This window comes from Aphelocoma coerulescens, chromosome 3, assembly GCF_041296385.1.
Source record: "Aphelocoma coerulescens isolate FSJ_1873_10779 chromosome 3, UR_Acoe_1.0, whole genome shotgun sequence".
NCBI lineage: Eukaryota > Metazoa > Chordata > Aves > Passeriformes > Corvidae > Aphelocoma > Aphelocoma coerulescens.
The window spans coordinates 30799364-31087721 of record NC_091016.1 but is presented as its reverse complement, the minus strand read 5'-3'; the positions used below and the strand labels follow the sequence as shown (position 1 = coordinate 31087721).

The 288358-nt window shown below is 38.8% G+C and overlaps 3 protein-coding genes and 2 long non-coding RNA genes across 13 annotated transcripts; 2 read left to right on the top strand and 3 right to left on the bottom strand.

Annotated features, from left to right (window-relative positions):
- Positions 1-78165: 78165 nt before the first annotated feature.
- On the bottom strand, positions 78166-161772 carry MTA3 (metastasis associated 1 family member 3). Of its 4 annotated transcripts, none has more exons than XM_069009697.1 (14): positions 161669-161772; positions 159481-159548; positions 157505-157598; positions 138352-138478; positions 124664-124727; positions 123513-123630; positions 107478-107580; positions 97979-98078; positions 92944-93132; positions 87770-87844; positions 82717-82775; positions 80016-80140; positions 78976-79127; positions 78166-78488 (listed from the first exon to the last, which is right to left on the bottom strand). In XM_069009697.1, exons 1-14 carry the CDS (start codon positions 161694-161696, stop codon positions 78249-78251), a joined length of 1542 nt encoding a protein of 513 aa, XP_068865798.1. In that variant the 5' UTR covers positions 161697-161772; the 3' UTR covers positions 78166-78248. The 4 variants fall into 4 exon arrangements, with proteins under 4 accessions (XP_068865798.1, XP_068865797.1, XP_068865799.1 ...); XM_069009696.1 differs by lacking the exon at positions 161669-161772 and adding an exon at positions 160751-160892; XM_069009698.1 differs by lacking the exon at positions 161669-161772 and adding an exon at positions 159801-159831.
- An 860-nt stretch (positions 161773-162632) lies between these two features.
- LOC138107880 (uncharacterized) lies at positions 162633-179002 on the bottom strand. Its single transcript, XR_011149748.1, has 3 exons — positions 178861-179002; positions 164039-164107; positions 162633-163480 (listed from the first exon to the last, which is right to left on the bottom strand). It is a non-coding gene; the product is annotated as an uncharacterized lncRNA (long non-coding RNA).
- Positions 179003-181341: 2339 nt separating this feature from the next.
- KCNG3 (potassium voltage-gated channel modifier subfamily G member 3) lies at positions 181342-191340 on the top strand. 2 transcript variants are annotated; one of them, XM_069009692.1, is made up of 2 exons: positions 181342-181994; positions 190677-191340. In XM_069009692.1, exons 1-2 carry the CDS (start codon positions 181384-181386, stop codon positions 191320-191322), a joined length of 1257 nt encoding a protein of 418 aa, XP_068865793.1. In that variant the 5' UTR covers positions 181342-181383; the 3' UTR covers positions 191323-191340. The 2 variants fall into 2 exon arrangements, with proteins under 2 accessions (XP_068865793.1, XP_068865792.1); XM_069009691.1 differs by having other exon boundaries at positions 181342-182027.
- LOC138107876 (uncharacterized) lies at positions 182576-282728 on the bottom strand. 4 transcript variants are annotated; one of them, XR_011149745.1, is made up of 5 exons: positions 239352-239491; positions 196514-196702; positions 191349-191482; positions 189406-189549; positions 182576-183010 (listed from the first exon to the last, which is right to left on the bottom strand). It is a non-coding gene; the product is annotated as an uncharacterized lncRNA (long non-coding RNA). The 4 variants fall into 4 exon arrangements; XR_011149746.1 differs by lacking the exons at positions 196514-196702; positions 239352-239491 and adding an exon at positions 282621-282728; XR_011149743.1 differs by lacking the exon at positions 196514-196702 and having other exon boundaries at positions 191349-191486.
- COX7A2L (cytochrome c oxidase subunit 7A2 like) lies at positions 210630-219612 on the top strand. Of its 2 annotated transcripts, XM_069009693.1 has the most exons (3): positions 210630-210765; positions 218274-218405; positions 219282-219612. In XM_069009693.1, exons 1-3 carry the CDS (start codon positions 210694-210696, stop codon positions 219420-219422), a joined length of 345 nt encoding a protein of 114 aa, XP_068865794.1. In that variant the 5' UTR covers positions 210630-210693; the 3' UTR covers positions 219423-219612. The 2 variants fall into 2 exon arrangements, with proteins under 2 accessions (XP_068865794.1, XP_068865795.1); XM_069009694.1 differs by lacking the exon at positions 218274-218405 and having other exon boundaries at positions 210633-210765.
- Positions 282729-288358: the final 5630 nt, after the last annotated feature.

Here is a 288358-nt window from a genome sequence, read left to right as displayed (position 1 = left end):
TTATCACAGAGCCTTATTGTGGATATATTCACAATTATCATACAGCTTCAATTTTAATTTAAAAATTCCAGAAGGAAAGGCTATGCCATATTGCTACAAAAGGCTAATCTGGTTTTTTTCAACTGAATGAAATCTGTGTTAGGCTGGTATCATGACATTAGAATCAGGCTCAATGCTTTAAAGGGAGAAGCTTTTTAAATATCATGATTAAAGCACATTGGGGTTTTTAGGGTGAATTTCATTCCCTGCACATGTTTAGATCTCCTTAAGCCCTTCCTTTTTGTGTGGAATTAGCCCCTTCCTTTCTGTATAAAGCAGTAGCACTGTAGTATGAAATTTCCTGTCATGGTATTTTTGGTAGCCAGACACTGAACAGAGAGAATTGAGTGCTGTTTTCATTTGCTTTGTTTTCTATGCTACACAGAGGCATAAAGTTAAGCAAAGTACAACTGGTGGCACAGAATCCCCTGATATTTCAAGTGTTTTAAACTGTTAAGAGGGACCACTATTTGCAGCAAAGGTAAACCTCCATAAACAGTCTCAGCATCTGAGATGGTAGATTTAGACCCAAATAGCAATTTTCAGCTTCTGAGCCCAGCTGCATGATAGCCAGTGGCATCTGGACTCCTTGTCATCCTGAGATTCAGGTGTATATTTGTGTCTCAGGGAAAGGGAACACCAGGCAATGTGACACTGCTAAGCTCAGTTTATTGAGTGAACCAAGCAAGGGATGAGCTTTGGCTGAAAAAGCTTTTCACTCCTGCACACACAAAGCAAGACCCACCCCAGTTGCCACCTAAGCAGGCTGGCTCAGGCTTTCCTGGAGGCAGCACGACACCCCAGTGCATCCAGACCCAGGGTCAGGCTCTGTTCAGTGGCTCAGAACTGACAGTTTCACTCTGTCCTCCTCCTTCTCATCCATTCCTCATCCAGTGGTGGATGTCTGCATAGCAATGCTTCCCTTGACCTCACTTGAGGGTTTTATAGACGCTATTTGGCACAAGCTGCCAGTCAGTACCCAGCAATATCCCTGTCCATCTTCCCAGCAGTTTCAAATAATGCACTTGTATAACATGTTGATCCATGGCCCGTGCCAAAGCTCAATACACTCTGTTCCTGTTTGCACTTTCTTGTCAGCTATTACTCACTAAACTCAACTGTGAATCAAATGGTCACGAAGGCAGAGTGACAACCAGCTTTGCCCCTTTTTTCTCTTGATCTTCCCTTTAACAGTCCGTCTGCTGAATCATTCACGGAAGCAAACCAGAAAATCCGAACAAAGATGTTCCTTCAACATGCTCCAGACACATTTCAATTTGTCTTGTCCAGATACACCTTAAACATCCAGACCTAGAACGCCTGTGTGAACAATCAAAAAGTAGCTGATCCACCTGTTCCTAAAGCAAGTTCCTGTGTGAACCCCACCAGACAAGGCCTCAAGAAAGTTTTCTAATTTGTCTCTGCTTTGAGTGCAGATTGGGCCAGATGCGCTCCAGAGATCCTTTCCATTTTATAAGGTGCTTTCCAAACTGTTTTCCTGTGATTCTCTGACATGATCTCCCTTCTACACAAGCTGTTTGCTGTTGACTTTGCTGCTTACATCCTTTCAATAATGAAATCCTGAAGCAGGCCTGAGGCAATTCGCATGTACCAGGAAGACAGACAAATCCACAGCTGGAACAGTCATCAGGAGAGTTTTCAACATCTCTTCAAAGTACAGGGTAGAAGCAAGCTTTTGGAAAATATGTTTTCAGGGTATCTATTCATTGTAATAATTGAAGGTGTCACTGATAATGAATTACTGTTCTTGCTACTGGCCTAACAACCCTTTTTATCTTTGGGGTTGCATTCAGAAACTTGTTGATTCAATGCTGCAACATACTGAAAATAAAAGCTGTGCTGATGTAATGCAAAAACAATCTATTCATCATCCTGACACCCAACAAATAACTTTTCCTCTTTAATCTGGAAACTATGGCTGTTCCATGTGTTGCTAAATCATGCTGTTGCTGTTCTACCGATGGTCCTTATTGTTCGGCTTTAGGTTTTGGAGTTTTTTCTTTTCCACTGGTACATATTTCCATCTTTCTCCTTCCATATGCTATTGTAACATGTCCTTTACAGGGGAAAAGGAGCCAGATGAGCTACTTACAGCATATAGCTCACACATTTGTTTTTGTCTACAGTTCTCATGAACTGTACAAGACAGTTCAAAAAAAGTGCTCTCCCCAAGAACTAGCCAGGATAAAACCAGCACAACCTAAAGAGACTGTCAAGTCAGAGCTGGAAATCCTGCTGGCATAAGAAACCAGTAGTTAAAGATATCAACAGACTGCCTTTCATCTGACTGCTGGCCCTCCTCATCAATATCAGTTAGATGTTACTCTTAACAATTTTCCTTTCACGCAAACCATCCATGTGCAGATTTTCTGTTAACTACTAATTTACTGCTTTTTTGAAATATGAGAAAAATTGCCTCTAGAAACATAAATCAGACCAAAGATTACCTACTAAATACTTGCCATATCATCTCACTAAGCATTCTTCACCATTTATGCTTATTGCACTGTGCAGCTCCCATGGGGTCTAATTCACACACCTTACTCAGCAAACCCCAGATATTTTTCATGGGGCGTTCAGCTTGGTGACCTGAGCCACAGCACCTTTCCATCTCTCATTACCAGGTTACCTTCACCTATGGAAGAAAGGACCAAGGCAAATGTCCAGCATACTCATCTGAACCTGGAGTTCATGTTCACAACTCCAATTCAGTGTCATATCCTTTTTACCAGCAATAAATACAATTTCCAAGTCCATTCCCTGGAACAACCACAGGCTGGTTAACATTAGAGAAACAAATATTTGCCAAGAGTTGCCAATGCAACGGTGTGAAAAGATTAACATCACCAAAGATATTCAATTGGCTCCTAATTAGAAATGTGATTTAATGCTTTACCACTCTTTTTTGCTTCCTTTTTAAAACATACATATGTTTGACATTTTATTCATAGGAATATGAACAAAAATGAACAGAAATGAATTCTGGGTCCATGGCTGACATACATAAGGAGATACAATCTTTTTGTTTCAAGTCTAAGGCATTTTTAAATCTTCATTTGTCAAGTCAAACTCAGTGATGTACATTCATAATATAACCTGCTAGACAGCTTCATTTTTAATAATGACTACTAAGTATCTGACTAAAGGAGCTGGTAGAAAAGAAAGGACTTTTCCCAGAAAAATGACATAAAAATTAAAAAAAAAAAAAAGAAAAGGTGCTATCAGCATTTTTACAAGGAAATATTTCTGTTCCTCACCACCATATCCACACACTCTCCCTTCCCCCAAAGGAAACCTAACTGCAAAAATTATTTCAGAAGAAAACAAAATATTTAGCTTCAGAAACATTGCCAAATGGGAGATCCAGAGGAAGTCTCCTTCTAATATTTCTTATTACTAATCTCCCTGGCAGATTTATCTTTTAAGTTGCACATTTTGTCACTGTTGCAACATAATCTTTTGCATCATGGAGAAGCCAGGCATATTATGGAATTCTCCGGTCAGAACATATCAAGAACAATTCAATGGAGCTTGAAATCTCAGTCTTACCAGCTAAGAAAAGATAACCGTGATTCCCATGATGTACTGTAGCAGAATCTTTTAATTAAATGACTCATTATCAGCCAAATATTGACCTATTCAACCATTTCTATTTTTGAAGGAAAATAACAAACCCAAGTGAGATACTCGTGAAAACAATTTTTGTCAAAACCCAGTATTTCTTCTACAAAATAATACTATTGTCTATAAAAGAAACATGCTCCAAATATTCAGAGCAAATGGAGGTAAAAACAAACAGCTACGTTGGTTAGGGAAATCATTTATGTGTTTAACTTTGCCTGTGAGGTCCTTAAGTATTTCTGTTTCTCTTGTCAAGGCTGGATTTCATGGCAGCATATTGCCCTGGCAGCACAGTGGCAGAGGAAAGCTGTGCTACAGCATCCTCTGACCCTGTGCAGCAGAGGGAGTGACACAAAGGCTGACCATGAAGGTAAATATTGCCTAGAAGCCTTTGAAATACAGAAGCAAGATAAAGCAGGGAACTCTATGAGATAGAGGTTCCCTTCTTGAGAAAGATCTTTTAGTCTCACACTCCTGCACGCAATTTCATTGATTTCTGTGGGATTAACTGCATACATCTGGTTTGCAAGAACCTCTGGCAGACAACCTATGAATTGAAAAAAAACCAAAATAGCTGCCTGAACTGCAGTTTTGCATTCAAGGCAAGTTATGTCTCTGCTTGCCATCTGCCATAATTATTATTGTTTCTTCTGAATGTTCATTTCATTTGAAATGTGTTTGAACAACATTGTTCTTAATAGTTATAAAATGGTCCTTATAATGGGTTTACCACATTATTGATTCAAAGCTTTTTCATAAGTCAGCCACAGAAAACAGCACATTCTATAAATAATGCATTTTGCAGAAGATTGGGGGAAAAAAGTAACTACAAAAAATGGTTTTTCTTGCTTCTTGCTTTATGTGACCCACCTCATTTCTCTTAACTGTATTGTCCATAGTTGATTCAAAACTATGAAACTCCTGTGCAGGAAAAAAATATCTGCAGAGTGTCAATTCTCATATCTTGAGTACTACAATGAGTGAATTTTTGATGCCCAAGTTCCCAGAGTTCTGGGATTATATCAAAAATTTAACAATCTTTCTGAGATAAATGGAGAGAGTGGGAGGCTTGAGAATAAGCCTTGCGTATTTCCTAATGTTTGAGAGAACTGAATGCTTTTTGAAAAAGAATTAATGATTTTTACTGACCCTGGAGGGCTTTTTATCTGACAGTTTTTTATTACAGGAGTTTGATTGGCAGTTCTTCATACAAAAGCAGTCAGCTATTTGATAAGGTGCAGGGTGGGTCTCTAATGCAGTTCAGAGCCCAGCTCTCATGGCATTATGTCCTGGAAAGGCACTTTGTCCATTCCAAACAAAGGAATGAAATTCTTTGCATTACAGAACATTCTGCTGAAGCAACAGCCTCTCCTTGACTGCTTTGTAATGGACTTTGGAGAGTGATTCCTCGTGGGCCAGGACACAGGGCAGGCATAAAGTGCTGCCCACTTCCATTAGCAGCCCACGGAGTCTATGAGAACCACCTCGGGCAGGAGCAGGCAGGACAAAACTCAAGTGATGGAAAGTGCATCAGCTTTAGGAAGCAGGAGGCCAGGAAGGGCTACCTGAGTCATTGAAAACCCTGCTGCAAATCATGTCTACCTGCAGTACACCCAGAAATCATCCATCACCAGCTGTGGAGGGTTTGCTCGGTGCTGGCTCCCTGTGTCTCCCGGAGCAGTGTCATAACCAGCAGCTGCAGGCCCCTCAGCAGCCATCCCAAGTGACCCACCTGAGGCACATCCTCTGCTGGCCTCCACAGCAGCTCCCCTGGAGGATGCTCAGGGCTCCCTGCTCTTACAGCTACTCCCAGCTGGAAGCCAGGGGCTGACAGAGTGCTGAGTCCATGTTTCCTGCTGCCTTCCTTTTCCATTTAGGTGTACTGGCCCACCCAACACATTCCAGTGGACGCAGCCTGGGCCTGGGTTATCAGCTCTGGATGCCTCAGCAGATGAAGAGTTCAGCAAGGTCCAGCTCTAACCAAACCCTGCATTTCTTCCAGTGACGGATGCTTTCAGTTTCTCCATGATCAATACTTTTAGACTGCACACCTGAAGCCATGGTTGGTTATTTCAGGATACAGGAACTGATTTGCATAAATATCTGGAGATCATAAAAATACTGAATGATTTGGGTTGGAAGGGTCCTTAAAGATATCTAATTCCAGCCCCACCCCCCTTCCTTGGGATGGACACCTTCCTCTAGACCAGGTTGCTCAAGGCTCCATCCAGCCTGGCCTTGAGCACTGCCAGGGCAGCATATACTTCTGAAAATCAACCGCATTTCACCAATAAAGCAGCTGTAACTGTATCTCAAAATAAAATACACTTCAAGTAGAAGGGAGCTTAATTCTACTTTTATATCTATGACTTTGAATACTTTAAAATTAAAGAGATAATTTAGGTTGAAAAGCACCTCAGACAAAAATATGACTATCTGATCAAGGATCTGAATTTTGGTTTGCAACTGCAATGAATATTTTAAAAAAGCTTTATTTTTCCTAGTTTGTGTCTTTAAAATTTTTTTTTACTTGAAATAAGGTAGGAGACAGATATATAGAAGCTTACAAAAAGTAATGCACCATTTTGGGACAGTAGCCTGTGTGTGCAGGCCAGCACTTGGTTAGGACAAGCCATTCCTTTCTTGGTGAATAAACTCTGTTGAAAAAAAAGCTGCCTTTAAGTAAGGCTCCTGTAATTTAGCAAAGAGATAATGCTATGTTATCCAATTAAATATGGTCTCCCTCACATTGTCAACAAACATGGCAAGCACAAGGCATTAATTTTCAAAGGGGAAATAGTCCAACTGTGACAGAACCATTCCCATGCCTTCACTGTCACTATGTGAAATAATTGATTTGCACACATACAAACACATGGTGTGGGGGGAGAAGATCTCCAGCACAGAAGAGAGAAAGTCTTTGCCTCAGAGTAACAGCAGTTCCTCAGGCATCTACCTTACTGGTGGAAAACTCTTCCCAGTGGTTAAAATGGAAACACTTATTGGTACTTGCTAATAATAGACCTTACCAGCTTGGCTTCAAATATTTTAGCTTCGAAGTAATTAATGAATATTGGTTTAAACTGTTTCTTAAAAGTGCTTAGCAACTTTACTGTAGCAAATAATAGAGAAACAAGGAATTTGTTACACTAGTACAAAGATATTTACATAATCATTACCTAATAAGAATTCTGCAACCTAATGTGAGGATTGTTGTTCTTATGCATTTAACACTACCATGGGTCTTTAAAGAACGTTTAAAAAAGCAATTTTTGCAAAAAACTTTGCCTCAAGGACCTTATAGTCTTAATCAACCAATTTAATTATATTCCTTTTATGTCTAAAGATGGGGATTGGAAATTCAAGTATGAGAATCTAAGCATATGAGATTAGGTGCTGCCATCCACTTTGAGATGTGTGGCATTTTCATGGACTAAACTTATGACCAGATAAGATCACTGGATTAAAAATTTAGAAATGCATAAAATTTGAGGGAATTATTTAATTTAATACTTTTCTCTCATTAGTTTTTTGCCTGCTTTTATGTTTTGAGGCAAATTAGCAATAAGACATTATGAGATTCTGCATATTATGACAAGTACATTTCTACAGAACTTCTTGAGATCAAGCTTGTAATCTCCTAAAAAAAAATTATGTACCATAAAAATATCTAAAGCTATACTTTTACCAACAGAATCTTAGTGTTTGGTGCAAGTTACTTGCATTAAAAACATTTTCTAGTTTGACTTTTAAAACAAGATTTTTGCCATTTTCCAGCACTTCAGACAACTCCTTTTTTTCCTCTCTCTTCCTGGGTTTGGTTTTGGAAGCTGATTCTTTCATATTTGTGGTAAAGAAGTCTTCTGAAATCAAGAAATAATGGAGATTGGTTTCACATAACTGGGAAAATGGCTGATAACCTCTAGGAGAGCTTAGCTCCATCCCTACTCCTTCCTTACAATTTTTCCATGCAAGGAGGAGGAAGTGGAGAAGGAGATGCCAAGCAACTTGACAATCACCATGTGTTGCACCCTTGAAGTTACATTGTTTGTCCTTATATATCTGAAACAAAGTTTCTTGCTGAAGGTGATTTCCAGAGTGCCTACTAATTAATTAATTTCTGTACTGCCTCAGGTGCTGACAAGGAAACAGTTTTTTAAGGGTTTTTTTCTGATTTGGGTTGTACATAGCCTATTGACATCTTTGTTTCTTTCTTCTCAGACTTTTGTTGTAGTATTTTCTAAAAAATTAAATAAACTCCAAATTTAATTTTGAAATAGCAATCCAAATCACTTGCAGCAAATTCAGTGGCAGTGACAAATGTAGCACACAGTCCTGAGCATAATTATCCAACTTTGTATACTTACCCTAACAGGTTTTTTTGCTACTGATATGTCATTGAAAAATGTCCCTTTAAACATTGCATTGAATGTATTATATAATAAATTTATTACTCTTCTATAATTTTATTTCATTTATACCCTCTGCTTCTAAACAACAGTAGAGTAAGAGTACTTGGGGGGGGGGGGGGGGGGGGGAAGCTATATATCAATTTGTCCAATATCTTTTACTACAAAATTGCTTGATCAGTTTGGGATTCATGTGACCTAAAAGTTAATTCCTGGAAAATGCTGAAAGTTCATGGAAGTTTTGCACTTTAATTCACTGTATGCCATGGTACTTACACGTCAGGCTTATTATGGAACAGTCTGCAATACACCCAACCCAACTACTACATTAAAATCCCATTTGAAAGCAACTGGAAGCAGATGCTGTTCTCCCTTTACATGAGACCATGTAAATTCCATGACACCAGTACAATTCCACTGGAATTCAGAATATTCTGATGCAAAGGCACAGTCAAAATTCATGCAGAACTCTTGAGGGGCTGCCAAAGCCAGCTTCAGCTGGAAGGCACCGAGGCTCTGCCAGAGGCAGCTCTCTGGGACTGCACAGATGCGTCACCAGCAGATGGGATATGGGATGAGCTGCTTCAACAGCCCTGCATGGGCAGTGTGAAATTTCCTGGCTGGGCTTCCCTCTGACAGCTGAGGCAGGAGAGTTGCTCCCTAGAACATATACCAGCATAGGCCAGAGTGCAGCTCCTCTCTTTTCTAGTCCTGTGAAAGTCCAAAGAAGCATAGGTACCCCAGCCACGAGGAACATATTGTTCTGACCTAACAGCACAGGTTATACACAAAAAATTCATCACTACTCCAAACACACTGGTCCTGAAATATAAGACACTGTAAAAAATGAGAAATGTGTCTAAATTTCCCACACACTCAAGACTAAATTGTGATATTCTATAACCCAATCTTTGGTGATTGTCACATCAAGCTTTCTCTCCACAGCAAGTCTCCATCTTGTTCTTCCTAATAGAGCAGGGGAAACAGCATGCTCTGTTCTCAGACTCTGTCTTGGTAAAATCCCTAACAATTTTTGTCATTACACACAGAAGTAATTTCAGGTGGCTGCTTTCCATTTGCTCAGAAATGTCATAAGCACTTGTCCCATGCCCTACCTGCCCTATCAATTCTAATATACCATATCAACAATCCTTAACTGTGGGCCTCTAAGGGACTTTGTCCAGGGTAAAATACACCAGTCAGCTTGCACAGCCAGCCAGTGCAGGTTACAGAAGAGCAAAGTACTGTGGTACATCCCACAGCAAGGAAGCCAATGGCCAATGTTTAGTACTTGGTCTCATTGTAATGTGGGGCTTTTTTACATTTTTCCCTGCAACCAAAGCAGAGCATGCTGCAGAAATCAGAACCCAAAAGGGAATGCCATTACCAGGTGATAGCTAATGCTGCAATTACAGCAAGCCAAGACCTGGAAAAAGAATTTTCATTCTTCTTGATCACAGCTAATGACTGAGCAGCTACGAGCTGTCTAAAAGCTAATAAGGTTCTTAAAGAGTGAAGTGGAATAAACAGCAGAACTGGGACTGTTTAGCCTGCTGAAGAGAATGCTCAGGGCACATTTTACCAATGTATATATATAAATACCTGAAGAGAGGGTTAAAGAACATGAAGAAGGGGTGCAAGGAAGTTGAAGACAGGCTCATTCCAGTAGTGCCCAGTTAAGGACAAGAGGCCATGGGCACAGACAAGCACAGGAGTCTTCCTGTGAACCTTAGGAAACACTTTTGTAGCATGAGGGTGACCAAGCAGGGGCACAGGATGCCCAGAGGGGTTGCAGAGTCTCTCTTCTTGGAGATATTGAAAAACCATCTGGACAGGAGCAACTGGCTCCAGGCGGCCTTGCTTCAGGAGAGGACTTTAGGTCAAGATGACCTCCAGAAGTCCCTTCCAACCACAACCTTTCTGTGATACTGTGATAAATGCTAATAAAAAATGCCAATATAAAGCTCTAATACAAACCATAGCTATTTTACTGATTGGGATACTAACATTTTTGTCAGTTCAACTTCTGTTTGTTTGCCCTAATTGGGATTTCTGTCTTGTTCAGATATTAGATTACTCTTGCAATCTGGGCAGATACAGCACTTAGTGTCTTTGGTACAGTAGAGATATTGCCTTCTCTTCCCTAATACAGGAAATCCTGATGAATTGTTATCTCTAAGGACAGGAGCAGTTCATCCAAGTTGTCCCTTGGAATTACACCAGAACATTCCATCTACTCTCTGGTTAGAACAGCAGCCAATCTGTGCTAACTCTGGACCTGGAAGCACTTCCCAGCTCTAAGAGTTCATTAATTCTCCTAGCACTCTCCTGTGCCATACCTGAGCATCAAAAAGAGGTAAACCAGAATCAACTGCAATAGGCATCCTACTAATGCTCATGCGGTCAGAAAAAAAATTAAAATTAAGACATTAATAAGCACACTTAGACCTAAAGAGGAGCCTTCACAAGTAGCTGGCAACCACTTCCTGTGAATACAGACATAATGCCCAAAGTTGTATTTTTATGCAAGGTGTAACCAGTCAATTACCACTTATTCCTCACATTATCCAGGGAGGTCACCGGTCTATCAGAGATGAAAATATTATTCATATTTGAACCTCATCAAAATTCTAATTTTGAAACTTAGCAAGACTGATGAAAATGAGGTTCTATTCCACCCATCACAAATGATTCACAAATTGTCATGAGATCGTGTTACATGGGCTCTCATATCCAGCTATTTCCTAGTCCTTGAATGTGTTTCTGCCATGCAGTTTATGCTGTGATGACATTTTTAACAGTGTGCCCATGCATTCTTCAACATGACTGGCATTGCAAGTGCCTGGTTTCTTTCTGCTCACCCAAGAAGATAGATCATTTCAAGAAGCATGATTTTCACAGCAGTAAGTGGATTTACTTAATTTTAAATTAAAATGGATTGCTAAAAAGAATTACTTTCAAGGAGCTGGAGATTCAGTCCCTTTCCTAAAATTAAAGCTCCCCTCCCATCTAAAATAGAGTTCCCTTATTTCCTCTTCCATGAGCATGACACTTTAAAGTTTCAACCCATGACACTTTACATCACCTTGCAGAGTGAGCACATCATGGCACAAATGCTGCCAAGGGCCACATGCCTCCTTCAGAACTTTAGAGTTAACTCTTGGCAAGTGAGACTTCCTTGTTATGCTTTTGAGGTGTTTGTCCTAAAGACAAATCAGTAAAAGGGATACAGAGAGATCCTAATGTTCCTTTCTTGGTTATGCACAGCATCTCAACTATTCATGATGAGAGATTTGGGGAAGATGTTTTACCCCTATTTCTCAGAAACCCCTCTTAACCTCTACTGGAATGTTCTCCAGTGGCTGTAGGAGCACCTACAACCCAGAAGGGAGCAGAGATTGCTACCTGCAGCTACAGAAGTTATTTTAAGTAACACTTGGCATTTCTTATGGTGACTGCCAAAAGCATTTCTTGAGTGGAAGACAAAGCCCTTTCCAGCTGGTATCACCCCCTCTGAAAGCTCTGAACAGAAGAAAGCAGTTCAAGACACTCTGATTTCTGGATAATGTGAAAAATTAGGAGACACTCTTCAGAGGAGCTGTCTCGTCAAAAGGAGGGCTACGTGAGCAACTGCTCTAAGGTAAAAGCACAAAGAGAACATTCACCCTTAGTAACACACTTAGAATGGCAGCTCCATATTCAAACTTACTGAGATAATGCTTCTGAAATACAAAATACAAGAAAATACAAATCTGAATATGATTCAAATACAAGGAAAATGCACTTGAATGATAATCTGGATTTTTAAAAAAACCGTTTGGAGAAACATGAGGTCACGAAGAGTAAACACCTGGCTTAATTTTTTTTCCATACAGGAACTGAAAAAGTAGAGAGCTTGAATTTAATCCATTACAATTGTTTGCTTTTATGGCAATATGAGCAAACATGTTCCAGATTTTTAGCTACCCCTGTCAAAAGGAACCTAAGACACAAAGTTAAACAGCCTCATGTCTGCTATGGCCTGGAAATGATGGATGAAAAAAATCAAAACCCAGAAATGTGTCACCTACTTGTAACAATTCTGAAGGCAGGATATTTTATAATGGAGATACCTTTTTTTTTTTTTTTATCATTTAAAAATGTACTTTGTTTTTTGATTCGATTAGCTACTTTAAGGTAACTTGCTAGAATAGAGGAGTACAATAAAATACAGCTCTAATAAAGCAAATAAATCCAGAGCAAAAGTTAACCCCAGAAGAAAACCTGCCATCCCTATAAGTATCTAACTAGAAACACAGATTGCAACCCAGATGGGAAAGTCAGTCAATGAATCCTTGGTCTGATCTTCAGCTGGTGAATAGGAAACAACATTGAAATAAGAAAAGATGTATTGATTTACAGCTGCTAAGAGTTAGCAGTGGATCTGACGTGATAGACAAGTCTGATGGTGTAAAATGGAGTCAGAGTTCAGTGGTAACAAATCCACAGAGACAGGAGTTGTTTTAAGCAGCAAACCCCAGACTGATTGCACCTAGTCCATGACAAAGGATCTAGGGCTTGGATCATTTAAAACTGGACCAGGGCACTATCTATAATAGCCACTTGTTCCTACCCTTTTTTAGCTACTCTTTTTTGTTGTTTTTGTTTATGAAAGTATTCTTTTAAGGAGAAGTATTCTTAGTAGAATATAATGAGTATGGATACATTACTGTGGGTTCTACAGAAACCCAATTCACAGGTCATAGCCCAGAGTGAGTCATATAATCATAGAATATGCAGAGCTGGAAGGGCACCATCAGGATCATCAAATCCAACTCCTGGCCCTGCACAGCAGCATCCCCAAGGGTCACACCAAGTGAGTATTATGGATACAAGGAGACATGTGTTCCTGTTCCCCACTGTAATCTCTGGGAGTTTTGCCTTGATCAAGGGTTACGAGCTGGGGACAGTTTGGGGAAGACTCTCATACATGCATTAAATGACCATTCAAATTCCAAATACAAGCAGCCCAGAGCAGGTGACTGTGTGGGAGTGTTCTTGCCCATCTTTCTCTGACAGGTGATTATTTCCAGCAACTCTCCTCTGTTTTTCACATCCAGACCAGAAACCATCCTTTGGCACAGTATTTAAGGGTTCCATTGAATTAATAGAAAAAAGGTCACATGAGGAAAATGTGACCTGGCAAAGGACAGTTTCTAGTTCCCCTGCTGCCAACTGAAGTAAAGTTCAAGCAGAAGAGTCACTGCACCACGGTGGCTTCTGCTGCAGGAGCAACTCAAATGTTGATGCAGCAGATACAGAATCATTGCTATTAGTCCAAAATATTTAGGAGAACAGGCACTACAGTCAAACTACTTTCATATGCTGGATTTTAAATTGTGGTGGTTCAGCAAAAGTATTCAGACAGTAAATACACTCTCTGAAACAAGCTACTTAGGCCATCCCAGGCTGCAGTTGTGCCTGCTAATGGAGAAGAATCTTAAAGAGTGCACTGAAGATCTCTAGATAAGGCTGCATTAGTCTGAAATGTCATGATAAGCTTGCTGGCAGGGAAGGTGCTATAACACACAATTCCATGGAGTTACAGAACAGCTGATGGCAAAGCCTCTAAACAGAAAAATGAGCAATACATAGATTTAAAGATGTTTGGTTGTCTATTTCTGTCATCTCACTTGATGCCTTAGGGTTTAACTTTTATATTTTTAAAATCCTGTACTGCCTAGTGTGTAACTCTGAAGTTTCGTGTGGCCTGTTAACTTCTGTTCTCTCCTGCTGGTTAGACATAACAAACCCTCTCTAGGTTCACACTTCAAGGACACCTTGATTGTCTCAGGCCCCAAAATGTGTAAACTAAAGCCTTGGTGGAGGGGAAAACTTGGGGTAATTACATCATTAACTGAAGTTATAATTGGAGAATTAATCCTGATATGCAAATGGACCAAACTTATAAAGGTGTGAAGAACCTGTGACCCAGGGTCCATCTTGGGTGGAGCCCCTCAGAAGCTTTTGACTCCCAGGGAGTACCTTCAAAGGCCCTTCAAATAAATACTCACTTTTATTCTCTTATTCTTGTCTAGCCTCTGTTGTCAGGTAGCCACTTCAAGGAATCACACTGATGCATAAGGTCATTACCTTCAGAAATAACACATGCAGACTAAAAAATTATAGGTCACAATAATGTCCAGATACAAACAGGGATATGATTAAAATAATCTAATCCAATTCCTCCTGAAAGCACAATATGCAATAGATCTCTATGAAAAAAAGTTAACAGAATTTTCTGTAAAAGATGCTCTTCAATAAAACCACAACCAAATATTAGTCTACTTCTCATTTGGTCTTAATTTCCCTGATCAGAGTCACTTTATAAACCCTGCCTGTTAAACTAAGCAATTCTCCTAAGGCAGGCTGCTTCATTTTTATAAGAGCAACAAGATTTTTATTCCTGGGAGCTGCTTTCAGGAGTTAGTTGCAGGGTAAGGAAATGGGAACATGTAGGTGTGTGGCCTTCAGACTCTGACACAAAAAAGTATTCCCTTATGATCAAAAAGAAACAGTTGAAGATTTGAGATCCCTGGACTTGCAAAGAAAATAATAAATAAAACAAAAAGACCCACCCAAAAATGCAGATAATCCACTTGTTCAGTCAGACATTCCATCTTCTTCCATGAGATGTCAACAAATAAGGAATATCTGGTAAGATGGAAATTCTGTGAGCTCCTCCTACTCATTAACTTCACAAGTGGTGTTCCACTAGCATATAGACAGACGAGTGGGTCAGGGAATAGGACCACTCCACTTGCTACTTTTTCCACAGACTGAAATGACAGAAAAACAGCAGCATTTTTAGAGAATTATACTGTACCACTCAGAACACCTCTTTCAAAGGCATTTCAGTTGTTCTGGCAGGAACGTGGCGTGCTGGTGTTCAGACTTCACTGGCATCAGACCAGCAGCTCTCTTCTTCATTTGTGTCTTGAAAGGTGAACAGTTAATTCTTCAGCATTGAGGCTGCAACGAGCACTCAAGCACAGCCCCTTGCAGACTGTGAGCTCTGTGGTGTTAACTCTACCTGGCTTCAGACTGCAGTTCATGCTGGCTCCTCAGATGCCCCTTTCTCATCCCATGTGATATGATTGCCCGAGCTGCTTCACCCACCCATTAGAATCTATTTTTTAAAGAAACTCCTGGAGGGAGTGGGGACCAAAGTGTGTTTGTAGTAAACTTTACAACTTTCAAGTATTACAAAACTACTGTTGAAGAAGAAAGGACTTAAGCCAAATCAAAGTGCTTTTAAAACCATGTTGTTGAAAATAAAAAAATATGCATCTCTGGTTGCAAATACTCCATTTAACAACCCTATCCCAAATTACAATTTTGATGAAAAGGCAGAATGACAAACCTCTTGAACCATGCTTAAATGATAAAGCCAAATCCTCTGTGAGATACTGAAATTCTGTATGGACAGTAAAGCACTAACGGGAAGCAGTTCTTTTCCATGCTAAAAGCTTTGATAGCTGGCTGTGCAAGGAGCATTAAAACACTTAAACTAAACTTTTCAGAAATTACACAAAGAAAGGAGAACCACTGAAGCAGAGCTTTCAGAGACAGCACCACCAAATTCTCTGTGCTGTGTGTTTCAGGTGAGCAAACCAATTTGAGTAGTGCTAGAACCACATGCTTAATTCTTAGCTTGGTGGTATATTCTATGCTGCATACCAGAGAGCAACAGCTCCATCTGAACTTTGATAAGATTGGAATGGGAATCATGCCTTAGTGATGGAGGAGACTACAAGTCTTTGGGTATGTTGGGGGGGGGGGGAGGAGAGGAATGTTGAAGACTTAAAATTTCACCGTCCTTATAAATCACTTTACTGCTGCTCTCTTCAACACATTTCCACTTAAGGGAAAATAAGCAGTTCCTGTCTCTTTCCAAGAGCCAGACAAAGTACACATTTGTGTGTGCTCTTGTAATCAATGTAAAAATTCAGATCAGACACAACATCTGGTTTACAGCAAGATTTTGTTTTCCAAAAGAAAAACTGAATTAGTCTATTATGAATCATTCAACAATATTGATATTACAATCTGAGCAGAAATAAATGTCATAAAACTACCAGACAGTAAACATAACATTAATAACAGTAGGGGATCTAACTTCAACAACTTTTTAACATTACTTTCATGAATGTTTGGCATTCTCAATTTTTTGCCCTCTCTCTTGAACGTACACAGAGGCACTCCTTTCTTTCTAGCTCAGTGTATTTTCTATTTGGCATTTCACTCCTGGACTGCAACAAATGGCTAGAAAGGGAAAACTCCTTCTGCCTAAAGAGGTTGCCCAACACTGCACAGTCTTAGCATAATTCAGAGAAAAATTGTTCTGGGTGGAGAAGGTAATCCCACCAGAAGATCCCCCTAAAACCAGAGTTTACTAGATAGTCAACTAGTATCCCTAGATAGTAGGGCTCACAACTCTTACACACACAAGGTGATGAGCAGTTTTCAACCCCAGTGTGCAGAGGGATGACTCGCTGTAATACAGCTTTTATCACTTATTATCTGGACAATGCATTCTGAGAATTCATTTGATGTGTGGCTTTGGTAAAAAGTTTGCAGTTTGTGCTGCTCTAGAGACCGTATGTCTGAGTAGCAAGTCAGCAAATGATAGGTCCAGTTCAAAAGCTTCATCTACATACAGCTATTAAGCTTTAAAAATTGCAGTTATTGATCTGAACTATGTAAGTTTAGAGCCAGATCTCATAGAAGGACTATAGGAGCAAGGAGCTTTTAAGTTTGCCAGAGCACATGGGCCTGTTAGGGCCAGTGATGTCCATTCCCAGAGCCTTGCTTGAACTGAGAAAGAGAAATGCCCCAAATGAGTTTTTTCCTTGTCTTAGTCTTATATAAACTTTGGTACAGTTCTACCAGCTTTGGCTTTCATTTCTGGGCTTAAAACAATACTGGTTTGTAAGACTCAGCAGCCTTTTGTTTCACAAAATATTGCCAGAAAAAAAATCAGTAGATGCTCAAGGTGAAAGTTTTTAAAAATCTTGGTAATATCCCCTTCCTTTGCCTCCCACTTCCCAAAAGAATCTCTTACTTGATGCACAAATCATAAGCCTTTTAAAGAAAAATCTAACGGTAGGTTTTGATCTCCTCTGATTTTAAAACTACTCCGAAGCCAGAAGCACTCATGGGAGCCAGAGATCTTTCCCTCATCACAAGAACTCCTGTAGCAAGGGGCAGAAATGTGACTGGTGATGGAGTAATGACTGATCAATGAGTAATGCTCCCCAGCAGCAGCTCTTAATCTTGTTATATGGGGAAATACGAGGTCATTAGGAAGAGGGCAGAAGTTGCTGTCAGAGGGACTTCCCAGTATAGGTGCAAACAAAACGTGCTGCAAAGAGCAGTATGAACTTCCCTAGCAATGGCAATGACAGCTGGGCTGCTCCCAAAACACACCATGGGCACAGGCTGCACGAAGCAATGCTAGCAGGAAAAATTAAAGCACACTAAACTTTTCATAAGTGCACTCACTCTGATCCAGGCATGCAGGAAAGCCTCATCTCTGACTGCGTTCCAAGTCTGGTAGATGTAGAGAACATCTGCCAAGATCCATTTAGCTGAAAGCCAGGGGTTTGATGGAGCAGACAGTATCAGTTTTCAGCAATGTGCAGGACTCTGCATTTATAGTTACATGACATATAAAAATATGTGTTTGTATTTAGAAAAAAACCAGTTGTTGTTTGTTGTTGTTTTTTTTTAACCTGCCTGTCAATAAATAAATTTCTTTTTGTGCATTTCATTTCTTGCATTTATTTTAAGTGCAAGCAAGTGATTAAGCAAAGCACAAATTAAAAGGGGGAGTGGGCTCCCAAGAATGTCACTTGAGTCTTGTTTTACTGAAAGTTAGGAGAATGTAAGCTCTGATGTGCTTTTTTACCTTTTGACATTGAAAACATGCCAGCACTTCCACTGCTAATATATCATAATGATCTGACCTTAATTTTTTTTTTTTAATTATTTTTGTTATGCACACTAGATGGTGCTCAAGTTAAAAAATGAATGGCAACTTCGATAGACTTTTCATGAGATTAGCAAAATACATTAACATACTTATATCCAGAAATCAGGGAAAACTGACTACTCACCTTAGCCTCTTCCTGACTGCTGATCATTTTACTAAAACTGTCTTTTTGCTGGCTTTGTTCCCAATCACTCCTGATTTTCAGTTGCATATTTATGAAATTTTTGCCATCATTTATAGCATCCTGCTTTACTAAGAGCAGAATGAATTACCTGAATATACATACACAGCTCCAAACAGCATGGAAATACACTTCACCAGCCATCAGAAATTCAGTATCTGTGTTCATGACAATACTGAGTTTGTGGAAACATTTGAAAACAGAATTATTTCTTTCTCAGTGATCATATTGGATTAACCTATTAGTTTATGGAAAAGTTATCATATTTCTTGACATTTCAAGTACCAAGTATACCAAGTGTACCAAGTCACTGACCTTTATCCTAACTACAGTCTGAGTTTTGAGCAAATCAGGCTCTTTTCAAGTAGTGCAGAGAGAAAGGACTAAGCATTTCAGAGTTTGACACTGTTCAATAGGTGTCCAGTCCTGGCTGAAGACAGATAGACCCTTCCAAACTGGCAGTGATGGAACAGAAGTGGTCACAGACACAGATGAGGACACAAAACTGGTGAGGAGCAGACACTGACAGCAATGCTGGACTGGTCACAGGCTTGCAGACAACAAATTAGTCAGAAATACATAGATGCTTGAATCTGGCTGTTGATATTGCATTGATTAATTGAAGATATTTTCTACTTTTTCAATGGTATGTTATTTATTTCTGCAGGGTTAATAATTCCTTGGGCAAACCCAGAGGCTGACTTGGGCTGCAGACAGATGGCCACTTGCACATCTGGCTGTGTAGCTGCAGATACTTCTGACCCAAGCTGTTTTTCTTCCATGGCCATCAGAGGTTCTTCCCTACTCTCCTCTCTCATTGTTACTGGATTCACTTGAATCCTCCTTCTCTCATTTCAGAACCTCACAGGTAAGCCTAATTTTCAGTCTAATTTTGAAGCAGAAAACAGCAGTCCATGCTATTCTCTGTGCTGAGAGAGGGCAGAAACTTTCAGCAGGGAATTAGTAGCAAGTAGCTATTTAAGGGTGACATCTTCGGCCAGCATGGCAGTTTGCAAAGTGAACACCAACCCCAGCAACACCAACTGGGCTAAAAGCCTTAGCCCAGACCAGCTACCAGCCTCACTTTTGGAAAAATCATGACAAATTATTCCAGAATTGCAAATCAGTGGTCTAGGAGAGAAGGACACAGGAAGCAAAACTAATTGAATTTTACAGTACTTCACAAATCCCCCTAAATATTTGATCACAAAACCCGAAAGTGATCTTGATTCCTTTTATCCAACACCTGCTTCTCTGTCACAGTTCAACATTAAAAAACAAATGGCTCCAATCTGCTGGAAATAACAAAAGGCAAGAGAGTGTCAAGTGCTGTTTGCACAAAGAGGACTATGCAATAAAGAAGTTCATAAAATCATGAGCAAAGTTCACCTTTATCCTCTACAAATAACATTTCAACTTCCCTGTGTGTATATAATGAATAAAAACAATGTTTCATCACATACAACCACTCTGTATTTGCAGTGTATTATCCTATTTTTTTTTTTTTTTGCCACGAAACGAAGAGCATTTTACAAGTTGTGAAGAGAAATCAGCATGGATTTAAATGTGGAGGGGGACCATTAGGAACTAGTAACGCTCACCCAGCCCTTTAGTCAGAGAAGGAGAATACATCTTTTTCTTCCTCACATCAGAGAACAGCACACATCCTCTGTAGAAAGCAGTGACATCCCCTGCTGCAATAGCCTAGATACAGACCCTGTATATACTACCAGCTCTTGAATAGCCTTTTTTCTACCCCAAACATTGCCATGAAGCTATAAATCTAAAATGAATTTTTCAATAATTACAGGAGGATATTAGCCCTAGCCTAAAGAGCTTACAGCTAGCTTAGCCTACAATCCTACTTCAGGATTCTTTATTGCCATCAAGGGGATTTGCACAGATGCAGCAGTTTGACCAGAAGGCCATTTCTAGAAGTGCCACATGACTTCACAGAGATTAATTCTACAGTTCCTATGGTGCGTGGGGTTCCACCAGAACATCCCCAGGCAGAATAAACTCATCTGCTCAGGAAACCATTTCTCTGACTATGCAACTCCACAGTCTCAGAGACTGTCACCACATCTGAACACACAGAGAACTGAATGGATAAGGGGGAGTTTTTTTCTATAATCACTCTGATTCTCTTTCAGGCACAACAGCACAAACTGCAAAGTAAAGCCCCTTCTCTCACTGAGGATTTTAGCAATAAGAAAACAGAGGGTTGGAATACAGTCACAGACAGTGCTTTGCTGGGTTGTTAGGCTGAGTGTCTTTGACTTTGCTTATGTGCACCAATGAGTTTAGGCACTGGATTTTTAACAGTACATGTAGGTTGGCCCAGATGGGCAGAAGGCTGAAATCAAATCAGCAAAATGAAAAGAGCTAGTGAATCAGATTTTCCCAAATTAACTGCTATTTAAAAATAATAAGCAACTGCAATTGATTCTCGTTAGTGCATCAAGCAAAGATGGAGAAAATCCAGAGCTAGGCAGTCACTGCATTTATATTCTCCTATTGAAATCTTGCACATTTAATCCATATGAGCAGTAAACAGAAGAAAGCTACTCAGCATTTAAGCAGTCGGTCTAATTACAGGCTGGCAAGGAATGTGCAATAGGTACAGTCGAGCCAAACCCTACAGCAGAACTCCTCTAAAAAAAAGCCAGACATATTGAGATTGCAAGTCTGAAGCAAGCCCCTGTTTTTTGAAGGGACAATACAAACCCACAGGATCCAAATAGCCAAGAAACTCAGCAGGTTTAAAATATTTATTGGGATTTGAGTTCTGATGATTTGGTCAATACACTGTCTAGGTTTATCGAGCTATAAACCCACATCAGATGTTTGCTGCCCTCACCCCAATAGGTAAAAATATTTTATTTTGAAGACTATGTAATTTCAGATAAGGTCTGATGATTCTTTATCAGCAAATGAGAGCAATGGAAAGAAAGGTGAAAAAGGAAAGCATAATGGAAAAAAAATGGCCTTAAATTGAAAAATGAAGGGGTGAGGGAGCAAAAATTTCTAGATGTTTATAGCATCTTGATTATAATCTTCCTTGACATCATTCTGAAAAGTGAGTGAAAATCCATAGCGATTAGGGTTCAACAAAGCAAAGAAAACATAATATGGCAGGCTTAGGGTGCCTGAGCATTAATGAAGCAACTTAGAAGGGGAGTGGATCCAAATATACGATCAGGATCCAAATATACCATTAAATAAGGGGGCTGGCAGTGTATTCCAGTTCTGCAGCAGTGGAATGGGAGCATCTCCAGAGGGCTCAGCCACTCTGTACCATTCATTACACTCCAAAGTGCAGCAGCGCCGTGGAGCCTGCTTTAGCCACAGAGCAAGCCACTCTCATCCTATGTGTGACAGCAGCACCAGCCTGGCAGGCTGCCCCCACACTTAGAACTCCAGAGGAAGAAGCATCAGAGAGGTCTGTGGTGCTCAGGACAGTTTGTGCAAAGGGACAGTCAGCAGTGGTCCAACCTCTTCTTCTCCCAGGCACCCAGCAGCATCTGAGCCAAACCCCCACACACTGGGAAGGGGAGCATCATCAAGCTCTCCTTTATTCTGAACACATACAAGAAACAGGAGAGCAAAGAAAGGCCATAAAAAAGGAGAAAATACTTAACCATGCCTTAACTGTGCACGTACAAATGGCAGGATGGAGTCAGGTCTGCTTGGAAAAGCCAGTCAATACTGGACTTACTGTTACTAATACAGAAAATAAACAATGGGGCAGGGTTATCAAACAGCTGGGATTGAGTCAGGCTCCTGAAAGCAGACTGTGCAACATAACTATTTTACTGTGGATTAAATGCATACCCTAAGGATAAAGGGCATTCAGTGTAATTTTCTTAGATTCACTGCCTGAAAAAAGATTAAAATTCCAACAGAAATCAAGATTGAAAGAAAGAAAACAAATATAGAGCCATTCATCAACATTATAGTCTTTAAATTTTCACTGCATCTGCCCCAATAACTTATTGAAAAGTTAAAGTATGAGAAGTTCATTTTTCCAGTGTGATTACTGGGCAGAGCAAACAGCACAATGGAGGACTTTGATGGGTACAGGAAAAGCAAGTGCAGTGTCCATAGAACTGTAACAGAAAGGACTGTTTGAAAGAATGATCCTTCAGCCATGAACAGCTGTACCCATGTAACAAAAGAAAATCATGTTCAGTGTCCTCTTCTGCTATATCCTGCTAGTTTAAGGTTGTATACTCTATACTTCTTAGTTTCACACAAATGCCTGTGATTTTTTTTTCTTTGCTATTATTATAATTTTTTTATGTGCCTAAGCAAAATAAACTAGGGAAAGAGCCGCTTTTAACCCAAAGGTGATATGAACCACTTCCTCCACATTAATGAAACTATTGATTCAGATTATTGAGGAACAAATCTCCAAAGTAGTAACAGCTAGCCATCAGGGAAAAAAAATCCCTACAAATAAATTAGAGAGTTGCCATATTCCTCCAGACTCACTGGGACTTAGTTTTGGTGAGGAAATTCTGCAGTCATGATCTGACAACTTGGTAGGAAGAGAATCAGCATCAAAATCTGGCTCTAACACTTTTCTTCCCATTTTATTGCCCAAAGCAGTACAGACTAAGATTTATTGCCTGAAGGTGATTCTCTTCCTTAAAAGACTCCATTAAGCTATTTAAAAACAAATGTCCTTAGAATATCAGTGCCAATTTTAATGCTTAAAGAGCATCCCAGCTATACAAAGTAGAGTTTGATTTGAGTGTGTATCTTAAATATTATTGGCCCCAGATAGTCCTTTGGCCAGGCATCTAGGTTTCATCATCATTTAAATGAGTAATAAAGAGTTTTCATTTCCATAAGGATCCCTCTGCTTAGCTTATAAGGAGCACAATTTAATGTGTACACAGATAATGTATATTTGAAGAACCTTTGGTCTTGCCACAGTGGTAACAAGTGGCTGTCATATAACAGGGCCCTAAAGCTCATGTAGGATTTTTATGCTAATTTGGTAACATTCATGCATCAACTACTTTCTTGTTCTATAAAGCAGCCATAATGCATCTGACTTCATGGAAAAGTGTCATGATGTCAGACCACCCTCACAGAAAAGCTTTCTGTCTTTACAGTGGTTTATGAAAGTTCTGCATATACCAAGGACCAAAACAAAACTCAGAGCTTACCAAAATGCCCTCTCCAATAATTTCTGCTTACAAGCAGATGGAAAAGCCATGGATTTTTTTGTTTGGTTGGCTGTTGGTTTTTTGGGGGCTTTTCTGTTGGTTTGTTTGTTTTTTATTGTGGAAGCTTTTTAAAATATTTATTTATTTATTTATGGCTGCTAGTGCAATGGAAAGAAAAACATTTTATGTCCTTTCATTGCTAAGGCTTTGGATGTGTGATCTATACCTTTAGAGTGAACCAAAGAGTTGAGAGACTAAAGTGAACCCTTAAGTACCTATTTCAACTAGACATGGGAAAGGCTCCACAGCCATACTTTGAAATTGATGAGTATCTTGGACCTCCTCCTTACAGAGATTCCTTGAAAGCCTGTCCAAGCCTGGTTAAAGAGATGCCCAGTTCCTCAGTTCTGCCAGCAAAGGACAGCTTCCAGAGATTATCCCCTCTGTGATACCAGTGCAACACACCCAGAAGGACTAGTAAATGTAACTCATCTTGCCAATCAAATCCAAACACCACAGAAGAACTTGAGTTTTTCTACTTGGATCTGCACAGGTGTCTTTGGGGGAGGAGGTGGAGGGAAGGGGAGGAGAGAAAGATCATCCACTCTAAAACAAATATTTGAAACAATATTTAGCCTGTGAACCAAGCATCCTGCATTCCCCAAGACAGACTGGGGAGTTAGGAGATGGGAACAGTTGCCTTGAACAAACCAGTGGAGCAGCAGTCCTTACTTCTGTTCAGAAGACCTTTATGTGTGTCTCCTCTGAAAAAAACATCAAATCAATTTGCAGAAATTAGCTTAGATGTCAGTAAAGAGGATTCAGATAATGTTCCATATTTACATAGAAGCCACCACTTCCAGGTGCTACCAAAAGAAGATACAAAGTTTTTGACATGAATACCAACCTGAGATGTTTAGAAGGGCCAGGAGACTGCAATGCGCTGTAGCTTCTAGCATTGTTTTTGTGGACTATGAGTCCTCTTGCCCAGATTTCCATTCAATCCTAACCAGCCTTCTGGTGTTCCAGTGAAAAGACCAATACCTCATGTCTCACTTTTCCCAGCTTCTGAGTCTTCTCTCCTCATCCCCTTGTTATCTACTTGTATTTTAAACTCCCACGTAGTTCACCAACCTTCAGTCTTTTGACTGTTCAATAGCCTACTGTAAAACAGGATTACAGTACCAATGTAGAAATTTAGTTTCCTGCAAAAAGCGCCAAGAGTCACAGAGTTTGTACACAAAGACACTTTAATGCAAATCAAATAGTACCATTTCATTCTAAGGTGCTCCACGTTCTCAAACACTGAGCATCCCAGTTTTACCATTCCATTGAGAAATTCACTTTTAGTCTAAACAACGGAAATTTAAAAAGACAACTCTTTAATTTTTCCTTTTTTTTTATTTAATCTATACTGCATTTCAATACCATTTGTTAAATCTTTATGAGCAACAGGAGCATTTTCTGCAAATTTGTTGATCACTATATAGTACAACCTCAAAACTCTTATCCAAAACCCATGTATTCCAAAATTAGGTTTCCTCCCTCAACATGCAACATTTGAATAAAAAAGTCCTGACTTACTCAAAAAAAATTCCACTATGCAGTTATATAAACTCAGATCTCTTGACAACCCCTCTGGCTTATGAAGACACAGGTTTATATAAAGAAGCTTCAAAAGAAAATGAAAAATGGATATTATTTTGCTGAAATTTCCAAAGGATTCTAACAATTCCATTACCATAGCAGTACATATACATAAAGACAATGTATCCAGTAATAAAGTATTTCTGAAGGACTATACTTGTTCTCTGCAAAAGGCTGTGGCATGTTATGCTGTGACTATATCAGAAACTACTGTGCAGCCATTCCATTTTATTTAAGCCTTCATAATTAGGAAAGTATCTCTGCTGAAATTATATTTATTAAAAAAAAAAAATCTTACTTTAGATTACTAAAAAAGTGCACATTCTGTAAGTGCAGGCTCCATTTTGCCATTTCTACTCCTTGTTTGTTCTACATTTCAGTTTCAATTCCCAGTTTTTCATAACATCCTGCAAGGTTTGGACTGCAGAAACGAAGGCTAGATTTGCCTTTAATCAAAACTCTGGTTTTAAAGATGTTTTCATATCACCAACACATTTCAGGCAATCTCAAGTACTTCAAAAACTTTTTCCATCCTATAGAATCAAAACTTCCATCACTAGGTAGGGGCCTTTAAAAATAATCTAAAAACAGTATACACAGTATTTCAAGAGAGCAGAGAAGCTATATAGTCAAAAATGGCAACACAGACATTTTAAACATTAAAACAATCTTCCTAGTTTCTATATGAGGCCTCTGGACACAAAGAGATTGTGCATTTTGCATGGATTTCTAGCCCCATATTTTTAAGTGGAGAGGCAAATTTTCAGAAGGATTTCTTATTTAGCTAGCAGAAAAATAAATCATTTTGTAAATGCAGAGCTGATGCTGCCTAGATTCTCTTGCTCATATCATGATAAGTACCAAACTTCTTGTCCTTGCTTACAAGGTTCATGTTTATACTCAGTGTCACTGTTGATGACTGATATATGTTAGCTGGTTTTAAAATAAGTGACTTGGGAAGATTGATAAAAACGTACAGAGCTCTGATTTGTTGTGGATATACTGTTTCAGTTTACACAGGAATGTGTCATCTTTGCTCACAGCCAGTGAAAAATATTTCAACTCAATGGAAAGCATGGAATTGCATGATATTTTGATAAGGAGTTTCACAATTTCTACAAAAATTTAAATCGTTATGCCCAAACACAGCAGGAGGAACACGTCTTCAGTGAATCTTCCATCAACGCTCTCAGTCGAAATTCACAGGTCAATCATGCATCCATCTCCAGAGAACAGGAAAAGTAAGGTGAAGAGAGAGTGGGTAAAAACTAAGGTGCAGTGCATGGTGTGCAGTTTCTCTGTGCACTGGGTGCAGTGTAGGAGAGAGGAAGTCTCAGTGCAGCTGCATGCAGAACAGTTGAAGGACAGAGCAGAAGTTATTCCAGCAATCAGTCTCCTCCATGCCTTACCCACCCCAAGGCCGGGCTGTTGCAACCTGGGAAATGGCTCTGCTGGGCAGAGGTGGAACAGTATTTCCAGTGTATCCAGAGGAAGCACCTCAGCTTGAAGCTGCAAAGGATTCTTCCTTATCTTGGCTATTTGATGCAAAAGATAATGGTATCAGGCAGCTGGCTGCTGACAGGGAGCTGTGGTACCTATCTCTCTCTCCTCAGAGGGAAAGAAGTAAAAATGACTTCACACCAGACTATTACGGATACAAATACTTTTGTCAAAAGCAGAAACACACAGAGATTTTACAAAATACTGTCTAGACACTGGAGCACACTGACTAAAAGAAATCATTTGAGTACAGGCATAATAAGGCAGGGTAAAAAAAATCTACCACCTTACAGCTAACAACACTTGGAAAATGAGTCTGCTGTGTGCGATTTCACTGATGTCTGAGGGAGACAAAGCTTGTTATGTTCATGTTTTTCATACTTTCAGTCAAACAGGTTGCTGAATAACCATGTTTTCTTTATGCTAATGGGTGAGGAAGCTATTATACAGAAGGTGTTTCCATATGTTGCAGTTATTAAAGGCAATTCTTACTAATAAGAGTAGGTTGTCTCCACTCAGTTATCTGATAAAAAGCTCTCCTGTTTAGAGGAAAAAGCAGATCCTGTACCTAGAAGAGACTCCTAGGGCTGCACATTTCAGTGGCTACTGGAAAGTACTGTAGGCAGATGAATCCCAGGTCTTCTCCAACTGAGTCCAAATCAGTGACATTCACTAAAGTGTTCAGGGCACTAGGAACAAGCACTTCATGTCATCAACCTCTCCTTCATACCCACCCTTTTCTTGCTGGTGAAGGACAGTGGACAAGACCTGGATGCATCATTATGGAAATCATCAGCAAGTCCCTTCAAGAGGTCAGGGTGCTTTCTTCTTTGAAGAAGCATCTGGGTCACTGTCATAGGAGCTCAAAATTTTACAAGGGGAGTATGGCTAGTTTTAGGCTGAAATCACAGATGTTCCTTCAGACTGAAACAATAAAATGCATGGGGGAAAATAATTTTTGGGGAATCACCCAGAAGTATGTCACTTACATCTTTGTCTTTCTAACCACAAAGCTGGGTGCTTGTCCCCAGCTGGATGAAAACCCCACATCTCTACCATGCTGTTAGAGCTACCTAGTAAAGAGAGAGAAAAAAAAGTCTTGAAGCTCATCTCAGTTTGCTATGACATGTTCAGTGTCTGACCACATCTTTAAAAGCCACATGGAATCCAAACCTATTGAAGGACAACTTGCCTCAGACAATTGACATATCCCAACTAGGTTCACACAGCAGTGCTACACACTGGTTTTCTCTGGATTTCAAAGTAGGGCAGAGATTGTTCACCTGTAAGTACCTGAGTAGAAAAAAAGACCTGCCTCTGTTGCCATTCCCTTCAGGGAGACTGACAGTTTCCTACAAGTAGTTTCAAAAGGCACATCATCTCTCCATGATAAGTAGCCACCTGTAGCCTTACATTTATGAACTTCAAAGCATTCTGCAAGACATCTTTTTATCCAGACATATAAAAATGTAGAATATATTTTGTGGAGAGACATTACTAATAGGAAATAATCTATTTCTTCATGTTTTCTGGGAATGGTGTTCTGCTGGTTTTCACTATTCAGAATAGGCTTCAAGAAATGCAAAAAATACCCAAAGAAATAGGCAGATGCTTTCAAATATAGAGACAATGAGACCAGTTCCTACACATGCAACTAGTCCTGCTGGATATTCACTGTCACATATAATACTTTCCCAGATTTTAACCAAAGCTAATATGGCCAACATTTTCAAAATTGGCCACTAATTATGGGCATTTCCTAATTCAGTGTAAGTTTCAAGAACTGTTGAACAATACCTAGTCCTTGTGGACATCCAGCTTAGAAAATCAAATCCAAGGTGACTCAAGCCAATACTGAAAAATACGAACATTCAAAGTTTGCAGTTGTTTTGAAAATGCAAACCCTCAAGGCTAAATCCCGCTTTGAAGACACTGCAATAGTTTTGAAAGGTGCATATTTTTGTTGAGCCACTAGAAGGCATAGCCAAATGTGATGAGTGGACTCTGCATCCATGCTCCTTCTGTGGGACCAGTGCAAACAGTCCCTCCCTGACCAGCCACACTGATGACTGGGAACGGAGGGAATCCAGGATAGGCCTGCACAGTGAACCAGAAGTAGCCCTTGCAGAGATGAGGGAAAACAAGGGCTGCTGTTGGATCCTGCCCAGAACACAGAACCCAGCCACAATATGTCCACACAATGTTTCTGTCTCAAAGATGTGGGAAGTCCTGTTATGTCTGCATTCACAATTAAATATGATTTTGACATTAATATGGTGCTGATGCTGTTATATCTTCAGTGTATGATGGATCCTGGCTCTGTTCGGGCCTGCCTATTGTTCATGAGAGACTTTGTCTTTGCAATGATCGGAGAACAAGGTGTTCTGGAAGCTCTTTTCAGCTGTGATCTGGTGAACTTCTTACGGATTTTTCTGTAAGGAGGGAAGGAGGAAAGGAGGGAAGGAAGAGAAAGACAACAGAAGAGATAAATCTCAGTCTCTAACAGAAGACTGCTCAAGAGCCAATGACTGCTCAATGACAAACATAACAAATACTCTTACCAGAGCAGGAAGGCTAGTTCATGGAAAAGAGACTTGCAGTCAACAAGAGTCAGCCCTGTCCATCAACTGATGATTCACAGTTGTCTGATAATGATTCATTGAAAAGTGAATTGGTGTTAGACAATACTTGAACAATAATATTTAATTACATGAAATCTTGGGCCAGAATGCCTGGGTAGTGAATCCTCATGTGATACCGATACCAGAATGAAGGACCACAGAAAAAAGGACCCTGTTGGCACCCAATGAACGAGCTACCTCTGTAAAAGTGGGAGCAATTGTTGTTATTTGCACTGTACCACTTCCACAGATAACTCATGACCCAGAGCTCTAGGATTTTTTACTAGTGCCATCCAGGTACATTGAATTCACTTTCATTTTTGACTTTCAGATGACAAATCAAATATATTAACTACAGGTGGCCATGTTGTTTGTATTGTAATCTTAAATATCTAATTCATTTTTAGTTAATTAATTAATAGTTCATTTTGAAGCATAAATCCTTGCTATGTTTCAACTGCTCTGTCTCTACTGTTATAAATCAATAACCACAATGCTGAGGGTGTCCAGGGTATGGTATCAGAAAACACAGAATAGGTACTCACAGAGTATGCCAAGAACCATCTTCATTGGCAGAGACCTGAACATTAGATGCTACTGGAAAATGACCTATTTTCCAAATTTACTCAAGAATTCCAGCCTTCATTTAGTTAGTTTTATAGATTACAGGGATTTGATCTTATGGAAATGAATTAAAGCAAACTGGGGCCTCTAATACTTATTGAGACCAGGCTTTCTAATTCAGACTTGAATATGTGACCTACAAACTACAGGGTGATGAGGTGCCTACCTGCATCAATGTTCTGAGATGGTAACTCAAGGAGTGGTTTTTCCCTTTCATCTAAGTGGGTTGTTACCTCTGAAACTGAAAAATGGTGGCACGTGACATTGAAAATACATGATCAGCTGTAAATAAATTCGATTGAATTCTAAAATAACAATTTGCATATTAAGTTTCAAACACTAGTTTGTTACTAGGTAGTTACAGATTGAGTGTTCCCCAGAGATGTAAGCTTCCACATTAACTAACTGGGCCACAGAAGAGAACATAAGGAAAAAAAAACCAGGCAAAAAGGAGAAGAATGTACTCTGCTATTAGAGGTTAAAGGGAGCCTGAAAAATACATCTATTTTGGTTAATATATTTTAAAGGTGCAGAGATGTATTCCCTTTTGAAAGAAGGATGTCTTCATGGCCTGGAATACCAAATTAGGGTTTAGCACATTCAGCAATAAGCACAACACAAGAAAAGGAAAGGAATCACCAGAAAGTTTTGTTGTAGCTTTTCACGCAGTCCCACTGAGAAAAAAAAACTTACTCTTTGAGTATTCACTTTACACGGACATCTTAAATTAGGCCAAAGAAGATATTCAATTGATTGCAAAGATAGTGCATACCTTCCAGAACAGGAAGACCACAGAAATGTAATCTCAGACTGGCAGAACTGAGTCTTTCTAAAAAATGAGACAGCCGGGTTTCATAAATTCATGTGAATAGACAACAGCTATTACCCACACTGATTACTAATGGGGTCATCTCAGCAAACCTTACAGAACTGGATCCTTTTTGATATATTGGTTTGCAAAACTTTGTATTTATTTACAGAAGGAATGTGGTCATTAACCATTTGAGAAGTCCAGAGTTCAAATAATATCAGATAATTGTTCATCCTTCTGAATTTTCAATAAGGCAACTTTATAAACTGCCAAGAGGTTCCTGCTTATGAAAGTAATTTGCAGCTGACACTACATGTAAGGACAGTAAAGTATTTGAGATTACTATTAATGATTATTTTGTATGGACTGTAAAGTAAAAGATATGGTTATTCCCATTAAACCCTGGTTCAAAACCAGCACAAAGAAAGGCAGAACAAAAAGGTCATCGCATTATTATATCAAGCAAGCCACAAACAGAGTCAACTCCTCACTGAGTATAAATGAAAGTAGCTCTATATATTCTGTCAGAAAAAACGAATCTGGTATGCACCCTGAAAAGGCAATCCAGCACTTCTGTTTAAACAGGATTGTGAAAATGCTTCCAGAAATTAGCTTTCTGGGATACAGCCTTTCAGAAATAAACCTGGAAGAATGGAAATTTCCACTGACTACATTAAACGTTATATTTAAACAATCATCTCTCTAAAAGCCAAAACTGTTCTTTTTACTGAAAAAAATCTAGAACATGGATGGACTGGATTCCTTACACTGAAGAATTTAGCATCTAAACACAGCCTAGCTTTTTGAGAGGCATTCATCAGGTTTCATAATTCTTCAGAGTCTTTTTAACACTTAAACATGCAGGTTGCAATAATAGCTGACAAAAGGCAGGATATTCAAAGATAAAGTTGTCATCACCCTTCACTCAGAGCACTTCCCCTCCCCCAAAAGATACACTGAACTAAGGGCAGAGTCAACTTAATGCTCAATTTCCTGTCCCTCTTTCAGTTAATACCAGCCATATGTTTTAATTACATAAAGCTTTTATGTGGCAATGGCAATAAATGGCTTTAATATCTGTATCGTTGGTAACATCCTTTGCAGTTGTTAGGGCAGATTAATTGCCATTTCCCCTGGTTTTTTTTCCTTTGACTTTTGTACTAGTGCTTGAAGTATGATGCATTACAGACTTGAAATGCAAATTCAAAAGTATTTTAAAGCCTTTGCTTTGTACTTCTACCCTTCCTGCGACCAAAGGTATGAGAATGAACTAAATTTTTAGCAGGGAATCAGTATATAAAGCCCACTGTGCTCATTTTCAAATATGATGCACTGGTGTAACATAGGAATAATACAGATTATTTATGTCTGCATGACACTTCAATTGTAACTGCAGATAAAGGTACACAACACCCTTGCCACCCAGTCAGGGAAATATGGAAACGTCCATAAGTCTTACTAAAGGTCTTGATGGAAGACCTGTTGTCTCTGTGCAAGTTTCATACACAGGCTGGAACCTCCTGGGTAGAAATAATGGTTAGGCTGTACAGGACATTTATACCATGCCTAAATTTAATCAGGTGAGTCATTATAATAAACCAACCCTTTCTCAGGATCCAAGTGTGTTCCATGTAACTCACCATCTGCTGAAGTGAAGCACAATTCTATATAATCTATTATGTCCAGATTTCTCAGGAACAGGATAACTGGTAGCGAAGTATCACAGTTGTAAAAGCTGGCTCAAAGTTCCCTTCTCTAATTCTGCCACACACTAAAACAGCATCAGTTTTTAAACTTTAATAGAATAAAGAGAGATGGCCTCCAATTGGTGTTAGTCAAGAATGTATTTTCAAGCCTTTTCAAGTAGGACTGGAAGGCACTGCCTGCTTTAGGTTTGTTGATATCGAGTGTATTTGTGTGCTACTGCGTTGTATATAAACTGTTGTGCATCAGTGTTGTCTCCTCAGCACTGGACTCAGAGTTGGGATGACTACACTGACTTTGGTCTTATCAGCTGTACCAACAGTACTTAAGAAGCAGTATTAAATAAATACAAATTATGGAAGAAGTTTCTACAGTGAAAGAAATTAATTGCATGCAAAAGCCTGCTGATATTTAAGCAGATGACAAACCTTGAAAGAAAAATTTTCCTGGGAAGAGGAATTGTCCCCAACACACATGCACTTGTGAGATGCCCACAATTCTTAAATACCAAGGTCCAGAATTGCTTTTGGTGCTCTGTTTCCACTAAAAATACTTTATGACCTAATACGAACCTGGCTACAGAGTTTGAAGCTGCAGGACACAGTTTTGTTTTCCACACTCTCCCTAAATTAGTTTGATATTTTTGCCTGAGTCCTTCTTAGACTGGTGCCATTTGAGCAACATCCTTATATGAAAGAACTGGTGCTGGTAGCACAAGGAACACCTCCAGGTCGGCAGCAGGCATAAGAAAACTGATTTTCTGCACAATCATAGTTGAAATTCCACATAATCTCTCCATTGGGGTGAAGTATTCTGCTATGACTTGCCAAGTGTAAACAGCAACATAAATGTGCTAGATGCATAAACACTGCCAACACTGGCAGAATTTTGTGTTCTGGCACAAATTGTGTGTGAAACTTGCAATCAGTCTAACCATAGAGCCATTCAGAGAGAAAACAAGGCTAAAAAATAGGAAAAAAAAGTATTTTAGAGAAATGTTTGTGAAGTTGCTGCTGCCCCAGGGCAATATAAATTTTGTGCAATGTAAATTTTCAGTGCAAATTGTTATTAAAAAACAACTACTTAAAAGAATAACCATAATTCCTTGGCAGTTATTAGATGAAATAACCACTTATTTCTCTGAGGGCTTCTTTTATCTAGAGGTACATTTGAACTGATCAGTGGATTAAATTACAGGAGGGGATACTATCTCTAGAAAGCTGATAGGCTTTTTATTCATTTCAACAGGCTTTTAAACATAATGAAAGGCCAAAATATGTGAAGAGCTGCTTGCTCAAAGAGAATTTAACTGGGATGAAGCTGTAGGCACAGATCCTTAGAAACCTGATATGCTACTGACTGAAGGACTCACAGCACTTCCTACCTTTCTACCTGTGTGGAAATGAGAAGTATTTTATTTAACTGCTTGGCTTGCTGCTTTAGACTTTTTCCCCTCAACACTTTCAGGATAAAGCTTTCCCATATTGCATTAAAATTTTAATCTAACCTCAACATGACAGAAACAAGTTAAAAATAGTTTTGGAAGGCAGAAGTGGGTTGACACTGATACACCTTTTAAAACAAGGGCCTTAGGAAATGTTAATTTATGAAAACAGAATGGAAGACTTTAATAAGCATGGGACTACTGGAAAGCTGTTGCCATGAGCCACATAGCTGCTTTATAAAACCCATGCAGATGGCAGATAGAGTGATATAACCTTTATAAGATTAAAGAAGTGCTGCTGTAGACACGCCAACATTATTTAAATGTTTTAAGAGCTTATCTCATTCTTCTCCTCCTAGCAAGGAAATGTTTTCCTTTGCTAGTGTTTATCTTCCAATATTTTATCAATATTTATGGAACAAGACTGTTCTCTATGAACAATAATTTTTAGATACACCAGTTAAAATTACAGTGTCGGATCTTCCTAAGAAGCTTAAGATAACATATTTTTTTCAAGTACTGCATCACCTTGAAGGCTTCTCTGATGTTTTGTGTTTCAAAGCAAAAGCTTATAGGTACTATGCATATAGAGAAGGCCACTAATAATGGGGTTAAAGCATTTTCTTTATTGGGAGGAAAAAAACAGGTGAAGAGTTTAAAGCACAGACTTCTATGACTGTGTCATGCCTGGCCTATTGTATGGCACAAGCCACCTCTGTCTCTTTCTACCAACTGCTGATTTAAAATCCACTCAGATCAAAATCACCTTGGAGCAGAAACCATCTCATTATGTGCATTTCTAGAGTGCCTGGAACAACAGGTCTATCTACTACTGAAATTATTTCTATCCAGTTTAACTGCAAACAACTGTCACAGCTTTTGGAATAATTAACTAATTCAATAGATTTTTCCATCTTTTCATTTCCCCTGAAAATATTTCATTAATATTCTAAAGTGGTTTGGGAGAGAAGGAATTAAACAAACATGAAGCCCTACTCTCAGCACCACTATTCATTTTTCAGTTGAATGCTGGAACTGAAAAAGCTTTTAACCCCTAAGAAACATTATAAAGAGATGCTGTCATACACCGGTCATCACATGAGGAATACATCTAAATCCCAACAATCAGCAGTGAGATTATCCTCACAGCTCATCTGTGAGCTTGGTATTTACCACCAAGGGGCTAAGATTACCTACTGCTGAGACAACAAAGGTTACACATCAGTTTTGGTGCAAAGCTGACTTCTCACAGAAACCAGCAGCACAGAGGCCATACCAGGGATAGGAAGAGTTAAAAAACCCCTTGATCTACTTGGCAGGTATGATGGACACCACAGACTCAACATGGACTTGCCCTGTGTTTTGGGTGGAGCTTTGTGAGCTCAGCAGGGACAACACCTCACACACAGCAGTGATGATGGCAGAGCCATGCACAGAGCCATGTTCCTCAGACAGTCCTTCCCTCCAGGAAGGGAGAAAAGCCTGTCTTTGAATTCATGGCATTTCACCAGTATCCAACTTTGTAGAGTGGAGTAGAACTACTAAGTCCTAGCAAAGGAAGCTCGATGGAATGGGTAAAAAAGTAAATTATTCATACTCCTTAAAACAAAACAATGGCTCAGGCTTCAACAGACTTGTAACCTGAGCTACAGGACAGCTGCTCTGCACTTTATCTGAAATTCATTAGCCTCTTCTTAGTTACCTAACACTGCAGAAGCTGCAAGGCAGGAAGTCTGCTTTATCCAATAAAGGGTTGCTTAACCTCTCATCCCTGGGAAGGAACACACAGGATCACTGGAGATGTGTCAATACACCAGCACTCTGGGAATCCAAGGAGCCAGAAAGCCTTCCACAGCTTACAGGCACAAACACCAGCAGATTTCAAAGCAACTCCTTTATTCTTCTTAACTACATCAGCAGGGTGAGGATGAATTCCTACTCTACACAACTCTATACTCTACCAAGTGGAATTTTCAAAACCATCTATTTATTCTGCAGCAGGATGGCCATTCTGTATGGCCATTCATTGATTAAACATCACCTGCCATGAGATGAAAAAATTACCCACATGGCAGCATATAATTTTTCCTGAGACAAGCAAGAAATTGAAGAGGAGGTGCATCAGAGCTGGCTAACAGTGGAACACAATGTTGCTTTCAACTACTCCCCAAACACCTTGCATATTAATTCACAATTCCAGCATTATCCCAGACTCTAAGACGACAAAGAACATACAACTTCTGCTTCTGGCCTTGGGCTACAAGCATTAAGTGCCATCTCCCTAGCAACATTAAATACTGCATTGAAAACTTTCAAAAATATTGTGTTAACTAAATATCCTTATTTAAGTCCAAGATAACAGAAAGCTCCCTATTATATTTTTCATAGGGGGAAAAAAGATATATTATACTTCTACATTTTTATTAGTATTTTTCTGTCTTTCTTTTCTTACCTTGCTTGATTATTTCAGGGTAGGCTTCATCTGAAGTTTTTGGCCTGAATGCTGTGCTTTACAGTATTACAGCTTATAATATTACCTGAGGCTCAAAGATTGTCAATATGCTTCCTTTTTATCAATTATGCATATGCTTTTCCTGGAATAACATATGTACCAATAGAGTATATTTGGAGGAGGTTCTTGGCATCCTGGATATTTGCTATTAAGCAAGGGCTGAAATATAAAAATTATTCAGTCTTACCAGAAACAGTTGGAGAACAAAAGTTCCCTCAAAAGCCCATTCCCTGGGGCTCCACTTCACACCATCAATCTCCTGCATAATCAGCATTTCTCTACACACAGAAGCTCCAGTGCAGAATATGGATTAGAAACCTGTAGTGTGGCAGAGGAAAGCTTTGCCACAGAATGATTTGATGCTAATTTCTAAGGTCATTTTCATGTCAAGGGTTGAAGTTTTTTTAATTTGTTTTTTTTTTAAATATTCATGTGACCAAAAGTCTATTCAAGTTCCATTTTCTGCCACTCATCCTGCTCTCCACATTTATGGCCGGCACTTTTCACATCAGTATTTCATAGTGCTTGTTGGACTGGTTAATTAAAAACTGCACAGCATCCTAAAGAGTAGGTGTACAGAAATATTATTCAAGCTTACAGACAAGATTACAGACAAGATGTGGAGCTACAGAAAGGTTGAATTAAATTACTTGTCTGGTGTCTCGCATCAAGCAAGAGGCAACCTCAGAATTTTAGTTTGGATCTGTGCTTTCTCCACAAGAACAAGACTTGAATAGTATTTTGTCAAGTAAATGTTTTAGCCTCTACTCATAGCACAAGTTACAAAAACAGCCAGTCAAGTCTCCTGAGATGTTTGACAAGAACTGTTAGTTATCTCTGTGATTGACTTTCACAGTCACAGTCAATATGTTCTCTTTGGTATTTTATATTTAAAATGCCTATGTAGTTACTTATGCAAGCGTTTTCACCAAAAGAGACCAACTAACACTTGTTTTTCCACAGCCTTACCTACATTTATGCCAGAGGGTCATGAGTTTAAAAAAACCCCAAATTATCAGGGAAAGAATTAAGAATGAATGATTAAATACATACACTGAAATATGGACTAATTCAGAATTAGATCCTCTATCTATTATTTGAAATGAAGACTGATAGAGGACAACTTATAAATTAAATTTAGGGGGCAGTTCTGTATGAATTTTAAGACTGTGAGGATCACTGACACCATATTTTTGAACATATTCATCCTGGTACAGTTCTATAATCTTTTTTGCTATTTAACTTTAGCAACAGTGTGTTCACCACAGGACTTACACAGTTTATCTGCCTACATGTACATTATTGCAGTGTATTTCTCTGCCTTCAGATGAAACAATTCTTAACTCTGTGTCCAGCTTCTATGAGTTACTATCGCTCACAGAGCACAGAAATCATAAGAAGCGGAAAATATCTCTGAACACAGACACTGAACAGTATTTGGGGATTACAATCATTAATATCTAAGATCTAATGGGATAAACCTCCATGGTTTAGGCATAGGAATGGTGAGATTGGACTAATTTTAGTCTAACTAAGCTGATGTTACTCTAGCCTCGCTATAGGTAACAATAATTGGTATAATTAATGGTGTCTCTATCTTTCCTTTGATACTTAAGTATGTTGGCCTGACAAGTTCACATTTTTATTGATGCTTTGTATGTTTCCCAAGTCTTTGACAGAGAAATTGGCTTCCCCCCCACAGAGATGCTTATTTATAGAAAAATCTCTTCTTGTTCAATACCAAATTGGTTTTAACTCCCACAATAGAAGACGGCCAAATATTACAAGATGACACATTCCCACTGGGCATGTGGATTTAGGAAAAAGCTAAGCAGCAAGCTAACAAAAAGCTAAGCCCTAAGACTTTCAGTTAAAACATTTGATAAAGAGGATGGGGTTCAGCTACATCAAATCCTCTGTGCAAACACAAAAGACAGCTTCTGAAGGAAAACCTTCTGAAATGGCCAACTGCAGGAAACTAAAAATTTGTCAAGAACCATAAGGAAACAGGTTAAAAGAACTGCATGGCAATCCAGTTTAACTTCAGACATACAGGGTGCATTGGGGACTAGGTGATGTACTCTAGCTGATGGACTGTGCTCAGTGGGGAATGGGTTGAAGGGCTTTGCTGAATTGGGTCTGGAAGGTCTAGCAAAGCAAACAAGGTTTTTGGAAAAGTCAAGTGCTTATACAGGAGTTTCTCCACCAACATGTACGTTTAAGACAATCCTTAATGCACTTATCATCCCTGTATTTCATATAAGTTGTTGGGGTTGTCTTTCCCTCCCAAGTTTCCCAAGACAGCAAAATTTTACAAAAAGGCTCATTTTAGAAATTGTATTTCCCTTCCCAAATATAAAATTTTCTGGCTATTTCTGCACCTACTGTCTGAATGTGAGAGAACATTTGTCAAAGGCAGTGGAGAAAACTGCACGTGGCTGAGTGACCCTTCTAAATGTGCCTTTGTTTCTTAGCTGAGTCGTGTGAATTAACCACATTCAAGTTCCGACCTAAAATGCAATTACAAAGCAAAGTTTGGTATCTAAGCCCCCCTGGAGAGGCAGCATATTTGAATTTCTGCTCACAACAGGGCAGGATCATTTCACACAAGCCAAAGGTGTGACTTTTCAGGCAGCAGTAACTAGGTCATTTACAGCCATCTGTTCCTAGCCTCAGCCTCCCTGCAGTCATCACCAAAGCTGTGTGCTAATTAATTTTTACCTGCTAACCAGTGGAGACAGCTCTGAAACTAACAAATCATCCAGTTTCAGTCAACAGTTCCTGGACTCCTGTGAGTGGCATTTCCATGAGACTTTATTACCAGTAAAGGTAAAGAGGTTTCTCTGAAAGAAGATCCCCTGTAAGGCTTCTGACCTGCTCCGTGTGGAGCAGCCCTCTGGAAGAACAAGAAGGCTTCATCTGACTCTTCAGGCAAAGAACAGGAGTTACCTGTTCTTTGCCTCCAAATCTTCAAGCAAATGCTTAAGCACATTCTTAATTTTGATTTGAGTAGTTAGGTATATAAATGCTTGGAGATACAGACTTAAATGGCCTGCTTGACATTTCATGGGAAGTCTGTGAGGAAGCAGGGAGCTGAATCATGTCTTCCCAAGTCCTAAGTAAGCACTCCAAACACTGCAACATCCTTCCACTACCATGTGGCTTTAAACAGCTTACTGCAATGCCAGTGAAACTCCATTTTAAGCTGTGAGAAGATTAATACATAGCTCCAAACCAGCATGATTGTATTTCATTTGTTCTGAGGACTGATAAAGCAAACCCCATAACACTATGGGTTCTTCCAACCTCCCAGCACTATCCATTGGCACAACTTATACAGAGCTCTGAGGGGGTTTTGTGTACATGTTTTCCTTGCATATAGCTATGATTCCTTAAATTAAAAAAAATATTCACATTCTTCAAATGAGTTGTTTTAGTTCCATGGAATGAACCTGCTTTTAAAAACAAACATTTGCATTATCACAATAGTGTTACTTTGATTTAGTAGGTACTATAAAGGATCCAACAGGAAAACCTCATGAAGGCAAATATTGAAAGAAAATGTCTTTAGACTCATGAAAGCTGCTCAATGGGAAATGAATGGCAAGAGATTATGATCTAGTTTCTACACTGCTGCTTGTGATTCTGTATCACAGTACCTCAGTTGGGGCTCAGAAAAGTGTGATTTATAAGGTGTGAACAGTGCGCAGCATTCATGAATAGCCCACACAAAATAAGGTCAAAATAGCATCTCACAGAAAATATTATGCTCTCTCATGAGCATACAACAGCTTTGAATGGGAGTTAACCAAGTAGGATGGCTCCTAAACTGTAGCAAGGCCAGTTTCTCCCCAAATTCCTCACACAGTATCGTCATGGTGACTGGAGAGAACTGTCAGCTCACTTGGACTCAGATGTAGCCAATCAATAAGATATTTGCAATCCTATCAGCAGAGATTAAACAGAATTCTAAGGTATATATTCTGTAATCCCTGCTTTTCAAGATGTATAACAACTACATAATACAACAGAAGTAAAGGAACCAGAAAATGACATCCTTAGAGACTGATACAGTTTTTTGTTAGAGAGCTGGTGCATCATATTCTCAGGCTTGCAGCTGATGCTCCAAGAATGCAGCCAGGCATCTTTTTGCAGCTGGTTACAGGACTGGGGTCTAAAGGCCATGGTGCCATGCAGGTAGGAAGTGAAAATACACTAGGCCAGGATCCAAGTATGGTGTAGTTCAAAACCAGGATCCCAATTCAAATCAAGGTGCCTCATCTTTATGAAAAGCAGAGGTCAAAAATACTTTTTTTTGTTTTGGTGCACAAATTTTTTTGCACAGCTGGGGCCAACTGGAAAAGAAAGAGTGAACGTACCCATGGACATTTGTGTGATAGGAATTGCACACAGGAGGAGGAAGAGGGAGCAGAGCAGTTAACCCTGGAGCTCTGGCTGGGATGTAGATCTGCAGCTCTGCACTGTGTGTCAGACCCCAGGCACCGAAGCCTTACTCCTCCAGTTTTCCTTTTTCTCCCGGCAGCGTGCTGCAAGGCAAGCACTGTGCATGGATTCCAGCACACGTGGGAGAGAGAGGGGGCAGGGGCAGGTCACCCCCAACTCTTAACTCGGGCTTTGGTTCTCGCAGGGTTTCAGTTTGTGTTTCAAGGTACAGGGTAGGGTTTCCACGGATAAAGCTGCACTGCAGAGAGGGCCAGCAGCATGTGCAGGAGCACGGAGGGCTTTGAGCACTAGCATGGCTCTCCCCCTCTTCTGCAAGGGAAGCAGACCACTGACAGCACGGCAAGACTCAACATTCTGCAGCAGCTGGTTGTCAGCCTCACATTCTCTTCTTTCTCAACATGCAACTTTGGTTTTTAAGCTTTTTTGTGTGTGCTATGAGACATGCATAAATAAAAATGAGGGTACCAGGTAATTATCACAGCAATTGTGATATCCTTATGTAGCATCTCAACAAATCAAGGGAAGCTTTTTCCTTTTGGAGACAGAACATGAAGTGAGGGATACGAAAATTGCCTACATAATGCTGCCACAGGGATGCCTCTCAAATCATTTTATCAGCAAAAAAAGGAAGCCATGTCTGCTGGTAACAGCTAAAGATCACGTTCTAATTTCAGCAGTTGCAGTTAACTCATTCCCAATGGAGATGCACTTACCGTGAGAAGGTTTCTAACTGCTTCAGCACTGAAAGGAAACAAGCATTGAGTCATTCAACTGCAGATCTATATGCAAATATGCTTTTTGGCCCATGAAGGGAAAGCATATAGAATCCACTGCTATAATGCAGTCAGCCAAACATTTCCACGCATTTCTTATAATGCAAACGCTGGAAAAAAAAAAAAATCATTTACCAACCAGTGTTTTAGCTGTCCCTATACAAGTGTGATCATTGGCATGCACATGCACTCTGTTAGGGACAGAGCGTGTGTATAGGAAATATAGGCACACTGCATACCTAGAATTGGTAAGAAAAGTTTTAATCAATAGATATATTCCCCTTGACATCGAATGGTTCAACAGTAATATTATTAATTTTACTCAAAGATTATGTTTATATCTTATATAATTCAAGATATATTAAGCCAATATATTACATTTTTATTAAACTTCTGAAGACTGTAATATGAACGGTTCCATTTTTTTCAATTATTAACTCCCAGAATAGTGATTCTGTATAAAGAATCTAATTCCACACAATATGGTAATTTTCTCTGTTGACCTCTAGTTGGGCCTACAATAGAATCCACATCACAGCTAGCCCAAAAAACTTTCTTGAAGCAAAGGTGATTTAGTATAAAGAATGAATAAAATGCTTTTATAGTTTGGAAACTTCTGGCTTATCCTAAAGCATACACTTAGTGCTAGGAGGGCCCTAGCAACTAATATCTAAGGATATTAAAAAGAAATAATTCTTTTGGTGAGCAATGATAAACGTGAGGCTCTTTAAAGAGTGACTTTTTCAATGAATTGTGTAAACAGATTTCCACTTTAGAATAAAATCTTGAGCAAGTTATTTCACAGCAGGCAATGAGAATTTCTTTTTAATTTGAAAAGGATAAGAATAAAGAAAACTACAAAAATATTAAATCCAGTAAAGATCAACATAAAATTATGATGTAATGTCAGAAGGTAAGTGTTCTCGAACTGCCATGTGGTTATCTGCCTAGATTGATCCCTGCTGTGAGCTTGTGACTGAACAGAGGCAGGGAAATCCCATGGGAGCTGGTCTCACACAGGCATCAGGGAGGGTTTAGAATGGAGAGTGCAGCTTGTCACCAGAGATGAAATAGCAAAACTGGGACTTCTGTATTTACTGGCAAAACTCACTGAGCCTGCTGACAGGTATTCAGAGGGGCATCCACATATCCATATAGCAAAATTCACGAGGATGATCCCTTCAAGGGAACTAACATGCAGACAGATGGAAAAACTCTGTCTCTTCCCCAAAGTGGCTGTGGGCTGTAATGACTGAGGCTCAGCACCATGTTAAGGTGCAGCCCAGCTCTGCAGGGGCAATGGGGCTGGGAGAGAGGGAAACACAAATGGGAGTTCTGCTGCCATTTTTCCCCAGATGTGCAGCTACTGATAAACAACGGGAGAGGAAATGGCTTTCAAACAGCTACAACTTAAAAAAAACCCCAGAGCTGAAATGTATGAGGATGTGCATTTCAACTGATGTGAAATACATTCCTGTTCTACTCTGAAGGGCAGATTAGCACCTAAAAATTTGTTGAGCTTCAGATGTAAACTCCAGTCCTGTGTTTCTATGATACACATGCTCACACTAATTCTCGAGGATACCTGCAGTCATTGTTGAACTGTGGCCTGAGTGTAGAGGGAAGGGCACTGCCCTAAAATTCTAGAGTAACTCCAAGGGTTACCCTGGAAAGCTTAGGTAATATATAATTCCCAGAGTTATTTTCACTGCTCTTCATATTTCACTCCCTACATATCTGTTCCTACAAATATCTCAAATCTGTGAGCAATTAGATACACAAGAGTTAACTTTACAGAAATACTGCTTAAATTCAGAGAGGAAAGGGTGATTATTAAAAATTAATATGATGAAAAATTTCTTCTAAAATGGAGTCATACATACATATGTTCACCTTATCTATTGATGAATAGTAACATTTAGAATTTTCATGTCCATCTTTGGTTTGATTAGCATGAAATAGACTGGTACCTCATTTAGTCTAGAAGCAATATTATTACTCTTTTTTTTCCTCAGCCAATATCAACAGTCTATTATAGTATAGGCTCTTAAAGCTAAATTTCTGTGAAATTTACACTCTAGACTCCCTACTTGATGTTTTATAGAAATGTGCATCTTAAACATTAATTCACTAGACAAAAAGAAATATTTTAGGACAGAGAAATGAAAATTGTTGTGGACTGTTGCAAAAAAAAGATTATACAGAAAAATACTTTCCTTTTTGCAGGCTTCGATTACTCTGAAAAATATTTTTCCTTTTGCTATAATTATCATGTGTCTCTCTCATATGTATTTTTAATGAACAAATTCACCTGATAAAACAGATTGGATCCTGATGGAGCACAAAAAAAGTTCCCTAAAGAACCAGTTGTGACCTTAGATGGGGCAATTATTTCTGAGCTGAGTGTTCAGAACATGTTCAGAACCTAATGGCTTCTCCCTGGCAGCTCATTCTGATTGGCTACTTTTTTTATTTTTCCATTCTGTGTCAGGACTGGGTAAATTGTGTGCTGCTTTTTCAAACATCTCCCTAGATGTCTCTTTCCATTGCAATTATATTGTGTTCAACTCTGTCCTGGCAGTGCTGAGCTGTGTGATCTCCTATCAGGGACTGCTCTCTGCCTCCACCTGCCCTCAAAGAACAGAGCATTTAATTGTTGTCTTGGACATTAGGGCATTCCTAGCAGCAGAACCAGGCAGTGCTTTCCACTTGAAGCTCTGAAGGCTGGAGACTTTCAGAGCCCAGAGGAGAACAAGCTACCCCATCTCTAAAAAATCACAAAGTAAAGGTGAAAGGAATCAAAGGAAAAAAATTAGAAAGGAGAAGGCACAGCTGAGGGAAGGAATCGATGGGGATGGTATGAGGACAGGAAAATACAAAAAAAACTAAGAAAAAATGTAAAAGCCCTGTGAAAGACAAGGAACAGACCTCCTGTGAAACAGCTTCAAAGGGTAACAAGAATTCTCTGCTGTGCTGCTCCAGCACCTGCCAGAGTGATGCAGCAGCACATGTTCAGGTACCTGCTTGTTTGAGGAGTATCAGTGAGGTCCAACTTCCCTGTGTTCCCCATACAGGAGGTTTCAAATGTTACTCTTTAAACTGTTCATTATTGGAGAAGAGCAGCAGACACAGACCCCTGAGGACTAAGACCCTTGTTTGCACCCCACCCTGGCTGCAGAACCAGAAACAGTAGTACCTCTGCTTGCTCCCTGGCCTGGGTATGGTGTCTGCAGCTCTGGGAGCAGGGAAGGGGATTTCCTAGGATGGGAACAAGCAGAGCTGTCATGGATGAGTGATTTGCAAAGCCAGGACTCATCTCACTACACTTCAACCACCTAAAATTTAAACATCTAGTCCAGGTAAGTTATTTGGTCTGCCTGTGAGATAAGTGGGGAGATCACTGCCCATGTAAGACTCTTCTCATCCTTTGACAGACACTTGTCTATAACATTGGCAAAAAATTAAATTGAAAATTCTAAAACTTCGAAAGGTAACCAGTCTCACTTTCAGGATCCAATTGCTAGGGATTAGGCTGATATTACTAAGATCTTTGTATCAAACAACTTTCAAAATGCCATCAATCTGGGCTGGAATCAGAAGCCTAAGAGCTCATCAGCCCATCATCCTCTTACCACTCTCTCTGAATTGTTGCATTCCTCATTAAAAAAAAAAAAAAAGGTGGCATAATCAATTATGTTGAAATAACCACCAAATTATCATGTGCTAGTATGTTAACTTTCCTAGCTGAATCTGCCATTAATGGGATTAAACATGCACAGTTTCCTTGGTTATCTCTACATTTGCATATGTTCTTTCCCTTCCCTCTTTTTATTATTTACATTTTTCTTCAACTACCAGCTTTTCTAGGCTTGTGAAATAATCACAGAAGTGAGGAACAGTCTGATGTTGCTTACTGTAATTAAGCAAGATATTAAAGGTTTTTAAATAACAGGCCCAGCAAACACAGTTTACAAAAACAGACTGCAACTTCTTCTCTTAGTCTGAAATAAATCAGGGAAGGGCCAGACAGGGGAAGAAAAGAACAGAACAGAGGAACCTCCAGAAAACTAGTGACTCTTCCATGATATCAAGCCTTTTTGGAAAAAGCAAAAGCTCATTAAATTTTACCAATTAATCTGTAAATGAAAGGCTGATGGAGATTATTATCTCCATTGCTTTTAAAGGAAATCAACTTCTCGCCTCGAAATATGCTATCAGCTATATATTTCTCCACTGTGTACTGTTTTTGAAGTTCTGAAAATTTTAGAGGATAACCTACATTGTAGATGCATTTATATTTTGCTGAATGATCAGAGGTGCCCTAAACATCATTGCAGATGAACCACAATCAGTGTTAATTTAAAAGTTCTAATCTTTGCCACAGAGAAGTAGCACTATGTCTTATCAATAAAATGCTGATAATATTAGTAGATAGAAGATGCAAAGTTTGGCTTGTACCAAAAATTGGTCTCTGCTGTAATGTGACCTCAGATAATAATGTCAAAACTGTTAGTGAAATACTGGATCAGTAGCACGTATGCAGTGAAGCCTCATTCCCTGCTAAGGTTTCCTTTTTCTTACCTGGTCTCTTCTGTAGCTATAAAGAAACCATCATCTGAAGCATCGAGCCAATTTTGCCTCTGTCTCTTGATCACTGGAATGGTGCTTGTCTTAATGGCACTTGCACTGGCTTGCAAGGCCTTACCATTAGTCATGTGGATGTGGGGAGCAGCGTGCTGAAATGATAATAAAAGGGAAAGGTGTTGTCTGAGAAGAAGCATAATTCCATTACCAAATTCTGCTGTACAGGGCAGCCTACACACGTCTCAAAACCCGGCTCATTGGCCCCAGCCTGTACCTGGGGGTAAGATAACAACCAACCTGTGCCCATTGACATGTTTTATGCATAGGTCTTAAAGCTCTTTAAAAACTAAATTAACTATTGCTAATGCCATTTTATACAAAAAGGTCTTGAGGCATGAATCAATGCTATGAACTAAGCAGTTCAGAAACAGAAACTCATTGCTTTTAGGAGAGAATTAACATTTTCTGAGCAAAAACCCTAACACTCCAAGCAATGAGACACAAGACCTATTTTTTCATCCAAGTATGGCACTAAGCTAATTTCAAAAAATTCATACGTCTCACTTTGCATGTCCTTACTCTGCCTGTCTTTCCTTTTAAATAGAAGTCACTGAGTAAGACAAATGGTTTGGTCCTGCTGCTTACCTGAATGGAAGCAGGAAAACAAAAGTTTATATCACCATGCTGGTGCCATGGTTCTTAGGTTTAATTATTAGGTAGTTAGAGCTACCTGAAATATATCTGCATTCATTCCAAAACTGATAACATTAAACAGAAAACAATGCATTAATTTTCCACTAAACCTTTACCTGGAGTAATTGTGCAAGTACTCAGATCTAACAAGAGAAGCTGCCTTCTGACACATGAGGAGAGAATGAAAATGTTTTCTGTATCATTTATAAGAAATGTTTTGGAAGATTACACCATGACAAAAATACTGGTCTTGGAAATCTTAATCTTGTTTCCCACATAATTGATTAGCAGTAGGACTAATTAACAAAAATTGGATGAAAACAGATATGATAGAAGACATTATACAAAGATGAAAATTTGTTACTCTATCTCCCATGGATTCAACATCGTGTTTTCTTAGGAAGAAGTACTATTTTCTTGGTGAAATAATACCAGTATTCCACATCACTGGTAGCATTTTTGTAACATTCCTATAATGCACACAGTGCTGGACATTGGTGGGAGTACCCCGTAATTAAGGCACCAACACCCCCATCACTGAGTAAGGAAGGGGCTGGTAGCACCCACAAAGACCAGCAGAACAGAGCACAGAGCTGATCTCTTAAATCATGTCACAAAAACATAAAAGCCAGAAAAGATAAACGAGGGCATTATTTTTTCTGAACAATTCTTACACTCACATTCAAAGCATTCTATTCACATTCTGACACAACTTTCACCACACCCCGAGCCACACCATTTGCTCTCTCCAGCAGGACAAATTTGATGCATCAGACAGAAAATTCCAGTATTCATTATGCTACTGTGAGTAACTGAGCCATCTCCTCTGTGATTCCTTAGATCTCATGTAAAGAAACCAAACCAGAAGAGGAGAAACAAGACATCAAAAGTGAGTGATTCACATAGAAATCTTTCTTAGAGCTAAACTATTTTATTTTGTCTTAAAAACAAAGATTTAGGGTGAATTTAGTTGTTATTGCACACAGGGTCATAAATCTATCTTTGTAACCTTTTTAAATATTTACCCAATTTTTTCCCATTTTTTCATTCAGTGCCTAGACTGCAGTTTGGCTTTCACATATTGTTTTGTATTGGCTTTGGTGGGGGAAAAGACCTAAAAGACATGTTACTAAAAGTAATTCAGCTGTTATTTAGAATAAATTCAGGATAAAGTACATAGGTGCCATGAAATCAGAAATTCTTTCAACTGCTGATCTCTTCTTGTACAAAGTGGGTAGTGCTCAGATAGAGAGTAAGAAGTCATGCATGGAAAACATTGCCACACATCAGATTTCCCATTAAGGATTTGTAGCTGACAGTTGCCAGTGCCACACACCACAGAAGAACATTCAAGGGCTCCAATGGTATATTTTTTGTTGTGCTTCCCTAGTCAATAATGGGTTTAAGTTATCTTATATAATGGTTCAGATCTTTTCCCAGGCTCCTTTCTAATACACCACTGAATGTTTCCTTTAGTCAAGATAAGAAGTGCAGGCAAAAAATGTTCAGGAAATGTACAAGGTACAAAAAGTGTATTTCCTATGGCATAAACTCTGAAAAACAGTGAAGCCTGATGGCAAAAATACTTGTCTTTTCACAATACTTTTTCCCCTGGCAGAGCCAGATATTGCAACTAATTCTGAACTTCTGTTTTTTTTTTTACTTTTATTAACCACTAACCCTCATTCCAGGCAAGAGATAACGTTATAGAAAATGACACAACGCTTACAATATAACCTCATTTCTGTTGCATCAAATTGGTTAGAATTTTCTCTTTTATTTCCCTTCTATCCCAGCCCTTTCAAGCTATTTGAAGAAATTAATTACATTTCACATAAGGACAAGAGAAAATAAGATCATTGTTCTCCAGTCTGTGCTAGGGACCACATTAATTTCAAGTTAATAAAAACAAGTGAAGCTCTTGACCAGGCAATCAGTTCATTAGTTCCTCTCAAAAAATATATTCACCAGTGTGTATGAAAATGAGCATTCAATGCCACTGTCACACTAATATCAACACCAAGAGCAAGATGAACTCTCATACAAAGTACTCGTTAAATGCTTTTCTTTTATGATGATGATGAATTCAAATTTTCCCCCCTAGCACACAGTTATGCCAGAAAGGTTATGAAAGCCTCGGGAATATTCCTTGTGCTACCACAGAATTCCTTCTCATTTAAAACCCTGCTTGCAGCAAGCTTCAGTAATTTCCTTGCAATGCCACCGTGTGCAATCAGCTGCTGGTGCTTTGATTCTGGCAATGTACATCACTAATGAGCTGTGCTGTGAGTTTGCAACAGAGCCACTGGTGCTAAGGCTCTGCATACCAGGGGCACAACTGAGCAGCACCTGCATCAGCAGTTTGCATTTTGGACAAATCATCCATGCTGAGTGACTCCTTCCTCCCAAGTTCTTCATCTCAGTCTGAGTACATTCATTGCGATCTCTTGTTCCTCTAGGACAAAATTGTTCCATGATCAAAAAACATCAGGAGAAAAACATCTGAGTGCACTTGAAAGAAAAACTTCTCAAGACAAAGGGAGTTCTGATTCAGGCAAAGTTACATCCAGTAAAGAACACAAATATTTAAGTCAGCAGGGGGTTACCTCTGGGAAGAATCTCCCCTGTCCAGCAGGTGGTGTCCATGCTGCAGACCGAGCACACCCTCAGAAACCAAAGGCATCTTTTCAGGGTCTTCAACAAGGAGGAGCTTACGTAAAGACTGTTCGTTGTACAGCTTCACCTGTCCCCTGCTGATCCATTTCTCTGCTGCTTGCAAATGCTGCTCATCAAAACTCGCCTGGCAGGGGCATGAATTTCCCATCTGCATTCATTTCACAGTGGGCATACCTCCAATGTTCAAGGAATGCAGGAGATCCCTTTGTGAAGGGATGTCCTTCATGTCTTTCTCCCTCTCAAATCTTCTGGAAGCAGCAGCACTGAGTTACAACTGTAAATCCAGGTCTTTGAACACAAGGTGCACTGGGCATAAGGCTTTACTGTGGCAGGGAAACCAAGGAATTGACTGTATAGAATCACTGTACACCTGATATCTGCTGCAGTGGCATCTACGAGCCCAGTGAAGTCTGGATACCATTCCAAAAACACCTTATATTAAAGTGGCAACTGAATACAGCATTTTTATTAACAAGGGTAAATCTCCTGTCCTCACTGGCTCCCAGAGAAGCACAAGAATACTGAGATGCATGATGGTAAGGCAAGAGAGGAATCCTGTACAAATTCAGAAATGGGACTCAGATCCCAAATCACAGTTGAGGTTCCTGTCTATAAGTTGCTCACTTTGTACTGCTACATAAGTGGCCAAGCATTTATTCCTTGAGAGCCACTAAAAATTCTGAAAAGACACTGAGGTCTGAAAAGACATCCAGCTTTAAAATAATACATAACACCCACAGTCATTCAAAGTGTAAAAACTAACAGTGAACATTTGTACTATGGCTGAAGGAATGTTTAACTGGACTACCATAAATTCCTAAGCTGATTTCAAATGTTTTCCCCATTGTTTCAAAAATGAAAATATTCCCAATGCCTTAAATTAATATTTTAAAGATTTTTCATTACATCTTAAAAAAAAAAAAAAAAATCAGTTTAAATCAAGCCAAGCAAAAGAAGCTCTCTACAAGGAGAAAAAAAGTCACTAGAAGAAATCAGCTTTGCTCAGATGACTGGTAATAACCCATATTAAATGGTTCCCTATATTTTGCATTGACCTAATTATACAGTACATCATTTAAAACAAGTTTAGAATTACTTTAAGTTTAAATCAGGTATTGATTCTCTTTTGCCACACCTGAAGTATTCCTATTTCCAAAGGGATTAGCATTATACCTTTAATAAGCATCAGGGTTAGGGGCTGGTTTAGTTATTCATAGAAATGTGAGATTAATGCAAAAAATGAATACCCTAACTGAGCATGAAGTCACAAATGTTGATAATAGCATGCAGGCACACAACCACTTTGGGTATAGGATTTCATTTAAAAACCCAAAGGCCATTAAAAATGAAAGATTTTCAAACAACAGATCATATACAAGAAAATAACCAAGTAGTCATCACAAGTGTAACTTTGGAACCTCTGGATTTGCTACCAAACCTTTCACAAACACCTACAATTGTTGCAATGATGAAAATCTAAGTCAATGACTTTTCTGTGCAAGGGGGAAAAACCACCAAAAAACCCCAAAAGAAACAACCCTCCTAAAAGATGACAGCTAACTTGCCAAAGCATCTGGGCCAAAATACTGCAAAGTTTATAGTCCCTGTTTGTCATAGATGGTACACAAGAGCTATATAACCTCTGAATAAATCATGCCTCAGAAGGCATCATTTTGAAGTAAACAGTTATTTATGGAAATCAGTAAATTAGTAATGAAAGACTAACCTAGGCAACCATCCACAGAATAAGAGGAAATTTATTTTATAGTTAAAATATAGAGCATGCCCTCCCTCTCCCTCCCATCACACAGATGCTTAAATTATTTTCTGGGTTTTTATTTTTATGAACAAGAATCTGAAACAAAAAACAGGTGGGTATCATTGCATTTAAATACAGAAGAAAAATTCTTGTAATGTTCTCAGAAAAACTGCACTTTGTTTTTTTGGCAGAGTACACTCTATACCTTGCTGGCTTTGACTTTAACATAAATCTGAATCTTCAAGACAAGATCAGATTTAATGCCTTACATTATTTCACCACCTATAAATGCAACTTTAAAGACATTCAAATACTTCACTTTGGTAAGATAAAAGCTTTTTTAGATCAAAGCATCCAAGGCAGTAATACAAATTTGCTGTGATACTTTCATATTCTGATGACTAAAGGTCATGCTTTAACTTTTTATGTTACAATATAACCATAATCAGTCAGAAAAAAGGGGACTTCATTTCAGAGTAACTATTTATTGCAGCAGCCATTATACATTGGCTCTCAGCAGTATTCCTTTACTACATCTGTATTGAATGCATAATCTCATAGTGTTGGTAATTCAAGGAATAACATATTTTCTGTTTTCACTGACAATTTCTACATACTCACTGGGGAGGAATAAAATTTTCTTTTATACATTCAGTTATGCTTTAGTTGCAGAGAAGAGCGGACATTGCTCTAACAATTTCTCACTAAGCAGAACATCTATTTTTATTTCTACTTTTATTTACTTAAGTGCAATGAACAATTACTGCACACTGACTGCAGAACATTAGCCTGAGGTCTCAGCCACCTGAGCTGTCAGCACAGAGGTCTGCAGAGGTTCACAACACAGGAACCTCAAGAACTCGAGCTATTTAAAAACCTTTTCCTTCTCTCTTTAAAAGTTTGGACATGTTTTGGTGTGAGAAAGAAATTATATAGGCAAAACCCCCATTCTTTTGGGTCAGTTTATAGAACTGTTCTGGTACATTAATGGAAAAGACAGACTGAGTATCTTCAGAGTACAATTAATAGGACAAAAAGAGTAAAGGTAAAGCAGAGTGAAGGGTTCACCAGCTTCAACACAATTGTCCTGCTCTTTTCCTGACACCAATACAGAATGGAAATAACATTGAAAAGTTTTTCAATCCCTTCCAAAATTTTATAGCAGAGGAATGCACTTGAATAACTGAGCATCTTCTTTTGAAATGTCTATTTAAAACAAATCCATGACAAACAAGGATTGTATCCCACCCAGCAGGAAAGAGAAATATCACTTTTTCCAGACATCCCTACTATTTTGAAATGTTGTGATCTCTAGTCCTTACCTATTTATAATTCATTTGCACTGTATTATTAATGACCATTGACTACAAGGACAATGAACTATATTAACCTTTTATGCCCTGCAGAGTCAAGAAATCCATATGGGAATTTACATGTCCCACAAATGCTGCACATACAGAAGAGGTAACTGAACTTGACGGGACACCCTAAAAACTGTAGGAATGGAAACAAACAAGCTCATGCCATGATTTGCTGGGGTTTATTCTAAGATTTCAACACTCGCCCCAAAAACTGGCCTTTCTCCAGAAGCAGAAAGCCCTCTCCTCAAACACCCACAGGACAGGCATCAATCATTCCCTGTCAGAGAAAGGTTTTCTTTGTGTGAATTGTTGTTCAGCCCTTACCTAACTTTTGTTAGGAGTTTGAGACAGAAAGAGACTGACAACATTTCTCACCCTATAAAAATGCAAGATAGACAGTAAGTGCATGACATTTTTTTACACAAAACTTTCCAATTTCTTCTTGAAGGTGTATCTGTCCACTTAAACATTTACCTATTTCTGGAACCCAAATTATCAAACTCAAGGTAAAGTCAGAGACTGGCCCCTGAGGAATATGATGCAAGAAATTACTCAGCCATTGTTCTGAACTTTAAATGTGCTCTGACTCATGTGATATAGACAGAATGCAAGAAATTTTATCAACATTAATTTGACATAATCGAAAATCACTTTAACACAGAACACAGAATTGTAACTGGATTTTTCAGCTATTCAAACTGACAGCACTGTTACTTCTTAAGCTCTTCAACCCCTCATTTTTTCCCAAGATTTCTCATGAAATAAAGACAGACTCATTTTACCTTTACAATGATATTGGACTTCATAAAAAAATGCCAATGGCTTAGGATAATACTACATCTACTTTGTTTTCAAAAGAAAAATCAGAGCTATAGACAGATCAATACCTATAATCTCCTCTATACTTACCATTATTGTTCTTGTTGTATGGCTGGATGATTCTGGAAAATAAAAGAACCACAGCGTATTAGAAAGTTTTCTTTATCCACCAAAGCCTTATTTTCTGATGCTCACCCTGAAGGCTACTGTTCAGCTACAACAATGAACACATCAAAAATGCACAGACTGGAAAGATTTTTCAGGAAATGAGCATGAGATTCATCATTGGTCCTGAATATATATGGCATGCTATAATATGCTGTTAACTGCACCGTCCTCTTTGCTTAATTATCTTCTTCTGCAAGAAAATATAAAAATGGAACTAATTCATAATTCATGTTTGAAGAAGTAAGGGGTTTTTTTTCCATTTTGCATTTAACATATGGCATCATGAAGGATTAGCTCTGCAGACAAAAATACAGATAGTATCAACATAATTCCATTACTGTTCCCATTTCAAAAGAAGTTTTATAAAACTAGACAACCCTTTTCATGAGAACTTTGAGATGGATGCTCAGTTTGAAAGTGACAAAGCATATTGAGAAATGCAACATGCAGAAATGTTAAATATTCTCCCCTATATGGTAAATCTGGAGTCAGTGAACTGAACTCATGGTTATATTTATATAAATTGCAGAGCAATCACTACTAGCCAATAACTAACATAGATTTCACCCTGCTGTTTAACCCAGATTACTTTCACTTTTTTCTTTCCCCAAGAACAGAAATCACACTCTCTTTGGCTTTAAAATGCTATAGTTCACATATTAGAGACATTGTTCTTTTACAAAGCAGTGCAACTTCAGTAAAAAAAACCCATAAACATTTAAAAAACCTGCAAGAAAACTCACTGCTGGTCTATAAGATGCAAGATGATACTGCCACCAGTCTCAGAGACTTGCTCAAAAATTTGGGTAGGACACCTTATGGGCTATAGCAGAGAGAGTTCTTAAGGAAGGGACATTTATTAACACTACATGCAGTTCTGCATAAAATGTACACAATTCTGAATGAATTGAATCAGCAGAGTCCTAGTTCTGCAAGTGAGATAAATGCAAAATAATTACAATTTTTTTTATTCTTGCCTTGGTTCTAAATTGTGACTCTTACAGGGTTTCCAGCTGGTATCACACAAAGAATTCTTGAGTGATATTATTATTGTTAAAAGTAGTATTAAGGAGATTAAAAGGACATGAGAACAGCTGCACACCTCTTTCTGAAAAAAAAAAAGATGATTACACTCTTAAACTGGCATTTCTCTTTCATTTTGAGGAGTCACCTTAACCAGCATGAAGGTGTAGTTCAATCACTGACAGAAAAAAAGATAAGTCATTTAAAACATCTCAAACTATAAACTCCAACATTCAACAGAAATTCCTGTATCTAGTGTACATTTACATTTGTACAAGTCTTCATCCTTGATCACTTATAAATAAAATACATTTATATCGTTAAGGTCACATTGACAGAGGTACTGTAATGTGAATACCTACCTAAAGCCAGCGATATTTTAGTTGTGGGCTCCTCTACCAGCCCTCCTTTCCTCTTTTTTTTTTCACACAAAAGTTATCATATATAAAAATACATTTAGGTCACCAGTCCTCCAGGCAATTCTTAAACTGGTAGTATGAAAACTAAATATTGTGACAGTCTACTGCTTCCTGATACTTGAACATATTTGGCACTCTTATAAAGTAAGAGAAGATCACAGTAGAGTGAAGAACTCTATAATCTGTTAATTTTTTATCCTCAAAAAGTAATTTTTGTTATTATAACTTTTTTTTTTCTTTTTTTTTTGACATCCCAGTAAAATAACATTTCAGGACCTGAATGTTCCTGAGAATACCCAGGGACTGCATTCATGGAATAATGAATAATTGAGACAAAAATTAATTCCACTTATAAGCCTAAATACCCAGACAAAAACCCCAATGAACTAATCACCAAGAGCACAGTATTTCCTGAAGAATCCTGAACTTAGGCAGAATTACCCAGTTAAACACAAAGAATGGGGCTTCTTGTCTCTTGAAATGCAGAAATAAATTACACAGCACTTTCAATCACTCTCAAAGTGATCAAAGCCAACAAACAAAAATCCATACTTTTTATATGGAGATACTTGAAACCCTCCCTCTTACTCAGAGGTGCTGTGCTTTTGGCATAGCTCTATATGCCAAATCTATAAAAACTATGCTTAGCCATGATTGTCCCAAAATACTCAGACACACTCTCACTCAGTTGTCTGTGAAACTGAGAAGATCTCCCTAAAATGAACTGAGGAACAACTGAATTTTCCTGGAAATTGTTAAACAGTGTATTTTTGAAAAGAACCTGACAGACACTGTTAATGCAGTGCCAGCAGCAGTTAACTCCAGGATATTACCATATTGATAACTCAATAATAAAACCCAGAAAAGAAGTGAAGAAAGATCTGTTATATTTGTAAATATCCCTCTCATATCATGCAATAAAACCATTCTCTGCTTTTTGCATTATTTTTCTTGCTGTAGATACTGAAAAATCATCTAAGTTGCCAAACATTAAAGACCTGAGTATATCCATTTAAAAAAGGTAGGAAAATAACTGTTTAATAAGTAGACGTAGTCAAAAGAGTCTAGGATCTAGCAGAGACTACTAATTAAGGTGCCATTGTTACACAATTTAAACTCTTACATACTCTGATACACAAATATTCAGACTTTAGAACTGAGGAGACACCGATTTCTTCCAGAAAATAATTATGCCCTGACTTGGCAGGTTCTGAAAAACACTTATGCATGGACACACCAGCCAATTTTGCAGAAAACTTTTAATTAAGGCAACTAAAGAAGAAAGGCCTTGCTTAAAAAGGCAGTCACGCAGCATTCAAAACTTTTACGAAAGGTCTGCACACCAGTGCAAACTCCAGAGCATCAGAGCTTATTTAAAAACCACAAATATCTTGGTGTTGAACAGAACAGAAAACAAAACTTTGGATGTTCAGTTTTATCTACCATGTTCTAGAATGCCTTAGGATTGTTATAATCTGGCTCGAATTTTAGTGAAACTGGCACCAGTGGACACTTGGTTTATAAATGAGTTCTTTCAGCAAAGGATTTTGTGCAAGACAGTGATCTGTACTTGCACCACTTCTGTAGAAAGGAACTCCAGGATAGAGATTGATTCTCCCCCTAAGGCCAATGAAGTGTCAGGGAAGTGGATTGCTCCACTTTAAGCAGAAATGGTCAGATATCATCATCATCACTAACAAGGGTTCTTAGTGCTGTGATGCAGGCAAATTGCCATAAATGCAGCTTCAGTGCTGACAAGATGTTTATAAGTTTATCATTGGGGAGAAATTGATGTACCAACAGAAGAAACTGCCTAAGATGCTCCTGTTCCCTTTCTACAACATATTTATTTGAGCTCAAATAGGAATGAGTAAGCTGTAGAAGAAATTTCCTCACATTAGAATGTGCTTTACCAACCATATTGATCAATCAAGTGTGTCTCCCTGTTTCCAGGCAGTAGGAGACCACAAAATTTCCCCACTGTGAAACCATTTAAGGCTAAATCAGGAAAATGTTCACTGCTAAGGGATGGTGTCAGCTACATAATTATTTCAAGTTTACATATTATTCCCCAGCAATATTGCTGTTGTTATTTTTTATTCCCTTAAAAGTTCTTCAGGTCAGGACAGAACCCACATCAGAACCCTTTTCCAGCTGTTCACATGTTATTTGTATATGTGACATTCTTTATTTCTGCTGATAGAAAACTTAATTACCTGATATTTCTGGGTTTTATGTAACGAGATCATTGACAATACTAATGGGTGAAACATGTCCTACTTTTAAAACTTCCAGAATAAATATGCTTGAAGATAACTTGATTTTGACATGTGGAAAATAAAAGCAGACTGGCAATAGCAGAGCTGTTTAATCCTAGCAACCTCTCATCTTATCATGGTGCATAAGACTTTATAGGTTCATTTCACCCAGAACGGACCACCTTATAAAATATGCTGAGGAAAGAAGACTGCTTCATTATTTCTCCTGCATTTGGGTTATGAATGTTTTGAGTAACCAAACATATTTGTTTTTTTCCTCCCAGTTTGTAGCAACTGAACAAGTGACTTTGTTAATTCAAAAGTATTATTAAAAATAAATAAATATGTATCTATGTCTAAGAATAATTTTTGAGGAAGACCCTTATTCTCCCAAGACAGAAATTTTAAATACTGGAGAAAGAATATACAGACAAAAAAAAAGAAAAATCACACAAAATTACCACAGAGCAGACACAGGATCTTTCCAGTTCCACTACCGAAGCACTTTGTGAAGGTGCCTTGCCTATTGCATTATGTGCTAAAATTGTTAAGAACTATTGCTCTGCAATCACAGCTTACAAAAAATAATCAACCTACTTGACAGTAATCATACACAGAAGCACTTTGAGTATGAACTCCAGATCTTGAATCCAGAACACCTAATTCAGGAGGTAATAGGCTGCTAATCCTGTTATCCAAGAGACAGGATTCTCTTTCTGCAACTGTAATTCTTTAAAATCATACTGGGGGAAAGTAGTGATTCTAGGAATTAAGCTCTGGCTATCTCCATTGTGGTTTAAATGTTAACTTAATTACAGCGTTGTTTGCTGTTTTAAGAGCTGATTCATGCTGCCAATTAGAAAAGCCAGGGTTACGCAGTTTCATGTCTACACGTTACCTGTATATTAAAACAAGAAACACTGATTCAACAGCAGAAATGGGGCACTTTACCATGAAGTGCCCTTTCCTCTACCTGGGATCCCACATCTTGCTCTTTCTGATCCCTGCTGTCACCAGCATTACCAGTAACACGTGCTGCACTGGTGAGTTCAGGGATGCAACACGCCAGTCTTCCATAAGCATTCATTTCCTTGGCACAACAAAAGCCAAGGATCTATGGCACACTCGAAGCAGTGCTTTAAGGCATGAATGTGACTGTAGATTTGTGCTGTTCTTGTGAATCAATTGTAGGCAAAGAAGCCTTACAAAACCAAAGATACATTTTTGAAATAAAGGAATAAATGCAGAAGGAATTCATAATAGTCCCTTATTCAATTTCTAATGTACTTTCACCCTAGGAAATAAATCACATTTCTCAAGATATAGTAAACCTGAGCATTTCAGTTGAATGGAAATTGTATTTTGACTTTGGCAATACAAAAGTAACGGCTGGCTGTTTTTTAAAAAAAACACAACTTGCTTAGGAATAGTTCTTTGTCAGAGGAAATCCAAGGAAACCTGGGTTTGCAGAAATGCTTTTGCTCCTCCCAAGCACTCCTGTGACCAAATTACACTGCTTACCTTTTCTCACTGAAAAATACCCTGCACTTTAAGCAGTCTTCAGACAGAGAATGGAAGACTGTCCTTTTACTTGTCACCCAAGGAGCTCAAATACTCAGAAGATAACTGTAATGTGAATTCAGTGTACATGTTTATCAGTGTGAGAAAACAAATCATCTTCTAAATTTAAGAATTCTAGGGAGAAAAGATATTTCTCTTCTATTTTTTTTGACACAAACATTTTCCCCCTACTTGGTTATTTTTCATGTTACATCATGATATCATTTGCATCACTGGGTTTCAAGGAATGAAGACAAAGAGGGAAGTGGGGAATCATCAACTCACTGTTTTATAATACAAAAATTTAAATAGGGGAAAAGAAATTACTTGAGATATGCAAACATGAGATGCACTAGCTTAGTTCTGCAAGTGATTGACAATGTCAGCAGAAGCATCCTGGGATAATTAAAGCTTGCATCATTTTCTGGGCACATTCTTTGGGCTCTGGAAGTTGTCACTAGTTCATCATCTTCAGTATCATCATTTGTACCTCTGCAAAAACAAGTGAATTTACTGACCACAGAAATGTAGGCTTTAGAGCGTTTTAGTTTTCTAATCAATATTTAAAATGATTGCTTCTAAATGCACAGTGAAAATAGAGAGAAATTGGCTACTCTTGTGAAAGTTGCAAAAATTAAAGGTAAAAAGGTTGTTAGGTCAATCTCTTGAGGGTCAGAGATGGTTCTAATGACTTTGTATAGAATGGTAGGACTAAGCTCTTAAGTATTTCCTATAATGATATAAGCATAAAAAAAACATATTTGGGGAAGTAACTAAGAGCCATAAGCATCTTTTCATAGTCCTTTGCTTCCCCAGTAAATGACAGTACACAGCATCATTTTTTCCTGAGAGATCTATATTCTATGCTCACATTTCCATCAATACCAGTGCACACATTTGACTGAGAAATCTGTAGCTGAATATTTTAAAGCATTTTCTGCCTATACTAAAGACCAAACCTAGAACACACATGTCCTAAGCAAACTTCAGAGGGAAAACTGACTGTGGAGCAATATATAGCTTTTGTCTCCCACTTTTGGGAAGAGTGAGTATACACAATCCAGCATTAATCATACCTTGTGTTTCAGCATGGAAGAAATGGCAAAAGTGGATTCACATAGGAGCTTGTTTGTCACAACTCATTCCTTCTCGTTCAGTCAGAAATCACTGGTATGTTAAACAAGGTTTATAACAATTTTGGTTTATAGTCTATTAATGTGTAAAAGAAAATCTAAGGTAGTCTTTTTTAAAGTAACAGAGTGTCAGATATTTTTTGATGCACAATCCATGCCACTCCTCTGCCACCGCAGCAGAACATCTCCATCTCTACTGAAAGATAGCATCGTGATAACAACCACCAGACACCTTTGAGAACAGACAACTCACTCACTGCTGAAAAATTTCAACCTAGAGTGAAAACTCCTTCCTTTTTTTATGTGTACTTTCACATAGAGTTATGTGAACTTAATTATAATGAAGCGTGTATTATAATTGTTTTCTCTGTTTCAAGAAGATTTGGGAGAGGAAAAGCTTCAGTCTCCCTGCATGTCAGTTAGGCTGCTTATATTTTCATCTGTTTGTCAAGAGGAAGTCACAAATTCCCCATGGAAAAATAGGATTGGAAACTAAGCCTTTCTTGCTCATCTCCTGAAGAGCCAATAGTATCAGTCATAAGCATAGAGAGAAGGATTGACCAGAACAGCATCTAAGAAAGAAGGTACATTTTTTTGAGGTCTTTCTCCATTTCCCAGTTTCTCATGTCACCTTCTCATCCTGCTGGGCCAGAGATGTGTGGGTTCCTAGGAAAACAGACCCCAAAATTGTTGCCTCATTCCTAGATACTTCATGTATCTGCTGCACACTTCAGTATATTCAGGAACAGAAATTTGACTGTTGAAAGAATCCTCTTTAAGGCAGCAGGACATCTCAGACTGAAATACAGCACAAAAGGTAAGGGCAGGGCAGAGAGGAGGAGGATCAGGGCTGTTGAATCGAGTGTCTTCAACTAGGAAAAATTGGATCTTTTATTTTTGCCCACAACTCATGAAAATGGTTTCAACAGGCACAGTCTGGTTTCTGCACCTCATTAGTGACGATGATGCCTTGGACATCCTGCTGATATTCTGGTTCTCATGCTTGAAAGGTAAGGAAATGTGTGCCAGATGGCAGAGATTATTCTTGTGTAAAATACCTCTACCTGATGTTTCCAAATACTATAAGCAAAATTATCATTACTCACCCTGCCAAAACAATAGACTGACGTGAAACTTGACTACTTGGATGCACTGGTCCTCACAGTTAAGCAGCTTGTGGGAGAAAGTAATTGCTTGGAATAATTTCAGACACTGTAATTTAAAGATCAGATTCAAAATATCTAAAGCACTTTACAGTCACACCTAAATCTTCCCATCATCAACTCCAGTCACAAAATTGGATACATGTAACCTTCTGCAACATCGTGATTTTCTGAAGATGGAATTTTCCCACTTGAAAGAGGCTATCTTCACAGCAGAGAACCACTTAAATATCTTATGCTGACTTTAATTTCAGAAGCAATCGAAATGCTGCATCTCAGAGTAGTTAAAAGCTCCACCATGTACATTACACAAAAAACTACTCAAAGTACTGTGACTTTTTTTTCCAAAACAGCAAAATGCCAGTTCACTGGCATTTTTCACTACATCTTACAGAATACAAGATTTGCTGTGGTCTGAAAATAAAATGAAAAACACTTTTCTAAGATCATCCAGCAAAAGTCTTCCTCCTAAAATAAGGGACACAAAAACCTACTAAATCCTCTCTCTAGCTACAATACACAGTGCAATTTCTTAAGTGGTGCAATTTCATTTGTGTCCATGCCTTACACCCATGACTGACACTCAACAACGATATCAGGGCACAACATCCCCATTTATGAAGAGATAAATGAGCTCCCTCATCGTTCTCGACAATGATCGAGCAAAATCAGTCAAAAATGCCAGACTTCCTCACCCCTATCAATTGCACCAGACCCTTTCTGGAGGTGCATCCATGGAAAACTAAAAGGGAATCTTGTCCTGCATTGGCTAAAAGCAAAACTCAAGCCACTGTAAGACTTGTATAAGAAAAGCAAATCATATTCTTGTTTATTTTCTTAAAAGCATTTAACTAAATGTTAATGATGTTTCTCATAATCTTCCCCCACTTCCCACAGAGGCTTAAAAAAGTGCCATTTCTATAATGTAATGCTATATTCAAAGCAAATAATTATTAATTTGCTTTAAAAAAAATTCTGTCAAAATAAGGCACTCATCTAGGCAGTAAGATTGACTTAAATTATGCTAACCTAAATATATATTTGCACAAGCCTAAGCAACATTTACTTGAATGCTGTAAAATACTGTATATCTTATGTAAACATATTTATGTGGCTTTCTCACAACGAATTTCTAATACTGTGGGGAAAAAAGTAGACTTGAAAATGCAGACAGTTCTATGTCAATAACATTAAGATTATGAAAACAGCAAGATATGAGAGTTATACTAAGTCCCCCATGCTCCTTTTTGTTTGCTCATTTCATCAAAGCATGCACCGAAAGGCAGACTCTGTCATCATCTCCACAGCAGGCTTTCTGCATACTGTTAATTGATACAAGGCAATAAACCCTGCAGCAATCGATAGTATTTTGGAACCAAAAAGGCTTTTTATTATATTTAGAGTAATATAAAAAACTGTGGGGACTGGCAAAACCTTTCTCTGCACAAATAGTACACTATGGTCAGAGAAATGACATAGAAACCACCACGTCCCAAGTTGATCTGGTACTGAAGAGAAGCTGGATAAAATACAAGAAAAAACCCTGTATTTTATATTTACCAATAACCTGAGGAGGAGGTAAATGGTGAATATTGAAGGTAATCACCCTTCAAGTCAGAAGAATCAGAATCTGTGCTGTTGAGTATCATTACTACTGGTTTGTTACTTTTTCATTGCATTTTATTTACACTTTTCAACATTTTAATGAGAGCAGCAAGAATAATAAACAAAATAGCCATTTTTAGTACTAAGATAGTAATTTTTGCACTAAAAAAAAATACAGATTTCACTTATTTAGGATATATGCTTTCCAGTAGGTTGTTTTCACAGAAAACAGATAAGCAGAAATATCTCCCAAAGCAAAGACTTGCAGTTCTCAATTCTAATTTTTCAAATTAGATGTTATTTTGTGCAAATTGCTTAACACAGTTAGCTGGCTGTTTGATACAAATTAATCATGTACTAATGACTGGTTTTACACACTCTATGCTTTGAAGAGAACATCTATACTAAGTAGAAGAAAAATTTTACAGATTTCCAAGCATGCCTCCTTATAGGGACATAAGGAGGGGCTTAACCATACTAATTACCTTGAACTTATTGCTACAACCTTCTCTGCAGGAGAAACGTGCAGGTTGTAGCAGGATGGGGGTCGGTCTCTTCTCACAGATAAAAAGTGATAGGACAAGAGGAAACAGCTTCAAGTGATGCCAGAGAAAGTTTAGGTTGGATATGAGGGAAAGCTACTTCACTGAAAAGGGTTGTCAAGCACTGGAACAAGGGAACCATTGTCCAGGGAAGTGGCTGAGTCACCATCCCTGGAGGGATTTAAAAGTTGTGGCATGTAGGGTTTAGTGATGGGCTTAGCAGTGCTGAGTTAAGGGTTGGATGTGATCTTTGAGGTCTTTTCCAATGGAAAGGATTCTATGATCATCTTTTGATCATAGAAAAAGTAATTCACTGCTCAAAGCTTACACAGAGAGTCCAGTTTAATGGCCAGCATTGGTGCACGGGGAGGCCTTTGTTCACATCCTCATGCACCAACTACTAAACCATCCATGCAGAATTCCACCCTCAAAGGCTGCAGTGGAAATTCAGCATTTCACTCTGCCTACTAATGCAGGTATCATATTTTCTTCCAACTGAGAGTCCCTTGGTTGTCACCTTTGTCCCCCAAAGAGCCTGTGTTGCCACGAGTGTTGTTTGTCTGGGTGTTAATAGCTGCACGCTGAGCAGAGGTGCAAGCAATCCTCTTCTGTGTATTCTAAATAACCACTTCTTGTCAAAGTATGTCATGATTTCTATCTAGGTGTTATTAAATGAACAGTGGGTGTTTTCCCTGCAATATACAAGTAGTGTTTTCACGACAGAAAAACACAATTGTGGGGAAGATGATGGATAATGAATCAAGGATTTCTCCCTTTATTTGGAATACTATTTCTATTAGCTTGTCTGAAAGGCAATTCCTCTCCTTTCTACCTTGACCTATTCTGTGAAGCATGAAAGCAGATAGACACCTCTTCTGTGCACATCATCTCCTGAACAGTCTGTTTGAGAGCTCAACGTCTGACAGATTTCTACCCTGAATAACCTTATTCAATTACAGAACAAATAAGCTAATGGCTTACAGAAGTTATGTCTCACAAAGAGATATCAGGAATGCATGCATGCATTTTCTTTTAGTGCAAACATTATATCCTGCTGGATTCTCCTCTTATTTGAACATGAGGTAAAACTGCTTACAGTTACAGTTGAAAAATCTGTTTGGTAATGATAAAAAAAATAAAATCAATAATGCACAGTCATTTTCAGGATGAAAAATAAAGATCATTTGAGAAAAGTTAGTCTTAGCGACAAACATCCATCCTTTTTTTTGGTTTTTTTTCTGCACAGCTTCATTCCTGCTCTCAGCTTGCACTGAGGTGTAATGAGGTGGCTGGATACACCAGGCCTAAACATCACCTCTGGCACTGCAAAGTCTACAGGAAAAGCCTCTCCTGCACCTCTATGACACACCTTTTACTTCCTTCTCTGCAGGGACAGTGGTTTCTAAGGTACAATGCAAAAAGCCAAAATAAAACATGCTGCATCTCTGCCTTCACCAAATTTGTTTTATTCTTTTCTTGTCCTTTTTTTAAAAATCAAGATCAGTAAGGAAAATGGTAAATGGAGTTTTTGTAAGAGATGGTATTAATATACCCTTATCCAATGAATAGGCACCACCATTCATTGCACTGCTGCTATAAACATACCATCCATATCTTACCATCTCATTTAATGTCATCTCAGGTTCACAGAAAGTTTTGCAATTCAGAGTGTCAAAGAATATTTCATTTATATTCCTTCACGTACCATCAAGCCCGTTATGATGGCTGTAGTTTCTTTTTCCCAAAATACTTAATGAAGAGTGATTGGAGGGTGCAAGCAGTCGTTTTGCACTTGGACTTTGAAGGCTTGGTGTTGACCTGATTACATTGGGTTTCACGGCAGGATGTATCTCTGTTTGAGACAAAAGAGAGAGAAATGACATCTACTTGATTTTAAAAGAAATAAAACAATCTATTCCACATATGAAACTTACTCTTGATTTCAGTGAAAAGAAAGTTCCTTCTGCATTTGTGTGTTTACAGGACCTTGAAAAACACTTCAAACACGAGTCCCCATACCCACAGGCCCTCCTAAGTAAGAGAAATCTATTTCACTTTAGATTACCCAAGTTCAATTCCATAGTGAAGATATGTAAGGATTTGAGGTTGAAGAGCTAATAAATACGAAACAATCTGAAACAGATGTGTTTATATCTTCCTACCCTTTTGGGGTTTGTACTGAAGCTACATGCCCACAGGTTTCAGCAAGCAATTAAAAGCATTTTACTATAGTGAAACCACCTCAATACCTCAAGCTATTCAGTATTTTCTGTCACAGTAACAAGCTTTAAGGGATCTTCCCACACACAAGTCACAAGGTGCAGGAGGTCAGGGGGCCAGACACTGTCAGGCTCTGCAGCTAAAACTACCCCAAAACTGCAGTGGGAACACTCCCATACAGACACATTACTGGGGAGCTTCAAACATCCCAGAGTATCCATTTCATGGAGCAAGATTATTTTGGAGAAGGAGGAATAAAGAGGCAGCGAACCACATCTGGCCAGCACATTTCAGGGTGGCAGCTGCTGTGCTTGCCAGGAGCTGATACAGCTGCATGGAAATGTATCAGTTATCTGCCAGATAAAAGTGGCAAAAGGAAGCCTCAGTTGAATCTGCTGATCCCTCACCAGGAACTGGCTGAACCAATTAATTAATTCCCATCACACATTTGGGTTCAAAATGCCACCACAGTGTACAACCTTGGATGGACCCAAATTTGCGTAGGAAGTCAGCAGCCCGAGGGCAGGTCCCGGCTCTCTGACACAGCCACGGGGCACTGCACTGCACAGGTTATGAGGTGCTTGCAGCCCAATTACAGCAGCCCCCCAATGATCCCAGGCAGCAGAAGAGGCTGAGAAGGTCAGGGCAGAGGGGCTGGGAGATCAGCAGTCAGCTGCCCAAGGCAAGTGAAATCAGAACACAAAAATTAAGTACTTTCCCATTTGCAGCCCAGGTTTACACCTCCCGAAAAGTGCTTCTTTCTGCTTTTCTGTTTATAAAATGGGGCATGGAAGCTGGGAAGATGCAAAAGCTACAGTGAGGCCAGGTATCCAAGGAGGAGCCTCCCCAGCCTCTGCCATCCATGGCTATCATGCAGGAGAAAGAAACCATTGCATAATGTCAAAGCCCACTGCAATAGAATGTTTTTCCTCCTTCAGGAATGCCCAAAGTCTGACTGACATCCAAGTGCTTGCCTGCCCTGCCTGGAGCTCTTGGTCTCATGGCCTTGGCCAGGCTGTACTGGAACAGAGTGCCAGGAGACAATGCCAACAATTTTCACACTGGGAAAGACTTTGCTTAATTGTTCACCACTGGTTTGGTTGGGGCTTGCAACCACACTCTCCAAGCATGAACATCTTCCCACAAGAAGCTTTGAGAAGGCCAGGTAAGAAACAGCAGAGAAATGCACAGGCAAGGTTTAGAACAGCACAGAGGAAAGGTAAAGGTAACCAGCCACTTCAGGGCTGTTGTTTTGATGTCACCTAATTTCCCACCACTTAATTAGATGAGAGCTTTTTACTGCCATTCACTGCAGTATTCATCTGCTTTGCACACAGAAAAGATTTCATGGCATGTCCCATTTTTCTTGCTGAAGGGAACAAGCATCTTGTATTTTGCTTTTTGACTAAAATGGGAACTGAGGCATGCTTAATGTTACGAACATCACTGATTGCTAAGGTAAAACTTTAAACTGAAATAGAAACACTTGTGCAGTTTGCTGAGGTAATTGGAAATTGCATTCTGAAGTGTTCATTTAGCAATCTTTTCCAGTTTTCTGAAGGAAACGGTAGATTTCCAGGGCTAACAACACTAAAATATTATTTTATTTGCCAAAGATCTCCAGCAGCAACCACAATAATCCCAGCAGTTGCATTAACATATGAGAACTCCGTCTCCTTTCATCTACAACTTATAGAAGAGCCAATTTTATGTTTTCAGGGCAAGCAAACAGTTGAGGAAGGAAGCGTTTCCTTCCTTCAACTAGTCTTCAGTTCAGAAGTCACTAATCCTCCATTAGTTTACCAAAAAGTCTGTCTTTTCTCTTTCTGCAGTAGAGGAAGGTAGCAAGACCAAGCTCTACAGTTAAGTTCTAGAAAGGAACTCAATTAAACAGCCAGGACAACTTCCCAATGGACTGAGTCCTTCCTGTAGGGGCCTTTACATCTTATTTCACTCCTCCTGTACATATAGAATTGCTTCAAATATTTTCATGCTTTAGATCAGCACTTACTAACCAGCTGCCTCATCACACCTGAGCCGAGAAATGAGGTATTTCAGGGGTTTGGGCTATTATCCCTTCATATTATTGTATTATGGAATAATGGTAATTAAAATCTTTTAATTCCTGCTGCTCTTATCCTTGATCTATTGCCTAGCACTTCACTGAAAATCTTCTAGCCACCTGCACAGTGTGCTAACTCAAAAAACTGATTATAGCATTCAAATTATCCCATTACATGTGTAACAAATAACCAGTGAGCCACATTCTGAAATAAAAATAAAATAGGAGTAAGAAATAATGTTTCAATAACACATTAGAAAACCATTTTATAGGACCAGATTGCAGTCTCAAAAAAGTGAATAACAACAAGGCTAAAAACTTCCCCATTTCTGCTCTGTCAGCGGGGTGAAAAAAAACCCAAGCCCAAAGTAAACAAAGAGAAGCTGAAGTCTTCTACTGAGTCACCTCAATAAACATCTTGGATTCCGGAGAGGCTTAGGCAGCTGCACCTTTCTCTCACCTCATCTCAACAGGTATCCCAGCTGGAGGTGTTAGCCTGTTTTCCTTATAACTAGGAGGTAATACAGGACATTTAATTAGCCAGGGGTTCACTTTAGGGGCTTTGTTGTAGGGAGCAGAGTGATGACTGAGGAGATTACAGGGGATTAGCCCCAGCTCTTGAGAGGACAGGGCCTAATTTTAATGCCTACCTCACCTGTGGAACCTGCAGCCCAGATGCAGAGCAGGGATAAAGGCAAGTGACAACCCAGGATGTGCAGGGCACTGAAATTCTCTCTGCCTTACCAGAAAGGTTGAAAACAGTAGTGCCCTGAGATACACTGTTAATCATATGCCAATAAATATCTGTGAGAACAGCACAACACGAATTTTAAAAAGAAAACAAATGCCTCCTATACAAGCTATGACATGATATTTAATACTAATTTTTATGAGAAAAAAAATCCAAGATTTACTTATTTACCAAAACATGCAAATAAACAAAAAAGATCACAAACAAACTAAACTAAAAAAAATGCCACCAAGCCACATGGCAAACAAAAAAGCCATGTTCTAGCCATCCCTTTGAAGCTAGTTCAGATGCATGTATTCAACTGCACTGGGTACACTTCCTATCCCCATAACACACATTATTTTCCTCAGCTGTAGTGAGATACCTTTACTTCCCATACAGTCAACTACTAAGCAGACTCCACAGTGCATATTTTAGCACTGTTAATCTTCTAACAGACCTTCATGTAAGTATACAAAATGCTGTCTGACACTGTTCATCCATTTACTCCCATTAAACCTAGACTTAGACTCCCAGAGAGATCAAGACAACTCCTCAAAGACTACAGAACATGGCACTAAAATCATGTGGTGCCTTCTAAGTTTGCCCATGTTACCATTGCCTCTTTAGATGCACCGACAGGTCAGCTGGATGAACCATCCCCTGTCCAGCTTCCCCCCTTACAACCACAACTCCACCAAGTCAACCGAAGTAGTCCTTTCAACACACTGTCATTAATTCCTTCTTACCCACATTCTTGTAGTATTTTGACAAAACTGATGTTCTGGAAGAACAGTTGTAACTACATTAATAGCTGATTTCTATTTCAGTAAGCCAAGAGACTTACTGTTTACTTTGATCCAGTACAAAAAAACCTCCTGGTGATTGAAATTATGAGCAAAACATCTAGACTGAGCTCTACACTCAGCTTCACTTCTGTAGAAGAGGATTAATACACAGCAGAATTATTCACTGCTTCTCTGATCAATGGATTGATTTCTATATTCATTTGAGGATTAACAGCCTCTGGGTTACCACAATTCTTATATGACTGTACAAATATTTAAAAGTCAGTGATGGTTCCTTGCAAGGAATCACTATTACTAGAACTTTTCCTCTCCCCATTAACTTATGGGTTCAATGTCCTCTTGGCTGTGAACTCAGTCTACATTTCACTGCACCTTTTTAACTTAGGTCATCACATTACAAGGTCTGTGTCTTAGTGTGGCTGAGGTCCCCTTCTTTTAAGTAAAAAGTAGTACTGCAAATGGATTCAAAGGGCACAGTAGAGCAGTCCTGAGCATACTGAGTATCTCTCCTTTGAGCAGTTACTCTTTTCATTTAGACAGACAGACAATTTTTCACATTCTAAATTACATCAGGATTCACTCTGACACATTAAACTGGTATCAGGAGGACTTCTGCCTATATCCTGCAAGTTGCAGTTTTGCAACTGTTAGTGGACCACCATTATTATTAATTTATTAACTTCAGAGTCTTTTCTTGTTACTAAAAGCATAAATCTCTCTCTCTGTGCATACCAGATTATGAAGCTTCAGTACACACTGAATGTTCGTTTGGGTTGTTATTGTTGTTACTCTCTGGAGGCAGATACGCACCTAAATACCCAATGATACATGACAGTGGTTTTCTGGTGCTTTTTATCTTCAGAGGATTCCCAGCAAGTTCACAATGTCGATCTGCATCTGAGAATTTTAAAGAATAAAACTCAGTTTAAATATTTTACCATTACAAACAGATTTAGGACACCAGTTTCTGACTTGCATTCCTAACACAATTTTCTTTTTTGCTTTTAGCCCACCTTTTAGATTCTCCTTTTTTTCATCAATACTCCTAATCATGGATATTTAAAGGCAGGACATGTCCCCATTCATGCAAGTGATGTTATGATATTTTTTTTAAGTTAATCTAAGTTTTAAAACCAGTTTGATGGTATTTTTTGCTTACAAAGTCTTTCTGGAGATAGTCAGCCAGGCAAATGAAACACAGATGAAAACATGAGTACTAAAAGAAATGAAGTTTGTGCTATTAAAAATAATTGACATTGAATTCTTTCTTGTTTTCTACAAGCTTCTGTCTCTAAATGGGGTAATACAGAGGTAAGGATTTAAAGCTGGGACTACTGATTTTTGTCATACAACTCTTCACTGTAAACTTTTGAACAAAATGGTCAGTTGTAACCAAGTATTACAGAGCTCAAAGGTCTCAAAGATTGTAACTTTCTGCTAAGTACAGGAAAACTAGCAGTGCAGCAACTGCCTTAAATTTCCTGCTGCTACTGTGAACACACAAGCAGAGATTCCATCCACATGTCCCAAACACAAAGTGTTAACATAAAGAGGTTCATGGTTAGACAATGAAGTCAATCAGCTTAAGGCAAAAATTCACAAGACACTAGGTTTCAGTAAATAATTTCAGACTACTGGAAATATAATTTTTTTTTTTAATTATTCAGAATGACTGGGTTATCTGTCTACCATGAGTCCATAAAAATCCTCATATAGAGGTTCCAGTATCCCTAGAACATGGGTATTTTGTTGTGGACAAAATTGCATTCATACAGTGATTGTACAGATCGAGAGTTCTCTCACGTGGAATTAGTCCCCACAAATACCTACCTGTAAGTATTCCTTTCTTTGCACATGTAGATCTGCGTTTTCTAACAAGGTTTACGGGAGGGACACATTATAAAGAGATTATAATTGCAACTCCACCCTGTGTTTCACCAAACTCTTCCTGTTTGCTTCATTCCAGCACGTGAGACAGAGTAAATAGTAACACGAAGAGGATAAGACACCGTATAGAACAATTTACAATCCCTTTATCTATTCTAATCTAGATCTGTGCAAAAATCACGAAGATCATGAATGCACAGCAGTGACTGGAATATGTATTTCAGATGTTCAAGATGTTTTCAGTGCAGCAGACAAAGCACAACTTACTTTAATAAATTAAGGAATCTACCTGAAATTCTGGAAATACCAATGGGTTTCAAAGGTACCAGAGCCTTAATGCTGAGTACATGAAGTACTCAATTATTTTTTCTTAATCACAAAATATACTGTGTTCAGGGGGAAAAAAACCCACACAAACCTGCTGCCCAGAATATTTTTAATATTCCTGAAATATTTTAAGTGGTGGAGCAGAATGATGTGTCTCCACTGACTCCCTCAGTAAAATAAGCAGAGGCTATACAGTATTTTACAGTTACTCTGAGAACAGCAAAACATCACCTAAGAAGTAATTAGCAAGAAAATTTTCCATCTACGTGTCTTCACTGTAAAAAAATATATTGAATCACGGAGTATTAATATGCTGCCTGGGAATACATACTGCAAGGAAAGCACAATTTCCATGCTTGAGATAAAGCATGTTCATCAAAGGTGAGTATTCCAAAGCACACCTATCTGCTGAAACAGTAAAGTATGTTTAACAGCAGCAAACTTTGATCCACAATAAGGTGCTACCATAAAAAGTATAATAAAGTTTATGATCTTTATGCAGAACACAGAGAAAAACACAGAAGTTGGATTGTGCATCACTCTCAAGTGTAAAACCAGAGAATAAAATTTGGGTGGGAAGTTATCAAAACTCCCAAAATTTAAAGCAAGTCCTAAAATCAAATATGAGCTTTTATATGAACAATAAAAATCTTAGTAAGATCAGTGAAATAGCAGAAGCTATGAGAAAAAAAATACATTTATAACAAGAGGGAAACTTGTATTTTTTAGTATATTTTCAAACATAGCAAAAGCAGAAAGTGTGCTGGTGTCTGTAGCAATAGAATACGAAGATGGGAGGCAAACACAAGATCAAGGCACAGCAGAAAAGCAAAATGGATTCTTTGCAAGTGTTCACTGCAGATGCACTTCAAGAAGCTCACTTCCAAAATACTTTTATGAGGAAAGTATGAGAACTGAGTCACATTAAAGTGTCCACAGGAAATATTTCAAAACAAACTGGCTAATGAGTAAAACCAAGTTACCAGGACCAGGTGGAATTCATCCAAACTGCTGAGCAGACATGCTGCTGGTATTAAATGAATGCTTAAATGGCCTTGGTTCAAGGGAACAAAAACAGGGCAAATGTGATAACATTCTTCAGTAAGTAGGTCTGCAGAGTGGCAAAAGGTTGCATTATTAATAGAGGCACATGGTTAAATTTGGAAACATCAGGGGAGCCAACAAAGACCTTGGAAGGGAAAACAAGTTTGATGTGTTCTCATTACTCAGCGGTGTGTCCTTGCAGCAAGAAGGACGATGGCGTTCTGAGCCGCACGCGCGCCCGGCACGGCGGGGACGGAGCTCACCTCTCCCCTCAGTCCATGGGAATACAACAGCCAGAGCCCATGTTCAGCTCTGGGATCCCCACCAGGGAACAGATACAGGCACGCTGGAGCACAGCTGAGGGAGACTCACCAAGCTGGTTGGGTGTTTGAATTCAGGACACACAGGCACTGGGGAAACTGGGTCTGGGCAGCCTTGAGACGAGAAGGACAAGGGGACACCTGGTTGCCACCTGCAGCCTCCCAGTAGCAGAGCACAGAGACAACTGAGCCAGACACTTCTCAGAGGAACACAGGGACAGGACAACACACTCTTCCTGTCTGTGGCAACAGGCAGGCCAGGAGACAGGAAATTGTTATATTTAAGGATAAGATTATTTACTCTGAGGTTGATCAAACACTGGAGCAGGTACCCAGAGAAGTCATGCAGTCTCTACCTTTGGTGATCAAAAAGCTCATCTGGACAAAAGGCCTGTGAGCACATGAACCTTATGCATGAGGTGGGATTAGAGACCTCCAGGGTACCCCTTCCTACTTACATGTCCTATAAACCAGTAACTGCCAGTTTCATAAGTCTGCCAGACCCTCTGAGGGGACAATGACATGTCCACATGCAGCTGATCTGGCATCCAACCTGGCATTTCAGTGAACTTTTACCAAAGTGTGTCACGAAAGATCTCTGCTGTCCAGCTGTTATAGGGTAAAAGAGGCTTTTTCAGGAATTAGCACCTAATTAAAATTAATTGTCTGTGTAATCCCCAAATGATCTGTTCTGTTCAACATATAAAAGGGCAGGAAAAGAGGTGATTAGAGAGTTAAAATTTCCTGATAACAACTTTCTGAGCATAATCAAAGCTTAAACTGACAGCAAAGTTTCAAGCAATGCATGTAAATGAATTCTGAAGGGGTCAAATAACTGTAATATATGGCTATAATGATGGCTTCTACACCATCATAAAGCAAAAGAGTATTCATGGAGTCAGTGTCAACAGCTTTCTGAAAATATCTAGACAATACTAAAAAGAAATCAAAATCAGAATGTTAGAAATGATGATGACAGGAAAATAGAAAACATGTGACTTTCTAAAATTATGGGAAATCTGTATCTTGAAGTGCACATAATTTGGGGCACCATAACCCTACAGAGAGTACAGCACAACTAGAAAAATTCTAGGAAATTACATTACAAACCAGAGTGTGAAACACATTTTTTTATGAGGCTGTAAATATGCCAAGCATGATGACTGATGTCAGTATTACAGAGGTGAATTACATCAGTAATGCCAAGAAGAAGATGATAACAAATGAGGCTGTGCTTTTAGATATGAAAGTATTTTCCAATTATTTCCTTTTATAAAAAACTAGATCTGTAGGTCTCTTAAGCTTATAGAGACTCTCATTAGCAAGTTATTTCTCTTTGACATTCCATCATATCTCTGTCAAAATGCAAATTATCTCATGTATGTACTGTGCTCTATGTATTCCCTGAATCGTATCCTTCTTAGAAACTTTGGAAAAAAATAGTATGCTGTCAATTATTTTGCTGGCTATTAAAATCTGGCACAAATTGTAAAGATAACGACAGAGAAAATATTTTCATCCTAGATACAAATAAAAGCTCTTCCATCGCTATCAAAATCATGGATGCAAAACATAGTTTGTGAACTAACACCCATTAATGTTACTCAATTCAGATGAATGGGTAGTTCTATGTCAGTAAAATACAAACTATGCTTACAAAGAGAAATCAGTAACATTTTGCATGTTCTACTATTTTCACTTGTCTTTGTTTCATCAAACTAGATCACTAGTATGTACTGTGTACCACATCTGTTAATAAATCTGAGGATTTAAATGTATGATATGTTTTCACCATCATCAGTACCCATTTCCAGATAACTTTACATATATTATACAGGTAATATATTACCATGCACTGAAAACATTTTGACAACCATGTCTACACAGACAGCGTGTAGTTATCCAGATTTAAATTACTATAATTAATACATATAGGTATATTGATAAAGCTATATCCAAGCAATGGAAAAAAAAAAGTCCCTCATAAGTCTCCCTGTGCTGAAGCAGTAATGTTTACAGACACATGGCTCACTGCCAGGCATTTATCAACCTGCCTGTGAGCTGCAAACAGATCCAATCTCATCAGTGACTGCTGAGAAGAATGCTCACTTTGCTTTTCTCTCACTAAGAGACCTTCCCCAGACAGGATGGTTTTGCTTAACTTTCTAAAAAAACATGCAATATATTCGAAGTAAAAAGGAGGTAGTGCATGAGATTTAGACCATGAGAATTTCATCTTACCAAAGCAGTTCACCAATTCTAATTATTCCTGAAAAGCCATCAGATAAGTTTAGTGTCACCAGCCACAGTGAGTCTATTAAGTTCAGGCAGAACAAAGTTTGAGCTTTCCATGACGGGCTGTGCTCCTAGCAGGAGGTGCTCTGCCTTCTCAACCTCCCCGTGGCCATCCCGAGATTGAACTGGGATGTAAATGCATTATCTCTACTACCTCCTGCTAGCATCTGAGCAGGGGTCATGCTACAGGCTTCATTAATGAGCAAAATCTAATCCTCTGCACTATCTGAAGGAATCAAGAACACAGAATAGGAGCTCATTTTCTGCCAGTGGATATAATGGCTGAGGGAGAGGATGTGGGTGGAAGTACAATAATAGAAAATGCTCTGTCGAAACCTCGTTTCGCCCAAAAGATGCTTGGGCCTTAGGTAACCATTCTCAGAGGTATCTGTGCTCCTCCAAGACAACTGAAGTACCTGCAGATGCATTCAGGTACACAGGTGGAATGAAAAACCAATTTATTTTATGAGTGAGCTCTGACAGGCTTGTTCAGACAGTCTTTCTCAGATTTGGGAATCAGTTTCATTTACAACCTGGCACTTCAACAAATTGCACAAGACTAAGCAGGCATAAAACCTGGTATGCAGCTGGGATAAGTGCCCTCCTACCAAACCTCCTGTCCCCAGGTTTTATGGTTTCTGAGTGTTGTTATGGTGCCTGATGCAATATAGTTGGGAAATGCAGTTACATTTTCAAGAACTGGTTTGGCACACACAGAGTCAGGTGAGTCAGACAAAGCATCCAAGCAGCCCTTAGATTCAAGTTTCAGCACCCCAACATGGAAAACAAATTCCAAATCAGTTCTTGGGCATTGTAACCATCTTAATGCCACATCACATCGTGGGTGACCTGATACTGTGGCCAGGTTATTAGCTAAGCATGACTCCAACATTTCTAACACCAACACAGATATTCATTCAGTACTGTAATTACACTGGATCCAGCATAGGAAATCATTACTGCTAATTAAGTATCTTGTTTGAAAATCTGAAAATTATTTGCTTCAATATAACATTAGAAGAGGATTCAGGGTATTCTCAGGAAAAGAGAGACTATGTAGTTATAACATTAAAATTTACAGAGTGCACTGAGAACAGGTCACCAGATGTTAGTACAGAAACAAAACTAAAAAACATTTTTCTTCTTTACTTACTTTTTTTGGCTTTACTAGAGCAAGAATATGACAATGACAATGCAGGTAAGAGCAGTGTAATGATTCCACAGAAAGAGAGATTGCCAGAAACAGAACATGGATTGTGGATATGTGTTTGTGTACAGAGAAACGTCAGTTAAATTAGTTGAGGTATAATTTGGTTTCCACCATTAGAACATTATTTTAATGTTGTGTTCAAAAACCATTAACAATTGTGACCTTTTTTTCTTCAACCTATGTTAGGTCTAATCAGGAAGCACCATAATTCAAAGAGGCAAAATCGCAAGGTCCGAAATTTGCTTTAAGCAAAAAGAATAATGAAAGAGAGAGACTAAAGGAAAGACAAAAAAAAAAGTCTTTCTACTCTTGCCGTTAATCTGATGCAGAACTTTTCCACTCAAAGAAGCAAAGACAAAAGTCACAGCACTCCCAGTCTGAAGCAAAAATGACTATTTCCTGCTGAAAAGCTCACCTTTTCAGTCCTCTCTCTTAACACTGAACACATGTTCTAGTATGATGATTAACATCTTGATGAAACTTTTTTCTTCTGTTTTTTCTTTTCCTTAAACAAAAGTTTCATATTTTGAAATTTTTTTACTTCAGTGACTGAGAATAGGGATATGGATAAAAAGATATAAGGTTCAAGTGAACTTCTAAATTTTCCTCCATGATTCAGCAGAAACATAAATTCAAAGGTACAATACCTTTCTCTCAGAAAGTAATTTTTATTTTGGATTGAGGATTAAAAATATATTCCTAATCCAGCCTTAAACACACTTCTTCCATGAAGAACAACTCATTTTATTTACACAGTGGACACATGGTTTCCTGAAATTTGAAAGTTGCTCCTGACTTGCATAGATTTAAAAGAAGAAAGAAAATGGCCAGAAGAGCAACTAAAAAAATAGACAAGAGCAATGAACAGAAATATTCAGGAAGTTTTGGAGGACTGCAGAAGTAGGTGAAGAGTTTGCATATGCGTAATGGCTGGTCTTAAAGTACATAAAGGGAAAATAATTACCCAAAATCAGATTTTAAGCCTCCATGGAGTAAATTTCTCATAAACAACGCAGACATCATCTGCATCCCAGATAAGTATGCTGGGAAAACATTTTGTGTTAGTCTAGTGAACATGCTTATAAACCCCACATCTAATAATCTTAAAAGTTCTCTTCAATTCTAATACAATTGACAGTACAATGAGCCAGCATGGCTCATCCTGGAATACCAAGCATCTGCTCCAAGAACTGTATCTGTGGAAGAATGGGAAAAATAACCAGACAGTGTGAACAGTAAAACAATGTGCTCGGTGCAGATAAAAACGTTGTTGAAATATTCAGTGACTTTGCAGCAGAACTTACACACGTAGGCAGGTGAAGAGACTTACTGTTGCTATCTACAAAAACCCCTAGCTTTGTGTCATACTACTGGAAATTCATCAGATCTCTATATATTTTGGCTATAAAAAGAACAAGAATAATACAGAATTTTATTTAGAACTAAAATTTAAAACTGGAACAGAGAAAACCAAAATGATACATCTATGATGTAATAATAAACATGGCTATCACCACCATCAGATTGTCACAGTGACAAAGGACTGCATTGCACACCACATTTAAATTATTATGAAGCCCCAGCTCCTGATTCTTTGAACAACCCCACAGAAAAAAAGTACAACACGTACAGATCTATAGGTTCTGCTCAGGAAAAGAATAAAAAAAAACAACATAAAAGCATCCTTCTTTTGTGCTGCCTAGGAGGAGGCATATATGTCTTGGCATTGATTTTCCCTTCCTGCCCCCCATTTTTGTTACTGTCAATTTTTGAAAGTAAATGAGGTAATACTTATCCCCTTTTTAATAAATTTGAAATGTTTCCACAGCCTAAGATCTGTTCAAGGCAACCAGACTTTATCCAGTGTGTCGGTGATATGCTGGACAAATGCAAAAAAAAAAATGAAAAGCAAAAGCGTATAGACAAGAAATGTTTATTGAAAAAGAAAATAAAATTAAAAGACAAAAATGGGTGGGAAGCACAGCACACAGAACTAAGAATTAAAAAAACATCTTACATTCTGCCTTAATGGCAGCACAGTTAATAGGGACAAAGGGACGTCGTGCTGCCTGCCGCAGCCGGAGGGTATTTTTGCAGACCTGACGGGCCAGTTTTGTCCAACAGGTGGTGTGGAGAAAGAAAGCCTGCCGTGTTTTCACCGCCGACTTTGGGCTGCCCGTGTTCCGCACCGGGGTGCCCTGCGTGGCCTGCCGGGACAGGTGAGTCCGGACGTGCGGCTCCTGCGGGAAGGAGCAGCGAGAGGTAACGCACACACCTCGCTCACAGCACCCAACGCCCACAAGCTGGACACACTCACAGGAACAATCAAACGGTATGTCTGAGGGCTAGACTAAAACCAGGCCTGTGCAGGAAGCTCTAAGCCTCAACTCTGTTGAGAATGGATATATAATGCTATTCTAAATGAGATATTTTATAGTCAATTTAACATTTCACAGATAACATGCCATTTGACTGACAAAATTACATTTGTACACCAAAAATGCAGGAAGTGCATGTTTGTTTATCCAGTATGTAGTCAAATAAAGATATGGCAAGGCCTGAGCACTGTACAGTTCTACTTAACACAGGAAAAGGATTAGTAAACTGAGTTTTGTAATACTAAAGTTAACACATACATAAAACCCCATTCCATTAAACAATCAAATCACAGCAGCCTTGTGAAAGCACCACATTTACTTTTTGAAAAGTTTATATGCACAATCCTACCTCTGTAGGTTGGCTGGAAGACAGTTTATCTTCATCTGTCTGTGTGGGCATTTTCAGGCCACCATATTTCTTCCAATAAATCCAGCAAGATGCACACAACCTACATTGCATATTGGGAGGGCCCCAAGAATACCACTGGTGAGACTGTGGAGCTAAGGAGGAGAAAACAGCACAGGTGAACTGGTGCAGGCTACATTCACTACAATAAATCCAAATGCTGTAACAGATGGCTATATATGCCTATAATATATGGCAGTATCAGAGCATTGTATGGATAAATATTTAATATATTTGACAGTGAGAACTTGAATTGCTAGTTGCTTTATTTTTTTACAGAAGTACCACAGCAGTCAACTCCAAATGGAAATTTTGAAAGTGCTTTTATAATAAATTTCAAACCAGGGACTTTGTATTGCCAGGAAGAGATTTTCTTCCAGGGGACTACCAGAAAAAAAGCCCCACTATTTCTAATCACACACTGGAAGACAGGATTATTAAATTGGATTTTATATCTACTCTCATATAACCTCTGTTGAGGGCTGCTATTTCAAGAAATCCAATAAAAATTATCAGAAACACACAAAATACTAGAAAGAAACAATAGCCCTCCCCATGTTCCCCAACAACAACAGAGGGGGGGAAAGCACCCCAAAATCATTCAAACAAAAAAAACCAGCTCAAAAACCCTACAGCCTTAAAGGAAAACCAAAAACAAATTTGAATTTAGCATTCTGAAGGCAAATATATCAATGATATATCAATTATTCTGAAGGAATAATATATCAATGCCATCATGTTATACTCCTTAAACTTTCTGTACTTTATAAATTGCTAGAAAATAAATCACAAAGTAATTTGAATACTTTAATTAATATAGTGAAGGCAGCTCTAACTTTGAAGTTATTTCTGCCACAAAAGTAACTGTAAATTATCCTCCATCACATGCAAACGAAAGTACATACACATTTTTTTTTTTAAACACCACATATTAAGATTAACCTAAACTCTTCAGTCATTAAAAAAAATACATATTTACTTACTATAGCAGCTTTCACAAGCCCGACCTATTACTGTGGCTTGTGCCTGGTAAGAGGCTCCCATTGCTCCATTGACTGCAGCAGGTTTCCCATTATTGCTGGATATTTGATTGGGATTTGGTTTATTGCTTTAAATAAATTTAAAACAGAAGTTGAAAAAAAAAGTGGTTTTACTAATTGGTAAACATGAACACAAACAATCTAATTCTGGAATGCTGATGTGTGCTGACAATATCTATAAAATCTTCTCTAAACAACAAGACTAATTTTTGTACTCTATTATTTTCAGCATTGTAAGAGAATTGCTATGTACAGAGCTGCTGTGATACTCCAATTTACAGCTCTTTAGTGTGCTCACATGGTCTAAGCTACTTGGCAAGCTCATAAAAGACAGAGTCTCAGGGTCAAAGCATTAACAAAAATCTGACACAGCACAGAATTTAAGAAGGTGGTTCTAGTCAACAGATAAGGCTTTACAAGTTGAGGCTGGACTTTGGGTGAAGTATAACAAATAAGAGTAGTAACAGGGCCTGTAATACTACAAGGTTGTTCACCCTAGGAAAGGGTCAAACAGTCTCCTGTCTGAAAAAGTACACACATTCCCACCAACTACAGTAATGCAAATGTCATATAACCCTGGCAAACCTCACCCATATAACATCAGGTTGTTCCATCTGGGTTCTCTTCTAAACTACTTCCTCTCTGAGAAGGCTGAATAACTGTTTTTGGATATTTCTGTTTGGCTTTTTTAATATTATTACACTACATCATTCTTGCAATTATTGTAACTACTGATACTTCAGTGAAGTAGGACTTTACAGGTCAATTAATTCAGAGAGCATTAATATACTCCTCATTAGGTTAAATCCAATATTTCCAGAGTTTCAACTTTGTGAGCCTTAATTACCCTAAATACAATGTAAGGCTGGATACATTTATTCCTAAAATGATTATTTGTTACTTTAGGTAGCATAAAATACATTGAAGAAAAGTTAAAATGAGAGTTGAAGAAACCTTTGCTGTTTCAAGTCTCTATTTCAAGTGCCAACAAGTCTTTCTCCTGTCTTTTCCTTTTTTACTTTATCTAGCAAGAGACAATTTTACAATTTCCACATATTCTTTATCTTGGGCCCAAGGTACAAGAAAAGAGATTGAGAGACAATTAGGTCTTCCACATTACAATATGTTGTTTAGTTACCTTCCAGAAAAGCCATTAATTAAAAGGCACTCTGGTATTAAGGACAGAACCTTGCATTTAAAGGAAATACCTAATGATCAAGTTCAAAAAGGTACTCAGCTCTGAGAATCAATTCTACTCAGATTTCAAACTCAGTAAATTAGTCTTGAAGCACAGCATTTAGCAATCCACTTCCCCATGAGCACCCCAGATTGGACAGTTATCAAAGACTTGAGAAGTCCTACCATCCCTTTACTGTTGACTAGGGATTTTGTCTTGAAATGGAAGCAAAAGACAGGCAGTAAGATAAAAATGCAAAAAATCCCACATTTTGAAACACATTTGTCATCCAATACAGCTTGTCCCTACTGAGAACATATTGAAAATCTAAAATTGTCCACATGGACCAAGGAAATTAATTGAAAAAGCATAATGTAAAGACTGAGCACCTTATGGTTTTCCTAAAGCAGCCACTTCTCTGAGAAGGTTAGGGAAACCTCATCCTAGAGTTTTTAGCTTTTTTTTAAACATTATTAGAGATATGAGCTTCAAAACTCACAAAATTTGTTCAGAGGTAAGATTAAAATAATTAATTTAACAGTCTGCTGCTTTCATTGTTACATCGGTTTAAGAGAGAAAAGTCAGTATGAAATGTGGAAATGAAACTCTATTGTATGTAATTTATACAAGTCATCAAAAATCTTTGCAAAGTACTTCCTGTGGTATTACATTCTTCTGTTATACAAACACTCATGACAATGAGAAGTCCATATATATGTAAACTGAATATACCCACAGAAAGCTTAGAAAAAAGTGATTTGTAATCCTTTCTCTTGTCATAATATTGAGGAAATTATGAATATGAAGGAGGGATTTTATCTTTTTTTTCTGCAAACCACATGTTAACAGAAGCAGATATAGCACTGAGTTTAAATCCAAATAAAATACAGATCAAAAACCCTCAGAAGAAAACAAGGTTGCATTAATAGGACTTGGTCAAAGACAGAAGATCTGGGGCTGTGTGCTGTCTTTAATTTACAGCCAGAACCTCTCTTGTGCCTAGATAAGAACAGATTTTATCAGCCAGATAAAACTGTAATGGGAAATTATCTTATTTTATGTAACTACATTAAGAACTGCTTCTGTCTTGAAATATTGCATTTACACAAATATGAAGTGGTGTGCTACAGGAATTTGGAAGAGATTATTTTGGAAAAACTACTTTTTAAATGATAAGGCTCTTCTTGCATGTGAACAGTCAACAGGTAGCACTTGATCAGCTTTTGTAAAACTTCTCATTCCAGACAAAAAGATTGCAGGTCAAAGACAAAGGGATCAGTTAAGCATGAAGGTTTCACTTAAGACAAGAGTTTCTAGCATTTTCCAGTTATATCTCTGCATATAACAAATCCTGTGAAATAACCATTAAAAAGATGACTAGGAAAAACATCATGCATGTAATTGCATGTTACTGTTTTAGTTTTACCTGTATATGACTCAAAAAAATGACTTTGTTGTTATACTCACTAGGTGGGGATGTATACTTGCTTCAATTTACTTTCTGCTTCAGCCGCTTTCAGACGTTTCTAGTTGAAAATTAAACACATTAAAATATTTTATTATATTAAAGCATGAGATTTTGTAAAACTGCAAACAATCCATCTTTAAATTATTTCTATTTTGTGATTTCACAAGAGCCTCCAAAACAAGTGTTGAAATCTTCAAGATGAAAACCATGAAAAACAAGTTCTCTATTTTTACTATTAGTTTGAAATCATAATATACTGTCCTTCCCAGTAAAACCCACAGGCCTCACATATGATAACAAAACTGAAAAAATAACAATTACAGTGTACATGAATTACATCTATATAAACATGTACGACTTCGTGGCTACCTCTCCTTGCAGAATTAAGTAGAAACTAAATAAATGAAATTGTGTAGGAACATCAGTCATGTAACAAAACTTCTTGTGTGCTCTGTCCAGCCAGAGGCTGGGATTTTCTAACACAGTACAAGGAACAGTAAAGTCCACTGACTCTCAGAAATAACTAAACACCTACTAGCATTAAATGCCATCAAAAGTGTGGCTCAGGAACATCACAGTAACAGGACAGCTATACTACTGTCACGATAGTCTGAATTTACTAAATCACTGCTTTCTTCATACTTGCAACAAATTCAAACCCTTTTGCATTTCTATAATGTTGAGAAGTTTTAGTTATTACCATATATTACGCAAGTAACTAAGACAACAGTTTTTTCAGCAGTGACACAAGAAATACAGCATTGAGATGTCTACAGGTTATCCAAAACATTGGTATGTAAAAGATGAAGAAAACATTATTTCTCCGCAATTTCTGTACTCAAAACATTACTTCTGCTCACTTGAGAGAAAAAAAAAACAAAAAAGACAAGAGAGAAAAGGAGTTGAAACACGGTCAATTTCATTACAGAGGATGAAAAAAAATGAGGGTACACCTTTATATCCAGCAATAATAAATCAGTACTACCTGTCTTTATCAGGTGATTAAAATTCAGTCCTCCATTTCTCTTACACCAGCCAATTCTCCTCTCTGCTATACCCCTATTTTTTGATAACCAACCTTCCCAAGGCTTATAATCCAGGAAAATATTTCCCACCTTGAGAAAACTATCGTTAGATGACTGCTCTGAGAGTCCCTTGCCTGAGTCATGAGGTGAGTTACAGGGTTATTCAGCTTTACTGGCCCAGAAGTCTGAGTAAACCTCCTGCTGTAAACTGCTGTTCTTTTCCACTTCCTAAAGTTGCCTCTGTGTTGCCCATTTATAAAACTTTCACTTACAAATTTGCATCTTTAAGGAGCAATGTATAACAAATAGACTTATAATCAGTCCATGCCACCATTAATTAATTTCGATGCAATATGCATGTTCTTTTCCATTTTTTTCCAAAACAGGCTTCTTTTTCTTACAATATTTTGCTGTTCACAGATGCTCAGTTATGTCTGGAGCTACAGAAGCAAATCCCATTGACACTACTGGTACAGTTGCAATCTTTCCCCAGTGCAGGCTTGGCAACACTGCTCTACTTTCAGCAGGCCCATAGAAAAATGCAAACATTGTTTGCTCTGCCTGCTTGGATCAGTTTTTACAAAAGGAAGGAGAAAGAACAGCAGCAGCACTATGCTCCAAGCCTCATAAATTGGTAGTTTTTAATCTGAGAACATTTCAGAGCCCCGGCAGAGGAGCTCTCAATGGCAAACTCCCCTGCTTAACAGCAGGACACAGGTTTTCCACAACTGTCTCTCTTTCCTTTCCATATTATATCCAACAACATAGAATTTGTTTTCAGCCTGAAAAAAGCATGTGATACCACCAGTCAACAGGTGACACACATTCCACAGAGCTTCCTACCAAACTGGCTCCATTCTAGAAAAACATCAAGTAAATCTCACTGCACACCTACCATGAGCAAAAGAGAAAATACAATAAGGGGCAAGAAATGAGGAAAGTAGCCCTGAAGCACTGTCAGAATGTAAAGGCATGTGTAGGAAGCTTTATTAAGCCCTGATGGCAGTGTCAGTGAGAAGTGACTATATACACATCCATTAAATTTTAGCGCACTTTTAGTACTGGCACGGGGGTTGTAAGGAATGCAATTAACAATTGCTTCCCTCCTTTATTTACTAAAGTGAATGATATACTGCCTTCTAAAAAAATAACCATGCAATGCCATTTCAGTATAAGCTATATTTGTATACCTTAAAACTATGGCTAACATTGTTCTCTAAAAGCAACAGAACGTGTCACAGCTTGAATTCACACTGACATACTAAGTTTTAAGTACCGAGAGAGAGGAAAGGATGCAGAAAAAAAACTACCCATAGTTGTTCTAAGATGAAACCCCTGCCTGTTGAAATTTAGAGACAGGACTGGTAAAAACTGGAAGCTTAAACTCAAAATATTTAGACAAGAAACAAAGCACCAGTTTGTAATAAATCCCTGGAGCAATGCAACAAAGAGAGCTGATGCTTTACCTGGAAAAAAATTTACATCTTAAACAGTATTTCAAACAGGTCTTACAGACTGCATTGCAGGGGAGGTCAAAGTACACTAACCCAGATTTTCACCTGGGGTCTATTGCTTTAAATGAACTAGCATTGAAACTGAATGTTTGTGGGTTTTAAGAACATTTGCTACGAATATCAACTTACAAATATCGCAAGAAATGAATTATTTCCCGAAATTACTACTGTTTTCAACAGTGGAAATAAATAACTGAGAGGCAAATATAATTTATTGTTTCAGTAGAGCAATTTAGCTGCCATTTAATATGTTCTCTCTTTTCCTCTTATGAAGTCTCAGTAAAGTCTTTTTTGCATTGAACCAGAGTTTTAAGGAGAACACCACAAACAACTTTTCATTCAGCAGAATCAATCAATCAAAACCTGGCCTTCCTCAAATGCTATATATAATGTAGTGGTCATGAGAAGTGCCATATCACCAAGAATCATTACCCAAGGCCTGAATTAATTTTGCTAGACAAGTTCAGAGAACTTTAACATATCTTCCCTTCTCTTTGACTTGAAGGGAAGATGTTCTCAAAGCAAGGTGGTAGCAGTACCTCCACTGCCATTAAATCACCATACTTATAACCTTGCAAGAATAACATTTAGTAACAATTATGATAAAGAAACCTTTCTTATGCCTGACACAATACATCCAATTCACACAAAGAAACAAAGATAATTAAAAGCAAATTTTCATATTAAATCACCCAAATCTAGAACTCAGGCTCTGTATTTTAAAATTCAAGTACGTGCATTGACCTTTTTCATTTTCCCATTCCCACCAGTCCCCCTAGCCATCGAGCATGAGATTTTGAGGAGAATGACTCTGAAATTGCCACTTCCTTACTGAATGCATTTTCTCCCTGAAATGCATTCAATTATCACTGCTTGTTCTTTTTCAACAATTCCTACAGATACTTTTTTTACTGAACTGTATTAATTTTTACCATTTCACAAAAACTAAACAAGGGCCTGATGAAGTTCTAATCCCTTCTTAGGAAGGATTACAGAAATGTTAACCAGGATAAAAATTAGGCATTTGGCCTACACTAGTTTTGTTATTGATGATCACATACATGACCCTGACAGAACACATCTAAAGCATTCAATCCTGAGTGTATTGCCACGGTCTGAGTAAGATGTGGTAAATTTATTTAGTTACAAGTAAAACACAGGCATTACAAAAGCATTCGAATCACAGATTATCATAAAGCCTATGTGTTTTTTCTTGTAAAAACCCTAATCCTGTGAAAGGATATGTAATCTTAAACACCACACATCTTGATCTTTGCAGCAACAGAATCACAATAAGAGCTCTAGAGAACTACAAAAGGAATCTTAGCCTTTCACCAGCCATTCCAGAGCAAGTATTTCAGAAAAAAGCCACATTTTTATCTGATTCTTAAAGATAATCTTGCCCAATCATTAAGAGTTGACAAGATGCATGGCAAATCTCTGTTGGCAGCACCTTTCTAGGATAAAAATTAACAGTGAAAAAAAGTGTTAAAAGTGAAATGAATGGTGACAAACCTAGAAAAACATGCCTTTATATGGAACATATTATATTATATTTCTATTATCCATAGAATTAAAAAGCCCTAGTGATGGTCCAAGATTCTGCTATGTGGTAAAAGACCTTCCCCTTATTTTCCATACTCTAACCAGACAATGTAGAAACAATTTCAAATAAACCAGAACAACCTGAAGCAATTATCCTTCTGATACATTTAATCTGAAACATGTCTAAAGATCCATCTAACTACAGCTGTAGTTACTACAGAAAAAAAAATTACTTTCAATATGCTGTCCATAACATCACCATCAATTATGTGGCAAGCAAAGGAGCTACAAGTTTAAACATTAAATCAAAAATTAAAATAGAGTATTTCAAATAGAGTATTTATGTCTAAACCAAGGAGTAAATATATAAAGAGTACAAGATACAAAAAAGCACCAACACTGAAATTTTTCCTAAACCTGCTAAAAATATCCCAGTACTGGTACCCAATATAATCTTAACATGTTTTTGCTGCAGAGCAACCCAAACAGTTGAACATTCAATCAGAAGGATGAACACAAGGTCTCAGTTTTGAAATGCTGGTAATGCCAAAGTAATGTTTTGTCCAGGAGTACCAATAAAAGGTTCATAACACCAGCAGCCACTTTAACACAATGTATTTCCTTCAGTCCCACGGCAGAGCTTCCCAGCCTAAAGCATTTGCTTTACAGTCCATTTCCTTCTGATACCCTACTGAAGTAGGAACCAGGAATCCCATTGCTTCAAACCAGCATACAATACAAATGGCTTAAAAAGCTCCTCACAGCCATGGGATGTACAGCAGGCATCAGAGGATTTGACAATGCAGCCTGCAACAGCACAGAACCACTGATTTATACCCCAAAATACTACCTTAGGCCTCCCATCGTGTATCTTTTCAAGAAGACAAACAGAGTTTTATGCTTTAACAAGATCACATTTTTTTAAGAATGTCTCAGACTGGTTCATTCTGAAATAGTCATTAAATTACCTGCTGCACATATCTGTCAGTGGTTTTCCACATGTAGTAATACTCAATGATGCTAGTCAGTGACTTCCAAGGGAGCTGAAAAACATTTGTTACAAGTTAAAGTGGTTCCAAGAAATTGCAATGTCTACTTCTTGTGAAACACATTAAAATCAAGTATAGTTGAGACAAATACTAAAACCTGTATTAATGTATTAAATTACATTAGAATCCATATGCAAACAAACACATTGCAATTAATAATACACAACCTTTCCTTACAGTATGCAGAATTACATTATCACACATCCAAATCTAAACGTAATTTATTCTATTTAAGCCATATGGTTAAACAAAATGATCAAAACAGAATGCAGATTTCCATCAGGAAACACAGAAGGTAATATCTCTATTATAAAGTGTGTCAGATGGAGAATAACATGAGGACTAAAAGAAATCATCTTGACAAGACTGTGCTCGAGTCTCATGATAATTTTGCTCTTAAAAAACACAAAGGATGCAGATTTTTCATGTCCCATAACAACTCAGCTGCTCATACATTACCACTAGTTTTGCATAAACTCCCACATGCTCTCAACCATTATCAAGAAACAAAAGGATGTGAGGGACAAATGTTACCCTGAGCAACAAGAGTGATACTGACAATAAATTTTTCACAAAAATCTGTGTACAAACAAGGTACATTTGATAATGACAATTATTTTGGGTGCCCACATTCATTGGTAAAATAAAAATGTATTAACCTAAGTCTAGGGGAGAAAATTAAGCAACAATTTTTAATTATCACCAAAGAACCTATTAAACTCCACAAGGTCTTCCTGTAATTTAAATTACGATGTCTCATCCAAAATTCATGGAATTTTTCTTCATAACTTGCAACGTTACTAATTTGTCTGTCATATTTTCTAGAGGCATGCATTAAAGTACTAACTGCTTTCTAGAAATGAGGATGATGTTTAGGAGATTCCAGAAAATACAGGTGTGGAAACTGATCTTTCCAACCTTACTGACCCCATTAGGCAGCTTTCTGCATGCCTTAAGTCAAAAGAATAGTTTTCTGCACCTTTAGTTAAATTCCTAAAACACCAGAGGAACACCTCCTCAAAGTGCTTCTCCCTGCAGGCAGAAGCTCACTAGTTTTTTGAGCTGCTTGATTCAGGTTCAGAGTTAGAAGTGTACCACAGTGTATAAATCCCCAAACATTTGCATTTGATTCAAATGTAGCAGTGTATGAAATGCATATGCTGATGTCCCAATAAGCAGTAACACACTTCAGGTTCTTAAAAACCTTTTGCTATCTCAGGTCCTTTGAAGAAAGAAATCTTTCCCCAGAAAGTCAAGTGACATGAAGATATGTTTGGTGTGAGATGACACATGAAAGGATCCTCAGTCTCCAGGTCCACCTTCCTCCTGGCATCCAGGTGAAATGCTGTCACCCCAACCACCTGCCATTGTCAACTAGTTTATTTTAGCATATTCACATTTATTTTCCTTCCTGAATACTTATTGACATGTTCATGGTCCAAATGTTTCCCATTTCTCTAGAAAATAATTTAATCTGTTTCAACTATGACTGTGACACCAGTATGTTCATTCATTCAGTAGGCATCTACAACTAAAGATAATTAAGATGCATGGACCAAATAACTGCAATCCTTTTGCACTTTGATTCAAAACTTGGAAAACCTGTTTGACAGATTGAGTATGGATAACCTGCATTCCATTTACCTATGCACTTAATGCACTGAACTGCCAGTGAAGCTGTCAACAGCCATAGAATAACATATTGTCATTAGCAAATTCTGTTCTTGAAAGAAGTAAATATGCTCATCTGCATAACATTTTTGCAGGAGGAAATTAGCAAAAGCTATCAGCTCTACAAAAACAGAGAGGGGGGAATTTTAAGTTTCTTTAGTTTCTCCAGGGTAAAAATAGACCAATCTAATCAGATCAGCAAGAAAAGTTTAGGATTATAAATCATCCTAAAATGAACATGGTAATTTTAAGGCAAGTTTTCACAATTTTCTAAAGCTGGAAAACTGTTGCTCCTGCTTTCTACAAACAGTTCCAAGTCTTGATTACCAAGGCCTTTCCTGCCATATCTGAGATGTAATAGTTATGAATTAGTGAAAACTGTTGATAATGAAAAACTTAACAAGTATAACAGCTTTGTCTTACTGTTAGGAAAATAGTTACAGTTGGAGAACTTAAAATATTCATTCTTTTTCCATTCTACTACCCTGGGATGTGAAGAAATTCAAGCACATCAAGTAAATTGAATTAGCTTACAAGGTTTAGGTTAATTAGGATTCACACAGAGTCTTAAAGATAGAAGAACCTCTCCTATAAAAGTCAGTCAACAGTTGATGAAAATTATTATTCAAAGGCTAGACTGGTTACTTGATTACAAATGAGCATCTCTTATGTATGAAAAAAAGGTGAAGTCCTTTACACCATTTAATTTATAATAATCTTGTTTACTAATATTTAGTGTTTGTAGCTTAATACTTGAGCTGCACATCTAACATCAGACAGTGGCAGTTCATAGCAATTGCTGGAAAAGTAAATGAATCTGCCCTTTACAGAACTATCATGTAAGGGCTGCAATTGAAGCTGCTGTGCCTTGCAAAGCTGGGCCGACTCAGAAGAGGCAATTCCTCTGGGATGTAATGACTTAGGCAGGTACTACATCATCCTTCTGCCTCAGGAGACTGCTACCAGCCACTTCCTGCCATGCAACGTGACTTTCTTGCCTGTCCTGTGGCACCACTGCTTGACTGCTTAGGTTTGAGTTTAATCTCAGGCACTGCAGATTTAATTTTATCACTAGAACCTATGTGGAGACTCGAACAAGTTCACAGACACACTATCAGTTCATTTGCCCTTGCTCTAAAAGCACATCTATGAGTCCTTAAACTTACCAATGGCTCTCCACTGGAGAGAGAGATGACAATAGATAAAAGTATTATCATGGAAAATCGCTGCTTAAGTGCTACATATTTATACCTACCTCACCTTGCAGACACTTTTCACATATCCATGATCTAAATCTCGAAGGACTATTTTCGATGATTACTTAAAAAGCAAATGTGTGTTTTCAAATCCCTGTACTTTTAGAATGCTACATAGGAAGTGAGAACACATATATTTTACACTAGAGAAATTAAGATATCCCAAGACTACACAATGATTAGCATAATTGAAAGATTTCAAATTAGAATTAAATAAAGACTGTGCACTGTTATTAGTACCATATAAATTGAGATATAAAATAGATGTTCTTCTAAGGATTTTTTTAAATGACACTTTTCCAAAGATTAAAAAAAAGTGACTAGGAGTATATAATATCCCTGTTCTAACTAAATGAAGCTATAATTAATTAGTGCTCCACATCCATTTGTGCTGCACTCTGACTCATGGTTAAGGTGCCCTCAGTAGGCTACGCAATGCTATCACCAGATCTGTGTGTGTCTCCTGCTTCAAGAGGAGACCATGGGAAAGTATCTGCATTTTGGGAAGGAAGATTCAGTGAAAGAGGGAGGGTATCAGGAATCTATCTGAGACAAAATTTGAATATTGCAAACAGCTTCTAATAGAATCATTCAAATACCTATCATTTGAATATTACAAATGCAGAGGCAATTCTTGCAATGCATTGCTATTCTGTATCACTTTAATGTAGTAGTAGGTAATACAGAAATTATACAGAAAATAAAAATACTACATAAATACCAGAGACAAGCCTTCTGCATAGTTGTTCACAAATTGTGTTAGGACACAACTCATAAACAGCCAATAAAATGTGTTATATGCTTAAGGCATTTTTAAAAGCCAAATATTATTTATTAGGAACCATTTAATTAGAAGATACAGCTCCTGAATTATTGTACAATTACAGCTGAGAACTATTTGTCTGTATGAGAAATAATATGAAATGTAGTTTACATTAAGATTTCAGTTCTAAAAATCTATAAAATATTATTTTTTAATAATATTTTCTTGAACTTATAAGACCTGTTTCATCCATGATGCAACTTTCAACCTTATGTGATGAATGCAGTGAACATTTTCTCCCTTGGGAATCTCAGAATTAAGCATGCAGACATAATACACCTATTAAAATGTCAGTTCACTAGAAAAACAATAGCCTTCCCTTTCCACCTTCATTCAATTACCTGTTCCATTTCAAATCTGTGAAAATGAAGGAAAGACAGCTTAGATCATTGCCAAGCCTCCTCCCACTGTCCCACACTCTACCTTGGAAGGACTTCTACATTTGCCATACAGTACCTTTTTTTTCCCCTCACAAAGATCATTAATAAACTTCTGCAAAGAAAATAAAAAAAATCTGAGCTCTCAGAGTCAAGCAGGATGGGATTAATGTGAAAATGTTTCAATCAACTTCAGTCTTAAATAATGGAATTCCTTTGGTTCAAATCTTAACCTCTCCATAAAGCCCAACCTGAACTTGGTACAACACAGGAAATGTTTTTCCTTGAAAGAAAAAGGCTCTCCATAAAATGTGTAAAAAAATTCGCAGCAAACTACTAGCAATTCCAGCAATCAGTGTTAGAATCCATTTAATTTCATTACTCTGCATTAGAATTAGCAAATTAAAGGTTTACTGCTCTATAGTCTGATACTTCAGTACCAAAACCAGTGTAGTTAGAACATATTGGAAAACATTTCTTTCACTTTTCAGAACTGCCAAAACATCTAATATATCAAAATAACTCCCTGTAGTACATTTTAAAACCTATCTGAATATAAATTTCTCTCTGCTAACCATAGTAGGAAACCCCAGCTTTCCAAAAACACCCAGGGGAGTCAGCCATGTAGCTGCTAATGAATTTCACTGGAAATTGTGGAAACACTCTGCAAAGTTCCCAGACCTTTTTCAGATGCTTGTAAAATCCTTGTAAAAATCCTTCTCAGAATGTCTCAGCATGAAACATCCTATGTGGTATTAAACCACTAAACAGATTATCTTGTGTCACCGTCATTCCAAACAAAGAAAGCACATTGACTTTCAGCCAGATAAAATGCATACATATGTTAATCACACGTACTTGTTACACAGATTTCTTCCTAGCTAAACCTTCCAAACCTACAGAAAGCAGTTATGCTGAACCATGGCAACACACAGCTACAGGAAAGGGCACTACTTTCATACTTACAAAGTCTTGTCGAATGTCATTGAAGTCCTTGCCATACTTTTCCAAAGCCTCTTCAAATAAACTAGCTTCTGATGCTGACCACTCTTCCATTTCATCTCTACATAGGACAGGCCCTCCCAGTGGCACTAGAACACTGATGGCACTGCTCAAATCATAGTTGTGTTTATGCAGTGTGTCCATTGCGTGAAACTGGCAGGGACAAGGAGAGAATAAAGATGTGTTTAAATAGACAGTAGTCCAATTCAGTTAATGCAAATTCAATATACTATTCTCTATAAGCCAAGCCAGGAGCCTCAATTGATACTAAATTTAGAATTTGTCTCGATATCATCGTTTTCTGCTGCAGAATATGAGGAAAATAAATGGTTTATTACTTAATCTGGGAAAGGAAATAACCTTGATAAAACGTTTACCAAAAATGACATTAGTTTATTAGTTCCCGCAAATTACTAGCAAACATTTATAAAGAATCTTTAGTTGGTAGAAATTGGTTCCAAGAAACCCAATAAAGACAGTGGCATATATTGACTGCAGGGGCCATTTTCCATTAACAGAAGCTTTAAATAGTAACTAAACAGCTGCTCAGACATCTATGAGCTCAATATTCTCATTGCTGGTGAAGGAAGACACTTATTGTTTTCATTATCATCATACTGAAAGAACAGCAAGATTTTTGTCCCTTGCTAAACCCTGTTGTCGCAGATCGGTAAATAAGGTTTCTTTGGTTGATTCTCTTTCTGTTATAAAAGAAAAAAACAGAAAACAAACAAGTGAAAACAATCTTCCCACTGTAGGTAACACTGAACGTTCCCACTGCTAACCAATGATGGAGAATATGAAGAATAAACAAATCCACCCGTCGGGAAAATGAGCAACACACAAGAAGCATTTCTGACTCAGTGTCCCAAAAGAGCCCATCACCACAATACAACTGTGCTGAAGGAGGCATCAGAGCTAGAAGTGTAAAAATGTTTGTGACTCTGTATCAGTCTCCTTCCAGTGTGTCCCACCACAGTACTGAGCTTCAAGTGTAGCGTGCAAACTCTCACACGGCCACAAACCCAGCTAAGAGAAAACCTTTCAGGGAAGGAACATTCCTGTGTTATGTGCCAGTATAGCAATTCCAGCTGAGCTTCTGCATACAAATCTACTGCAAATAATGGATTTTGCTTCTCTTTTGCCATCTTCTATGAATGACTATTGTCTCTCTCCAGTGTTCACCACTAGTCTTTGAGTGCTAACAAGCACAAGATTCTGGAACTGTTTTGTCTCCAAGAAGCAATGTCACTATTATCCTGCAATATATCATTTTATTTATGGTTCAATCAAATTCAACAGCCTGGAGAAAAGCCATTGTTAAAATCAGGTATTCTAATATGGTAATATGTAACATAATGTCAAAAATCCATCAGCTTCATATTAAAGAATGTACATTGAAATCACTGGTTTATTGCTTACCATTCAGGCAATGAGTAAACCAGGACTAAAAATTGAACTCTTACAGTAGATGTGTTACTGAGGTTTAAATCATTGTTTAAACTGCAGCCCTCATGGAAAAGCAGTACACACAGGCCATCTTCCAAGCAGCTGCTGAATCAAGATCTATTCACTGATCCCAACTTTCTCAAAAATGACAACAGAAGTGAATAAATCAGAATCTTGCTCTTGCTTTGTGTTTGTTTTTCATCTATAATAAACATCTGACTCCGTAACACCTTTCTTGATAATAGTAAAGAAAAGATCCATACTGAATTCTGTGGGTAAGTGCTCTCTTTGCTGAGCTGTCCTGTGACAGAAGACCACTGACAAGTCCTCTGATAAAAACTCTGCCTTCTACAGGTTTGTCAGCCCTCACCGGCATCCAATTTCCCCACTGCAGTGCAAATTGTGGTAGCAAAAGCACAAGAAGCCTGAAGGCATTCATAGAGGCTGAGAGAAAAAGTTCTGGAGTATCTTCTTTTTATCTACTTTACCCTGAGAAGCAGGAGGCTTGGAGATTGGGCATTGCTTCTCCCAAACAGAAGCCTGAAGGACAGAGTAAGAACCTTCCCTAAGAACACTTGCCCAGAGCATGCTGTCCAGCACCAACAAGGGGGCCCAGCAGAGGAAAAGAGTTAGCCACACAGGCAAGAGGCAACTTCAAATCCAAACATAAGCAAGCAAAGGGAGACTTTCCACCAAAAGCTAAGGAAGGGCTGCATGGAACTGAAAGACAGGGCCTGAGAGGGCATCCTGCCAACCAGCCACACAACACAGCTCCCAAACCAGCTGCAATTTCAGACTGAACTGCCTCCAACAAAGCACTCAAACTGGAAACTGAGTGTGGATTCTCCAATTCAATATTTTAAGTGTGTTTATCTTAGGAGCCACATATATGGAAGTCTAATAAAAATCATTAAAGAGACACCATCCAAAATGCAAAGGAAAAGACTGTTCATCCTTTTAATTCTGAAGAGACATCCAATATCAGATTGAGGTCCCTACAATAAAGTCACATAAGCTCTTCTGAACAAACCCACTACAAAGAGCAAGTGATTCCATCAACCTGCTTTGTTTTAAATGGCTCTCATGATCAGTATATGTACTATGAAATATTTAGGAATCTGAAACAGAAGGTCTTTCCAGTCTCTTTTTCTTCTTAGAGATCAATTTTCATTATAAAATAAAACACTGCCTTTGAGAAGGCCAGAAATGCAAGTTTTAGTTGGTTGTCTCAAGTCTTTACCACTGTAAGAGAAGCACATTTTTTATCATCTAAGAAGGTAAACACATTGTTTCATGTCTTCAGTAGGGTTTGCTAAAAGCAGGGGGTTTCCTATCTCATCTCATCTCATTACTTTCCCGATGTTTTCAAAATAAAGGACCTTGAAAGCAGCCTCTCAGTTGTTTTTCTCCTGCAAGAAATGTGTACATAAACCCTGAATTTATCCATGTTTATAATCTAGGCTTTTTTTTTTTTTTTTTTTTTTACATCAGCCTGTTTACAGTTATGCCTGATTAAAACAACTAATTAGGAATAATGGAAAGCCACAGGTGTGGCATACAGAAATCCCATTAATAGCACCTCAGGTGCAAGGGTTATCTGCCTTGCATTAAGAAGATAGATGGTATAATTTTCTTAGTGTTATGCACCTATATCCAAAGTATAAATGAGACACACCACAAGTTCTGCAAATGTCTCTACTAACTTTAACTGCTGCTGAAAATATGCTCCAATTAACATGGAAATGTCTGAAAAAGTAACTATTATAATGACAAATATGTCTTTTCTTAACTTAGAAGGAAGTATGTTGCCAAAAAGCAAAAAGTAGGTTTTTAAAAAGCTGAGGGGGTAGAAAAATGAGAAGAGACAGACACAATAATTAAGTCTAGGGTGGCTCCTCTGATGCCTCATTACAAGATATGCCTTTCATTAAGTGTAATGGAACTTAATGGACCATTTGCAATGAAGAAACATTAACATGGCAAACAAAGTATCCCTTTATTAGTAGCACTGCACATATACTTTAAAATGAGAAATTGCCATAAGGATAAATCCATTCTACACTGAATACAATATGCAAATAAAGAAGGGATATGCAATATGTGGAATTTATTCAAAATTCTTAAATAATGAAATAATAAAATGAAAAATGTTAAAGAACTATTTTGATGACCCAAATAAAGTATTTAATGTGAACAGAATTGTGTTTGTAAAATTCATATTAGCAACTGAGAAACAGAAAATTAATTTTGAGTATTACTGAAAACATTACATTTTACCCCTACCTTTATGATACTATCATAATCCAGACGAAATCAGTTTCCTGTTCAATAGCCTTTGAGTACATTGCAAAAGGTAATAAATTAAAAATTTTTCTCACCATAATAATGAATTTATTTTATCTGGAATACAAGAATTGTCCCAGTGAATCAGACCAATCACCCACCTAATTAAGCACTGTGTCTCTCACAGTGGCACCAAAGAATGTTAGACAAAATATTCAGGTAATTCTAACCACAGTCTTGGTCGATTCCCATTTCATTGACCAGCATCTACAAAGCTTGAGAATTAAGATGTTTAGAATGTACACCTTTCCCTATTCTCCTCAGTATTCATTTATGTCCTATGGTACATAATTTTTCTAACTATTTTTTAGCCTGCTGGTATTGCCCATTCCCACAAAATTTTGTGCAACTGAATTCCAGGGACTCTCTATTCATTTTATAGGGCAGCCCCTTAACTATTTTAACTGATCTGTTATTTATTATTGAGTTTCCTCTAATCCCAATACTCCAGCATCTGGTAAATAGCAGGTCTTCTTTAGCCTAAACTATGTGACAATGTTTAGGTACAAAAATACCTAAAATAATAAAACAACAGTTGATGTCTGGAAATATAAGTCAAACTTGATTCTATGAAACAGTAATATTTTTTGTTCTCACATAGTGTTCATGGCATACTTTATTTACTGTAGAACACCTTCTCATCTCAGCTAGTATGATTATACAGAAACAAACCTGTAATCAATATATTTTTCATTTTCTCTAAAAGATGCAGGTGCTTACATTAACAGTGAACCGCATACTAAGGAGACATAGTAAGAACATGATAATTAAAATGTTCTTAAAAAATATGCTTACAAAGTCAGATTGCTTATCCTTTAGAAAATTTGATGACATATATATCCAGTAAGTGCGAAGTATTATCCACACAATTTTCAATCAGCTTTATTACTGACATACTTTAAATGACACTGTTGAACTGTACCGAATGAATCCCTCTAATATGTGTATGATCCATTCTGCTGTGGGTATCCACAGCTGTGGATGATCTATAACTAAAGCCAAGTGTTGGACAGTGTGATTACAAGGGCAGCACTGAGAAGCTTAGAGAAAACACACAGGATTTTCTAACACACACACACACCCCCACACCCACCCCCTTGCATGCAGGTATCTAAAGGACAACAGGCAGAGAATGGGGACTTTGGAGTAACAGAAAGTGTTGAATTCACAGATATAGATGTTGTAGGAAGTTTAAGAAGCCACCTACCAGTGTGATGTCTCGGGAAGCAGCAGCTGCACTCATGTGTAAACTGGGTTGCCTGACAGAACTACTGCAGTCCAAGGCTCGAGCAAACGTGCCAACAGCACTGCAACAGAGGAACAGGAGTGACAGTAAATACACAGAAAGGTGCAATCCCTTATATCAGATTACATCAACTCTATAAAAGTGTCCTTTTAAACATGGAAGTCACATACTGTTACTCTTAAGATTTCAGGCCTCTGCTAACAAAGAACAACTTGATAAAGACAAACCACTAAACACTGCAGCAAAAACGCTGACCTTCTGCCCCCCAAAAGTAATGATGGACATGTAAGAACAGCAGCTCAGAAGCAGAAGGTACTCAGAGAATTCTCATGTACCAACCTCTTAATGTATTGATTTTTTAATTAATTGCAAAGTCAAAGGTTCTCCACAGTTTGGAGTTTACAATCGAGACTATTATTTCTAAAATTAAAATGCTATAATAGTGCTTAAAAATTATAATTCAAATTAAAAAGGGGGTTCACCATGTCCCCACGAGGAAATGAAAAACACTTTATTCACTTCAGTAGTCCATGTCTACTACTTCCATTAGTGAGCCAAAAAACGCTTATTAGCCTAGTCTAAGGTAACGCCAAAACCCTGTTTTTGTCACAGGGTTTAAGCAATAATGAAAACAATGGATCTCTCAATCGACTCAATAAAAGCATTCCATTATTGAAATGAAAATATTTTTTTCCAAAACTTTATTTTTTTTCCACTTTAGTTGATGAATTGTACATGGCATCTATTATACTTAAGACTGTTCTAAATTTAAAAATTTCTTGGAGAACAGTAAACATTTCTTGGAAGTACATCTAAGTATCATGCACAGGGAAGGAAAAGATGCATAGAAAATTTGACTGGACCCGGCATATCATCCAGGAAATGAGCAAAGATGCAGTGGCACAGAAGATTATCACTCAACAGATGAGAAGTTTCTCCAGCACCAGCAGTTGTATAATGACTTGAAGTGCATTGTGTCACATTGGTATCAGAGAAGTCCCATTTGTTGCAGTTATGACATAAGCCCTTCTAAATTCAAAGACCCAGTTACATAACAGATGTAATGCAGTGCCAGGCTCTGGTGTAGGGACTCAAGCCTCACTCTGCAATTACACCCCACACAACTTACAAGTGCAGAATTACACCAATGGTGAATGTCACTGACAGATCAACACACATTGCTGTATCCTATCAATCTGATATTCAACCATAAAATAATGTGCACCGAGACTTAAACTCACTGAAGTTATAAATGATCATGGAGAAACTGATAATAATGTATGTTACTGCAATTTTATCTGAATCTCAAAAAATTTAATACTGAATACATGTCTCAGTACTTGCTGCCACAGTCTTACAAGTTAAGATTCAACAGCAGTGATTCAGACCCCTGGTATTAACTGCTTAGGTTTCTAAAGGCTGTGGAATACATAAGTGATATTCAAATGTTTTTCCACGACCTTTGCTCCCTCTTTGCGGAGATGGCAACTATGGGACAAGAACACACACACACATTCTATACTTTTTTTTATTAAAGCTTGGCAGTACATAAAACACTGTTTGTCCACAAATCACTCCCAAGAATAAGGCTCTATTGTGAACACATTTCCTGATAGTCAGTCAACCCCTTTCAACATGTTGGCATTGATAAGGGTTGTAGCTAAGCAGTCTTTCCTGTGATCCTTCTGTCCCTACTGTTCAAACCAGTGAATGTGGCATGACTGCATTTCCCTTCTGCTGCTACCTACCAGCTTCTTATCTTCCTTTGGCATAACTAAAAGGATTTTCTTTGCACCACATTTCTAAAATAAAGTCTGAGTATGCTATGAACATTACAAAGAACATTCTCACAGTCACTCTCTGGCAGATCAAACTTTTGAGGCTGACTTCAGAGCCCAAGAGTATTTTGCTGCCCAGAATGTAAAGTCAAACTAAGACACAATATAAAGCTAAGTTTATTCTGAATAAGTGATAAAGAGGTAAGAACTGATGCACCAGTGGACATTGCTTCCAGTGCTGTACTGAGTAGGAGAGGATTGCAACCATCAGAATGCTGTGTGGGAATTTGGAGTACATGAGCATGAAACAAATTAATAATAAATAAAACACATAAAGATAAAATAAATAAAACAACAGAAGATGATAATAATAAAAAATAGCATAAAATAGAACAAATACGATAATAATAAGAACAACACAAATAAATAATAAATAAGAAAATACAGGCAGTGTGCCATTGGGGACAGGACAGGGGATGGGGATGGTACAGGACACAAATGGGGGGTGTGGAGGTGTGAGGTGTGTGCATGTCAGTGGCTCTCTTGAAATCAAAATAATTCCAGTTCTCCTTTCCCCTCGAAACTTGTGAAAAACAGTGAATTTCCAAATAAGTGTAGGAATTCTAGAGCATTTGGCTGTTAAATAGTAACTAGGTTCAAAATTAAACAGTGATATACAGTGTTCTGTATAATCTAGCTATGCAATTCAGATCTAAATTCAATACTAATTTTAGAAATCACTAAAATACCTTAATTTTTATGTTTTTCAATTAAAAATACAGATACAAGGAACATATTGATGCAAAGGTCAAAAACTATATTTGTCATTTGTCCTTGCATGATTTTTTTTTAATTCCACCATTCAAGAATTGTTTTAGAAAAGGAACAAAATCAGTAACTAACCAATGCCATTTTCAAAAGACACACTATTGTCTTTACCTACCTAAAATAAAACTCAGTGTTAAGCCAACGCAAGCTAAACAGTCACACCCTAACCACTCATTTCTCTTAACAAACTTTCAATATTAATGCCTTGTTAAGCTTGTAGAATTCAAAGAACAATTGCAAATAGTTAACTGAAATTATATTTAATTCAATAATAACAATAATAAACTGACAACCCAAAAAACTGTGCTCAGCAAGCTACTTATGAATTATTGAACATGTAATTAAAATACTTAGACTTCAAATAGAAACCAGCACTCCCCACATTTTCCAAAATAAGCTAAAGCCAAAAGTCACACAGTGAATTACACAGGTGGCAGAAAGATGGACAAGACAAACAATCGGTATTATCAGCAGGGGGATCACTCTCTGCACAGCCTGCATCAGCAAGCAGCTATAAGAGCTTTAAGGGTTAGACCAAATGATCCAGTGTTATCTTAATTAGGTTTTCCTCGGTTTAATTATCTTAAAGAGCAGAACCAAGAACGTTCTCTCAAGGATTTATAACAGATTGCACCTGACAACCATACAAACAAAACAAATGGATGTAGTCCAGTGCCAGGATCTAAGATTATGGAATAAATCCATAAATTCAGCAAAACTCAACAACATCTATGTCCAAAAAACTTTGGAGAGATCACTGCAGTTGCTATGCCTGTGGGCCCTACCTTTAAGCAAAATTTCAGATTAGATTTTGAACACAGAAAATACATTGCTCCAAATTTCTTATAGCTCAAGTCTAAGACAGTAAAGGAAATAATTGTTCAAATTTTTGCCTAAGATTAATATTAGTGGTAGGCAATGAAATTAAGAAGCAGAAAACACAAGAGACTGTCCTAACAAGCTTCCAAAGTTTCAGTGGCTCATCAGTAACTAGTTCTGAAAAGCGCTGTTATTTACCAAAGAAAATCTGGAACCACTGCAATTACACACCAGGATAAAAACAGCCTCTGCTTCTCCCAGTAGCAACAGTGGTCTGGCACCAAAACAGATCCAGAAGGTTCTGGATCCAGGCCAGCAACTCTCAATTTTCTTCTACCTCATATTCTTGAAAATGCAGCTGAGACATACATCCTTCTCAATCTGAGGATGTTTATTTCAAAACTGTTCACTTTTCGACACTGTTTGCCTGTTTCAGTGATACCAGGCAAGTAGTGGGTATACTCTGGGCAAAGCTGTTGGAAGTGAACCACATCTGTGCATACATGAATCTGCAAATCCACAATTCTCCACAGATACTTGCAAACTAATGAATGAGACCTTTGCCTCACCTCTGAGCTAATATTTTTGAGGAAAACGATTAAGTGATCTTTGGTCGTTTTCTACATATTAGGGAAGCTTTTTGTTTTCCTTCTTTTTACTCCAGTGTTCCTCTTCACTGTAAATTGGAAACAGTCCTAAAGAGTGACCTTTGAGACTGCGCTGAACTTTACAAACAGCAAATTAATATCTGCTTGTTCTTTAAGAAAATATCGTGATACTTAAAATACTGGAAAGAAGAAAAAAAATACATCTTCAGTGAAGACACATGTAAGCAACAAAATATTAATTTAAAACTGAAAATACACCTGAGATTTTCACTACCCAATTTTGCAAAATCTGACCTGCAGAACATATTCAAAGTAAAATGATGCTGTCACAAAAGACATTTTCTTTGCATTTCTAAGCAACTGCCTGTACAGCACTATGCTTCATTATTATCACTTCAGGTATTTACAGCACAAAGGGAGATTACATGATAAACATGAAAAGTCACCTGCCACTATATTTTTGCTGAAAGACTCTCAGAGTAAGTGTGGCATGATATATAAATGTGTGTGCTACGACCAACCTTCACGTTCATTACTATATGAATAGAAATGAAACATATGTGAAATCTTTCTTCTTCAACAGAAAAAGAATCTGATAGATAAAAGTAGTTTAATTCACAGGATGTTATTTAAGGCATCATCTGTGTGCCATCCTGCAATTTCACAGTCACAGAGGAGGAAATGTACAGCCCCCTAAAAGCAGGTCCATGAAAACTCTGCTACAGAAATTTATTCTTTATACTGCAATAGATCAAAATTCATTTAAAAAAAGGACACAAAAAGAAATTCAGCTCCAAGTCTGAATTAGTCCTTTTCAAATGAATTTGAGTCAAGAAGTACAGTAATACAAAATGCACAAGGGAATAAATATATACTAGCCAGGCATGACAGACAGGCAGAAACACAGAACTTTTGATATGCCTAGTAAACTTGATGTGAACGTATTTTTCCTTTTTTATTGCCAAACCATCTGCCTACCATTAGATGCTGTAATTCACCTTGCTAGCAAACATCCAGTTTTGTGAGTGCAGCACTGGCATCAAGAGTTTTCACCATTTTTGCTGCATAATTTTATGCTGCAATTCTGCCATTAAATTTAATTACCTCTTTAATGAACTTCAATTCCTTTTACTTCTCACCACCTCCAGAGAATCCAGAAGAGTAGTAATACAAACCGATGTCTTTTATGTATTTATTTTCATTTATGAGCTTTGGGAATCTTGTCTACTTCCACTGACTACAATGAATTATTTCACAAGAACAGAGCATTATTGTTTGATCACACCTGTAAATGTCTTTATTTATCATTCTAAGTTAATGAGTGTATTATTTTCCTCAGTATAATGAAAGATACCTTGTCAGTTGAAGCTGCATTGTGTTCCCTTCCTCACTATAAATTAATGTAACAAATACACATACAATCATAGAACATCTCCAAACACACCAACATACTGTGACCACTTACATCTAAATCAATAGTAACCAACAGAAAATTAATATAATCACTGCCCTAGAGCAAATGGAAAAGTGGAAACAACACAGGAAGGATCAAGCTCTAATTTAACATGACTAACAAGTAATTTTCCATTTTTCTATGATTTTACATCAAAAAATACGTGGCATTCAAATAAAGAGAAATATGTCAGATAGAGGTATGTAAAGCCATTTTAATGTCCTAGAAATCAAAGCACAAGATTTTAACGTAGAGATGCAATGCTTCAAGGCTCTTTTAATTAGATTTCAAAACTTCGGTTTAGTTGGAAATAAGCCAGGACCACAAATGTCTGTAAAATTGCTTCATTTAGAGATATATTCCTTCCAGAAGACTATGTTGATAATACAGCTAGATGAAGCAGAATGAAAGAACTATGTTCTTAATGGTTTCACTGAATCATAAAGCACATAAACAGAACTAGAATGTACCAAAAATGTATCATGTAATGAATTATAGACCAGATTAGCAGACAGAAAGAAAAATTTTTTTAAAAAGGGTCATTTCTTGAGCTCTCAGCATCTGTCCAGACCAGAGCTCACACCTCCTAGTGCATTTGAGACTGGGCAGGATAATTTTTGACTCTGACAAACCAAAAAAATGCAGGACTATTATGTGATATGGACAATAGGAAAGCTTTATTTCCTAACACTGAGCAACTTGGGACAGAATTAGAAAAAGAACATAAGATCTGGCAATGAAATGAAGTACTCCTTGTATATCAGAAATGATAAGACACTGACAACTGAAGGAAATGGGCTGTATCTGTATCAGTTCAAATTAGGAACGGAGTTTCAAAGCCCCTGTCCCCAGCATTTTTATCTACTGCTCTTTAACCAACAACAAGAAGTATCTCATAGCATACAAACTGGCTTTCTGCTAAAAGCACTGCCACATTCTCATAGATATTCAGTCCACAGGATCTGGCTAGAGTTAGCACTAAAAATAAAACTGTTCAAAATGCACAGTGTGGACACTAGGCCCTCATCACCAAATATTCCATTTCTACTGTACTAAATTATTTGCTAACAGATCTAAACAGCTGTTGCAGCTTCTCAAACTCCTGTCCTTTGAAGCTGGTAGACACAAAAGAAACATGGCCAATATACAGGACAGAAGCAAAACTGGTTGATGAAATTGTATCTTATTCGAATGGAGTAAAAAATGCTGTTGGACTTTTCATTGCCACAGCACAAACATTACCCAAAAGAGAACTCAAATTCAGAATACATTAGTCTTGTGCCTCAAGCTTCTCATAAAAGATGCTTTTGCTATTTCAAGCAAGAGCCCTTACCCAAATTATGCTTCAGTAGCAGTAATAAGGTACTTTCAAGATTTGTATGGCAAGCAAGACTATTTGGGGAGGCCAAGGTTATGAATCCTTCCACTTTTTCCAAATCTCCACCATTTTTTTAGCACTGTTACCTCTAATTTCTGCACAGGATAGGCATGTTCTTCTACCTTTCTATCCAGGAAATTATTAAATACTAGGGCTTAGTGAGAGGCCCAGACTGACCAGGCATATAAATCTAGAAAAAAAGGCCTCTCATTCCTGAGACAGCAAACAAAACTTGTAAGACTGGGAAAGCTATGTGCCCAAGGTAAAATATAAATACACTTGTAAACGGGCAACACAAATAAAAGAGCATTTAAACACTTTCTAAAAAACCAACAAAGCTGCTTGTGTCATTGAAAAAGCATTTCAAGACAAAAGCAAGTCTTCTTTCAACCAGATCAGACTGAAAAAAAATTAGAATAAATACTCAATTCCTTCGATGCAACATCTAAAAAGGATCACTTGAAAATGCTTTTAAAATGTCAAACAAAATAGCAAACACATACTTAACGAAAATCACACCTGGGAAGGTATTCAAGAAAAAATTTTTCTTGTCATATTTTCAAATTTGCAGAACTGAACGTAACCAGAAAAAGACCATTCCAACTGGAAATCCAGCAGGCACAGCCAATGCCTAGTGCAGTTAGGCCACAGCAGAGCTGTCTGTAAGCACTGTTCACCAGATCATAATACCAGCTCTCCACTGTTACTCAAGCAGCTTTTAATGGTCCTATATAATGGTCCAGTATAAATCCTGCAAGCATGCAACATAGCAAATTGACAGCTGCCACCAAATCATCACAGAACTATTTTTCCAGAAATTCGTAAAAATCTGTCTCAGAAGCCACTTACTGCTTTCTGTGAACACAAGTATATGGGAGCTTAGAAACAGTTTCTGACAGTCGAAAAGCAGCTTCCAAAGATGAGTGGAGTTCTGTGAAAGAACATCCACAAAGTTGCACCTGAGTAACACCTGATTCCAGGTGGCCACTCGCCTACCACAAGACCTTGGATAATTACAATTAATCAACCATGGTCCACCGTAACAGAAACCATCTTTACAGAAATGTATCAACTGTAAAAAAAATTCAGTCTTGGTCAGGGCACAGCATTGCAAAGGATGTCTTAAATAACAGGAAGAGAAAACTATATTCTTCTTTATGTATTTAATTATTTCCTTTTACTTCCCAGCAGGCTGATTACTGCTACACTCCTCTGGGAACATTTTTGGCTCCACAGAACACTACTTCAGTTCCCCAGAGTGGCTGAAAAACAGCAAGCAGAGGAATTTTAAAGCAATGAATGAACTCTTCCAAAATTCACAATCTTTATGCAAATATTTTTTAGGGCACACCATAACAGTCTGGCCATACATCTCCAGGTATTATACTGCCCGTGAAAAAGTAGTTCCGGTTCCTGGTTTCTGTGGGACATCTACCAGACCCTGTGACCTTCTGGACACCTGTTAACACCTAAACCCCTCTGCCTTGCTTGAAAATTCAACAAGGTCAAGCAAAAAAAAAAAAAAAAAAAATATTAGTACTGTATAGAAAGGATACAACTCCAAGTGGGGAGAGTAAGGGAAAAAACAGAAGGATCAGCACTTGAACTGTCAACCAGTAAATCAGCTTCCCATATCACCATACACATAAGGTGGAAAATAGAGAGCAACTTTTTTTTTGTCCTTCCTGAAATGTTTTATTCAAAAGGAAGAAAAAAACCCAAAAACTAGAAACCATGTAAAAGGATTATTTGCCTAAGAAGATTTGTTATTACACTCTCCAAGCAGGTTACAGAAAACACAGGAGATGGATTTATTCAGGATAAAATCCATATGTCAACTGTGTTCTCTGTTGTCATTAGAACAGTAGCTTTGTAAGTATGAATTAGAGGACAGGCAAAACCTGCTGTATCCCATGAATGTAGAATTGTTCTTCAGCAAGAAACCTACAAATTTTTGAAGGTTTGTTGGTTTTTTTTTTTAAGTAGAGAAATAATTTTTAAAGGTATTTATTAATTCAAAGCACTTTGATGTTCCCTTCATAAATCTGCATAATCATGTTAATTTATAAAATTGACCTGACCTGATTTTTTTCACTAATGAAATACATCACTTCAAAACTTTATTTCAACATTCATCCAAAATAATTGTACCGTATATTATTCAGCTTACATGCACGTGTGGCAAGTTCTGCACCCATTCCATTTGTTAACATTTTCTTTATTTCTACTCTTTAACCTCTATTTTATGCCATGAAATTCCAAGCACTGCAACACAAAACTGAATTATTATTAGCACTGAAATGATTTACTCTGAGGGGAAAGCAAACTGACATCTACGTTCAAAGTATCAAATTTGACTATAACCTGAAATACAGGGAGTGTAGCATTATTCCAAAACTCACTTTCTTTTTCTCTCTCCTGTATTGGTAGCTTCAATAAATATACAAAGGGTCATGGTCTGATTTTCTCTTTTAGCTAACTCTGGGAAAGAGAACGGATCACAAAATGGCAAACAGGATGAGTAACACGATATAGGGGAATAAATAGTCAGTAGGAAAAGGAAAAGGATTTTTTTATGAGAGGATTTTAATCTTACCGTGCTACAACTAAAAACTGGTCAATCTGACGGTCAGTAAGGGGGCTATCTGGATCCCATACTTTTACTTCCAGCTTTGCCTGTTCTCTGTCATCTAATTCTCCTGTCAAAAGGTAGATGGGACAAAACACTTATTACTCACAATGTTTTTCTTTGTGTAGTTCTTGCACTATGTTTAAAAGAGACATTGTACATTTTTAAACATATACACATACACACAGAGTACTTAACAACCAGCAGTTATCCATTTAAATTCCATAATGCAACACCACCAAAATAAATAACTTCCCTTAACATCAGCATTTCAATTTAAGGAGACATTGTTAGGAAGCATAATATCAACGAACCTTAATAAAATGTTATTATAAACTTGAAACCATAACCTAAGTAACCAGTGGCTTCTTTAAATTGCTTGTCTACTGTATCAAAGTTAGTTTCACTTAAGCCATACTAAAATTAATTTTATACTTAACCAGCTTTAGCGATTAAATTCTATCTAATTTGTATTCTGCCCCCAAAAAAGAAATCATTATGCAAAAATGCTGTCTATCATATTTAGGCATTTTGTTACCTCTTCAGCCACTACATTATCTGTATGTTAATATAAACCATACTATTAAAATTTCTGAGTACATTAAGTAGTTCTAGCCTCTTATAAACAAATATGTAAGGCCGCACCACAAGAAAGTTACTATAAACTACATAATCATTTCCCATCTTCATTTGGTTGAACAGAACAATTTCTGTACACGGACATGGCTGTAACAATGGGGGTGGGTCCCAAAATTTAATTTGCCCTGTATTCATTGTTACAAGAGTATGGCATTTGTACTGCACAGAAGAACAGAGAAGTGTGAATTTGGTACAAGGATTCACGTTCACAAAAAAGCCTTGATCTTGTCTTGCCTGCTACACCAATAACTTCTCCTGTAAAGTAAGAAACATGTCAGAGGCTGATGGAGGAAGCACCACATATTCTACCAGTATGAGATTTACCTGTGGGATGTAGCCAACACATTTGTGGCCACAAGAGATGACAACAGTAAAGTCAGAATCATTGTCTTTCCCTACTGTTTTAGAATAGGAGGGTGCTCTTCCCCCAGCGAACATGCGAAAACCACTAATGTTTAGCTGGTTGCCAGTACTTGTCTGTGACTTTTACAAGCTCCTACAAGAATGAAAACCTGTTGTCAGATACAGGCACTCCACTCCCTTTGAAAATCTAGGCTGTGTGGGTACCTCTCCGATCACACAGAAGATCACTTTAGTCTGTGCTATTTCTTATGACTTAATGAAAACAGCCAGTCTAAACATGCACAGTATCATCCAGACATGAAACAACCTGTACACTTAAGAGTCTGGAAGCAGACTGCAAACCAAGCACTGGCCCTTCTGAAATCATATTATATATGGTGAGTTCTCTAGCACATTGATTCTGGAAAGAAATTAAAATGTGGTATATATTTATCCCTAGCAAACACACAAGTTAGAACTGCACCATGCTGTCAGGCTAATGTTTCAGGAACAAATTTCACAGTCACATTCTCAGAAAAACACAGTAAATTACTTTCTTCCAACACACAGGCAATAAAGGATTGGCTGCCTAATGGGACTTCAGCTTCTGTTCAAGCTAATTGACATCCAGTACTGGAGAGAAACTTGATTTCTGGCATCTTGGATAGGATTTTAGGTCTATCAACTTATTGTATCGATTGCACACCTGTCAATACATTCATTTCTTCCATCTGTGACAGACACATTGTGGGTGATGTTCTACATTTTATAAATATTCTCTGAGCACTTCATTCCAATCTGTTAATATATAGTTTTTAAATATCTTTAATGTTAGTTAACTGTTTCAGGACATATTCTGGAGATCATAACAATCCTCAGGTAGATTATACTTCTCACAAAGATAAAAGATCATACAAACACAGCACCAGTATTCAATCACAACATGTCTATCTCCTGAATCAAGTTTGCAAAAAGAACAGAAAAATTGCAATACTACAATTCTTACTTCAATTAGAGGTAATTAAGCAATTGCTACCATAAAGTGTTGTAACTCTTGATGAAGGCGAATCCAAAATATTGCCAAGCACTATTTTGTAATGGCAGTAGACATAAATAGGATACAAGCAATGGAATATCTATACCAAAATAATCTAAACACATATAATAATTGCAATATTAAATATCACTGCAACAATGGTAGGCAAAGGTTTCCAGAAAATAAGTTGAGTCTGCCAAACTGCACTTTAAAAAGCTACTTAATTCCCGATTTTCCACTTACATGGCACAATAGAATCACTTAAAGAGGGAAAGTAACCCAAACAGACCAAACCACGGAGGCAGTCGAGCAGTGCTGCAGAAATCTTTGCAAAGTTCATTTCAGGAATAATATTTTGTTAACTTCCTCTGCCTGTGCTGAAAGCATCAGTATAGGAGGATCACATAAGATAAACTGGTCTTTCAAATAATAATCATAAACCCTCTGTGTTTTACTTGAGCTGTCAATCCTTAGCAGATCGTGCCTGTGCCACATCCTATAGGATTTTTAATGGAGAAAACCACTTTAAAACTAAGATGCAACTTTTCTGTTAGCACAGCAACATTTCTCTTCTGCATTGTTGAATTTGATGTCAAAGCATAAGACATTCAAACCGAACAGATGATAAAGTTGTCACAGTATTAATTCATTATATTGCAAAACCTAGGTCACAAAGGAATGGGGGAGTTTTACTTTCAACATTTTCAGTGCATCTGAGAAGTTCAGTTTTAAGTGTGTCATCTTCCCTTACCACCAGCTTCTGAGAAGTGCTAGGCAATTTTTTTTTAATAGCTGGTATGACATACTAGTACATCCAACTTATTCTAATCACTGCTTATAATTTTGTTATAGCCAGTCTAACCCTGATGACTAATTTTATTGGAAAACATTAGTAGATGGTCAGAAATATGTCTGGTTTACTCTTCATCAATCATTCAATTCCTTATTTCTCATGGCTCTCTTATAAAGAAGTAAAAATGTTTTGTATTTCAGTCAGTCCTTCTAAACAAATGAAAGCATCATATGCCCCTCTGAACAAAAAATGGAAGAAAAAATTTACAAATAAAAAGTAAACCAAATGCATTTAAGATGAGGTACAAGAAATTAAAGATCTACTTAGTCTTTTAGATTTAACTTCTTGCAGACAAATACCCCAAAGATATCAGATTCATTATGATTCTATGTTCTTCTTGTATCCAACTAAAAGAAAATAACTTGCAATATAAACTATGAGCAGCTTCTTAGAGTGAAATTCTTTTAATTTAATAAATACATAACAATACTGCAATGTCATATGCTATTAAGAAACAAATATGAATCTATACATTAGGTTTTATTTTAAAAATGGTTTTCAATGAAACAATGCAAATTCCATTTCTAAAGACAAACAGTTGATGAGGTATCTGATTTTAAAGACAGTTATGATGTATAAAGTCTTATTTTTGTATATTGCATGATATGCATTATTTTTCAAGATACCTTTTTACTCTCCTTCTCAAAAAGTAATTTAGCTGTCAATTCAATCCAAACATGCAAACTAAACAGCTGTAGTGCTCAGCTTTCTGAATGAATCCACCTTTCAAGATATGCAAAACAGAGGTACCAGATGCTGGATCCTTAATTACAGGGGACAGAAAACCTGTAGCTGTGGGGTTTTGCTCATTGTAAGACAGCACATGTATCCATGGACAGAACTGTATCCATGGACCAGACCAAGAATTTCAACCAGAGAGTGCCTCCTAGTAAGCAAATTCATTTATTCATACAACCTCCTGAAATCAGCCAGTTTTGATGTGTGTGTTCATTCCTCAGACTCACCAGACATCTAAGCAGATAAATGTGAAGGCACTGGTAGAAGCTCATATTCTTAATGCTTAGCACATATTTAAGAATTCAATTCAGTGTCTTCATCTCTGTGTGTTGGTTTTGTACTTGTGAAACAGGAATAGCTCTTAGCTAACATTGCAAGGATGTGGAAGAGAGGTACTTGTTGGTTCTTATCCTCCCCTAGATGAGTTGAGCATGCAACACAACGAAATTTCTTTACTGAAATATGGATTTAGCAGATAAAGCATTTAGCAGGTTTTTGCCTTAACTCTTTGGGAGTATGCTATCTGCAGGTAATCCTAAATGGTTTTTAGAACATAGTTTCATGTGTCGTTTGTGTGCCATTACTGTAAAAATAGGCAACTAGTCAGTGAAAATGAGGTTTCAGTTCATGAACCACATTCTCATGCTGCTATTTAGACAGTCTGCAAACATTTTCTCTAACTTGCAGAGGAGAAAAATAGACTCACAGTGAATTTTCTTGTACTGTATGTGAATGAATTTCCAAACATTAAGCCTGTCTGTCTAATGTGACATCTGATCTTTCTCCTTGGACAAAAAGTACATTAGTTCATCACTAAAACAGACAGCATGTTCATCCTGCATAAAATTCTTATTACTCATTTTTATTTAATTTTTTTTTATCATTTGCAATTCTCACCAGTACAGATAACCAAAAATAATCCAGATGAAAAATTCAAAAGTTTATACTTACCTCTTCAAAAAATCTAATGGAGTTATGTGCAAATAACTTCTCTTATCACAGTAACATGAGAAAGCTTAGATGAAAAGTGTAGGCAAAAGAAAAATTATCAGTTTACCTTTCAATTTCAAAACAATCTCCCCTCTGCCTTAGCTTGCCTGACAGATATATATTCAGATTTAAATTATTCAGATAGGAGTTATATGCTTACACAAATCTCATGGCAAAAATTTATAAATGTAAGACATGTATAAGGACTAGAAATGAAAAACAGGCTACATATAGAGACTACAAGTGAAAGATATAATGTAATATAGGCCTGTTACTTGTCTGCAAGTATTTAAACTGCTATTGGGCATTTTTAAAGCAAACAAAACATGCATAGTCCAATCACCACCTATCCTCTAGAGCCTGAGTTTATAAAAAACATTTAATCATTCTTCACTTGAAAAATCCCTTTTGAAATATAACTGCCTCCTATGACCTGAAGTTCTCTCAGTGTTCAGCTTTACAGTACTTAAAATTTAATCACTGATGATCAAAAGACAAGAGCTCACAAAACACTCAAAAGAGCTTTAATTCATCGTGTTCTAAATTCCTAGAAAATAACAGAAAGAATTACACTTCAGCTCAGAATAAACTGAACTGTAACCATGCATTAATGACCAACTTCTACACAATGCTGCACCGAGAATGGTTGGCTTATGGAAATACCCAGTGCTGGAAGGAAGGAACAAATGAGGCTGCCTCTTTCTCAAAACCCTGCAGAACTGTTCTCAGTTTTTCTGAAATTCCTGAAACACGAGGCAATAGAGTTTTCAGGAAAGCATAGTGAAAATTATTCTGAGTGTTAATAATAGCAGTACTGTACTACATATGAATATTAGTAGTATTTAAAATACTTGCTTTTGAAAAAGGGATACCACAATGCAGAGACATTGCATTCTCAAAAAAAAAAAAAAACAAAACAAAAACCAAACCAAAACAAACAAAAAAACCAAAACAAAGCCAAACCAAACAAAAAACCAAAACAAAAACAAACAAATAAAACCCCCCCAACAACAAAAACCTAATGAAACAAACACACACCAAAACCAAACCCTGACTGAATTAAAATGAAACTGTGGTACTTCAGTTTTGGGTTGGTTTGGTTTTTTTAAAAAACCTTAATGTTAAAAATATGCAAATTCCCTGTGACTTAAGCATTCTAAAGAGAAATAAGACTTTTCATGTGAATAAATGTAAACAAAAAATTTAAAGGAGAACTTTTTGTTTAGGATAAAATGTATTTTGACTTATTCAAATGTAAAAAAACATATTTCATCTGCATCTGCTATTTGTTTTTCATCTCCTACAGAATAAATTTAGAAGAAAAATCCGACTTGCAGTAAAACAGCAAAGAAACAAAAATCTGAACTTACAATGAGTCCTTTTAGGTGAAGTTACTGAGGTAGAAAATACCAGCAAAGTCATTGCTGCTTGAAAAGTGATTTGAGTGCTCACAGGGATAATAAGCACATACACAGCACACCATAAATAACTGTATCCATCCTAAGACTGACTACCCAACAGAACTCATTTAGGATTTGAACAACCTCAGCCAAGGCTCTACAGCTATCATTAACAACAAAATCTTTATGACAGTTATCATGCACAACCTTCCACACCAACAATGGTCTGCAGCACAAACCATGCATGCTGCACTGCAACCAGAGGGCCAAAATAAGATGACTACTTTAACCATTTCCTTCAAGTTGTAGAAAAACTGGAGGTTCATAACAAACAGAACACTGATAACAGAAGCCTAAGTCCCCTCAAGGAGCTAAAGGCAGCAGGGTATCATGGCTCTTTTTTTACGAAGATCAAAACTTTGACGGACTTCACCTCAAGCATAAATCACACTTGACAAAGGCAGACATGCTTTTACAATTTGGTGCAACCAACAAACAAGAAACCAACCAACCACAGAAAAAACCCACTCCAACTATCCCCAAGAAGGACAACCTGCATAGCTCACCTCAACTGTTGAACAGCTTTTAAAAAATCGAATTGGTAACAGCACAATTTCCAACTCTTCTAACTTATCCTTGACTGTTAACATAGAAGTTGTGAATGATCTGAGAACTGAAGCTCAGAAATTTCCATGACCATACTTGGTCTCTTTGATCAAAATTATACATGCAGTTAATACCTCAACAAATTGTACCACAGGGCAACAAGTATTTTTAAATAACATCACTGAAAACACTTCAGAAAACACTTTGGTTTACATTGCAAAGCTTCAAATACCTATTTGAGCTTCTCTAGTGCATGTGGCCACAGCCCTAAACTACAGATTTTCCTTGCAAATGCATGATTAATCAGAAGCAAAGTTTTACTGAAAACAGGCATCAAGAGGCCATTTATATGTGTTTTGCTTAATTTCAAGTAAAACTGATAAAATTATATAAACATGCTTATAATTGCCCAGCACAAAAATCACTAACTCAGCTCCCCAGAAGCGAGATGGTCGAAACTGATGTAAAGGATATTATAATCCTATTAAAATTTGACATGAACAACATTGTAAAGTGTATTTTACTGTTCGTGATGATCAAGCATTTGACAGTTAATTAAGCAAAATTTATTGTATGAGCTTAATAACAAAAAAATATTCAAATCTGACAAAGGACTACCATGTTTAAATTGGCTAACCCTCAAGAAACAGCTCTTACTTATAGAAGATATTGTAGAAAAAATTTCATGTTAACTCAAAGTCAAAAGTGCAACCAACAGAAACCCTATTTGAGAACAAAATATATTTGAGCGTATATAACCAGAAATTTTATTATTTGTTGGGATTTATCTCATCTAAATATCTGATCTATTTTAGATATCCATTTTCAGCTGAGATGAATCAAGGCTCGGCAACTCCTTCTATTCTGACCATAAAGGTAAGTCTTACTGGGTTAGCACCTTCACACCCGTTATGTCTGGTGTTCTATTGCAGCTTCCACAAATAGGAACTCCTAGATCTGCTTGTTATATCTTTGTTCCATGCACTCCCTTCTGAAAAATCCATTGAAATAGAAAGCCACCATCTTATAGTTGAACAAAGATTGTTCTACTTCTGCCATTTTCTAACCAATATTTTGAAGTTATAATTTATTTTGCTGCTAATTTACCAGATTTTCTGTCAAATATAAAATTTCAATGAATTTCACACTGAACTTGGTGGAATAAATTTTTACAAGATTCCAAGGCATCTAGAAGCAAACCTGAGTTAGGTATAACCATCTCCTTTTGTACTTGCCCCTAAAAGTATTTTTTATTTCAGACTTTGAGCTTTGCTTTCTGCTCTCTGGGTCCCAGTGAGGTCACCTTGAATTGACAGGAAACCTGGTTTTAGACACTGACTGAACTCCTGAATTACTGTATGTAGGACAAGGGAGGTATGCAAGCAGGTAGACACACTAGCTCCTCAATCCCATCCAAAAATAACTTTATGGTTGACAGCTTTTTCCACGTAAATCTTCCCCTCACCTACTGCTCATCGAAGAGCCTAAAGGTGCTGCCGTTGCCACCTTCTGTGTGTGCACAAGAAAAGCAGCTCTTCCTCTGAGCATACCTAAGCAACTGGGTTTACATTAAACCTGCTAACTTATTCTTGAAATGGCAATTTGTTTCACTCACAAAGGAAACACTAAAATCAAAATCATCAGCCCTCACGATTTTTTAAAGCCAGTTAAACACAAAAGGTTAGACGGATAACATTCTTGAAATATTGAACTCAGGAGAATAAGAGGCAATATTTTACAAATTTTATTTTCTAAGAACTACCTACTGTATTAATGTGTCCAGTTCATATCCAGCAAAAAAGTGATCACTTAGCACTAATTACAGACCATATTTTCTGGAAACCGATAGGACACGAAGACACAATATTTGTTTATCCTGTCAGATATTTCTCACAGACGCACATTGTCTGTCTTCAGAGTATCTGCTTGTCCAATTTTTAACTGAAATATTTGAATACAGAGCCTTCTAAAAATATTTCATATCAACGGTTTTTAAAAGGGACTGATTATTATCTTCTCACAACAGAATTAAATCATGGCAACTACATCAACACTAACAGAAATAACCCAGCACACAGACTTTTGACAAGAGAATCAGATGCACCATTCAAATTACTGCTGTAGGTCTCTGCCTATATGATTTTCAAACTCAGCAGTAGTTCATATAATGAAGCATTATGTTCACATAATGAGCATTATGTACCACGAAGTAACAGAACAGATCCCTCCTCATGAGATTACAGTTGAGTTTCACTATTCTAAGGTATATTTTTCATTTATTACATGAAAAAAAGATTTAGTTATATGGGAAGCATTTGTAGAACCAGAAAATACAATACACCAAGTCTAAGCATCTTGAACTTTCACTATTTTAAAAATCCAAACAGATTGTAGATGAGTTTCTCATCTGTCTCTTTACTTGTAACTATGTTTAAACTCAAAATCCTAAAATACCAATATTCCCAAACATTAAAAGGTTTGAACTCTGAGTTTAGAAGTTACCATTTGGTATGTCTGGTCTATTAAAAACAACACGCTCTTACAACTGAGTTGCAGTAAGAAGCACAAAAACAGTGAAGACTTTAGAAACAACCCTTAAAGTAATTAATTTATTCTTTTTCAAAACAGAAAAATTTTAGAAACTTTAAATACAATTTCTCTGTACATCATCCAAATTTTGCTTAAATTTCTCCAACTGCTCCCTTTCTTCCTACTAAGCACTCAGTTACTTGAACTGCATTAATTCTAAAATGCCTTAGCTTCAAAAACTAAATAAACTGCACAGCAAGTACTATTTCTAGGCACTCACTGGATATTTTCAGGTGTGCAAGAGGGTCTCCAGCTTTTAGTTTGTAATTTTATTTACGAGAAGAAAAAAAAGCTTCAAACAGAACATTTTTCCTACAGGCTGCTTCTTCCTCCATTTCACACTCTTATTCCTCTTCTGTATGTCTTAGTAGGGGGTACTCCTGTTCCTTGCCCACTTCACACTTTTTGTATTGCTTTAAATGGCCAGAAAGAACTCAATTGTGTCAGATGCCTGCTGCATAAAGAATTCCCTAGGGTCTCCTTTTAAACCCAGATGCAAGAGATATGCAGTGCTGGGCAGGGAACAGGACTGCAGCTGGGAGGGGACCATTAGCATGTGACTTAAGATCATCCCTCCAGGCCATTAAAACAGGAACTTCCAAACAGTCCGGCATTGCTGGGGCATTCAATCAGGACTAGCAGCCAGTTCTCCAGATAAACCTTTAAACCTAATCATTCCACATCATACTTGTCAATGTCTTGCTGCTTCTCTCCTTCCATATACCTCTGCATGGAAACGGAAAACTCACTTCCCAAATCAAACTAAGCCTTCCTGCATCCATCATCGCATGTCCCTCCCTGGCATGCCTCCATTTTGCCCAGTGAAGTCTGGCTCTACCTGACTTGCTGTGTACTCAGAATCCTTAACGATGGGGAGAGCTGGATGAGCTGAAAGGAGCTGCTGCACACAGGCAATTAATTCACAGTAAACATTCTTAGCAGACACTTCCCCCTGCTCAGATAACCATGGCTGAGTACAGTTGCCACTGGGATGCTGCCCAGGATAACACAAGAGCCCCTCGCTGTCTGCCAGCACCGCAGGGCCTTTCCCACAGAGCTGCCCCTCCTTCATACCCAAATAAATTTCATACATTTATGAAATACATGAGTAAGGGTAACTTCATACGCTATCATTTTCCCTTCAGCTAGACAAAAATTAAGGACATCTCACATCACAGAGGGAGAAAACCGTCTTTGTGATTAAGACACATTACTAGATGTGGGATTAATTTTTTTCTTGTCACTCTTCTTTTATCCTCCTATTTGCTACAACATAGTCCAAATTTCAGATGGCATTAAAATGGCTAGGGTCTGATCAGACCATCAATAGAGTCAAAAGGTCTATAAACTACCAAGGAGTCCAAGACCTTGACCACATGATCTATTCAAAAAGGAAGCAAATAAGATAAATTTAAATTAATTGTTGGAAGAGAAATCAAATTAATTTTCTGCATTTGTGATGACTGGACAGAAGTGGAGATGTTCACATGCATCATGAAAGACCTAAAAGATACATCTTAAAATGAAGCATTTGTAGGAGAAGTAACAGAAAAATTATACACTAGGAACAGTAACAAGTTATTTGAGTTTGGACAAGAATCCTCTCCAGATTTCTGCAGGGTCTCAGGAATACAACAGCTACTAATCGAGACACATGAGCTCAAATCCAGTTGTGTTATACCAAGGGTGTGAAGGAGGGAATGTGAGGTAAAGAAAAAATGTGGGCAACTAAGCATAGTCAAGGCTCACAGCTATACTAGCCAAACTAGTCGAAATTGCAACAACGCCACAGTGGTCAATAGGTCTTTTATAAAGAAAAATCCCACCTCATATAATTCCTGAAGTGCTGTGAAAAGATCATAGAGGGACATAAGGAAGCTCAAGATGACAGCCTATTGGATTTCTAGTAGGCTTTAAACAAGGTTTAAGAAAACTAAGAAACCACAAACGACAAGATCTCCTGCATGGATAAACAGCTGATGGTCTGACTCAGCACGGTCCTTCCTACACTGCTGGGCTGCTTTCTTGAAAATGCTGATTTCAACACTTAAACATGTTACACTGCCTAGCACTGCACTGTTCTACCAGATCCTGGTACACGAAATCAAATGTAACATAAGAAAATCTATTTTGATAAATTACTTTAAAAAAAAAATAGGAAATTGTTATTCCAAATTGTTAAAATTTTCTTGAAAATACAATTGTTTGGTTGGGATATTTTTTGCCAGAGAATTACTGCAGACAGTTTCACCAGACTTACATACCATGCCCAGAATGCAGTCATGATAAAATTTTTTCTTAGATTTGTTTAGGAAATATCCTTTGCTTCAGAAGTTTTAATAGAGCTTTGACAGACAGAAGAACAATTATTGACCTTTTCTGACTTGGTTGCAGCCTTTCCACTTGATTCACAACACCATCAATGAATGAAAGTAAGCATTACTTAAGAAATTACTGATTTGGCCAATGAGATTACTGTAAACAATTGGCTTCCCTGTTTGCAACATGACTACAATTGTATTTGTTCAGCTAAGCTGTCATGCATTTTACTTTGTGCAAACTCATTTACATTGTGTGACAGCTGCAGTTAGACCTGTGATGGCATGCATGAGGCAAAAAGAGCAGTGCAGGCATGTGACAGGAACAATAATGCATTAGATGAACTCCTACAGAGCAAAGAAATTTTCCTGTTTCTCCCATACTTAAAGCATTATCCTACTTCATAAACTATATCCCTAATGCCATGCTAGCACTTTTCTCTCTCTCTTTCTCTGCTTTTTAGCCAACCACGTAAAACAACCTGTCACTGCATCAGTTGTTCCACTGCCTGAGACACACTGGTTGAAATGCCAGAATTTAAAAACATTTGGACTTTAAAGCTGTGAGACAAGTAAGAATCAATGTCATATAAAAGTCTACCAAGTATCTAAACTAGTTTGCCTGGGTGCAATCTCCCTGTACACAAAACATGACTAAATAAAATCTGTTAAAGGTGACAAAAACTTGATCATATTCAGAACAATCTATAAAAGTGTCTTGTTACCAAGTAACAATAATAATAATGACTTGCCCAACACTGTATAAGGCTTTGTTCTTGCTTGTTTAGGGTCTTTAGCTTTGTTTACTGAAATTACTAGTCACCTATAAGCTGTTGATCAAACACAGCAGGTGAGTGCACCAGACAGCAGCTTCTGGCCATTACACATGCAGAGAACCACACACCTTGCTCCTGTACTGTGCAATAGGGATGCTCAAAACAAGATACTACTTGTCCAAATTCATGCTCTTCATTCTCAGAGATAAACCTTTTTATTCTTGCTTTGCACAGAGGAGAAGAATGTTGCCCCATGCTGGATACAGATGTGAAAATAAACTGCTACATCCACCAAGCAAGCCACTGGAGAATGTGTTGTTAAAACAAAGAAAGGACCTTCTTCTGTATCCTGCTAGCCAGAATTTGAGTCAATGCTGTAGAACAGTCTCCTGCCTTCCAGCATATTAAAAGCAACTAAAAAGACCCTAAAAATCTTCAAACTAGAATGTAGACAGACTGTAACACTTGGCACTGGGGGGATGGAAGACATCACACAACCGTATCATCATTCAAATCTGAAAACTTTTACTCCCAAGTTTTACTCCCAAGAATGGTGATAACAAAAGTCGGAAGAGACTGTGGAAAGAAATCTGCTCTGGTCTTTCTCCAAAGTTACAGTCTTCACTAAATGTGTGATCTAAGCAATTTAGCTACACCATTACAAACAAAAGTGGCATAGATTTACAAGGCTTACGCTTTTCAACCAAATTTAAACTTTGTTTACATCTGTTTACTGCAATTGTGTAAAGGATTTATGATACAATATAACTTAAAGTGGGAAAACAGAAAACAGTTGAATCTGGAATACTTTATTACACATCTTGTTTTTAATAAACCTTTTAGTCTTTTGAAAGTAGACGTTGTTTTAATTTCAAAAATTAAAGAGAAATATAACTTTATAAAACACCCCTGGGGCAGGGAGAAGCAGGTATGCTGCATTATCCGAAGTTTGACCTAAACACCTGGTTTTGCAGTACGCTTTACTCAAGGATGCAAAAATGGCAACATCAATGCAAGAAAAAAAAAATCTATTCCTACAAAAAACACACAGAGTTCTCCAATAAACACCAAAAAATCCAAAATAAAAACACCATAGTCTATTCAGATAGAACTGGAATATTTCATCTACTAGAATTCACCAGTGTATTTTCAACAAATTAATTTCACGTTTATAGAGCATTTTTTTCCTTTTCTGCCATGTTGTGACTGGTCTTCTGAAAGCTAATCTGAACTGTCTTTGGTCATTTGAATTGGATTTATATGCCAGTAACTTTGAAAATAAAACAACTGATGTTGTCTGAATCTTTGATTTGTCTAAACTATTTTTTAATGGTTCTGGGGATTTTCTGTAAATATAAAATATGCCTATCAACCACCTTCAAAAAGGTAATCTTCCTTTAGATTACAGTACAACTTTTATATGTGAACAAATTCAGCAATAGTTTTAAATTTATTTTGCAATATTATTATTAGATGATATAAAATCTGATTTTTCTGAACTGACAAGATGTTGTCTAAATTCTGTCTTTTAATTTCAGGTGATAACTCTAGACTTAAGAGTTACATATTAGAGCATAATAATTTGGAGATACAGATCATTATCTAGCCACTTTTAACAATACAGGCTGAAAATTTACATAAAGATTAAATATCTTCACAGAATCCGTATTTTCCAAATATAACTCTTCTATTCTAATAATTTTTAACATTGCTTAGATTTGTTTTCATTAAAGAAAAGGCTTGACAGTGAATGGATTAACTTCCAAGCTGTCAGCTTACATAGACACAGCAACAGCTGAATCATCTTTTGTTTTTCCTTGGAGGTCAGAGGGCTATGGAAACATTTAGAAAAAAATCAGCCCAAACTACCATAATTCAGATATTTTTATCCTCCCAAAACCAAACTCTTTTTTTCCACCAGCCACTTGAAATAAGTGCAGATTGATCCAACTAAACTGCTCAAGCGCTCCATGTACCAACAGATCCTTGGTTTGTGGGCAGTTTCGTGCTTCTCAGCTCAGATGGATTATTATTTCCTACTAGTAAAGGCAGCAAGAAGACTGCACCACTCATGGCATTTTGGGGGTTAGTGGGGTGTGAGAAAAGGAAGACAGTAACACACAGTGAAATCCTATCTCCATGATATGAGAGAGAGATCATCTACTCATGTTAATTAAATCAAGGATTTAACTCAGAATGTTAAGCTCCAGAAGAACTTGGTAACTTTAGTTTAAATGAATATGGAATTTAATTTTAGAAAAAAAAACCAAGTAAGTAAAATTTGAACAGGAAAAAATTTATACGTAATGTTCACTATCTCATAATTAGCCTCTGTCTTTAGTAATTTAAGTAAGAAGAATTCAGTAGGAAAAGACTTCCTGCCTGGTAGACAACCCCAGTTATCCTGAAAACCTTACAGTTCAACCAGGTACTTGGGCATCAGATCAGTACTTCCCAGTTACTTCTCACACACATTGAGACAGCCATTTTCACACTAGCCCTCTGGCAAGCTTTCCTCCTGAGCATATGAATGCCTACAGGACTATTTTTTCCCTATGGCAGGTACATTTTACAGCAAAAATAGCAGTGGATTACAGTCTATTCATAAACCTGTTCTGAAACAGGTCTGTACACCTTGTAAACAAACCTGGAAGTGACTTCCTAGAGTTTATTTCTGGTTATTAAAAGACAAGTCAGAATAATAATGCAGGTGATCTATTAAACAACATTCATTGTAAAATAATCTGCCACTTGCCAAGAAACCAAATTATTCTTGTTTTATGCATTTATTAAATAAGCTCTGTAGAAATCAGAAATAATGGGGGGTTTTGTGCAAAAGAAAAAGTATAGCAGCAAAAAAAAGCAGATCATGATGAATGGAAAACACAACATTTAAGGTAACAAATATATATATATGGGGCATTCAGAACTCCTTGGACCTACTGCAAGTGATGTTCTTCTCACATAATCCTTTCTTTTTGAAGAGTAACTACCATGATTCTTGAAAATAGTATCTACATCTAGATACTTCTGAGGAAACTTTTTTTAATTTAATACAATTGCAAGTACAACAAGACAGCTATTCATACTTCTTAAATGCCATACAAACATTAAATAAATATTTTACTTGCAATTTTGTTTAAAAGAATAGTTTCTACATAGCAAAAGACTAAGGCATAGGTAGTTGTGCTAGATTATAAATAAATAAAATTTTAAAAATATTAGTGATTTTAAAGCAATGCCAAGGCTAGAAATAGTTGTTTCAATCCTGCTACAAAACAGACAAGAGGCTTTAAAGAAAGACAGTATGTTAAAATAAGAAGACACAAAAACATACATTCTCTATGCATTGTTCATTTTAAAAGGGAAAGAAGAAATATATTTTTCACTTGTTTTACTACAGTGTTATTATTTTACAAAATGGGTTGGTTCTTAACATCTTCTCTCAATGCAGCGTATGTTAAATAACTAACCAGACCATATAATTAAACAAACAAATATTGAATGCCTATGCACAGACTGGAAATGGACATATTTTTAACAGCTATTCAAGTATCCTTTCTTTTTCCATGTCTACTGGCATTCATAATTTTCTCAGACCTACCATCTTACTTTGACTGCCTCTATGTATTAGTTTAGTTCAGAAAGTCAGCATGAGCAATAATGCAATATGAGGACTTTCATTCTTTTCACTAATCAAAGACCATATATTTACCTTCCACAAGCATGTCTGGCACATCTGCTTGATATCTAGGCCCCACTCTGATTTCTCCCTTGTCTGCTAAAAGCGTTTTCAATGATGGATCATACACCAATGAATAAAAAAAAGTATCCTAAAAAAAAAAAAAAAAGACACATTTGCAACAGCATAATAATTTTTAAAATTAGGTTTGTTAACCTGTAACACCTCCCATTTGGAAATTTGCACACTTGACAGAACACAGATTTGGTACATAAATCTTTATTTTACATAATACAGATGTTTCATGAGTACCTTTAAAAGCTAATTGAAACTTCTCTCATTGATAGAACTTACTTCAGAACAGAGCAATAATGAAAAGAGTCATACACAAAAATATATTAATGGATTTGAAGAGAATTAATAATAATGGCTTTCTGAATTTAACATGTTTCCACTCCTAAGAATCTCTACCATACTGACTTTCCATCAAAAATTAGTCTCAAAAAACAAAAACAAAACACTGCCTGTGTAAACCCTTTTCAGGCACTAAAACAGTATTGGCAAATGTGGAACAGTCACATAAGTATAGGCCAAGTCCTGCTTTCAGAAATATTTTTACTGATTATCAGAATAAAGGCATGTTAATTTCAGTTACAAACCACTGTCTTCCTGATGTTATATTAAGACATTCCAAAGAAAAATATGTTTATTTTGTAGGCATTTTACAATTCAGTTATCTTTCAAATTCTTGGGGAAATTTCTTTCTCTCTGGTAAAGCTTAGCATTCTAAGTACCTTCTAGAGGAAGGTGAGGAGATACTTTCCATACAATAAAAGAAAAAAAAAAAAAGGAAAGATTAAGGAGAAATAAAAAGCACCATGTGAATTTTCCCTTCAGTATCAACTACAGGAAAACATCTCTACATTTTTCTTCTGTAAGATGCCGCATTGAATTACTTTAAATTAATTATTTTCTAAATACAAACATATTCATAAGAAACTTATCATTTAAGAGTGTCAATTAAGTTTTCATCCAATAACATTTTTAAATTAGTGTTTTGAGCAACTAATTTTTCTAAGCTATTTTAAAAAAAAAGGTCTTCAAAGTGTTTTGTCCATTTATTAAAAATGCAGCTGTAAAAGAAAAATAAACCCATCCCAATATTTAATAGAAACCACAATTACCTCTTTCTCCAGGTATGACAGCACAGATTCTGTCTCATTCAGAAGTGCAACACTGCATTTTCCCCTACAGAAAGATAAGCAAGAACAGCTGCTTTGTAAAAAGTTCAAATTTCAAGTAAAGAGTTTTTTATAAGAAAACAATCCAGATATACCTTAATCTTCTACACTAAAAATATAAAAATATTATAAAATATAAAAATAAACATTGCCATACTTTAAAAATACCAAAATTAACATCAAAGCATCAAAATAAATGGCTGTACTGACCCGAGCATTCAAATACATACAAACTGGGATATAGTTTCAGTAATGGAGAAAGAGAAGAAGGAGAAAGAGAAGAGATACGATGGCAAACAATACATACACATACAATTAATAAAAAGGCCTGGATTAAAGAAACACCAGTCCAAGTGACTTCTCGCCAGCACTTTTAGCGTATAATCTGAAAACAAACAACCCAAACTAGAAAGAACGTGAGGTTTTACCTTTGAGGCTGTAAAAACAAAGCACTTTTCTCTTTTGAATGGAACTATTTTTAATAATGAATCATGGAATTCTATTAGTTTCTTCTATGCCCACATTAAAGTGCTACCGACTGCGTTTCTCCGCAGCCTCCTGTTGCTCAGTAGTGGCACAGACCCGCCCATGCGTAACACAAGTAGTCAATGCAATGGGAGTTTGACCCCATTGCCCTCACCCCCTGCTCATCCCCATCTCCCCCAGCATTGCCTTGCCTCAAATTCCTCTGTCTCCAGCTTCTCCGCAGAATAACCTGCAGAATTATTTTTAACGAATGGTATTTTAAAGAAACACTCATGGATGTGGAGGAAAAATTTAAAGTGTGCTGAATCATCTTGCTAACAACTCGCATTTTTATGTTACCATTTACAACTGAACTACCATTTTATACATATATATGTAGGTACGTATGTGTGTATATATATATGAAGATATATTTATTACCCCTTACATACAGCACCTTGTATTTCATGCACCTAAATTTTACTCAGTTTAGTTGGTATTTGCCAGGAGGTTCCTGTGCCTTTATACATCCAGTTACAGGAACTATGCCCTGAACAACCATCTCCCATCTTCCCTCAGGGAAGAGACCAGAATACAAATAGAGAAAAAGTAATTGTTTGAAGACACCATCTTGATTTTAAGATAACATCAAATCGGGTATTGTAAAAACCTGTCGTTCAAGTCAGGGAATGCTGACTCTAAGCTCAACCAGAGGCATTAGAAGCCGATTGCTAATGGCCGATCATTAAGTGAACATAGCCAGCTAATGTCTTAATCATTGCCCCTGCACATCCTGGGAAAGGGGGATAAGCCACACATTACCTCCGGAATTCCTCCTCATTGTCATACCTGTCAGGAGAACCACACCAACAAAGAGAAATAATGGGAAGAGGAGGAAGAAAGTCTGAGCACAATAAACAGCGGAGGAAAAGCCTCCTTCAGTGGAGAAGTAGAAAACCTCCTCAATACCCCATTTCCTTGACGGTGCTTTTGAAACCTTTGGCCTTGATAATTCCAGAGCCTTCACTTCTAAAAATTAATTATGTTGTAGCACGAAGTCACTTTTCCAACTTTATTTTAATATTTTATTGGGGTTTTTAAATGTAAAAGGTTAACCAGGAGTATACCTTTCCAGTCTGCTTCTATTCCATAGAGGTCTAGTATGCTCTCTCTCTCCACTACAGCCTGCCCTTCTTTAACTCCAATTACCACAGAGGCATTCACTGCTTCACTGCCATCGCGACTGCAAGAGTATTTTATTGACCGACCTCATCTTTTATTGCTGGCCCGTTAAAAAATTCATTTTATTTCATTAAGACACAAGATTAGTCCCTGCAGCACGTCTTCTAAGTGAGTGAATTTCTGTTGGATGCGACATTTCTTTGTACAGCACTTTAACCATCTAATGGCTGGAGCCACAGAGGTTACAGAGGTAACGTTTTGTATGCATATATGACCTCTTGCTGCAGGGACTTGTGTCTCAATAAAGACAGTACCAGAACTACAGCAGACACTAAAATAAAAACAAAAAACCAACAAAACTCACATTTGAAAACAGGTAAATCACAGATTTTTTTTCTAATTTTGACTCTATATTACAGTTACCCATTTCTGTAATCTAGAAACCTGCAATACTTAATATAAGTGATTTAGAATCTTTACCAAACTTATAAAAGCTTCTGTTTATGTAACTCCTCTCTTTCTTTCCCATCAGAGGAAAAGCTTTTCTGTCTAGTTGCAAATGCCCTGCTGGGTTGAACCAAGCATCTAGTTAATTGTATTGTTTCCAGCACCCCTCAGTCACGGATGCTAAGGAAATAACTTAAGTGAATATTGATTTGCAGTAATATGCCCCTTAATATTCTCCTACCACCACTGCACTTTTCACCCTTTCTTCAATACTAATAACCAAAATGCCCTGGAGAAAAAGTTAATGTCATTTAAACCACATTACAAGGTGACTTGGGAGTAATTTCTTTAAGGGATGTTTCTGAAAACCCATAGCTTCTCTGCATTTAAAAACAATATTTTCCTCCTTACAGAGTTCTGGAGCTTCATTCCTTAATGTTTGTAAATAATTTCAGAAAACTGGGACAGAAAGAGCTATATCAAATAAATAATCAATATAACAGGATAAAATCTGACTGTTCTAAACTAGACAGAGAAAAGAAAGGGGGAGCTAGCTACCTACAAAAACAAATGAAAGAGCGTGTACGCTGCATTTACCAGATTATGAAATCAGTCACACACCAAAATAAAATTATACTCTCTTCTTTCAGAAATCCTACTGTCTGTACAATTTCAGTATTACTTAGACTGAAGGCATACGATGCCACAGTTTCATTGTTCTATTGGAGTCTCCTGCCTGAAATGTGTCACTAAACTGAACAAAACTCAGGTAAAAACTACAAAGAGCTGGCTTTAAAAATAAATAAATAAATAAATAAATAAATAAATAAATAAATAAAGAGTTGTCTTTTTTTCCACATATGAAACCTTCCTCCTCTTATGTGACTCTGATTGTCTGATCTAAGCTGTATTCCTCCAACAAGCAGCATTCTTGACTTAACTGGTATCACCAAGGTGAATTATTAGTTAACAGCATCAGAAGGTCTTGATGTTAAGATGACATATCTGGTTTTGTCCTTTTTCTCAAATTAAAAATACTCAGAAAATTTGTTTTTACTTCCTACAAAATTAGGCAAAATTTATCTTGTAGGAATGTTGAGGGAAAGTTTCAGCAACCTCAGCAATACAGAAACAGGAAAAAAAAAAAGTAAGTTAGCTTTTATGTCTTCATTACAATTTAATTTTGATGAGATTAAGTTGTGCCTCCAGAATTCTTTCTGCTCTTAGATATACTTCATATTTAAACTGGTCATAAATAAAGAGTTGTTCCATTGAGCTGACAACTATGTCAACAAAACTTATTATATTATTAAATCAGACAGCAACAAAAAGTAATTTAGAGGTCTTGCAGTAAAAGGAGACAATAAAACTTGACTGTATATATGCGCTCATGGTATTTGCCAGCTTCTATCATATAAACCACTTAGGATTCAATTTCTTCTCCTGTCCCAGTAGCCAGAGCCACAACTCATAACTTTTTTCTTTAAAGCATTAATCATGTGAAAGCTCTTTTCACATGCAACACCTTCTTTCACTCTCATTTGTTAGAAGTTTTTGTCTGCGTGTAAATTTTTTTGTATGCCCCAGGTGACTTCACCAGTGGGTTGACAATTCCTGATCATTTACACCCATCAGCTAAGGGATGCCTGACAAGCTATTTTTCCATGCATACAACCTACTTCCATGCCCCAGGGAAGCCCTTCTGTTACAATATAGAAATGAGACTCACTCTCTTCACAAAAATCGTACTATAGAAAAAGTGCCTTAATGATTTTGTAGGAAAAGATTTCTTCAACAGCCGAAAGCCAGGACCGTACAGTCCCAAAACCAAACCTCTAACCTTCTACAGCTGAAACCTCAAAGCACAGAGACACTAGTGAGGACTAAAAGGAAATGGTAAGAAATACTAGTCATTATGTTGGAAGTCTCATTGTGGGGAACATAAGGATTTGTTTTCCTCCCCTCCCTGTTTTAGGGAACTATTTTTCCTCGGATGGGTGGGGGACTGTTTACTGTGGAACAAAGAAAAGGAGAATTAAATTCTAAAAAATAAATGACAGCTTTGTGAGACACTCATGGGTCAGACTGTCTAGGACGTTTCAATAAGGACCTAATGAAAATCAACATTCTACGTGAGATGTCAGTTACCATGCCAGTCCTGAAGTAGAGACTTCACAGAGGGTAAGCTAAGACCTAAGAGATCTTGAAAGCTAAAGACAAAAAGGTACCGTATTTCAGTGAGACCAAATAGAGGAATGAAAAACGTGGGAACATACTTTAGACAAGATTGTGACATCAATATTTAGATGAGAGAAGGACAAGATTGCCCTTACTAAGCTGTTAAAATGAAGGCAAAAGATGATGATAACCAGCTCAAGAATTACACCAGACAATGTTATTAAAAGACTTCAGTATAGTCTGGTTAGACAACCTAGAGCAAAACACCAAACTGCCCAGAAGATACACTTAAATGCCTTCTTGTTTGCACTGTCTGGGTAATTGTTCTTTAAAGACCTTTTTCTCAAAGTACTCAAAAATATAGATTAAAATCTCTACCTAAATTTTTAAAAAGCTGCTGCAAACACTTCTATTTTAAAACTATCAAAATGAATCGAAATCAACAGCAACTTCTTCATTTTTTACAGTCCCTGCTGGTTTCAGTGATGCCATGAAGATTTTTTGCCTTTTCTTTTATACCCCTGTTATATCTTTTTACAACTTCTGTATTCTTAGTGCTTTTTGCCTACATTCTTGGACTTGTTTGTCAAGCTGAGACACTAAACATTCATAGGTAGGGGTTAGTGTGCCCCAGACCCCAAGGTCCTCTCCAGAACACATTCTGTAAACCAAGATAGAACCATCCAGGGGAGGGCTCCTTGGGGAGGGAAGGGCTCATTCAAGCCTCTCATTGGGGAATTTTTGGTAGATATGCTAATTAGTAAAACCTATAATGTTATACCAGATCTTTTGGGAGTGTGCATTGGGGTGTGGATTTCGGTGCATTTGATCTGGACATGTGCACCTAAGGATCCTTAAAATAAATACCAAGGTAAAATCCCTTTTTCCCTTTAACTGTGTATGACTCTTGATTTTAAGACCAGGAAAAGGCATCATCAGCAGACCAGTGGAAAGCCTCTACAATTCCTGTTCTGCTGTTCTTGCAGGCTATTTCTTCATGTTTTCACCAGATGAGTAAGACAGCCCATGAGATACTAATTTTTTTAAAATAAGGATTTCTTGGAACAGGAGGTATTAAAAAAAAACCAAAAAACCAAAACAAACAAACAAAAAAAAACAAACAAACAAACAAACAAAAAAACAACAAACAGAAAGAAATTACAAGAAACAAAACACCTGCTGCCTGCTAACCAGCATGAATGATAGGAGAAAGGCAACCTCATGGGTTCAGTACCATGCCAATGAAATCTCCTATTGGAATGAAGATGTAGCCTATGACAATGACAAGTGCAAGAACTCTCAGAACTCATTGCTCTGGGTTCCCACCAAGTCAATGAAACTTTAAATGCATTGCTAATTCAGATACAAGTGGAAGAAAGAAAAAAACACATGCAGGCATGACCCCAGAGACTTGGAAATAACAATTATTAATTGCTCTCCTGAATATGACAGAATTATGTTTGATGATTTCGTACAGATATAACCAATTGTATCTTGATGATCTGCATCAAGAAATGTTAGTGTCTTGGTAGACATTTGGAACACAGAAGCATGAGTCACTAGCTAGACAGTCTGAAAATAAAATAACAGGAAAGAATATTAGGAAATATTATGCTTGTGAGAAAAATCTGATTTGATTTTAATATATGCTGTTACTTCAGTGACAATCAGAGATTAAACTACAATGAAGGTGCATAATGAAGAGGGGTAGAAAGGAGCAGGTGCAGGAGTAGAACTCAAAGAGTGATCTTTCTCATAATCCAGCATAAAGGTAGAAAAGGGGGAGTGGGAAAGGTACAGATACTAAGTAAAGAAAGAGAGAGCTACCTGAAATAACAGTACTGTTTTTCCTGAACTCTCTTAAATGAGAAAGTGTCTTGAAGATTTCCAATGAAACATCCAGTTTGAGCCAAGTCTCGATCTCTTACAAGCAGCCTAAATTGCAATGATGGATCACCAAACCACAGAGTGGGAACTGTGGAGTTCAAAGAGCTTCTACTAATTATATGAAATTGATTACCCAGTCACTGGAAGCCAATATTAAGAGTACCTGTGTAGTTTACTTTGAAGCACAGTTTAAGGGGCACAGAACTTTGCTGACAGACACATACCAATGTCTTTATAGCAAATTTCAAGTTCTCAAGACTGCAAAGAGATTAACTGGAGAGCAAGCTATTGCATAACACTAAAAACAAAACAAAAAAAAAAAACAAAAAAAACCAAACCAAAAAAAAAACAAAACAAAACAAAAAAACAAAACAAAACAAACAAACAAAAAATCATCATAGTGATTTAAACCTATAATAGATCCCTAACTACATTTTGACTTTTAAAATATTCAATCAATATTTGGAATTGACAAAAAAAAATTCTGCATTGTATCGATTCATAATGAATTGGCTCAAGTTTGTCTCTGTTCATTTGCAGAGCCATCTCAAACATGAAGAAGAAAACCCAAATGAAAACCAAAAGTATTCACTAGGTGACTACTACTGGGATCTGTGCCTCTGACAAAATAATGCCAATCTTCTAAAGAGTACAAGATTGTGTATCTGTTCCAAAAGATAAATCAATAAACTTGATATTATCTGATTAATACATGCTTGGTCAAATAAAATTAAAAATAGAATGCACAGCAAACTGATTTATGCACATCTAAATGAACTAGTAAATGCCTGGCATCTGAACATGTGCATAGATCATATGCACGGCCCAGGATTTTTATACTGAGTGTGGCTTTTAGTCAAAAAATTCAGTTTTAATTAGAGCTAGAGTGCTAATTTTGACCACTTGAAAGTGGTAACGTTTACAGAGCAATCGTGCCCAACTGACATGGATTTAAAAGTAATTAAAAGGTAAATGTTTTCTGATGCAGCCACAGTAAAACTACATATTTTGATATCTCAAAACAAGCATAACTGTGGATGTACTTGCTGTAAACTGGAAACTGCATTGTTGCAAACTCAAGTCATTGATATCTTTTCTCTAGGGACTAACTCATGCTAAAAAGTAAAAAAATTGTTGCCTTTTAGCACAGCAGCAGTGATGCACATGAATTGAACAAAACCACAGGAGGCTGGTTAGGAATGATTTTTCATACAACCATGAAACCATTTAGGTTGGAAAACACTTTTAAGATCATCAAGTCCATTACAAGTTGCCCAGCTCAGAAGCAACACACATCACTCTATGCAACTGAGCATAAAAGTTTTGCACCATATGAAAGGCTCATACTTTGTAATTGTGTCACTACAAGGAAATATGTACTGATTTTCAGATATTTAAGTGACAGTTTTCCACTGATAAATATACTTTTTCTTACACTGTAACTAGTACTGGCTATTGACCACATCTGAAAACAGAATTCTCTCCTAGACTGAATTTTCATTTTAATTCAAGTAAGAATATTTTGAATCCTATTGGGGGGGCAGGGAAAAAAAAAAAAAAAGTCAGACATGCTTACATGCTTCAAAGGTCCCTTTCCTCCAAATAAACTCAATCCAGAAAGGAAGAATACTTTGCTCAACAATCCAAATGATCAGGTAAGCATATACCTATGCAAAACAAATTCACTCCTTATCCAGTCTGATTTATGCCAGAAAATAACCAGGCTTATAAGGCTCCTAGTAAGCTTTTAAAAAGTTGCTAAAATTTGTATATATACCCACACACCCTGTATGCAGAAACTTCTAGTTTGCCAGGAATGCCAAAACTAGAAATCCTGAGGTAATACCACTAAATTCTAAAGTGGCCTGCCTTGAAAAGTAACCCTATAAAATGACCTGCCGTATCCGTCTTGAGCTTCAGATCATTTGTTGTGTTTTGAGTGAAGGAATCCCAGATTCAGAAAAAAAGTATTTCTCTAAATCTTAGTTTTATCACACAACTTTCTTATTTGCTCTTCTTTCTTTGTGATCTCATCAGGACTCACTAATATTGATACTTCAAACAACTGAGTCATTTATAACACATCTAAAAAGCGTCACACTGATACAGTTTGTAAGCATGGCATGTTCTTATAACTGCACATTCTTAAGCTGCTTTTTCTGCTATGTCTACAAAGTGGTACCAATCAAAGTTCCTTCAGTCTGCCCAAGAGCAAGGGTACCATTTAACAACAGCCAAAAACACAGCCAACAAAATAACACAAAACCACCATCACCAAACAATTAAAACAAACAAAACACCAAACTGAAAAAAAAAAAAAATAACACTGTGTTCTGGACTGCATTACTGATCAGAATAATGTCAAAAGAGGGAAACCAAGGTCCTTATAGACTGACATTTTAGAAGTTCAAGTACACTTTTTTGTATGCTTGCACATAAAAATATGCAGAAGGTCCAAATTTCTTAATCAAAGTTGGAGAACTCTTCTCATGATCTGACTATTTGGATGCTCTTTAATGTCACAAATGCACAGTCATTCTGCAAAAATACTCACATTCTCCCCAATCATATTAATCAGCTTTTAATAGAACTATCTTATGCAATCACAATTTTTAAAAGGCTCATGAAGTCCTTTCTGTGTTGGAACAGAAGCAATAAACCAAGCCTAGACCATCTTAAGATAGTTTGGAGGGTTCTTTTCTTGGTTTTGTCTTTTGTTTGTCAGTTTTTAAAATACAGGGTATGTGTAAAAAGATTTCAGAATCAAAGCTCAGAAAGTTTTTCTGAGTTAAAGGCCATAGGTGCATAGAAAACTTGAATTTGCTGTTTATGCCAAGCAACAAATATGATCCTCTAAAAAGCATAAGAAACACTTAGTTCATCCAATTGCATATTGAATAAACACTCCCTGTTAAAGATTCCAGTGCAAATTTACTAGAGTTTTTTGAACAAACCCCATAATGACAAACATCTACATAATGCACAGATATCCTGCACATGTAAAATTAAATGCAAGATATATTTTTTTTTTCCTGAAGGGGGTGGGGGTTGTTACTGCAGTATAAAGCAGCCCAAAAGATTCACCCCTGATTTTCTTATGACATCTGAGAATGCTTGACTTAGGTATGCTTTCCAAACACTTAAAATATAATCATCATCACCATCTTACATAAAAAAAAAAAACCCACAACCCCAAGACTAAAACACCATATAAGCAAACAAGAAATAGCCAAAGGTATTGAAATGGTAAGATGAACCTTGATGTATAAATAAATGCTTCTTCACTATTCATAAGAAATATTAAACTTTAGAGCAATTACAAATTAACTTAGAAGCTAATGCGATCTTTTACAACACTCTAAACATGTTTCATACCTATTAACTCTTGAGAGCTTAAGAGTAAAAAATAAAGCCCAAATCACAAGTCAGACAACCCAGTTCATCTCCAAAAAGATAACCATTTGCGGATTTTTATACAAGGACCCACTCTCACTACATGCTAAGTTTTACGGTGAATTTTACAACACTGGCAAACAATTTCAACTTCCTGAAAACTTTCATCATTTTTCCCCCCATAACTTTTCATGCCTTTCCAAAATGCTGTATTTGATAATGCTCAAACCTCTGAAACCCCATGTACCCAGCACTGGCTCAATTCAGCCCCTCTCTGGGATGGCATTGCTTATAGGAGCCACCTGCACCAATCCTGGGTGCATTCACTGCGTGACATTAATCAAGGAGGCTGGCTCAGGGAGTCCAGCTGGCAGGACAGCTGTGACAAAGACATGTGGGATTACAGAGTCTGGCAAAATTGCACCTGTAACATGCAGGGATTATGAAAAAAAGAGATAATCCACTGGAGGGGTGTTACTGACTGCACACATTTGAGCAGACAGGGGAAGCAATAATTTCACTTGTAACTTGACAAGCAGGCACGAAGGTAACAAGCCTTGTCTTTGATCCCCAGACTGATGCATGAACTTGTACTGTACCACACACCATGACTCCAGAACGGTGCTGCACCCAGTTAGGCAATTCCACCTTCTGAAGCACATTCCACTGCCAGAACTCTGTCCACAAGGCAGCACTGCCACGTTTGATTACTACTACAATACCTACTACTAATTATTTTCTAAATCTGGCTCTTCGAGTGCTTTTTATGCCAAAATTTATACTGCTCCCTAAAGCTACTGAAATGGCATAGTGACACCTAATTTAAAGGGGAGACAATATGAAGTCTAAAAAATCCCAGCATTTCTAACAAAACAAACTACATATAATAAAAGTTAGATATAATGTATATACAGTAAAATAAAAATATCAGAATAAGGAATGAAACTCTATTTCACTAATACAAGAGCAAACAAATGATATCAGAATTATTCAAAACCCACCGTTTCAGACCAAAGAGCTTCAGGATTAGACATGCACATAAAAGAAATCTAACCCACTAAAGTAACTGCAAGGTAACTCAACTACAAAGTAAGAGCAACAGGTGTATAAATGAGACATCACTGTATTTGGAATAGTGAACTAGAATAAAAGTAACCTTAGTGATAGGATTTTTCGGAGGGGAGGAGGTATAATTTCCTCTGCCATTCAGTTTGAAAAATGTAAAAAGGGTAAAGTTAGGAAGAAAGACAAAACAAAAGCAGTAAAACCATATTAGTAAAAACCAAATAAAAATGTACTAGGTAAAATTACTTTATTCCTTAAATGACAACAAAAAGGCAATTACACTCAGATACTCTTCTTGGCTGAAGATGTCAGGAAAAGTTCAAGATCTGTAGCTGCCAAAAACCTCCTCCATTCTCTTAAAATTGACTTAAAATTTCCTCCTGTCCCTTCCAGAGGGGTTGAGATTTTGTGTTCTTACTCTTGAGAGAACTGATCTCCAACCTCCAATCTCTACTCCATACCACATTTATTCCTGTAAATCCAGTTTTTCCTATCTCAGGGCTAAACTGCAGGTGCTTAGAGCAAAAGCCCACATCATGGAGCTACCCTGGCTTTTATTGCACAAATATCCCCTCACTTTCTATATGGAGGCAACCAGTTTGGTAGGCCAGTGACAAAAGAGAATGTCATTGAACCTGACTTGAGCAAGGCCTGCAGTGTTCCAGTGTCCTTCAAGCAGATTGGAAACACATGGACTAGGTAAGTAGACAATAAACTTGGAAAAAACCACCAGAGTGAAAAGGGTGTGGTGAGTGCTACAAAGTCCAGCTAGCACCTGGTTATTGGGGGCATTCCCCAATTGCTGACCCTGGAGCAAACAGTTTAATATCTTTATTAACCTGAATACACTTTCAACAAGTCTGCAGATGATATTAAACTGGATTTGTTCACTCTTAAGGTATGACAACTAAAGGGAGAAATTCTACTGGTTTGTTCAATTAGCTAATGAAAAGATAGATAACTAAGATGGAGCCAGGCTCCTTTTTGGAGAAGTACAGTGATAGGACACAAGGCAGTAGACACTAAATTTCAGTAAGTGAAATCCCAAACAGATGACAGGGAAAAAAATTCACAACAGTCATCAAACACCGAAACAGACACCCAGGGAGGCTGTGATAGCTGCATCCTTGAGTATTCTGGAGTGAAAAAATGATGGACGAAAGTTAAGAGGAGTATCACCTTCTCAGTATTTCTATTATCTTTACAGGACGAGCTAATTACTAAAAGTTAAGAAAACTACTGAGAATCACAGAATGTGAACACAGTAAGTTAAAAAGTTAAATAAGGCATATTTTATAGTGTATTTGCCTTCTTGTTTCTTTTTAAAACAGAGTTAAGGTTGCTGAAACATCATTAGACTACCTCAAGCTTTCCAGAATTTGTCTGGCAAAGGTCTTAGTAACACGTGACAGCACAGTCCTACAACATTCATCTGTTCTGAAAAGTAGATGCAAGTCATCACTCTGCTTTTGCCTGCTGTGCTGTGTGGCATGTACTATGAATTCACGTGTTTTTCTGCCTTCTTTGTGAACTATGCACTGCAGAACCTCTATTGTATTTGCTCCCCGAGTTGTAAGGTGAGAAGACATTTACAATACTTCTTCTATGTAATCTTCCCTCTGCAAGGAGAATACCTTATTTCAATATCTAAATGTCAAAGTAAGTAAAAGAAACTGCACAGGATTATTATCTCCATGCTATAGTTGGAGCAGCAGAAAATTGACAGTTAAATGACTTTCTCAAACTCAGAACAAGTAGCTGAATCAAGCACGGAAAATTAATACAAAATTTTCCGACTTCCAGTTTTTGTGTTGTCAGTGAGAGAGAGAAGCAACATCTCTGTGGTGACCAGTGACAGGACCCAAGGGAGTGGCCTGAAGCTGTGTCAGGGGAGGTTTAGGTTGGATATCAGGAAAAGGTTCTTCACCCAGAGGGTGGTCGGGCACTGGAAGAGGTTCCCCAGGGTAGTGGTCACAGCACCAAGTCTGGCAGAGCTCAAGGTGCATTTGGACACTGCTCTCATACACATGGTGTGACTCTTGGGGATGGTCCTGTGCAGGGCCAGGAGCTGGACTCAGTGGTGCTTGTGGGTCCATTCCAACATATTCAGTGTTTATGTGATTTGAATATTCCGTGATTATGCCAGTAAGAGAGAAAATAAATATGCACATACAAAGTGTTTCTGCTGTTGGACAACATCTACTTTTTTCTGGTAGCCTCTAGACATTTATGGTCTGAAATAGCTGGGAGCAGCTGGATGTAATGAGAAAATGAAAATTCATTAAGAATGCAATGTAAGAATGCATTGTTTCACCCTAAACTAGACTCCCCCCATCACTGTGCTGTTTCTTTTCCATTTCTAGATTCATCATCCACTCATCCCAACACAAAAAAAAGCTTTCTTGGCTAAATAGAAGATGACATGAGCACCTATGTCATTTACAGAAAGAAATTAACAAACACTTTTTGAGCTTTAGCAAGCTTCTTCCTACATTAATATTAAAGGCAATTTAAAACAATACTTGAAATGCTTCTGCAACATTTAGCCAAACTCAAGTCATGGCTTCTTCACATTCTGAAGTTGGGGCAATTTTAATTTTTACATGCATGCAGCCCTAAACTGCAGATCTGACCACTGAGCCACTGCCTCCTTTCCAAACCCATCTGCTGTTTCCCTGGCCAGACAAAATGGTCAAGGTTCCTTTGGCCAGCATAATAACTAAAAAAATTAGCTCTTCCAAAGTAGTAACAGACTGACTTTCCACCAAATTATCAACTGATTCTCCACTTGGCAAGCTAGAGCTCTGAGACTCTTGTCCCTTCTAAGGCTCAAACATCAAGTAACAGAAGGAAAAAACAAAGGCGCTTCCAAAGCAGTTCATGGGACAACCTGGACCAACTCAGCCAAGACCAATGGCACCCTTTTGCAAGGCTGAAGCATTCAAGCAGATGGGCTACTGGCAGGCAATCCACCCAGCAGAACACACAGATAAATTGTATTTACTACTTCTTACCTGATATGCGTTGCTGGTAGGGACTCATACTGGCGAGAAAGGAAAAGCTCTCTGTGCTTCAATTGATGTTTCTGTTTATCAGTCAAATCAACCTCAATTGTAGTTTCAGACTCTTCTTCAACTTCTTCTGCAGAGAAGCAGAGCGTAGGTCGAAATTAACTCTGTTGCATAACATCATTGCAACCATTTCATTTGACATCCCCCCCACCCCTTAGCAACCTCCTTTAGTATTTCAAAGAAAAGATGAGTTTAACAAGACTACAGTTTATGTAACTTGACAGAATGTTAAGTATTTTGAATTATACACTTCTACTTCAACTCTTTAAAAAAATTATGCTCCTCTCCTACTGTACTACGCATTGATGTCTTTCACACAGTTTAAGAACAATCCTGTCAACATTACTCATTCTTTTTTCATCTTCTTTCCTCTGTTTTTTTCTCTTGCTTGTTGACCAGTTTTGGGTTTGACTTTCTCTTGCCAATATTAGTACTACTAAAACTTTTACAGAAGTCCTGGAGGAAAGCACACTTTCTATCAACTGAAATTTACTACACATAATTGCAGTCTAAGACTGCAAAATCAGTCTAAGAAAACTGAAAAAGCCTAGTGTCTTCTATTATTCCATTACCTTCTTAGATACTGACAACAAATACAGTGTGTTAAATTTGCATATTTAAATAAGCTTTAAAGTTATTTCTATTTTAAGCAAGACAGGAAGAAATAAAAGCAGATGCTAGATAGAATCACACATAGAGTTGAAGGGTAATGTTCCCAGTGCTTGCTAACATGTAACACAATGGCAGGCTCTCCAAAAGACCTATCCTGGGATCATGATGGCTGAAATCTGCCTTCCTAGTGGATTTTTGGGACATGTGGAACCTGAATCTGTACTTCCTCTAGCATCCCAAAAAGGGCAAAAAGTCTCTCTGAATAAGGGATGTAAAAATACAGACCCTTTAATAACTTCTCTAACTTTTCTGCCTGGTAAATTATCCATCACCTACAAAACCAGGTGTAGTTTACAAAATATTTCTCAGAAACTCAACAACAGAACCTCAGCATGAGATAGTATTTCACGTAACTACCTACAACAGAGGACCTCACCCTCTCTACTAATAATAACCATTTTTACAACCAACCTACAGACACTATTTCAAAATGAAGCCTGCCTGAACCCTCATAGCAACCACAGTTCTCTCCAAATGCAACACTACTACTTTTTTTAATCATGCCTGTGTGTAGTCAATTCCACTTCTAACAGTTCTTTTCATAAAAGTGATATAACAACACACCCTGATATAACCAACTTCTTCAAACCCAATTCTACTTTAGGTCTATCTTGCTGCAGACACCCCCACCCCCTTCCTTGTTTTGGCATATTTTGTGGAAAGAGAGAACAAGAAAACAAAAATGAAAACAAGAATTTCACCCATCTCACCTGACAACCCACAGCCTCACCGACACACGGACAGGTTCAAGTCAGACTATAACTCAATTTGGAATTACTTTGGCATCTACAATACTGATGATGAATAAATCTTTAAAAAAATCTATGCCAAGGCAAAGCATTTTTTAATTAGGCAAGTAATTATTTAAAAAAATATAAATTCATGTTAAAAGGTTCATGTTTTGCTGGTTTTGGCTGGGGTACAGTTAACTTTCTTCACAGTGGCTAGTGTAGGGCTGTGTTATGGATTTTTGCTGGAAACAGTGCTGATAACACAGGGATGTTTTTGTTATTGCTGAGCACAGGTTACCCAGAGCCAAGGCCTTTTCTGCTCCTCATAACACCCCACCAACAAGGAAGCTGGAGGGGCACAAGGAGCTGGGAGGGGACATAACCAGGACACCTGACCCCAAGTGACCGAAGGGATATCCCACACCACATGGCATCATGAGCAGCATATAAAGGTGAGGGAATGAAGAGGGAAGTGGGGACATTCAGAGTGATGATGCTTTGCCTTCCCAACTCACTGCTGTGTGTCATAGACCCTGGCTGTCCTGGGGATGATGAACACCTGCCTGCCCGTGGGAAGCAGTGAATAATTCCTTGTTTTACTTTGTTTACTAATTCCAATTCTCTCCCCCATCCCACCTGGGGGAGTGAGCCAACAGCTGTGTGGTGTTTTGCTGCTGGTTGGGGTTAAACCACACCAATGTTTCCAACAATTAATTTCTACAACTGTTTAATTGTAATAAGTGACCATTGCAAAATACATTTTGATTTCCAATTTCAAGCATTAATATTTCTTTTAGTTACCTTGTGTTTGGGGGTTTTTTCTAAGTAATTCAGGCATCCAAACCCAAGTTTGGTCAACATATAAAAAAGCATTTGACTGTAGATAAGGCACAAAACACAGGACAATATGGGCCATTTTGAAGTGGTTGCAGGAAGCCAGAGATGATATTCCAGAGTTTAAAACAGCTTTAGACAGCTACGCTCATCTCAATATCTTCCTCAAGTAAGAATTTAAATTAAAAAAAATCAAGAAGAAAACCCACCACCTTGAATCAAATTTATTGCACTAATCTTACATAAGACATGAAAATGCTGATCCAAGAGCCTGAAGCTTAAACCAAATGTCTCTTAGACCCATCTCTTAAAACACTCCAAACCTAAAGATGAAACAATGTAACTTTTTCTCTTGTATTTTTAGAAATAAAACAGATGTTTTACACATGATGATCTGGCAACTCAGTACTAAGTAGAAGAAACCATGGCCAGACAGAACAGTTCCATCCACTCAACACAATTTACCATTGGGATAATTTTACAATTTCCTGCTTCAGCTTTAAAATATAAAACCAATGCTAACAGTAGGATTTTGTAAAACAGGTAATAGCTTGTCCCAGCAGTCACACAAACCTATACCAGGAAAGGAAACTGGATAGCATAAAGAAGGGAGAAAGCTAAATTTGCTTGATGGCAATACAAAGAATTCTGCATCTGAAGAAACCTTCAGAGAGCTGCTTTTGAAGCAGGTTTTTGCAATGATCTGGCCTTAACACCCATTAGAAGGAAAGTGGTAACAACCTTGCAGAACTCTTAGAGATCTTGTCACATTTTTGACTTGATTTACAGCACATGTGAATTTCATTTGCCATCCAAGGAGAGATTATTTCTATCAAAAGGAGTGAAATAGAAAGTACCTACAGGAAATCAAAGTACCACCAAGATAAGCACATTTCAGCACTCAGCAGGGAAGAGAGGCAACAGCTCAGAGCAAGCAAACATTTTGATGCAGCAACATGGTGATGACATACACAGACCTCATTGTTCCATGATTAGAGAGACAAAAAATAAATTTAAAATTGCTCAGCTAAATATTATTTTGAAACTCTTAGGTATGACTCCAAAGATGAATACAATCACTTTTTGAAAAAAATCACACAATCCCCTTTAGCCCTTGGGCAAAATTTATGAGAATGTTGTTTTTTAGTATTTTTCCTGGTTTACAAGAAATATTTCATTATTTAAAAGAAAAGTCCTGGTGAGCAAAAGCAGGCATCTCCAGTGAGCTTTTAAAACTTGTGGTCTATTTATTACATGTGGGTTTTCTAATCATCAATGGTAAATAATTACTGTGATCCTGAAAACCAGAGTGATCTGGTGATACTTTCAGAGACTGCGCTGCACTTTCCCTTTCCCATCTGATGTAAATGAGACTTAACTGACTCAGTCAAGCAATGGATACTGGAAAGAAACTGTAATCCTCATTCTTTTTACATATGCATCACCACTTTTAAAAACATGATGAACACTCTATTTTTTTCCCCTCTTCCACTTAATTTGTAGGATGCACTGTTAGAAAATGGTGGTGTTAGTGAGCCTGAGAAGAAGAGAGAACTGTCTTTGCCACCTAAACTTTGTATACAGTGTCTTTGTTTATAGTTATGTGATGAGTGAAGCTTGCTATGAGGAAGAATTGCTTGTTTTTGCAACTAAAAAATAAACTGAGGGCAAGTCTCTAGAAATACAATACTCCTATTTAGTTAAAAAATTCTTTTAAAATAACTTTTTAACTGTCCTGAAAGACATTTAAAGGTTTAAATGCAGCTCAAACAACTGTATAGTTAACCATCAGCTAGCCAAACAAGATAAATTCCTCGGACACGCTACTCTTCTTTAACTAAATCAAAATAATCCCCCATGTGCTCCCTTTGTGTATTGCAGCAGAGAGTAAGAGAGATTAGTTTAAACATTGGAGACTATCTTCAGGGAGGAGGAGTAAATTTTCAATATTAAAAGAAAGGAGAAAGTTCTCCCTCTACTGCCACCAAAATGCTGGCAGCATTCTTTCCAGCTAGAGTTCGAATCTGGACATTCAACCAAAAACCAGGACAACAGGCTGAAAAGGGCCTCAGGAGGACTCTAGCACAAACTGCTCTTCCAAGTAGGCTCAGCTGTGAGGTCAGCCCATGTTAACTCAGCAACTGAAAATCTCTGAAGACAAGAGACTACACCTTTCCATCACCCAGCAATGGTGAAAAGCTTCTACCCATATCTAATCTGAATCATTCCCATTTCAATTTAGTCACCGCCAAGAGTCCAATTCCATCTTCTGGTCTATAACCTCCCCACAGGCACTGGGAGTCCACCTCTTCTCCAAGCTGAGCAAGTTCAATTCCAGCTGATTCTCCTAGAAGGGCAAGTGTCCATCATGGTGGTTTTTGCTGAATGCATTCCAATTTATCAGCAACTTTCCTTTATCAGGAAGCTAAAGCTGGATGCGATATCCCTCGATGCGATGCAAAGGGAGATAATCTCTTGCCTTTGGCTATGTGCCTGGTGGTACTGCCCAGGATGCTCTTGGCCAACTCCCTTCATTGTCAGGGAGTTGTTGTCTGCTGGCAGCCTCAGGGCCTTTCCCACAGAGCTGCTCCCCCAAGCCCCAGCTTACATCTCTACCAGGAGCTCTTCCTTCCCAGGTGCAAGACTTGGCATTTGTCCCTACTGAACATCTTCATGTTCTAGACATACCACTCCTCCTGCTTTCTAGGAATCTCTGAATACCAGCCCTTCCCTCAAGCCACCCCCTGGTCATTCCCCCATTCTTGTGTCACCTGCAAACATGATAAGAGTGCACCACATTGCCTGCTCCAGTCACTGGTAAAGACAGGTCCCCACAGAGATTCCCATGGGACTCCACACACAGTCTGGATGCTTCACCACCACCCTCTGACTCAGACCATGCAATTAGTTTTTTATTCACCCAGATGTCCCTTTATCCAAATTCCAATTGCTTGGCCTAGTGGATCTACCAAGAAAAGAAAATAAAGAACAAGAGAAAGAGAAAAAAGCAGAACTAGGAGACAGGGAAGACATAATGGGAAAAAACAAGACTACTCCTTTCAACAGCAGGACAGACCAATGCTGAATTAAAACGGCAGAGTACCCAAAGCTACAGTGCATTAACTTTCTACCTCTTAAACTTAATTGCTTCTACTGTTGAAACCATACCTCAGCTTAGCTGCATCCAGCTTATGCAAGCCTAAATGCAGAGATTCAAATCACCACCACCATTTGTGGAGTTACAGCCGTTTCACTGTTTGCTAAAATACTTTTAAAATTGTATTAGACCAGTATTAAACAGAATTTCCATTTCAAAGAAAGCATCACTTTCAGAAACCTTTCCAAACTTTCTTCCTTTCCTGTATACCTTTTTCTTTGACACTCAGCCCAAAACTTATACACATACCCGGTATCAACAACATATTTTCAAACCTACAGATAAAAAGCTGAGAATGACGAAGAGCAGCGAGTTTACCACACACATCAAAGGAAAGGTGGCTGTGCATAAGTCTCTTTAAGCATAGATGGTTGTGGCAAAAACTTCAAGTGCACATTTGGCAGTTAGATGCTACAGCAGCAACAATTACAAATACAGATTTTGGGGGAGAGGGAGTAAATCTAATTACTGCCAAATTTCATACAAAAGAAAAACAGTAAGTCTCACCATCTGAACAACTTTATTCAGACTGTGAATGAAGAGCTCTCTTAGGTTAGCAGTTGGCCAATTTGCTCATTTGTATGAGACTTCTTGCGACATGTTTCATTGTACTAACTTAGCTGTGATATTTAACCCCTAAAGCTGTAGTAAGGACACTTAATCAACTTTGTGAGCTAGACTATGCATGGTTGAGCTAGACTATGCACTGTCAATTTGCCTAAGGAAGCATTTCCCAAAGCTGAATTAATTAGCTTTACTTATACCACGTCTGTGGCAACATTCAGATGAGTGTTAGAATACGTAACATCAATTTGATATTTGCTGTTACTTTCAAATAGGATAAGAAATCCAAAGCACAGTTTGTACGGATTACAAGTCATTTAAATAGCATATTACTATCTAAAGTATGAATCTGAGCACTTTTTCAGGCAGGAAAAGTGATCACTTGTGTTTACAGGGAACAGGTCTGCTTTTAATTCCTGCTGGATAGCATGGACATACATATGGCCTCTAAGGGATTATCCAGTTTTCCTACACAATTATCCAAGGTGATCCTCCCATACTACCTCATCATTATATTTCTAAAGGAGGTCACAAAACAAATAACTACTGTACAGCCATTAAGAACTAATATGCCACACCTACTCTCAAACAATAAAAATTATTTCCAAAATTATGCAAAATGGTTTTTTGTGTACTTCCAAGTAGCGTATGACAATAATAACAATTTCCAGGATTATAGTCAGCCATAAGCAATTGGGCAATTATATTGTGTTTATCACAGGCCTGTAGCAAAAATATTTTATGGAAACCATCACACCTTTCATTAGCAGAAAAGTTCACCTTCCAAAACTTGATGGGTGGTGGTTTTTTGATAACTGGTTCTGCAGATTTTTGAGAGCAAGGAGCTTGTGGGTGGAAAGCAAGGAAGGATTACCTCCATAAGTAGTATGAATCATGATGTGCTACATTAATAAATAGATCCTAATAAATTAAATATAACATGAATAAATGCAAGAGCAAGCACAATAGTTCTTTAACCATTTTTCAGCACTTCAAGCTAGTTTGTAACAACACTACAGAACAGAAGGGTCCCACAGACCTTCATGAGAACAACAATATGCAAGCAGTGCTGAAAGAGCTGGGCATTCTATATCATAAACCTCAGCTAGGTTTTCCCCCTTTTACCTGACTTCTGTACCACCTATTCAAATGCAAATTCTTCCAAATGAGAAAATATCCTGTTACAGGGCTCAAGGTGTGCTTGGTCATGTGTACATCTGTATGAACTGCAGCAAGCTGCTGCAGGATGTGTGAAGCCACAGTCCTGTATGGTGTTTCTTTAAGCAGCTCATTAGTAGCAGCAAGCAGCAGACTGAAAACTGTGCCATGGACACTGCTATTTGCAACACGATGAACATCCAATTACTGGTATCCAGCTCAGCAGATGAATCAGAAGTCAATTAGTAGTTTTTCCAAAGTGTACATATGTTTAGAGCTGTGTGGGAAAGAAAGGAAATTTTAGTTCTACCCTCAAATCCAGGCTGGCAGACCACCATAAGCAAAAGTGTATGTGGTGAATCTGACAGTGGCCAAGAAATAACTTTTTTAATCCATCATCTGGCTCAAGAAATCCAAAGGCTACCTGCAACACTGCCATGTAACCTGCATGAATAATTATTACACCTGACTTTCAGAAAAGGGAGGTCTGTATCTCTCATCTTCCTGAGACAGCTGCTATTAGTAATTTTTCCCATCTCTTAGATTGCCACCCTTTCCATGTGAAACTCCTGCTCATATCTTGTTAAGATCGTCTTCCCTTTAGCATAGGCAACAGGTCTGTTTGATCTAGATGGTTTACAAGCTGCATGGTTGTCTCTCCTTAAGAAAATGCAGAGCAAATATATAAAAAAATAATAAATGTAACACAACAAGAACTAAGCATACAAAAAATCTCTTACGTTTTCTGTAAGAATCCAAAGTCCAGGTTTAAGATCTACATTGGTATTTTCTTCCATTGTGTGACAATAACCACAGAGTTTCAGAGATCTAAACTGCTTTTCTAACATTCAGTTCACATCCTCAAAAGCTGATAAACAACTTTTCAAAATTTGTTGGCAGAGATGAAAAGGCACAGATTGTACAAGCACTCTCCTACCCCTACTCAGAATGGCATATGATTCTGCTTATAAAACACAAATTATTTATCTTCTACAGTATCTCCTTACAGAAGGGCTGAATTTTGTTGGATTTTTTTGCAGGAAGGAAAGAAGAATTAGGGAGAAAATAAAAAGAATGAGAAGGAAAGAAAAACAAAGAAAAGGATTTGTATATCCTGCTCTTGGGTAAACTTAATAAAGACACATTAAGGCTCTATGTGTGGGATTAGGAAACGAGAACAATATTTTCCAAGAGAATGCCTGCTTGGTGCCAACATGGTAAGAAAGCTTTTCTGTCTATAGACCTGACAAGACAACCAGGAAGAGGAGTTCATTCACTCTGATGGTCTGTGTAAGACTTAAAGGATCATTTTTTTTCCACCTCTTTTCCATCTTCAACCATGCTAGAGATCTACCTCCCAGAATACATTATATCCTTGGTGTACAGAGATAATGAGATCATAATTTACAGGAACTATACATATGAACTGAGAGAAGTGTAAATATATGTATTACTTTAAATTATTAAAGCCTTTTAATTCATTAATTCTGATGCCAGGAGGAAAAATAAACAAAACAGTGTAGGAATAAACATCACCTTGTATTAACTGGTCAAATTTTAAAACATATGCCAATCCCAAAGTAAACCAATGAAGTTTTTCTTCTACTCTCAGTACTTTGCTTTGTAGACAATACATTCAAATACCATTTTTGTTGCAGCAAGTAAAATATCAAAAATCTTCACTTATTCATCTCATACTTGGTAAATATTCAGTATTCTGATTCCGGCTCTTTTTCCACTCATTAAAAACAAAAATTAAAAACAAAAAGAAAGGGGAGAGCATTATGAAGGTATATGAAGCTAGCCCCCATTTGAAGGAAAATATAAATATGAAAGCTGCCCATATATCAAAACCTTTTTTCTTGTATTATACTTGGCAACTGAGTCCTTGGCCTCTTGAGGGCCTACTGAGAATAACTGCATCAGGATTTCACTCCTGACAGCAGCACCAGTCAAAGGATCTGCCTAAAGGAACTGCCACACAGCCAAGGGCCACAGTACCCTGTAGGTCTAGGTTACAGGTCACTGACTCGGCCAACACTATTTCTACCTTGGTTTAAATCAAAACAAGGCTGCACTTTTAATGCAGGAAACTGAAACATGACTCCCTTCAGCATTGCATATCACTGTCATAATCCTTCACAAAAACAAGAACAGGCAAATTAAAAATTAATTCTATCATTCAGCATATCAAAAATGGGAAGTTAGCTAATTTGGTTGGGCTGGTTTTGGATAGATGTTTAACCTGTTGTACAAGTAGAAAAGGCACATGCCCTCACATAACCCCCAGACATATGAAGGCATAATGCCCAGCAACTGTGCATCTTATGTACTGTGATAAAACCTCAAACAGGTTTTGGATTCAGGCAGTAGGTGACAGTCAAAATGAACTACTTAGATCCCCAAACTCTTTTAGGAATTTGATAATGTAGAACAGGCTTTTACTGAAAAAAATTGTGCTTTTTACCACTCAATCTTTTTTTTGTATTCTCCATTAGTACAAAACAATGTCTCTGCAAGGATCACAGAATCATTTGTGTTGCATATCAAAACCAGAAGCAAAGCAGATTCACACTACAAATCTTTGCTTGATCAGAGAGGGTTACGAACAGCAGCTGAGGTAAAAAACAAAGTACTGATCAAACAGACAAACAGCACTGTGAAATAGCACAGCCATTCTGGCCACCCACTCCATGTGGTTTGGGACATGACAAACTCAACATATTTGCTAACTTTGAGTCCTGTTACTTGTGCAGGCTACATTTGACAGAAAGAGAGTTTACCACACAGAAAGAGACAAACCACACAACCACCTTACACGTTAATCTTATCTGCTACTTTTACCTAGTCCATAATACCTCACATCATATATATATAAATATATATATATATATATATATACACACACACACACAGCACTGCATGAATCACCTTGGGTAGGAAGCACTACACTCATTCTCACACAGAGCCTTGCCCAAGCTAAAAAGCTCCACCTCTACCAGCATGTGTGCAGTTACAGGCATGCATGAGTATTACCAAGGGCAGCTATTGCAGATTTCATCCCACTGCATAATACAGACATTCAAGAACTACTGCTGGAAAGCCTGTAAATCTTCAGACCTGATTCCCAAATCAAACATTTAACTGCCACTGCATGATGGGAAAAAGTCTTTCTATATTAATAGTGAGTTTACATCATTCAGATTTATAAATTATATAAACTACTGATTCAATTAGACTATCAGAGAACTCTTTGAAGATGTGAAATGCATCTCTAATTGGAGCTTTACTGATAGAGATAACCTAGCAATGTTTTTGTAGTCTAAAATTTATGCCTCAGGTGCTTTGGTACAGTGTGGGTGCACTGGGAAGAAAGTGGAAAAAGTCACTTAAAATTAGGAGCCAAGGGAAAAAAATAAAGAAGTAGAACCATTTGAGACTATGGAAATCTAGGAGGTGTGAAACACCTTATTTATCTTCATGAGACAAAAAGTTATGATCAATAATATCAATTTAAATACTACAAGTATTTTGGGGGTACCAAGAAAACAGTTTAGGATCACTTGCCTGCACAATTAAGAAACACGAAAGAGGCAGGAAAGCAGCTGAGAGAAAAGAGTTACATGTTTTCCACAAATCAAAAGAATCCCTGAACAAGTACGGTAACAATGGCACATGTATTTAAAGTTGACCATGAGGAAATGTATCCTAAGGAACACAGGGAAATATGGGAATGCACAATGCTTTGGCAATTTTCTGTGAATACTGTCTCCTTCTAAAGACTCAAATGTGAAAAATTTATTTTGGGAGTAGAGCTCAAAAAAATGACACCTTTTGTACCCTACTGAGTTCTTTACCAAGGAAACATACTAAATAAATACTTCTGGTATTTAAAATAAAAATAAAAACTGAGCTTCATATATCTATTAAACAGTTTTAAGCATAAATATGACCTGATATTTTACAGCTTTCCACTCCTCACAGCAAATTCACTAAAATTAATCCAGATTTTAGGTTTAGTTTGTTTTTACATTCAGAGAAATTGGCAGCAATGTATTCAAGCCTCTTAAACTATGTGTTCAGAAAATAAGATTTTTGAATTTGAAAGAAAATTAATCTACACACACTTGCCAAATTTTAAGTTTATACTTCGGAGGTCTAAAGATGAAGCTAGCAGTTAATAGCTGGACAGTCCATGCAAAAATTAAGATGTAGTTATACAAATGGAGTGGACAATTTTTAATATGTGAAGGATCCATGCATGATCAAAATGCAGATCACACATTCTCAGGTGATGATAAACCCTTTTTAGGCAAGTCTTATGCAAGTTTTCTATAAGAGCTAAGAACTCCTAAAATGATGAACTTAGTTGTAAATCCATTCATCCATTAAGAGAAGATCATTAACATTCACAATCTGACAAGTCATTCTGCACCAAAGGAGGAGCCTGAATGGATACAGAAGTTAATAATTCTACAAGATACTTGGGGCTGACAGTAAACTTGTTAATAAGACAATATAACTACTAATTCTGAAATGTCAGTCATGAAAAGAAGACTCAGATATTGTCAGAAGAAAACACTAATTACTGCTTCTTTATTGCTTTTACTCGAGGAGAAAAAATACTCACAAGTTCTTGAACAAAAATCAAATGAAGAAAACACATAATTTATGAGACTACCCCAAGCACCCTTGAAAAGAATAATTGGGAGCCTTGAGACAAGTTTCTCCTTGGTGACAAGGAAGTAGTTTTCGACAAGGCTTGTTGTATTTCAGCAAGTTCTGAATTTTCTCCCCCCTCTTCAAATAAATTAAAATTGATGGCATCCTCTTGGGTAAATGAAGGAAAACTTGATGTTCCCTTGTCTCAGGAGATCAGAGATCATGTCTTCCTCACAAAAAAGCCCAAGCTCATTTTCAGTGAAAGTGATAGTTACACTAATATAAGAGCCTTAGCATAAAAGCTACTCTGCCACTGATTAAAGAATTTGTTATCTGTATCATCCTTAAATGGTCCTCCTAAGGTGTGTCTCTCCCACATCACAGACTTCAGGATTCCCAGAAGCAACACAACATACCTGAATTTGCTACTGCTTAGTTTACATGTCTCTATCAGATGTCTGTAAAGAAGTATTAACATGTAAAATTCCAACAAAAGCAACATCAGAACTCATACACCTAAATTTCCTGGCTTCCTATACTTGGCTTTGTCTCTGTTCAACACCCCATCTTCAAAACAAACCCAAGAGCCTTCTGATGAGTTGCTCACAGACAGGACTTCTGAAAAGCCTGTCTTGTCCTCAAAGAAAAGAGGGCAACTAAGTGAGGTTGAAACTAACTTTCTCCTAATTCTTGGTGTGTGTGTGTGTGGACAGAGATGACAGAGCCAGGGACACTGAGCTGCCAACAAAACACAAGTTTATATTTACAGAAGCCTTGAGATTAACAGGGCAGTATCTCACTGAACCAGTTACACAAGTCTGCTCACCCACTCCTCAGGCATATCTAGCAGCCAAGCCTTCTTCCTTATACACACTTCAAGAGATTCTCCTACCTTTCATTCCCAGCTCTGTCTTTCCAGGCCTTAGCTCCTCTCCCTCCTATCCAACCGGAAAAATGGTATCCTTCATCACAGGGCAATATCAACGATCTCTTTTCTTAGCAGCAAGCAAGAGAGGCCTTCTCACCAAGTGCAATTACAAAAAATGAACTGTAACCTAACAGAAAACTTTCCAAAAGCCACAAAATTCCATGGAAATGTTACTTACACTACTTACTACTTGCTACATTACTTACACTGTAAGAGACACAAATCAATTGAGCTCTTGAGCTCTAAAGATTTATTTTGCTTTGGTTTTTTGCATCCACATGACCACAAGCAAGACCAAAAGAGTTTTGTTTCTGTTTTATTTGTATCAAGACTGATGCAATGCTGTCTTTTCACTCAAAAGAGCACCTACTAAATAGGCAGCTATTTAAACTTTAACTCCCTTGAAAGGGTAACTAAGAACTCTCTACGCCTTAGTGCATCCTTTTCTACAGGATGGATGCCAGTCTCTACAAGCCCACCAGTAAAGCAAATAAACTATCTTAATTCATTTCCTGGAAGCTGTACACAGGATACAAATAAGCATTCACCAGGGGGTTGATTTTTGTTGTCTGGGAATTTTTTTTTAAAGAAACTATGAATTATTTCAACATTTAAAACTAACAAGGTAGAGAAAATGGATTGTATGCAGTACAAGAGTTAATATTTGTCTCTTGGGTTCATTTCACCGAAGGTGCTTCTAAACACAGGCTGCAAAGATAACAGTTATCAAGGGAAGTACTGGAACCAAAAAAAAGACAATTTAAGATTTCAAATAAAATCTCCAGTCAAAACATACTTTTTATACTAAGACATTATGTGACTTGAATTAGGTAACAGGAAAAATCATCTTAAAGTGATTTTTCAGAAAAGGGATTGCGATTAAAGAAACATTGTGTTCTTTATTAATAACTGTTTAGTTTGATGTACAAGAACTGCTATGATGAAAAAGAACCACAACCAAAAAAAAAAAGAATCACCAAGTTTCTGGTTGTGTTACAATCTGGTTGGACAGAAATAGTCCAGCTATAGTATTTTATAAATGTTTTGAATTATACTGAACAACAGTGTTGTTCAGAACACTGAACAACACAGTGTTTTAGACATTTTACTCTGGAGCTTTTGCCTGAACCCCAAGGGTCTCCACACCCATAATTTTTTTGATACAACTTTTTAAATTGTATTTTTTTGATTGTTGAAGAGGGCAGGAAAAATTCTTGTGTTTTTCCTGGAGGTGAGTATTAAGAAAACCACTATACAACCATATGTTAAAAAACCTGATAACACATGAAAAGAATTCACATTTCAGTTTTGTGTATATTTGGGAACATCAGTGAGTAATCTACTAAACACTACTGCTCAAGCTAAGCTCATTTTCTTAACATCTTCTATGATACCTTCCAGCCTACTGCTCTACTGAAATAAAATGCTTCTCAAAAATCAGATGGAGTATTAACAGCTTCATTCTCTTGGATGCATCTGGAGTGCTGGCAATTAAATAGACAATATGCAAAATATTCCTCCCCTCAAATACAAAGCACCTTTAAGTGAAGGCAAGAAGGCTCAGCAGCAGCTAAACTCCTCTGCAAGATCAAGCCATTTCCAGGAATGCTGGAGCATTCTTGATATTACATAGAAAATAATCTCCAAGTGCTTGTAAGGCGCTTTGAGATATTTTAACAGCAACTATAAAAACGTATTGGCATATTAAATATTTTTCCCCAACTTTAATAAGAACTTCTAATAGGAGCATTACTTTACAGGCAAATAAACTAAAGTACAGAGAGAATACTGGATTTGTTTCTGATTGCAACACACCAATGTCATACAAAGGTCAGAACTGAGTACAGACTCCAGCATTTGATGATAAAATTTAGTGGGCATGGCAGTGTTCAGTCAGAGGCTGGATCTTGGAGGTCTTTTCCAACCCTAATGATTGTCTAACCAGGAATCACTAGCAGGACTCCTTTCCTCCTAGATATCTACCTTGTACAAAAATTCTGTAGCAGAAAACACCATTTTACAAAGCAATGTGACATTAAACATGACTGATCAAGAGCAAAAGAATAAAAGTCCTAAAAAAAGTGCAACAAGAAGTAAAGCCAATACGTGATTTCTGAAAAGAACAACTGAGGTTGAAAAATATTATTTTATGCTGGCTTCTGTAATCTAGAAAAAATTCATTTTACCTTTCATCTCAGTCAATGAAACTAGCATCTCAAATTTTTTTTTTTAACTGAGTCCTGTCTCATTCACAAAGAATATCAATTGTGTTAATGAGAAAAAATAAATTCTGCATGGGCTTTATCACAGGCCCAGAAATATTCTTGGCATTTAGTCAGCATCTCAGCACACCTAAATGAAACAAACCCTCTTAATAAATCAGAAGATGAAGGAGTCCAACAACAGTAATTTTTTTTATATCCTCACCAGATGGTTGACTAGGCAAAAGCTGGCTGAGGAGTTGCAACAAGAGAATGACTTCAGACACAGTATTACATGATAGCACATGATCAGATAAAGAACTCAAAGTGTAAAGGACTGCAAAAACTGGCACCAGGCACTTAGGTTGCCCTACTCAGCTTCAAGAAAGTAGTAGTGAATAAACCTCAAATATGGTATGGTTCTTGGAATGGTCCCTGTGCAGGGGCAGGAGTTGGACCCAATTATCCTCATGTGTCCCTTCTAATACAGAATATTCTATGATTCTATGATAAATCTATTGCAAAAGAAGTAAATACAGAACTTGAGCCCTTCACTGTAACCCAAAACCAAAAAACCCAAAAGTGCTGGTACAAAACTAACACAGTCTCCTCTCCACAGCTATTAAAACTCTGCCCTAAAATACTTAGATTAGCTCTCCTTAAGAAAGAATCATCTACATTTTATAGATTCAGCTGGCAATTTCTCAATCACACCATTTAGTTAGCAAACATCTCTATGCCACCCCTTTACGTTTGCTTCACCCATTTTAATGAGCTGGGTGTTTCTGTCCCACCTCTCCAAGTTCACTCACTTACGCACTTGGGTACCTGTTGCAATAGCTCTTCTCCTGCCTGCCATCCTCTACTCATCTCTTCCTTCTTTTCCCTTCACAGTAAGCCTTACCCTGCTGGTCACTTCTTCCATGCCAAGAAAGGAATGACCCCCTCACAGTGACCCTGTGGTGATGACTATAACCTAAGTGCTGGTGAGTGTTAGCACCCCAAAAGAACTCCCTTAATAAGCTCAGGAGGCTGCACAGGATCAAGAAGCCGATCCTGGAAAGTCTTTTCGTTTGTATTTCAAGTTGACCTTACCATAAACTCTATATTATAAATCAAAGGTGAAAAAACATAAAAGTCCTCAAGTGCCCATAAAACATTCCAAACCCCTGGATTTAAGTGGCTACAGTCAGCTTCTAGAACTATTCCCAGATCTAGACTGATGTCATACATGATGCTAGTAGACAAATAAAAATTTCCTTAATTAAATTCCACCTGGAATACCACAGAAAAAAAGAAGGCAATACAATTTCCTCACAGATTAGTGACACTCTTTGAAAACAAGGGAACTCCTCTGTACCTGAGCATTTTAGAATGGCCTAAGGAAAACTTGATTTTCTTCCCTCAATTTGTTACAATATCTTGAAACATTTTGGAAGACAACTTTTAACAAAAGCAAACAACAAACAAACAAAAAAGCGCAAAAAATCCCCAACCAAATTTAAAAAAAAAACAAACCAAAAAACCACTGAACAAAAAACAAAAAAAACCCCAACAACAACAAAAAAACACCCTAGGAAAACAATATCTTGACTCTTTACTAGTGATAGTGTCATGGATCAGCTTTATTCCATTTTTACCAAACATTCTTTAGAATAATTCTGAAACTTTTTCAAGTTATCAAAATTTTTTTTAAAGTTTCAAGATATTTTCTTGCAAAGCTGTTTTCTTCTTTTAGTAAATGGGACCATACCTACATCTCAAAATATAACCTTGAGTCAAAAAAACTCCAACCCCCACCTGCCAAAATCTTAAGAAGTACATAACTCGGACCAGTTTTCTCAATCATAAAAGGAAAAAAAACAACAATGCTAGCAATACAAAATATCATTAGAAAAGATCATGTAGATCTTATACTTAAAAAACTTCTCCAAACAGGTACACAGGAGAAATTAGTGGCTGAAGTTGAATTTCCATTCCTTAAGAAACTTGTATCTTTTAGCATTTCTATTATACCAAACCAGGTAGAAGTGTTGAAGTGCCAACATGTTTAGCTATATAAAACATTTCCAAAACATTCAATTCATAAATATACAAATATTTTGTTTACACACACCATATTTCTAAACAGAACACTGTGTTATTCCAGAACGAAAGCCTTTAAAGTGATTTGACATTTAACTACATCTGCTCTATGAGCTATAGGAAGCTCTAGCCCAGCAATCCTTCACTGTGTGCTGTCCCCTGCAACTGTAACAAACATCTCCTGAAAGAACGCGGCACTACAGAGTCCAGAGATTGGTCAGAACAGAAACACTGTGTCCAGAGAAAACCTTCACAGAGAAACCTAATTCATAAGAGCACTGGGTTAGAAGGCTCATAACCTGTGAGACACGGGCATTCTAAAGAGGATTGTTGAACCAGCTGGAAATCACATTTCTGTTTTCTCACTACAAACCCACAAGAGGATCCCAACAGAAAACATGATGGAAGATTCTGTGGCACTTCTAGTGACACCAACAAACCCCTAGTATGATATAGGAGAAGAGCAACACACCATCAACAAGTCCTTTATATCAAAGTGCTGACAAAATGGCAATCTAAAACTCACAAAGGAAATAGAAACATCTTATTCACTTTTCCAGATGGAATGATACCCACAGAACTAACATACTCTTTGCTAAAAAATGAGCCAACTAAAAAAAAATGTACAAGATTCATGTTTTAAAAGCCAAATTTAAAAAAGAAAAAAAAAAAAAAGTATTTCCAGTAAAATTGTTATCCTTTTCATACTTTCTTGCCCCTCCATTAGAAAAGAAAAACAAACAAAAAAAAAAGTGCTAAAAGTTTAGTGAAGCTCCCCTTAAGTTCTATGTTTCTGTACATTTCCGGTGGAAGAACTCAAAAGACTAATGATTGCGGGGGCTGATGAACATGATCAAAAATAGGTCACAAATAACTCTAGAGTGTACCCAACTATATTAGAAAAACATTAAATCATTCCCTTAATACATAAACAAGATGTATCATCTTCCTATAAAAGCCAAGCTAGTACTTCATACTCTGTACTCAAATCACCTCCCCTTCTCCAGGACCAATAAAAAATAGAACAAAACCCAAAGGTTGGCTGTTTCTCTTCACTAACCATGCTGGGATGAGCAAAATTACCAGAGCTGGATATTAAACAAATTGCAGGGTATTTTTAAAGCACCTAATTACGCTATTATATATCTGCATTAAAAAGTTGGCATTATGTAATGTCTTTCAAGAGATTCATCCTGAAAAATTACAGATTTATAACCCCTACGTAATTTACTCACAGATTAATTTTGAAAACTCAGGCATCATATATAATCAAAACGGTACTTAATAGCATATGGCAAGAAATTTATGGGATGTTGACATACTCCACACTTCAGTTATTTACAAACATGACTGCAGTATTTTGCAAATTACTGTTTTCTCAAACATCTCAGATTTTTAGGTTCTGAATTATATTTTCAGAATCCTATTTTTTTCTCTTCAGAATTATATTTTTCATCAAAAAGTTATGGAACAATACTGTATTTCACTTGCATACCAAATGGCAGATACTAAAAAAGTTAGGTTCATGTTGAAAAATGGGGCTTTTTTCACCTATTATCGTTTGTTGTTTTTCTGGGAAAAAAAGGAAAAGAAAAAAAACCCCAAATCCCTTATTTTTTTTACTAATATCTACATTTAGCATAAATGCACATAACAGCTCTTTTACAACCTTCAGTGATTTTCAGTCATCAATGATACATTTCATTCTTTACATCAAGCAATACATGTTTATGTCTAACTCAAAAAATTCATGTAAGATATTTACAAGAGCTCTTAAGCCTAAATTGACTTACAACCAAGAATTACTTTTGACATAAAAACAAGAAATCCAGCTGTATCTCCCAGATGAAAAGATACATTCTTTTTTTTTTTTTTTTTCCCCCATATGAACAACCTCAATCACATGGATACAGCTGAACTTAATTCCCAGAAGCAACTGATAGGAGCAGGATAGTATCAGATAATACTGAGCAACTAACTGGATATTAATAAATGCCTAACATAAATATATATTCCACATGGCAAAAAAAATGCAATGTTAAGCAGCTGCAGAAATTGAGCAGGCTGTGTTAGTAAGAAAAAATGCCCTGTACCATCTACTTACTAGCATGCTTATCTGCAAGCATTATAAGGCTGTTAGAAATATCTCTTCGCCTGTAAAAACACACCACTTTTGCTTCCACGTTTCCATTGGCAGTCTACAAAAGAAAGATAAAATCAGGTCAGAATGTATCCCTCCTCAGCTGAGTAATACAAATTAAATGCTGTCTGCTTGGAGTGTTCCTCTATCAGTAGTTCTCTCATGATCAGTCAAGCTGAAATCAACGGAATTATTCCAATAAATAAAATTTTCCTGGGAGAGGCCAGTGCCAATTTCAGGCCAGACAAGAGGATTAACTACAATTAGTGCTCAGAATTTCTGTATTATTCAGCTGTTCAGAGATGCAATGCCAGTATCATGCTAATGTAAGAATCCTTCAGAAATTTTAGAACCTTGTGAACATTTCTTTGCAAACCAGCTTTAGACAGAAATGTATATTTCAAAGTACTCTGGCATTTATTCAGCATGTCATTGAATACAACATTTATTGAAAAAGTATTCTTGAAAGAATTCTGAAAGGTTTATTTGAAAAGTCACAATAGCTCCTAAAATAAAAGAGCTATTTAGTTCAATGTTGTTTTCATGACTCATTATGGGGACCATGCTCTTCAGCTTGATGATGTAAAGAATTTACTAATATTTGAAGAACTATATCCTCCTTCTTGGAGGATACAAAAGTACTTTTTTACCTTGAGTTACTTATTTAAAACTGAAAAGTATAATGTTTCAATTAAGTTTCTTACCAAAAAATACTGTCCCTGGTAGAACAATAATCAAAGCATTTCATTACACATCCACATAACATCTCCACGTTTGCTCTAGACCTTTAACACTTGAAAGCAAACTATTCACATTTAAGATGTCAGGACTACAACTTCCAACCTCTCTTTAAGAAAAAAAATCAATACATGACTCTGTTTAACCCTGCATGAGCAAGATTAAATTACAGCAGTGCAGTTTAAAGACAATAAATATTACATTCAAAACATGATTGGAATCATGTCAATCACTGTGAATAAAAAATACTCTTCTCCTATAAAAGTCCAAAGCGATTTGCCATGCACAGGTTCAGAGGCTGTTGTGTTGGACAGCACTAACAGTTAATGTGGCTGATGTCTGCTATGGAGTAGTGCTATGTTTCATTAATAAGAAGAAAACCACATGCAGGTCACCAATTTTTTAATCTACATTCTAACCATTGGGAAAAAAATATCTTAATCATTACTTACACCATGATGGGCATTTTGACAACTAACTTTTGATGTAGTGCATCAGGAGGTTTTAATACTGCTTGAGGGAAAAGTAAAAAAAAAAAAAACAAACACATATATAAACTCCACACTATTCTTAGTAGTGTAAGAGTGAAGAGAAATAATCATGTTTTCCCCAAAATGACACTCAATAGAGCCTCCATTTTTAAAGAAAATACACTCAGGATAAAGACAGAGAACACAGTCTGTATTCAAAAGCCCATTCTTCACTCACAGCTGCCAGAGCAATGAACAGCCACAGAAGTCACATATTCTGTTATTTGATCACTGAAAATTCTCGCTGGTACCTTCCAGCTCTTTACACATCTATCTAAAAGCAGACACATTACATGATGGCTGTCATTCCAGATGGATTCACAGTGTCCTCGTCAGCCAGAGAATTAAATTCATTCATTTCCATAAGAATTCATAGAATTCGTTTGAAATTTTTTGCAGCAGAGTAATTCTGTTCACCAGGAATGAGCAGCTGGGTGTTTCCTTAGGTAACAGCACAGAATTACAGGATATCACACAGCAAGTTTTCAGTAACTGAAACATACACATAGCAAATGTCAAGGAAGTTAAAATAAATAAATTTTAAAAAACAAAAAACACGCCACCAGAAGACCCTACCACAGGAGAAATCTTATGGGATGGAAATAATTCTCAGTTTCTGACAAGCACACTGACTGCTGTCAAAGGTTAAGAAAGAATCTTAGATATTTGTACCTTGTTGAGTTCTTCAATTCTCCTAATGAGATATGGATTGCTGGAAGAATTTTCAAAATAAACATAATCTGCAAGGAAGAAAGGGAAAGTTGCTGAAACACTGAAAAGTATGTAAAGACATATCATTATTAGTGCAAAAACTTTTTCCTAAACCTAAAAGTTCTCAAAGCACTGAGATTTCTTCATGAATGTTGGGACAGGGATGTATTTCTACACTGAGATTTAGCATAATTTGTTCCTAAATTCTGGTTATAACTGCACTACACCTGCTTTAACAACCATGCTGGAAAAAAAGTTAAATGCCTTGTGTTGAAGCTTACACTGTAATCCAGTCATCCACACACTTCATAAATCTTGACAAAGAAGCAACTTCTCTCAATCAACTAGGGAAGATTTAAAAAGGGAGCACATTAGGGAGTTTCTGTATTATGGAGATTAATATTTCTGTAAGAGATGCCACTTAACATTTATTATCAGGTGATGTGGCAGTACAGTTGTCCCAATATTGTAATATTTGTAATGTATGATAATGTATTTTATGATATTTGCTCTTGTTGTAATCTCTGTCCAGTAAAATGCAAACTATATTAAGCAGCAATTGTCATGAGATTAGCAAGGATCTTCCAGGACAAAATCTCTTCCAGCATCAAAACAAAAATATTTTCATAGAGTGTATGGAAGTTTACTCATATCCTGAAAGCTGCTCCTGTATAATATACAAAGAATTGACATGCAGCACATTTCCTTCAATAGTTTTCTGAAAACTTATTTTTGTCCAATGAAAAAGTACCCATCAAATACCAGCCACACTTTAAATTTGATATTGGACTTCTGCGCCATGCACCTTGCAAACTTTAAAGAGAAACTATAATGATGTAGAAAAGTCTTCTGCAATGCTTTGACACTAAAGTACAATGAAAATGAACTTCAGGCAGTTCTAATGAAAGAATATGATCTCTGTATATTCATGACTGCTTATTTAGATTACAACGAAAAAAAAGAGAATTGGTGACCAAAGAGGCAAACCCTACCCACCACCTGCTCAGAGAGGGATTACTTTCCTGAGTAAAGGCTGATGGGACTACAGTCTAAATACCCTAATGAGGAAGCATGAAGATGGAATATTTGTGGCTATCATCATATCTCAAAACATTAGCAGAAAGGGATTCAAACTATTATCACCCCTCATTTCCACACATCTTCCCTCTCAGCTCTGGCTATGGAGAGAGCAGGAGGACAGAGCGATTTTTGAGCACCCAGTACTGCACACCTAACTTGAGCGGTGCACCTGAGCCACAGCGCTGGGCACGCTGCCACGCTCGGTCCCTCCGTGAGGGAGCGAAAGTTATCCGTGTCATTTTCGAGAGGCTGGGGGTGGGAAGACAAACGTTCGCCGTGTTTTTCACCGCCTAAATGCCCCCTCCCCTCCTCCCTTCGCTAAGCAGTCACGTATCAGGGCGCTCCTCAGGGGTCACGGCGGTAAGCAGGGAAGCTGACAGAAATCCCCCGGTTACACAGCCGGATTAATTATTTATCCCCGGCAGACCAAGGAAGGCGCGGAGAAACTCCGCCGTGGGAGGGAGGGAGGGAGGGGGCAGGGGAACGGCACGGAGGGAAGCGCCCCCCGGGGTGGGCGCCGGCTGTCCGTGCGCACCGCCCCGCACCGCACCGCGCCAGCAGGGCCCGCCAGGCCGCGGCGGGGCCGGCCCGGCCCGGGGGCGCACGGCCGGACAGGCGGCCCCTCGCTCGCCCCGCGGGGCCCGGCGGGCGGCCCCGCCGCCGCTCTCCGGGGAAGGAGGCGAGGCGCGAAGAGAGGCTGTGCCCGGCCGCGCCGCGGTGCGGGGGCTGGAAGCCCGCGGCGCCGCTCCCCCCTTCCCCGCGGAGGGCGGCGCTGCCCTTCTTCTCCTCGGCGGCGGGGGCCGGGCTCCCACCCGGCGCACGGAGCTGGCGGGGGAGGAACCTGCGTCCTCCCCCTCCGCCCCGCGGAGGGCCCGGCGACCCCTTTGCCGGACCGGCTGCCGCCTCCCGCCGCCTGCCCGGGCCCGGCCGCCCCGCTCGGGGACGCGCCAGCGCGAGGGGCCGGGGCGCCGCTCTTCGCCCCGGCGCGGCGCGCACGGCCCGCGGCCCGGCGGGGCCCCCCGGCCGTGCGCGGGGGGCTCCGGGCGGGCGCTGCTGTGTCCCCACATACCTCCCACTCGGTACATGTTGGCCGCCATGTCTGCGCTCTGCGCCGCCCTCCTCCTCCTCCTCCTCCTCCTACCGCCTCTGCCGGGCCGGGCTGGGCAAGGAGGGAGCGGCTCCCGCCGCCGCCCCCCCGCGCCGCGCTCGCCCCCACCCCGCGCCGCCACCCCTCCCCGCCCGGGCGCAGGACACAGCGCCCCACGGGGCCGCCGCCGCCGCTTCCGGAGCCGCCGGCGGGGAAGGGGTTAAACGGCCGCCCCCGCCGCTCCCCCCGCGCACCGGCCCCGGGGCGGGTCGCGGGCAGGGCCCGGCCGCAGGTGGGGTGGGGTGGGGCGGCCCGGGCCGGGCGGTGCCGGGGGAGGTGCGGGTGCGCGGCCGCGCTCCCCGCCGTGCCCGAAGCACGCCACGTTTTGCGGGCTCTCGCCGCTTTGTCCCTCTCCTCTCCGGCCCTCTCCGGCCCTGGCGTTTTTTTGGTGTTTGCCTCGTCCCCGAAGCGGCCGAGGGACGTCTCCCCTTTGGCAACTCCGAGTAGTATCCCAGAGAAAGTTTGTTTCTTGCGCAGCACCTGTTGGTGATGGGTTTGGCGGCCCCTTTGTTCGCCTCCGGAGCGCGGTCCCGCGGGCGGCTCCGGCGCCCTCAGCCTGCCCCGGGCACGGAGGAGCTCAACGCCGTTCGCAAGAGGCAGCTGGCTCGCAACAGGGAGCAGAAAACATCTACTACAGAATAAATATAAATCCAGTAGCTCGTCTCAGAGTCAGGAAGCGTCGAAAGAGATGCTTACAAATAATCCGATGAGAGAGAGGTGCTTCAAAACCATCAGTACTGATGCAACATGAAGCCATTCCCCCCCCCCCCCCCCCCCCCGTTTATACAAAGTTCACACCATAAGAAACAATCCATACACTTTACTAACAAATTGATCATGCTGTGGCTTGCTCCCTTGGAAGAGAAATGCTTGTTTTCATCTTTCTGCAAGGAAGGGGATGATTTATTATTTGTTTTATGTCCTGAATATTTACGTGTGCAGCTTGAGCATTACCAAGCTAAGATTTCACCTCATCCTGAGCTGCAGGAAAATGTGTTGATTAGAAGGAGGATGATCTCTGGTTTTTCAAACGATCATATCCTGTCTTCTCTTTCTCCTTTAAGCAAATCTGGGACTATGAATTTAAGTTTTTGCCTACTTCTAGGACACCTTTAATTTCCCAAGTGACTACAACTTTGTGTCAAAGCAGCAACTGAGTAACAAATTTCTGAAACAGATGAAACAGGCATATGATACAGTGATTTATTCTTCCTTTAAAAACAGCAGCACATTCAAGCACTGAAAGGAAAAAAAGGGAATTTTCCTCTGTTGAATATCTGTGGGAGCTGAAAATAAAGTCAGCAGAAACTCCTTGGGAAGTACCAACTCTGTCTAGGTGGGTATTTCCAGAGGCACAAAAACATGACCTTAGCAGAGACCTGAGGTATTATTTTTACTCTTCTGGTTTACTGCTTGGGTAAATGAAACAGGTTAAACTTTCAAGGCAAGAGAACAGTTAATTCAAATAGTTGGTTTGTCACAGCCATTATCAATTAAACAAAATGCCTCCAAGCTCTTTTCCTCATTTTAAGTCCGCACTTGGACATTAGGGGAATTCCCCACACTTGGAAGTTTACAACGTCCCCTCACCCAGCAAGGTGTGGATTTGGATAGAAACAGACCATTGCTTCTGTCAGCTTCCTATGGAAGAGGAAGGCAGCTCCTGAAGGTCCAGAATGTGAGAGAGCAGCCCAGGGAAGCCATGGTCCCAGCCTGTCCTTTGAGGCTGACAGCCTGAAATAGTAAGAAAACCACCCTTACTTACAGTTGCCAGCCTAAGGCTGCACCGCAGACCAGATAAGTAGAGAAAGAACGACATTTCTACACCTTAGTACTGAATCCCTGGGCCTCATTGTTCACAGTAGCACGGCTCATACAGTCAGCACCAGCCTGAGGTGTACCGTACGTCCATAGTCCAAGGTCACTGCTTTGGGAGTGGGCACAGCTAGTTAGTGGATACAGAGCTGCAGGACTGGCAGCACATTTTACTTTGGTGTAACACAGACAAAAGCCTGGATACAGTTTATTTTCAGTGCTCTCTCAGTGTACAGAATGGGAAAAATTAAAGTTATGTAAACATCTTCATTTTTCTAGATTAAATAGAATAGAAAACTCTTGTTTCAACCACAAGACTCTTGAGAAAAAAAGAAACAAATAAGAGCCTTGTCTTAACCTGATATAGGAACTGTATTTAGCTATAGACTGAGATTACTTGAGCTGCTCGAAAGAAACCACATTTCTGTGGCAACTTAATTGAAGATGCAGATTATTCCTGTTAGAGACATAGGTTACCTGAGAGCTTCATTCTACAATTTTCTTTGTTGTGCCACTGTGAGCAGCCCATCATTCCTCCTCATGGTCCTCCAAAGAAAAGCCAAGAAGGAAAGAACGGAGTGTTAAAAGGATCATTTTAAAGCATGGACTAGTTCCATGTCCTGGCTGCCCAACTGCCCCCATGGTAAGCTGGATCAGCAAGTCCTGAAGGAGATGGACATCAGGCACTGAGAGGTGACTGAGGACCTTTCATGGTATTCCCAACACAGCGTCTGTTCACTTAACCAGCCTCTTTTCTGGCTTTTTCACTTTAGCCTCATCAGATGCATCTAAATCATGTCCATTACATACCTATTAGGCTGACTGGAGCTATACAGTTTTCTTAATGCATTTAAAAGAACACTATTATGAAATAATTTTTTTTCCATTAGAGATAGTACAAAAAGTTTCACCTTTTCTTCATAGGCAATTTAAGGTTTCTTTCTTATATGTAGAATTAGGTGGACAAAGGTAATGGGAATCTGCTATCAGAGAATTTTATTCCTGAATTTTCATTTTTCAAGTTGAATTTTCTCATTTTCCACTATTGCAGAGGTGCAATGAAAGTTTTACAAAGCTCTGATAACTTTATCATTCCATGAAGTCATAGAATAAGGGAACTTCCATTGCAGCTGTTGTACAGTATCCTGTTTTGTGTCCACAGAACTTAATTTCAAAGTTTCCTGATTTCAAAAGTTCCTTAATTTCAAAAAACCTGAATCTAAACAACACCAGCTCCACCACTAAAAAGTGTCTAGCCTATAAGCTTCCTCACAACAGATACCAGAACTGAAGACAAATCTTCCTAAATTACTTGTTTATTAATGATTATACTGAGAGTCAAGAGGACTAAACTAAAATATATTGATAGAGGTGCATATTTCAGATTGAAATACTTCAGGATCTTACAGGTAGGAACATCTTACTGAAATCAACAAAACATTGAAGAAGGAGTTGCTTGAACCTTCATAAAAAATGTTCATCTTCCTGTGGAGTTTTCACAGAGGCTCACCCTCATGCTAATGCAACAGAAAGGAAAAAGCCTTTCCCATCCTTGGGCCATACCTATGGCACGCTAGAGGATTTGTTTGTTTGTTTGTTTGTTTGTTTTTGGGGCAGCTTTTTTTTTTTGCACATGTAATTTTGAAGCACAGGAAACATTCAGCAGTTCAAGTTTATGAGTTCACACCAAGGAAATCCTGCTCCCTTGCTAGTACAACTTTCTTGCAACAAATAAACTGGCTGTGTGCACATAATCCATGCAAAAAGTTAAACAAAATACAAAGGACTTCACAAGTGATCATTTCTTATCAGCCTAAACTGCTACACTGAGACTAAATCACCACCATCGAGGACTTGGGTAGTTTATGGACTTGTCCTGTAGCTCAAAAATAAAATGTAGTCTGTACAAAGTCACTTTGTTCTCACGTGAACAAGAATACCAGCTAACACAGTCGCACACTGATCAGACTGACTTACAGGCAGCTAAAACTACAGGCACTTTTTTTTTCCTACCAATGCAAAGACACCATAGCTTGCAAAACCTCACTAGTGAATTTATAGCAGAGACAGAATGCATATTGGTGTCACTTAATTAGTCACAAACCAAAAATATTTTTCCACATCAATAGTCATGATTATATTTATAAAAAACTTACAGAACTACCATTTTGCAACAAACATTATATAAGGTGGGGGCGTTTTTATTTACAGTACTACAAAATTCAGTGTTTATTATCCCAAGCAATTGAAACTTATAGCTGCCTCTACAAAACAGAAACTGTAGGTGCAATCTCTAAGAGAGTCTTCCACACCAACTTCTATATAAATCAGAAAAAAAATCCCAAACCTCTCACAAGAGAAAATCATCTTGTCTTGGTATCAGAAATAACGTTGGCTTTTTTATTGACTCTGAGTCAGATCTCTCAAGAGATTCTTAGCTAAATATGTCACTATTTTCATTAAATATGATTTAAACAATAGCTTAAAGCTAATTGCTGAATTACTAGTAGTCTGCAGATTTAGATGTTGAATCCAAATCTTAAAGTCGTAAGAACTCCACTAAATCAATGTGCAGATAAAAATGGTGCTTATGGTTGGCAACAAGCTATTAATTGAGAGAGTAGCTAAAACCAGATCTCAGGTAATGGTTTTTCAATAACTATCATAGTGTTTTATAGATTGGTGCTGTAGCCTACCAAAAGGCACTTCTTTGACACCACACATAATTTCATTTCCTATAAATCATACAATTGAATCAAGGTGTTCTCTTTTTTTTTTTTTTTTTTTTTTTTGTGCAAATTAAGTCAGAACTGGACCTGTATGTACCTGTCTTCCTGTTGTGACTGAATTTGCTTTAATGAAAACCATTCTGTTGCAATGGAAAAATTACTTTAGGTTTGAGGGAGGGAGGGAGGGATAGTAAAGTAGGGTTTATTATTGATCTTCTAGTAAAGGCTAGATGTATTTCTTCCACTCCAGAGGCATAACTCTCAGTTCTTGATAACAATCTCAGTAACAGAGAAAATATCTTATTTCTTAATCAGATTTAAAAAGAAAAGATAAGATTTACCAATCTAGAGCTTTTGTTAATGCTACCAATTTACTTTCCAATCCACATCTTAAAGGAGAAAAAGCTTTCAGCTCTAGGATTCAGTTTTGTACCCCATTCTGTTTGCCAGTTGTAGAAAACCCCTAGGTTTATGTCTAGTTTCTGTTCAAGTCCAAGTGAATTTTGTGGTTGACTCCAGTGGAGCTAAAACAATACCATTGTACAGCTTTTTAATCTCTAACACAAGCAAGGTTGCAAATGAGAGCAGCTGGAAGCACACTGGAGCATTGCACACATCTGCAGCACTCTGAAATGAAGCCATTTTGGACTTCAACACAATACTGGATAGACATTAAACAATCCACAGCAAATTTACTCTTTATCTCTCCCTTTCTTTCAACTGATCTATTTTTCGTGCTTAACACCTGCTAAAAAGCTGTGAAAGGTGCTTAATGACACCTATTTAAGTAGAGTACAGTACATTCATCTGAGCAGAATTAATTTAAGGACTCAGCATCTGTTCGGTTCAGTTTTTCTGGAGCTTGAATGATCTCAGGCAGGCAACACCAAAGTGCACCTTATTGAAGTGTACCCTCAGTGCCTTCCTGTGTCTCTAAAGACTGCCTGGTGTTTCCATTACAGATGCATTTGACCTGAAATTTTCAGGCACCAGTTCTACCTTTAGTGTTGAAAATCAGAACAATTTCCTTATGCAGGTAGCAGGTCTCCTGCTCAGTGCAGCGAGAAGATGATCACTCATTGTTCCGTTGGTAGGAGGAACTTCACTTCTGAATTCAGGCTGGATGAGTCTCAGGGACACATTTATCAGTGCTATAACACACACACCTTCCTCTTATATCAAGGGCATCATGCCTGCTTACACACAGTGAATTTAAATTTGTGTTCAAGTGACCTTTATTTCTAACAACAGGTGGTATGACAGAGGAGGTCAGCTTGCCTGCATGATGAACAGGTGTCTGACTGGATGACTTGCTTCCAAAAACCAGTCTGGGGAATGGTGACAAAGAGCAGCAGCACTCAGCACAATGGCAGTACTCCTGGTATTTTGGAAAGTATTGCCATTGCATTTGAATCTTTTACTTAGAGACAATCAAATACCTGTCTCAAACCAGTGAAGTTCATGAAGTATTTTCTCAGGATGAGTGGAAAGAACAAGGAACATGCCTCTAGACAGGTAGGTTACTGCAGGCAGAGTTAGTACACCAGGCAATAGGTGGTAACACAAGGAATACTGCAAGAACTAGAGGATGCCTAGTTGCAAAGCTGGCATGGTTTTTATTGTTGTTGGGAATTATTTTGTTTGTTTTAAATCAGCTATGTTTTGCTTGGCAAGAGGAAATAAACAGCTTGAAAACCCCCTTCCCCATAGCACACAATGGGCTGATGGAGAACACTTGTGCACTCAGAAAACTCTGAGTATTCTCCCAGTACAGCAAGAGAACAGGAGATTTTACATATTTCCTATAGCAATGAACCTAACTGATATGTTCTGCAAGTAAGCTCTTTAATAATGGCTGTTTGTGCCAAAATAGACAAAACAATAGGCAAACCTGTGCCAAATTTGACTGTTTTTACCAAATAAGCACAAACAAAAATACCCCTGAACATATCACCTGCTTCTGAAACATCCACATTCAGTAAAAATCCCCCCACTATTGCAATTAAGTCTTTTTTTTTGTCAGGAAGGCAGATGCCAACTCTACCGTATGAAGATCTGTGATGTCCATGCTCAGGCTGACAAGTTTTACTTTCTCTCTGGCAGACTGAAGATATTTGACTCTACAGTCCTTAGACCCATTTATCAGATGAGCCTTTCACTATTCTTTAGCCTCTGCAACTAAGCCCTTTTGCAGCTTGGGTTACATCTAGGAATGGAAACCTGTAAAATCTGGATACCCAAGATTAACAGTCTGAAAGTATCTGAGTTTTAATATTCTACAACATTTTCTAGAATACAAAAGAATATTTTACACCCTTGCAAGCAAGATGTTTTTATCATTTATATTTCAATATAAACAAAAACCAGGGTGCATCAGCTCTCTTCTCCTTATGAAGCTCCTTTGGGATGTAAGGGTACAACATACAGCTGAGACTAACAAGCACAGAGAGCCAAAATTTAATGTTTTATTCCCCTGTCTTCCTCAAAGCTATCCAACCAACTACTCTGCTGTAAGGAACCAGTAATGGGGAGAAGTTCTAGAGGAAAACACAAATTCCTGCTCTTCAAGATGAATATGACCAAAGAAGCATCTTTCATAGTATGCTCTTTGAACAAACTAGAGCACTTCATCCAGTGGTTCTGCCACACAACTCTGCAAATATTTCAGGGTCCATCCTGCAAGTTCTGCTTTAGGACAAAACTCAAAAATTCCTTAGAAGAGACGTGATAGGAGGAAGAAATCACGGACTCCCATGTATACAGTATGCTTGGTTTCCTTTTCTTCTAACACAAGAATAATCTATACTGGAATAATCCCCTTTTATACTGTTACATCTACTTCCCCTTTAGGGATCTGTAGAAGTTGTTAAGATAATGAATATGTGCAGCAATAACTAAAACAAAACCACCAAAACTCCACAAAAACCAACCAACCAACCCCATCAAAAAAAAACCCATAACCAAAAAATCCCATCCCAAAATTAGTCAGCAAGATATCCAGGACTATTTTCACTGAAACCAGTTCCTGAATTTCACCAGAATAACCACCAGCAGCCAAATCAAAGTACAATCATATGTGTATGTGAAATACCCAGAAGCCATCACAGAGGAAAGGAACACAGCTCGTACTGCTAAATCACAAATACACTGGGACAGAAGAAACCTGCTCACGTATGTTTCTCAGATCTGCTTTCAAAAGTTCTGCACTTCTTTCCAGATGGATACTCATGTCCCTCTGAGGCCTGGCTGGGTCCATGAATACACCACGGTCAACATGCAAGCCCATGACTGGGGAGCACAGTTCTAACAGATGCTGAATGCCATCTGCTTTCATGGATGTCAACCAGGTGATACATAACACTCAACACAGGTAGGAGGCCCTCCAACTTTTCCACGCTGGAGAATACTCACACAGTAAGTACTTACACTGCAAAAACTCTCATAATAATTATTCATAACATCAGTTCCCTAGGGACTGCTCCATTAAACCAGTTGAAAACAGTACACCATGACAGGGAGAGGAAAGTTGCAATAAAAATATCCCAGCCATAGTGACTGTCAAGCCTTTCAGGATATAACATTTTTAATGAATATTTTAAGAAGATTTCATGTTTCGATTGGGGTCCTCTTTGGCAGTTGCCCAACATTTTGGGATGAGAAAGGTTATTTATGATTGTTTGAGGGATATTTTCTTCTGAACAAAACAGTGTGTGTTCTGCTATGATCGCTTTCTGTTTAGAAAAGAAATTAACAAATGACTGAATAAAGCATTATGATCTGTTCTGCAGGGGAAGCAGGAGGTGAAGGTGTCTGGGCAGGGCCAGAGTTGTCTTGCATAGGATGGAATCCATGGGCTTTACACTATTTATTCTGACATTTTACCTGAGCTCTTACCTTGCTCTTTAGCAAGCCTGATGTAATCTACAAAGCACTGAATATGTGAAGTTTATGTTAGTTCTAGCTTTAAAATTTGAAGAGGCACACTGCTTAATAGTAATCAGGACTTTCAAAAAAGCCTTTTGAAAGGCCTTTACACCTTTCCTCATACATCAAAATGTAGAATTCAAAGTATCAACTTGTAGTTTAAGTTTTCTTTATGGACAAACTCTGCTGTGAGTATCTTTCTTATTCACCTACAGATTTCTCTGAGGAAAGCATCACAAGGCCTGAAAGGAGTATTTGCTGCTGCATTAGTCCTTAACAAATTCAAAAACATTTCTGAATGGAGTGCATAGTTCAAGAACTTTGTTCAGGGATGAGCCATTTCCTACAAACATTTGGAAACACTGTTACTCTTTCACCAAAATTATTTCCCCACCAAAGAGGACAAAACTAACTACAGTTCTTCATAACCTTTCTGGAATTGTGTATTCACTTTCTGGTGGAGCCTGCTGTTCTGAATAGCAAAAGGCAGTGCTGCTTTTTCAGACACACCAATCTTGCAATCCCCCACAAGTGCAAAACTTCAAGACACAGAGAATCCATCCTATCACCATTCACAACTCTAAAATTTTCTCCATCACTATTTCCATTACCAGCCCCTCTTCCAAGGTCTACAACTCAGCAGTCAAAGTTCATGCTAGGCTGAAATTTGTCCTGTGAGGTTTAAGGAACCCAAGAGCTATTTTCTTTTTTACTACAGAATTACTTCTCTGTTGTAGGAGACAGAGAGGATTGCTTTTACGTCAGAAAGATAATCAAAGAATCTAATGCCTACACTTACCATGAGAAATAATTGTTCTGTTACTCACAATATCTGTCTTTTGAGCCAGTTCACCTAAACGGTCACAATTTCTGCAACAATTTATTTCCTAAATTCATTAAATACAGCATATACTGGCATATTAATAATACTAGACAGACCATCATTATTAGCAATGCAACTGTATTATTTTATTTGCCTACAGAGACTCAGAAATACTGATCTGTTATTAACTCTGTCACACCTCTGTAAATTCAGAATAACTATATTGGTATGGTTGAGTTCATCCACAGGAATCACACTCTTGGGGAAAGCACAAGAACTTGGTTATATGAACACAAAACACAGCAGTAGGCTGAATCTTTTAAGACCCATCCCCATGAAAGGAAGACTGCACACATCTGTTCTGCCTTAGTATGGGATAGGAAATCATAAGCTTCAGATTGGTAACTGGTCTGCCAGGCCTCTCTGGCACACTGGGAGGAAGAATACTGGGACACTTCCACATGCTCACTCCCACAAAGCCACCGAGAAGCACAGGGTTAGAAATACAGCTCCGCAGGCTTGTCTTCCTCTCAGCTTTCAAGGATTGCTCCTCGGGAAATAACAGAAGTGTAAGACGCTGCAGAAATCAGCTGTGTGAGCAGACAATCCAACCACACATTTGACTGCATGTTTTTCATATTTTATGAAGCCACTGAAATGCTGAATTTGAGAGATGAGGAGGTTGTAAGGAACATTTTCCAAATAATCTCTGCAAATAATAAAAAAGCACCAGGATCTGGCACATCCTTAATTTCTGCTGGAACGAGGCCGTGGCAACTGCACACGTTTTAGGATGGGTGACCACAGCCCAGGCTGACTGGGGAATTCCTCACCATCCTCTTTTTAGAAAAAGATGCCTGGGGCTAAGAAGAGAGAAGGAGAGTGGAAGAATGTATGACTTACTGAAAAGCAGACTCGAAAAGAGTTCCTAGTACAGCTCCTGGAAGCCAGAAGCACAGGATTTCAGTCCAGTGCTTTTATCAGTGTTTGGGGGTTTAAATTGGTTCATTTTTTTTAAACTTGTTGTTCTATTTTGTGTTTTGGGTTTTTTTTTTAAGCTTATTTTCCCTATTCTTCTCTTTTGAAGAAAAAAAAATCTAGTCTATGAATTACAAAATGAGTTAGGAAGAAGACACAGACAACCAGTCATATAAATTGGTGAACTAAAGACAGATCTCCAAATAAAAGATTTAACTATAGGAGGAAAGCAATCAAACAAACTGCAGTGCAAACACGAGATGTCAGTTCCCAGTTTGAAGTCTGTTTTGCAGCACAAATGTTTAAACAGACAAAATTTCTAAAAACGACAGAAGAAAGAGTCACATTCAGACACGGTGAGGGAAAGATGTGTTAATGATTTGGTAACAATACTCTTCAGAAAAATAAGAAAACTACACGATCTTAAGGTCATGTTTTGAAGTCTTCAGCATAATGCCACAATACAACATAAAAATAAATAGATAAATAAATAAAGTCCAAACCTCCAAAGAGAAAGAAGTTCCTCCAGCTGAATGCTGCAGTCTAAGGGCAGAGACTTGCTGCTAAGGGATTGGAGTCTTCTGAAACAAGCTTCTATGCTATTTACTATAATTTCCCACTTTTGAGAGTCAGTCCAATATCATATTCATTGAAGTGCAACACAAAGCAGTGCATCTCATCAAATCACGGTAAGCTTTTCTAAAGAGACACGTACAAAATTTTCCTTGCTATGATTACAAGATTACTGATGTCTCCTGCCTTGTTTGTGCAATAGTTAAAAAAAAAAAAAAACAAAAAAAAAAGAAGAAGAAACACAAAACAAACTCACATGGATCAAAGGAAACCACAATTTAGAATCTTCAATGAGCAATCTATTTTATTCTGGCTCCCACAAAGGCACATCTATAAATCTGTCTGGGCAGCTTAACATACAAAAACCCAAATTTACCAAAAATCTTTATCAGAATAAGTTTGCATGGCTCTGCAGACAACGTTACCAATTTGTTTCTTAGCCATCATTTCCAGAAAAGATCTGTTTTGTCACCATTGTTGTGACGTTTAGTTTTTTCCCCTCTCTCAAGGCCAGAGTCAGCCCTAACTAAATGGCAAAGTTGTGCCAAAGTCATGCCAGCCTCAGCAGCTCAGTTTCACAGTTTATTGCCACAGGAAGCAGGGGAATTAGGGGCTGACTAAATTGCTGATGCCAGCTGATTAGCTTTACATCCTGCAGCTACATCAGCAGCTGAGCCAGAGAGGTGGTGGCCATTACAGCAATGCAGCTGGCCCACTTGCCGTTGGATTTCAGCCTGACACAACCGGTTTTGAGCGCTGCAGAGTCCACCAGCAGCACTTCCCAACACACCATGTGATGGTTCTTTTTCAACTGCAGTTTTATTATAAATTTGACACATATTATAGAGGGATACCACAGGCAAACTGCTCCTTCCCCAAATCCCACTCCTCCCTCCCGAAAGAGAGCGTGTAGAATTTACCTTCCCCTCCTGTAACCAGCAGGAAAAGAACAATTAGTCAATATATTGCAGCTTTCCACAAAACGACTCAGAATCTGTGACTTTAGTGACACTTGACTTAAAATGTGGGGGCAGGTCTGCACGTAGGTAGGATCTGCAGTTGCCAGCAGAGAAACAAAAGTGTGTTGAAATAGGCAAAAATACATGTTAAAAAAAAAAAAAAAATCACTAAATCGGTACTTGCACAAAATGAAGCTGCAGTAACTTATACCAGAGAACAATACAGCATTAAAACTGTAAACAAATGAATATTTTCATAGTGTAAAATAAATAAAAATATGTTCTCATACAGTTGTTTTAATCTTGAGAGCCAGATTCTCAGATATTGCACTATCTCTTCTGTCTAAATGGTGCTCAATCTACCAGATCGTTCTGGTGGATTTTGTCACAAGGATTTGTACCTGATCCAAATCATCAGTGGTCACACCTTGAAGTCATAATTGAAAAATACCCTTAGGAACACTATACCTTCACAGAACGAAGGCAGAGAAAGAGACTCATTCTGGCTATGAGCCATTTCTAGCTGTGTAATGGAGATAATGGTGTGAGCACTTTAACTTCCAACTCCGGGACATAATCCAGTCTCTTGCATCATTTAGGAGAGAGTCACTTGATGCAAAGGGTGAGCAGTTACTGCTCCTGAAAGCAGATACTAACTTGCACCAGTGAACCTGGGGAACATCTATGTAATTTGTTTAGATGTGGATGGTGATTATGTCGGCACCTGGGAGACCTGCCTACAATTGCCTACCTGCAACCCAGTTTTATAACCTATTTGCTGGAAGCCAGAGTTCTCTCCAATATTCTGCAGATAAGTTACAGAAAGTAGTGAGGGATCTTTAGCTTATTTCTGCCCAGCCACGAGGATCAAGCTGCCTTTTAACGTCCTGTGCTTCGAGCTCAGGACAGAGCGGCTTTATTGGCTCTCCTGCAGCTGTAATCGAGCCACGCTCCACTTGCTCCTGAAGCTCTGATAACAGGAAGGTTTTAACACCTCATTGCACTGCAGAACCAGGTCTGCCTGTGTCCTGAAAAAGGGTAACAGCTCCCTGCACTCTCCAGTGCTCCAAGAGGCTCGGGAAAAAACAGTGTTTGCAAAGATGTCTGATCTCATTTTCTCCAAGAATGAAAGGATTTACACTAAGAGTTTATTAATTTTAACTGGATGAGTATTTGACTGCAGATTTAGTATTTTAAGAACCTGAGCATCCTCTTAGAGTTCTAAATAGTCATCCAAATATTTATCTAAGTTAGCAAGCTTGATCATTTTCATAAACTTGTATAGTCAACAGGAAGAGTTTCTGGGACCTCTGAAAGAACATGTCTGATAAAAAAGCTGAATAATTCCTTTAAGAAATAAGTATCTCCATGTAAGAGGTAAAATGTTTGCTAAATGATGCAAGAGACTGGGTTATGTCCCAGAGTTGGAAGTTAAAGTGCTCACACCATTATCTCCATTACACAGCTAGAAATACTGAATTTTGTATGTCTGAGTGTTAGGCAAGACCTAATCCTGCACCACTTATTGTAATTTGGTACAATCAAGTGGACAGTAGTTAACAATGCTGCATTTGTGAAGAGCAGAAGAAGGAAATATTTCCCTTATGCATAATGAAAAAAAAGAAACTGTTTTCAAAAATGCTTTATTTAACTTTATTCCCTCTGAAGTGTGAAGTTTAGAGCAGCATAATAGCAAGACAGAGTTTCTAACTCTCCTCTCCTTCCCCTAAGAGTTTCAATACCTAAAATGAAGAAGTATAACATTTCTCACTAAGGAATAAAACAAATTAACCGGCATTTCCAGAAACTTCACTTCAGAATATTTTTTTCCACAGATCCAGTAAAACCCTGCTTGTAAGACACTAACTCGCTGTGATTACATCTCACCTAATTAGACCTCCAGGCTTTTCACCTCCTTTAAATAAGCAGTCAAAGCTATGTGTGCTGTTTTCAGTGGCTCTGCAGAAGTCTCCAGCAATGGAATTTTGGTGTCCCAGCTGTCTGAATTCCCTTCCCAAAGGCCATGGGTGACTCACCAGGGCTTCTGACCTGAGACCCAACCAACACAGCTTCCAAGCTTCTCATCCTGTGCTTCAAAGAGGCCTAACAGATGCCGAGGGCTCAGTTCAGTTACCTAACTGAGGCATCAAGTGTCCCCTGTATGGCATGCTGGACATTGACAGGGGCTGTCAGACAGGACAAAAAAGGCTCATGCACTACTGGAGCAGCAGGTGGACAATAGGGTAAATCACAGAATCCTGCAATCATTTCGGTTGGAAAAGACCTCTTAGATGATTGAGCCCAACCATTACCCCAGCACTGCCAAGTCCATCCCTAAACCACGTCCCTAAGTGCCACACCTACATGTCTTTTCAATACCTCCAGGGATGGTGACTCAACCACTTCCCTGGCCAGTCTTTCCAATACTTAGCATCCCTTTTGGTGAATAAATGTATCCTAATATCCAACCTAAACTTTCCCTGGTGCAACCTGGGGACATTTTCTCTTGCCCTCTAGCTAGTTACTAGGGAGAAAATGGAGGGCATCTCAAGTGGCATTAGCTCCTGTAAGTTTAGGTAAGTGAACTGAGCTCATGGCCTTTGCTGAGGATGCAAGTGGAAATAAAACCCCAAACAACAAAAAAAAAGCACAACAGCAGCCCTTTATGTCAGCTAGTTAAAAAAAAAAGGGGGGGGGGTAAGATTGTGACAAAATAATGCTCATATTTAGCTGGACCAGTTTTCTTCCTATTCTGAGGTATTCACTTTGGTTTCACACGCATACATGGCTTCTCCAAATCCCAATATTTCTCTCCATCTTCTCTTCAGGCTGTTTCCCTTCTCCTTGGTAGGAATTTAGAAAAGAATCTCTCTGGTGTGAAAACACATTCCCGTGTTGTACTCTCCTGTGAGGATATGTTCATGCCTTTGAATTATCCATTAGCAAGTCTCCTTCTAATCACCTTCCTCAGGCGAGAAAGGTCCTCTCTGGGCTTTGTATCTGCCTGCCTGGAGTTCAGATGTAACAAACTGGTGTACCCTCCCAGTTAGTAACTATGTCTGCCCAAAAGGGCTTCATTTGATTCAATGATCATCGAAAATGTGCAGTAATTAGCCCAGAATCAGGGACAAGAAGTTTTGCTGGGGGTTTCTCAATATGGAGGCAAAGGAAAACAGAGAAGGCAGTTGTCTCTCACAGTCTGACCTACAAATACATCAAGTCTCTAGTATCAAATCATAATTGCTCACAGCCAAATTTCCCAAACTGTTATCACGTTTCATGAAGTAAGTTAGTCTCATTATAAATGTCAACTACAGATTGTACTCTGTGCACATGTATATATATGTGAATACCCAGCTCCCTACTAAATGTCATTCATCCATTTTTAGAAACACTTATATTCAAAATTATTCAGATTTTTATAAGTGCCTCAGTGACAAGGGAACTTGTACTCTTATGTCAGGTGCCACTGACAAGCCTGCATCTGTCATTAGACCATTTGTTTGGTAATTATATGTGGCAATAGGCTCATCTCCTGAAAGGTTTTCTATGTAGCCCACAAACCAGAGGGGATTTGGTGCAGAGAAGTGAGATTAAAGAAAAAAAAAAATCATCTATTTGAAACCATTTTTTCCCAAGCCCTAAATGTAAGATAAATGCAAACTATAGTCCATCTGTGCATGCAAAACCTTTTGAAGCATTTGTTCTGTTCTTTATATACTGCCTTTCCAAATAATTAAAAGAGAGATGGCTAAATGTGGCAGTATGTTTAAAACCAAAGAGATTGGGGTTTTCCCCCCACAATTTTACATGTTATATACTATATACTCCCCAGCCAGGAAGATTTTTTGTTCTGTGTTTACAAGTCTATCATCATGGCAACCTGCTCCACAACTAGAGTTCCTACATGTTGTAGTCATAAAAATAATCAAGATTCCTGACAAGACAACCCACTAAAAGCCAATTTTGCTTGCATTGAAGTCAACAGCATTCAGTAGCTACCTCAGTAGGAAGAGAATCTCATCCCAAGTTATGAAAAATGCCTGCCATCAAAATATACCACTTTGTTCACATGCAAAATGCAAGTAAAGACTCTCTTCTCTAAAAGCAACCATAGAGCTGCACTCAGAACACAGAGCAATGGTCTCAGCATGGAGCCAGAAAGATTTAGAAGCTGTAGAAAATATTTCAAGTTCATTAAATACCCCTAGGATGCAATAGCACAGTGCAAGCCATGAAAATAAATGTTGACACAAAGAAAGCTAGTTTTACATAATTACTATTAATTGTGAAGTTCCTCCTGGGCAGCAAAGGATAACAACAATAACACCAGGAAAAACATAATTGCTTTGATTCAGCATCCCAGCAGTATATCCAGAACCTAAAAACTCAAACTAAAGCAAGAACAAACCAACACCACAACCACCTGAACCCAACTACTTGAAAGAGGTCTTAATTATATTTTACATCATTAGCCTGCTAAATCCTTCTAAAGTTTGCCTTTATGCCTCATACTTTAACATTTTACATATAGGCTGAATAATCTTAGCTCCTTTTTATGTTGACCTCAATGGATTTATTTGCTCACCTGTTTTTTTCACCAATTATGTACCATTTTTCAAATCATGACAGATGGAACTTTCAAACACACTTTTTGTTCCAGAATTGCCTTTTAAAAAAAAAAATCTTTCTCTTAAAATGTTACTAAATGTTTTGCTTATGATCACACAAAATCTTCAATGTTTTGGCTCTCCATCCTATTTCTTCAAATTTCTTGAGCCATTCAGTCACAAAATTAAACACTACCACCAAAAAAAAAAATAGTTTACACTCAGTGAAGTCTCCTGGAAAATTAGGCAGATCCAGTACAACAACAAATCTGCTATTTCACAACTCCAATGGGGTAACCAATCTCAAAATGCAAGAAATCAGAACATTTACTCAAAACCCACAAATTCTGTCTAAAATCTGAGGTTTTGTTCCTGGTAAATTGCTGCTCCTGCTCTGAGAGGATGTACTTTACAGTTGTTGACACCAGCTCACTCGGACAAATCTCCTCAATTGGAGAGTAGTTATAACTAAAATAACTAAAGTTGAACATGTCAAACTACAGAGGAAAAGAAAACATCATTGTTTCCAGGTTAGCTTTGCTTATATTGAGTATTTGACAATGTAATTCTGAAGGAGGAAATAATTATATTCTACATTGAAAAGAAACTGAAAACCAGAGATAGGAATAGGCATTAAATCAACCCACAATGCCTTATCAAGCAATGAACTTTATGATAAAGTCTTTTCAGGCCAGCACTTTACCTCTTCTGCCAGACAGCTTCTAAACATGGCACACAAAGCTTTGTTCCTCTTGAAGAAATTTCTAGAACATACACTCTAACCAATATTTTAATACAATTAGTAAATATAGGTCTTCAAGCCATGTTATTTATACTCTGCTCTCTTCCTCTGCAAGCTCCCTATGAGGGATGGTTAGAACATATGGAGCAGGAAGCCTGACAAATTGCAAAGTCAAAAGCACCTGGATAACTCATTAGCGCTGTCAGAGTTCCAGTCAGGTTTTTCTATTTAATTTTTTAAGTAGATTTTCTAGTGATTGTACCTGAAAGAATGAAATACAGAAGGTATACATCAAAGAGGGGAGAAGAACTTTAAAATAGCGTTTGCTGCTTATAAAATTAACAAAGAGAAAAATACATTGACTGTACCAGGGAAGTGGTTGAGTCACCATCCCTGGAGATATTTAAAATATGTGGAGATGTGGTGCTTAGGGACATGGTTTAGTGGTGGACTTGGCAGTGCTGGCTTAACGGCTGGACTCGAGGATCTTCAAGATCTTTTCTAATGGAAATGATTTGACGGCTCTATGAACTCAGCTGCTGGAAGGAAAAACCTTTTCAGCTATATGAAAACAGACACCAGCACGACTAAGCAGACAGCATAAATGACCTAACTGTGTCACAACACGCTGGTGTCTGTACTTGACAGCATTTTGGAGTTTGGGGTGGGTTTCTTGTGAAAACCGGGAACCAGAACAGGGAACAATGACTCACCGCGCCCTCTCGTGGTCGCACTGTACAACAGCCAGAGATGGCGGGATTCTCTTCGTGGGAACAGGGACATTTATTAGAGTCTCTTTAGAAGTATATTTTAGAATATGAAAAATTGGCTTGAAAATAGTAGCGCTTAATATCCTTCTCATTAAAAAAAAAATAAAAATTTTACTACACAATTAGACGACGATTCCTTTATTTTGATACACCCAAATGTGCCTTAGAAATCTCAGCTGATAAAGTAACATGGCAGCAAGAACAACTCATAAAGTGCATATATCTAGAGCGACAAAGAACGGGGATGGTAAAGCACTGTTTAACCTAGATGCCCTTTTAAAGACACAACACTTGAGTGGCAAATCTTTGGCACTGGTTTGGAAAAGACATACTCACCTGCCTTTTCTCCTGACAACTTGGAAGCATCTCATTGAAAGGGAGAGCTGCGTCTTGCCTGCTTTTAGCTCAAGATACTCCAGATGTTAATGAGCCTAGGAAATACTTCAGCTTGAAGAACTGTCATATTCAGGTAAAAAATGAATTTAAAAAAACCCATCAGTAGCAGAAATTAACTCCCTCTACTTAATGCAGTCAAATAAAATCAAAGCTTTAGAGTGCAGACAGGGTCGTAGCAGCTAGTAATTGCTTTAATCTTGTGAACAGGTGCAGGACACAGGAACACAGGAAGCTGCAGGAGCAGAGACATGAGACCAGGACGGGCAGAAGCAGGGAAGAAGACTGCCCAATGCACCTGGCTCTTCCTGGTGTCCATACACTATCTGAGGAGGAAGAAGAGAAGAGTCTCCCTACCCAGATGTGCACGGTGGAGGGCCGGGGCGGACAGGCTGTGACAAGAACCCTGCGTATTGCAGGGAAGCCCGGCGCTGCGGCCGCCGCTGCCCGCCGCCGCTCAGCCCTGCCGGGCACAGGGAGCCGGGACCGCCCGCCGCCCCGGCAGGCAAACCAGCGAGCTGCGAGTGACGGGCGCTGGCCGCCGGCTGCGGCGAACAAGGAGAGCATCGTGCTCAAACACTTCACTTCGAGCTTTTTTTGAGGGGGGGAGGGGGGAAAAGAACACCCACAAAGTGTTACTTGCGTTTAGCGGACAACTTCGAGCAAGTGCCGCTTCGCGGGGCGGACAGCGGGGCTGGCGGCGACGGGCCCCGCTCTGCGCCGAAATCCTGTGCAGGGAGGGATGCCCGGAGGGCGGGGGTCGGCGGGGGTCAGCGGGGGTCAGCGGGAGCCCCGCGGCAGCCCCGCGGCAGCCCCGCTCCGCTCCGTTCCGTTCCGCTCCATGTGCGCGGGCGGGGGAGGAGGCGTGTCCCCACCCCGCCGTCGCCGCACCGCCCCTCGCTCGCCTGCCAGCCGGCACCGGCACCGGCGGAGCGCAGCGGAGCGGCGCCGGGCGCGGAGCTCCCCGGCCCCGCCATGCCCACGGCCGCGCCCTCGCCCCCGCCCCGGCGGGGCCCCGCGGAGGCGTCTGCCCGCCGGCGCTGAGCCGCGCCCGCACCTGCGAGCGGCATCGCCGGGGGGACGCGCGTTCCGCCGCGCTCCGCTGCGCTCCTGCGCGGCCGCTGGGGCGCCCGCGGCGGCGTCTCTCCCGCTGTCCCTCCCTCCCTGCCTCCCTCCCCGCCCGCTGCCCGCCCCGTCGCCGAGCGGGAGCCGCCAGCGGTGCGCGCAGAGCCGGAGCCGGGGCAGCCGCTGCCGCCCGCGCTGCCCCCCGTCTCGCCGCTCTGCCCTGCCCGCCGTTCCCCCCCTCCGTCCCGCCCAAGCCATGAACTTTGGCCGCGGTCCCTCGGTGGTGTTGAACGTCGGGGGCACCCGGTACTCCTTCTCCCGGGAGGTGCTGAAGGATTTCCCGCTGCGCCGGGTGAGCCGCCTGCACGGCTGCCTCTCGGAGCAGGACGTTCTGGAGGTGTGCGACGACTACGACCGGGAGCGGAACGAATACTTCTTCGACCGGCACTCAGAGGCCTTCGGCTTCATCATGCTGTACGTCCGGCACGGCCACCTGCGCTTCGTGCCGCACATGTGCGAGCTCTCCTTCTACAACGAGATGATCTACTGGGGGCTGGAGGGCTCCCACCTCGACTACTGCTGCCAGCGCCGCCTCGACGACCGCATGTCCGAGACGTGCACCTACTACGCGGCGGACGAGCCGAATGGCGGCCTCGAGGGCAAGGGCCGGCGGCCACCGGGAGCCGAGGGCGGGAAGTGGCTCGAGAGGATGAGGAGGACTTTTGAGGAGCCCACATCTTCCGTGGCCGCCCAGGTCCTGGCCACCGTCTCCATCCTCTTCGTCATTGTGTCCATGGTGGTGCTGTGCGCCAGCACCCTGCCCGAGTGGCGGGCGGCGGAGAATCGCAGCGTGGAGGAGCAGAGCAGGTACACAGCAGAGTCAGTGAGGGAGCCCTCAGGGTAGGAGGATCCTTTATTTTCCCGCTGTCCGGTCCCCGTGTGTCCCGTCCAGTGTGTCCTTCCTGCTCCTTGTCTTGACGGTCCGTGGCAGTAGCCGCCGCCGGCGGAGATCGTCTGCGCGCCTTGAAACTCCGGCCCGGAGCTGGGGGCCGGGGAGGGATGTCGGAGTGTCGGGGGAGTGGCGCTGCTCCGCATCTCCGGCTCCCACCGCGCTCTGCCGGGCACCCGTGGCCCCGAGCGCAGGGGGCGGGCGGGGGACGCCCGGAGCGGCCCCGCTGCAGGCGGGCCGGGGCCGGCGGCAGGCTCGGGTCTGGGCAGGCTGGCACGGAACGGGGCCATCGGGATACGGCCCCTATTCGCAGTGAGGGTGCCCCTCCGTGCAGGATCTTGGAGCTCCTACTGCCCCCTTTAAGGAGACACGGGACCACATAGAGAACTTCAGACACTCGGAAAATCAATTTAGGCCTTAAGGTTGTGGAAAACAGGAAAAAAGAACCCCCCAAAAGAATGCAATTCCGTTGTCCTTTCCTTCGGGAAAAGACCAATCCTGTAAGTACTCTGCATGTATTCGTTCAGGTCCTTCTGCTGGAGCAGATCCAGTGCCTGTTACGATTCTGCTCTGGTAAAATCTTGTATGTGGGAACAGCCTTACCCCCCCTCCTCCCTTTCTATCTCAGATTTTCTATGTGGGGAACATAGGAGATGATCAAACTGCACATTGAGCTCTTGCAAATGCATCATTCAAGCGCCCCAGTGTACGAATGTAACAGATGTTTACATTTCTTTTAATATCCTTTAAGCATAATAAACATTGCAAAACAGTCGCAGAAAACAGGGCACGGGGTATAAGACTCATTCCTGAGCCTTACTAGTAGGAACAAACCTTTTTCCATCTGCTTGTGACCTCAGATTAGGGTTATATTGATGCAACTCTTGCACTCACTCTTCCGTTCCCTCTCCCTCTCCTTCCTCTTCCCTGTTCCCTGGAGAACAAAAGTGAGACCAGTCTTGTAGAATTTCTCCCATAAATAAGACTGACATATAAAGAAAGAAGTAAACATTTCTGGTATTTTCTAGCTTCTCCCTTCTTTTAAAACAGACAGGATATTCAACAAAAAGTTTTTAGCTTCTGCTCTGCTAAAAGGGCACTACAGTGAAATTGCAGCCTTGTCATTATGAAATCATCATCTTTTACCATAGAGTTAATTGGAATGTGATATATTATATCTTAGTAGCCAGATTAATACCTTGGAAAGTATTTTCATAGTTTCCATTAGCTTAATGGAAAACTGTACCTGTATTTCTCATTGTAGTTGAGCCAAAGAATTAATTGTATGAACAAAAAGAAAGCAGATGCAGTTTGAGAAGCTGTTGATTCCCGATTTAGATATGTCAAAAGAAGGTCCTAGAGGTTCCTCCAGTTAAAACGCCTTACTTTAGCTTTGCAAGGTTATTTCAAAGAGTAGGTGCTGCGGGTGACCTCTCTGTACAGCAGCAAAGAGCTGAGATACTCCCAAGAGGCACTGGAAAATAGATGCAACTACATAGCATTAACACATCAGTCATGTCTTTGTTCACATCTTCATGGTGTGGGAATCAACAACAAGTTTTCTCATACTGAAAGAGTTCAGCTTGCATTCAGCCATAGCATAGGATGTGTAATTTTTATTTTATAGTGCCTTTGTCTTCAAGATCATAATATCACTCTTCTGAACAATTGCAGATTGTATAACAAGTGTTAGAAGGATTAGGTCCTAAGTACTTGTAAGATGCAGTATAGCCACACAGTTCCCAGGGCAGTGAGGGCTGCTTTTAGAACCAAAAGGACGACTACCAATGATGGGGTGAGTTTCTTCTGTACCAGCTATAGTAGTCTATGTTATTGCAACAAAAAATAGAGATAACTAAAAGTAGCAGCTGGAAAGTTTCTACCCATGTCACAAAAGTCTGTCACATATAAGCACCAGTACAGACTGGGTCATTTAACCCATGCACTCTGACTGCACAGGAACTGATCCCAATCTGATGGCAAACACATGGAAAACAGACACAAATGTGCACCTCTCTGTCCACAGGTGACCACCAAGGTGGAGCCACTCCTCTCTTTTTTGCACATGCTGCATCATTGCTAAAAAGCCTGTTATAGCTGGAAAAGACAGTGTGTTAGCTACTGTTGCTTTTAAGTGAGTGGTCCAGTTTAGTTATCACTACTTACACATGCCATAGGATTGTATCTAACATGTCCAATTGTCATCTGAATTTATTTTCCTTTATGTGCTTATGATTTCTTTTGCTTGTAGTTATTTCATTTAAAATTAATTGGGTTTGCAAAACCTAAGTAGCTAAGTGGCTTCTTTGAAAGCCTGACCACAGAAAACCCAAGGAAGTTTCTGGGATTGCATACTCTGGCAATACAGTCCCTCTTAGTTGAGAAGGCTTTTAAAAGTCTGTCCACTTGTTTCTGACACATTTAAAAGTTTGAAACCAAATTCTGTCTTTTGTTTCTCAAACAATGTTCCTCATCAAAATAAAGAGATTCTATCTAACATAGTAATACAAAATTTGGATTTTTTTTCCCAAGAGAAATTGTTGCATTAATGCTGTACACAAGTGAGTTTTGACTTGCATGGCACTGTAATACTAGTATGAAGATTGTATGTTATTCCAAAAATGTATTTTGAAAAGTTTTAGGAGTGAAAATTGAATGGGCTAATCTAGAAATCCTTAGGCTGTAGATTTGGATGTAATCAGTTATTCAGCTCAGCGTAAGCCACGGAGGTGAGGTGAGAACCACCTCACAAAACCCAGCAACTCTGATATTTTCAGTCTCTCACAATAAGCCCCCTTGCCCTTGCCTCAGTATGCTATGTCAGAAAGGTGGCACATGGATAATTTCTGTGGCTGACTCCCATAGTAACCATTCCCAAGACTGCTTTGGACAGCTGTAGTGAAAGCAGCTGACCAGCAGTGTCTCCAGCTTACCTGGACGTCATCTCAGCAAGTGAGGAGGTCACTAACTCTGGCCTTTACAAAATCAGCCTCTTTAATGAGGTTTGCAGTGAAGGTTACTGGGGCTGCCAGCTAACACCAGCTGTGTTTGTTTTCCTTGTATGAACACCTCTTCAGCAGAAGAGGAATCGAGTCCACCAAACTTTTCCCAGAAACCAGTGCGTTGTTACGCCTTTTCATGGGACCACACTGTCAAAGGATGAACAGCTATGGCTATTTCTGATCCCTTGGGATAACACCCTTTAGAGGGCAACAGAGAACTCCACGAGTAAGCTTTTTTCAAGGAGAGATGGATGAGGAAGCTGACCTCAGAATTTCACAGATATTACAGACACTGAAATAGAATTCCCTGATTGCAGAGGGGTTGCCTTTCCCAGGCCTGTTCTCAGGATAAGAGATGAGTTATTAAATTTATTTCATTCTAAGATTTTTGCTCCTTTCCCTGCCTTGGCAAGTTCCACTTATGCGAGCTAAAGATTTGCATTAGATTTGCAGAGTTTAGGAGCAGACAGCAGGAATGCCTTCTGCTGCTTCTGGCAATTTCAAGTCATCTTTGCTGTCCTCTGAACTGTGCCAACAGATGCATACTGTGAGTCTCTGCTCAGGGACCTGTCCATACACTGATTGGGAGCGTAATCTTCTAGGGAAAGCTTCTCGAGCCTGTAATAGGAAATCACTTGAAGCTGCTTGACTTACTGACAGCATAGTTCTATCTACCTGCCTTAAAACTATTTTTCTAATGCTAAATATGAGTAGCTTGTTAGCAGTAAGAAGAGATGGTTGTCCCCTTTCCACTTAATAATTGTGATTAAGTTTGTACTGAAATAATCACTGACTTATCAAGCCTACATGATTGCTGTGTTCTTAAGTAAAAGCAAATAAACACCCTAGTTTCTCCAAACAGTATCTCTCATCAAGTGCCAGTGAGCTTTTTTTAATCTCTGCAAAATATCAGCCTAAAAAATTGCATTTGAATTTTAGACATACAAAAATTATTATTCCTTATAGTGGTGGAATTTCAGAACACCTGAATGTTCATGTTCAACATCTCTTCAAAAAACAGTAGGAACTCCTTTTCTGGACAAGATCTAACTTGAATACCACATTTTTGCTAGATTAAAACAGTGGGCTGAAGGTAAAGAACGGAACTACGGACCTAGGTTAAAAACACAGACATGGATTGTATTGAATTTACCAGCTCTTTGAAAAATAGAGGTGAAATAAAGAACAGATATATATCACTGCCTGAGCACAGCAGAGCCTTAGACTCACCAGGACTAGGTGCCAGTCGTGTTCAACATATATGGAAAAGATGCTGAGGATCTCAGGGCTCAAGATGTTCGTATCCAGGTTTCCCCTTCAGCTATGAAAGGGATTTGCCCCTTTGCTGAGGACTGCTGGGTCATTACAGCCTCCCACACAAAGCACCAGAGTTTAAGGCATGACAACATATGATTCCTACCAAAGCAGGGACAGAATGGAAAAAAAGCCAGCAGGGTTTTTACTTCAGGGAAACTAGCTGTTCTGTGGCCTTTACTCCATAGCTTGCAGTGAGAAGGAAGCCCTTGATTTCTAAAGGAGTGAAAACCCTGAACATTTGCTGAAATCACTTAGGAGTCTTCCTGAGCAGGAATTTTATCATTCTGGCTACTGCTTGGACATTTTTCAGGTTTGATGTGCTTTACATGGAAATAGGCTTTAGCGACAATTTAACAAATCAGTGCTGACAGACTTTAATCTTTAATCCTGTCATATACTGTCTTTAATCATATCATCTGTTTTCCTCATGTATCCTGTTGCTGTGTATGTTTTATTTACAAGCTTAATAGATAATAGTGCCACTAAGGGATATTTTGGCTCGATTTCAACCAACTCACCGGGGTTATTTGAAAGTATACAAATTTGCAAGATGGCAAGAATATTGCAAGAGGCAAAGAATATTGCTAAGTTGAAACAATTCTTAGTTACAACATGGGGTTTTTTTTTAGTAATAACAAACTAATCTTGTTAGTGTTTGAAAAAAATTATTTCTGAAGTGGTTTAACTCATTGTACATAAAGTAGCTTATTCTGAGAGAAAGTTATCATATGGAACAGAAAAGTGAACAGTGATGGGATTACAGGAGGAACAAGGCTTGCAAAGGCTTGATTTTCCATTTATGGACAAAAGACTCATTAGGGCAATCTTGAAAGACTGTTAAGTGTCAAGCAGCTTAAAATTTTAGGACGAAAACCCTCTTTCATGTGCTTAGGTCTGGGACAATGAACATTAAGTTTGAGCAGAAATAGCCTGTAACTGAATAAAAATTAGGACTTAGTATTTTCTCTGATTATTTATAAAATTTGTGGGGAATCTTCAAGGAAACATTTCATAACTCTTTTTAACTACCCCTCTCCTTTTTGGAGACCAGCTATTTTAAAACTGAAAAAACACAACTAACCAAAAACTGTGATGAAAGATTATAAAATAGGTACTGTATTTTTACAAAAAAGTCAGTATTTAATTATATAGTTATAGATTTTAATACAGCATTATTCCAAACATAGGCAATAAAAGCAATCTGTCCTGTGAATATGCAGAAAATATTTTAAGAATTGATTATGGAAAACACATGTACTTTAGTCTTCTGAGTACATGCCTTTTATTTAACTTCATACTCTGTTAAGTTCTCTTAAGGATTAACTGTTAAAATTGCTTTCCTTATTAGATGTTTTTATCCACTAATAAGGTTAACTATAAGGATAAGTCACTGCAAGAAGAGGAGACTTGATCTGAAAGTGGAAATGTAGAATGTAGCACTCCAGATTTCCCAACATGCCAGAGGTTTCTAGTTTTTCTCACCAAAGCACTCTTTTGTGTGATTCACCAGTACTGCCAAAATCCATCTACACAGGCAAAAAAGGAGTGACGAGAGAAGAAAAATGAAAAATGTTTCACTGATGGCTGAGAAGTAAGTAGAGGAAGGAAAAAAATAAGGGACACCCTTCTTCATTATCTTCTTCCCAGCCAGGAGAAAGAAGGATGGATGCAAACTGGGGAAATGGAAGTGCAAGTTATAACAGAGTGGCATTAACGTATCCCCCACTGCCTTGATCTTGCTTTGTCATTTTTGCATCAGTGCTGTTCCTTAGATCGCTTCAAATCCATTCTACAATAAAATACTTCTTCAGTCCTTCCTACTGAAGTATAACTGATTTACAGTATTTCTTGTCCCAGGAACTGCCAGAGTAAAACTATGGATTGATCATATTTCATGGACTTGTACAACTATTCCCCAAAGTTATATGACCACTGAATCAATGTTGATCCATAATCACAACGATCAGGACTTAGCTTCCTGTCAGCTCAACCCAGAGATAACCTGTCTAAGGGGTGACAAAATGGAACAGTCATGTTTCTGACATTATCAGGGCATCAGGAGGAAATACCAAGTGAAAAAGCTTTAAATTGTATAATTAAAATTTTCTTTTTCATTTTAATCCTTCATATCATAGAATACAGACAACACTACCAGAGAAATCTCATAAAATGTAAAGAAATAGCCTGTTGGAATTGTTGAACATTCTTGGCTGCAACTTTCTATCCATATACAATTTTTCTTTTAATCATTGCATGAGATCTCAACTAGCCAACATACAAGTACATTTAGATGTCATCTGTTTGTCCATTACCATGATATTGCTGTTTGATTTTATTGGGGAAAGTCTTAGGTATTTCCTCATTATATGTAAAAAGGATTTAAGTAAACTTACCCATTAAGCTTTTTTACTTGATTTTTTTTCAAACATAAAGGAAGTTTTCAAAAGCTTAATTTCTAAGCCAACACCTGATTCTTAAGAGCAAACTGAATTTCAAAGGTCTTTCCATCAAAAGGGGCTAACATGAACTAGTGTTCTACAAGCCCTTTGTGAAGAAAGACCACTTGCTTACAGAACTTTCATTGTTACTTAAGAAAAAAGAAAAACACGGTCCAATTTTATGTGAATAAATATTTAAGTAATCAATTTATGTTCATTTAAATTTACTGTGGCTAAAATTACAATGCACCTTATGACTTTACATCAAGTTACTGTTACTGTTTCTTCTAATTTTAGCTTAAAACTAAAAAGAATGAACAAAAAAATTAAATTAATAAAAAATAAATAAAATTTTAATGTGTAAAACTTCTATGAAAAAGTTAGTTTGTAGAGTCTATAATTATATCAGTTAAAGAAGAATACGGTCTTTCTAACAGGCCACTGTCTTAATAATAACAATAGATTTCAGAACTGGTAAAAAATTATGCAGATGTGTTAGGGAAGAAAAATCTTAATTTTGAAATGACAGTTGGATTATCACTTGCAAATCAGTATGTTTCAACAGACACTACCTTATTAAGAGTCCTTGCAGTACTGAAAAAGCTCTGGTTGTATTATTTTCTGGCAGTATTTTTGAATCTCTGATCTCACACCACTTTGGTTTCAGAGCTGTTGGTATGAGAAGGTATCAGTGATGGTCTTTTTCTTTGCTCAAACTGTTGGTGAAAAAGATAAATGGAGGGAAAGATTAGCTTCCATGCCCTCATGTATTAAAAAAGTGAGCACAGTCTGAAATCTTAGGGAGATTTGTGACCACATGCACAACAGTTACTAAATAATCTCTGAGCGACATTTTTATCTTCTGTTTCTACCTTCCACCAGTTTAAAGTTGAGATATTCTCAAGTCTCATTCAATGCATTGGGACTTGAAAATATTTAAGAGCATACTGAAATCCCCTTCCAGGATTTCTTCTGCATTTGGCAAGAAGATTATCTTGCCTATTACCTTAACACTTGGTTACCTTGAAATTATTACTGCAATGTAGTTTAGGTGGCGTTACATGTAAAGCAAAAGAGAAAATTCAGTAATGCAGAGCATAGTGGTAAATGGGAGGCCACAAGCTTAGCACTTTATATATGCACTAATGAAAAAAAAAATACATCTGTATTTAGTGGTAATATCTATCTAGTTCTAAATATAGTTCTAGGTTAGACCCTGTTTGGGATGCAGATCAGATAGACTGGTTTGGGCGTGTTCCTAAAGAACAAATTTGCATTAATTACCCAATGCAAATACTTATTTCTGTCTACTCCATCTGCACTTCCATTTTAGTTTAGCAGTCTGGTTCTATACATTGCTGTTTGTAACCAGACAGTTCACTGATCTACAACCCTGGGCATTCCCAAGTGGATCAGGCCTCACAGACTTAAAAAAATAAACAAAAATTTTAAAATCCCCTAAAACTCAATGAACACAAAAAAACCCCAAAACCCCAAACCCGGCTCTTCTAGATAAGGTTACATATTGGCATTGGTGTCCTACCATTTCCTGTAGGGCTCCAGTTTTGTAGGCATATTTGCCTAGTACTATGATTAGTAGCAATCCATAATTCAAAGAAAATGATCACTGAGTGAGTTTTTCAGCAATTATCAGTTTAAACATTCACTAGACCCTCAGGTTAATTGCTGAAATCCAGTGCCAGCTGCAGGATAAGGACGGCATGGCTTTCTGTTTGTTGTCTGTGAAAGTCCAGGTGTCACTTTGGTAATATCTGTGAACAAACCAAACATCCCCTGAAGCCTTTGCACAGAGCATAAATACTGTCTTTGTTTCTTTTGGCAGGATAATTGAAGCTATCTGCATAGGCTGGTTCACTGCAGAATGCATTGTGAGGTTCATCGTCTCCAAAAACAAGTGTGAGTTTGTCAGAAGACCTCTCAACATCATTGATTTGCTGGCAATTACTCCTTACTACATCTCTGTTCTAATGACCGTTTTCACAGGGGAAAATTCACAGCTTCAGAGGGCTGGAGTCACCTTGAGGGTCTTAAGAATGATGAGAATTTTTTGGGTGATTAAACTGGCCCGTCATTTCATTGGCCTTCAAACACTTGGTCTGACTCTGAAGCGTTGTTACAGAGAGATGGTGATGCTACTTGTCTTTATCTGTGTTGCTATGGCAATTTTCAGTGCACTTTCACAGCTTCTTGAAAATGGGCTGGACTTGGGAACAAAGAATAAGGATTATGCCAGCATTCCTGCTGCTTGTTGGTGGGTGATCATCTCGATGACCACAGTTGGTTACGGTGACATGTGTCCCATCACTGTACCAGGAAGGATTCTTGGAGGAATTTGTGTGGTTAGTGGCATCGTTTTATTAGCCCTGCCGATCACTTTCATTTATCACAGCTTTGTGCAATGCTACCATGAGCTCAAGTTCCGATCTGCTAGGTACAGTAGAAGCCTCTCTGCTGAATTCCTAAATTGACCCAACTTGCATTCTGTTGTACTTACTTGCTAAGCTTTGTCTTAGAAGAGAATGGCGGAAGGTCCCTTCGTGTGTCCTCCTTGACTGGATGGTCCTGTGGAACAACATTCTCACCAGCCTGGAGAAAGCCCGTCACCATTCAGACAGGAAGGATGTTCATCTGCCTTGCAAGGAGAGGGAGTAATGTTTCAAATTTGAGAGAACAAAATTAACAAAAGAGGATTCAGAAGTCCTCAACCAGATCAGTTTGGTGTTCAGTTTGCCTTCCCACAAAAAACCAGAACAAAAAATGGGCTTAACACTGAGATCTGTCATTCCTGTAATTATATCCTAAACCATTCTAAGCAACGTGTAGCAGAAGTTTTTCAAAGATTTCAATATTAAATGCTTCACAGAGGCATTGATAGCTTTTTGCCTGAAGTATCTCCACTTTTAACTCAGATAACCAAATTATATATTGAAGGAGAATCACTGCTACTTTTATGCTTTGCAACAAAGTAGAGCTCGTTCTGTGACTCAGGAAAGATGAAGAATATGGGTCTGTAGGACAAAAAACCCTTGAGGCCTGATTCTGATCTTTGAGGAAGCACACAAATCTTCTGTAAACCAGTAAATTCAGTGGCATTTCTCTGAATTTGAGAGTTCACAAAGAAGTGCAAGAAGTGAACCTCTAAATGTTGTAAGCAAGGACTTCTTTAGGTCACAATTAATTTCTCCTCTAGAACCTAATTGTAAGTAGAAGCAAGTATTGTACTTTATAAAGGTCACCATAAGAAATCAGGGATTGATATATATATTTCCTGGTAGGTTAGTGGAGGAGCTCTCCAAATTTTACATGCTTTCAGTTCCAACTCCATCCACCTGAAGTTACATACTCAAGCACAGATTTTCCCTCCCTGACCTCCTCTCTGCCCCACATATCTTACATAGATACCATAGTGAAAGTTCTCTTAAGAGAAATTGTAACATTCCATCACTTGAAGCAGCCTGGAGCAAACACTGGAAAACAAGAGTACCTGCTCCCTGTCAGGTAAGACTTTTCATCATCTTAAATTCTGTAATCCTTACTGAAGGATCCACCTCAATGGACAACTGTAAAAAGCCCAGAGCATACCAAAGAAAGTAAAATATAGAAGTGTGAGTTGCACTTGGCAAAATGGTGTATTCTCCAATGTTACTAGAAAATGAAAATGAATCAAGTTAGGTTCTGAAATATTGCTCACTACATTTCTTGTGTAGTTCTGCTTAATAGCGTTGTTCAGTATAATTCTGAAAGGCTGCTATGTAGAAATGTGCAGTTAGATACTAAAACACATTAAGATACAGCTTTACAAATTTGGGTACCAATAAATATCAACAGGGAGCTTTCATGATAACATGAAAGTTCAGAGTCATCAGCACAGCTGAAGTTTGTGTGCTTGCCTGAAAATACTGCATTTACTCTTAGCGTGCTGTAGAGGCATCTTTTATATACGTAATTGTGAAAGGCTTTAGAAGTGAAATGAGTACCACCTAGAAACACATCTCTGGAATTGCTCACTCAAATAAACCTGCCACATTGATCAGTAACCAATACATGGAAGGTTCTACCCTGAGACCTGAAAGAATCATTATCATTTTAAGTGGTCTTAGTCTTAAGTAGTCTTAAAGAATCACATTGCAAACACAGTTTTTCTGAAGACCTGGAAAGAACTTTAGTAGCCTTCTGTTCCGGTTTGGGTCACCCCAAGACACCTTCCTACAGACAAGCTTGACTTTCCCTTCAAGACTCCATTGTTAAGTACTGTTACAGCCATACCTCTGTTTCTTGCCACTGGTGTGTTCAGAAGGTTAGCTCTGTAGTTCCCTTCACTGCTATATTTATGCCTTTTCTATCAAAATCATGTTGCTCAGAAACCTGCTCCAGCATTCCACAGAGAGGTGAATATGAGATCAGCAAAAATTTCTTTCTTAAGTGAGATTCACAGCTGATGTTAGTTAGGCAAGTAGTGACTTCAGAGACACTTAGATGTTTTACACCAGTGGAGATGCTGGCTCTGTATTCCTGCATGTGTACCTATATATATCCTGCATATATTATATATTATAGTCAGTTGAAATGTTTGGGGGTTTTTTTATTCCTCACAAAAAATTTCCTCCTTGACAAAATTAAAATTTCAGACTTTAGTCCAAACACAGATGTTGAAGAAAATGACATTTTCATCTTCTAATGGAAAGTTATTTTGACAGTATCAAAACCATTTCTAAGGAGAAAATTGCAGGTTTTTTTCTATTTTGCTCCTTTTTTTTTTCTTTTTCTCTAAAATAGGTTAAAAATACCACATAAGAACTTAGCCCTACAGATTTTCATGTGCTGTTTTTAATGCGTGGGAAAAATACTGTTTGTCATAAAACTCCTTAAATCGTACTTTGTCTTTTGTCCATGTATTGTATTTACCAAACCAATACTCTGAGATACAACCCTCCTCCACAAAACACCCAAGCCATCATCATGATGACAATAGCTTAAAATCCGTACAAAATGTGAATATAAAGTATGTTGCAATCTTGATTTCAAGACAAAATAAAATGTTTCAGCACTACCTAGAAATCTAATCTTTAGTTGCCTGTAGAAAGGAAAAATATAAATTAATGCACATAATAACTTGTGAATACCAATTTGCACCATGAATCATTTTGCATAAGCAATTAAGGACAGGAAGTTTTCAATGATCCAGGCTATATATGGTATACAAATAAAATGTTTCATCCTTTATGAAGTGTTTTTCAGATAAGAATCCTTTCCCAGTGTAAAAACATAAATCTAATGAAAATAACTGTGTAAAGGAGTAAGTCTGTGGAGATTGTCCTAAGTCATATTATGTTTTTTTGAACAATTTGTGTTCAATTTTTATATGGCAAAATGTGAACAGAATGACCTAATGTATTTTTTAATTTGAGTTATAATAAAATATTTTCAAACTGCTGTATATAAACCCACGATGGAGAGATCCTGGGGTGGGTTTTTTTTGGGTTTTTGTTTGTGTCTTTTGTTTGTTTGTGGGGGTTTTGGGGTTAGTTTTTTTCTTTCTCTTTTTATTGTTGTATGGTTATCAGTGTGTAGACTTTAGTTTCCTTACAAACCAAGCTGAAATAAAGTAATCTTCATGGTAGCCTTAAGCCAGAATTTCATAGGGTAAATAGGATGCCTGACTTCTAGTAATATATGTCATCTTATTTTCAATGGACCAGTGGTTTTTTTAGTGAAACTTTACAAAATATGAATTATATGGGTAGTCAAAAATAAGCATATTTTTAAACAGTTGAAACTGTTGTATTAAAATTTTCTGGAGACCATGTTTTATGCAGACATGGTGTGCAGCACTCTATTTCAAAGTACAGCATTTCAAAGCCAAAAGCCAAGTGAAGACAAGCTGGCTCATCTCTAATCATTGCCAGTTTGAACCCTATACAATAAAAGACTTCATGGGCAGTTTCTCTTGGAAACATTCACATCTGGAACAAATTAGATGAAATACAAATAGAATAAAACTGAAGAAAAATGAAGACACACTGTATAATTGTGATCCAGCACTTTGGTTCATCTAAAATGGAAACCAAAGTTAATGAGTTTTGAACTGCCATTCAACTGCCACTGTTTGCTGGCAGTAAAGGTTAATCATACATTATATACTCAGTTCAAACCCTAGGACTGATTTATTGGGAACTATATATTGGCTGTAATCCTTCAAAGTACTGTGTGTCACTTAAAAGCACTTGACTGTTAATGAAGTCACTGAAATGGAAAGCTCTCTAGGGTATTTTTCTTCTACAGCTCTACATGAAGCATCATCCCAAATATTACAATGAATGGAAGATTATCCTTTCCTTGATGTAAAGCTTGAAAACAATGTTGTCTTGATGAGTACCCACCAAAAAGAAAATTAGTTTGGTTGACTGATGATACTAAACAGTCTTATCAGCATAGGGATGAGCCATATAAAAATGTGATATTAATCTTTATTGTACAGTGGCTTATACTGGTGTGCATAGCAGCAAGTTTGAGAAAGATTAAAATGCTGTTAATGCAAGATTCCTATCTTGATATCCATGTATTTAAAAGAAAAGGCACTGCTTTTTCATATCATGTATGCAATTCATGCCTCTAAAGGAACTGGTATTTCTATTCCAAAATAAAACTGAAGTCTTTGTGGGTTCAAAACAATGACCCCCTTCCCTTTTGGGTAACAACTACAAAAATCTTACCAGATCTGAATGCCTTCCAGGAAGTGGACATATGCACACAGCAGCCAGCTAAATTCAGCAGCCAAACCCTGCCAGTTTCCTGGGAACCAGCATAACGAACAAGGTCTGCTGTGCTCTGAATTTTATCTCACCTAAGATGTTCAGGATCACTTGAAATTTTAGAATTATTATTTCAGATGAGCTGCTAAGGAGACACTTGCTGGAAAGTTAAATAAGCTATGCATAGCAAAGAAAGATGCTGCTTTATTAAAAAGTTTTCACTGATTCTAAAAAAGGAAACTGGCTCTCATTTTCTGTTACTTGTCTGTAAAAGCAAACATGCAGGTCAGGATACGTGATGATAGTTAAACTTGCTACCTAAAACAAATCCCTGTTTAAAATACAGAGACTTAGTGTGAAAAGTCTTCCAGCTTTGCTAGAGCTGTAACAGCTTCCAGTAGCCAAAGAGCTGGCCCAGCCCACATGGAAAAATAACAAGACACTGGTTTCATAGTAAAAACATTCAACACAAATTAGGGAGTGTGTTTCAGATGACAGACAGGTTAAGCATCAACAAGCTGCACAATGAGCAACCATGACAGACAATCTGCTTGACAACAAATGTTAAGAGCACGGAAGATGAATCTGTGGTCAAATCAATAAAATTTGAATGTTTGCAACTACGCTTTTTAGAGTCCTTTATTCTTTACAAACGCAAAGGTTTATAATTTCATAGATCCCTCATTTTATATATTGTCTGGTTTTCTGTAAAGAAAAATGTACTCTGTAATTTGAAAAGGTAATAAATGGGGGGGGGGGTATGTGAATACAGATTTAGATAGATAATGTAATAAAATTTGCTGGTCTTGTTGCTATATTTCATGGACTAGTGGTCAAAACACAAATGTTTATAAAACGTGTTCTTTTAAACAAGTGAATTCTGTGGCTATTCATATTGGTACTGTACCTCTGCAAAAACTTCTTCCTTTAACAGTTTTTGGCTACTGAGAAGTCTGCCATTTAGAACCCAGGAATTTTAATCAATATAAACTTTGAATATTTGATCCAGAAGTCTGAAGCAAAAATTAAAATTAAACATCCACAGGGTTATTCTTCAGTAAGATATGAAGATCTGTCATAATTATGGACTGTAGAACTGTCAAAACAAAATGAAAAGCAGCCATGTAACACATATTTTATTCCTCAGACATTATTTTTAAAAACAAATCCTGAAAAATTTACTGAATTTGGCTTCAAGTTCACTGATTTTGCGTTTTTTTATATTAAAAAAAACCCCAAACATCAACACAGTATAAATTCTGGAATGTCAACACAACCAGAGATTTCAGCAGTGCAATCCTTGCATTCCTGTGAATGGATCTGAGATACTCTCTTGATGCTTTAAATGCAGCCATTTCAAAAGTACTTCCACAAAAAAGTACTTCACAACGAGTGTTCTTGTAAAAAGAAAAGGTTGAATATTTTAAGAGATCACTGCATTACAAACTATTCTGGTATCAATCCTCTGCATTATTATGAGAATGAACAGACTTTTCATTTAGAAACCATGAGCAATTTTAGTTCTGTTATTTATTAGTTTTAAATGTTTTACATAAAATCAGTCAGCAAAGAAACAGAAGAAGTAAAGCAGATGTCCACATAGTCATAGAAGTATGTTTTAGAAGTGTTTTTCCTCAAAGGACTTCTAAAACATTTGGAAGCAGAAGGGTTTTTTTAATGTTTAAACACAGTTACTGTTTTGCAGATATGCTCAGCACTTGCACCTTCCATCAATTTGAGATACAAAATGTAAAATGCACAGAACTCCCCCAAATAAGATTGATTCTTTCTGCCTTGGGGAACATTTTATACATGTGTGTTGCCATAAGACTTTTGAAAAGAAAACACTAAAGAAGATCATTAAAATCCAGGAAATCTAGAACTTCAATATTGGAATTCTTTCCCATGCACTCCAGCAATCCTCCACTTCTGCTTTTATATTTTTTGCACTGCTCTTTGCACTACCAATATTGTAGTAACCAGGAGCCACAGAGAGGACCAGTTTTCTGTTGTACTAAGGACTCTACAGCTACAGATAAAAATTGCAATGCTATTCCCAAAAACCTTACAATTCAATACTGGAACACGATTCAAAGCAGGTAACAGTGCAAGAAAGAAAGAGCATTTCTTGGGAGCATGAGTGTAGCTTATCTATTGAGCCTGATATACTGTTAAGTACTAAGTGTTGAAATTCTTTTTTTTTTCTCCTCAATTCAGAGAGCCTCCCAGAGAATGCAGCACTTAGAAGGCAGTTTTTTCTACATTGCTAAAGGCCTTGTCAGCTGCACTGGCTGTGCCAAGGCAGCACAGTGTCCAACCAGGATTTTTGTCATTAGGGTTTAATATTTGAATTTGATGACATTTGATGGGATGTTATGAATGAGTAAAATTGGGACCATTTATTAGGATAGCATCTTGAATCCTTGATGCTATAAAAGGATGCTATTGTACACATGCCATTAAAGATAAAAGAGAAAAACAATCCAAACAATGTAATCACTAAGTATAGTCATGCAGAGGCTTACTGAAAAGAAAGGCAGCACTAACAAAACTACTTAAATTAAAATAAATACAAATCTGGATTCCAGCCAGATATTCTTGCTCATAGCTCTCAAATTTATATGGATTCCTGGAGTATCTCTGCCTTTGGGTGCAGTGCCTTTACCTCTTTGGTTCTCTGATAGAAACTCAGCCTATAGGTCACAGCAGCCTTTTGTTCTCCATTGACTAAAGAGGCTTAAAAACCAGGTATGTCTAAAAGGAAAAATCTTCTCCAAGGGAGCCAGGTAACCAGCACTGAATGAAATTCAGCTAAGATGAATTTTGTTTTGTTTTAGAAAATCTGTTTGTCATCTGGGTTATGGAAGACAAAGTCTTGAATGTAAATACCAAGTTGCCCTCAACACAAGACCAAGGACCATGAACTCATCTGCTCCCCTCTTTAAAGCAGACTCCATCTTCAGCATCTCTATGTTGTTTTCTTACACCTTTCTCCTTCTGCTTTCACCTAATCCTCACTCAAGAAGCATTAAGGTTAAATATTAACATCCACAGGCTGAGGCTGCTGTTACCTTTGCCTTCTCTTCATACAGACTGTCTCATTCACATTTGAAATGCAGTTCACATTACATAGCTTAGAATAAATATCCATACATTTCTCTGTGTCAGTGTAGGACAAGAAGCTCTCTCCTCCTCCACAGTAAATGTCACATATAATGGGAAAAAAACAGTCATGCAAAGCAAAGCTCTTACAAAGAATACAAAATAGTCTAAATCATCCTCATTCCATCCTTGGTCCAGAGTCTTATCCTGGTGCCATCCAAATCCCTTCTCAACTCTGCAGTAAGGAACACCTATCTGCTTTTGGCCACCTGATTCTGCCAACAGGGTGGACTTGAGAGCTGCATTACCAACGGGATGTTGCACTTGCAGATTTGCACTTCTTTGCTTTTTTGATTGATTACTCTAAACTGCTGTTTCTACCAAGAAGCTGTAAAACAAACTGGCCAGGCTAGGACAGAACACTTTAAGTGGCTATTCCACTTCCACCAGCATGTAATAGAGTCATGCTGGAAGCAACTACCAGTCTTGGAAACTCTTAGGCTTTCACTGCTGTATTGAAGAAACCAGTTTAATATCTGTAAGGAGACTTACTATATTTATGTTCCCTGTTTGGAGACTTAGCCCTATTTAGAATTCAGGATTGTCATGCGAACTACAGGAATATTATGGAGAGCAGGTGGAAGACTAATGAAAAAAGGAAGTAAGGCAGATGGATAGGGAGAGGTTAAAAAAATTAAACCAAACAATGCAAAAGGCTCTGTGCAATGAAGTCCCTTCTAAGTGACTCACTTTCCATCCCGTTTCTTTCCCCTTTGGTTTTTACCCTTTCCTAGCTGCCCCATTTTCTTTCTGCTGCCAGCCACACCAGCAGGCTTCTGTGCTGGCACCAAGTATTACTAAAACACAGTGCCAGCCCACGTATCTGCTATCACATCCTGCCCCTTCTTTGCTCTCCTACCTTCATCTCTATAGGCACATTCTTATTTAAATCAAGCATCCTGTCCCTCAAGGACCTGTGCTAAAAAGCAGTTCCCCGGGCCACTCATGCATGGCAAGTGTAAACCAACTAATACCTGCCTACTTTGCTAAAAAGAAAACTTTTGACCCCTTTCTTTGGATTACACACTGTGACAACAACTTGTATCACCAACATTTATGATTTACTACTTCCCTCTAAATGTTTTCCGAATGTGTCTCCATGCAGACACAGCCTCTTGGATCAGTAGAATAAGAGAGACTCTGGCACTGTCTTGTGCCACTCAGCACTTGCTTCCCTTTCTGTGGAGTGCTAATGATTACCAGAAAGCATAAGGCATCCACACTAGGGGTGGTCCCAGGGACTGAATTCTGCAGGCAACAGTTCAAAATACACACAAAATTATACAGAGGGCTTTGACTTAAAACCTCCCCAAAAGTCACGTTCTTTCCTTTCAGAGACAACCACTGGAAACTCCCATGAAAGTGTGCCATCTCAGCATGGAGAGTCCCTACCCTGCCTTTAATCATGAGAGCTGCTACCCTAAACACAACCTTTTGCTGCTGACACAGACTGAAGCTGTGGCCAGCACCATGTCAGCTGACTCCTCGTGCTCCAAGGCTGTCAGTAACACATGCAGCAAATGCTCCTGTGTTCAGCTCTGTAACTTGGGTTCCAAAGTGACATCCTTATTCATTTTCTCCTACTATTTTAAAGAAGAATATACTACAAACAATAGTTACTATTTTGCTTTTCAAAAAGAGCATGAAACAAAAGCCCAGCTAAAACAATACAAATTTTCTGGGAGACTGGAGCAAGAAGATAAGCACTACAGTTTTCACTGCTCAAATGAGAGATACAGTTCTCCTGAATGAAAAGACAGCCAGCTTGAATGTTACAGTTCAGAGGAAAAATTGGTCAAGTCCATTGTAAAAACCTGCAGTTATTTACCAGTAGTCATCAATAATCCATAAACTCTCTACTAGGTCTTTTGTTTTCTCCTTATCTATGAGATGTGCGAATCATATTTTATGGTTCCTTTTTTTTTTAACCAGCTTTAAGAAAGTTTTTTAAACTTCAAGACTACAGTCATGCAAAAAGTAGCAAAAGGGAACACACATAGGTATTGTCCTAAAGGTCAAACTGGTCTATGTGTGAATCAATATCAGCTATTAGATTACACTGAAAGTATATGGGATCTCAAATAAAATACTTTTAATAGCATTTCGAGACTGTTTCCCTTGTCTCTACCCATGACACTTTCTTGTAAGGCAGGCATGTAATCTCATTACTTATCACAGAATCACAGAATATGCTGAGTTGGAAGGGACCCACAAGGATCAGAAAGTCCGGCTCTTAAGTGAATGGGCCACACAGGGATCAAACCCACAATCTTGGTTATTAGCACCATGCTCCAAACAGCTGAGCTCATCTCAGTTCATTTGTCCCTAAAGCCCTCCTAACATGGTTCTATTAATTCAATAACCTGTGAAACCAAAGAAAGAACTTGTAGTAATTGGGTTCCTATTATGTTAGTGTAATCTCTGCAATTACAAGGCAAGTGTTTAGCGAGTGTTAGGAAGATTGAGTTTGTAGGTTCAAATTGTAATCATTTCACACCGTTTCTTTGGTGGCAACTGGATCTAGGACAAGCAATTTAATGGAGTCAAAGTGGCACTTCTAGCAATTCTGAGGACACATAGATGCATTTCCCTTCTGCCTTTGAACAGTGAGCAACAAACATTGTAGCCTAAAGAAGATGGGGAATCCTTCAGGAAAGCATAATCACATCAGATCCACACTGCAAAATCTGCAAAAGAGAACTGTCAGAAGGGGAAACAATCAAGAGTATGTAAAGCAAAAAGCATGTAAAATCATGGTGCCAAATCTCTATTTCTACACCTCCTCACCACTCCTTTTCAGTTCCCTCAGGGCTGTAGAATAGGATACAGCACTCTAAAAAGAATATGCCTGCCCCACCAATGGTACTGCAAGCTCTGATATTCCCTGTGAAAACAGAACTCAGATTTTCCCATTTTAAAAGCCTAGGTTGCTACATATGGAGCCAAATGAAACTCTCCGTGAGCAATTGCCATCACAGAACCTACGCAAGACAAGGGAGCCAGATATGGTTCAGCAAAATTTACTGTGAAAAATCTTTAGGAGGGAGGATATTGTCAAAAGACACATTTCCAGGAAAATTTTTACTCAGATGTTGTGTGGTCAGCAAGTGCTTCCATCCACCTACAGAGATCTGCACTCACCCAGGTCGTGTCTTCCTTGGGAGGAAACTATAAACAGAGATGCAAAGCACAGTATGAAGAACCCCGATCTATCTATAGGCTCTCTAAGGCTGTGTGTGTTCTGCCAAAGAAAAGTTCCTGCACAATGCAGAGGCAGATGTTGCCGGCAGCATTTACTTGGAGGGCTCCCTATTTCTGCAACTATCCAACCCTTTAATGTGTGCAAGGACTTGGCTCAGGAACAGTTCTTTTCAGCTTTCCCTGCTGTTACTCTACTCACTCCAGCACACTTCAGTCCTCTTCCCAGCAGAGCTGTTACTGAGCTTCCCTCTTTCCCTCACATGGGAGTTTACCAGTGTTCTCCCACGCTGTTACCTAATCTTCTGAACTTCTCCTGTGCAGGGAAATGCTGTGATAAGGAGGTAGATAGTTCTTTTGTCTGCTTGTTCTCCCAGTTTTACAGTATCCCTATGCTGATGGCAGTAGGAAAGCACAGACAGGTATACACAGACAGAGTATTTAAAAAGGAAAACCCATCATTGATCATGTGGCAAGGCAAAGGGGAGACACATCACAACACCTTCAAGGCTTCCTGAAACAGGCCTGAGTTACACTACCATCTGAAGAGACTACTCCATAAAAGTGACATGCTTACAGAATGTCAGCGAGACTACAGGATGCTGTGGGAAAGATAATTAGGAGGCTGTTAGTTGAAAGATGTCATAGGGTAATGGTTCCTGCTGCTGGCAGAATACAATCCTCAAAAATAAATGTCATCAAAGCCGTGCATTATTTTCAATGCAGGAGACACTGATCTCATGGCAGAAATCTATTTTTATGTTATGTCTGATGAGCTAAACGATTCATAAATAAAGAATGTTTTCTATCAGAAAGGTTTATCAACTAACCAGAAAACTGACACTGGTACTACTAAATTTAAGTATGTCTTTTTGTTTGTGAATAGTCAAATAGAAACCTCTTAGAATGTAGGCTGCTGACAAAAAATCTGAGCCAAGATAGACCCTTTGCCTGAGCAGAGTGATAGCTCAGCCAGCTCTGAATGGCTTTATCCCACGGCAGTACTTGGAAGAAGAGCTTATAGGTAGTAGCTGTGAATGGGATTCTAGGCAGGTATTAGGATCTAGAAACTCCATCCTCACATCCCATCTTCCACAATTTACTAGGCTGTATTTACTGCTGGAAACAGTGGACAGAAGAGGAGCGATGTGCAGAATGAAAGAGATGATGCTGAGAACCTGAGACCCACACCATCTGGAGCACATTGTGTTACTTAAGTGCATCTTACAGCTAACCAGGAAGCCCAGCTTCATCCAAAATGATACCCCATTTGTGAGCTCCAAGCCTCCTCAGGGATACAAACCAAAGCACAAGTATGACTTGGAGCTTCACTCCAAAAGCATATTTCTGATTGAATCTTCTCTGCTGAATACATCTGGAGAAAATTTCTCCCTTTGCTCCTTATACTTCAGTTTCCCCTCTCTAACACACTGGACAACTTTTGTTTTACATTTTTAGATCCATAAAACTGCAGACATTTCAGCAGAGTTGCAGGTCCAGACTTTTCTTGGGCTGTTTCTTGCCTGACTGGCCCTGACACACTGCAAGGTCCTGGTTTCCTATTCATGCATTTAGAGACTCAGCCAAAGGCTGTAAGAGTTTCCTTCCCATGGAAAACTGTGTCCAGGAGCAACCCTGGCTTTGGCTCTGCATCTTAGACACATGCTTAGCTAAAATACAACCAAAACATTTTACAAGACGTAGCTAGTGCTCTCACAAAGATGCTTAGGTGTAAAGTGCTGCTACTTGATGGCACCAGCTGGTGAATTGGTATGAAACACTGATCCTCTGGTGGAAAAACTTCTGTTATTCTTGCTTCTTCCTGAACAGCATGAAGTCATTGCATTCTATCAAAGAGTATTGCCTCAGCACGAACCAAGAGATCACTTTGCCCTAATTTGAGGGGGGAGCTCTAACAGTTTATGTCTTCAGGACATTCCAAAACAGAAGTTTCCAATTTTGACATTTATTACTTACGAAAATTGTTACTAAAACTCATCATGTGAAAGGCGACTTTCATCTATGCATGTTCCTTATATCCTGAGATGTGCCAGAGAAGTGGTAAAACATGATCATGTACTAAAATATTAATAAACTAACAAATTTTTAAACCCCAATTTCATTATTTTTGAGCAGCTGGTGTTGGCAAGCCTACATGTTCATTGATTAATTCCTTCTCCAAGGAACTGCTAGAGTAAATACAGAGCAGTTTCATTGTTGGAAAAGGGTAGATTAAGTCCAAATATAGCTGGTTCTGAAATACAACTGATAACAACTAAAATTAAGTATGACTGACAAGTGGGCACTGGGCCACGAAAGCAAAAGACTAAGGTATTCCACCCAAGCCCCCTGGCATAAACTGTCCTGTGCAGTTCCAGTCCAACTGTATTTTAGTTGTTAATACTAAGAAACACTGCATGGGATCTTCCTCCAGCCCATCACAACACCTTTCTATTGATCTGTTTCAAATGACACATTTGTACAGAACATTTCCTCTAACACAATCACAAGGGAGGTTTCTGTTGATTTGGCTTTTTGTCTATAACATAATCTTGCCTTATTCTGGAAAGTTTGTTACAAAACTGCACTAAGGATGTGGTTTTCTCTGGACTCCAGTCTGTGAATTTGCACATGAAAATGCTCACAAGAAGAAATTAAATACAAGGATAGTGCATTTTCCTCCAGTATCTATAACATATCTGAGTAAAAGAAACTTTTGCTGTGGACTGTAGATTATTTGAGAGAGAAATGCTTACAGCCCAGGCAGGGAAAAGGAAGAGAGGAAAGAAGACTTTGGTAGTATTGTGAAAACAGAAAACCTCAAAGGTGCATTTTACCTCTCAGTGTCCAGAGATAGCACTCATTTTATTTGGGAACCTATTTCACTATGCATACAGTGTTTAAAGGAAAAGTTCAGGAATAAGGTACTGCAATCATGAGCTTTCCCTACTGGTTATAAAAGAAGAAAATGTGTTGCAGCAGAAAGGACGCATACAGAAAGTTTGAACTCTGGTTATCCGTGTCAAAGTCAGCAGCAAGAGGCAAAATACCCAGCTTTACAGTACAGCATTTCAAAACTGAGAAGTGTTATAAGCCATAGACACAGGGCCTGGGGATTTTGCATTTACTTTCTCAAAAGTAGAATGAACAGGGCTTTTAGGTAATTGTTATTTTACTGACAGCCAACATTAATGTCTCAATCAGATGAAAAAGTTACCTTTGGTTTTGCAATTCTGAAAATCAAGGGGAAAAAAAAGTAGAGACAACAAAGCTGAAAAGTATCAAAATCAATATTTACTGTAGTAGGTTCCTCTAATGCTTTTCACATCCAGAAACTTGAGGATAAAAGAACACTTAATGGCTTGCCTGGAAAAAAGCATTGTTTTCACAGTTTCCATTCTGCCTTTATTCAGGTAATACAGAACTGCAGAGAAACTGTCTATAAAAAACACAACCTACTGCCCCAGAAGTGTTATTCATTCTTCAGGCTGTACAATAATGACATCATAAAGGTTTCAATTCTTTCATTTACTTTCTCAGGCAAGCTCTGCATGAGAACCTGAAAAGAATACTATATATATGTAACAAGAGGTAGATAACCCCAGATAAGACTCAACACCTTAAAAAAGATTCCTGATCCCCATCATACAACAGTGAACACAATGCCCTCATTGCCAAAATTGCTAGTAAACAACAATTGCTATCAAGTATTTCACATGTAGAAGCCTTATCACAAGACAAAGAAGTGCCCAGGAAACAGAAGTGAAACACAGAATTATTTCTAAATTTATAGAGAAGATATAAATGGCTGCCTCCCTAATACCATCTCCTTCAAGAAAAAGGCAAGAATTCTGTCACAAGAAAGTTACACAGTAAAAACTTCAGTTGAATTTATATTTATATTTTAAGTCTACTACCATTTTAAAATAAAAACTCTACAATTTTTATTAATTTTCAGTATTGATAGATCCATGCAAGAGAAATCTCTTAGTCATCAATAGAAGCCCATTTCCAACAGTCATCTCTGCTGTATGGAGTACATATGGGTGAAAAAGCACCAATAAATTCAGGTACAGGTTTTAGAGGTAACTACCACATTAGTCTGTGTATATATTTAATTTATTTCTTTCAGCTGATAAATCAAATGGAACATGTTTACAATATCAGCCTGTTGCATTAATATAGTTTATCTTGGAGATCATCTCCTAGTTTGGGGGTTTGTAAATATTATGTATACACACACACAAAGCAAATATTAAGCAAATCCAACCTAGTACTCTTAAAAATGAGTACTGCATAAACAAAACATAAGTGCACATGGCAATTTTATGTTCTAAGTCCACCCACACAGTTGTTCTCAGCAATTCAAGAACAGAGTTGCATGGGCAGATTGACAGAATTTGAGTTACAGACATCTGTGCTGAAATAATGATCAGCATATGAAGGTTTTGTTCATTAAGCAACTGATTAAGGTTTTGGGTTTTTGTTTATTTTATCCTCAAAAAGAAAATAAATATAACAATCACAGCAACAACAACAAAAAAGCAGAATAAGATCAAGGTACTCTGCTTCCTTCATTCACTCTCAGAGATCTACTAATCTTGAAACATAATCTTAGTGCTATTCCAGGAACAAACTTGCACATATGACACCAGTGATCTTAAAAATCTGGAAAAAAGGGAATAAACTACAGGACCCTATCTTCCTTAGCTGCTGCCAATACCACACTGGTCCCTAACAGACCAGATGTCCAACTGCCAAATGAATTGTTTGTCTCAGTGTCTGAAAGTGAGACCTCAGGTTAAAGACCAAAGCAGGAAGTCTTTTCCTTCTGGGACATTTTGTTTATGTTAACTGTATGAAGTTTTATGGTCCTCAAAAATGCCCAATCTTTCTTTGAACCCTTCCAGGGTGAGCGGCCTCATTTTGCCCCAATAACTTCCTATGGCAGCAAGTTTTACTTGTCTGATTATCCACTATGTCAGCAAGCCTGATAAGCAAAGCAGTCTTGGCAAAAGTCTAGAGACTAAAGCGAGTGATGAACCAGAAGTCTAAGACAAAACCAAGTTTTTTCCTTTAAAGGAAAGACTTTATGCTATGTTTTTTTTTTTTTTTGGATGTGGAATGTTCTCATGCTCCCATGGTACACAAACAACAGCAGAACCTCCATGTGTAACTGTAATTTTATTCATGTCATCCTCCCACGCATTTCTCTTGCAAGGTAAACAATTCCCCATCTTCAATTTTGTGAACTAAAACAAGGGAGAGATCACACCTAGGTTTTGTTCCAACAGCTTGCAGCAGCAAAGTTTCACAGCTTACTTTTAAGCATCAAGACTTAAATTGATTAACTGAAAAAGAGGATAAATTCGTACGTTTTTCACAGCTTCCTTGGAGCTCCAGGGCACAAACCTTTTCTTTCTGTGGCTTTCAGTCAATATTGAACGACTTTTCAAGAACTTGATTCAAGAGCAACAATGAAGCAAGAACTAGTTATTCAATGGTGCTATCTCAAGGCATGACCTGCCACCAAGCCCGTGCTCTTCTGGTACTGGAGCATGCATCCATACCGGAAAAAAAGGCAGAAGAACAAAATACAACACAGTTTTAGTGACTGAGCTTACCAGGCACACCTATTTCTTCTGGCAAATGCTGTAGTGCATCTGCAGACAAATATGCCCAGAATCATTATAATATAAACTAGATCCCACGGATTTCAAAAGGTCAGGACTGCTACCACACAAACCTATCCCTGATTCACATCATTCTACTCTAAAAGAAAATGTGGACCACACCCTCAGGGTCTTCTGCTCCATTACAGGCAGACTTGTAATCAAACCACTTTTAGTTTGTTTTTCTCAGGAATAAATAGAATCCTGATTAGCAAATTCTTTTCAACCATAAATTATGCAGCACGTCTTCCAGTTCATTAATACTGCCTAGTCTTGAAAAGCTACAGGGATTTCACAATTCCTCCTGTAACATTTACAAAATATTTCCATAAATTTTCTACTTACTGAGCAAATAACATATCCTCTCCAGTTATTGTTCTTAACCCAGAGCCAGAACACCGACTCAGGGTGTCATGTAGGGAGCACCCAGCTGATTCTCTCAATAGGAGAACAGCACAGACAGAGTTTGTGGGCTTGAAATTTCACCAAGAAGAAAACCTGCCTTCAGGGCAACAGGCACAGGTAAGAACTGGTGCAGCAAAGACCCAGGCATGGCCCTGCTCTCACAAGCTCTCACAAGTAAATGGAAATGCAGGGGTCCCAAGGGCCTCCCCTGACACTGAACAGCGGCTATCCTGTGTTGGATGTGTCTGTTCAAAAGGGAGTAAATCCAAGAAAACTCAAGGCTCCCTTTTGCCACTCCCAAACTCAAATTCTAAAACCTAAGTAGAAGGCGTTACAAGGGTGGGTAAAGAAATCATATCACACATATTTTATATGGGTATTTTACTTTCTAAAATATCTCCTATGAATAGATCTTCCCCCAGTTTATAAGCAAAGCAGATTTTAATAGTTTTCCCTGAGTGCATGACCACAGATATTTTTATAGCAAACATATCTTCAAAACTGCATGTTTTGAAGACTCTCAATAGGCAATGATCTAACTGGTGGGGGTCACTAATGATTAAACATTACCAACAAATGATCCTTTTCAGCCAGGCCTCAGTATGTTTAGTCTTAGCCAATTCACAGCACAAACTCCAGCCATGAATTCATGCTGTTAAACTTGTCCCAGCAGGATGCTCTGGGTCACTAACAGCATGCCAGATGGCACCTGCCTGGCATCCAAGGCAGGCACGGAGGGATTGAGGAACACTGCAGGCCCATGAGCTCTGTGCAGGGCAAGGCTGCGCCGCGTCCCATGGCAGCTGAGGGGCTGCTGACTTCTCAGCAACACTAAATTCACAAATAGAAGCAGCATTGTATCACATCCCCCCAGTTTATGATGCTTTGTTTAGCAAAAGCCCTATTTTATGCAATGACTTAAACATGTCAGATGTTTTCTGAAGATGGCAGGAGAGAAGGGAATCCCTATAAGAGACATGTGAATCACTTGTTGGAGTGGAGACACAGCGATTTAGTTCCAGAAAACAAAACCACTACTGTATCTGTTACAAAATGTGAAATATGTAAAAATTTTCTTAAGAAAGGATGTTGTTTGATCTTTGTATGCTCCCAAGATAAGGAAAACCACTTGGCAACTGTGCTGAATCAGCTCCGACTGGGTAAAAGGTAATCCTGGGAGAGGGAGATGGCGACCACTGACTCAGACCACCAACTCAAGAAAGCCACAGACCCAAGAGAAGAGAAAGACTGAGCACACGTATGTGAAATTAGTATGGGAAACAAGAAAATCAATGACAAATACAAAATGGAATACTAATTAATAAGTGAACTACGTAACTTCCAGCCAATTAACATTAATGCCTTTGTTTGCTAAAGTACGTACAAAGTAAAAAGTTTTGGTAGTTGGTGTCCTTGATTTATGGAACACCACCGAGGACCCAGGCTTGTGCAACGCTGAAATAAATATTCAATTTCTCTCTCCAGCATGGTTGTATCAGCAATAGCGTGATTAGCAGGAACAAGGAAGAGATCTTCCCCTGTACTCAGCACTGCTGAGGCCACACATCGAGTCCTGTGTCCAGGTCTGAGCCCCTCAATCCAGGAAGGACATTGAGGTGTTGGAGCGTGTCCAGAGAAGAGCAATGGAGCTGGGGAAGGGCCTGGAGCACATGTCCTATGAGAGCAGCCGCGGGAGCTGCAGGTGTTGAGGGAGAAGAAAGGGAGGCTCGCGGGTGACCTCGTCAGCCTGCAGTTCCCTAAACGGAGGCTGTAGCCAGGTGAGGGCCGGTCTCCTCCCAGGGAGCCAGCGGCAGGATGAGAGGACATGACCTCAAGCTGCGCCTGGGGAGGTTTAGGTTGGAATTCCTTCCCAAGAGCGACTGGGCACTGCAAAGCGCTGCCCGGGGAGGTGGTGGACTCGCCACCCCTGGAGGCGTTTAAGGAAAGGCTGAACGTGGCACTCGGTGCCGCGGTCTAGTTCACGGCGGTGATCGCTCATAGGTTGGACGCGATGCTCCCGGAGGTCTTTTCCCACCTAAGTGATCCTGCGGTTACGGGCTTGTTGCACAGCGGGTAACGAACGGGACTCTGCGGGCAGCGTCCCCGTCCCGCACGGCCCAGCACAGCGGCGCTTCCCCGCCCAGCAGCGCCCGCGCCCCGTGAGGCGCGCGCGAGCCCGGCCGGGGGGGCGCGAGAGCCCCGCGCGCTCCCGCCCCCGCCCCGGCACCCGGTGTGGGCGGGGCCTCGCCCCCCGCCTGCGCTGATTGGCTGGCGCGAGCCACGCCCCCTCCGCCCCTCCCGCTCCCGTCTGCTATCCCGCCCCCACCGTCCCTCCCGCTGCCGCCCCGCCGCTTAGGGGGCTCGCAATTTTTGCCTGACTGAAAATTGCCACCGACCTCACTTTTTTCGGAGCCGCAGGCGTGCCTGGAAGAGCTGCGCTCGCACTGCTTTGGCACAGGATATTGTATTTTTTCGGACTTTTTTTTTTTTTTTTAAATCTCAATCTTTCTGCGGCTTCCCACGCAGGCAGCCGTGCGAGACGCCTGCGAGTTGGTGGGGCCCTTGAACGTTACGGCGTCGCAAAAAGCCGGCTGGGGGCGGGGCGGGTCCTTTCGGCCGAGCTGTCGCAGCCGGTGCCCCCCGGCCCACCATGTACTACAAGTTCAGCAGCTTCGCGCAGCGCCTCGTCGGGGCCACGGCGGCCGCCGCCTACACCCCACAGGTAACACTCCACACCCGGGTAGGCGCTGCGGTGTCGCGGGCGTTTGTTGAGTCGGGGAGGGATCGGCCGCCCCCACGGGCACCGAACGTATCCGGCCCCTCGCGTGACCTTGGGCGGGACGGGACCCCGCGCTGAGCCCTGCAGCCTTTGCGTCAGTTTTGGGATGGACTGAGGGTTATAGCAAGAAATTAGCGCGCTTTCATCATAGAGGACGGCCGCAGAGTTGAGCAGTGCCTGGCGGGGTTTAAAATCACCGAATCACAGGATCAGTTAGGCAGGACAAGCCCTCCGAGGTCATCCAGTCCAGCCTGTGGCCGAACACCTCTTTGTCAGATGGACCGTGGCACCGAGTGCCACGTCCAGTCTTTCCTTAAACACCTCCAGGGACGGTGACTCCACCACCTCCCCGGGCAGCCCATCCCAATGTCTAATCTCCCTTTCCGTGAAGAAATTCCTGCTGATGTCCAAACTAAACCTCCCCTGGCGTAGTTTGAGGCCATTTCTTCTCATTCTGTCTTTAGTTGCTTTGGAGAACAGACTGACCCCCACCTGGCTACAGCCTCCTTTCAGGCAGCTGTAGAGAGTGAGCACCCCTGAGCCTTCTTTTCTCCAGGCCTCACCACCCTCAGCTGCTCCTCACCAGACTCGTGCTTCAGACCCTTCCCCAGCTCCATTGCCCTTCTCTGTACCTGCCCCAGTGCCTCAATGTCCTTTCTGAAACGAGGGTCCCAGAATGGGACATTGTACTGTAAATTGCAGCTGGCAAATGGGAACAACACTGCTCTCTGGACTCTCTGGTCCATGCATGCAACAAAAACCCCCAAGTACTGAAAGCATTAAAACCCTTACCAGGGAGGACACCAATCCAGAAAAGTTATTTTAACGCAACGAAACTCAAATTCACTCAAAATGAAAACTCAATTTTCCTCTGTGTGACACCAACTTAGTAAGTGTATAAAGGTTAAAGGTGGCATTAAATAAGCTTACACTTTTCACACTGTGTAGTAAAGTACGTGGTTAATTCTGCAGGAGCAAAGCAAATCTGAGTGAGGGGACAATGAATCCCAAGTACATCAGTCATTTCAAGACATGGAGAGTTGCATATTGGTGAAAATAAATCACAGAAATAGTTTGCTTTTCTGTACATCAGCATAAATTCCTAAATAATATTAGGAAGATTTGTAATGTGATGTTATCATGGGACAAATGCAGCGTGGTTGTTACACCGTGTTCAGTTTTCTGAGTAAAATTTGAAAAATATAAATTCTTACAGCTTAAAAAAAAAACCTGAGCCAACAAAAAAACATAATCTGGAGGTTAAGAGTTGTACAAACGATTTTTTAAAAAATCAGCCTTTCAAAGAACTGCCTCCAGAGAGCAAACATCTCATTAAAAAATACAAGTCTTAAGGAAAAAAAGCAGATACATGTGCACACACACACGGAATCAAAGTTATGGTTGGTCTTTTTCCCAATAAATTCATTAATAAAAAGTAACTGAAATTAGTTAAAGTCACTACATTCTTTTGTAGACTAATGTGGATTGTTGAGATACACAACTCTTATTTCATTCTTAGCCTGTTAATTCTGTTTGCAACCTATTTTACAGTTCTGCTTTCCTGGGTATTCTTGACTGTGAGAGTTTTACTTAGAAAATCCAGTCATTTGCTGCATGCAAGAATATTGTATTAAGCAGCTGTAAAATCTCAGATTATTTCAAGGGGCCCAGAACAACTACAGAGCTTTTTATTTTTAAATTTTTTTGAAGTTAAGAGAACTTGATGACCAGACTGAGTACAGTGGTTAATGGTTCATACTCCACCAGGATCCCTGTAACAAGTGGGATTCTGCAGGTTGCTGGAGGACTTTATCAGTTCCCCACAGCAGGCAATAGAGTGCACTCTTGTAAAGTTTACAGAAGACACCAGGGCACTCGTGGCCCCAAAATGTTTGAAGTAGGGCTGCCATTCATTCAGAGGGACATATGAAGAGGATGGGAATGATCTGAAAGGAATGCTGTGAACTTCATGATGGGAAAAAGGCAAAGTTGCTCATGTAGGAAGGAAGAGCCCCTGCATGGTTACAGGGTGGCAACTGATGGGCTGGTGGCAGCAGCTCTGTGGTAGAACCCCTGGAGATACTGCCAGGCAGGAAGCCAGCTGTATCACCCTGTGAGCTGTTGGTTGAGGAAAACAACACTCTTCCCTGCTCGATGCTTACTGGATCACATCCAGGTGCTGTGTCCAGTTGTGGGCCTCCTGCTGTGGGAATGGCAACTGGAGCAAGTTCAGCAGAGGTCAGCAGCCAGCTGAGCCAGGCTTTGCACAGTGGCCCATGGTGGGAGGGCAAAAGACACGAAGCATAAACTGCAACAAGAGAGGTTCAGACTGGCTAGAAGGAAAGAGATGATGGTGGTGGGAAGAGTCAGGCAGTGGAGCAGCTGCCCAGGGAGGGGGGTTGTGCACTCTGTCCTCAGAGGCTTTCAAGGCCAGGCCAGACAAAACCCACAGCAACCTTGGTGTCACCTTGCTCTAGGCTAAAGAGCACTAGAGGGCCCTTCCATCCTGAATTACCCTAGGATCTTAAGTAAACATTGAGGTAACAGAGAGTTTCTGAAGTGGCAGTTTCCATCCCAAGATGTTTTTTTGTCCTCGTCTTTCCTGATCACTTTGGAAGGCTTTCTGGATAGCTACTGGAGGACAGAGGTGTAAGAAAAAGGGAAGACAGGAGAATAAATAATATGTTCTAGTATGTCTGTTCATTAGCAATATATCCAGCATTATTGCAGTGACTTAGGCACTTCTTACCTCTTCTAGTCAAAGTCATGTTCAAAGAATAAACATTGACACTTCATTTCTACAGTAGAGAGCAAAGGCTTGGGGGAGGAATGGGAAAGGGCTTCAAGCCTAAACAAACAGTAAAGAGCCTCCTTTCTGGAAGTTACACTTTTAAAAGTTAACTTTCAGTCCCTTTTTGCAGTGTTATTAAGCCAGCTTTTTCATAGAATTTCCTTTTTTTCCCCCCCTGAAGTTTGACTGAATTCCCAGGTCGCACATTTAGATACATCAGTCTGCTAAAACTATTTTCAATAAACAGCAGTTGAAATATAAGGGTAATCCCATGAGTATGTAGGTGTTAAGTCTAAAACAAAGTAATTTTTTTCCTATTGATTTAATTGCTCCATTTAATAAAACTATAGCTCAGCATGTAAAGTGGTTTGCTTTTTATGCTTCTATTTATTTTGATGTTTCTAGACAAGTGAAGACACTCTGAAATTCAAATTTTCCTTGGTAAAATATGCAGTATAATAAATTCCCTTTATTCTGTGCTGTTACATTCTGGTGTTTCCCAATGGAGTACTGTTTTGCTGCAGGTTTAAGTTTACTGTGGGCTAGCAAAATATCAGTTCAAATGTATTTCAGAAATTCTTTTGCTGACAGTAACATAACTAACAGCTTATACTAACAAAAAAAACCCATGAGTTTGAAATCTATATTCTTCTTTGCATCTCAGCATTCTTAGAAGACTTAATTTTGCATTTAACAAAGTTGTATAAAGTAGTCTGAACAATTTATCTTGTTTGAATAAAAGGGAACTTCCTTAGCTAGTTGAGGAGTGAAATAGTTTAAAAACTACTCATATTTAGGAGGATAATGACTGCCATAACCATTACAAATTCAATAAAAAATATTAATTCAAAGAGTTAGCTTATGTTTAAAGTACAAGCAGTGGGATCAGTTTCAAATGGTGTCAGATAAGGACAAGTACATGAACTTTTCCTTAGTTCTTCTACTGAACATGATCTTAGTAGAAATTTACTTGTACTCCCCTATCTTCACTTGATACAACTTATTTTGCTTGTAGCTATTTAAAGCCCTTGTGACCCACAGATACTTTGATTTAAGCCAAGATGAATTGCTTAGAGTTTGTTGAGAATATATAATATGTAACCTTTTATGCCCTAGGTGGTGCTTAATATGTACACAAAATCACTGTTTCTGAATCATCATCCCAGCACAAAGACTCAAGTGATGTTACTTAAAAGCCTTGTGTTAGTGATAACAAATATATTTAACCTTATACAGTGAGGTGTGTTCTACTGTGAAGGACCTGATACTTAGTTTAGAAGTGTCTAGGTTCAGTAGGTTCATAAAAGTTATTTCAATGCATGTTCTGAAATAATGATTCTCAGAGTAACTTCCCCATTCCCCTTTTCTCCTTGGCCCTTACCTCAGTTTTCTCTCCTTTCTCATTCTCTGATCTGTTTGAGCAACTCCCCTTACATTTAAAAATTAAGAGTGGTGCTATCTCCATTAAATTATGTTCCAAATCCTTAACTCTTTTTGCTGTCAGGAAAATGTAAATCTTACTTGCAAATTTGTACTAGCAAGATGTAAATTTGTTTTAACTTTGACCCTCACGGCCAACCAACAGAGACGTTGGGTCCTAAGATCTTCAGACCTCTGATAGGAAAACAAACACACTCTACAGAAGGGTAGGCAGAGAATTCTGTTTGCTTTTTTGGATTAGCTACATGTCTTGACCTTTCAATGACTTCAGCATTTGAAAAAGTCACTGCTGTAGCATGCTGATGAAATCAGCTGATGTTGACTCTGCTGCATAACCACATCTGTTGTACTTTGTCCAAGAATTTGAAAAAAATCATGTCGTAGTGATTAGAAATGAAAGATTAACACTGTAATATCAGAAGAGGAATTATCAATGTATAACTTTTTTTGTTTTAATGAAGCATAGGTCAAATGTGTAGAGGCATTAATTCCTCAGTACTATCCTGAGAGTAGTGAGACACTGATGTCATTAAATAAACCCATGGTTTTAGTAATGTTAAATACAGTGACCAAGGGTCATTTAAGGTGTGTCAGTTCTTACTTAAAAATGATCTGCAGTGAAATTCAGCCTTTACATTACACTCTGAATTTCTTCAATCATGCTAAGCTTAGTAAGCTGGGTGTGAGATAAAGCACTTGCCGCTTTCTCTCGATAACCACAGACAAGTACCAAGTTGGAACAGGCAGGCATTTGCACTAATTTAACTGAGCTTGGTTGGAGTTGGCCAAGACTCACAATTCATGGATGGAATTCAAGCAAAATTTTATGTTGGGGTGAAGAACCCTAATTAATGCTATGTCAGGGTTAAGCAAACTGAACTGTCTCCCTTCTGCAGCATGTGTTGTGTTGTACTCTTTCCTGAAGCCAGTGAGCTACATCAGTGTTTTTTATTTAAATTGCTATGTGATGTTCTGAAGTGGCACCATGCTGCTTTGGAAGTAATTTACACCAGTACACTGATGATTATGTGAGTTTTCTGAACTGCTTCCAGTTGATTTCACAATGAAGTTTGTCGCTTGAATCCGGTCTGACTCTGCTATGGCTCCTACAGAAGGGGATCTTACAACTATCAGAACAGGAATCTATTTCTAAAGGCTGAAAAAGTATGCAGTAACCTACAGCTGTTGACACTGATTAAACTATTACTATAGTAATCCCTGAATATTGCATCCAGTCTCCTGTAGAGGCAGGAGTTTTAGTGCTAATCACAAATAATAGGCGTTGCCTCCTATCCCTGAGTTTAGAAATGATGAAAGAAGAATCTTTATCATGAAACTGTTGGAAGTAGTTTGCACCTTATTCCAATGCTCAATATTTACACAGTACAGATAGCTCATGAAATAAAGTATATGAGCACAACAAGCAGGAATTGCAGTGATTTACTAACTGTTGTAGTTAATAGATGGCACTGCTCCTGAAAACTCTGAGCTCTTGTGAAGGCAAAGGGGAGATTCAGAACTGGAAACTAAAGCAGAGGAAAGATGTGCATTTTCACATTTGCTGTGATACTAACAATAAAGAAGGCAAGAAAAGCTTTGGAGAAAAGTCACCTGCACATTCGTTATAAACATCTGTTCTTTAGTTATTTCTGTCAAATCACCAACTTTCAAAGACAAATCTAATAAATTACTCAAAGTTCCTGTAGACAAAAATACTTGTCCAAAATGGCTTTCTTCAAGGCCTTTGTTGTAGCTGGTACTTAGCCTTGAATATATAGTTAGTAACCTCCCCTGGCTAATAATAGTTCCCTAAATGCTTCCTTCATAGCACTGTGGCCAGAACTGGCCACTGGTCTTTAATAATTCAGTGCTTACCTTCTGTGCAAGCCTGCTCAGGAGGAAGGCAGTAGTTACTGAATGTGCCAAAAACTTCAGTTTTGCTGCTGCCTTCCTAAACATAACCAGAAAGGTCATAAATGGATTCTACTATTCATTCAGGCACTAGAAGAGTGGGAAGCTGAACCCACATCTTCACTGATGACCATTCCATAGGCTATTTTGGGAAGCTGAGAAACCCGTTTTTTCTGCTGAACGTGCCTGTTGTAGCAGAGAATTTACATATGGAAAACACATCTGGTCTATGGCTGGCACAAAAGAAAGATTGCCAGTCTGCTTCCAGCTCCAGATACTGTCAGACAGCTCTCTTCAATACAAAATGCATCAACTAGTTCTTTGAACAGAAACCAGAATTTCAGTGCAGTCTTAACTTGACCCATGACTGCTTCTGTTTGTAGTAAAAACCTGTTGCATTAAACTAACTGTACAATGCTTTTAATTTCTGTGGCAAGTTAGGGAAAAAAAAAATTGCAGCTATTTTGAGAGCCATAATGTAAAACATCACTGCCACATGTCTAGACATAACTGTTAAATCTAACTAGCGTAATAAAGGCAAGGAGGCCACCTCATGTTGGCTGTGACTTTGTGCCCTTAATCATAGAACTGAATTATGTAGTTTCTAATTATGGCAAATGCAAAGTACAACCATGTGAACCGAAAGGAAGTTGAGCTGTGCTGCTCATGGGGAGTATACTGAGGTGTGGGAAGTTGCATCTGAAATTAAAGGATCTGATAGTTGCATCTGAATTATAGGATATAGTTACACCTGCATAAAATAACCACTGTATCAGGGTCTCTGAAGGGCCTTGAGCACCACTTACAACTTCTGTATGACCCAAATGATCCTCATCCTTTTCTTTTTTTGAATCCCCAAACTATACATCCTAATTATTTAAGGCACATTTATTTATGGCTACTGTTGGCAGCATTCAGGAGGTGGAGTTCATTCCTCACTCTGACCCTAGCATCAGAGATTCTTGATCCTAATCCTACTGCTCAGAGAGAGTCCTAGATAGTCTGTGTACAAAATAGAAGCAGTAATTTGGACCAACTACCAGCACAGAAAAATAACAGCTATAAATTCATGCCATGAGGAAATTGGAAAGGAGGCTTCTATTTTCCTTGCTAAGCTCTGACCCAAAGTTGTCACTGAGATATCAGTGGGCCAACAATGTGTTTGTAGGTCATTGTCACAAGTCTTCATACCAGATAAATACTCCTTGTAATGTATCCTTGTAATGACTGGCAGTGTGCCTGCCTAATGTGACAATTGGTACATTTGCAAGTGTGATATACTTTGTTATTTTAATCTTTATTTATGCAGGGACTCAAACCATTAGTTCCTACTGAATCCCCAGCTCTGATTTTTGGGACAAGTAAACCTCCTTCAGATTTACCAGCAGCTGAGTCTTTCTTGGGTAAAAACAAGGTGTCAGACCTACAGAAAGTTTTTCAGGTAATGACAACTTTGAAAGTAACTTAAACTGGAGAGTGGGACATATCTGTCCTTATTTTAACATAGCTTTTGCCATTCTACAATACCTAAATTCTGTAAAGTCTAGTCAAGAAACTGTCAAGTACAGTATAACCTGTGTACTTGTACTGTACTACACAGTATGTGCCTTGTATAGGAGCTAAATACTGAAAGTGGATAAATGCAGTAACATTGTTTTTTGCTGATTTCAGAAATTGTTCTATTTTTTGACTATTGGAAGCACTTTCTTTCTGGGAATCCAAGTGTATGCCTTAAAGCAGATGTGCAGGAACAAAGCAAATCATTATTGTTTTGTGTATAATAATTTGAATGTTGCTGAAGCTGTTTACAGTGCAGTGTAAGAGTAGCACAGTAAAGTTTTCAAAGCCAGTTTGTTAGCTATGCAATTTCTAAATGTAGTAGGACTTTTCTTAAAACAAATTAGTTAAGGTTTTTTTTAAGCATCAAGAATGTGCTTTATATAATGTTTCCTTTTCTCTCTTACATGCCACTTCCATTTGGAATGTGTCAGTCTGACTTGGTGAATAATTTTTTATACATCTCTTTCCACATTCTGTTGTTAGTGACACTTTTCCCATCCAGGTCCTCTTGAGAAATATTTCAAGATATATTCTTTCCACTTGCACTTAACAGCTTTGGCTAACAAAATTAACTTGCCTTCGCATTTGTCTTGCTAGATAAAACATACATAATACACTTGGTTGTAGTGAGCCTAATTGTCAGGAGGTTTCCCTCTTGGAAGTCTCTTAATTTAACCAAGGTAGCATATTCCTTAATGACCTCAGTATTGGTGTTGATTTCTTTTTTGCTTGTTTTCTCCTTCAACTCTTCCCACAGAGATCAGATGGGCTACCAGTACACCTGAAGCGAGGAGTTCCAGATAAGATGCTCTATCGGACCACGATGGCTCTGACAATAGGAGGAACTATCTACTGTCTGGTAGCACTGTACATTGCCTCACAGCCAAAAAATAAATGAGCCACACCTCATGGGACTCACAGCACTCCTCTGACAGATCTCCTGCGTGTACCTCTTTGCACTTAAATCTGTTCCCTGTAATCACATAGGGTTCATTATTCAGATCAGATTTCTTGGAGAAAATGTTTTTAAATCGGTTGCCTTATGTATTCTGAAAAACCCATATAAACAGAGAAATACACAATTTTAACATATGGTTGCAGCTTTTCTTGTCTTGCAGTTTATGAACAGTTGGAGAAAGTTAAGCTTTTCCTTCCTTTCTTCCTTCCTTCCTTCCTTCCTTCCTTCCTTCCTCCCCCAACTTAAACAATGTTAGAGAGAGGACAGAACAAGTAATTTGTGGATTGTGCACCACATTCCTTAGTGGAAGGATGCTGCTAGTTTCCAAAACACTAAAAGCAAATAATTTAATTGTTATAGCATACTGTTTCCGTCCTATACAGGTCATTTTATGTAAGCAGCCGGCAATGGAACTTTTCCAAATGCTGGTGTATTATTTAGTAATATACCACCTCTGGTAGTAGGACAAAGGGCTTGTCTCCCTGGAGCATTTAAATGGATTTATTCCATAACTTTAGCATCACTGTATGCAGCAGAGTGCACCATTATTGTAGCATCAGTTACACCAGTTTTTGGACTTTCCTTTGTCAAACTGTATTATCATGCAATAAAGATAACTACATGAATACTAAAATAGGCAAGTCTCGAACATTTCAGACCATTTCAGCACGCCTGGTAGTGAAATAAACAAATTGGTACACTTCTAAGTTCAGCTTGTAGATCTCAAATCAGAAAATTAATTCAGCTATCTTATCATCATCTTTTTGAGATGGTAAATCTCTTAAAACCCTCTCTCACACCTCATGTGTGTTTAACTATAATTTTTGGTGAAGCAGGTCACTGTCATAACTCAGCTGCTTATTATTTTCAGTGCCTGCAGATAGCTGTTTATGTACACACATTCACACACATTTTCTTTGCTCTGTGGATGGAAGAAAGACAAGCCAATAAAACTCTTTATGTATTCCCTTTCCCTTGTAATAGCATAGCCTTGAACTGCAAGTTTCATACAAGTCATCACAAAAAGCATCCTCTAATTTCATAGCTCCTCCTCTGCCCCTGAACACTGATTTGCTGGCTGCTCTAAAGACCCATCTCTCCCAGAACTGTGCAAAAACAACCTTCAAAGTAAATAAGAAAAACAGTTGATAAGGGAAAACAAAACTGCCTTTTTTCAATCTTTTACTAAAAACATTCTGATTTTTTTCTAGTTAAGTTACATCAAAGCCTTACTGCTGTTTCATAGGAAAGAAGATAGGTGCTTGTACTGTGATCTCAGGTTTCAGTCAGTGTTGGTATTTTAGGATGGGAGTGATTGAACTCAATGAAAAATAATTTTGTAAGGACAGCAGGAGTCAAAAAACAGCAGAGAATAAATTCTGCAGGAATTGACAGTTGTGTTGCCTCTACTGATAAAATATTTTCTCAATAGCCCATGCTTCCATGGCACTAAATCTTGTGCTGTAGGCTGTTAAATATTACAAAAAAGAAAAGAAAAAAAGAAAGAAAAGAAGAGAGAAAGAGAAAACAGCACAGTAGGTTGTTGTCTGTGTTCCCTACATACCATCTATCAAGCACTGCCTACAAGAATTTTCTAATAAAGGATATTTTGCACATAAACTTGACAGGTGGATTTTCATGAAGCTGAGCTTTGCTCAGAGTATTTCCATGCACTTAGTTTTCTGATTTGGTTTTGGTTTATTGGAGGGGCAGGTTTGGGTTTTTCTTTTGGTTTTGTGGTGGGTTTCTTGTTTTAAACCAGCTAGTTTTAGTGCTCATCTAGAAGGTAACAACTTTCTGCTTGCTGCTAAAGCAGATGTGGATAAAATAACCAAGCTGTTATCCCACAGCTCATTTGCCAGTGGGAATACCCTCGTGGAAGGAATGACAGCCCAGCTTGCTGCAAGGAACTCAGCTAGGACACTGGGTTCATGTCCTGCAGTTAAGAGGTCATGGCTGAAGCCATGGATAGCAGAATTGCCCTGCATTTCCCTTTTTCCAGCTCTTTGTCAGCAGCTAAGAACACGTGCCAAAGGGGCAAAAACCACGCATCAGATCTTGCAAATAAACAGAGACTACATATTCCATTGCACCTCTCCCCCCCTCCTCCCACACTCCCCCCGGGTGTCTGGATTTTGAAAAACTATTTTCACTTTGCCCTTCTCGCAAAAGCTGACCCAGTAAGCAGGATGAGAGTTCTGCTTCAGCTTGTGAGATTCGCACCCCTGGTTCAGTTGGGGGTTAAAGAACAAAGAAGCTTGTCTGCAGCCACTGAGTACAGCTCCAGGTCTGAGAGAAAGGGCAGACTGCATTTCTGTGTTCCCTCAGCAAAGTGCTCTGAAAAACAGGAAAGCTTCCAAGCTGTAACCACGTTAAGTCTGTGGCAGCAAAATCTTTCCCCCTTCCTCAATTAGTTTTGAGATCATCATGAAGAAATTGCAACATGGTAAATCTTTTTTCTTCCTAGAGAAAAAAAACTCTAAAATATATCTATTTTAAAATACTGATGCCAGACTTCTGTGATGATTCAAGAGGGTCCAAGTGTTTTGAATTATTTGTGATGCAGAGACCTAATCATCATCTTACGCCTTCAAGAACACCCTTATCTCTAAAAAGAGAGGTCTGACCCTGGCCTGATTGTTAAATAAAGTCTTAAGTAAGAAGAATCAGAGGTGACTTGCAGCATCAAGGCTACTTCAATATTGTGAGTTGTCATCCCCAGAAGTAAGAATCTGATGGGAACTGCAACTTCTTTATAGTGTTATGTTCTTGTTATTTAAAGACCCTCAGTTTTGTCTTAGAAAATATGCAACCTACCAACACAGAGGACTGGGGAAAAAAGAAGCATTTTTAAAATGCTAGCTTATACTCTAGTGTTTTGGTTTGAATGTATATTAGAGAATAAACTATAATAAGCTCTCATACCCCAAGGTGCCGAGTTTGGAAGCGAAAGCAGCTGAGATTTAGAATACACTGGAACAAAATTATCTCATGGATAATCATCCATCCCCCATGGCATTATCTGATTGTTGAGAGACACTGGTTTTCCTTCTTAAATGATTTCTCTGGCAACCTGGATTCAACAGTTATATCTTTGTAATGGTTTTTAAATAAGATCTCCTCCCCTACCTTTTGTGTGGGAGTAGTAGAATAAATGCATTTGAGAAGACGTTGATAGTATGCACATACGTCTTTCAGCTGCTTTAAAAATTAAAGTGTGTTAAGGAGAGGATTCCTCCACAGTATTTTAGTGTGACCATACAGTCTCAATAGGCTTTTGCCTTAACATTTTAAATTGTCAACGGACTGATTATTTCCATACTGAGACATTAACTGTTTAAGCTTGCCTTAAAGCAAAGCTTTCAAATTAAAAGGCACTGTAAAGAATAAAAACATGAAAAACTAGAAAATTGGGAGTCTAAACTTACAGACTTAAAAAAAGCTAAAATGAGTGTTTAAGAACCATTTTTTTACATACAGGTACATGGTACTTATTCTGTCTTTATCCTTCTTTCTGCCTTCCAAGAGGCTTTAAGAATCACAGATCAGATGGGAGGGTTCTTCTGATGAATCCTCTCACAAACCATTACCACTGCAGTACCTAAAATTTGAAAAATCCAGATACTTCTGTACAAAGAGAAAAATGGGCATGTATGGGCTAAGTTGTGTGTAAAATCATGCTAAACTGCTCTAAAAAAGGTGCAAGATACCTGCATTTTATGACATAATATACTACATTTTTTCCCTTTCCAGCCCTTCACCTCAGTGAAGAGTTTCACAAGGAAGCCAAAGCTTGATCTCTGTTTTAAAATGGAAAGTTGGAGGCATTTGCCTGTATTCTAAGCATTAATGTTAAGCAGTAGGCACAATAAACAACCTTTTAAGCATTTTGCATATTCACTACTAATTGCATCTTCATTTATAAAATATCATTAATTTGAAACAATTCCAGTTAGCTGCAGTGCAAGTGATGCACAGATTGCTAAGAGACAGAAGCATATTTGCTGTGAGAGGGAGTGCAAGCATTCCTGTGGATCAGGAAATAGGGTATATGCTGTCAAGCATCAGTGTGGCATCTCACTTACACCAGATTTTCTCTCCTGGTGCTTCTCACGCGATCTCAGACTGCTTTTGGATATAGCACTAGACAGAAGGAATCATTTTTTTGTACATTAATTATCTCAAAATACAAGAAAGTTGAATTTAGGTGTCTGTTTCCTCTCTCAGTCTATTGCTGGCAGCCCAGATCTGGGCTACAAGAAGGCAGCCATCATCCTCTGGCTCCAAAGAGACATGATACTCCCTGATAAAATGTTTTGGGTTTTTTTTTTTTTCTGAATGATTTTGCCTGATGGATTCAGTGCTGCAAAACCGGGGAGGTGGGAGAGAGGGGGAAGTATTTTTCCTCATTTCACATCAGCTGCATACCACTCTCACTTTTCCCCCTTCCTCACTCCCGCAGTTTTATTCTGAAGACCGTGAAAATTTTTCTAGTTACTTCCTTTTTTACAGCATTTCTTAAATATTCTGTCCCACAAAAGAAATGAAATTGTTTCTAAGGGCTTCAGGAGAACTTCTGAAATATTCCTATCACATTCATATAATTTGTCACGTGTGTTTTTTTCTCTGCAAGCTGGAATAAGCCCTGGAAGTCGCTTTTGTCAAGTACACGATCCTGTCAACCCACTGACAGTCCTCAATGAGAAGTCTTTGAAGAAGCTGTTCTACAGGTGTGCAAATATAGGGGCACCAAATTACTCGCTGCTTGCAAGCACCAGACTGCATTTCAAAGAAATTGAGGAACTACTCCTTCCCTGCAACATTCTTGCACTTCAAGCCATGTTTTGTCAAATATATTTATGTACTCTCTTTCATGTCTTCCTTACAATTCAGTCACACACATTCATTTTGCTGTAAGTGCTTTATCTATTTATGATGTGGTGCTACCTCAAACCTCTTGGATACCTTTCACCATGAGCCCTAATTTTGAGCACCCAAATTGGAAATTTAGGCATCAATTATAGTGTGCATCTATTACAAAGCTTTCACTTGAGGCAGACAGCTGACAGCATCCATAGCAGAGTTCATTACAATCTGCCAGGGTTAGCCAGATGTTCTTCCAACCACAGGAAGCCATTCTTCTCCTTTATCCTTTTGAGTGGTTCTTGTTACCCGTGAGGAAGGTCATCTGTATAATCTTTAGTTGTTACCTACTCACAAGAGAAGACTGTACATTGTCTAATCCACAATACTGCATAAATGCGAATCGTGTCTTCCTTTAAACTAAAAGCAGAGCAGCACTCTGGAAGGAAACAAAGAGAACGTGTTTGGTGGAGTGGAGAGCTTGTAAATGTCAATTCCACCAGCTTGATCCTGACTTGTAGCTAAGAGAGCAAGACTAATGACATGCAGCTTTTCTAGCATAAAGAACAAGTGCTACATATTAAAGCTTGTTCTTGCATAAGCTTAAGGAAAATTTATTAGTCTTCTAATTGGAACTGATCAAGCAATTCTGCTCATATGCAAAACAAAACCCACACTTCATCATACTCATTGTCAGCAGCATAACCCTGTGGAATTAACAGGAGGCTAGACTTTAGGCTCTTAAAAAAAAACAGTAGCAAAACCCTATTCTGCAGTCAAGCAGGTTGGAGTCCACATAAGGTTGATAAGGTGGAGACACCAAGCATCTTGTAGCACTGTATCCTTACACTGTCTTTTCAGAGATGCATATGTTCCAAAAAACCAAAAGAATGATTTCTGGCACTCTCAAAGACTTGCAGGTTTCACCTGGAGCTCTTTCTGAAGCTCTGTAACAGCCCTCCATGGCCACTGGAGAATGGCTCACTAGACAAAAGAATCAGTTTTTGCTTGGACACCTTCCCAGCTATGCAAAACCTCACAGATAATGCCTGTCAAACCTGCCCGCAGAGAAGCTGTGTATTTGATCTCTCTCTACTGCAGCATGTATAAAATGTAAGCATAATACAATATCCAAATGTGACAGTATTAAAATGCTAGAATAATTCCAAAAGACATGTGCCCTTCAGGAAATTTATCAAGTGTGTGGCATATCTTTAATTTCACTGACCAACAGCTTGGAATAAAAAAAACCTGTGGTATGGGTTTTCTGGCTTACAGACTCAAATCCTATGTTCTTTATTTAAATTGTATTGGGTAAACCAAACTAAGGGAAAACAGAACCTGTCAGTCTCAGTATTAACTACAGTCATCCCTTCTCCCTGGTTTGCTGCTCCTCATCCCCAGGAGATGCTTTTCCTGCCACTTTTCCTGGAGCATGAAGCAATAAGTAATCATGCACCTGTACACAGTATGATTTTTCTTTCTTCTAGAACAAGGGAGACTGGATGACCATAGAATAACCAACTTGTTTCCATGACACCCATTCCTTTCTTTGTGGATGCAACCAAAGAGCTCAACTCTGCAGTTTTCTCCAAAACTATAGTGCCTCATATGCCTGACAGGCCTAAGGAAGGAAAAGCCTTCATGGATATTCAGGCTCATCAACAGCAGGCAGCGAGAGAAAAGGGGAAGTGACTTGCTCTCTCTGGAAACAAAGCCACCAGGACTACATGAAGCTGTCACCTGTACAAAGCACTGTGGAATGCCAGCAGGTCTACCAGGAACATCCCTTGTGACCATGTGTCAGATGGTTATTCCGTATGTACACATATGTGTGTGCGTTGATTTTATCAACTCTATGTTTTAGAGTCTCTGTTTCCAAAGTTCAGCAACTTTCACCAGCTAGATGACAATCTCTTGGGTGAACACTTGTATGTGTCCTCTAGTTTTTGCATACTGTAAACTCAAATGGCCACCTGATGCACACATTTTATCAGGATCACTGGTCTGTGTTTATCTTTTAATCTCTTTAAATTTTAACAGGCTGCGTAAGAGTCTTCAAATGCTCAATCAAGCCCAAACTGCCCTTTTAACATCCCTTGCTTTTATTAGGTGTTTCTGCTAAGCTTTTTCTAGATAGCTATAGTATCTTTTATTACCACTTCTGATCCTGATAACTGAGCCTTAAAGTTGCTCAACTCAGTGCACATATGAGGAATTATGTGCTTTGTTTCTCAGAACTAACACACAGATGTGCATACACAGTGCCTGCAAGGATAATTCTGGTTTTCAGTTGTACATCTGGAAAAATATATTTCCAGGAAGAGCAATAAATAAGTAAATGGAATCTAGTACCTGTAACAAACATTTTGCCTGTAACAAACAGGCGTGAAGAAACTGAAGTTATATGAAACTCAACAAAATCCGTCTTCATAAGACAAAGGAAAAGTTTAAAAACCCCACTTTTTATCCAATATGTTGAAATCCATTCTAAACAATTTGGAGTTTAACTATTACTGCACTCTCAAACATCATATTTTAACATACATTAGGCAAAAATGCCTTGCTACTCCTTTTCTCATTAAATAATTGTTTCAGTTTTACACTCTGAGGAGGTACATGACTGCTCTCCTAGAGCTGCAAATGCTGGAGACATGATGGTCTCCAGCTGAGCTTGTGAAATGTCTCAAACAAGGGGTTTTCTATTCATGTGCTTTTGTGTGGAAAAATTGCAAATATCCTATATGCTATCATTTTTAGAATCAGCTTTGCTAGGACACACAGTGTTAGGCCAGAACTAGAAGAGCCCTGCCAAACTGCCATAAGTCAGACGGATCCTGTCTCCTGGGGTTGAATCACAACAAGTCTTGTTTCTGGCAAGATATAAACTCATTTTTAGATTGTCTTTCCATACTCTTCACCATTTTATCAGCACAACTTGTAGGTTGCATAGCAACCTGCCCAAGTTTAATTCTTAGTGGGAAAATCCAGACCAAAGTGGAAGCAGTACCACTCAAATAACAAAGTTCTTTATGCTTTGGTTACAATGATCTGTTACACAAGCACTCAGATTTAGGGTGAAGAGTAGCAGGGGAAAAAATAAACAAACACCAAACCACAAAACCAAGACACCTGGCACAGTTTCTATCCATTTTTACGGTTTTTGACAGGAAATACCTACAGATTTTTCCCCTCTCAAGATTCCTTCCATATTTCATCTGGCCCTTCAGAAAGATCAAGTAGCAGAGAGCAATTTCTTTCCTATGAAGCTCTTTGTAATAGGCCACTTCTCTGCAGCTCCACAGAACTTGTGCAAGATGCCAATGAAGGTGCTAACTGTGAATTTGTCCCACTATATGTGACCCATTCTGATGCTCTTTTAGGACAGGAGAGTTGATGGGATGCAATGTACAGACCAAAGTATAGAGCAATTATAATAAAATTGTCCTTTTACCATCTGCAGTATCCACATAAATCTGTGGTGTATACCAGCCTGGTGAGATCATCTGCAGAGATAATATAACCTAGAGGCTGCAAGATGGGTCACACAGCTGGGGTCTAGGTCTCGCCCATGTTTCCTGTTAAGAGACCAGAGCATTTAGCAAAAGCACTGCTTACATATGGTAGACTCACAATCTACCACCTACCAAACACTGTGACAATGACCAAAAGGTATGGGGTTTTGTTTGCTTTTTAATTTAAAAAGAGTTACAGAATTTTGCACTGAGTACCACATAGACCCAAGAGGCTGATTTGACTCTCCCTACAAGGACAAACATGCTTTGCCTGAATCTGGTTCTACCACCTTGTGCTAATTTGTTTTATTTTTCAGACTTGATTTACCGTATTGGAGCAAAAATAAGGAGTACAAGAGTGATGTGAAAAAACTATTTTTGCCTAAGAGTGCAGAGAGAGCAAGAACTAGTCTTGTATAGTTAAGATTGAAAGTTCCTCACAGTCATTCTATAATGTTTTTCCATAGATACAAAGATCCTTGGAGATTTAATGTTATATTTTGTATATAATACCATTTAAAATTTCTGATTTTGATCTAAGTCCTTTTGATTTACTCACAGCACTAATTACAGTACACCCAACTCTGTGACTGAAGCCAAATATTACAGTCCATGTGAATCTTGGCTGGAGTTTCACCTGAGTGATACATGGAAGGTGCAGAAGACAATGCAGAAGTAACGGTGTATTTACTATAATTTTTTCACAAAAAAGTGTAATTCATGGTCAGAGACACTGGACTAAATCTTGTGTATTACATGTCTTAGATTCACTCTGAAACCACCTTTATCTCATACAAGGTCAGTTATCTGTTATAAGATAAAGTAGCATTTTTTAGTAGCGATGGCACTAACAACTACAAGCAACTTCTGAGTTGTGTTTGTGGAGAGCAGTTGGGTTCTGTGAGCCAGAAGAGTCCATTGGATCTGGTAGCTTGAATGGCCATGGAGCATCATCTTATCACTACACATTTTATTTCTGTAGAATTTAGAACAAGCTCTGTTGTTACGTGCAACAGCTCCGGTTTTAAAATAGCAAAATGGTCCTTTATTTGTAGCTATTTGTATCATTTTGGTTACCAATCAAATGTGATTTACTCTATTAATCCTTAATAAAATTTTCTTAGAAATTAACTATGGGATTTTAATTTCAATACTGTAATAAAAGGTTTGAAATCTATTTTATGACTTGCAGAAAAGGAATTGGGTGAAGAAAAAGAAAAAAGAGGTGTGGTTCTCATTTTATCTGCTGCAAGCGTTATATCTGCTCAAAATAAATTTAGGGTAATGACATTTTAATTCAATGGCCAGCTAGGGGTAAGAAAAATTCTGGGGCATTTCTATTTCAGTTGATCTTAAAGGAGTCCATTTGGTTTGAAATAAAATGCACTAATCTCAGGTAATCTAACCTTGAGAAGTTGTCATCTTTAGAACAAAAATAAAGTACATACTGTTTCTGAACCTTTAAATGACCCCCTATCTCTCCCCACCCCCTCAAAAACCAACCAACCAACCAACCAAAACAACAACAAAAAACACCCCTCACCCCTCCCCAAAACACAGGAGGAAACCCAACCCCACTACAGAATTTCTGGGATAAAACCATTGCACAGAAACACACGCACAATTTCTTACAGGTCTCTTCCTCCTTGTGCAGATTAAACTATTCACTGAATTAAATCAAGCTTGTATCATTTGTATTCCATGGGAACTGACTGCCTTGACAGGAGGTTTTTAAGAAAACAAAATAAAACTACATTCATCTGGCTCTTAGCGTAAATGGTGTGATGGTGTTCTAACAAGCACATTTACCTTTCATTGGGCTAAATTACTAGACTGAACACACTAGAACAGAGTGTACAAAACAAACAAAAAAAAAAGGGAGATCAGGATAGAGACTAATCTTAAGGCCAACTAAGCATAATGAAGACTGGAAAAAAAAGTATGGAAGAAAAAATCTGAGTGAGGTTTTACAGTGAATGATTACAGATTTTAATAAAGTTAGACACATGACATGAAATCCTGAGTGTTTCATAAAAGCAAACTGGAAATGGCATCCAAAGAACAGGAATGATATATATTATGACACTGGATTTCCCTGCAATGTTTCCCTAGTGGTCCAAACCACTACACAAAGTCAATATCCAAATAGTTTTAATTCTTACCATTGTATGAGGGCTAATTACATTTCCAAGGGAGATACTAGTCTAGGAGTGGACAGCAGAAGGCAAACCTTCCATTACAGAGCATTAAGAGTTGTGCCTGAGCAAAGCTTATTCCTCTCAGAAGGCAACAAGAGTAGTCAGACATCTCAGTAAAGAGGGTTGGTTGTTTACAAGTGTTTCTCAGACAAACATATGCTAAGAACATAGACATTAAGAAGAAGAGGTCTGGGGATGAACACTTGAAAATGATTTAATTTCTACCATTTAGTGGAACTTTGATGATGCAGAACACTCCAGAGTTTAATAACACAACATAAAGCAGTGTGTTCTGTCTGGTGCTTAAAACTCAGTGATTAATTAAAGTGGCTATACTGCTTCTTCTAGCTGGAATGATTTGAAAACAATTTCTGATTCATTGACCTTTGTGTTTAACCCCAGATACTGAATTTGGGTGGTGCAACGTTTCATGTAAATATATTTTTCTTTTCCTTGATGATGACCTGTCCTTCTCCTATCCAAAAATATAGAAAACCTAAGATAATCACATCTTCAAAATATCTTAATTTGAATGTGATAAATGCCCAATATTGGTGCAGCCTAAGATTATGCCAAGACTGACCACCACTTTGAACAGAACACAAGGCTTCAGAAAAAAAACATTTCTGAGCACCCGAAGGTGACATGAGGCTTCAAGAACAAGCAGAAATCATATACAGGGATGTAAGAGAGGGAAACAAGAATGGCTGGTGAGATGGGATATTCTCCTTGGCTTTCTGCCATTCAAACATTTTCATTGCTGCAATAGGAGCTCTGCTGAGAATCTGCAATATTTTATTTGACTATGAGCCCTACAGCATCCCTAACCAACTCTTAGTTTTCTGTCCCAGTGAAGGATTGTGGCCCCTACTGGAATACTGACACTTGCAGCTCAGCTTTGCACAGGGAACAGTGAGCACTCAGTACTTGGCAGGGTTACAGCATGCTGCCCATCACAATTACTTTGCCCAAGGCTGACCTCAGGAATTTATCTTATTACTGAAACACGGGGAAAGGAGAGGAAATAAGCTCAGTGCCTGCTTGAACAGGTAGAATGCAAAAGTTAGGGACCACCTGTGGAAGACAGACCATTGAACAACAGTGCTCTGATCTTCAAACTGTAAGACTGGATTTGTTTCAACACACAGTCCTATGGAAGCTGGTTACCTGTCTTAGGATCTCATTGTGCACAGTGGTGAGTTTTCCCAGGGTTATTTTTGTCAAAATCACATCCATGTTATATATTTGAATAAATCTCTATTAAGTAGCCACTTAGGAGTGGATGTTTCCTGAAAGGATGCTCCATGTTCATGGGCAGTGTGGAAGGATGCAGGCAAGACTAAAGATAAGCTTCTCTGTGTGCAGCAGAACTGTTCATGCCTGCTCTCCCATGGTAGTCACACTTGGTCTGTCAAACTCCTCCCTTCCCTTCAAGGTAACACTTGTCCTGGATCCTCTTTAATATTTTAATCAGGTAATAGACAACATAGAAATAATCTGGACCTACAGACAGTCTGACAGACAAGATTACAAGTGGCAATTTAGCCCCAACACATCACAAACAGCAGGAGCATTCTCCTGCTTTTTCTGACACTAAGAGCACAAATCTCTTGGCTCCCCACTCTGTCAAAGCATCAGTTTAAAGACATTTCCAGAAATTTAATTTTCTATATTGCGAAGGAGATCAACAAACACATTTAGATCACTATCAGAGAGGGATCTACGGGCAGAGAGTAGATTAAATCACATATTCATAATTGACTTCTATGTTTCAGTAAACCTTATTCCTCAAAAAGTAAAACAGACCTGAAGATGAGTCCTTTGGCCAAAGCAAAGGGAAGCAATTTCAGTGCATCAAGACACTAACACCCTGCAGGAGGGAAAGGATAACTTGGGATGGCCCATAGGACCCAAACACCGTGGCCAAGTTGGTTTGAGATCATGACTGACCTCTTTGAGGTGCTCTGACTGCATCACTACCCTCATCTGTCAGAGCACTGTGATTCAGTTGTATCTGTCACCAGGCACAGCAGTACTACAAGATCTAGATTCTATTTTAAAAATGAGGCATTGTAGTCAATCTGAAATTCTATACTGCACTGAAAATGTCAATTTCTGATGACAATATCAATCACATATCTGAAAGAAAAAAACCCTACAAACCTGAAAATTAGTATTTGCCCCAGGTAAATATGGAAATCCTGGGTAGCAAGCAGTATAAAAAGGGAGGAAGAAATGAACTTTTCCATTAATTCCTTTCTGGTAAGCTCCATCTTTGTAAGCAAAGGTACAAGGAGGTGCACAATTCATTAAGACGTGTAGCAATTTAGTGGCACATAACTGTCAGAACATTGGAAAACTCTACTCACTGCCTGCTACTACACCTGGAATACTGTCATCAGCAACCAATATTGAAAATAGTCACACTGCAGTAAAATGCTGTTTTAATAAGCCACTTAATCAGGACAAGCGATATGAGCAAACGCTGCAAACTGCATCCAAGTTATTTATGATCAATAAAATAATAAAAAGATGTAGCAAATTGCCATCATGCCTTAGGCATATCCTACCACACAGAATTCACCATGTGTCAGGCAGCACCATTCCCTAGCAACATCAAGTGTTATTATTAGCATCCTAAGACCCAAGGTTATTAGTGAGCTGTGAACTCAGAATACTCAGAAGATAAAAACCTCTGATACTTTTATTGCTCTCATTGACCAGCTGGTGTTTTAATCATAATGTTGCCTCATTACAAATCATTACATTAATTCTGTGTATGAGTAAAATCCACAAAGCCTGTTGCACATTGCCTTTGAAAAAAGAAAAGGTCAGCTTCTCAGAATACTTTTGGGTTTATGTTAAAGCCTTTTTTGAGGGAAGGGTAAAAAGGAATAGTGGTGCATACAAGGGTTTTCCCCTAAGGTAGAAACAAAGCCTGAGAAAACAAAGGTCTAAGCTATTAAGGTGGGCTGTGCACTGAAACTGGCTTTGTGCAGTTGCAGATGGAGGGCAGGCAGAATGTCTAAGTTTTAGCTTTAGCCACCAGGCTCTGAGCTCACAGCTCAGTGAAGCATTTTTGCCCCATTTCCCCCAACGCAGCAGCGTCTCAGCCTCATTCCCAGCAACGCTTCGTGCTTGGCTGGTATTTGCCATGTTGGACCCACACTCCCACTAGGAAGTTTTTAGAAGCTCATTATTATATTTTAAAAAAAGTAAGAGCTGTAGAATAAAATCCTCCAGTTGCTGGAAAAACAGTTGGGAACTGCACCCATCTGCTCCACAAGCACATGGGGCAAGGGGATACCTTCACCTTGTGCTCTACATTTTGCTGGCTTCGATACAATGTGGATGGACTGGGAATCAATACTGCAAAGGCCTCCTGTCTCTCCCTCTTCAAAAGGAAGCACGATAGCTTCCTCCTAAAACTCTGGGCATAACCATGAGGCAAATAAGGGTGCCAACAAGCCTCAGGTGAGGCAGGCAGAGGAGGTAACCTTGACTCACCCCATCTCAGAACTTTTTGCTTTGAGTGCATGATGAGTCTCAGGCCTGCCATCGCACTACCTGTGCATGGTCCTGCTCCAGTGACAGGAAGTAGCTGGCAGACTGATATAAGGCCAGGCTCAGAAATTCACACAAAATCCCTATTCTTGGCCTAGATCAATTAGCTGGAATACCACATCACAGTTTTGCCAGAGCCCTGCCAATACCATCTCACCAAACACTATGGATGGTATTTGTTTGCATTAAGAGACATTCTGAATCTTATCAGCCTAAACCACAGCATTTCTCATGACCAAGTCTTCCTCTCCACTCCTGATATTTAATACTTTCATTTTATCTTTTTGAGGTAGCAAAAGTATTATTCAGAGTGAGATTTCTTTGGTTTTGCAGTTTTTCTTTCAGAAGCTCAAATTCACAGAGCCTGCAGTATGTGGTTCATTGTCAATCCCTCAACACAAACTGCAATAATAATTTCCCTGCAAATTAAGAATGTTGTCCCCTGGAACCAAGGGGGTTCCTAGAGCCAGGGAAACAAGGTGGTCTCAGTGCAATTCAGACTAATCCTGTGTTTGCAAATCATCTGAAAAAGAAGGTTCTGGCTCACCCTCAATACCAGCCTCATCCTCACGTCCCTTGCTCTCTGCCATTGAGCCTTCAGCAGAAATCTTCTGGGGATGTTTCTAAATTAGCTCACCAGTCAACCTCCTATTCAGTGTGCAGCAGCACCTTTCCAATTAGCAGCTATTCTTCCACTGTAGTCTATACTCTGCGAGTCATTATTCTAAATTTACCTACAAATTGAACATCCCTCTTTCCATCTGTAATCAGGCCAGGTACCAAACATGTTCTAAATCCTCCCTCATCTGATTACATTACTGCTCATTAATTTTCTTCTTTATTGTTATTATTCCAGCTTCACAGCACTGGATTGATGTTGACTATTGACACAAAACAACTTCAGCTGTACAACTCAACCCCTGTATGTCTAGTCCACACTACCAGTAAAATAGGCACATTTATGTTCACATTTGTTTGTAATGCTTAGTCATGTTCACAAAAGTATCATGTACCACTACATAAGAACATCTGCAGAGAGGATTGTACAAACAGGTACAGATGAATTCCAGTTCTTAATCACCTTTTCATTTGTATTTTTCTAGATGGAACATGACAAATTTCTGTCTGAGTCTGCATTTAAGAAATAGGAGCACCAGATATTTAAGACAAGAACTAAAGACAAAAGAAGAAAACACACCTTCTTCTCACAGGAAAGTATTGAAATGACAAAAAAGTCCACAAAGTCCAAAAATATTCCAGTATGAAATATGGTTTGAAATATGAAGAGAGACAGGCACCCTGTGTAGTAAATCTCTTGACTATGTGATGAAAACATCTAATTTCTGAAGTTTAAAGAAACTCTACCTTGGAACATAAGAAATATTCATATCCAAGATTGACAGAATCTAGACCTGCAGCCAACCTGGTTTTCTCTTACTTAGTCCACTTTTTTTTGTTTTAAGACACCTTGCACACCCCCTTCATGAACAGTTTGTGAATCCCCTTGCAGCCCCTCACTTCTCGTGTTTCTGCACCAGAGCCCAGTGTGAGCAGAGGCACATGGATGTACTCAGAACTTCCACATCCAGGAACTCCACTGGCTTTGGACACATCTTTCCCTCATGGCATCTCCATACTACCCTTCCTATGTAAACAGCAAGGGTGCAAAAAAATCCAAACTCAGTGATGAAAGGCAGCATGAGCTGCACAGCTCCCCCAGTTAACACCGCTCTGTGGCTTCACCTCACCGAGCATTCTTCTCTCCCTCATATTCTGTTTAAGATTCAAACTTTGAATCTAAGTCTAGTGTTCAGCAGAGCCCTATCACGTGCACAAAGTCACCTCATGAAACAGAAGGTCCTTGCTGTGTTCCTTGCCCAGCTGCCCCTGTACTACAGTGCCTGGCCACCTGCAGATCAGGAAAGGAAACCAAACTGAACCCTTTCAGGTTGAGGTAATTTCATCTCCCCTTCCCAGAAAGTGATTTTAGCAAGCAGGAAAACACTCTTTGTCTATGTACCATTCTCAAAGGCATGAAAAACCCTTTATGAAAGTATAATTTTTCTTTCTGAGAGCTAATTAACACTGAGAACAGACACTGTAACACTCTGAGGTTTCCTGTGGCTGACAATTTTAAGTACTGTTCCCTTCAATCTTCATGGACTTCAAATTGAACACTTGCTTACACTTCCAGTGAAATACCATTATTTAATCTGCATTAAAATGTTTCTTCCAGTTGTCATACTAAAATTCCCAGTTCTTTTACTCTGAACTCTATAATCTATTGTAGCCTTTATCTTTACATTAACCATGTCAGGAGTAATCTGTGGATATCCTAATCTTTCCTTTTCTAATACCATAATCTCCTGATCATTAATCAAAAGAGAAAAAAGAGAGAAAGACTTGCAAAGCTGTTCTGTGGTTCCTGTTCCATGTTAGCAGTTGCTAAGTCACTTGGCAAAACTATTAAGCAGCCAAGGTTTTCTGTTTCATTTGATGTTTTCTTTTAATTGTGCTCCCTCTGTTAATCTTCCTCTGTTGCTTTATTATGCATCACAAGCCTCTTCACTTCCTAGATTAGATCCATAGTTCTTTATTACTCCTTGGCATAGCTTGCAATGCCTTACCTCAGCACCCCATTTATGACTGGCATATGATGCTTTATTGAACTAGACCTGTGTAATGTGAATGTAAAGGATTCATTTTCTAGCACTTCCTAGGATTCTTTTTTTGGGTTTGGAAATGAGAGCAGATTAGAGGAAGTCTCATTATACCAAATGGGACACTTACACAAATCAACCTTATCTAACATTGAAGTGAGCCCTGTTCAGACAACGAAGCTACACTACACGGCATCCAGAGGTCCCTTCCAGTGTACAGTTTTCTGTGACTCTAATTCCAAACCTACTCTTGTTTTGGCTCATTCTCATGCCTTAAAACTAAGTCTTTCTTTTGCTGCATGCATGAAGTCTTAACAGGAGTATGTACCCATATATTGTTGAAGGACTACACTCACAACACAGCAATTTGTGTTCAAATTTTCCCTGCCTGCAACCTCACCCTGTTCTCTTCCGTTCCACAGAAATGCTTGAAATATCTGCCAGAGATCACTCAGTGGCTTGCCTTCCATTTCTTGATGCACTTTCACTTTGCACAGAGTACATATCAGGAGCTGAGACAGAGGTTCACCTTCTCCCAGGTGAGTGCCCTCACTGCCACATAGTGTGTCATGCCCTCACCCTCTGGTTTGTTCTTCATCCTCTTCCAGGGGAATACTCAACTACTTCAATGAGGTATCTAACAGATTTCAGGGGAAGAGATAATGCTGTTACCCTCTCTTTGTTTTTTACCTTAACTGTTTCATTTGAATGGTGCATGCACACACACTACGGTCTCTGTTTAAAGGGAAGAAATAAGAACAACAAATCCCTCCCTTCCATGTCTTCCTACTAGGTCTATAGAGGAAATCAAAACTTATTTTCACAGTCCCAGCAGAATACAGGCTGATCATTTCTCTTGCATGGTTCTAAGCCAGTGAAACAACACTGATAACAAGTTCTAAACTCCATTAATGCATGAAGAATAACACATGGGTTATTTGTCACATAAAAATTAGCTATAAAGAATAACCTCTGCATGCAAACAGGAAAAGTTGCCTCTAATGCAGAGAGGCATTTTGCCATCTACCAGAACATGCCACTTAGGAATAGCAATTTTTTGTACCTAGATGCTTCCTCAAGGTCACTGCTGGGGAGAGACAGAAGCTCAGAGTGTTGTGTGTTTCTGCCCTGCTTATTGGGTCAAGCACAAACACCAGCACATCTGGGGAATGAAGGAGATTCTGCAAGCTTGTGGCTTCTGCTGCATCATGAAATTAACAGCTTTCAGCAGTTCAAGAGGAGCTCATAAGAAGGCAAGGGTGACTCCTCTCCACCTCTGCAGATCCTGCCCAACACTTACTCCACATCCTTCAGAAGAAGGGCTGTTCTGCACACTGGGTGAGACAACCATCTCCTTCCTATCCTTTGGACACTGCTGCCAAAGCTGGCAAATGAGGTCATGATGAGCAATATAGCTATGGCTCAAAAGCTTCATAGAAATATCTGAAATAAGTATTAAACACCCTTTAAAATTTTTTTTTATTATTATTTTTTTGGTAGATTAATTTCTTCAGTACAAACAACCAGATGAAGAATTCAAAGGAATGTGCGGGAACATAAGTGGGAAGCTAATGAGTGAGCAGGGTGGTATTACCGTGCCCCAAAGTGAGTGTTATCTCTGCACTATGAAAGAAGCTAAAAATGATACCTGTCAACTATGGAACGTTTGCTGTTTGAAGGAATAAGATATTAAATAGCTTCATAAAATGCCAGAAGAGATGAGTAATTATTCAGTGAGGCACCTAGACCAGATTAATTACAGCTTGGGAAGAGAAATCTTGATAGGGATGTTTCTGTAAGATGGCAGAAATCTTCATGTTCTAGTAACCAACAGAATAATAATAACAATATAAATAAAACCCATCACAGTAAGAATAAAAAAAACAATAAGCAAGCAAACTCCCCCCAAACCTCACATGGCAGGAACCATTACTTCATGAAGAAGGATCCAAGAACTATTTATCAGTCTCTGTCTTTCTGCTCTAAGCCAGAACATCCAGCTCATATATTTTAGGGTAATTCCCAAAGTATTTTTAGTAGAATATTGAGTATTACCCTTGCCCTTAAAATAGTGAAAAAAATATATATAAATAACTATGCAGTCTGTTACAAAAAGCTTAAATACAGAAACTGTGAAGGGAAGAACCTCGAGTGACACCAAGGAGATATGAAGAATACAATTCCCTTGAGATTTTAGAAGAAAAGTATTTTTATTCCTCACTCCTTCCATCATCTCCTTTCCATAAGGTATAAGAGAATGCTAAAAAAAGTGATTTTTTTTCTGTTGGGGGAAATCTGTTGTTCATACCAATATCTCTCTCTGGAGATATAAAGATTATTTGGAGAAAATGACACTAATATCAATTGCACAGACTGACAATTGCAGTCAGAGAAGCCCTATGTCACCAAGCATTTTATCAAAGAAAATACCACACACTTCAAGAACAGAAGATTATCAGACTCCTGTACTTAAAATTAAGCATGCAGTTTCCATAAGCTTTTCGGTCTTATACAAGAAATATCAAAATTCACCATGATAATTTCTCTAAGAATAATCTCAAAAGCCTTTTGCTTCTAACAAAAATAAATACTAAATTCAAGTAGCACCCCAATTTACTGTCAATTTAATTTTTCAGCTGTTCTGTATCACACAGCATGAATATCTTAAAGGTAATGCAGTTTTAATACCTTTACTTGTAGAGATGGAAAATTTGCTTTGGCTCATCCAAAAAATCCTTCCCTATGCTCAGTCAGCAGACAAAATTCATCTTTTCAGTTCTCCAAGCCTAGCTGCAGGTGATTAACAAACAGCACATGTTTCACTGTGATGCCTTCAGAATTGCCTGGATCTGATCCCACATGGATGTCATGCCCTACCTTAGCAGGGTTCGATTTAGTTTTAAACTCTCCCTCCTGGGTGAGCACTGGCAGGCCCAGGTCCTGGGACCCCATCCTGCAGTCGTGTTCCCATGATGGGCTCCTCTTGTGCTTTCAGGATGTGAGGTGGAGCTGGTCACCACCACCACCCCATGGAAACTACCAAACCCAACTCAGAAGGTCTTCACATACCTCTAAAAATATCCAAGCTCCTCCAGCACTGCTGTTCCTGGAACGAGAAGGACTTTTAGCAGGGAACCAAACCAGGAAATATTGCCTGCAGGAGCAAGGGAAGAGCAACCACAGCAGAACCAGCCCCCAAGCAGCTAATGAGGACAACACCCAGTTGATACTCTCCACCACCTGCTAATTGGGCATTTATGGCCTTGCTCTCTTACCCAGACTGGTGTAATTTCCTCATCCCAGCACTGCTCTGCCCATCCTTCTACTCTTCTTCCTCTTTGGTAGAAAATCCTCAAAGTCTTACTCTAAGAGAAAAACCCCTCTGAAAGCCCAGTAAAATCCTCCTTTTTCAGTGAAAAAGTAAGTCATTATCAGAAGAACAAGCTTACCACTCCTGCAGTCACACTGGTTGCTTTATCTACACCTTCTGCATGATTTTCTATCCTTTCCACTCCAAGTTTGCATTCTTTGGAAGAATAAGAATTTCTAGTTGCTCTGTATTTGCTAAATTTTAGCATACACAGGCTTTGTTCCTATTTGGTCCTTGATTCCATCATTATAATAATAAAAGTTGAACATTCAGAAATAATGCAAAAATAACTATCAGAAAGAAGACTAGTTATCAGGAAACAGGAATAAAAATTAAAAGTTTTCTTAAGGTCTATGATGTTTCAAAGACTGACTTTCTTCCCTAGCAGTCGAGCTGTGAAAATTAGACTTTGCAGTTCAGTTTTAGGTGTGAGAATTGCCAGTGTTGCTGAGAGCAGTCTGGCAGATAACTTGGGATGCAACACACCTGTGTTTGCAAGAACACGTTAAGTAAGCCTAGTTTTCTTCCTTTTGTCTGAGAAAATCTTTTACTGCTTAGAGATCTGTAAAGAAATTCAACTATTACAGTTGAATATTTTCCATATTTTCTTCTAGTTAAAAGTCTAGCCATTGGTCCACATAAAGATTTTTGCAGAAAATGTTTGACCTCCTTAGATACTGTTATAATTCTCTTTGGGAGAAAAATTTTTAATGATTAAAAACACACAACAACAGACTGTAACTGCTTTTCCAAGCAGTTCTTTTTTTTTAAAACATTAAAAACAGTAACATAATTTTTCTAACATTAACCCCTCATATGTATAGTAATATTTTTCTTTTAATTTGTTTTTTTTCTTCATGATTTTCTTATTCAAAAAATAATTTCTATTTGTTTGCCATTTCAAAATCATACTTGTGGGAATGCACCACATTTTGAAGTTCTCATGCAAAGACAATTCACAAAGAAGGTGTCCTTGTGGTTTTATGCCCAGTTTTAGCAGCTTTTTCTGTCTTTCTGTGCCTATGCTGGTAGGTGGATTTTTGCCTTCAGCCAGTTCTTCCTAGTGATAGCATGAGGTGGGCTCACAGCTCTGTCAATAAAACTGACATTGAAAAGAAGACAAGGTCAAAAGTTTTTTCACCAGTCACACTAATATTTTCATTAGATTGAAGAAACTTCTTATTTATAGGAATTATTAGGACAATTTTAGGAAGAAATCAAAGATCTTCAAAGCTGTTGTGCTGTGCTGTGAGAAATTATCTTCAAGCACAAACCAACAACTTTGGAGAATAGTACAGACTGTTTAAGTGCTGGTTATAAGATCTGAATTTGTTTGGTTCTCTCCAGTAGCCACTTTCAGCTGAGCAGTCCAACAGGGATTTGCCAGTGCTAAGCAGTCAGCATGTTTTTAATATGAAGCTCTGAGTAACACCCTGAACAGCTCCAGATAGCTCAGGCTGTGTCCTGTTTGAGGTGCTACGCTCCACACCTTCCTTTTCTCAGCCAAGAATATTAACCAGAATTAACAATGACTAATAACATCACACAATACTTCACATTTAAGCAATGGCTGATTGACTCAGCCATCAAGAACTGTTTGTCTTTGTTATCCTGTGCTGCTGCCTGGCCACATTGCTCTTCTGAAGTGTTGATGCTGCATAGGCAGGTGCTAACAAACAGTAATCTATTGCAATTTCCTTTGAGCAAAATGAAAGTGATTAAATTAATACCATAAAAATCTGAAATGTAAGTGCTACTGGAACAGCTATATTTGGCAATAAATCTGACCTTGATTACCTGTTATTTGCTAGTGCTCACTGGCTGAAGACAGTGAGCTGTCTCTACTTTGTGTTTCTAGAAAATTTCTGCCCTGGTGAGGCTTCACAGTGATACAAACGAATTATATTAAGGCGTCTTCTTAATCAGTTGTACTTATGGAATCAAGTACAGTTCAGAAATCTATCAGACCCAAGAAATCTATCTTCTAATCAGAAGTTGTGAGAAAAGAAGTCTGGCCCATTTAGTCCTGTATGATTATTTTTGCGTAAAGAAAATGTGTTTGCAGTAAAAAGCCCTTGCAAGTGCAAACACAGCCTAGGTGTGAGCATATACTCCAAAGCCATGCTTGAATTACTAGAACTACACAGAGTCTGTGCTGCTTCTGTTGCCAGAATCTCTAGAGAAATATCTTGCTGTTACTGGTATTGCTCTAAACCACTTTGAGAGTGCTTTGTTAAAAAGACAAAAGTTCAAATCTCCCTTTGGGAGACTGCGGCCAAAGCCATCTCCATGTTCATGTTTTTCAGCACTCCATGAGGTAGAATTTAATCCATTATTTAAAATTCTTTTTAAAGTAAGATTTGGTTGGGGGGTTTTTTTCTGATGATTTTCTGAAGGGTAAAATGTCCCCTAGAAGAAATACCATCAGTGTTCTCTTTGCAATACTAATCTGGTCCTTTTTAGTAATTTTATTTCCTTTTCTTACAAATTAAATTTATCTGCAGAGACAGAACTCTTCAAAGATATTCCCACAAGATCTCTGGTTAGATTATACCATTACTTCAAACGATAATGAATCTGTTTCTGAAAAACAAATGTTTGTCTCTTCCAAATTGTGCCTTGAGTTCCCTTGAGCTTTACAATTCAGTGAGCATTAATGTTACATAGCACAAATAATAGGACTTTTTCTGAGAAGACAGGACACAGCTGCTGATGCTTAATTAAAACTTATAAGATTTGTTGTATTGCTTTGATCCATTGCTTTTTTTGTTTCTCCACCTTTTGAGCAAAGGTTCTGTCAAAGCCTAAATGTATGCTGCCTGCTTGTCTCAGTGAATGTCATGCATAGGACCTGTCTCTGAAGCTTTTGAAAGAAAAGGACAATTCCTTTCAAGATGAAAACATTGACATGTTTAACTGTGTTTACATTATATTTTTAGATCCATGTTAACAATATACACAGCTTATATATTCAGATGATTTCAAGCAGGTGATAGTGACATAGTTTGTACACACAAGAAAATGTACCTGGAAGTGTTCAAAAAACATGTAGATATGGCACTTGAGGCCCTGGTTTGGTGGTTAACTCAGTTGTGGTGCTAGGTTGATGGTTGATGGCTGGACTTGATAATCTTAGAGGTCTTCTCCAACCTTAATGATTCCATATGTGCCAAAAGCCATAGAACAGGTACATAAACCTCATTTTAATGAACATCATTTGTGTGGGAAGCCTGTACTGCATAATATACAATGTGCATCACCCTACAGAGCACAGATACAGACATTGGGCAAGACAAAAATTAGTCAGAGGCAGCATAAGATGCTGCTGGAATGGGTCAGAGTCCATAGTGCTGCATGATCTATGGCAACAAGGACATCATTGCTTTCACATCTGCACAGGAAGTAGCACAGCTTCTAACAGGACAAGGACATTGGTTGGAATTATTTGAGGAAAAGAGGCTATGATGAACCAAATGAAATCAGAAGAACAGCAGAGAAACCTGCAGTTCTCCCCCTCCTTTCTGTATTTTGCAAAGACACAGATGTTATGTGCATGGGAGAATGGGGCAGAACGTCTCAGTTAGCAAAGACCAGGGGTAGGGTGATGTGTATGAACTAAGGGCAGTCAGAACTGGCCTCACCTAGTCTTTGTACCTTAATGAAAACTACTATATAAGCATTTGTCTTCCAAGATTTATATGGATTATTGCCAGTTAATTTAAATACCGAACAGATTACTTTTCTCTCTGTCAGATCAAAAATATTTAGGGTCACACCTTAAGAAGAGGACTGAAGAGTAATAAAGAAATCTTAACCATACATACAGTGGTGTCAGTGCTACGTACTGCTTAAAGCTCTTATGATAAAAGACAGAAGTCACTTTTCAACCAGAGTCATGCCAGTGAAGATGGCATCCAGGTACTGAATGAGTGCCACTTGTACTTATTTACCAGTGGATAACAAGACTTCTGGTCTTAGGGTCCCAGCTCACTATTATGGATTCTTAGAAGCAGTCCTTTTGTTCTACTGAAAGCAAAACATGATGTACACAAACAGAATCTTTGGTGCTTTTGCTGCCATCCAGACAAAAATGCCATGGCATGCTGTAGGGAGCAGCATGGCCACGCTGCCTTTGCCACCTGGAAGGCCAATCTGGCTGGTGCTGGGCAAAGAGAGGGTTGGTCCCAGGAGGTGATGGCTATTGCTAGAGGAGCATGTGGGAAAAACATAAATGGCTTCCCAGGATTCAGTTGTCCCTGACCTGGTCACAGCCATCTCCTCCCAGAGATGACAAGATTCAATGTTACCTGTAGTCCTGGCATACCCTGAAACAACAGCTATGAAATCATGACAGAAATTCATTGCTACAAGCTTCTAGAAGTTGGAAGATCATTAGCTGTCTTAGCAATAAATAATGCAGAAGACAGAATTTTTAAAGAGGATATAATGTGCCTGAGAGCTGCTACCATGCTCATTACTGATTTCTGCCAAAATTGTGTGTGTCATCATGGATGAAAGTAGTCAAACACCAGATCTTGAGATCTTGATTTGAGCTGGCATCATTTTAGTTGGTATTTTCAGTCTGAAAACAGCACAGATATGTTACAAATTGATGCTTGTGACTGGCAGGTTTCAACAGGAGCAGAGGAACTCATCTACTCATGTCCCCATTTGGATTTATCTTAACCCTGCTGTGGAGGCTGACTCTCCACTTCTGTGTTACTTGCCATACAACACAGATTTGATTTAACCTCTCTTTCAGATAAACCTTAGAAAGGTTTGGGAATTATAAGTTTACCAAACCTTTCCATAAGAAGGACATCGTCCTCTACACTCCTTATTCCTCTCGGCCCTTACATCCTGCTCAGAAACCAACTCTTTTGACTTAACAAGGACAGTTCCTACTACTGTGTAATCTGTGCCACAGAAAAAGAGCTGTTTGATTTATATTGAACCATTTTAATTAAAAATTGTAAACTTTGTGTTAAAGGATATGTCCTCATTCTGCCACACTTTAACTCCTTGTTTTAAATTCTCTACTTCTTTGTCACATAATTGTCAGGAGATTTCTAGTATACCCTTTTTAAATGAAAGGCTTTGTTTTTAAAATTAGTTTTGTGATTTGGCACAACCTTGACGAGGCAGAAGTGGCTGTGCAGTGAAGACAGCTAAACTGATGCATTATTATAATGTATGTAAAAAGATTAATTATTCTGTAGGTCAAGCCTAGAGTTAGGATGCTAATTTTCTAGGTGAGATAAGCATTTTAGTAAATGAAATAATTAATTTTTTTTTCTGGCACAGAGAACTAGATGTCCACCTGCAAGGTGTGTGTATGACAATACAATAGTCTGGGCTTTTGATGGGGAGAAGTTTTCAGAGTTCAAGCAATATCTAATACTTACCAGTAGTCTGCCCTGCTATGTCATTTTTCAAAGTTACAGATAAAAAAATAAAAGCCCTTGGACGCCTGGATTTTGTTGAAACACAGTATGGAGAGATCTTGAGAATGTAAAAAATAGATTCAAGGGGTTGCGTTACTCAGGAAAAATCTGTCTTCTCTGCTGAATGAGGCAGACGTGCTATCTAGCAAACCATTTAAAAGTATTGCTTAGGGACTGCTTGTGCTATATGAAAGCTGTTCAACTTCCTCTTTCTGCCAAAACAACTTCATTTTGATATTTTCACAGCCGTGGCTCTTGTTGTTTCAATTTGTTTTTTATTCCAAACCTGCTTCAGAACAAGGTGGTTGCCTTTCAGACACCTGAAGAGATGCCCTCACATTTTGAGTTTCATTTTGCTTGCAGTGAACTGGGAAAAAACATATCAAAACAAGAGAGCACAAGTGTTTGGGGGTTTGTATTTAAAAGAACAGGAAGACATAAGCTCCTTGATGAGATAACTCAACCTTTTACATCAAAACTCAGTTGTGTGTAACAAACCTAAGCGCGTGTGCCAGGCCTCTCGGGAAGTCTCGTGGTGGTGTGTGCTGCTTCTGTAGGTATGGAAATGTGTGGGTAGATGTTGGCATTCCCTACTCAGTTTTTCAAATTTCTGATTGCAGTCAGACAACCAGACAAACAGGATGCAAACCAGAGGAGCACTCCGAAAGATTCAAGATCAGCTTCAAGAAGGCTTGTGGGCCAAGTGCACAATCACACAGGTTACAAGTAGTGGTCAAAGAAACAAATCTGCTGCAGGTTTATTCGACTGCATACAGTGAAATGAAACCTTGAACTTTTTTTTGAAGACATATGTTTTTATCAAAGAAACCTCTGTTTCATCAGGTTTGCTTCCTGGAAAGAACAAATGCAATGTTTGCTTTATTCTTCCTGGGTAATGCTGGCGAAGTGCAATGTTATTCAACTCTTTCCTAAGTGCACTCCAATTTTAGCCCTCTTTAGTAAGGTCTTTATCAAATAGTCATTCATTGCACAGAAGAGCAAGAAGAACAAAAATTGTTGGTAGAAGAATACTCAATTTCAATTAGTGGGATTCACTTACAACCACCCTTAAAAACGTATGCTCTGTAATACTTCCTCATAATGAGGAAGGAGAAGTTCTGTTTGTCTTGTGACTTTTGGACCTGGAATTACAGAGGATGATGAAACCACAAGGTTTGCAATAAAAGGCTAAGAGCTGTCATCAGTAAATAACGTCACCCCATATCAAAAATAAGCAGCTGAACCAGATCTTTTACAGACCAGATCCTAAAGATTTCAGGGCTGTGTATTCAGATGGCCAATGCTGCAATTAGGGTTAAATTTTCCTGACTATCTAAGCTGCTAGATGAGACCAAGTTTTCTTTCTGCACTCACATGCTGATACTAACTGAGCATACCTTCAAATGATTTTAGCATTCCATGTGTTGAGGTTTTTTGAAAACGTACCTTCTATATTGGTGCTGAAGTGGGAACTGATGGCAGGTGTGTGTATATTATTTGGATCCTACCAGGACAGCTTTTGCAGTAAATCTCCAATCCATGCCCATTTCTTATGCTGTGTCTCACCTAGTGAAGCTGTCTCAGAGTGTCCAAACCTGGCTCTTTCCAGATTCATGCTGAGCTGAAAGATGGGACCAAGAGCTGGTCTGAGTTACGCCTTTCATCTCCATGAATGTGGGGATGTGCAGTGTGGGTGCTGCACCCGCAGCACCAAGTGTTTTGTTCTGCAGATCTGCTCTTATTGCACTGTCCTACTTGCTAATACAGGCACAGACATCTCTAGAAAAATTGCCTCTGTACTCTTGGAAACATGATTTTAGTGGCATAGCCACTGTGCAGAGGGGGGAATGGGGCAGAAACACAACTCAGAGTTGTTTCATCCCTGAGGAAGCTGGGAAGAGCATGGCTAAAGGTTTCTCCTCCAGGAGATACAACCCCCCATGCTTATCTAGCCTTGCTGCTTTCAGCATGACTCCAGTTTCAGTACTTGCTGCTGCAGCGTGTCATGAGATTGTACCAAGGTGTGGTTGAGGCTCAGAGGGCATCTCTGCATGTTGATGGTCCTCTCTGTCCTGCACTGTTCGTACTTCTGTGGATCATGGAGGGCACAATAACCTCCTAGGACCCAGCTCTGAGGTAGCCAGAGAAGCATCTCTTTTTGTCTGCGGTGCCTCTTGCAGTTAGCAAAGCAGTAATCATCACAGGGGCCTATTCTAACTAAAAGAATGCTGGGGAATGTAGCATTCAAAGGGAAAGGTAGAAGTTTCCAGTGGAGAAGGCAGGGGGAAGCAAGCAGAATGTAAAATGGAGAGAGAAATTAATTCAGAGTTCTGCATGTGGTATACATTGGTAGCAATTGCTACTTGTACATTGAGCTCAGGGCAATATATCACAAAATTCATTTCTCTGACCTTGTGCACATTTCTTTCTCATGAACTAGGTCTTTCTGTTGGATTCATAAAAGCACAAGGGAACTGGAGAATATTCAACTGTATAAAAGCAATATGTAGGACACACTTCTCTTTGCTCTCAGATGAGTGATGAAACATCTGCACAAAGATGAATAAATTAGTTTTGTGCAAAACAGTGGCCTAATAGTTTGAGAAAAGTATGTGGGAAATATGAGGTTTCTTATTCGGTGGCAATCACCTTGCTATTTGGGCACTTTCCATAGTTAATAGGACAGTTTTGGGGCTGGTAGTGGTTCTGAAACTTATTCTAATGGAATCTGTGAAGTCTGTAAGGAGTGCATCTGCGTATGTACAAAGGGATTATGAACCCTTCTTAGCAGGGGTAAAACCACAGCAGAGCCGATGCCAAGCATCAACATTTAATCTTAATGCCTTCCTTCCTTCCTGGGGAAATAATTATAATATAACTCTAATTCAAAGCCAGAGGAAATCAGTGCTATTTGTCCAAATATATTAACTTCTGGCTAGATTGTGTGGCTGCAAGCCCCTGTTTTGTGGAATTAAAGCATTTGACAGCAAGGGCAAGTTTGTTCTTAAAGTACTACCAGGTCAGGACAAACTAGGACAGGTTTTAACATATGACATCATATTTGGGATAGGTCCCTATCCACTGTAAGTCCTCTCCCATTTTATTTATTATTTATTTATACATTGCCAAGACAACCTTGTTCATCAATGATTATACAAGTAGCCTAGATACCTGCATCATACACTGTAGTTTTTTGAGTGACTGCATGTTGACAGATGGTTAAGGGCTTTGGAAATTCCACCCAGAACACTGTCTCTCTATAGTCATTGCCTTTGTTCTTTTTTAATTGAAATCAGAAAACCTATTAAAACTTGAAATGAGTACAACTTTTAAATGAAAAGAGCTGCCAAACAGCCAAGTAAGGCTCAGAATGAATTTTGGCATTTTAATGCACAATAAATTAATGAAGCTATACAGACAGGTATCTAGTATCTTTCTGACATCACAGATATCTAAATCATTCAAATCCTCATTAAGGTAGCTAATATATTAAACCAACATATAGAACAAGATTAAAAAACTCCAAACAACAAACCCAACCATCAAGTCACACATCAAAGGGAGAAAGCTGCAGAAAATTTACTTGAAGACAAAGGACTTATAAATCTCTTTGCTATTTTGGGTCATTTTTAAGCAGTACATTAAAGAATTTCCCTCCCTTTTCCTAATTTTATCCAAACTAACAATTAAAAAAGATGACGAGTAGAATTGCCATTTTCAAATACAATGATAGAGGTTAACACCTGAGTTTAATTAGTTATCAAACTTAAAAAAACAGCTACAAAAAATTGTCAAATTTGAAGATTCAAGGAAAGAAAACTGTATCTCCAAAGACACACATTTACAAAAATGAGCACAGCATCTAGATTAAACACTCTCTTCTAAGAAAGTCTACAAAATGAGTAAAATTCAAAGCAAGCAAGATGACACTTCTAGAAGAGAAAGGAAAAAAATCTTGTGGGCTTGGAAGTGCACCAACATTGGAAACTCTATTAAAAATCCATACGAGGGGCTAACCCAGAACCATTTGTTCAGCTGAGGTCTTGGAGCAGTGAGAATGTTTTGCTGACACATTGCCCACTGTTACACACAGTGCCAGATGCAAGACAGGTCAGACTTGGCAGCAATAATTCAACCTGTCAGCTCCAGGGCAGGGAATGCTGGTGGCTTTAGTGACCATCCAGAATTTGTCCTTCATATAGAATGGTTTGAGTTGGAAGGGACCTCAAAGATCATCCAGTTACAACTCCCTGCCATGGGCAGGGACACCTTGCACTTGATGAGGCTGCTCAAAGCCACATCCAGCCTAGCCTTGAACACTTACAGGGATGGGAGCACTCACCACTTCTCTGGACAAGTTGCTCCACTACCTTCAGAATTTTTTTCTTTATACACTATCTAGACCTACCCTTTTTTTAGTTTGCTAAATTTGACTACTCCTTTGTATCTAGAAATACAGCAATTGCAGAAAAGACACATGTGTAAGCTCACTCGTGGAAAATATTTTACTTTAAAAACTCAGGATATAGCTTAAGGAGCTCTGAAGCTACCTGGAGTCATGTCAAGAGATCTGGCTGAACTGCTGGAATTAGGCTGCCACCTACACTCAGTCTCTACCCAGCTTAGATATCCATGTGTGTTTTCACAGCTCAGTTCTTATGTCAGTTTTCCCTTACCCTGCTTGAGAGGTCACATGAGAGGACTTGTCTGGGAACTTTCTTTCTGCTCTGACTTGACTTTGCTTTTTCCTTCATCTCAACAAGAAACTTCAATGGGAAAGGCTTTATGGCAAAGGTGGTATTACACAGCAGAACTTGGAGGGAGAATAGAGCACTCAAAGAAAGTGGTTGAGGATTGAATTATGAAAGGTTTCCATTTACTGGAAGAGGGGGAAGTTTACCCTGTAGCTTCACAGAAACTAGAAAATTCAGATGATCCAGAAATAAGTGGCAGACAAAAATTCAAAGGAGAATCACTTCCAACACCCATGGGGAAATGACCTCTTCTGCACTTTACAGAGTGTCCACGTTAAACAGATGAAATGCAGTGCAGAGTTTCTAAAAGGTGTGCTTTCATTCTTTTCTATTTTTTTTTCTAAAAAGACTTCTTCAAATAGCTTGTTTTCAATATATTCTTAACAGGGCACCTCTGTGTGTTTGTCTGAGAAGGGGGAAGGTGTGTTTTGTGCAAGCCACACAACAATGGCACCAGTCATGCACAATTCAGTTCCTCCACAGAAGTTTGCTCCAGCCTTTAATGCGGCTTCTTTTCGGATATGCTCTGGGAAGCACACGCCATTATCCAGTAGTAAACGAGAAATAGGTGTGTAATAATGATATGGAGGAAAACTATAATGTTCAAGAAAACTGTGCATTTTGATTTCTTGTTTTAAATGCATTTGAAGCATTTTCAGCATAGTAGACTAAGATAAGCAGGCAATTCTCATGCTTTCCCTTTGTGCCATACTCAGAATGAAGTTTCCTTTGCTTCTGTCAAGGCAAACTCCATTTGGCACAATGGTGCTGATTTTTGTTGCTTTCAACTGGTTTAGGTCACCAGTAATATGTGTTTCAAGCCCTACAAGTGTCTGGAACAAAGATCAACCTGTAAATCCCAGTCAAAGCTATACTCATATTTTCCCTAAGCACATGCCTGAGCTAACTTTAGTTATGTTTACTTCACTATTGGTTGTCATTTATTTATTAATTTTCCTTTGGAAGCATTGCTTCTTAAGGAGCTTAGCCTTTTTGCACTTTACTTCTCCATGAGCTACATGGATGGAAATCCAATGCAAAACCACTACAGTGGCTCTTCAATTTTACTCATGTAATTTACAGACAGCTTTTCATTTACTCTACATCTGTTGCTAATGATTCATAGATTTGAACAGTATTAGTAACTTTCTGACACCTCATGTTCAACTTCTCTCTTCCAACTTGTCTTAGACTTGTCATAGAACATGATGGTGTTCCAAGCAAAGGACATTTTGTGCTTTATCAGATTTCATCACTTAAATTTTAGTACAGCAGTGGAAAAAAACACCCCGACCTGTCTTCCTGATGAAGGCTATTGTGCTGTCATATTGAAGACCTTCTCCCTTTTACTGATGCTAAAGAGCAAAAGCCTTAATTATTCCATCATTAACTAGACAGAGCAGATATCATCCTACCATGCTTTCATTTTATTCTATTTTATTCCTAGCTCTAAAGGTTCTGCTGGCATTTCCAAAGCGTAATTGGGTTATTTCTTGAAGTCTTTTTATTTGTGATTTTTACATCTGACAAACACCCTGTTCCTTGTGCTAATGGTATGTTATGCAACGCCCTAATTTCTAGTATGTTTGAGGACTTCAAGATGGTGTGGGCTTTACCATCAGACACAAAGGTAACAATTTTTGTTAAAGAATAAAGCAAATATTTCATTGTTCACATTCTTTTGCCCCAAGCTGACTCTCATCTCCTAAGAGTGAGTCACACAGGTTTTTGCTTTTGAATGAGAGCCAGAGCTGGTAATGAGCCACATGCATCAACTGTATTTACATTTTTCTTTCAGAGCAGTTGGTCGCTTACATAAAAATACAAAACATAAGCTTCATATGGAAAAAAAATTCTCAATGAGACTTTCCCATTTTCTCATTCATAAATTAACAATTTCCTAATTCAGTTAATTATTTAGTCAAGCAGTCAGTAATTTAGTCAAGTGCAACAGATCACAATTGTTCTGCCAAAGGCATATGAGCACTTCCAGAAGGTGGAAGGCAGAGGGGCAAAACTGCTTCCAGAAAAGTTTGTCAATCTTGAAGATCAATAATTGCCAAAGAAAAAGAAGAGCTGAAGCTGAATGAAATTCCAAGTAAAGGGTTTAATACAAGAGACTGGGTGTTTTGACAGCATATTTACTGAGTGTAAATGTGCAAGAGAGCTGAGTCCCCAACAACCTGGATTAGGAACAGGCTGGCAGCAGCACAGCATTGCAGCTCAGATATGAGCTCTGCACAAGCAGACACAACAGAGATCTTTAATCTCTGCCACTTGTGCCTTGAAAAACTTCCATATCCTTGGTGGCTTTTTTAGAAATAAATATTTTTCTTTACTTATATCTTAACTTCACTTGAATGAGGAGTGATTCAGCTGGTCAACTGTGGCATTCGCCATGCCTGGGCACGAAGAGCTGTAATCAGAGCTCTAGGCCATCCCATACAGTTCACCATGAATTAAAACACTTGCAGCTGGTGTGAGAAGCAATTCTAAGCAGCAAACCATCTTCCAGTGAACAGCATTAGCCAGGAAAGCCCTCTGGCATGCAGTAAAGAAATGGGGAATATATAAAAGTGTTCTGCAACAGCATTTTTATTGGGGGGGCTGACTTTTATGGGCCATCACCTGATGACAGCAGAGGATTAGTTTAATAAAATATGTTTTAGGCTTTTTAATGGAAAAATAATATATTTTTACATCCTCATTTGGGAATATTTACCAGCTATAGGAAAGTTCATGTTAGGGGATAATTTAGAGTTGTCAGATACTTTTTATCTTTTCCCACCTTTTCCCACTTTTGAAAAAAGTGGATCTGCCTGCTGACATGGTAAGTTGTAAAAAAATGTCCAAAAATCTCATAGAACTTGTTTTGATTTTTGGAAGACTTCAAGGGCATCCATACCATGGCTGTGTGATGGTCAGTGTCCTTAGCTACTTCTGCCAACAAGTGTAAAGGGGCTTTTTCTGTTAATTAAAATCTTGGGAGCAGCCACACCACATGAGCCATTAAGCTTCCCCAGTCCTAATCTGAGCAACATGGGGGTATCCTCTTCCAACATATGGAAGTTTACCCATTTGTTAATTACCACTGTATCTGCAGATTGAATAGCACAGATATTTCCTCTTTTTCCTCTGGGATGAGAATGGTGTAACAGAGCAAAGGATGGACAAGAGAAAAAAAGATCTGAAAATTAATTTCCTTCCACACCACCCCATGGGATGGTGAGCTAACAAAATAATAGTTTTAAAAGTACTGGTTGGACCTTGAATTAGCTTGCTAGTTAAATGTTCTTCTTTGCATTTTTAGCAGAGAAAATATTGGAAAATAATGTGTTCGACTAATCATTATTATTTACAATGGAACATGAAAATTTCAGTCTAAAGTATTCAAACATAAAATATGCTACAACCCTCATGGTATTAGAAATAATTGAGCTGTGAAAGGTTCTGTAGTTTTTTCCTTTTTTAACTTCTACATACAATTTTATTTTTGCATGGACCTGTTCTTATATTCAGCTACCCTCAGTCCCTTTACTGTCATGCTTTAGCAGTCACAAACAGCCCTGTTCTCCAGCCATGCTTCCTTTTTTCCTCTCATGAATTGTAGCATTTTCTTGTGTATGAGGTGTCTAAGGGATGTGCAGCATGTGTGTGTGTACACTGCTCTTATGGTTCCAGGCCCCTCATTTCTTCTAAAAATTCATCAAAGGGCCATTAAGCAGCTCTTGGGCTTTGGTGATTAAGTCAGCAAGGGCAAAAGGTAAACAGTGATGTTTAATTTATTGCCACTATTATAAATTCGCATGGATTGGGAAGAACTCCACTGAGTTTTACACAGGCACATTATACTTGAGAGAAACTGTCTACAAACCAATTACATTACCTTCATAGACCAAGCTTAGGCCATATTCCTGCAAGATATACAAGGACTCGAGATTTTAATGTGATTTACATAGCACATGGTTAAAACATTTCATTACCAGTTCTTTTATAGAAAAGGTATGCTGGTAAGCGCATGCATTCGTAGGAAAGGCTTATAAAATCAACTTTAAAAAATATATAATCACCAGATTTTTTTTTCCTTAATGTTTACTACTTTTTCAAAGATTTGGATACACATCATTAAGCTTTTCTACACAAACTGAAGTTAGATTATTTTAAAAATCTCTGGTTCATTTTTTTTTAAAAGATGCTTTCAACTGCAAGTTCACCTGTGGTTAGAGCTGTCAGAAAAATAAACTAATCAAGTAATTCAAGAAAGACTTATGATAAAGAAATCTCAAGAACTGGTAACATTGATATCTCAACAATGTATCCATTCAAAATACAAGTGATAAATAAATGTTTGAATAGGATTTTAAAGAAGTCCCCATGGATATACATAGTGCAGTAAGGATGACTGAGGCTGGCCATGTTTCATCTACAGATTTAAATCTGCCAGCCCATCTCCCATCCCAGACAGAAGAGTGTATGGAACCAAAACAGGCATACAGTGTTTTTGCCCGTGGCAAACCCAGCTAGCATCTGAGAGTCAGAAGCTCAGGGTCTTTCTGAGAGACAGGCTTCAGAGAGACTGTTTCACTCAGTAGCTGTCAACAGAACTATATTCCATCAATTCCATTTAATTCTCTACGGAGGCTGTTTATACTTTCAACCTTTTGTGATAATGAAGGTATTAGAACATCTCTTACTCGTTCTGATATGAGAAATGGGAATAATAGGCCCTATTCACCTTGTGCCTAGATGTAATGATATTCAGTATGTGTTATTCTAGCTGCCTCTTTTGCAGCCTGGAGTGTCCTCTTGTATTTCTGCTTTTGACTCTCTGATTTAGTCTGTTCTTGTGTGGAAGCTGTTCCATCCTTCTACCATTTTTTAAGACCCAGGGACTATAGAATCTTAGAGGTTGGAAGATCATCAAGTTAGGGTTAAAAAACCTTTAGTCCCAGCCATTGCTGCCATGGGCAGGGACTCCTCCCACTGGACCAGGTTGCTCAAGACCTTATCCAAACTGGCCTTGAACACTGCCCCAGGGTTGGGGCATCCACAACATCCTGTTCCAAGTGTCTTACCATCCTCACAGTAAAGAATTTCTTAAAATCTAGCCTAAATTTCCCCTCTTTTAGTTTGTGCCAATTAGCCCTTGTGCTATTGCTACAGCTCCTGGTAAAGAGTCCGCCTCCAGCCTCCCTGCAGGCCCCCTTCAGATACTGGAAGATTGCTGTGAGATCTCCATATAACCTTCCCTTCTCCAGGCTGAACAGCCCCAGCTTTCTCAGCCTTTGTAGGGAAGGTGCTCCAGTCCTCTCATCAACTTTGTGGCCATCCTCTGGACTTATTTCAAAGTTCCATGTCCTTCTCACGCTGTGGGCACCAGAACATAAGGCTGCTCCTATGTGCCAAGAGAGGGCTTGATCCAAACCATCCTCCTGTAATCTCGTCAGTGTTGCTCACATGTGCACAATATTTCTTTTTAATTTCATTCTTCTAATTTCTTCAAACATTTAGTTTAGCTTTTCTACTACTGGTGATATTTCTGGAGAACAAACACCAAGATCACAGTGACTCCAGGATCTTTCCCTGACAGGTAAGGGCTAATGCCCCCACTTACTGTGTCTGTTTATTTTAACTCAGGGCACTGATTTGCCTCTATCAATATTGAAACCTACCTACTGTCCTATGGCATCAGGAGAGCCTACTGCAGTTCCTCAGGCAGCTTTGTTTTGGCTGTCCTGACTACCCGTGGCAATTGCAGGCAGTGGCACCCTGTGATCGCCTGCTCACCCTGCCCACGGGCTGGCTGTGCCCAGTGGCACCAGTTCTGAGCCATCTCAGAATCTCCCTCCTCATCCTGCTCTTCCCTGTGAGAAGGGACTGCTCAGCTCAGCTCTTGCTCCGGGCCTTTTTAAAGACATGCTCTTCCCTAAATCTTGATCAAATTCGGAATGGGTCTGAAAAACACTGCAATAGAAATATCTTCTTGTCCACTAGAGGGAAGTACCTCCATAATTAGGATTTGATAAGTGACCACATGGATCAAGGGAAATAGTGTTCTGTGTTTCTAAATTGCGAGATAACACTTGTTTTGAACTTTAGTAGCAATAATTTAATGCATAAATGAAAATCTACTTTTAGTAAAGACAATGACACATTAGGTAATAAATAACCTTTTCAATTTAATTGTGTTAGGCTTGCTTTAATGGAGACTTCTGTTCAATAAAAGCTATCTTATGACTTAATAGTTTCACAGGAAATTGCTGCAGAAGAACAATTAAAGGAAATGAAAGTTAGAATTGTATTTCTAGCAAAATCTGTGTGGTATTCAACGCTCATAAAATAGAAACACCATTAACCTTTAATGAAACGATGTTAAATTACTTTCAAATAGTTGTCACTCTAAAACTGACTCATAAAGAGAAGTCACCTGAACACTGTTCTGTTTATCTCTGCAGTGACATATGTAAACCATCCTTTTTTAGTCTTCTGGTATTTATATGGCACCATCAAAGAAACACTGCTTAAGGTAGAGGCACTGATCTAGTGAAAAATTTAAACTTATCAGTTGTTTCATAAGAAGAGAGCATGCTAGACACTCAGTCTGCCACAGCCTGGATGGTTTCCTTCCCACAAAGTTTAGAAATTTATGTATGAGAGGACTGGGTTTTATACAGATACAGTATGGCCACATTACATTCTGATTTTTTTTTTTCTTACTCAGGTCCAACAGAGACCATACCATTTTTAGAACATTTTAGAAAGGTATCCACAAAAGCAGTCCTACAATGTCTTCAAAGACTGATCACTAAAATTCTCCAACCGGCTTAGAAGCTTATAAGATTTCCAATATTAAATCCTTGTGCAGTGTTCTACTGAAATTGAATGAGGTTTGAGCTCCTACTTCACTGTAACTCTCTTCTATCACTATTTTGAACTTTCATTGTCAAATAATAGTCTAAGAGGAATTTAGCAAGAAGCCAAGTCTAACATGGATATAAAGTCACTGTGTTTAGGCAATAGTGCAGATATCTGACCCAAATTCCTTAACATTGTCACTAAAATGCCTGAGTGAAGAGATCCTCTTTTCATTTTATCATAAAATTACTGTTCCATTATCAAGGGAAAAACACCCAAACAAACAAGAAACAGATGACAAGATGCCACGACAGTAACTTTGGTTCTTGTCTGCCAGGGTTCTGCAGTCAGTTTCACACAGAATCAGCTCATCAAAATTCTCATGGCTTCAGTACTCTGGATTTCACTTGAATCCTTCATTCTCTTCAGCAAATTTTCCTATTATTTGCTTCTATCAGTTAAAACACTTTAATATATTGCCAGGAAAGGACAACTTCTGTTATCTTGAATCATTTGTGGTTTAGGATAGTGCTACATGGAAATTATCAGTAAAAAATAATAATACCAACAACAACAACAACAATAACAATAATAAAAGCTTCAAGACTGTCCTAGAAATTCTGACTTCAGGTTCCCTTAGGAGAAAGCAGGGCTGCCCTGTGCTGCATTCTCTTTTCCTTCCCTTGTGATTGCCACATGCCTTAGGAGGAATCAAGGTGAGAGGCAGATGCAGACAGTGGTGCTGTCTGTGCTGCATCCATGTCCTGTGTAAACCAGAGCCTCCTTGATGCTCCCCAAGCTGCTCTAGGAGCTGCTGTGGTCAGGGCAGTGGTCAGAAGGACTTTCCCTGGCCAAACACAGCCAGCCAAGGGGATCCATCCTTCCTACAAGCACAGCTTCCCTCCACAGACATTCTGGAGGAAGGGTGGGTGGCAGGGGCCGTGCACTCGGACTCCCTCCCTCGTCTGGGGGATTGGGATCCCGTGTGCAAGTGGGAAAACCGGGGCCTTGGCTGGTACATTCACAACAGACCATGAAAAGATAAACCTGCAGCATCAAGGGCTTTACAGATCAATTCCTTGAACTACATGGTAGAAATTATTTTTAAAAAGCAAAACCTTGTGCTTGTATTTTTTTTTTAACCTTAACACAAAGTGACAGTTGACTAAACAGTTTTACATAAAATTTCCATTTCCATTTGAAAAGCTTACATTTGCAATAAACATCCCTTGCTGGCTCTGTTCCCAAACTCAAGCTTTGCTCTGGAAAAACCCTCAAACACTGAAATAAACATTATTTCTAAACTGACTCCGCCACCTCACTTTCTCCTTCACAGCTCCATCTCTTAGATAACATTAAGAGCTTCAACTTTACAAGGTGTTTTCCACTTCACACCAACATACTGTGAAACAAATCACTCGTCTGCAGAGTGAACTCTGCTTCATGAGGTTTTTTGCTTTAGGTTCTGTTCTGAGCACAAACTGAAAAAGAAGATGCTCACTTACCACAGAAGAGTCGCTGCTGAGTTTTGAGCAGCAGAACTGTGAATGAGTGGTGCACAGAAGAGAGCATTTCAATGACATAGCTTTCCACTGAAAAATGGAGAATTTTGACCCAGCTTTCTGAAGTCTAAAGCCTATAATTAACAGTGACTAGGCTGTGTAAGGCTAATGGATTGCCTATGTAGCCAGCCTATCATTTTATTTAAAATACAATGGAAGCAAAATGCTCTCTCTGCAATCAGCAGGTTGTGGCAGCAGAGCAGAAATGAACACAGAGGATAGGTGGGTGTTCTTTCGCTGGGTATCAAAACCTTGTTGAAGGAAACACATTTCTTTTGTAAGACTACAATGGAGATGTGAAAAGAACAAGGAAGGCTTTCAAAAATAGAGTGCATGAACAAAGTTTCACACTGAATAGGTCAGAAAGGGGTCCCTGCTGTCTGAAGACACACAGAGCTATGCCTGGCTTATTTTTTTTTTTTTTGCTGCATGCTGCTTTCAGACATATACACAGGCTACCTGGTGGAGAGTGGGGTGGGTGATGTGTTAGACTGCTCAGGGCTGGCTTACCCCCTAACCCTCAGCTGTCTTTGACAAGCATCCTCCCACAGACAAACTGAAAGGCAAAATTCCCTGAAGTAGCCACTAATTTGGTGCACTTCAAGAGCTTTTGTGTCTACATCTGGAAAACCTAAGTGGCAAAGGGAGATGTCTGAGAATTTGGTTCACTGTTTTCTGGGGAAGTCTTCCCATTCCTGCATAGTTTGGAGCAGCATGATATCAAAAAAAATCTCACTTCTCTTTGTTTTAGTAACATCACACTTCACAACCTTTCTAATTCCTGGTTTCTGCACCTATTGTAGCTATAGTAAAACTATACCTATAGTAATATCATTAGCAATCTATTCCACATAGCTATTTAGTCATAAAGGCAATATTAAAAATAAATTACTAAATACAAAGAGTTAAAGTCAACTGATAGAGGGGACAGATTTTTTTAAAGGTCCATTATTGGCAAACCTGTTCCTTGACCTTTAAAAAAACAAAAGGCACCATATTCAGTTTATCTCAGGTGACTAGACACAGGCAGAATGGACATCTGCTACCACTGCAGTAATTCAGCCTACAACATTATTTCCATTATAACTGTATTTCCCTGGTATTTTTCAGGCATTCCTAACTTCCTGAAATATTAATAAATGCTGAGATTTATTATGCACCTAGGGCTCAGTCTTGTGATGTATGTAGCTCTGTGGCCCTAAGCTGCCACTAGAGCTTGTGTTCACATGCTCTTCTAGAATGAAATCAAAACAGCAGAAAACAAGGCTGGAAGGCACCGTGAGGGTTCATCGAGCATCCCCTGGCATTCCCACCCCGTAGATGGATAACCATACATTTTTCTGATTTATTCTTAGCAACCTCCAATGACAGAGGAGGGTGCCCACATTCACCTTCTCAAACCTCATTACTTGAACTTCTGCTGAAGCTGAGCCTTCCACTGCCAACCCATTTGGGGATTTTTTCCAGTCTTATGTATCTTGGATGGAGAGAAGAGCTATTTGATGCTTGGACAGGACTTAATAGCAGCCTTTAAATACCTACGGGGAACTTATAGAGAAGATGGAGTCAGGATCTTTACTGAGGTGCTTGGCAGGAGGCAATGGTCATAAATTAAAGAGACAGGAACCAGGCAGGTTCTGGATGTACAGCAGGACAATATTTTTACTATGAGGATTATTATGGCCTGGATGAGACTATCCCCCCTTGAAGGTTTTTAGATCTGACTGTTCAAAATCCCGAGCAACTTAGTCTGAATTCATTGCCCCTGCTTTGAGGGAGAGGTTGGATGAGAAACCTCTTGAGGGCCCCCTTAATCTGAATTATTCTCTAATTCTATTTCTTTTTACAGAAGATCCTTGCAATTAAACTGCTTTTACTTTTATCTAGTTTAAAAATGTATTCAGGCTCCCTTCAGAAGATGTGTTTTCAATGAACCTGGCTGTTATTTCCCCCCTCTGGTCTGTCTCTGCATTTGTCCCATCTCTCCTGAAGGGCACTGAGCCTCTGGTTTTATATGACGAGGACACTTCTCCAGACTGAGGCCAGATATATTACTGGTGGCAGAACAGAGATTCTCAATTGCTTCATAAAAGCTGAACCATCATTTGAGATGGTTACATAAAGGACAATCACAGCATGGAACAGTATATACAGGATAGTATTTTGAAATATGAATTCTCTGTAAGAAATCAGTTTGGAACTACTCCAAGTGCTCTGTACACATCCTCAGTCATGCAAGACTTTAAATATGAAAACTAGAGTTCCCTTGAAATTTAGCTTTGCATGCAGATCCTTCTCCAAACTGTGAGATCATTTTTCTCCCTTGGGTGTTTTTGTGCCATTTTCCAGAGTAGTTTCAAATACACCATTTTCCTCCAGAAACCTTCAGGATGGCACCAACTGTTAATGTTGTGCCCAAAGATGAATGAACTCAGAATATGACTCCAGAACAGAAGTGCATTTCCAGCTTTAAATAATGGGTAGTGCTTTGACAGCAGTATTTTTTAATTTTTGCAAACAACCGTATCCCAATAGAATTTAAAAAATGCCTTGCAGTAAGTCCTCTTCAAGAAGATATGGAGCAAACTGTGTCTTGGTTGTTTACATGAAACAAAGAGCCCAAACTGTCAATGTTCCTCCTGACTCATTTCCTCTGAATACTCAGAAAATCCGTAAAACTACATTTGAACGATAATGACCAGAACACATACAATATTTACCAAGAACCATCTAAAACTATTTCTGCACTCTGCATCATGCTTTTCTTCTTGTAGCCCTACACAGCCTCAAAGCCCAAAGCTATTCCTTGCAGTCCCTATTTTTCTCTTCTTACCTGTGCTCTCCCCACAGACGTGACCAACTTCATCACAGTCTGAAAGGATGTTCTTATAGACAAGGAGTTTTCCCCAGGGTCTATTTTGATGTCCTTGGTGGTTTTAAGGCATTTAAATGTTTCTGCAGCACTATGGCTCACTTGTTCCCAGTCTGGAACAGTACCTGCTGACCTTGGCAGAATGGTAGTGAATTTAAATAGACAGACAAATGTAATTTTTACTATTTTCCTTGAGCTTCTTCCTTCCCCCTCTCAAGGAATTAGTATAGTCAAAAGAACAGCTTGACAACATAAAGTTTGCTGGTTAATTCCTTCCTTCCAAATTATGCAAAGTATCATCTTTACAAAGGCCCATATCAATATAAGACTGAAAAATGGCTATTTTCAAGTGGAGGCCTTGTGAGAGTCTTTATCTTGGCACCCACCCTTTTGATTACTTATACACAGTTACAAGTCATCAGACCTCAGGCAATTTTATATCGTGCTTGGATCTTATAATTTCATTTATCAATCTTTCCTTATGTTTTTTGAGAAGTGATAAATTGGCAAAATGCATATTTAATCTGTATTTGCTACAAGTAAAATGGCCTCTGAAGCACTGGAAATTTATTTTTATTTATTTTTACAGCTGGTTCTGAATTCAAATACACTGATTATAAATAATTTCTGAGTGTCATGTAATATTTATGCTGGAAATCTGAAACTCCATGTCATGTTTGGAGAAATGAAACACAGGGAGGAGAGGCTACGTTTTCACTGAACCAGTGCAGGCTGTAGTGTCTGACATGGTACTACCAGTGCCCCTACAACAACATGAGAGCAGCAGTTGTTGCCCTACCATTCCTGAGGAATCTGAAATTCCCCCCTTGACCTGCACAATGAATGGGCTGTAATATCTCCTCAGCCACCCACCTCGTCCCTGCCCTTTGCAAGACTACTTTATGCAAGAAATAATATGCATTTTCTCTGATCCATCCCAGTGTTTGCCTCCACTTGACAGAGTGCAGAACATCAGCTGACTTTGATGTGTTGCTCTTTTGCCTGACTGTTTTTGGAGGGAATGGTCAGGCATGTACATTGACTTGGTCAGCTATAGTCGTGCCCTCAGTTACTCCTGTGGGGGTTAAATTCAACTGTCCGTCTTTCAGGGGAGAGGTGCCTTACCTGACTTTAGGAATCTCCAATTTGGACAGCTATGGCTGAGCTGCATGTCCTGTATAATCAATAGGAAGAAAGAGACACAAAATGGATAACAAATCTGTAGATGGCAAAGCCTGGAAGGAAAAACATTACTGTTTTCAATTATGATTTTGAAGACCTGGGATGAGTGCAAGCTTTTGCACTTAAATGGATTTCACTGGTTGCAAACCAACTAGGTAGGCATAGGCTGCCTATGGGTGACACTGGGTCACAAGCTGAACATGAGGCCACATTCAGGTCAATGTGATCAGGTTGTCAATGAAAAGGCCTGGCAGTATTGCCCTAAGAGATCCTTCCTACCACTCTCTCCTCTTACAGGGACAGCAATGCCCCTTACAGTCAAGAGCAGAGTGTGTGTGGGGGGGTAAATATCCCAAAGATGATGAGAAAACATGACCTAAGAAAGAAGTAGGACCATTTCTTCTAAGAAAAGACTGAGGTCTTTTCAGAGTCTCCAGTCTTCAGACATCCTATCACACTTCAAAATGGAATGGAGTGGCCTATTGTCCATAGTTGTACCAGGGAGGACAAGAAATTATTCACCTAAGGTGATTGAAGAGCTAGTTGAACTTTCAAAAGACTTCTTCATACTAAGAATACTAAAGAACTGGCATAAATGACTTTGAAATGATCTCCATCACAGGAAGTCTTTAAGAGACAGTCAGGAATGTTGTGGGAGAGCAGCAGACTCTGTAACTTGCCAAATTCTTTTTCAACTTTATTTTCCTACAGTTTTGTGCGTAAGCAGCTGATGCAGAAGGAAATAAATGCTTGTGTGGCATACCACAAACAGCAGGTGATCCAAGCACCAACTGGTTTGCAGTTTCATGGACCTCAGGTTTATCCAGACAGCTAAAATATCCCACAGCACTAAAAACATAAGTAACAGACTATGTTAAATTAAGTAAGGATTTCAGGTGCTCTTATTGCAGTACTCTGAAAAGCAGCTTAAATGTCAAAATTAGGCTCCAGCCAACAGAATGTTATACAGTAACCATTCCTCATAACTCAGAAGCACAAAGCTCCTCACATCATTAAAACTTGCAGTCAGGTCATTTTATAGAACACTGTGGCCAGAAACCCTAAATGTGTTTATTGAGAGAAAAAAGTATGGCAGTGAAAATGGCTATTTTGATTCAGCACTATAAAACTGCCCCAGATGAGCACTTAGGAGCAAATAATATTGCTTATGTCATGAAGTCAGAACAGAAGAAGCAGCAAAGGAAACATAATATATCACTTTAAATAAGACAGGGAGCATTTCTATTCTCTCTTGCTCATACCTTTTTTTCTCCACAGCCTCCATTACAGTCACACTGTGCCCAAGCCTGATTATCTTGGAAGACTAATAGTACTGCTAAAGCAGGTCAACCTCAACTGAGCAACTAGGAGGCAGGAATACAACATAATGAAAGACAAGCTAAAAACACAAATGTCTTGGAAAAGGTGCAGGATTGGAGTTGGATGTTTAGTGCAACAATAAATAAAATAGTCTCATTAAGGCAAACCAGAAACTGAAAAGATGAAGAAGAAAAGTGGTTTAAGGCTTTGGCTAATGCAAGGAAAACAGTTACAGAAAGCAAGGACTTTGAAGTGCTGACATGGAAAAGGGAGAGGATCCCTAATCAAGTTTTGACAAGTGAAAATTATGCTACCTGGCAAGGAGGGTGAATGAAAAGATTCAGAGTATGCATCTTTTTGATTCAGGCATTTTCTGATGGCAAGATTAGCAGAATAAAAGTCCTTCGACAATATTTGGAAGCTATTGGGGCAGCCTGTATTTAACACACTAATCACTTAAAAATTAATGAGCTCCTGTTCTGCAAAAAGGCATTTAGAAATGACAGTGTTACAAATTCTGATCTTTCAGGAATTAAATTTTTTAAGTGCACTGTAACATGAAGAAAATTTTTTGTAAAAGAGAAGATAATTCTAATTCTGTTTAACAAAGCAAAGACATGAAAGGAGGAGAATACCAAGAGTGGGAATCACAAGCCAGGTCTTAGGTAAGTGTCCAGAAACCATGCAGTGCTTATGTAAAAAAACCTCTATGTAACAGCTATACCCATAAGATAATGACTTGAACCATTGCAAGACCTAAAAGCTTCAAACTGAACTGTATTGAGAAGTACCTCAAGTGAACTCTAAATCCTTAGCTGGACACCTAGCATTCCTGTATAAGACAAGAGAAACACGAATTCTCTAAAAGTTAGGGACACAAAAAACTACTTAGCAGGAAACTCCCTGAAGCCAGCCAACAGCCAATATAAGGAAGAGAGGACTGCATATGAGCTTCTTCCCTCTTCAGAGGTTTCATATTCAACCAAACACTCCTTTCCCTAGCAAAAACTTCCAGCAAGCTGTTTGGGAAAAGTGATCGTCATTCCTGTTCAATCTCAGCTGAGGCTGTATCATAATTCATTTTTTTACAGCCTTTAACAAAGCAGAGCCAAGTGGTACTTTAAGCCAAACCCCAAAGGACTGCTTTAACCTCTGCCTGCAGAACCAAATTCCTTCTTGCTTATCTTTAAGTTCTGAATTTTATGTTCTTGCTCACATGGCGACAGTTTTAAGAATAAATGCTATGTCAAGAACAAAAATCAGGAAGAGCAAAAGTTAGCCTTGCATTAGGGTATGTCTGTAGGAAGAGAAAATCAAGAGACTGATGGAAGGGAACTCAACTCTCCCCTATACACAGACAAGTGTTCTTAGTAGCCACTGGGCTAACATGAAGGATTAAAATGTAGTCCATAACTGCTCCTGCTCAAATGTTGAGCAGGAAATATTCAACTGCTCTTTATGAGGATCTGAATATCAATTTCTATATAACTAATCAGAGAAGTTCTGAAACCTTTTTGTTGCCCTAAAACCAAATGCCCTATTTGGTTTGTATGCACTAAATTCTCTCCAGTGCAAAACTAAGAGCCTCTAAGCTGCTTGTTAGAGAAGTTCCTGATAAATGCTGTCCCTCCTGCTACCTTCTCTGCGTCTTCTTTGAGAAGCAGCAGACTATCAGAGGCCAAAACTGAGATGCAAAATGTTAATCATTAAGCAGGGTGTACGATTCTGATCTGAAAATCCCTTTGGGATGTCAGAGATGCCCCTCTACTGGTTTTACAGAGTCTAGCTTTTCAGGCAGAGGCCACTGAGGATATTTGTGCAGCCTACAGCATTTCTGGAACTGCAGATAGAGTGGAGAGGCAACAGTGAGTTTAGATGGTGCCAGGACCAGGCTGCTGCTGGGAGGCAACAGGCAAAAGATTTGGATCACAACTCTAGACCCGAGTGTGTTAATCCCTCTGAATCCAGCTGCTCAGATTGCTGGTCAAATGAGGCTATTATTTCTCATCCACTTCCTAAGGCTGTTTCAAGCCTAACTGCAGGACTGCAATCAGATACTCCAGTAAGCTGCTATCAGCACCCCAGGGACCATCTGCCTCTCATAAGTAGAAATCCTGGAGGAGCTGCCAACATGCAGAGCTCTTCCTCAGACTTCCTCTAACAGGCTGTTGCTTAGCCACAACACAGGCTGGCCAGGCTGTGGAGCTGCAGATGTCAGCGTGCGGTTAATCCTTGCACCGGCACGGGGCCAGACGTACAAATGTCCGTCTGTAATTACTGTTCTCTCAGGACTAAACACCAGCCCATGCTCAGTGCCCAGCTACACGAGAGATTTTTCACAGCCTGGAGTCCTCCCTGCTTCCTAGCTGATCAAAAACTAGCTGAGCTTGTGACAGTATTTCAATGACTTTTTGTACAAAAAAAGCGAAGAATTAAGTTACTGTGCTAACACCGTGCTTTAAATGATATTTACTTGCAAGTGGAGTATGCCCTGTGGACCAGGGCAGTAAATCCAAGACTCTTGTTGCAGGAATATAAAATTGGGTCTTTTTCCCTGCAGCTTTCACAGTTTTGAAAGAAAAAATTCTTCAAGTAAAGAACAGGAGAGCCCTCGTGTGGCTAATTTAACATCTGTGATACCGCACAGATGCTATGGATGGTAGTAAAAAAATATATTGTATGTAAGTTTCTTTTGTTCTTATCTCTGATCTCACCCCCTTTAAATACAGTTGATTTAATGAACCTCAACTTTGTTTTCCAGCCAGTTGTATCTCAGGTTTTTTTTCCTTCCACTGAAAATGAACAACCCATTCCTCATACCATATCTGTGCTTCATTTCCCAGTTTTGACAATAGGAATGTAAATTATATAGTAACCCTTTTTGAAATGTTTCTCTTGTGGGCTGTAGGGAAGAAGAGAAGCATATGGGGGATTTATTATGCACAATGACCTCATTCTTTCCAAGTTTCCTCGTTCTCCGGAGATATATTTGCAATTCACACACACAGTTCAAAATTGGACTAGGCTATGCATCTGCTGTACATACATACACACACACAGAGCTTCTTACACTCCCAGAAGACAACAGACAACAAAAAAAGTGTGAGTGTTCACATTATTTTTGCACTAGGGCTCTCCTCGCAGATAAATGATGCAACAAGCATCTCAAGTAACCCCTAGTTTCTGTATGAGCTTCTCAAAGACAGTCAGATCATTCAGGGTCCATTTTTAAGAAACAAAATTGCTCATGCCTTACATGTTTTTGGCATCAAAAGCATAAGTTGGAAATAAAAATAAAGGGGGGGGGGAAATTAACTGAGCACTCATATCCAATTCAGGGATCATTTACTCTGAGCCTTGTATGAGTCTCTTATGTGTTTTTTGACCCTGTGCTTAACCCTTAGGAGACACTTATTACTGCTCAGGTAACATGACACAAATTAAATCACACCTCAAAGGAAAAAGTCCTCAAGCCTCTCAAAGGCACTGATGTTCTGTCTGAAACATCCACATCTTATCCGTCTCCTCTTCCTCTGTATCTATGCAATGTTTATTTTGTTCTCTTCCACATTATTCATTTCCAAATCAGCATGAGTAAATGCAGGGCAGATGCTGCTGGACCAGGAGGTGGAAGATTCTGGATCCTAAGAAAAATTAGGGCAGAAAATAAATATTTTCTCATCTGTTTACTACACTTACATTAAAAATAGCTCAGGCACAGAAAAAGACAACATAAACATGTTACACTTGAGAAAAGCAACTTGCCAAAATACCACTCAGCAATACACGTTTGGTGCTCCTAGCCAGCCAGTCAGTAATAATATTGCAGAAAATTTTATGAATGAAGGCTCAATAGTTCAGGAAGCTTCTGATGAAGGTACAGTGTAGTAGTAAGCAATAACAATCTACGAGCACAACCCACTGTGTATGTGTGTCTGACTTACAGTTAGCACAAATTTTACTCTGAAGCAGAACAAACAAATACTGAAACAATGGATCTAGTGGTTCCATGTGCAGAAACTGTTGGAACCAGCTCAGATAAAACATCATGAAAACTTGACCAAACTGAGATGACAAGGTCATATGAAGACATACTCTGAGTTTTCAGAAGATGACACTTTCCCCAAAGTTACAAGGAAATGTTAAGGAAATTAGATTGCCTTCTAAAGAGGGGACATAGGCAAATTATATTTAACATCGTGTTTTATTATTCACGTAGAAGTAAAATAACTGGCTTAGGTACCTGTCTTTCAGTCATAACCTTACATTCTTTCCTTTACAATGACCTGAATGTATTACCATAAATGGAGGCTGTTCTTAACTCAGATGAGATGGTAAATCACAAATAGAAAGTTTAATAAGTGTTTCGAACCTATTTAGGCTGAGGTAAGTCTCTGGGCACAATTAATAACCTCCCTAAAAGACCCGGCACCAGTCTGACCACGTTCAGCCCTGTTTTAATAATCAAGGAACATATGGACCAAACTGGTGCCTTCCGAAGCTGTGGCACTGCTCCATGGCCTGCCTGTTAAAACGATGCTTGGGCTATTGAACACTTTTTCTTTTTGAAAAATAAATTATATTTGCTTCTTAGTTTGTCTAACAAAGACATATTCTTTTGCCAGATGCCAAAGGCATTTGAAGCCAGACTGTCTTCACAATTTTTTGTTATATATCTCTTCATCAGTTCTCTTGGGCAGAGGTGACAGGTAAGACACAAGTCAAACTTCTCTGAGAAAGACCAGCAGTCCATTTGAATGCCTGGAGACCTAAGGGTTGGGTCATTTCAGTTAATATGTTTCTGGAAAAAATATATAAAGAAATGCTTTCACCATAAACAGCTAACCTGCTCAGAAGGCAGAAAGTTGCCATTTAACTCAGATACTGCACCATGACATTCTTTGTAAGTGTTTTGTTTGGGGTTTTTTTCTACAAAAGATTTTTTTCCACAGTGAAGAGCCAGATTTATTTATAAATATGACATTCTTTTTGTGGTCTCTGGTTATATGACATGTAGAAGATGTCATTGTGTTCTGGCTGCAGGACTCGGGCACAGTCTCACATATACAAGTATACCATACACAAATATTGTCTTTTTGGGAACATGTGAGTAAGTTGCCTTTGAAGCATAGAAACAATTATTTTAAAAGGCTGTAAAGCTATATTCAAAATGAGATGTAAAGGAATGTCTGCATTTTGTTTCATGAGCAAGCGCTTGAAAATTTAGAGCCATGAAGTCTAGAGCTCAAAAGAGTTAGACTGAAAGTGTTCTTCAAGATAAAATACAATTAATCTCAGGGACATAGGACTAGAAGGAATTTCTCATTTATTTATAGAGATCCCTGTTAAAAATGGAGAGTTTTTTTGCTTCCTCAGGTTGTAAGAGCAAGACCTGAAACTTCAGGAATTTTCTCTTTCATGCATTTTATGCCACTGAGCATAATTACAAAAGGGTTACTATTCAGATAGTTTGAAGCACCAATAGATTTTGCCAGTTACTTACAAAATCCATACCTCTTCACTTTAATTCAACCATTTAATCTTTAAAAATCAATTTAACTTTGATGTTTTTATTACTTTGCTGTTATTTCAGTAATTCAGATCTTCAAAGGTAAGAACACATTAGCCATTCAAAGCCAAAAATCAAATAAAGCTACACTCCCTGTCCTCTAATCAGAGCTTTCATCTGCACATTTATGATTTCAGGAAGAAGCCAAATTAGTCCTAATTGCCTCTAATTTAACTTGGCCACTCAAATAGGATATGAGATCACATTTCATCATACTGTAGATATTTTAATCACTCGTGTACACAGACTGGAGAGTTTACTGTACACTGAAAAAAAGTCTATCTTATCACATAGAAGTTCAGCTGTGTAGAAACAGACCTGACTTAATTTTCTTTTAAAAGTACAGACTTTAGACAAAATGTGCTCTCTGATGTGCATTTGATGTTTTAGGTTCACTTATGCCTGTGTGCTTGAAATAATTTTTTAACATTTAGTGGTTTTTATGCCTCAAGTGGCATAAAGTCCTTTAAATTCAATAACTTCAATTCATTTAACTTCAATATCATGCAGCATTATATGAGGAGAAGTCCTTTTGCTTAAAGACTTGAAGAAAAGGCAGGTAGTGAGAAATGAGGCACCTCGGAGCAGCTAAGGCAGAGGGATGCTCCCAGCTGGACTGGGACTGCAGCCTGCACAGCAGCAGCTGCTCGGGACTGGCTGTGAGACAGGGCAGTTGTGACTTCAGCTCCCACTTCAGTAACAGCTGCAATTTTGTAGGAAAACTTGGAGATCCTTGAAGAACTTGGAAATACAAAGGGCAGAAACAAAGGTGTTTGCATCGATGTGCTGGGTCAGCAGGAATCAGAAATTCTCTAATTTTGCTTAGCATATGTTCATTCTGTTTTTCTCTTCCAAGTAGAGCAGCTAATTATCACTTCAGTATTCTTTTCCCCTTGCCCATTTATCTACCAGCTTATCTCTGATAGTATCCTTCATTTGAAGCCAGATGATCAAATGCAGTTAAACACATTTTAAGAATAATCTTTCAGAACATTTAAAGCTCTCTGCTCAGCAATGTTGGTCCTCCTTAGAGATCCCACAAAGGCAATGGCACATTGGGAATGTTCCTGACTACAAACTAGAGAGGGAGCAAATGTTACACATTTACTTTCAAGCAGAATAGATGGGCACAATAGGTTCTGTAATCAGAAACCTTAGAAATGGCAGCCTATTTCTAAAAGTTATGTGCAACTGGAGAGAGAATGTGAATGCCATGCGACCTCTGTATTTAATAAGAGCTAAAAATGGAGTGACTTTATTACTGGAAATGATTGGGAAAATCTACAGACCAAGCATTATTCGTATCAGCTATTTGGCAAGTAAATTTGGATAATGAAAGCATTGAGAAGCAAAGAAATCACAGTTGTTAGTTACTGGCTATAAGTTACTTTCCTCCCCTGCACAGAGGGGCTCAGGCGATTTCACTGGGGTTTTTTCAGGAGGATGTTTTCAGCAGTACAACATCGCAGTTGAGAGCCCTGCTCTGTGGAAACCTCACTCCCTCCTACTCTTGGAGTAGTGCCTGTAGATCAAACACATATCTGCTGGGCAGATAAACTGCTCTGGGACTTGGAAATGGAGAGGCTCACGCAAGCGTAAGAAAAAACTCTTTTCCATCAGTCATCTGGATTGATGACTGGTAATTCACTTCCCCAGTAAGATGGAAACCGAAGCACATGGGCATGCCAGGTGATTTTCTTTAAATAAATCAGGGAAATTTCTTCTCCCCGTACAGTGCAGAGAAATCACCTGGAGAAAAAACAGCTTTTAATTTTGCTTTTTCTGCAGGGGAAAAAAACCCCAGCTCTCCAAAGCATGGAAATAGCTCCCACCTCAGTGCTGTGTTTCAAGGCTCACAAACACATGTGGCACCAGTGGAAATTTCCTTCAGGTATAAACACAGCATTCCAGCAGTCTCACACCTTCATTTATGCTGTCTCAACTTTTATTTTGACCATCAGCATTCTAGAACAGAGCAAAACACCCCAAACTTGTGCTAGGAGTAATAAATAAGACGATCCAGCATTGCAAAAGCCAGTCTTACAGAAAACTGTAAGAACAAGTCAGGCCAAGGCTCACTATCTCATCTGGCCAGCACTCCCATGAGCATCCTGAGGGAATGAGGCCATTCAGCCACCGTTCTGCAGCAGCCAAGTTAATTTGATGGGAGAATATTAGACAAGTGTTTGGGAGAACTTGTGAGACACCAGGTGAGATATTGTCACAGCATTCAGTCACTGAGTTATAGACTATCTGGACCAATATTTTGCAAGTGTGAGCTATCACAGTATTTTTAAAAATGTCTGTATTTGTTATATAATATTTGGATCCCTTATTAATGTCCACTAGGAGCGAACTGTTTGTGGCTTTGCTAGCATAAGAGATTTTTCAGTTACAGACAGCAAATCCAGCAAGGATCAGGGAAGGAAAATTCTTTAATGAAGACTAATAAAATTACCAGGGAAATAGATACAAGTGTTCTGTATTAGAGCCTTGGAAGGGCAGAGTAGGAGCTTTAGCTGTGGATGGATACCTCTGGGATGAAGTTAAGTCGGCTTAGTCAAATTATCTTTTTGATGGTCACATCTGTCAGAGCAAATATATCACAAGGGGAGGATGTGTCCAGGATAGAGAACAACATAGTGAGCAAATGGATTCTCCCTCCCCCAGCATTCAAGTGAATAGCCAGGTGCAGGTTTCCACTCAGAGGATTCTTGGCTTGCAAAAAAAAGGAGATCTCAAGATGATGAAATAACAGTTTCCCTGAAGAATTCAGTGTTGGGGAAAAGGCTGAAAAAAATAACAGTCACAAGGCTCATGGCTCAGCCTCCCCCATTTGGAGCCTACTGGGTTGCCAATGGGAAGCAAAAGCAGTTGTCAGAACACTTTCCAACTACTGCTTCTCATCTGCTGGAATAACCCAAAAATATTCAGTGCCACTAAGGTCTGTTAGCACTAAGGGCAAACTAAGCATCTTGGCTTTCCTGATTTTAAAGAAATGTGAAGTCGTGTTTTAAAAAACAATTTACTAAGACAAGTTTGGATGTTTCTTTATAGTTTAGGAAAAAAATAAGACCTTCTGATTCCAATTTTTCCTGAGAATGTTGGGTATTTTGGAAGCAGAAAATCTTCTTGTTGGACTCTCATAAAAGTGGCTTTGCATCAGATTTAACCCCAAGGCTCCCAGATCTTTCATAACAAAGAAGAGTTAAGATGCAGCATTTCTTCTAATGAAATAAAGCACAAGTTTACCTTGTTGTAATCTCCATTACATATATTAGCCTTTTAAATGTATTAAACAAAGTTTAGATACAGCACTGTATCACATTTTTTACAGTTCTTGTTTTGCGTCACCATCGTTGCTGTGTTGCAGAGGGTGTTGTTGCAAGCCTGAGTTTATTTTCCACTTGTTTTGTTTACTGCTTTGCATGGGAAGACATTCAAAGACCAAATACAGAGACACATCATGAATGAAGGAATAGCAGAGAATAGCAGCAAGAGGAGCTACTATCACCCTGGTCACAAGCATCTCTGTTCCCTGCTTGAGATTACAGCAGACTTAAATGCTTTATTCGGGTGGAGTTTGATGAGACTCTCCACCACACATTTAATTTCCTAGTTGCTAGTTTCTGACTGAAGGCATTACAGCTGAGTCTGTAGCAATCTGGCAGATTTCACCTTCTCACTGCTCAGAGCATCAACAAAACAATTGTTGACACCGATTAGTTGTTCGCATTCTGTTTCATAAGTCTTAGTGAAAAAGTTCTTCCTGACCTGCAGCTGACTCACTCTGCAGCATCCCTGCAAGTGCCACAACTGATACCCCTGCTTTGCTCATAGGCACCCCAGCCAAAGACCTGAAGGGAACCAAGTGAAATCCTGCCAGCTGAAAAATTGCAGACCTCTGCCTGTGTTTTTTAAGCTGAGGCCCTAAGCCCTCACTTACAGGTGTCCATTAAAACTGACAGAAATGTCATCGTAACAGTCATGACATCTGAATGCTCATCAATGATAATACACATAGATGTTTGGTTTTGAAGTTATTCAGAAAGAATGGACAGAAGAGCAAAGAATACAGAAACACAGCTGCCACACTGAAGCATGAAAACCACCATTTCAAAGGCTCTGCTTCTTTTGTCCAAAATAAGCATTTTTATCCTAGTGAAAGAGCTGACTCCCCATACCTCAGCCTACTAAATCCTCAAGTGCTTATCCCTGCTTCTCTTTCTGCCAAGACAGCTTTTGTAAACTATCTGCTAAGCTGGCTCAGGTAGCTGAACCAGCTGAAAAATGAATGGGGTTCATCGTCTTGCTTTTATTTTGGTTTGGGAGAAGAATCACGTGACTGTGACAGGATTTCTGCATAAGAAAGTCAATAGAAAAACATTTTCTGGTAATCTATGGATAGGGGCGGGAGCAGAGCTGTTCCTTAGGCTGCTGCGCAAACTTATGTCAGATTTATGCAATTTTGTAACCCCAAAACAATATAATCTAGCAGCTTTTGGTGTACAGGAATTCTTCATTTCTGTCTGCAGACTCTGCTGGCTTGATAGCTGATTTTCAAAAAGTTTTGACATCCTAGCAGTAGAAAGGCTTAGGAAGCTTTGCCTAAGGTATTGGCCCCACATGGCTTTTATGAGGTCTCTTTTGCAGCCTAAATCTAACACAACCAAGGGCCAAAACATTTCCTATGGTCAAATCAACACATAACACCTGTGCCAAGAAACAGCAGGACTGCACATGGCCAACAACCAGGGCAGAAGGCAGCATCTTTACTCTAAAGATCACTGAAAGGAGTACCTTTGTTAAACTGTTGTAACCATGCAGTCCTAAGTTTTCCACTTTAAAAAGCCCTGGTGAAATTGTGGCTGTTTGATGGTGTGAAAGCTACATATATTAGTATCAGCTGAGCTGTGGAAGAAAAGATAAACATTATCTGTGTTCCATTAAATCAAGCTAATTCGTAACATCCATATCTGTTTGGCAATAGAGTGAAAAATATTAAAGAATTGCATGAAACCTAAGGATGAACTCTATTGTGGCTGAGGTTTAAAGAGGAGTGATAAAAGTATAAATCAGTCTTTCAAATAAGCCCAATGTATAATACAGTAAATGAAATAGCAGGTGCCTTCTGTTCCGAGAGTGTTCTCTTGTCACAAAGGCTGAAAGAAAAAATGTTTTAAAAAATCTCAGGTTTAGAGACAGAGGGTTCCAGGTTAAGATTCTCAGGTCCAAGCTGCTATTTGCATGGTTGTTTTCTGGTCAGAACACATCAAAATCATGCATGTGGTAACACACTTGATGGTGTCCCCTTTATCCTTTGAAAGAATTAATTTCGTTGATTAGATCCTAGAAGAAATAGCTCTATATAACTGCTATGTTTTTAGTTTTCTGCTCTGGGAATGTATACTAGAGCTGACTTTAGCCTTTTGCAATTGCTTTCCCAAAACAAGAATTGCTTAGCTAAGGACGAATATGTGATGAAAATATTATTTGATTTTTAAAAATATTTAAACCTCGCTTGATGATTAAGTATCTTATTACAGGGTCTAAATGCTTCTAGATTCCCTAGGAACTACACATGGAAAATTTTATACACAGTTGTATTCATTTTCATTCTGAATGGCTTGATTTTTGTTTCTTTGCAAATTTTTGATTAATTGTTCCATCACTTACAATCACCCTTAGGGGAACTTGGCCAGCAAACTCAGCAGAGAGTTCAAACTGGGATTTCAAGCTGACAGCTTCTGAAATTGCAAGAGCTATGAAGTAAAAGTAAACTGAGCTGGAGCCAGTAAGCTGTGAAGTTTAGTTCTGGTGAAGGTTTTAGCTCTATATAGTTTAAAATATGCTTAAAAGGTTCATTTAATTGTATTTAAAAAACATTATTTCCTTGTGCTTCTAGAAAGTGTTACTTTACAAATTGTGTTAGGAGAGACAAGACTCTGGACAGGAGAGACAGAGAATCTTGTAAGAGAGGTAGGAATCCAGAAGTCAGGACTTCAAAGGAATGTACATTTAACAGCAGCATTTTGGAAGAGACAGCATTTTTACAAGAGGCTAGAGAGGTGGTGAAGTCATGGGGGAGAAGCAGAACTAAGCTGTCTGTGTGTCAGGAAAATTATCCCAGCCCTGATCAGAATTATTCTAAAAATAGAAAAAAAGGCAGGTAGAAACATGGATGTGTTTCTGGCAGAAAAGCTAAACAACAGTGGTACTGACACCGAGAAGATAGTTTCAGAGTGGTAGCCTTTCAGGTAATTCCTGCTTGAATGTGTAGAAATCCTTAACTGACTTAGTTGTTCGGGGTTTTGTAATCCCTAGTTCCTCTGCATCCCTTCTTTGGAAAGGCTTGGGTGGGGTGCCATGTTTCTCCAGCTCTGCTATTCCCTGAGAAACAGCTGATGCCTAGAGCTAGACAGTGGGAATTTCTAACAGAAATATTGACTGCTATGGAAAAAGCACAAATGGAAATGTGAGCGTGAAAGTGACACACATGAATTGCTACAGAGCACTATCTCTGTGATTTCATTTGAATGGCCAGATACAAACAATAAGCCAGCCTAATGGTTAGAGGACAAGAGATGAAGAAAAGGTTAGGCAAAAAGAACCAGGAAACACAAAAATTTTGACCAAGATTTACAAGGTCTGAAGCAAAATAATGAGCTGAAATAAATCCAGATGCCATCCACACCTGTGGGGCACATTCAAAATATGGTTGATTGCTGCTAGTCACAAAAGATACAAGAGAGATGAGGATGCAATAGCCAGCACTCCTTGTCCAGGCCAAGCCACATGGGTATATGTCTTGGCAAAGGATGAAATCCAAGTGCAAGGGAGCGAGATTGGTTTTGTTTAAAGTAGCTATCACACTCTCCTTCCATGGTGTCTTACACTGAAGTTTTTTGTGCTAATTCCCTACAGTATTAATCACAACACTGCTGTACACGATGGGATTTGCAGAGCAAAGGTCCCACCACAGGCTGTAATGATGCCAGACTGATTTTTGCTTTTATATTTTCTTCATATATATTTGTAGCTCTGTAGAATATCACAGTATAGTTATATAGTTCCTAGCTAACTCCAATGCTGATAGAAAGAAAGAAAGAAAATACATTCTAAAGGCCCCAGTCCTATCTTTCTTCTTCCTCTGGGAACCACAGATGAGCTACACTCCCAAGACACTTTCTCATAAAAAAGTACAGCTAGAAGCAAGAAAGGGGGGCTCCAGAAGAGGTAGAACCGAGGGGGAGAATTACCTCATTACTTGTGCTTCTAATTGGGAATTCTTGTCAATTATGCTAATTTGCTAAACTTTTAAAACTGTATTCGCCCTATGTGGTCTGGGCATTTTTCCATACCTGCCCCTGGAGGCCTCCAATTAAAGAAAAGCTTTTTTATTACTTCCTATATTAAAATTGTCTCAAAAGTGTGTTGTTTTATTTCTAGATCTTTGAGGCATCAGTAAGTTTCTGCAGCTCCATGATGACCGATGGGGGACTTGGCACCACATATTTAATACAGACCTAGTTCCTGACAGCATCAGTAATAGGAGCAAAAAAATACTTTTACATCAGCTGCCCAATGGCATTTTTTCATTGTTTTGTTCCTCTCACCACCAATCAATAGTGATTTTGTTAAAAACAATGACCTCAGAGACTGCTATGCCTATGAAGCTACAAGGAGCCATAAAAAGCAGAACTATAAAAGCAAAGGTTTCACATTGATGGAAAAGAGCACAAATAATGTGAGTGTACAAGTGTTTTATATGACAGTATAGCCACCATCTTATGCCACTGCTGCAATTCCAAAGTTTCATCTAATTTCAGTTGTGATCCATAAAAAATTCTGTGCTATTTCTCAAGTAATAAAGGCAATTGGCAAAGTGTCATATAACCTAATTATCACCCAGGCTCTATTGTCAGGGGATTTTCAAATCTATGTAAATCCCATCACACCTAACAATACATTGAAGTGAATTTTACAGGCCAGCCTGAAGCTGTGATAGGAAGAAGAATTAAAAGTGGGAAATCCCCTGTATGCAGCAGAGTTATGGAGCATTTTTATGCCAATTTGTGTTCACAAAGAAATAATTGACTGAAACTCTTGGCTATAACAGACCAAGCTCTCAAACCCTGCTTGTATAAGAGGTATTGCTGGTTACTCTGTTTTCTTTTTCTTAAGTGAAGCTACGTCCCATCTACACTAAGCATGTGCAAGTTTTAAAATATTTGAAAAGAAAATCTTGATGTTACTCTATATATTCCTAAGGGGAGTCAAAATTGAGTAGATGCTGCAGATACAGGTGCCATTTCACATCGAGCTGCTTGTTTTCATTTTGCAGATTGGTCAAACTTTGTTCCTTGAAAAAAATCCTACTTTATTTTTAAATGCTCTTACTAGAGTTTTGGAATTAAAAGCAAAAAGGAATTGTTTTTTAAATTTGCCTCAGCTGAACTGAACTTTGTGTTAATTTTTATTGTGCGTGCTCTGCTTTAAAGCTTTTCAGCATATCGAGCAACAAGTCTTAGCATAATTAGTAATAGTACAGCATAGCACTGTTTTATTTGCATTTGCTCCTTGATACTAGATTATTGTATGGCAAAATCTGTATCCCTTCACTCTATTGTGTTACAGTTGCAATTTATGGCATCTTTCTAAGCTTGACATTAATGTCATTTAACAGTTTAATTTTTTTTTTTTTTTACCCAAATGGATAGCCCAGTTCTGAGGGTCTTAGGTCCCTTAGGAGGAAAAACTGAATAAAGACTTTTTGATGCAATTCTGGTTGTTTAAATTGCCATTTTTTTTCCCTACTGTATTCAGGACAATAAAAAGCAACAGCAGTTTGTTCAGATTTCTAGGCAGGAGCTGCCATAGAGAGGCAAAAAAGAGGTTTTGAACTTCTGAGTCCTCTTGAGCTCAATTACTGACCATCCCCCAGCTCTCCCCTCCTGTCTGGATATCTCATTAACACTGCAACTTTCACTGACCACAGTGGCTTCATCTTAACTCACTGCATCATTGCTTTGATCAGTTACATGTGCTCTAGACCAGGTTTCAGAAGGGAGAAGGTGACCTTTAAAAAGTTGGCATTGTGTTCAAATGAAGAAAATAATGGAGAATGAGCTCTGTCAGGTTAGAAACACAAGGCAGGCCAAAGAGTTTAAAGAACAAAGTTACTAAAGATAAAAAAAGTAATATGAAAACCTTTTACAGAACCATCAAAGGCCAAAAGCTTTCTATAAAGGCTGTGCAATAATAAATGGTAAAGGCACAAGAGGCCTTCAGAAGATAAGACCAGAGCAGATAAATTAAATGAATTTTTATTCACAATGAATGCAGAGGAGTTCAGAAAATTCTCTCATCAGAAATGTGCTTTCTTCCCACCACACAAACACAATTTTTTCCCCATAAATATTATCTCAGTGGTTCTTCATTCAACTGAAGTTCAGAAAAAGTTTACAAACAGGTTCATCAGGACCAGAAGATATTTATCCAAGATTTAAGAAAGAACTGAAGCAGGAAATAACCTAAATAACAAGTGCAGTGTATGATTTCTTGTTTAAAAATGCCTAGAACCAACACCAGATGGTAAATGGGATGGAATTAAAAAATCAAAAACCAACCGATGATACCTCCCTCCCCACCCCCCAAAACTGGTTCTTTGCACCATTGTGTGGTTTGAACTACAAGAACAGTGTTTGTGGTTATATTTTTTGTTTGTTTAAGCATTCATCTCTTTTGTGTTTTAAAATGTTTGCAGTCTCACTACTACTACATACCAGCAAATAACCCAAAAGCTGCATGCCTGTACTCAAAAATTTTACATTTTTTCCAGCCTGTTTTCACTATAAAGAGATCATAATTTTTTGACCTATAGTGGCCATAGAATCCTCTAGAAGTTAGTGGGGTATTTTTCTGCAACCCTCAAAAAACATTATTTGAATTCCATGTCAGAGCCTTAACCCTTTACCTCTCTATGGCCAAATCTCCCTGCCTGTCAGATGAGGTGTCTGCAGCGCTTGCAGTTTGGACTGAGATTCACTTATCTCTGACCTTTATTTTTCCTTACTGTTTGTGTAACTAAAAACTCCTAACAGGACGGCCTCACAGGGGTTCCTAAAGAGAGATAGACATGTGCAGGAGCAGTAGAAGTGGATGCAGTCACAGCACAGATGAATGACTTGGCGTTACCAGCAAGGAATCTCTAGTTTGAATCCACTTAGGCGCCGTAAGGACTTCAGCATGACTTTGAGCCTCTGCTTCAGGCAAGGTCAGCTTTTCCAAGAGTGTTGTGCTCAGTGAATCTGGGCATTTGTGGAGCTCAACAGCAAACTTCAGAGGATGCCAAAGCCATTTGAAGGGTAGGGTTTTCACTAGGAGCACAAATATTGTTGAAAATCTGGTACCCTTAGGCCTGGTTTCCTTTTGGGAAGAGCTTTTAGATGAGATTCTAACACTTAGGGCCCAAAGCAGCCCAACTTGTACAGTGCATAGCTGTACCATCCCACCCTGATTTGTGATGCAGTATGTATGCACTGTTGGAAAAGCAGCCATATTCCTCACAGCAGAGAAAGAAGACACTGAAAATCAATGGCAGACATTTATCTTGGAATAGGCAAAGAAAAGGACACAGAAAACAAAGAAAAAGAGCACAACCAGAGGAAATTTCCTCACAAGTCCACATCATTCACAACCCTCCTGCTTCACTATGGTGACGCTATCACAGCTGTACTTTTCTCTATAACGCAATCGAGAGGAACTACAATTTAAGCAGGAGACTACAAGACTTCAGGAGCTTCTAAAAACATGCCCTTATGCCTGCTGCAGCAACCTCCACAGCAGCTTGCACTCAGCATCTCCCCTCAGATACGAGTGCTCGCAGTGAGGACAGGAGCACATCTGCCACAGACGCTGGCAGGGTTCTACATGAAGGTGGGCAATGCCTCCCAACGACTAAAATTTACTGGTGTCCTCTGGCCTAGGGAAAAATATTGGAAGCTCATGAAGCATTTCCCAATCATGTCAAGATTTACTTTCATTAGGCTGTAAGAAGTACAGAGAGAGGGGCAACCTGTAAAATAACCCAGTTGTATGCTTGCATTCGAGGCTAAGACTATTTGTTTTATGCTACATTAGACAGTCTCCAAGTTGTTACTGGCCTGATAACAGACCAGAAATTACAAGAAAGCATTTTGTACAATCCAAATGCTTCTTCTGATGAACAGAATTAAAAGTTTTATAAGCAAGACTGCTGTATGTCAGATTTTGGTTATTGACATTAACTAAATTACTAAAGCGAACTGAATATTGACATGCAACAGAGTACAAAGAAACATACAATAGAAATGAGTAGCAGCCTTAGAACTGGCAGTTCTAATGTTCAATTTTAGAACACTATGGAAGTCTTGCATAGTAAAAGGAAGACAACAGCCCTGGGACAGTACACAGAAATACTGTGTTTACAAAGTATTTTACCAATGTGTAACTACTTCCCTAGACTATAATAATTACCAGTAGGAATCAGTTCAGAAACAGAGTAAGTACCTCTACTAAAAAATTTTTAAATACTCATTTATTTAGGGAAATAAAATTAAATGCACTAAGATGGATACTTTGACGTCTGTGATGTGATCACAAAAGTTTTAGAGTGATTTAAATTACTTCAGTATTGTATATATATATCATCAAATACAAATGTGCAAGTTTACCCCTCAGCAGATATAAATAGGTAGTCGCTGAGCTAATTTTTGGTTATTTGTAATAATCAAATAGTGCTGAAGAATAATTGCTTATGGAAATACTGATCAACTATTTATAGGCAATAAACTAAATTTCTTTATCCAAAAATACATTCAAAAGCTTAAATTCAAAATTTTTGAACATCTTCAGCAAAATAGTGTCCTAAAGTACTGATTTTTTTTGAAGTTAGAGACATAGGAACTTGCTATGGTTGAAATGCTATGTGTTTAGCATTTAATCACTTCTAAAGAAGTTAAATCCATGACTCAAAAGAGCTTTTTTAAAATAAGTGTGAATGGATAAATTTTTACTGATTGTCATCTGAACTGGTCCAAAGTTGCCATGACCAAACAGTTTTTTGTTAAAGGCACGTTTTTAAAATCCAAACATATTCAAATCTAATTTTAAGTATTTTCTTTTGTCTATTTCAGTAGAGGCCCAATTCAGAAATCCATACAATGAATCATCTTCACAGTGGAAAGCAGAAGCCAAGAATCCAATCAACGATGTGTATTATTGTAACCATAATCTAAACATAAATAAAACATCAGTCTGTCAGTGTATCCAAAGACACTGTCAGAGAAAGTGGTGTGGAAATTCAAGGTTAAAGCATCTTTACAGAATCCTAAAAGACTATCCTAACAAATATTTTAAAAATAATTTGTATAATTAATCTCTATATTAATTGTGAGACAGAAAATCTTTATCTCACAATAAGTGAATTTATCAATATTTAGTACCTTGATTTTTAATACCTCTCTTTGAGTATTATTTCTGTTTGCTCTAGGATTCTAGCTAATATTTACATGTTTAGAGAGTTAATTCATGAATGCAAGGTAGGTCTAAGATATTTGTATTGGAGTGCAACATCTGGAAAGTCATAGTACTGCCAACATTTGTAACAAACTTCTTGAAACTTCTCACAGAAACAGCAATGTGCATGCACCTCCTGTTTTCAAGATGGATTTTTTTAACAGGAAGGTTCTCCTTGGTGTAGCAGGGGTGAGAATATATTCACCCCCAGTGTGTGGCAGACTCATTCTTTGATCAGGCAGAGCATGCCAATGTGCTAGCACAGGCAGAATGAGCCCACAACACCACCCTTTATAAAAGGATTTATGCAAAAATGTAGTCGTGCCAGCAAGTAAACCAAAATGAGTAAACATCTACTCCCACTGAGTACAGTACAGGGAAAGAACAAGGAGATCTTAACAATTCACAAGCCCCATGGAAAAATGCTTTAAACCCCCAAATAAACTCTTTCTATTTGGCAGACCAAAACTTAGAAGTCCCAAGCCACAGCATTTTAGTTTTTTTGTTTGTTCGTTTGTTTTTATTAGCTTGAATCTCTTTCCCTAAGTAATTTCCACCACATTATTCATAATTCTGTTTGTGTTTCTATACCGTGTGCTGCATTATTTATAACAGCATGTTATGGATTGTGAACAGCTACATTTAACTTTTAACTGACTTGGTACTTGCAATCTACTTTGGATGCAGCAAAAATGACCCTTTCCAGACAAGCAAAACATATTCTGAGAGTAATTAAAATTTTTTTTAACCCGCATTCAGTAAGCAATCACTCTTCAAGGACAACCCTTGGAGGCCCTTCCTGCTGATGCCTGGATTTGTGCTGGCACTGTGTTGCTGTACAAGATTACTCACTTTTTGCTGATGTCCAGTGGCTGATTTCAACAAGGTCTGGTCAGCAGGCAGTAATCCAGCATTTCCAAGCACAGGGCACACCACTCACTTCCAAGACAACTACATTCCCAGCTGACTAGGTGGGTCACTCCTATTTGAAATTTTATTCAAGGGAGGAGCAAAACAGGTGAGAGGCTGATGGTGAAGATGATGTCCTCCACCTGCTGTATTTGTGTTTTTTCTGAATCTTTCTCTAAAAAGAGAGGAAACTAAAGGAAAAACAGAAATGTTACTCATGTGTGGTATATAGTGCCAATTTCACAGTAAGGACTTGAAGTTCTTGCATGTTTATTTTAGAGAATTTTTAAGATGATCCTTAAAACGATTGTGAGATACAAAGCAGCCAAGCAGGAATGTTCTTAAAAATAGTTCTTATAAATTTTGGTTGGTTTTTTTTATAAACTACCTGAGGGAAAGTTGGTCAAACCTTCATCCCCTGTAAGACACAAGCAATAGAGGGGCTGGCAGAAACCCCAGCCTATCATCAAGACACCCCACCATCCTTAGGCTACCACAGAAATGCTGCTGGTCTTTGTCATTAAGAACAATGGTCAAACTCTCCCCTTCCCTGGGCTTTTTGCCTTTCCTCTATTTCTCCACCAGCTGCCCTTCTGCATCCTACTGTAGTAATTTCTCTCATACTTTGCAACACCAACTCATAAAAACACCTCCCTGCATCCTTCCAGGAAGCAAGTTACTGTGTTATTTATGCACTCATGTATTTGTTTGGCACAGCCTGGTTTTAGGTAGCAGGGGGGCCACTGAGATGGCTCCTGTGAGGAAGCTGCTGGAAGCTTCCACCATGTCTGGCAGAGCCAATGGCTGATGGCTCTGAAGATGGTCATGCTGCTGGCCAAAACTGCGCCAATGAGAGAGGTTGGTAACACCTCTGTGATGACATATTTAAAAGGAAAATCAAAACAAAGTCACAAGGTTTTGGATTCTAGTCAGAGAAGAAGAGGCGGTGAGAACATGTGAGGGAAACAACAGGGAGACACCAGGGCAGTGCAGAAGGAGGGGCAGGAGGTGCTCCAGGTGCTGGAGCTGAGGTGCCTCTGCAGGCCATGGTGAGGACCATGGGGAAGCAGCTGTGCCCCTGCAGCCCGTGGGGATCCAGGGGGGATGCAGAGATCCACCCGCAGCCCATGGGGATCCAGGGGGGATGCAGAGATCCACCCACAGCCCGTGGGGATCCAGGGGGGATGCAGAGATCCACCCGCAGCCCGTGGGGATCCAGGGGGGATGCAGAGATCCACCTGCAGCCCTTGGGGATCCATGGGGGATGCAGAGATGCACCCGCAGCCCGTGGGGATCCATGGGGGATGCAGAGATCCACCCGCAGCCCGTGGGGATCCAGGGGGGATGCAGAGATCCACCCGCAGCCCGTGGGGGAGGTGCCCGTGCTGGAGCAGGTGGGTGCCTGGAGGAGGCTGTGATCCAGTGGGATACCCGGTGGAGAGGGAGGGCCGTGCTCCCAGGCTGGAGCAGCCTGGCCTCGGGGGACTGCACCCCGTGGAAGGAGAGACCCCCGGCGCAGCAGTTTTGGGAGGGCCGTGTGCCCGTGGGAGGGGCTCAGGCTGCAGCAGGGGCGGTGGGGCTGCTGCCCCTGACAGGGGACTCACGCCGGGGAAGTTCAGGAGAACTGTCTGTCTCCTGTGGGAGGGAGCCCACGGCCTCACAGGGGAACATTCCTCTCCCAGAGCAGCGGGAGGAAATCTCGGTGATGGACTGACCAAACCCCCGTGCCCAGTCTCCCTGCGCTGTCGGTGGGAGGGAGGAAGGGGCTGGGAGAAAAGGTGTTCTAAGGGCTTATTTTACTTTCTCGTTATCCTCCTCTGATGCTGTTAGTAATAAATTCACTCTGCAAATTAAGTTGAGCCTGTTTCGCCCCTGAAGTGTTTCTCCCGGTCCTTATCTCACTCATGAAGCTTTTGTTGACTGTTTTTTCCTTTTCCCTCCTCTGCCCAGCTGTGGCAGGGGAGGGTGAGGGGGCGGCTGTCGTGAGTGCCCAGCGCTGGGCCAGTGTCAAACCACGACAACTCACCACGAGAGTCTCCTGGAACACAGGGACATGTGTTCATCATACCTAATACTAGCTACATGAAATAGTTAAAATATGCGTTTTTCCACCAGCACTGAGACAATGTTTTACTGTGTCACAGTATCACGAGATGCCACCTCCATTCACTTCATTACTCCAGTGGGGAAGGTACAGTGCTCATCTCACATTGTGCAAACACTTTGTATTTACAGAACTCTGAAAAGGCAAGATTTATTCTTTTGTGTATATATATTAGAGACAAACTACAGCAAAGCTGGGAAATATGCACATAACTTAGAGACATTGAAATATTTTTTTCTTATACTAAGCTGAAGCCAAAATTTATGAATTGCCACATGGCAGAACAGAGGCAGAACTGCAGTCAGTGACAGCTCTCCCCAGCCCACACCATTCACATCATCTCACCCTTCGATGCTCCTCTAAGAAAAGGAGCTTCCTTTATGCCATGGATCTTTATTAAGATTTTAATGTTGAATATTCTGATTATACTCCACAGCTGTATACACCTATGGCTGTGGAAGCATGATAAAGACAGCAGCCTTTGGGGTAATTACACTCTATTCAAAACTATGGTTTGTGGCTTAAACAAGCATGTCTTCACAAGACGTGTCAAACAATTGCAGATTACTTGGTTACAAATGAAGGCTTCAACCTTTAGAAACTCTTACACAAAACCAATATTGTGCATTTTGTTCCATCAGATGTCTAAATTTATTCTTAGCGATTCTGACTTTTATCTATTCATTGAATCAAGAAAATATGTAGGCAGGATAATTACTTCCTAGGAAGTAACAATATCCAAAATTAATAAAGTAGCAACAGTAAAAGAAAGTAAAAAAACATTACTGAATAAAGCCAAGCTGGTTTTTGTGGTGAAAGTAATCAACTGCTAATGCATCTTAGTTTTAATTCTCTGCTTCTTAATCTAGTCCTTTTCTTGTCAACTGCAAACTGACGCAAGTGCTCAGAGTGCAGAACTGGAACTGTCAGCATCATTCAGACACAAAGCCAAACCCCCAGAGTTCGTGGGAGGTTTTGGAGAGATTTTTGGGGAGGGGGCTAATTTGTTTTGTGGGGGATTTTTTTACTGTTCTATGTATCTTGCCATTCAGTTTGGATGAAAGAGTATAGAATCTTTATGTTTCCCATTAGCAGTGGGTACCTGACCTTCAAATAATGTGAAACTTCCTCTGTTAAAATTGTGTTCTACAGTCCAACTTTTCTGTGTGTTCCCCCCTGTGGCAATAAAACTGTAAAACCACACGTGACTTCTGTGCACCTCTTACCTGCCATAGGCACAACAAAACTGGCAAGATCCCAGACTTTTCTGATGGCCACAGGCTTCCCAGGGAGGCTTGCCAGAAAGGTTTCAGAGGACCAGAGGATCTCCTCCACCCACATCCCAAAGGAAAGGCCCATTTTAGGATGCCAGCAGGACACTAGAACTTCCTTAGCCCTATTGTAGCTGGGTGACACTGAGCAACTTCTGTAGCCATTTATAGATTTTAAATTTCTGTCGGTAGTGGGCAAATGATCAGTCAGAAGAGTCAATATATCCATTCTGGACGTGGGCATCTTATTCTGCTTCTGCCATGTTAAGCCAAGTATATCTTAAAATAAAAGGTTCCTAAATATTTTGTGTACATCAGATTATTTCAACTAAAAGCTCAGCAGAACTTGTGTCATATGAAGTTAAAGTGATTCAATCCCTTTAGTTTAAATACATTGATTCTGCATAAAGCAATCGAAGGACCATCAAGGTATAAAATTACAGGCTCACTCAAATGATTGTAATATTAAGCCTGGGAAAAAAAAGTGTGATTTGAATAACAACAAATCTAAATTTATGCTGCAATTACGTGAGATTGCTGTGTGCTTCATTGTCTGTACAATCAAAATGATTAATTTGTTACACACTTTGGAGGTCTATTTGAATAGGAACCCAGTAGTGTTATAAATTTATCTTCATGGTCAGTGAATAATTTTATACTTACTGTCACACTAAAATTAAATCCTCTATAACGTGTTAACTCTCAAGTGCAGGGGTGTTGCTGTTCCTCATATTCCATGCTGACCAATTAACAGGATTGATTGCAGTTATAAATTAATTTAACTGAAACTATAAACTGATTTTATAGTTCAGATGACAGATCATTGTGTTCCTTACTGAGTGCTCTGTACAACAGTCATAGACTGCAATAGATATTCCCAGGCCATTGTACAATTCCTATTTTTTTGTTTATGTATTTCTATCTGTTACTGACTATATTTTAAGGCCTCTCAGTCACCTTTTAGCTGTTAGAAGCTGTGATGCTGTTTATGTGGTATGATTTTCTCCCAAATCACATAAAATACAAGAAAGACTCCCCCACAGACTTCAATGGACCTTGAATTGAATGAGTAGTGGCAAGGAGGGATTACTCTGATGAGAAAGCTTTACTGAAATGGTTTAAGTAAGCTTCTTCGGTCCATTAGTTGTAGCATGACATTGAATTTGTAGTATATCAACATTAGCTGTTGTTTTTATCTTCTCTGCTTTGATGGGAGGATATATGGAGTTTGACACTTTAAAAAAATTGTTGAATTTTTTTTTTCAACAGACTACTTGTCACAGGAGAAGCTAAACCCAGAAAATCTGTATCAGATTATCAATCATAACACTCTATGATTTAAAATTCTAGTGGATCTGAGGGGATTGAGAAATTTCTGAATATGTTGCACTGCTGCTCTATGTATATTATAACAACCTCAGTTTCATTCCAGGCTTAGACAATTAGCAGAAACCTTTTTTTTAAGCTAAAGAGTAAATACTCTTCGTTGTGATTGAGTTTGCTTTCTTTTGTTGTGCAGTTTTCTTTTCATGGACTTATTTGCATTGCTAAGCCACAGAGTTTCTGTCAAAGAATACTGGCAGGCCAAATAATTCTCTTTTTTTTTGCAATTTCTTGGTAGCTGATGCAGGCTCTTGGAATTAATTGCTTGCTCTGAAGGCTCAATACAAAACCTGAACTGGCACATGCTCTTAAGCATTTGTTAACCCTGAGGCACTTTTGCGCTTATGTTACTGCTGTTTACATTCAAGATATTAAAATTAATTAACTAGACTGCCATAAAACATGGAAACACCCATCTGTTTAAGGGTATCTCTACTCAGAACTAAAACCAGAAAAAATTGCTTGATAATTCCAGCTTCTTTAAAAAAAGTAACCCATGAGGCAATTCCCGTAAGCCTGCTATCTTTGCTGCAACCGTTTAAAAACAGCCTCTATTAGCTTTTCATTTTCACAGTAAAAACATTTTGGAAAATCTCCCTGTCAGAAAAGTCCTTTCAGCAGGATGCAATACGGATCCACACTCCTAAGAACCCCTACTTAGCCGACTACTGATCCAACTTCTGAGCCCAGTACTCAGCAATAATGATCACAGAAACACAGAGCCACAGCATTGTTAAGGTTGGAAAAGACATTTAACATCATCTAATCCAACCAGTAAATCAACACTACCACGTCCACTGCCAAACCATGTCCCTAACTCCACATCTACATGGCTTTTAAATACCCCCAGGGATGATGACCCCCACTTCCCCGGGCAGCCTCTTCCAGTGCTTGACAATCCTTTTTGCAAAGAAGCTTTTCCC

Excerpts from the sequence above, each read along its gene's own strand:
- MTA3 (XM_069009696.1), bottom strand. The coding sequence starts at position 160,838 with ATGACACGGATAACTTTCGCTCCCTCACGGAGGGACCGAGCGTGGCAG. Across the intron at positions 159,549-160,750 it reads AGGTGCACCGCTCAAGTTAG|ATTATGTTTATTTTGAAAAT; the intron begins GTGTGCAGTACT and ends TCTTCCTTGCAG. Across the intron at positions 78,489-78,975 it reads CTTCCAGCCAACCTACAGAG|GAGCCGCACGTCCGGACTCA; the intron begins GTAGGATTGTGC and ends TCCTTCCCGCAG.
- KCNG3 (XM_069009691.1), top strand. The coding sequence starts at position 181,384 with ATGAACTTTGGCCGCGGTCCCTCGGTGGTGTTGAACGTCGGGGGCACC. Across the intron at positions 182,028-190,676 it reads TCAGTGAGGGAGCCCTCAGG|GATAATTGAAGCTATCTGCA; the intron begins GTAGGAGGATCC and ends TTCTTTTGGCAG.
- COX7A2L (XM_069009693.1), top strand. The coding sequence starts at position 210,694 with ATGTACTACAAGTTCAGCAGCTTCGCGCAGCGCCTCGTCGGGGCCACG. Across the intron at positions 210,766-218,273 it reads CCGCCGCCTACACCCCACAG|GGACTCAAACCATTAGTTCC; the intron begins GTAACACTCCAC and ends TTATTTATGCAG. Across the intron at positions 218,406-219,281 it reads ACCTACAGAAAGTTTTTCAG|AGATCAGATGGGCTACCAGT; the intron begins GTAATGACAACT and ends CTCTTCCCACAG.